This window comes from Lissotriton helveticus, chromosome 1_1, assembly GCF_964261635.1.
Source record: "Lissotriton helveticus chromosome 1_1, aLisHel1.1, whole genome shotgun sequence".
Classification (NCBI taxonomy): domain Eukaryota; kingdom Metazoa; phylum Chordata; class Amphibia; order Caudata; family Salamandridae; genus Lissotriton; species Lissotriton helveticus.
The window spans coordinates 1934080080-1934368437 of record NC_136057.1 but is presented as its reverse complement, the minus strand read 5'-3'; the positions used below and the strand labels follow the sequence as shown (position 1 = coordinate 1934368437).

At 46.0% G+C, this 288358-nt stretch overlaps 1 protein-coding gene across 1 annotated transcript; it reads right to left on the bottom strand.

The window, feature by feature from the left end:
• Nucleotides 1-52140: 52140 nt before the first annotated feature.
• Nucleotides 52141-171998, bottom strand: STX6 (syntaxin 6). The gene is made up of 8 exons (XM_078643491.1): nt 171053-171998; nt 159178-159345; nt 155438-155534; nt 149420-149482; nt 89817-89939; nt 88612-88718; nt 59841-59935; nt 52141-59574 (listed from the first exon to the last, which is right to left on the bottom strand). Exons 1-8 carry the CDS (start codon nt 171085-171087, stop codon nt 59498-59500), a joined length of 765 nt encoding a protein of 254 aa, XP_078499617.1. The 5' UTR covers nt 171088-171998; the 3' UTR covers nt 52141-59497.
• Nucleotides 171999-288358: the final 116360 nt, after the last annotated feature.

The window sequence follows — 288358 nt, the reverse complement described above, 5'->3', positions numbered from 1 at the left end:
TCCACGATCCCTGAGGAATCAGGTTTGTAATGTTGAGTGGTTGCCAAAAAGTACCTACAACAATGTAAGATACAGGGGGGTGGAGGTGACACTGTAGAGCTAGCTGGTCTAACGGCTGACATATCCTGTGGGGGTGTCTGGAAGCGGTTGGACACCAAGCCCTCAGTTTAAGACTTCCAAAACGCTCAGGGGATTCCTGGGAACTACACAACTTGGTGCCCAACATGGATTTGTTTCTTATATTAACAGTTAAAATCCGGGTAGTTCAGTCATGCTTTCTCAGAAAGCCCTACTCGCTCTTTTCAGAGAAGTCTGAAGTGGGAAGGGAAACCCGCCTCAGCTGAACAGATATACTCTGTGTATTGGCTGAAGGTTTAACAAGCATTTAAGGGTAATAGGTTCCCCAAATTGTGCAAAACCCTTAGTTATTAGAACTTTTTATTCTTCACCATTTGAGAATGACTGAGTCCACGAGCAGAGGTTCAGGTAACAGGAAAGATGAATTTGCAAATGCTTTCAACATCATAGAGAACTGTAGAAATGCAGTAACTATTAAATTGATAGAACATGGCGTACCGCCAACAGGCGGCTGTGTTACCTTCGTGGTTGAGGCACACAAGGAGTTCGGATTAGAGGTATTCTATTCTTGGGTTTCAGTTCCCACCTGCAGATCCACAAACTAACTTGTTCCACACATACATTGTAGTTGAACCACCAGAAGAATACATTCCTTACAAAGAAATTGAAGTCCTGTTAACTTACCAGCAACACGGAAACTGGTTTAAAGGCGCCCTCTAACACACAATATGCGTTGTGAGACTCGGTCCGCTCAGCATAGAAGGAGCGACCTGGCAGGTCTTAGCAACAAGGTGGAAATGAATCCCATCAGCCCGCCCATGTGGCGGAGCCTCATCATCTGGGATTGGTTTTAGGGTCCCGGTTCAGATGAGGAGACACACCTGATGAATTGTGTGTTTAGTCTCCAGTCATCCAGGACCACCCAGACGGAACCGACCTCCAGTGTGCAATAGGTAAGAAGGTGTGAGGGCTCAAAGAAAAAATAATAATTTGCAGTAAAGAAGAAATGAGAAAAATAGTGAAGTAAAATTGACTACCATGTTCTAGGAAAACTTTATTGGGAGATGAACCATGGGGTCAAGATTAAAACTGGAGTGTAAGGCAGTGCGACATAATAACTGCCCTAAGTGGATGATAAAGTGGTCGACATGTTTCTGCTGTAATCAGGGGCAACTCCCCTGCTTAGCTTTCATCAGGACCAGATCTTAGTTTTACACTACTACAAAAATGAAAAGATGATTTCTTAAAGTGATTCAAAAATGAAACATAATCAATTAGGTACTAACTGTTACCCAGCATTTAATCTGGCAAGAGTTCTGCAGACACAAAGTACTCACAGTCCAATTGTACCAGATATTTTCAAGGGATTCTTTCCCCAGTAATCTAGGGAGTAAGCCTCACCTCTCCTGGCACTGGCTCAGGGATAGGAGGCCCCGCTCTGTCCGTCGGTACCTCTGGCCTCGTCCCCCCAAGCCTCAGGACGAGGCCATCTTTTCATTTTTGCAGTAGTGTAAAACTAAGATCTGGTCCTGATGAAAGCTAAGCAGGGGATTTGCCCCTGATTACAGCAGAAACATGTCGACCACTTTATCATCCACTTAGGGCAGTTATTATGTCGCACTGCCTTACACTCCAGTTTTAATCTTGACCCCATGGTTCATCTCCCAATAAAGTTTTCCTAGAACATGGTAGTCAATTTTACTTCACTATTTTTCTCATTTCTTCTTTACTGCAAATTATTATTTTTTCTTTGAGCCCTCACACCTTCTTACCTATTGCACACTGGAGGTCGGTTCCGTCTGGGTGGTCCTGGATGACTGGAGACTAAACACACAATTCATCAGGTGTGTCTCCTCATCTGAACCGGGACCCTAAAACCAATCCCAGATGATGAGGCTCCGCCACATGGGTGGGCTGATGGGATTCATTTCCACCTTTTTGCACACTCCCTTCTAACTCTTATGCATTCTTCTTTTCTACTTATAGAGATCAGTCTTCCGCAGAGACCCCATTAAGCCTTTCTTTCTTGCTAACTGTCTAAACTGGGGGTTTAGGCTATGAGTGGTCTTTAAATATTCTTACCCCTTGGACCCTCCCCTACTTTCTTGTGTTATAGGTCTTAGCAACATACACTCCACATCCAGAGATAGATACACTACCAATGGATGAAGTCTGTGCAATATACAAAGACATAGTCAGGTCATACAGACACATTGTCCAGTTTGTCATTCGAACATTGACAGTTCAACCTGTGAGAAATGCTCCAGCTGGTCCACATCAGACCACACCAACATTTAGCCCACAGAGACGAAAATCAGTAATAGGGACAATACCTTCCAAAACTGGAGCAAATTCCGTTCTGGATAGCACAAAAAATAGCACAGCTGGAAGCAGTATTTCCCCATACGGGTCCGCAAGAAAAACACAGAATGCTAACAATTTGCTTGCCAATGGGGATGGTTCCCTCGATTGAGGATTGTACCACTTGGGGAACAATCTTTGCTGCCGTATACATCAGAATACAGTGTACCCCTTCCAAACCAGTTGTTCCAGAAGTATTGAAACAGATACAGAATGAGTACGGGGGCAGGACCTGCCCTGGACTTAAGGATGAAACTGATGGGTAAGTTTGCCCAAGTCTCTTCAATCATGCTGAGCAACATAAAGGGGGAGGCAGCAGCAATGGCCTACACAGCCGCCTAAGGAAGATAGCACCTATAAATAAGGGGCGAGGATTACCAAAAATTATCGAAGAAACCTATGCTGCATTAGGTAGAGATAATTTGGGACCAAAGCAGGGAAGTCACTAATGGCAGGTAGTCCCAACAAGGAAAACTCGAAGCGAGCACCCGCTTCTTCTAAAAAGAAATAGGAAAATGAAAATTCTAAAAATAACAATTCTGAAAAGAATTCACGATCAAGGTGTGGGTCTCCCAAACGGGAGTACACTGAAAAGAGGTATAACTTTAGAAATCATGACAACATTAGGAAAACTGACAGGTATCAAGACACTGATACACGTTCCTTTCAGGGTTCATCAAAAAGCTCGGAAAGGGACGGGCGATCAGCACAAAAGTAAGAAGATCGACCAAAGACAAAAAGGGAAACAACTCGTAATTCAGATTACATTATCAAACAGGAAGAGCAACCTAAAGCAAAACCTCAAGTCAAAACGAAGAAAGTAGCTGGCTTAAAAATTGGATATGACATACTCCTAGCAGAAAAATATTGCCCGCATGAGTTTGTGATGGATTTCCTAATAGGGGGAAGCATTATTTTGCCTGCTTTCTCCGACCTCATTCCAGAATCTTAAAACATTCATACTCGCAGGAGCGGGTGTTAGTGCTAGCCCCAGCATTATACCGCAACCATGTAGGGTGGGACGTCGAGTCTACTCACCACAAAATCCTAATAAAATCTACTCAAAAATCCTCAGAGACAGTATCCTATAAAAAAAGATGCAAAAAGACAGGTCAAAGAAATCTTAGACCAACTCGAATACAAAGGTGTGATTGAGACTTGTACCTCCCTGATGAACAATCCTTTGTTTCCCGTAATAAAACCTGACAACACATATCGTTTTAGATTACCGACTTTAAACACATGCACACGAACATTTGCAGTTAAAAAATGCACATAGTGCCGCATTAATGAATAACACTGTGCAGAAGAAATACAAAACAACATTAGATATCTCGTATGGATTCTTCTGGCAAAATATAACTCCAGGAAGCAGATATTTGACAGCATTTTCCGCACTCAGCACTCAGCGAAATTATTGGTGTTTCCCCCAGGGGTATAAGAACAGCCCGGGGCTATTCTTGGCAAGAGTGTTGGAATTATTACAAACATGTGACTAAGAGGCAGTATCCTATGTAGATGATATCTATCTGACGGACGATGAATTACTTGAACAGTTGAGCAGGGTGAACAACATAATTGTGGATTCGCCAATTTGGGCTACAAATTTAATTTCAAGAAACCAAAAATTGTACATCTCAATGTCCTATTTTTGGGGATATGAGCTCTCAAGTGAAGGCAAGAGCTTGGCAGCCAACTTTTTAGAAAAGTACGTGCTGCTCCAACCGCCAAGACTCTCAAAGGTTTGCAATCCGTCTTAGAATTTTTAAATTTTGGCAGAACATAAATTCTAGATTAAAACAACCTAGGCACTATGGTATTGTAAATCGTCAAACTTTAAGAAATAACAAAGAGGTGGGACTACACAGGATCAGTATCTAACATTTAATAATATTCATATTAAAAACAGACGAAGCTTTCGACAGATTGATCTGGGTTAAAACTTCTCCCGAATGAAATTTTGCCTCTAGAAAAATATGACTATATCACATATACTGATGGTTCTGCTCAGCCTGCCATTGGACGTAGTAAACAACAGTATAGCGTAGCATGTGTGATAGTGAAGGGACGCATGCGGGACGGTAAGTTTCATCCCAGCATACGACTATGCAATCTGTAGGAGATTGTTCAGCACTGTTGGCAGAGCTGAAAGCCCCAATACTAGCACTACAGTACACAGATCGGGAATTCTCCACACTGATACTGTGCGATTAGTTCCACTGCATGCAGTCCTATAATGAATATCTTCATTACTAGGGCCAGAATGGGTTTAGATATTCCAAGGGTTGCACAAGTAAACTTAAATTGTTATGGGAACAAGTGGCAAAGCTGAAAGAATGCCTGCCATGGGTTCAGATTATTCACATTTTGAGTCATTGTGTTGGAGTGCACGTTGAAGGGAATTTACAGGCTGATGAAGCTTCCAAGGCGACAGTGCGAACTGCTGCCATTGCTGCAATCACTCGTTCTAGCACGAGGATAGACGGAGACATACTAATAGCTGGCAATGCTGAAAGAATGGCTTTGCCATCCGGAAAGACTTTCCACTCAAATATTCCTATAAATTAGATGTGCAAAACACACCTTATGCTCGAATTCCAGGAGTGGGGATAGAGTTATATCAAACATGGATCACAGATTAGGTTTAATTCTACCTTCACACAAGGGTCTGGGCGCAGCACACGCAGGAGTCACTGCTACAATTTCATTTGTGAAGCAGCGATTCTGGTTGCCAAGGTTGTATAAACAAACAAAGGCTTATATCTTAAAGTATGACATCTGCCAGCAGATGAAAGGTTCCACCGTAGCACAGCCACTACAAACACCATTACTCATTTCAGACAGACATCTCACATGTGTTTATCTGGATCACCGTGGCTCCTTAAATTCAGATGGGGCTTACAAGCAAATTTTAGTGGCAGTAGATTCATGCTCTAGATTTCTATTGGTTTTGCCTCAGCACTCAGATGACGCTCAAACTCATATAAAGGATATGCAAGTCTTCATATGGACATACGCAATTGGCACGTTACATTCCGACCGTGGCCCTGCGTTTAGCTTTCAGGCTTACAAGGAAGTCATTGAAAGTATGGACGTGGCCTTGAGGTACTTCTTCCCCACCATCCTGAGAGAAGTTCGGTGGTAGGGAGGAAAAACCGGGACCTAAAGCAATCCTTAACAGCAAGGGTATTAGGTGCGGCAGGAGTTGGGTCAATCACCTATATGGGGTCCAGAGGGGACTAAAAAAATGCCAAGAAAATCCTTGGGAGGACGTACCCCCTATGAGATCCTGTTTAGGACAAGAATGTGGGTACCTCACCTTGATTGTGCCAGCACAGTGGCGGATGTAAAACCATTTTAATTGAATGATCGTTTGGCTGTTTTACTCGAACTCAATGAATTCCGGGCATTACAAATCAACGTCCAAGTAAAACGCACTGCCACTGGAGGAGTTAAACCGGTTCTGGCAAGACCTGCTGGGCCCTGAAGAGTGGGGACCAGGCCAGAGAAAAGATCAGGGACAAGGAGGAGTTTGGGCCATCCTACAGAACACCTGTACCTGTCCTGGCGGTTCAAGGAACAAGAACAATACTTCTCCTGCCTTTTGCTGGCAAAAAAGAAAAACTATTTATCCCCATTGATCTGATAAAACCCCACTATGTGGCCGATTCCCAATAGTAGGCTGCATGGAATCCTGGGTAGCCGCAGATCTTGTCTCACTACTATACAGGAAGTTCAGATGGAAAGACTAATAACGTTTCAAGACTCCTCTGCGCAAGATGCCGGAATAGCCAATAATGGAGTATGAATTACACCAGTTGAAACTGAACTATATCCAAATGAAGCTGAAACACAAATTGCAATTCGGCCCAATAATGAAATTTACATCAACGTGCCTTCACTAGAAGCACCTGCCAGTTCAATAAACACTGCTGAGCTCCCAAAGATAGATCAAACTGCGTATGGCTACCTCATGAACTTCGATGACTTTTTTTCAGATCCAAGTTCACCTGAACAAACGCCACCCATTTCCAAAAAGAGAAATTTCGACAATTCTATCTTTGGCTGAAAAAGACTTACTTTGTGTCCCCTTGGTTGCATCTTTGGTTTGCATTAGGGATCCTGTTCCTTTTATTTCGGATTGGTATAGAAACTGTCTTTTTCCTACTACTGAATGGACATTATATCCCACAATGCTCTGCATTACAACCTGTGAACTTGGTCCTGAAACCACATACATCATCACACCATGAACAAAGAGACTTGTGCTTGGTAAACATTACAGCAATTCCAGTACCATATGGTATAGTTTGGGATAGGTTTTTTTATATGATGTATTTGGTCCTATGAACATTTGAAAATTGTACACGTATCTAAAATTTCAACCAATGAATCTCTGACGATTGGGACATTGAGACTGTAAATACTATGCTCTCAGATTTAGAATAATCTGCTGCATTTTCTTACAAGCAATTGTATTAAGATGCACCAGACTTTGACGGTATGTAATGTTACCAGCATTATGGCCATCACTTTTTGCACAGAGCTAGTGTTCCATGCACTGTCAACACTTACCCTCAATGGGAACATTGCCCAACATCGCCAAAAGGTAGTTCTGCCACATTTGCACCAAAACTTGCATACTTTTCATGGTTTGATACATCAGACACAAAGTCATACTTCTATAAGCTAGTACTGACGAATGCAACTGCGAACAAAATGATGCTGACAAACACCAAACTTATATATTCAGCACCCTTTATCTCCCAACTGTCTATACAAGGTTTCGACTATTAGAGGGATACAATAGACACAAAATCCATCTGGGGACAAAAGATTGGTAGGTTCGGGGATCTAAGGCCTTATTTAGAGCTTGCCTTATTCCATTACAGATAATATTCCTGAACAGAACAGTGCAGCAGACTACCTGCTAGCAAAATTAAAACACCAAAAACACCTTGCATTCCCTTACCCACGCCTATTGAAGGTTTATTAAATGACACACTAATGAGTGTGGAGGTGCTGGGTACAATGATACAGAATGGTACATACAATTCATCAGCTCCCAAATGGAAGGGTTGTAGCTTGCTCCTGACTCTTCGACACCAGGCTCTCAGTACTCTATCATAATCCCTGTACCTGACGTACATAAACATGTCCTCAGACACTGTATAATTATTCTGTATAAGGGTCACCACTTTTTTCATCCTTGTCCAACAGCCATCTGTGCATGATTGCATTTGTTTGGAAAACAATTTATGATTGTTTTCAAAACATTCATGATTTGTTTTCAAAACATATTGTTTCTAGAAGAAACCTTAGAGTGACCACTCTAGTATACAGCCCTTATTTCCCCCTGCAAATTAGAGGAGATTTCCTTCCAAGCCTATAGGTGGTCCTGCATGCTGAATCTTCTACACACAGCAGTCTGACATCCCTTGCAGGGTGTCATCCTCGAAGCAGAGACGGGGCCCTTTGTTCTCAACCATCAGGTGAGGGGGATGGTTCTTCCCTATGGGTTTCTTGGCTACATACATACACATACCTGCTACACATACAGATCTAGGCTATGTACATTTAGGCAAATTAGTTAGAGGGCGCATTTTAGGAATATGCAAGTGCTACTGTTTTTATCTGAACTGCTTATGTTCATCTTATTAGCACTATGGTAGAAATACATCTACTATTTACTATATTGATATTAGCAACCTCTTTTGTATGCTTCTGTCTCCTGATTGCCGCAGCACATATGTTTTATACAAGGCTGTCACAGGACCAATAAATACTTAATGAAACGTCCTAATCGCCATCCTGTGTCTTTTATGAGAGTAAGCAAGCACGCGTGTCTGAGCGAAACGTACTGTACTGTTTTCCACGATCCTTGAAGAAACTACCTACACCCCTGTAAGATACAGGGGGGTGGTAGTGGCACTGTAGAGCTAGCTGGTCTAACAGCTGACATATCCTCTGGGGGTGTCCGGAAGCAGTTGGGACACCAAGCCCTCAATTTAGGTCATCCAAAACGTGCAGGTCCTGGGGATTCCTTAGAACTACAGGACAGTACTACCTAGAAACGACTGTGCTACCTGAATAAAAAATTAAATATGAAGAAAGATTACATAAACACTATATTATATTTATGGGGAAATATAGTACACTACAGTGTTTTGAATTTTTTACATATATAATATTTTTTTATTTTACATTTAGTCTGTGTTTAAAGATGATATATAGTGTAGTACAGTCTACTTAAAACTATGAACAAATATTAAAATAATAAAGTATGACACTGTACTACACTATAGTTCCACCTTCAACTCAGAACGCGCACTAAGCATTGACTAAACTATATATCGCACTTTCAGTTTCGGTATATATTGTTTACACCACACTTAATCTGGGTTTCAAGGGGAAATATAGTGTAGTACAGTGTGCTTAAAATAGAAATATGTAAAAATACATTAAAACACTGTACGTCACAATATTTACCATCGAAACACACAGCAAAGACTAAGTGGAGTCTAAACACTATGGTAGTACTGTGGTATTCTGCAAAATTTATTTAAAATATGCAAAGTAATAAAACAACTTTTACTTACCATAGCACACGTATCTAAGCTGACTCATCCCTTTTTATACACGTATGAAACAGAACACTATGTTTACACTTAAAAAACAGAACATGTGGCATAGACAATATGGCTGCCTCTTTGTTTTTGTAAACCTATTTAAAACAGGGGTAACCCAATTTAACCCGCAGGCATCTGGGTAAGAACATACAAATGCAAAAAATAAACAATTCCTCGGAATAGATAGACAAGCTAAATAGTATGACGAAGAGAATCCTATTTTCAATCTTCCTGTTGATATTAATCTATTTAGAATAACATGTATCAATTTTGAATATCCATAGTCAATGACCAAAAAAGGACATATATGTACTGAATTAAAGGTTCTGTATTTATTTCATACGTTTTTTTGAAAGAAATTATCTCTTTTTTATATTCAGAAAAAAACATGTACACAAAACATTTCAACACCATATATATACACATCACACCATATATATACATATATTTACACCTTATACATAGACCACAAACAAAGACCCAATAACTGTCTTGTTGCTCTCTTCGCCCTTAACACAGGATGCACTTCACTTTATCTTCCCCAATGTGCAATTCCTTCCCAACTAGATCACCACCTTAGAGTCACCTACAGGTTTTTATCAATTTAAACCCCTCTTTTATATAGGTACTACCAATTTGTTCTAGATTATTTCGATTTAGTGTGGTGTCTCCAAATTTCTGTTGACGCGTTCCAGTCACAATCCCCTACACTCTATGGCACTCTACTATACTCAACACACCACTTTACTGTACCCACTCCACTCTAGAAGACTCTACTCCACTATATACCCATCCACTCTACCATACTCTACTCTACCATACTCTACTGTACGACACGCCACTCTATGACACTACACTTTGAGACTCTACACCACTCTACTGTACGACACTCCATTCAACACTCCATACTATGATGCTATACTCCACTGTATGCCTCAGCACAACACTCTACTCGATGAGATGCCACTCTACTATATGACACTTGACTCGACGATACGCCACTCCTCTGTACAACACTCCATTTACAAATTCTAAAGTTATAATTATACCTTAAATTTATCATTTACTTGCCACCTTCAAATTACAATAATTCACGTACCTCCCTACAGTGTTGTTAATTTGCTAGCCATAGAACACTAGCTATAACTCACACCTTTACAACTGCCACCCGACATACACAGCCATCCCTAACCACCATACCTATTATCTATCCCAGTGCCTCCCAAACACCCACTTCACCCATCCAATCTCTCCTTACAGCTCCTACTCCCAAACCACTCAAAACATCTCTGAGGAGCCAGAGTTCCATCCAGTGGGACTCCTCCGCAATGGCGGAGGAGTGTCGCCCCACTGCCTGGTTCAGAGCCAGCAAACGTATAATAAAAGGATGCTCTTGCAGGAGCGGGGCTTAGGCAAGGGAGGGGGGAGGAGGACTGCCACATGCACTCCACTACCTAAGTGCGCATATGTGTTTTGGCCAGTCGTATCAGGTCGACCAAAACACACATGCACACTTAGGTTTTCTGCAGCATTGAGCAGCTGGGCTGGAGAAACTCACAGACTCCCTGGTCTGAGAAGATCGTCTGTCTTGCCTGCTCAGACGTGAGCAGCATGGAGATTGGACAGGGAGTGTGTCGCAGGCGTTGCTGGGACCAGCAGGCAGGACGAGGAGAGGCAACGAGACGAGACACATCACGACGCTGGAAGCGGCCGGCGGCAAAAGGTAAGTTCTATTATTTATTTTTTAATATTGTATCCCCCGTGACACCACCCGCCCCAACGCCCTTTGTTTATGGTGACTGCCACTGGTTCCATCTGCTCATGGAGTGAGAGAAGTCACTTTCGGAGGAGGAACATTTTGTAGAAAGGAACCAACCACGGCGTTGAGTGACCAAAATGACAGGGGTAAAGGAAGCCACATCGCATACTGTGTGAACATAATGACAACACAGGCAGTGACATCATATGGATGCTGACCCTGACTTTTTCCAGTAAGTCACATGACACTAAAATCACACTCACACTGTCTTGCACGCCTATACACTCATTCTTATTTATTCTCACTCATTTGCACTCACTCTTAATCTCACTCATACCAACTCATACTTCTGGACACTTAGATCCAGGTTTATTAACAGTAGCAGCGTGTTTGTGTCACTTTGGTGAGGACAGTATGCAGGAAAACAAATATGATCTAAAATGTTGTTTGAAAAATTATTTTTAGGTGTAAAGGCCATAGGTTAACATTTGCAATATAAATATTTGAAAAACAATGTTTGGAGTTTTTTTCTCCTTAAATAACGCTTTAACTCAATACATCACCTTTGGGAACACAGTAGATTAAGAAACAAAAATTAACATACCTTCAATTATGTCTGTGATGTTGTGGTTCGTCATGTCTATCGAACAGCAGCTAAGCAAAGCCACGCAACGTCGGATTCGTGGTGAAAGATCGATGAAGAAATGAAGGTGAGCTCTGGTTTACACTATTATTGGTATCAAACCGCCAGGACAGGTGCAGAGGGTTAACCTCCATGGATAAGACAACGGAAAGCAGATTTGTAATCTTTTTTTAAATTCAAAAGTTTTATTAATTTTAAAGGAGCAAATAAATAGTAAAATACAATAAAAAGTGATACAGTTGATGAGCATTGAAGAAGAATAATATAACAAGTATGACTAGATTACAAATATTTCATCGGGTAGATTCCATACGTATGTTGTAAAATACAAAAAAATTAGAAAACGGAATCATAAAGAGCCTCAAAAGTATCACTGTGAGATAAAGAAGATATATAAAGAGAGAAAAGAGAAAAGAAGAAAGAATATAGAGAAAAAGAGGAAGGAAGAGGGGAAAGAAGAAAAGAAGAAAGAAAGAAAAGAGAGAAAACGCTCTCCCGTGGGACTACACATACAAACAAACTCCACTCAATCAGGCAACACAAAGGGATATTGATCAACCAAACCTTTCGAGGCCAAATCCATATATGTATCTAAAGCTCTCCAAACGCCACTAGAGATCGAAGGGGAGAGATGGGCCTCATCAACCGAAGTGTGTGCACTTCTCAAAAAGGAAACCCATGCCCACCAGGTATGGTATGAGACTGAGGAAAAAGACTTCCACTCCATAAGAATCACTTTGACAGCAACAGTCAATAGAAGATCCATGAATTGTAATTCCAAGGAATCTAAGGGCAGAGGGACTGGAGAGGCCAATGGGCCCAACATAATTATGGCAAAGGAAAGCTGGAATTGAATATCAAAAAATTAACATAATATGTTTATGTATCAAATCCCAAAAGGATTGAAGAAGTGAACACTCAAAAAACATATGTGGATAATTACCAGCCAATAAACCACAACTCCAACAAAGGTCATTCTCCTTCAGAGTCAGGGAATGTAAACGTACTGGAGTCCAATGAAGAAGATTAATAGAAAAGAACTTAGACTGAATCAAAGAGGGGGCAATTTTATTGCGAAGAGAAAGCTTCCCAATCAACTGCCAGGAATCTGGTGAAATATGGTCTGTGAGATCATGATCAAAGTGGCGCAACCATTTTTGTTGGGTAACAGTATGCTGGACAGAGGAAGTGGAAGACAGAAACTTATACATTTTGGAAGCCACATGACCAGATCTAAGCCACAAGTGAAATAAGGTAACGGTAGGAGAGTTGGGATCTAATCGCAACATAGCAAGAGCAACTTTAATTTTTAAAAAGGTGTAGAAGTCTAAGTTAGTGAGAGAAAATTGTCGAGCTAAGGATGAAAAAGGTAACGGATCATTATTTGAATCATAAAGATGGCGCACAAGCGAAATCCCTTTAGTAGCCCAATAAGACATCAAAGTAGGATCAATAATAATTTTAATCTTAGAGTTACGCCAAAGTGAGGACCATCTCGATTTGTGTATTGGAATAGCAACTCTCTTGTCGGCCAACCGAACTGCTGCAATGGTATCTAAGATGATCGAACGAGAGAACGGAATAGATAGGGTGGATGTGGTTAAAAAAGAAGAAGTTGGCAAAGGGGAAGAAAGCTCCTGCTCAATCAACAGCCAAGAAGGCATATGACCAGGGACAGAGGAAAACCAAAGAGCCCCTTGAGAGGCTAAAAAGGCAACTTGGTATTTCTCCCAATCAGGAAAATTACAACCACCCATATCATAAGGTTTTCTTAAGAACTTATATGCAATTCGAGCTCTCTTGTCATTCCAGAGAAATTTAGAAGTAAGGACATCCATCTCATGAAAAAAAGAAGAGGATAATTTCACAGGGAGCATAGAGGATACAAAATTAATGATAGGTGTTATCATCATTTTCAGAGTTTGGAGACGACCCCACCATGAAATATGTTTAGGAGACCAGGTGTCTAAAAGATGTCACACTTTGATTAAAGTCTGGGCTTCATTGTAAGCCACAGTATCATAAAGGGTACTAAAGAACCAAATCCCTAAATATTTGAGCTGTTTAGATTGCCATTTAAAGCCTGCGGAACCCATATGCGCTGGGAAACAATATGCATTCAAGAGGAACATCTCCGTCTTATCTCTATTAAGGGTATAACCCGATATCTTAGAAAAAAGAGAGATGGTGTCGGAAATGGCGGGAATAGCTAGCACTATGTCATCAGAAAAAATAAGAACATCGTCCGCATAAGCAGCCGTCTTTATGCAATGGGAACCAAAATTAAAACCTTTAATATCTGGGTGGAGATCAATCAGTCTAAGGAGCGGGTCAATAGATAGTAAAAACAAAAGCGGGGATAAGGGACAGCCTTGTCTGGTGCCTTGGCAAAGATTAAAAAACGAGGACGTAGCCCCATTCACTCTAATATTGGCTCTCGGCTGAGCATATAGAGACATAACCGTATGAAAAAAAGAGTCCCCAAGATTATATGCACAAAGAACAGCACGCAATAAAGGCCAAGAGACCATGTCAAAGGCCTTTTCGGCGTCAAGGGCCATAGCAGAAGCCGGAAGGTTAGAACGTTTAGCTGAACCCAAAATATGGCAAAAGGTACGAATGTCAAGTCTACCCTTGACGAAACCCGTCTGAGATGGGCGGACAAGCTTAGGAATATAAGATTCCAAACGCCTGGCCAGAATCTTGGCAAAAATCTTTGCCTCCATATTAAGAAGGGAAATAGGGCGGAAATTTTTGGGATCGGAATGATCCTTACCCTCTTTTGGAATTACCACAATAGTGGCGTCAGCTGCCGAACCAGAAACCGACCCCCCTTGAATGAAAGCTTCAAAAACAGACTTAAGACGAGGAACAACAGAAGGAAGAAAGGTCTTATAAAACAAAATGGGGAAACCATCAGGACCAGGAGCTTCTCCAGATCATGTAGCTTTAATTGCATTTATAATTTCCTCAGAAGTAATCCAGTCACCCAATTTGTTACTATCTTCCACAGACACAGATTGTATAGGTATTGTCTTCAAAAAGTCTTGACATTGGTCAAAGGAGGATTGAGTGGTGGGAGTATGAAGCTTACTATAAAAGTCTCGAAACACGTCGAGAATCTCTGTGGTCTGAAATTTTTTTAACACCAGAGCTATCATTAATAGAGGAAATCTGAGAGGACTTAAAAGAAGATTCCTGAAATTTCAACGTCGCCGCCAAAATTTTACCTGCTCGATTTTTTAATAGCAGTCGTTTAGATTTTTGAGCCTGTACCCCTATATGAGCTCTCTTGGTAACAATAGTGTTATAGGAATATTTTAAATTCTTAATGGTTTGTAAACAAGTTTTGTCCTTATAACTACGATAGATAGACTCTTGTTGCTTGATCTCATCTGCTAAATCTGCAACTTCCTTTTTGATGTCAGCATTCCTCTTCGCCATACATTTAATAATTTGACCACGAAGAGTGCATTTAAAAGCATCCCACAAGACTATTGGAGAGCTAACTGAACCTTCATTATCAGCGAAAAAAGTGTCAATTTCTTTGGACAGGGCCAGAACCTGAGAGTCATCAGGTAAAAGCTCTATATTTAATCTCCAAGAGCGAGGTCCTGCTTTGGGAGCAAAGGACAAAAGTGTAAAGGAAACAGCCGCGTGATCTGAGACGAGAATAGGATGGATGTACGGGGAAGAAGAAGAGTGTACAAGAGACGAATGGACCAAAAGATAATCAATACGAGAGAAACTAGAATGGGGAGAAGAAAAGAAAGAAAAGTAACTACCCGTAGGATTATGGAGACGCCAAATATCCTGAAGATGAGCAGAGGAACACATATTTGTCATCTGTTTATGTGCTTTAGGAGGACGGAAATTAAAAGCAGAATTCCTATCTAACAAGGCATCCATTGTTAAATTGAAATCACCACCCACAATTAGATTACCTTTATGCGGTGTGTCAGCTAGCTTTTTAGTAATTGTTCACCAGAATGAGGGGTCATCACTGTTTGGAGCATAGATATTCAGAACATAAAGATCATCAGTACCATCAGAGAGTCTAGATAATAACCACCGGCCCTCTGAATCATGTTCAACAGAGATCACAGATAACACAGAATTCCTAGAAATTAGCGTTATCACACCATTCTTTTTGCCCAAGGCATCAGAACAGGCAACATCAAGAACCCATTCTTTCTTCAGAAACAAAGCCTCCTTGGAGGAAATTTTCGTTTCCTGTAAAAGTACCAAGTCTGAAGATAAGGATTTACAATAGTCCAGAATTTTTTATCTCTTCACCGGATGATTCAACCCTCTAACATTAAGGGACAAAACATTCAAGCCAGGCATAATCCTACTAAAAAAGAGAAATCATAATACATAGATATCAAAAAAGAAAATACAAAGACAAAATGAGACAGCCAACGACCCATTAGAAACACCACAAAAGAAGAGCCCCAACAAGAGATCCGGGATACGAAAGAAGGGAGAAAAGAGAAAATTGAAAGAAGAAAGAGAAGGGAGACAAAGAACAAGGAAAGTAGAGAGAGAAGAAGAAAGAGACCCACCAGGGGAGGTCTGTAAAGGACCAAATTCACGCCAGGGGGGACATGGAGAGGTAAGCAAAGGAACTAACAGGAGGGATAACGGAAATAGAGATATAAACCCCCATAACTTAGCATAATATAAGTCACCAAAATATAGAGGGCAATACATGAAACATTAAGAAGAAAAAAACATTATAAAGATATATGAGGAAAAATTAGAAGAAGAATAAGCACAAACTGATAAGCAATGCTCAAAAATACTAAAAGTTAGCAAAAAAAATCGAAAAATGAAAACATAATGTGTAATATAAGCAAAGTCAAAAACAAGAGAGGGAGGTAGAGCGAAAGTCTGGATTCTTGCTCCACAGGGGTACTTAAGTAAACATAGAGAATCCAACATAAAATTTGGAAGGGAAAAGAGTGATCGACAAATGTTGAAGCACTCAGTGTTTTGTAAAATACCCCATACACACCAAAAGGCCCCTTGGTGTCATGCTTCATCATCGGGGTCTTCGCACCCCTCTATCGGGATGCGGCGTGCTACGACCTACGACTACGCGGGAGCACTAATAGTAATGACTATGTGTGGTGTTAGGTGTGTGGGGTGTATTATTTGTAAGTGAGTGGTGGGATGTGGTGAAAAAAGTTAAAAAGTACCTGGCACATGAGTTGAAAAAGAATTTTTTTTTATTCTGAACTCTGGCTGGTACTGTTAAAAGAAGTGCAGTGTGAGGTCAGATCTGTTATATTAGGGAACAGGACCTCTGGTGTGCGTTGTCGACATGTTTCGGAGTCAAGCTCCTTCTTCAGGACGGGGGCACGACCTCCCCACCTTACTCACGTATTTTTAATAAAAAAGTGTATTGTACAGAAAAGTGAAAATAAATAGGCTAAGTGTGCCTACAGCGGTCTGCTACAAGTACAATGACCTGTAGAAAGACAAAAAAGGAGAAAACAACAATGGTTACCCTTGTAGCGGGTAGTTCAAGCAGGTGCAATCACCTGGAACCTCACCAAAATGCTTGTTTTAAAGCCTGTGGAAGGAAAAAGTACTCACAACACATACAACATATAACACATATGGTACTAGGAGTTACTATTGGTCATACTTGTGAAGCTTGCTTGTGGGCTTCATGAGCAAAATGGGACGTCTGGGGTGTTGCTTTTATTGCAATCTGTTGGGAAGAATGATGCAGGTTTCAACAAATCATTCTCACTTACTTGGATGTCAAAGAGATGCTCTTTTTAAGTTGCTCTGTCGAATACTCACACTAACAGGACGCTTTGGACACCGTCTTCCCCCACACGCTGCTCCGCTGTTTGTGAGGCGGTAAACGAGTACACATGCTATTTATACCCTGTGTTATAATTGGGCGGAAGCATCTGTATTGCCTAACATGGGTGTTCCGCTCTGTGTTAATTAATGCATGCCCATGTATGGAGCGTCCGCTCATTAGCCATACATCATGCCCCTTTGTCCGTCATGGACTAACATGGAAATAGCGTCTCGTTTGTTCTTCCGCGTGCACATAGAAGAGGTTTATTTGCGCATGCGCAGGATAGCGTTTGTAGTGCATGCGCGTTGGGTACTAGCGCTATTGAAAGGACAGTGTTTCTCGCGCATGCGCAGTGGGTATTAGCGTTCCTTCTGGTACCGCGTGTGAATATATACAATTGATAAACTGTATTCATGGTGACAGTGCTTGGTTTTTGAAATGCTCATTGTTGAGTGGTCATAACGATTGGTTAAGTGCTTAGTTTTTCGAGATGTTCATTTTTTAGAGGTCATTGGCGGCCGACTTTTTCACATAAACGAGGGTTGCATCAAAACACTGTTTATTGATTATTGGATAATTGAGTCCAGGGCACATCGTCATTAAGCCCAATTAAATGGGTTCCAAGTCTAAAAACCCATCTTTGTTCTTTCTGGAAGAGCCCGGCATCAGTAGGTAGTTGTTCTATAATTGTCCAGTTGAGGTCATTTACACAGTGTCCTGCGGTCAGGTAGTGTGTGGCCATTTTTGTTGTGCTCTTCTTACAGCGCACATTGCTCTTGTGTTCATTCATTCTTGTCTTCATGGCCCTCGTGGTCATACCCACATATTCAAGATTACAGGGGCACTTTATCAGGTAGACCACGTTTTTGGAATTACAATTGGAGAATCTCCTTTGCTCCCAAGTTGTTCCATTTCGGAAAGTAAGTTTTTTACTTTTCTTGGTCAGGTGGCAGCTGCTGCAGTTTCCGCAGGGGAAATGACCCTGGATGTCAATAGATGGTTGCATAACTGCTGTTGTTGGTTTTGGTCTTGTATGTACCAACATGTCTCTCACCTGAGAGACATGTTGGTAAAAAACTTACTTTTAGACTTGGAACCCATTTAATTGGGCTTAATGACGATGTGCCCTGGACTCAATTATCCAATAATCAATAAACAGTGTTTTGATGCAACCCTCGTTTATGTGAAAAAGTCGGCCGCCAATGACCTCTAAAAAATGAACATCTCGAAAAACTAAGCACTTAACCAATCGTTATGACCACTCAACAATGAGCATTTCAAAAACCAAGCACTGTCACCATGAATACAGTTTATCAATTGTATATATTCACACGCGGTACCAGAAGGAACGCTAATACCCACTGCGCATGCGCGAGAAACACTGTCCTTTCAATAGCGCTAGTACCCAACGCGCATGCACTACAAACGCTATCCTGCGCATGCGCAAATAAACCTCTTCTATGTGTGCGCGGAAGAACAAACGAGACGCTATTTCCATGTTAGTCCATGACGGACAAAGGGGCATGATGTATGGCTAATGAGCGGACGCTCCATACATGGGCATGCATTAATTAACACAGAGCGGAACACCCATGTTAGGCAATACAGATGCTTCCGCCCAATTATAACACAGGGTATAAATAGCATGTGTACTCGTTTACCGCCTCACAAACAGCGGAGCAGCGTGTGGGGGAAGACGGTGTCCAAAGCGTCCTGTTAGTGTGAGTATTCGACAGAGCAACTTAAAAAGAGCATCTCTTTGACATCCAAGTAAGTGAGAATGATTTGTTGAAACCTGCATCATTCTTCCCAACAGATTGCAATAAAAGCAACACCCCAGACGTCCCATTTTGCTCATGAAGCCCACAAGCAAGCTTCACAAGTATGACCAATAGTAACTCCTAGTACCATATGTGTTATATGTTGTATGTGTTGTGAGTACTTTTTCCTTCCACAGGCTTTAAAACAAGCATTTTGGTGAGGTTCCAGGTGATTGCACCTGCTTGAACTACCCGCTACAAGGGTAACCATTGTTGTTTTCTCCTTTTTTGTCTTTCTACAGGTCATTGTACTTGTAGCAGACCGCTGTAGGCACACTTAGCCTATTTATTTTCACTTTTCTGTATAATACACTTTTTTATTAAAAATACGTGAGTAAGGTGGGGAGGTCGTGCCCCCGTCCTGAAGAAGGAGCTTGACTCCGAAACATGTCGACAACGCACACCAGAGGTCCTGTTCCCTAATATAACAGATCTGACCTCACACTGCACTTCTTTTAACAGTACCAGCCAGAGTTCAGAATAAAAAAAAATTCTTTTTCAACTCATGTGCCAGGTACTTTTTAACTTTTTTCACCACATCCCACCACTCACTTACAAATAATACACCCCACACACCTAACACCACACACAGTCATTACTATTAGTGCTCCAGCGTAGTCGTAGGTCGTAGCACGCCGCATCCCGATAGAGGGGTGCGAAGACCCCGATGATGAAGCATGACACCAAGGGGCCTTTTGGTGTGTGAGGGGTATTTTACAAAACACTGAGTGCTTCAACATTTGTCGATCACTCTTTTCCCTTCCAATTTTTATGTTGGATTCTCTATGTTTACTTTAATATAAGCAAAGGACATCATGAATCATGAAGAACAATAAAAATACATCAATACACGCAAATTTCATTACGTGGAATAAAATAAGCATCCAAATAGGTACAAACAGTTAATGAACAATATATCAGCAGGCAAAATAAATAGGAGAAATTAAATAAGTAAGCAATATAAATAAATAAATATGAAGAGAAAATACATCAATCTCAAATAACTTCTAACATATATCTTATCTATATATAGGGTAGAAGAACTACCAGGATCCAACACACCTGAGAAAACAGAGCATCAAGCACCAACAAACATCTGCGACGTAATTGGTACGTATATATAACAACAGCTCGACAGGCAGGGCTATCAACAAGAAACAAACTAAGAGAAAAACTCTACACAGAAAAAGAAGAAGAACAAACTTCAGAGCTCTAGAGGACAACAAAGAAAAGTAATATTACCAGTAACAGAAACAATAGACAATGACAGGGAGAAATAACAGAAAAGAACAAAAAAAAACAAAACAAAGGACAGCATAACATAACAATGACAAATATGACTAAATAAAGAGTACAAAAAAAGGCCACATTGTTCACCAACAAGATGGTTATGAGAGAAAGGAAAGAAAAACCGAAATCAGTGAAACATAAGAGGAAAAAGACATAAAGAAAAACAAACAACCAAAAGACCTAACTACGACTAATTACAACATGCCAACCGTAGACTGATAGAAACTTTTCCTGAAGCTAGAAGAATATAAAATCTAACAAGCAGCCCTATGAACATAAGGCATAACTAGACATAGGTAAGAAAAATCCCCACAGAAACAGCAAAATATATCAAGAACCAGAAGGGCCACGAGCAGGCGAAGAGTCCATCTGCGATTCCATCTGATTATCGAGGAAGGAAGAAAGGTCAGAAGGCTCATCGAAGATTCTGGAGCAACCCTTAAAAGTGATACGGAATTTCGAAGGACCAGCAAAGGATAAGGGGATGTTCATATCAGTGAGACGTTTCCGTAGGTTAAGAAATCCTTTCCTTCTGATGACCGTATCCCTGGCAAAGTCTTGGGATATTGAAATTCGATTACCTTCCCAATGAACTGCTTTAACCTTCCTCATGAGAGCCAAAATTTGTTCTGTATGTTGATGTCTTAATGGCTTAAAAATTATCGCCCTTGGATGAGTCGAGGACTTAGGTCTAAAGGTAGGTACACGATGGGCCCGTTCAATTTCAAAATCTCTCTGAAACGAAATCTGCAGAGTAGATGGAAGCCATTGATATAGAAAGTCTATCATCGAAGGAGCTGATTTTTCCGCATCCTCAGGTAGACCAAAAATGCGCAGATTGGTTCTACGATTGCGATCTTCTTGCTCTGTGAGGTCTCTCCGCAACGCCGCCATTGAACGCTCCATCTGTAATACAGACCTAGAATGCTGTTGCGCGTTGTCCTCCACACCACTAATACGTGTCTCTGCAGTCGAAACACGAAGGGATAGTGCTTTAAAATCATTCCTGATAGCTGCCACCTCAACCTGTAGTAAGTCAGTATTTGTTTTAGTAGATTGCTCAATATCATGAACAGCATTCAAACGTGACAAAATGGCGTCCAGAGTGGAACTTGTGTCCTTTTGAGATGACTCAGGAGTAGGGGAGAGTTGTTTGGATCTCGTTAGAGAACCTTTTCGAGCCCTTTGAGTCTTTAGCATTCGGTGACAGACCCATGTTGGCAGCCATAAGGAACACGGCCACGGAAAAACCAACAAAATCACTCCAGAAAAATGCTTACAAAGGAGAACAAAAAAGGACAAAATCTCAAAAAGACAAGCAATATCTTCAGAGAAACAACAGAAGGAACGCAATAGCTATATGTTAAAGCATTGAGAAACAAAATGGCGGGCATATGCAGAGAGAGCAAAGAAAACCCTCTGACAGGTGAAGAAAACTGTGAAAAAGCAGATGAACAAGCCTCCAATGACAAGCAAAGCAAGGGCGCCATCTCAAATCACAAATGTGAACCAGCTCCTATCAGTTGACATCAAACTGAGGTATAAGGAGTCCGCAATGAAGACCAAGAATCACAAGGTTCCCCAAAAATGAGCGAAAAACAGGAAAAAGCATCATTGGAGCTGATATGTAGACAAGTGAGGCCAACAGCACCTTGTATCCAGCATATACGACAAATTCCTGTGTGATGTCGCAGATTCCTGAGGAGAAAACGCGATCGATGCCGGCCCAAACAAAATGGCGGACGCTCGCAAAGATCCAAGAGCCAAACTTCAAGGCTCCAAAAGTCAGGATACAGCTGTAGTAGAGGTATAAAAAGCACGTCGGTATGTTCACGGCATAATCTCAAATCAAAAACGCCGGTTCCGAGACAAAGACGCCTTCTGTGGGGAGATGAAACCTCCTGACAGCCGTTGAATGCCCCGGAGCTCAAGCACGATCCGCCATCTCGCAGCGGCGTGCAAGCCACGCCCCCCAGAGTTGTAATCTTTTGTGTGGAATTCTGGCTGAAACGCCTCAGTGATTAATTTGTAAAAAAATATAAGTTCCAGGGCCCTCGTCAGTCATAGTCCAACGCAGCTTGCACCACCCATTGCCCCTGTCAGCACTGCCAATGGCAGTACCTACACAACTCATAACCATCACACTGCTACAAGTTTGACAATTCGTATTGTTTGAGGACCCCAATGTTATAAGAATGACTTGGGTGGCAGGTATTAGTATTTAACAATGTATATTGATTTGATAAACAGCTGTTGTTCTGCTCATTTTAAATTACAAAAAACCAGCGTCGCCCTGTGGCAGTTGTCAAGTGCCAGTGTTGACAATAATTAAGGGTCAGTGCCAGCACCGGAAACCACCGGCTCAAATTAGGCACTACTGCTTTTTGGCAACTACTCCATCAACAGAGTAGTGTGAACGCGGCAGAGACAGCAGAGGTTTGACAGTTTTCTCGGTCAAGGTGCTAACATAGAAATCAGGTAGGTAGGACTTTCAAGATGGCAGACAGATGCACCGTCTAATTTCCACAGTCCGGATGCTTCTGGCAAGATATAAATCAGGCCAAAGTCCCTGAACCACAAACTACAGAGAGCACATGTGGTACAGCCTATCCTCTTATGGGTAACTAACAAAATGGCGCCCAGTATAAAACGAATGCCTCTGGGAGACACAAACTTTGTGACAATCAGCCGCATCCCACATACTGCCCAAAGGGGTTATCAAGCTTCAGGAGTCCTCAGCCTACTAAGATTGTATGCTTTATTTTCATCTTTAAATCAACCTAGACTCAACTTAATTGCAGAAGGGACAGAAATGGTATAGGCAGACTGTCACGATGGCAGATGGATGCACCGTCTAATTTCGACAGTCCGGATGCATTTGGCAAGATAGGAATCAGGCCACAGTCACTGAACCACAAACTACAGGGAGCACATGTGGTACAGCCTATCCTCCAATGGGCAACTAACAAAATGACGCCCGGTATAAAACGAATGCCTCGGGGAGACACAAACCTTGTGACTCAATCAGCCGCATCCCACATGCTGCCGAAAGGGTTCGGGAGCCTACTAAGATTGTAAGTTTTATTTTCAACTTTAAATCAACCTAGACTCAACTTAATTGCAGAAGGGGCCTATGTAATTGCTTTTTCTTCCCATATTCCCTTTACCGTGTCCCTCCATCTTTTTATACCCTTCACAGGTCCAACGAGGAGGCCTTAAAAGTTGACGCCAATACTTGTTGCTCAGTAACAATTTTTTATTCAAGTCTTGCCTACTATTCCTCGGAGCTCTAAAACACTCCATATACAAAACGTGTCATGTAATCCATGAATAATCTCATTCTGTTGTAGATTTAAAGATACAGCACTTTAAAACCATTCACCTATTGACATATACAACAATTCAATCCCTGAACTTTACTTCACATCAGGTAAATAGGTCCCTTTTATCTGGAAATAAAGAACGAGTTACTTAACTTCAGTAACAATGTATCTGGTAGAGACACAGTCTAGCCGCAGATTCCTTAACTTAGAATATCCCCAGGCGTCATACTGGATCGGGAAACTTTTTCCCCAGCAGTACCTCTGCACGACGGGGGAGCCATATAAGACCCCCTCGGCGTGCTGACGTCAGTTTTCTGCAGTGGAGCCACTACCAAAACTGTGGGAGTATAGAAATAGTGTGCCAAAAAAGAAACAAAAACCCTTGAAACAACAATGATAAGAAACCATCCCATGTTGAAAAGTACTCAACACTTGGAGTGGCTGAAGGAAGCGTACAAGCACCCGCCCCAATAAATATTCCACCAAGCAAAGAACGGTGCCCTCCTAAAAAGGCAACGGCAGCTGACATGACAATCAAAGACATAACGCAACCACAGGATTGAACTGTATGACGGCCTGCAACCTAACCCCACCATGTTCTCGAAGGAAGCAAACAGGTAAAGAATCTTAACAGAAACAAGGTGGGGTCCGCAATGCCAGCGCAGCTGACACCAGACCCATAAGGCTCAGAATTGCCAGCATAGCTGACACCAGACCTGAAATGTCAGGGAGGAGCATGAGCCAGGGAAGCAAGGTATCACAATCCATCAGAGGACAACACAAGTCCACTGTCGGCCAGACATGGACGAAACGGAGTCATAGGACTAGAAAAATCAATGCACAATGACAAATTGCCACAGATTTCCAGGAAAGAGGGAAACTGAGTATAGGACCCCTGATTACCGATTCAGAAATCGGGGTGGCACAACCGCAAATGCCAGCAAATTACATGTCAGGGCAGAGGGCATCATGCCGAAACACACAACTATGACTACCAGGAGGTGCACAGATGTGAACCACAAGAATACACGAAAACAGGTAATATGTACCTTGGGAAGTACACCATACAATGCAGAGCTCAATGAAGTGTAACCCCAACAACATGTGCAGGCCGAACGAGAAGACGGCACAGCACCAGGTAGCCAACCAGGCTATTGTACCCCTAGGTCCAATGACCAAAGGTGACGGCAAACCGAACATGCCCAAGACTTGCTCCCCTGAGGGAGAGAGAGACAAATGGGGAACCTGGGAAAATCCCCAGGATCCACCGCATGGAGACCCTGCATGCCTACCCGCTTGTGTGCGTACATAGCACACAGAAATACTGGAAAAGTCAAGAATGACACCAAGGTAAAACAAAAAGAACACCCTTCGAGAATAGAAAGGCGGCCGAAGTGTAGTAATGGTACCGCCGTATGTGACCCGTGGCCGGACAACAGTCCAACCACAAGAGGGCGACCCCAAACCCCCAGATCAGGGAGGAAGACAGCACCACCGCGACACAGGCAGTAATACTATCACACCAACAAGGAGAAGTCAGTAACACGCAGACATAGAGAGTCTGAAAAATAGATATAAATGCACACAGGATGAAATGAGAGATCATCAGAAAAAACTATTGAAACTTGCTGCAGAGGTCAGGAGAACACCCGAGCCGTGTGCGACGATGAACAGAGAGATCTGAACCCAAAACGGGCCCCTCGGAGGGAGTCTAGGGGCACAACGCAAACAAATCAGAGGCCCGCTCTGGTGAAAACCTACCACTTATAGGCCAACCCCCAACATGATGTGCCCAAGCCTTTCCCAACACCAGGGATGAAGGCCACCGCAAGAGAGTGCATTCAAGACAATGGCGCAAGGAACCCAACGGGTACCCCATAATAACACACACCACCGTACGCATCACTAGTGGTGACAGAAAGAACCGATCCAGAACAGAACGGAGCACCCACAGGGACGCGTACCCACGCCGAAGACAGCTAACAGTGCTTAGGGCAGAAAGAAGGCAGAAAGAGGAGCCCAGCAAGGCAGGAGGACGTGAAAAACCCTCTGGGGAGAGTAGGAAATGCCGAGCCCCAACAATACACCGGAGCAAACTGAGTCCACAGATGCCTGAGAGTGCCACGGAACAACCGTAGGCAGCAATCCAGAAACTTCAGGAGAAGGCCACCTGAATCCGACAGCAGGAAGCATGTAACAGAGGAAGATGCTCACTGCATAACCCACGGGAAAAATTCCAGGGGGGCAGATAATAGCAAAGAGAGCTCCATGGGAGTCTCCGAAACTTCCTGGTAAGGAAAAGCAGCTACACAATAGCAAACTAATACCCCACATAGGGTACGTCACATCCCTACAAAAGCAAGGGACACCTCTTCAGACAAGCTCATAGGCAGAGGTAAAAAACAAACAAAAAAAAAACATATAAACAGCTGGCCCAGCTGCACCAAAGAAAGGGAAAAAAAACCCTGGCTGAACAGCCATACAATCTTTCTGGGAAAAACTTCTCGAACCCAGAGACGTGAACAGAAAACCAGTGACAACACCATCACACGAAAATACAGATCCACCATAGTGGACTAAAATCCAGGCAGTCAATGGAATCCTGAGAAGAGACGCTGGACCGCTGAGTCGGCATGCTCGTCAAACAAATGGGCCCCATCAAAGGGCAGATCCCAGAGTCGCTCCCAAACATTTTCGGGGAAACTGCTATCACGTAGCAACGCATGGTGACACAGGGCAACTGAGCTGGCCATAGCTCGACCCACTGAGTCAGTGGTGTCCATAGCCGACCGAACGGAAAACTGCGCCATGTCGTGGCCGTCCCGAATAAGCTGGAGCAGGTCAGCACGAGGGCCCTCTGGTAAAGAAAGAAGGAGTCGTTCAACCGAGTCGCAAAGGGCAGAATTAGCCCAAGCAAACATGCAAGTTGTGTTAAAGGACCGAAGGCTGGAACTGGCGGATGCAAAAACATTGTGGCCACACGACACCAACCACCGAGACTCCTGAGTGGGGGGGAACAACGGTGGAGGAGAGGAAGGGAGCGCAGCCTGGATTACATGTCTTTGAGCCCTAGGATGAATGGACAAACAGGCATGGTCATCTGGATTGGGCCGGTGGCAATGCGCAACAGCACGTGCCATGGGATCCCCGATGAGTGTCTAGCCCAAGTCGCCAGAAGGACATCATACAATGACCTGCCAAAAGGCAACAAAGGCTCCGTATCCACCATGACCCTGTGGAGAAAATCCAATAAAGGATCCGAATGTAGGGATACAGAAGGGGGCTGCATGTGCAAGATATGTGCAGCCCTACTAACTGCCCTTGCAAAGTCTACACTAGCCTCCGAGGCGATCCCAGGGGGAGACAGCACGTCATCCGTTGGAGACTGCTGCAGGCTAAACCTTCCACCTTACGACAGAGGCTCCGCAGAAAAATGGGCCGGGCAGTGCCCCACGGGCCCCTGTTCCGTGGAACATGGAAAGAACCTTGTGGGCGGTGAACCCATTGGGGTCACGTCCTCCCACAGAGGAACAGCCAGGGATGGAACCGGCGCCAACGACGTTGGGATGGTGTCGTATCGGCGTCGACGATCTCCATAGAGGACTCATCCACTCGGCGTAGGGCCGGTGTCGACTCGACCTCCACTACTTTAGGAGCCTGCGGGGAGAAACAAAATCGAGTTGGAGTCAAACTCCATGCTGCAGCCGCATCCTGCAACGACGCAGGGAGCCTCGCAGGATTGTGCGACTCGACCTCCACCACAGCAGGATCCTGCAGGGAGGAACAAAATCGAGTTGGAGTCAAAGTCCATGCTGCAGCCGCATACAGCGACGACGCAAGGAGCCCCACAGGACTGTGCGACAGCGCATCAGGAGGGCTCGATGTCAGAAAAAAATCTGCGCTTTCTCGCTCTCTTACACAAAAAGGGTTGACTGGATCTGAGACATTATGTCAATCACTCGTCTTCTTTTCATGAGAAGATACATAAAATCAGCCAAAATATTCAACATGGTTGTACTGAAGAGAAAGCAGCACAAGCCCTCAGTGTAATATGCATTCTACACTATGTTGCTTTGAGATGAGTAGGTTGATTCAGTGGCATACTCCATGTTGTCAAGAACATCTGGGTCACCCCTGGACCTGTGTCCAACCACTTGCTTCCATCTAGCAGCTGCTACTTTTACATCAATAATTATAGCTATGTGCAATTCGTCAATCATTTCAGCAGTGTGCCGCAAATGTGGAACGATGCACCAATCCTTCTGAGTCTGAAAACACACATCAGCAGATCCTCTTCAGTTTTCAAACTACAGGTCCATTTCTAGACTACCCTTTTCAGCTAAAGTTTTGGAAAGAGAACTGCATTGGTGAAAGTTGTCAACGAGATTAGAATGCTCCTGAATAAATGTTACAGAGCAGCGTTGATGATGTTGGACCTCAGTGCTGCATTTATTACAGTCTCACACCCTATTATGATATATAGATTACGAACAGTGGGTGTGCAAGGGGGAGCCTTAGATTGGATTACCTCATTTTTATCGAACCACATTCAAGCGGTAAGGATTTCTTATTTCTCCCCAAGGAGTAGATTATTGCCCTCTGGGGTACATCGAGGCTCCATTCTGAGCCGCACATTCTTTTACCTATATATTTCACCCCTGGCAAAACTGATACAAAGTTTTGGGTAGTCCCTCATGTCATATGCAGATGACACCCAAATTGTAGTATCACTGGTTAATGAGAATTAGGCAGCCACCAGCTTTCATGATTGTATAGTGTCAGTGATTTAGAAGATTTGCTTCAATGCACCGAAACGGAAGGGGGACAAAACAAAATGTCTGAGCTTTGGCCCTCTGTCTAGCACCAGTTCATCAACTTGTTGACCTGCAGTTTGGCAGACCCCTCTTTTCCGGTTCCAAAAGCAAAATCTGGGTTTCATAATAGATAAAGACTTAAATCTAGATGAACAAATAAATATAGTCCCAGCTCCTGCTTTTTTTTTTTTAATCTCAGGATGTTACACAATGGGCTCCCTATGCTTAAGCAGATGCACAAACGCACATGTTACTACTTGTGAAACGATATATCTGAAAGAGACATTAGTTAGGGATAGATTCCTTACCTTAGAATATCCCCAGGCGTCAGGCTGGATCCAGAAAGTCTTTTTTCGTAGCAGTACGCCTACGCACCGACGCGCGGCTCCGCGTCCGTCTCTGGCGTCATAAGCGCCGAGATGACGTCATGGAGACTACTTAGGCGCCACATGTGCGCGCTGACGTGAGTTCTGCACACGACTTTCTGCGCCAGGAGCGCAGTGCCATGACAGAAACCGACCACTGGTGCCATGAAAACTAGGACCCTGAAAGGGATGACCTTAACCCTAGTAACCAGATCGCAGAACAGGGAGGATGGGTGGGGCAGTAAGGAATCTATCACCAACTAATGTCTCTTACAGATATATCGTTACACAAGTAGTAACTTGTGCATCTGAAAGAGACACGTTAGTGATAGATGCCTTACCTTAATAGATACCCCAGCAATACCAACCCAGGTGGTGGGTCTGCGCATAAATTACACCAGAAAGTCATGGAGGACAGAACGGCCAACGAAACCGTCCCTCCGGACCTGACTGTGAAGGCAGTAATGCTTGGTAAACGTGTGCAGCAAGGCCCACGTAACAGATGTCCTGCAATGGGACGCCGCGCCCCAAGGCAGTAGTGGCTAATGTTGCCCTGGTAGAATGGGCACGCAGCCCCACAGGAGGCTCCTTCTTAGCCAACAAGCAACAGTCCTTGATGCAGAAAAAGACCCACCGAGAGATGGTACGTTTGTGCACCGCCCGATCTTTTTTGGCGCCCACGTAGCCAACAAAGAGTTGGTCATCCACCCGGAACTGTTGTGTGCGCTGCAGGTAGAACGAGAGCGCACGTTTTGGGTCCAGACGGTGGAGCCTCTCTTCCTCCTTTAAAGGATGCAGAAGCAGAAAGAAGGTGGGCAAAGTGATGGTCTGCCCGATGTGGAAGGGTGTGACAACCTTCGGCAAGAAAGAAGGGTGGGTCCTTATAACCACCGTGTCTGGATGAACAGAAAGGAAAGGAGGTCTGGAAGAAAGAGCCTGGAACTCACTCTCCTGGCAGAAGCGACAGCTACCAGAAAAGCCGCCTTGAGAGTAAGAAGATGCAAAGGACAGGAATGAAGGGCCTCGAAGGGAGCACACTGCAGAAATGTCAAGACAAGGTTTAAGTCCCACTGAGGCATTATGAACGGCACAGGAGGGAACGTGTGCGTAATGCCTTTGAGGAAATAAGTCACAACAGGGGGTGCAACTTAGCGCCAGTTTGGGACCGGGTGCGAACCGAAATGAAGACATGGTCACGCATGCCCCTCACGATATATGGCCGGTCAGCCATTTTTAAGATGCCCTCCTGCGTTTGCTCTATCAACTACAAAATCACCCCTACCCGATTTCGCCCCAATGGTTCCGGCAGGTGGACTCGGCGCTGGGACAATTTCTATGGGCGGGAGGTGCTGTGCAGGTAGCACTGCGCACCTGCTTCTTGTCAACGTATTGTGGAGGATTGGCAACATCCGACATCCTGTCCTACTACCAGGCTTCCCACCTTCTGGTCCTGAATGAGTGGTGGTATGGGGACCGGGGGGACCCGGCGTATGCTCTTGAGAGGCATCTTATGGGTTCCGATACCTTACATACCATCCTATACTCGGCACCGCTGCGAAAAAAGTTACCACAGGCCACCCAGGTAGTGTTTCAAATCTGGAGGCAGGCCCTACATCGTATGGGATGGTGGGGCACGTTAACTGAGGAGACTCCCCTGTGGCATAATGGAAGTCTGCCGGCACTGGCGACCCTTCAGGGATTCCGAGGACGGGATAATATTGGAATTTCTACTTTGGGAGATGTACTATCAGGCACGGCCCTTAAATCCTTCCAAGATTTGAGTGCGGAATATGGGATGCCCCGGTCCCAATTTTTAAAATATTTACAGTTCCGCCATGCCATTACACCGAGCCTAGAGGGCCGCGACTCTCTACCCGAATTAAGCCCGCTAGAGGCAAAGGTATTTATGGGGGACCTGAGGGATAAGAAGATATCCTGCATTCATCAGACGCTAATAACACACTGCTCTACATCCCTACACAAACTGCGAGAGGCCTGGGAAAGGGATGTCGGGACGTTGGAAGATGTCGGGACGTTGGAAGAAGACGACTGGCAGGAGGCATTGGAGGCTCCTAGGGGTGCTGCAATTGTGATGCGCTTGAGACTAATCCAATTTAAATATCTCCATAGAATCTATTTCACAAGGGAAAGACTGTGGCGGGCGGCCTAATTGCGTCTCCAGACTGTCTTCGATGTGGCCGGGAGGTGGGGACACTGATTCACACGGTATGGAGTTGTAGTTCATTGGTCCGCTTCTGGGGGGGTGTGGAACAGTTTGAGGTGCTGGGATGGGAACTGCCTCGTACTCCACAGCTGGGCCTACTGCATGTCCTAGAAGGGGCTTGGGGGCAACGTCTATAAAAGGCACCTATTGTTGCTTGGCCTTACCATTGCCAAAAGAGACGTGGCCAAGGCATGGAAATATCCCCGGGTGCCTTCAGTGCAAGCGTGGAAAAAGGGGCTGGATTTCTGAATGGGAGTAGAGCGTCCAATATTTGAGGCCCGGGGTTGCCCAAAGAAACATTATAAAATTTGGAAGCGCTGGGCGGACTATAGGGGCCTATGGATAGATCCACCAGCTGAACAGGACAATTACCCAGGGATGGTGTGACAGGGCTGCCATGGAAGATGAATGTACACTATTAATTCGGAAACTGTTTCTAAAGAATGAGATGATATCGTGCGGCGGGATAGGGAGGGATCCGGGAGGGGGGAGTTGGGGGTTGGGGTGGGACTTACTGATGTCTCTCCCCTGAGGCGGAAGCCGGGGGCCTTGTTCTTAGCCAATTTTAAAAATATTGCATCATTTTAAAAATCGTAATTGTAAATTGTATTTTGTGCTTGCTTAGTGATTTTAAAACTACTTGCACGTCTTTCTGCCCCCTCGAACCCGATTCCCAGCGCGCATTTACAGATCCTGGCGCTTGGGGAGAAGGGGTTCGGCCATCTTGGGTGAGGGAGGAGTAGCGCTGCAGCTGCTGGCCGCCTCCCGCCCTCCCAGACTATTTAATCAGGCGAACAGCGCTGCGTGCTGATTTACTGATGTCTCTCTCCTGAGGCGGAAGCCGGGGGCCTTGTTCTTAGCCAATTTTAAAAATATTGCATCATTTTAAAAATCGTAATTGTAAATTGTATTTTGTGCTTGCTTAGTGATTTTAAAACTACTTGCACGTCTTTCTGCCCCCTCGAACCCGATTCCAAGCGCGCATTTACAGATCCTGGCGCTTGGGGAGAAGGGGTTAGGCCATCTTGGGTGAGGGAGGGGTAGCGCTGCAGCTGCTGGCCGCCTCCCGCCCACCCAGACTATTTAATCAGGCGAACAGCGCTGCGCGCTGACTTACTGATGTCTCTCCCCTGAGGCGGAAGCCGGGGGCCTTGTTCTTAGCCAATTTAAAAAATATTGCATCATTTTAAAAATCGTAATTGTAAATTGTATTTTGTGCTTGCTTAGTGATTTTAAAACTACTTGCACGTCTTTCTGCCCCCTCGAACCCGATTCCCAGCGCGCATTTACAGATCCTGGCGCTTGGGGAGAAGGGGTTCGGCCATCTTGGGTGAGGGATGGGTAGCGCTGCAGCTGCTGGCCGCCTCCCACCCTCCTCACACCGGATATAAGGACATGAACTTCCGTCCGCGCAGCGGGCGCGCCGAAGGTGCGCCAAAAGCAAGCCCGTCTGCGCCCGTCCTCGCCTGGATCGGGCCTAGGGCCACGACTCCTGATCCGGCGCCCTCAAATCACAGGTTAGCCTACTCTCGCATGGCCTTGATGGAGCTTCGACCAACCCCTTCCCCCCATTGTACAAAACATGACTTATCACAAAATACTAGGGTTGACAACTTGATATGCCCCTATTGTAATAGTATGATCTCTATTAACAACTCGAAGACCCCCTCTAAACTGCAAAGCGATGTCAACGAGATGGTCATTTTGATGGCCCTCATCAATGCGCGGTCATTGGGCAAACACAGCCAAGAAATAGCGGACCTTATCACTGATAACAACTTAGACGCCCTTTATATTACAGAAACATGGACTGATGATGCATCAGGCCCGCACCTAGTAATTGCAGTCCCTCCCGGCTACAAAGCCTACCGACAGGATAGGGTTAGAAAAAAGGGAGGGGGTCTGGCTATTATAGCAAGAGATCGGTTCGAGGTCCGATCATCATCTATTCCCGTCTCATCTTGTGAAGCCATGCACTTTAACATAAAGTTTACAGCCCTTTTTAACTTTAAGGGAGTTCTCTTATACCGTCCCCCTGGGACAAGAGCCGCCTTTCTGACCAACTTAAGCACGATAACGGAATCAATAGCCACCGAAGAGTCAACGACAGTTTTGGGTGACATAAATTTCTACTTAGAACAAGAACATGATAGGGACACCGCCGCCCTCACATCAGACTTAGAAATAATGGGCCTCAGACAATTGGTTACCTCCCCCACCCACCAGGCAGGACATACGCTGGACTGCATTTTTTCTAACATGGAGGGTTTGCGCATATTAAATATCCTACCCATGCCATGGACGGATCATTTTGCCATATTTAGCGGTCTGACAATCAATGAATCATTGAGGAAGAAGGATACATCTACTAAGCCAGGCTCCTTCAAAGTATGGAAGAACATAAACCATACTGAACTAACAAAACTTCTGGACAAGACTTGTCCAGCCTTATCCAATGAACCCAATACCGCTACTCGTCAATTCCATGAATGGCTGGGTGATGCCACGAATCACCTAGTACCCACTAAACTCCATTCCAGGAATAGAAGCACACCGACCGCCCCGTGGTACACTGAGGAATTAAGAACCCAAAAACAATTAAGTAGGAACAGGGAAAGGCACTGGCGTAGAACCTATGACACCAAAAGTAAGATCAAATATAAAGAATCATTGGCCACTTATAAAACTATGATTATTGCAGCCAAAAAAACATTTTTCTCGGTACAAATCGAAAAGGCTAAAAACTCCAGTAGGCAACTATATGATATTACTAAAACCTTATCTGGCAATGCTCCAGATCTTAATCCATCCCAGTCACAATCACTCTGCGACGCACTGTTGGAGTTCTTCTTCTCCAAAGTCAACGACATTTACCAAGCTTTCACTTCAAAAACTATCATTAGAGCCCCTCCCTCCCACATACCCTCAGGAAGTACCTTCTCTAGTTTTAAGGCTCTTACCACCGATCAAACAAAAATCATTGTCATGTCAATTAAAACGGGATCCGCTCTGGACCCTTGCCCCTCCTCAGTTCTCACTATGGTGATGGACATTACTGTTCCGGTCATCACTCAGGTTTGCAACACTATACTGAGTTCAGGGACATATCCAGATTCCTTAAAAAACACACTGGTTAAACCTTTGTTGAAGAAACCCAGTTTAGATAAGGAGGAATTAAAGAATTATAGGCCCATAGCAAGCCTCCCTTTCCTAGCTAAAGTGGCGGAAAAAGCTATGAACCAGCAGCTATCGGAGTATATAGAGAAACATCATCTATTGGATGACACACAGTTTGGTTTCCGTAAGTATCACGGTACGGAAACCGCCCTTATTAAAGCAGCAGATTACATCAGAATAATCCGTGACCAGGGAGGGACAGCATTACTTGTATTGTTAGATCTCTCGGCAGCTTTCGACACGGTCGACCACAAGACCTTGGTCGACCGTGTCGGCAGGATGGGCATCCACCACACTGCGCGAGACTTGCTCTCCTCCTTCCTGGCCGATAGAACGCAGGCGGTCACACTGGGGCCATACCCATCGGCCAAGCTGTCACTACCGTGTGGGGTTCCTCAAGGCTCATCCCTCAGTCCGACACTATTTAACATTTATGTGTCGGACCTTGCGTGTGTGATCAAAGCATACGGGATGAGCCTAACCTCATACGCTGATGACACGCAACTGGTGTTGGCCATTAAAGGTGATGGGATGGAGGTGGCAGAGCGCTTCCAAAACGGAATGATGGCTATTGGAGAGTGGATGGCAGGTAACTGCCTGAAGCTCAACTCCGATAAAACGGAGGTGGTCATCTTCGGACCCCTCTTCCCGATTTGGTCTGCATCCTGGTGGCCACCAGCCTTCGGCACCCCTCCGAGCCCGACCCCGAAGGTTAGGAATTTGGGAGTAACGTTTGATGATCATCTCAACTTTATGGCACATGCAAACAAGGTAGCGGCCACAGCCTATCACAAACTTAGAATGATAAGGAAAATCATCCCTTTTCTACCGGATACTGCTGCTAAAACACTGGTCAGTTCCTTAGTACTTTCATCTTTAGACTATTGTAATGCACTTTTTCTAAACGCCCAAGTCAGAGTAACTAAAAAACTGCAGACAATACAGAATGCAGCAGCACGTCTGCTGTCCAGAACACCCAAGTTTGCACCCATTTCTGATACTATAAGGACATACCACTGGTTGACGATCCAAAATAGGATCAAGTTTAAATCACTCTGCATAGTCTACAAGGCACTTCACGATCAAGGACCACGTCCCCTCAAGGACCTGCTCATACCCTACAAACCGGTCAGACAGCTTAGATCTATAACTCTCAACCAATTAGTGGTCCCACGCTCCAAAACTGTCTCCTGGGGTGACCGCCGCTTTTCAGTTGCGGCCCCTAAGATATGGAATACTCTGCCACAACATATCAGAACCAGCCCCTCACTTTTGCAGTTTCGGAAGAGATTAAAAACCTGGCTGTTTAACCAGTGACACTGCCCAATGATCCTCCGAAGTTATTAACATCTTGGGGAAAGATAGCTGTACAGTCTAGCGCCGAGACGCCTACGGGTATTCGTTCGCACTCAATAAATGTCAGAAATCAATAAATAAATAAAGGGGGGGGGGGTGTAGAATGGGTCTTGTTGGTGTTACTTATTTTAAATGATACATGGATTGTCAACTATCTGATACTGTGTACTTGCTTGCAGTGATCTCCGGATTGCGGGGTGCTGCGCCATGTGTCCAATCTTTCAATAAAATTGGTTTTGAAAAAAATAAGAGGAGGCAGATCAGGAAGCCGCAAAAAAGCAGAGACGGCCGAAAGATAACCTTTGACAGTGCCCAGAGCAGAGCCCTGCTGGGCCAAAGAAAGAAGGAACAAAAGAACTTCAGAAAGCGGGGCAAAAAGGGGATCCACAGCCTCCGCTGTGCACCACGCCACAAATTTGTTCCACCTGCAGGCATATACCGATTTAGTGGAGGGACGCCTGGCTGCCAGTATGACATCACAAACTTCGGGAGGAAGATCAAAGGGTGTCAACTGTCGCCGCTCAATCTCCGTGCATGGAGGTAGAGACTGGACAGGTTCGGGGGGAGGACCGTCCCCTGCTGCTGTGACAGAAGATCCTCCCTAAGAGGCAGTCGGATAGGGGGATCGATCACCATGTGGAGTAGCTCGGGATACCAGTATCTTCGTGCCCAATCCGGAGCCACAAGGATGACTTGGGCCCGGTCGCGCCGAATCTTCTTCAGCACTCTGGGCAGAAGTGGTATAGGCGGAAAGGCGTACAACAGACCGCAACTCCACTCGCGACGAAAAGCATCGCCTAGCGAGAGCCGCCTTGGAAATTCCAACGCCCAGAACTGATGACATTGAGAGTTCTCTTCGGTGGTGAATAGATCTAACCAAGGTTCTCCCCACTGCAGAAAGAGTCCTTGCGCCACGTCCAAGTTCAGACGCCATTCATGATCCATCAAGCACCGGCGGCTGAGTTTGTCCGCCCTGGCGTTCAGAGAACCTGCCAGGTGTTGAACCACCAAGGTAATGCCTTGATGTTCCAGCCACAACCAGAGGCGCAGAGCCTCCTGACATAGGGTCCACGACCCCACCCCGCCCCAGGGGCGTAACACAGGCCCCCGCAGCCCACGCGGTGCCCGAAGCTCCAGGGGGCCCCCTCGGCCCTGCACTCTGTCTTGAGAGCTCCCAATTGAGCCCAGAGGGGGCCCCTCTACATACCTTGCAGGGAGGCCCCCTCAATTTTCGTTACGCCAGTGCCCCGCCCTGCTTGTTGCAATACCACATGGCGGTGGTGTTGTCCGTGAACACCTGCACCACACTTCCCCGGATAGAGGGAAGGAATGTCTTCAGTGCCAGACAAATCACCCGCAACTCCAGAAGGTTGATGTGGAGCCGGGACTCAGCCAGAGACCAGAGGCCTCTGATCTTCGCCTCGCCCATGTGGCCACCCCACCCGAGGAGGGACGCATCTGTAACCACCGTGTGTTCCAGTTGGGGAAGAGATCTGCCCCTGACCCAATGCTGGTTCACGAGCCACAACTGCACACATTTGTGCAGGGTCCTCTGAGACCTGGACAAGCTCAGACAGATCTCCCTGATGCTGTGCCCACTGGAACTTCAGGTCCCACTGCAGAGCCCGCATATGCCATCTGGCATGGTTGATCAGCAGGATGCAGGAGGCCATGAGGCACAGCAGCCTCAGGGTCGGCCGGACCGAAACCCAGGACAAGGGTTGAAAGATCGAAATCATAGCCCGAATGTCCCGGACTCGCAGCTCGGGAGGATAAACCCGAAACTTAGTTGTATCCAGAACCGCTCCGGTGAAGAGGAGCTTCTGAGAGGGAATCAGGTGCGACTTCGGCACGTTGATGGAGAACCCCAGCGAATGCAGAAGATCGGCCATAGACTGAAGGTGGGTGACGACCGCCCGGGGTGAGCCCGCCTTTAACAACCAGTCGTCCAGGTAAGGGAAGACGGATACCCTGACCTGCGCAGGTGAGCCACAATCACCGCCATCCCTTTGGTGAACACCTGAGGGGCAGTGGTAAGGCCGAAGGGGATTACAGCAAACTGAAAATGCTCCTGGCCCACCATGAACCACAGGTAACGCCAGTGGGCCGGCAGGACGGGGATATGAAAATGCGCATCCTTCAAGTCCAACGCTACCATCCAGTCCCCAGGGTCGAGTGCAGCCAAGACCTGAGCCAGAGTCAATATCTTGAACTTCTCCTTACGAAAGGAAGCAATTGACATCCCGGAGGTCCAAGATGGGGTGCAGACCTCCCTTTTCCTTCTTGGGGACCAGAAAGTAGTGGGAGTAACATCCACAACCTACTTCTGGCACAGGAACGCGCTCGATGGCCCTCTGACAAGAGGGCCATAACTTCCTGTTGGAGAAGCACAAAGTGATCCCCTAACATGCGGCGAAACTGAGGTGGTATGGCCAGCGAGGCAAACTCTAAGGAGAGGGAGTAACCCCTCCGAACGAGCTGCAGCACCCACTTGTCAGAAGTTGTTAAAGATTGCAGGAAACACTGTTAGCATGAGCTGAAAGCCAATTTGCTCTTGGCAACCATTTTAGTTAGCCATGTGCTCGCCATGAGCTTACTCCCTCTTCCAGAGCCTTGCACATGATCAGAAAGACCTGTAGCTGCCAGAATGCATCTGCTCTTAGTGTGTAACTGTCAGGCTATTACTACTGAGATACGCAGTTTAGTCTCTCCTCCCACTCTGTTGACTAAGCAATTCTTATGCATCCATATATGTATTTGCTTGCACATTTGTACTGCCTCTTTTCTGAGTCTTCATGCTAACTCAGCAATAAACTGGCCATAAAAGGCCCGTTCTCTGTACTCCTTAGACTGTCTCCTACAGAGGCCTGAGGGTACTGTATGATGCAGTCTCCCTCGTGTGATGTTTTCTTGATATTGCAGCTTCCGTGCCAATCTCTTCTTTGTTGGTTTTAAGGACCAGGTGTATCAGTGTACCCCTAAGAAGGTGTTTTATTTCTTCAAAGTGACCGAATGCCAGGAGGGATGGTGATGGCGAATCCTGCACCCCAAACGTCGGACTAGGAAGGTTTGGAGGCGGATGCAGCAGGAGCCGAAGTGGACTGACCCACACGCTGGCTCCCTGAGCCTTCACAGCGGCCGCCGCACCCACGACCACGCTGAGCGGTGGTCTGCGCAGGGTTCTGACCGATTGAGCGGGAAGGGGCACGAAAGGAACGAAAGTTGGATGTGGCCGGGTGGGTGACTGAAAGGCCCAAGGACTTTGTCGTAGCCAGAGAGTCCTTGAAGCGCTCCAGCGCACTGTCAGTTTATCGCCAAACAGGGGAGTGCCATCAAACGGCATGTCCATGAGCGAACCCTGGACATCCCCCGAAAACCCAGTGGACCGCAGCCAAGCATGGCGAGGCAGGGTCACTGTCGTGGAGACCGCTCTCCCTAAGGAGTCGGCGGTGTCCAATCCACACTGTATGACAAATTTCGCTGCGTCATTCCTCTCCGCCACTGCCTGCGCAAGCTCCGCCTAAACCTCCTCCGAACACTGAGGCAGGAGCTGTGACACCGTGTCTCACACAGCGTGGGAGTAGCAGCCCAAAAGACATGCGGTATTGACCGACCGCAGCCCCAGACTGGTAGAGGAAAATAACCTCTAACCAAACTGGTCCAACTTTTTAAAGTCCTTATTAGGCGGGGCGGTAGGAAACGCACTCTGAAAAGTAGATGCCTGAATGACCAAACTCTTCGGCGTAGGATGGGAGGTCAGAAAACCGGGGTCACCTGGTGCCGGGCGACATTCTTGTCCACAGGAGCCCCCGTGGCCTGCCGCGACCAAGTGCCCAGCAGGCCGTCAGTCAGGGCGTCATTAAAGGGCAACAGAGGCTCCGATGAAGCGGACGCCGACTGGAGCACCTCCGTAAGAAGGTTAGTCTTCAAGGCCACCGTCGGAAGGTCGAGGTGGAGGACCTCAGCCGCCCGACAGAGCACCACCGTGTAGGAAGCGCCCTCCTCCACCGTAGGCGGCGGGGATGCGAACCCCGGGTTCGACAAGAGATCGAGGCCACCGGCCTCGTCCCAAGTCATCCTCCCAATCCTGTTCAGAGTCACACTGGCGAGCCAGAGGGTCCTCGGACCCCTCCCTTTCATCCTCCACCTCCGCTGTATGCGTCAGAGACTGTGGTGGTGGGGCAGGAGCCGATGAAGGAGGAACCGGCGCAGGGGCCGAACCGGCACTGAGTCCCAATGCGGATCCCAGGCCGGTACAAACGTGTCCTGGAACCGGGACAGGGGCAGGATAAACGGCACCCACTGCGGCACCACAGGGGGAGTCGAGGGCGGAGCTAGGGCCGGAGCCGGCAGCTTGGGACCTTGTGGCATCGAGGACGGAGCCTGCCGTGCTGGAACCTGTGGCACTGGGGCCGGAGCTGCCGGCGGCCTAACCGGATCCAGACACGGGACCGCGGGCCCGAAGGCACGCGGGCAGGAGCCCGAGGCCTAAACAGGTAGTTCAAGGAAGCAAGAAACTCTTGCACCTGCGCGGGAATCACCCACGGACCTGGGTTAGGTGGGTAGGTCGCGGGACTCCTGGGCTCCAGAGGAGCCACCGGGGCAGAACCCCTGTCCCCCTTGTCCGCATCTGAGAACCGGCGGGGGGACGGCGAAGAACGACAATGCTTCTTCGACTTCTTTTTGTGTCGTCGCTTACCTGAATCCGAGGGCGAAGAGTTGGAATCCGAATGATGAAAGCAGTCCCGCGAGGGGTCCCTAGAATGACCCCGGGACCGGGAACGGCACTGGGACGAGTGCCGGACCTCCAGCAACTTCCAGCGCCGCTCTCTCAAGGTCTTCGGGGCTATAGCTAGACAGGCCCCACAGGACCGGGAGTCGTGGTCGCCATCCAGGCAGTAGAGACAAACGTCATGGGGGTCCGCCACCGACATATTCCAGCGGCAGGCCCCACATAACTTAAACCCAGGCATTCCTACATGCACCATAGGAGGCTAAACAAGTTCACAGGAGACAAAACGTCTCAAAAAGGGTAGTCAAAAAGAGACTACGGTACGTGCTCTAACCGAATCTACGCTTACTACGCGGAAAAAGAAAGAACTGAAGTCAGCGGGCACAGACGGCGCCTAAGTAGTTCTCTGTGACGTCATCTCGGCGCTTATGACGCCAGCGACAGACGCAGAGAAGCGCGATGCCACCTGTCGGCGCGCAGGGCTACTGCTAAAAAAAAAAAAGACTTCCCGGATCCAGCCTAACGCCTGGGAATATTCTAAATACAATTGTCCTAGACCTTATTTGGATTAGATACAAATCATTAATCAATCCTATCTGGTTGTACAATTAAGTTGGAGAACGTTAATTGAATTTATAAAAGTTCACAATACTTAATACCTTATTCATACATTCAATGGGAAAGGGATGCAACAAACCAAACGAACCGAGTTCACCATACAATTTATTTTATTTCTTAGAAGGTGAAACATATATAGTTAAATTGTAATACACCAAATTCTGTAGACGAGAAGGGTTGTCCCAGAAGGGGAGATGTGAGTAGATAAATAGTGCTTAGTGTGATTTGGTGAATAGGAAAAGTAAAAGGAATAGTAGGGAAAGGAATATATTACATATTTTGACAGCGCAACAGGTTGTCAATCACCTGCCTAGCTAGCCTATCCACGATAATATAAGGTGTCAGTTTAAGTTCATATTTGAAGGTTGAATACGATATGGGGTAGAAACAGAAAAAGGGGGTCTAGGCTTTTGCAAAAAGGAGGGCGTCGACGTTTCAACCCGACTTAGGGCTCAGGGGTAGTTGTAGGCCTCGGCCATGCGGGTCTTCATCAGGACAAGTGGTGGTATGGGGGCGAACAACCTTCAGCAATAGGGGCTTGGTCACCCTTATGTCTTCAGTATGTGGTCTCAATCGAGCGTGGAATATTAGCACATCATGAGGTGTGTGCTGGAGGGCAATCCCAGTCGGTGATTGCAGGGTATCTCTGATTCAAAAAGTTAAATGCTCCGTGTGAGAGACCATCATTTCCAGCTTGGTTACAAATTACGAATGGATCTGCAGCTTCAAGAGTTCAGGACTGCGTGCGCTTCCGTCACAGTTAACTGCATACTGACTGTCGATACCGACTTTGCTCTAGTAGAGTGAGCTCTAATACCCTCTGGAGGTTCCTTACCGGCCAGGGCGTAGCAGAACTTGATGCATAGAATTATCCATCTCGAAAGTGTGCGCTTGTGCACAGCTCTTCCTTTCTTGCAACCAGCAAATCCAACAAACAGCTGGTCATCAATACGATAGTCCTTAGTCCTATCAAGATAAAAGCTCACCGCCCTCTTAGGGTCCAAACGGTGAAGCCGCTCCTCCTCCTTGGAAGGGTGAGGGGGAGGATAGAAGGTAGGAAGGGTAATGGACTGTCCTAGATGGAAGGGAACTTAGGCAGAAAAGCAGCCCTGGTCCTAAGAACCATTCGTTCAGCATGGATGGTCAAGAATGGGGGCTTTGAACTAAGAGCTTGAAGCTCACTTACCCTCCTTGCCGAGGTAATTGCAACAGGAAAACCGTCTTAAAAGACAACAACCTCAAGGGACAATTATGTAGAGGTTCGAAAGGAGAACCCATAAGAAAAGTGAGCACCAGATTCATGTCCCATTGAGGCACAATAAAAGGAACAGGATGGAATTTAATTGTAAGGCCCTTCAGAAATCTTAAAACAATAGGAGATTGAAATAAGGATGGCTGATCCGGGAGGCAGAGAAAAGCCGACAAAGCCGAAAGATAACCTTTCACTGTAACCACAGCAAAACCTTGCTGTGCTAAAGACAGAGCAAATAAAAGTATATCTGACAAACGAGCCCTCAAAGGGTCAATGACTTCTCCCCACACCAAGCCACAAATTTAGACCATCTATAAGAATAGATTGACTTAGTGGAGTCACGCCTGGCCGAAAGAATGACATCCACCACATTGTGCGGGAGAGAAAATGAACTCAGGTTGCCCCGTTCAATCTCCTGGCATAAAGGTGTAAGGTCTGGAAGGGGGGGTGTAGAACCTGCGCTTCCATCTGAGAGAGGAGATCTACCCTGAAAGGGAGACGGAGCGGCGGGCACGAGGAGAGGTGGAGAAGATCTGTGTACCACACCCTTCTTGACCAATCCGGGGCGACCAAAATAACTTGGGCCCGGTCTTGGCGAATCTTCCTCAGAACCCGAGGAATCAAGGGTATGGGAGGGAACGCGTAAAGGAGTTGCGAGCCCCAACTCAACTGAAACGCGTCCCCCAAGGCTCCCTGCATCGGAAACTGGAGGCTGCAGAATGACGGGCAGTGAGCATTCTCGCAAGTGGCAAACCGGTCCACCTGAGGAGTCCCCCACGTCCGAAAGACGTGACAAACTACCTCTGGATGAAGCCTCCACTCGTGGTTGGCTGAGAACTGCCGACTGAGACTGTCTGCACGCACGTTCAGAACTCCGGCCAGATGATTTGCCATCAGACAAATCTGATGGTCCTGAACCCAGGACCAGAGACGCAGAGCCTCCCTGCAGAGACACTGCAACCCTACTTCTCCCTGCTTGTTTACATACCACATCGCGGTGGTGTTGTCCGTCAGGACCTGAACTGACCGACCGTGAAGGGAAGGGAGGAAGGCCTTGAGTGCCAGACGTATCGCCCGCCATTCCTGAAGGTTGATATGAAGCAATCTTTCATCTGGAGAGCAAAGACCCTTGATCTCCAGATCCCCCAGATGAGCAACCCACCCTAGAGTGGACGCATCAGTTATCACCGTGGCCACCCCTGGAGGAAGTTGGAAAGGCTTTCTTTGAGACGGATTGCCCTCCACCAGTCCACCAAGACAGATCCGCTGCAGTATCTCTGGAGATCCTGATCGACTCCCTGAGATCTCGGTTGTGTTGAAACCACTGCCTGCGGAGGCACCACTGGAGTGCCCTCATATGCCAGCGTGCATGGTTGACCAACAGAATGCAAGAAGCCATCAGACCGAGCAGTCGAAGGACCGTCAGAACTGGAACAACCGCTCCATTGTGAAATAAAGGAATCATCTCCTGTATGTCGCCAATCTGCTGAGGAGGAGGGAATGCCCGACATACAATAGTATCCAGTACCGCACCTATGAACAGGTTGCGCTGGGAGGGCACCAGGTGAGATTTGGGTACATTTATTGAAAAACCCAACCTGTACAACAACTGAGTTGTGACTTGCAGATGATAGAGCACTTTCTCCGGAGATTCTGCTTTGATCAGCCAATCGTCCAGATAAGGGAACACCGGGACCCCTGACCTTCTGAGATGTGCAGCCACCACTTCCACCACCTTGGTGAAGACTCGAGGCGCAGTAGTAAGACCAACCGGAAGGACCGCAAACTGGTAGTGCTGCGATCCCACCGTAAAACGGAGATACTTCCTGTGCGACTTCAGAATGGGGATGTGGAAATACGCATCCTGCAAGTCGATCGACACCATCCAGTCTTCTTCCAGCAGCGCCTGTAGAACCTGCGCAAGGGTGAGCATCTTGAACTTCTCCTGCTTCAGGTATAGGTTCAAGATTCTGAGATCCAGGATTGGACGAAGCCTGCCATCCTTTTTGGGGATCAGGAAATACCGGGAGTAGCACCCCTGACCCCTCTCCTGCTATGGAACCACCTCTATCGCACCCTTTCTGAACAGAGCCAGGACTTCTTCCTGCAAGAGCAGCAGGTGGTCCTCCGCACAAAAACCCTGGCAAGGAGGGTAATTGGAGGGAAAATCCCGAAAGGGAAGAGCATACCCATTCTCCACGAGATTGAGAACTCAAAGATCCGATGTAATCAATTCCCAATCTCTTAGAAAATTGGTAAGCCGGCCCTCCACTGGGCCCACATGATCCAGAATGGCGGATCTAGGGCTGCTTTGCTGTGGTGGCTGGGGGTTGGGAAGAGGTAGAGGAGGAGGAGGCGTGTCGACCTCTAGGACGAGCTCTTTGCCCTCCTCTATACGACTTGTACAGTGTATTTTGCTGCTGTTGCTGCTGCGGAGGCTGCCTGTAGGTCCGAAAGGAAGATCTGCCAAAGCCTCTGAATCTATTTCCGGAAGTGCCTCTGGTCTGCAGGCCCAAAGATCTCGAAGTCGCTCTGCTGTCCTTGAATCTTTCTAGGGCAGCATCAGCCTTCTTTCCAAACAAACCTGACCCATCAAAGGGCATATCCATCAAGGCAGCTTGGACATCAGCAGAGAACTCAGATGATTTAAGCCATGCAGCTCTTCTTGTGGCCACAGAAGAACCCATCACTCTTGCTACCGAGTCAGCAGTGTCCAGACCACTCTGAATGACCGGTCTTGCGGCAGCCTGAGTGTCAACAATGACCTCTTGGAAATCCTTCCTATCCCCTTCAGGAAGCTTTGGAACCAGCTGAATTACTGAATCCATCAAAGCATGGATATAGCATCCCATTAGGCAAGTTGCATTAGTTGATTTGAGCGCCATGCTTGCCGATGAAGGCTTTTTTAGCAGCCTGGTCCTGCTTCTTCGATTCCTTATCCCCAGAAACCTGTGGAAAAGCGCCCGCAGATTTTTTTCGAGCAGGCGCCTGCACAACCAAGCTCTCTGTGTTGATAAAAAGTCCGGGGCACCAGGAGCCACCCTGTACCTTCTTGCAACAGCCCTCGATACAGCAGGGGCTGTAAGCGGCCTTTTCCAAACCTCAGTTATAGGCTCCGCCAATGCATAATTAAAAGGGAGCATAGGCTCGACCACAGAAGTAGGCGAATGAAGGACTTCAGTCAATAAATTAGCTTTATACTCTGCCGTTGGAAGAGTTAAATTCAGCAAGGCTGCAGCCTTTCTTATGACCACGTGATAAGGTGTCACATCCTTAGAAGGGGCGTCAGAAATAGAGGCCAAATCCCAATCAGGGGACAGTTCAAGACCACTAGCCTCTCTCAGATCATCGAAAAGATCCTCAGAATCCTGCAGCTCACCCTCTCCGCATCACGATACCTCTGCTCTTCCAGAAGTCTCTGTGCCTCACGCCTTGACCTCTACTTCATGAACAAAGTCGACGGATGCGGAATCCACTCTGTTGGAGCCGGAGCCGGCGTCGAGCCCGAAGCCGGAGGATCGGACCGCTGAACACGAGGTCGGATCGGATTCGGCTATGACGTAGAGGGTGTCGGCGTCGATGGTCTTTGCGTCGAAGTCTTCGGCGGCGCAGAGTAAATCAAAGGCGGCGTCGGGTGGCATAAAAGGTGCAGGAGCATAAGACTGGGGGATACCCAGATTGAAGGCTAATGGACCCGTGGGACCAACCGGTGCACCAGAGGGGAACATTGCTCTTGAATAAACTCCATACATTGCATTCAGGAACTGAGTAGGGTCCTGACCTGGAGCCGGAAAAGCTGGATTAGAGCCCACAGGCTGCTCTAGAGGGAGCGGAGTCTTCTCGACTTCGACCTCAACCTCAGGCTGGTGCACCGGGGTCGACGAACCCGCAGGCAACGGAGCCTCCTCTTCTCCTCCATCCTCTTCATCTCCCTCACCCTCCTGGTCAGAAGAATGAGTCGGAGCCGGAGAAGGATTCGATATCGGCTTCGGTGAATGAACAGGCAAATTCACAGGCGAAGCGTGAGTGAGTCTCCGAGGGTGAGTCGGAGTCTCCACTTCCTTGCGAAGTAACTTCACCTGCGACTTCGGTCTCGAGCTCGAGTCCTTTTCAGAATGATGACATCGACTCATGAGATCTCTTCTTGTGCTTCTCCCTCGATGACTTCGAATCATGCACCGAAGACTACCACGAGCGCGACTTCGATCGAGACCTCGACCTACGAGTGCGCGTCCTCGACCTCTTCTTGTCCTTCCTGCTCTTCAACTTTGCAACAAGGAGTTTCGCCTCCCTCTCACGGAGAGCCTTCGGAATAATTTTTTTGCAAGATTAACACTCTTCGACGTCATGGTCCGAACTCAAACACCAGACGCAGCACTCGTGCGGATCTGTCATAGACATCTTGCCGCACTCTCCGCAGGGCTTGAATCCAGTCTTCTTCGTAGACATTTCGATACAAAGAAGCAAAAGGACACCGAAATGAAACAAACAGTAACAAAGTTACCAACAGCTACAGACGATCCCTAGAAACCGTTAGCGTCGACGACGCGGAAAAAAGGGCGGAACTGATGTCATCACGCCGGCGTGGGCCTATTATGGTGATGTCAGCGGAGTTGCGCGCGGTGTCGTGCCTCTGTGACGTCGTCCACGTCGGCGCGAAGCTACAAAAAGAATTTCTGAATGTTGCTGACGCAAGGGGATATTCACAAGGTGAGGAATCCACTGGCAGATGTATCCATCAGAAATGGTTTTTCAGTAGGCATGCTATGCTTTCCGTTATCCAGTGCAACAACACTCATAGTAGGGTAGAAGTTCTGCTTTATAAATACATTTCACCATCATCATCATTAAAGCCAGCAGTAGAGATAGTAGTCTTTTGGCAGACTTGATGCTACACTATGCACTACGGGATTTCTGGAGACTACTCCACCTCTGGAAAGTGACTCCACATTTAACTCCTCTTGTGTGAATGGCATGAGTACAATAATATACTACTACTTATTACTTTGCTCCTTGTTGCCAGCTGTCTCTGACTGCAGGATCCTGGAGGGCAGCATTTCAGAGGACTCCCAAATTCTACTCAAACTCTCCCAGGGTTCTGCGACTTATCCTGCGAAATTGTGTTACATACATGTCGGAAAGTATACCGGAAGACTGGGAAGGCACACCTGAGGGTGGTTGGGGGACAGTTAAACACAAGTCCACAATGAGGGAGAAGAAATATATGGACCAAAGAGCATTTATGGAACCTAGTGTCTGAGACCTTATGGCCCAATATCACAGATGTTCTTCACCACAACCTTAGAAAGACTTGTCATCTGCCAAAGTTGATCTTGCTGTCTTCTTACAAGCTAAATACACTCTGTTGTGACTGAAAGGGAGACAGTTTAAAAGAGGGAGAAAGTATAGTGTCTACTTGCTGCACAACTGCGCCGGCTGAAGGCAGCCAACACCACAGTGGCCATACAGACTGGCAGCGGGAATCTGCTTGCACACTAAGTGAAAATATCTTGAGAGTTTGTAAGAACTTTGGTGCCTTTTAAGACACAAAAACATCCAAAAAGTGTAGGAGGATCACTTCCTGCCCTGCATTGCTCTTATAACTACTATCTGGAAAAACACTGGACAAAATGGGCTGCCTGTTGAACTCTATAAAACCAGCAACTTTAGAACTTCGTATATACCTCAGAAACTACATTTTTGAATCTTGTCAAAGCAAGCAGGCCAGCCAGGTGACCTTCAGACCCTTGTCCAAAACAAACTCTCAAAACATTATTATAACAACCTCTGCCACCATCCCAGTCAGAACACTCATCCATAACGCCTTAAAAACAGGAGTTTTTGCAGAAGACTTTAAAAAAGCCATACATATGCCCATTACTAAAGAAAACAAACCTGGCCACAACCACTACAGCCGTACTGCAAAATTTCCATTCCTGGGCAAACTAATAGTAAGAGCAGCCTTCGCCCAGATGTCACGATTCATTGAAGATCACTCCATACATTCCAACTTCCAAACAGTATTCCGTCCTGGGAGAGTCACATAATCTGCCATGATTACCATCTGGGAAGGACCTTAAGAACACAGTATACCACAATGGCGTTGCTGCATTTCTTATAAGAAACCTTTCAGCAACATTCGAAATGGTTGACCATGACGCTCTAATCCAAAGCTTCCAAGAAGCCGGCATAGAGGATGATGCTGCTCGATTGTATCCCATCCTATCTACAAAATATGGAACAAATATCATACATACTGCTCCTTTTTCATCCAAACCCTAAATCATAAAAGCAGGAGTACCTCAAGAGTCTTCCATCTCACCCATGCTTTTCAGCATCTACAGGAAGTCATTGGAAATGATCAATAATTTTCAGTTCACCTGCTATAACTACATAGATGACCCGTAAATACTTCTTGAACTGGAAAGCCCCAAAGACACGGGAAACTCCAAAGTTGTCAATTGTTGTGGATGATATGAAGCCACCTTAAATTGACTTCATCCAAAACTGAAATACTGACGTGGTGATTGAAACAATTATGACCCACTCTGCACTTGGCCTGACAATCTGGGGCCACCGCCTAAAATATTCAAAGAGGTAAGAAACCTTGGAAATACCATGGACTCCAAGCCAACAATGAATGCACAAGTGGACAATGTAGTAAGGTCGAGCTTTATTACAATGAAAACTTCAATACATCTCCCCCCCCCCCCCCCACCTAGGATTCTCCACCAGGTCCAAGCCACTATCTCTTTTACTATTTTAACTTCACCATGCTAATGGCTTATACCTCGGATAACCTTTACAAACTATGAAAATACTCCAAAGATTTTAAAACTCTGCTGCCAGACTACTGCTACATATAAAGCCAGAAGCACACATTTCCTCTGCTTTCAGGGCCCTACGTTGGTTACCGGTTGTCAGAAGATCCACCTTCAAACTGCTCTGTATGAGCCACAAACCAACACAAGACAATAGAACACTTTTAATCAGGAATAAAATCACCAAAGACATACTACAAAGGAACCTTCACTTCAGACAGGCTCCCGCCTCAACATCCCAGCCTACAAGAACAAACCATGGGAGGAACATCCTTCTCTGACCGAACTATGGAATTCATTATCCCACTAACAAAAGATCCAGGAAAACCATGTCACTGTCAAAAAATTACTCGAGTTGGCACTTCCCCACATGACTGCTACACTGAAAACACAACGTACAATAACAGTATGCACACAAGACTAAACAATACATAAAATAACTTATTTAATCGGAAAAAAATATTTTAAAACCAAATCTTTTTGCTCATATTTTATATATCCAAATGTTGTTGTACTCATATCCATTTGTCAGTCAATATGAGTTGCATCAAATATATAACTATGTACTTATATAGTAAATATGTTCATGAGTCTCCACATATCCCTATATCTCTCCAAGTATGTAACTATGAAACTAGTAAACATACCTGTGAGGATGTAACAATATATTTTAAAGATAAAAAAACACCAAACTTGCATGTTTGACCATCTAAATATTATTCCATATACATGCATGTAGATACATAGGGATCGATTCAAGGTATATAAAATATTACCAATTGTACTGTGTGTATGTAAACATATATAATTATACTTGTACATTTTGATATGTGCATTTCTCTATACAAATGTTTATATTACTTGCGGTTGAAAAAAACTAAGTAAAAATAATATATTCAATGCTTAACATGTATATAGGTCATTGCTAACATAGCATATAAGTATTTGACTGTATGCCATGGGTTTGTGTTTTATTATGATAATATATCTATCACAAGATATAAACATGATTTTACAGAGGTATGTGTAAATGTTTAATCTTTACACTTAACACAAAAAAATTATCTTATAGCCAGCTAAAATGTGAATGCCCCAGCCTGTAAATAATAATACAAACTCATACGTATGTGTGTGCTTATAAATTACGATTATCTTCAGTAATACATAACAACTGTGTAGGTATAATATATTAATGTGTCTGTATACATTACGGCTATATATTATCATGCCATTTATGTGTCTATATATATATATATATGCCTGAGAGGTGAATAAAATCTGCCTTACTGCAGCCTGGGGTCCGTGTCTTCTTTTATGCAAACTGAAGATTTGGTGTTCATATATATATATATATATATATATAAATATTTTTGTTACTTACTGGAGGAAAAATATATATTATTTTTATCTAAATGTTTAATGTATCCTTCCATATACAAGTTGGTCAATATATAGATAACATACACGTTGATCAGTGTATGCTTTTGGTTATTTTCCCCATGATACAACATTTTAGTCACAATGTGTAAACACGATTATAGGAAATCCAAGTATAAGTGCTTAACTACTGAAATATTTCCGGGGGGGGGGGGGGGGGGGATATTAGTAAACTATTTATCAACTGCAAAAGTGTGAATGCCTGAGTCTAGAAGTACTTATTACAAGCATTACAAATTAGTTTTACAAATGTTTATACTTCTACATTATTTTGCATATATGTAATATGTTAACATAAGTACGTACACCTTCATTGTGTGGGTATGTACCTATATATTTTCCCCCTACTGCAGAGGAAACCAAATACAAACAAAACGATAAAACTCTGCCCATACCTCCACTCGGACTCCTCTCAAATCACTCGCACTATTATGGACTCCCAAATCCCTTTCCAAACGTTACACTCTTTATCTTATTCATTCAACTAACAAGTGCATAGCCTACCATTCCCAGTAACAATTTAAATTTTCTTGCCACTAATGCACCAAAACAAATCTATCCCTTCAAAACTATACACTAATGGCAAAAAGTCTCAAGCAATTACTTAAAACTATTTCTACCCTTAATCCCAAAGAACAAATAATCGAAATTAGTGACTAAACAACTCTAAATTTAGGTTAGGGAGTGACGTGCTACTTGCTGAAAAGTACTTCAAAGCCTCAACAGTGGTAGAAAGTGCTATATAAATACAATACAATGTACCCCTTTACTGTGGACAAAAGTGTTGCCACATTTTTCTCTTCCCAGCCTTGTTTGATTTTAAGTTAGCGGGCCAACTGTACTTTTACAGATCGTTACTGATTATATTTTGTTTGGATTTGCCTTTAATTTCAACATCACAACATTCATGCACCAAATATGGACACATCAGCTGCACCTGGAAGATATCACTGACCAGCACTGTGAGAGATGTGACCCATCCAATGGGACTGAACACATAGAAAATGAGTGGAAAGCTAAGTAGTATCACAACTGAGTTCCGATAGGATGCTGAAGTAACAGATCCAATCAGCTGATACAGGTTAGGGTGATGCTCAAAGACCCACACTCATATTGTGATGCACCATGCAGAGACAATCACCCTATGACACTTCATCCTCAGATGGGTTCGCTGGGAGGTCGGCTGACCCCATTCTCTGCCTAGGAAACAGAACCGCAGGAAACCCCAAATGCCAAGAGACCACAAGCATTATACTGTGCAAGCTCAGTCCACAAAATCCCACACAAAACATCCTTGAGAGATAAATAAAAGTTAACCCAGAGGGTCAAATAACAGAGTCAATTAACTAGCAAACATTGCCATGTAAAAACTCTATAAAATATAACATTCAGATTCATGCAACCTCCTAAATCTTCAATTTATTTTTGATTGTTCTGTGGATGGAAGGTACTCTAATGCAAGTGAAAAGTAATTGTCGTTTTTGGTAAAATCTTCTGAGGTACAGTAAAATGCTACCTTTTATCTCAAATTATTTGTGTGGCAGTTCAAGAGTAACTAGCGCGTAGCATCACACACAGGTAGGTGGTAGAGCATTTAAGAGAATAAATTAACACAAAATCTATAAGGCAATACTTTTAATTGTCATTCAAACATTATTTAATACTGTACATAGATAATAGACGTCACTTCATTTAGTTTCAAATGTTAAAAAAACCCTAGTTAATAGCACTCTTGGGGTACAGATTATAAAGAACTGTACTTTCATAAGCGTTTACAAAATCCATTGTGTCGGTCAACATGAACACTTCCTTATATCAGTGCCTAATGTGCAGGAAAAGGTATTCAGGGTCATAAGAGCCCAATCAGAAACGAGTTTAATCCACACACCACTGCTCCATGTAGATCTACCTCCTTTCTGAAAAAGAGATCCCCAGTTCCCACAATGTGCTGTTTCTTCCTGCCAATAAGATAAATGGGTTCAGGGTCTGGGCATGGTGAGTAACAAGACCAGCAGTAAGCAAGCATTCTGTGTAAAGACACAGCCAACGATTAAGGGAATACAAATCTCGGTGGCAAAATGTGGTTACCTGGGACTGTGTGCCATTATATGAGGCCTGAGCAATCAGACATTAACTTCAAAGACCATGTATATTTTCATCACTAATATCACATATAACAGAAACTGTTCAGAAGAAATGCCTAATCACACCTTGCACATTTAAGTGTATCGTCCCGGACTTCGCGCTTATAACATAAAACAAGATGCTTTTGTATAAAAGTAGTATTCTGGCTGGTCTTCAATATATCTTCTGCTATTGTGCAGTGTGTATTTCTGCTACATACAAGGTGGGATTGGATAGGTATCATCATTTTAACAGCAATCTTTTGTATTGTGGGTGCTGACCTGGGCATGTGTTCATTGACAGCCGTCGATCCAACGGCAACAATACCCACCATCTTCAGATTGTTTTTTCCTCTTAGCATGCAGAGTCTGAGGCAACACACTGTCTTAACAAATGAATACATTCTTTCATTTAATAGCCTCCCGCATTAGTGGGATGCGGATGGTCAAATGTAATATTACAAAGGATGCAAGCAGCAAAACGAGTCTGCTGCAGTTAAGAAATGTGTTATTTGCTACATGAATCCATTGTAGATTCCCTTACTCTGCATCAACTTTAAAGCAGTATCACTCCTCTTAGGTGAGAGTAGAGATTGCGGCTTTGCAATAGTAGCACCAAGGAAAACAAATAAGTAATGGGTGGAATGCATGAAATAATCTCAGCCACTGGTAATTACTTGATGAACTGGTCCTACCAGGAAATCAGCCATATGCAAATAATCCTTGGTTCAGCTCCAATATGAACAGTGCAGTCTGAAGGTCCAGGTCAGGTCCCCTCTGAATGGGACCACAATCAACCCCAGACCTGTTTCAGACATCCAGTAGCAAATAAGTTAGAAGTAATTAGTTGTCCTAATTGTGCTTCATGCTTTGCTTGACAACCTACACAGTTATGTAGGCATTTCCTAGTGGCAGCCTCGTGCATTAGTAAAGGTAAGAAATTAACAAGCAGCAGAGCTGTGAGGCCACACTGGTGGTGCACTAGTCATAGAAGTAACAATACCATTACCAACAAATGCAAGCCCAACTGTCATCGTCTACATGGAATGGGCTCTGGTGCCCACCCTCAGACTCATTGGTCACCGAGTACTACAAAAGAATGCAACCCCCAATTTATTTTCCAAATCATGCTTTGATGATGGGGTTTCTCTCTTGTGATGCATAACCTAAATATATTTGACCAGGTCTTCTAGACACCTTTATTCTAGCTATCTAATATGAGTGCTCCTCTAACAATGAGCACTTGGTGTAATCTATCAACTGGTTACAAAGGGTCTGAAAAAACATTTGAGTGATTAAAAAGAAAAAGAAAGGTAAATTTAGGTAGGAATGGGGGTGCATTCTTAACAGTATCTTGTCTTGTGTAGTCCTGAGACACGTTAAAGCAATCACAAGTGCTATTTTAAATGTCAACTCTTTCAGTGGTTATGTATGCTTTGGTTCACAATGGGGTGACAACCTAGTCAGGACCTCACTTAGGTAACACACCGGAGATGGTGCTCCATGCGATAGAATCGTTCCTTCGAGTGCTTCCAGAAAACAATGTAGGACCACTATTTTGAACAGGGGTATACGCTCGATTCTCTTGATGTATGCTACAGGTGCAGCCAGATCAACTTTAAAGGAAGAGTGAGAAAACTTTGTTTCTACCACATACAGTAACAAAATACTCAACTGTTGCAGTTAGTAGTGATTTATGATGCCTTAAACACGACACAAATCTTTTGTTTTGCTGAGTAACACCTAGTTGTGTTAGTCAGACTATAGAATTAGGACTCAAGTGTGTCCATTGCCTAGCCAATATGCATGGATCCACAAATCTTGTTATAGAACTCTTCATACCACACTAATGACATTTCTAAGTGCTATAAACAATATAGATTTGATTACACTATTTAAAGGTCCTTTATTTAATGGTATAGGAAAGACAAAAAGCGGAGTATTCCTTACTAAGATTCGAACTTCAGGCCTTCAAGTCAAAGTTTGCTCTATTTTATACAGCGTAGCTGCTTCAGAGGATATTAGGGTTCAAAGTGAGTACACTCCATGCATTCATCTAACTTGCAAAACCTTCTTGATAGCTCCTTTGTGGAGGAGAGTTTGCACATCCTCTTTCTGAAGCGGTAAGTAGTTGGTCTTTGTTATGCACCTTCTTGATTTGTCATTAGTTGGTTTTGAAATTAATTTCAAGCAGCATCTGGTCTTGTTGATCTCCCAAATGCACATTTCAAAGGTTATAAGGCCCCTTCTATGATGATAAAAGCTTGCCTTAGCCAGAACTGGGGGGCCTTGCACATATACATTTGGCTGTTGCTTTTCTGGTACTACCTCTTGGGGAGGGGTGCTATCTTTTTTGCAACATCTTCCATAAATACAACCCGCTTGTGACGTTTCAGGATCTTGTCATGTTGATGGCTGGCCTAACAGTGCCTCTCTTTTGATTACACGTTTTATGTTAGGAGCACGGCACTGGACCATAACTGGCTCCTGGTCCCCCTTCTTTGTAATGATACAGATGGCTGGCCTGAACCAGATTTGTGATACCCTGACAAGTGGGCCTTTACTGAGGCATTGCTCTTCTTGAAGATATAGAGGACCTATGAAAACTTCTTCCTTGGTGGAGAGTCTCAGACTTTCCTGTTCATGCCTTTGTTGAGTCTGTATGAGCTGTATCTACTGGCCTAAAAATTACATGTAAAGTCATATTTAGCACAAGGTCTGTAGTCCGTTTCAAGGAGTAAAACAATTAGTGTTTCACTTCATTTGCTCGGTCTCTTGGGGGCGTGGAATCTAGACAAAACTGAATGTCTACGAGCTGTTGAAGGAAACAAATATTATTCAGGATCACAGAAAACTTTTTGGGAACTTCAGGCAAAACTACTGAAAAAAGGCCAAAAAGTGGTACAATTCGAGGGACATTATTGTATGATCTCATTAGTCAAAAATCAATTACCTAAAGTACCTTTGATTCAAACTCCAGTCACTTAAAGATTTAAGCCGCGCACAGCTTGTGTTCTTCCTATGTGCTGTCGAACATAATGGTGGATGAAAACAATATGAAACTATCTGTATCCTGAGGGGCACTGTGGGCTTGAACCCAATACTTAGTGACTCATCACATTAGAAACATTTGAGATAAACAATACCAATCTGAGCCCAATGGGCAGACCACCAAATTATACACAAGTGTGGAATCTGTAACACATTCATCCTGCAAACTTTACAAAAAAAGAAAAAAAACGTCTGCCATTTCTTGATGAACACTACTAAAAAGTGACCATATAATGAAAAGAAAATAATCAGTTCTGTTTAGCCATTCCTGTAGCAACAACAATATGGAACTGAGAAACTCCCTGTGGCTGATGTCTGTTTGGGCTTTGAGACCTACTATAGCACCATTAACTGTATGTATAGTTTAATTTCTTTTAAGTAGCATCTAACATTTTCAAAAAATCAGTAAACTTTGGAAAGCATTCCTAATGTGCCATGGAGGTTAGTATGGGAAAGTCTTAAAATGTTGGGAACCTCTCCAAACAAGGTTTAATAGCATTAACACACTGTAAGGTGAACCCGACAGAATTAGATTAAGTTACACTGAGTGTGAAAGCTTGAAGGAATGGCAAGAGTGGTAAATGCAGAAGATGAGATCACATCTAGACTGAACCATATGAAGGACTAGGATGGAACGAACCCAAGATGATCATTAACTAAAAGTGAACCCAAATGGTCAAATAAAAGAGCAGGGTAAACCAAATATAAACCAACAACAAAAAACCCTGTCCCAAGGACGCTAATTGTGTCAGTTACTTATATAATAGAACAGTCTGAACGTACTGATAACTATTATCTTCCCCTATGTAATTACATTCTCATAAAGGGACAATTCACTGCACCTCGCCCATATTTTTCTTCAATTATAAATAAAAAGCCAATCTTCCTTGACAGTTACACAGAACACCATCTAAAAAATTGTCTGACACCTATAATCAGTACCGGACATCCACACCATCAGTGTTAGACCAAGTTCTACTTAGAAAAAATGTGCGAGAAACGAATGACACATCACGGAAACACCACCAACGGGGTAACTGGTATGTAGTCTCCAGACAAGCCCCTGTCTCATCATCGGTTGTCATCCGATTCTCAAAGAAAAAAGAAAAAGAGTGTCCAAAACAATAAACCAAACGGTGCAACAAACAGTGGAAGCAGAAAATATCCGCTAGTGACAAAAATTACATAAACAAGTGCATAAAACACAACATCCAATTCTCTTCAATAACTTTATTCATAGAGAAATGAATGTCTGCTGTTGAAATAAAAAGGCTGGTAGCTATTCATGCATACCATTACCTATTGCCATTGCCAATAGGTAATGGTATGCAGGACTTCCAAAGACATCCCCCAGTGGTAGGCAATGCTTCTTGATTTTGCTTGTATTCACGTCACAGGTAGAAGTAATCGAACATAGAAAAGAGAAAGAGCTTTAGGTCTCAATATATTTCCCACTGTTCTGTTACTAAGCACCTTAAACGACCTATGGCTGTCCAATGAAGTTAGGACACCTGTCATCAAGGAAAGGAGGCATTTCCAAGATGTCATCGAATGGGGCGAGTGCTCAACTTCATGCAGCTGTATCGACAACTGACCAATAGAAGCTAAGTCAGTATGACATCTATAACCCTGCAGATAATGCCAATATCAGAGGTTCAACAAATGGACATGCTGTTCCTCTCTTTGCTAAAAAGGTGAAAGCCTATTGTTAGAAAGCGGGATCAGAGAAAAATGGAAAGTGGATGGAGCTTGAAAGGTTTATCAATCCTCACAAAAAAGGTACGACACATTGCTCATATATCACGAGAAAAGGTAAAGGAAGTGGGAGATAGACATGCACATTTCTTTACTGCACGAAATAGCAAAAAAACTCAGTTTAGTGTGTAGGTCAGATAAATGTTTGGGTACATGGCACAGGTGTACCAAAATCATGCTTGTAACCAACTTTGTGAACATTTAAAACCAGTATTATCACAAAAATGCCCAACTTCGTGAGATATCATTTTTCACAGAAAAATTGAATATGGGTGACAGGCCTTAGCTGTCACAAAAATGTATTTCACTGCCTTCTGTAATACCACATTGGTAGGGCCATACAAAAACAACTGTGGTAATAGTACAACTGTAATTTGTAATAACAGGTGGGATGTGATATTTCACATGTACACTGTTACCCCTCCATTCCTATTTGCGCACCTCAAAATAGGCAATAAATCACTAACCGCGCAAGCGGTTACCAATTCTGAGGTGTGCGAATGTGAGCAGTTTGCCCACAAACGTTTAGGCTGGTTTTACCAAACAAACGTGTTGTGGGTAATAGCATGCACTGTGTTAAGTGGAGCAAAACGTGTTACCCCAAATTGGGCACACACTCCTGTTTGTGCCAGATTAGGTATTTTGGTAACCTTGGCTCTCACTAGACTCCTCTTCTATTTTGGTTATAGGACTTTTTGACATTATCAACTTCATACAAGAAAACCGTTATCACATGTCAACTTTCGTAATAAGCTAATACTAGTACTTCTTACCTCTGTTGTGGCTTACACTTTTATTAATATTGACCCATTCATTTTCTCTCATGATTAGTTTACTATATAGTATTCTTGTTAAGTTCATGGGGAGTATGTAGGGCTAGCTTTCCTGAACATGAAAAGCAATCCCACAAAGGAGTTTAGTTTAAAAAGAAGAAACAAATCCTCTGATCGATTAGTCAAGTAAGAATATAAAAGTAGGTTTTACCTCCACACCTGCGTTGTGTTCAATAGTAACAAGCTTGCTCACTTGTTAAATTTACTTTTGTTAAGTCAATTTGCTCAACTTGCCAATACTGGTGCAGATCTAGCAGACTCAACAAAGCAAAGTATTGAAATCAAACTGAAAGTTGGGCATCAAATTGTCAATCTATCACAAATGATGAATAGTGGTATGCGCTTAGTTTATGTAGAGCAGCAGAAACAGCATGCTTTTGAAATGGGTCAGAGAGAAGTATGGGCACGCTTGTCCCAACACAATTTTACTCTGTGGACAAAGTGGGCTATATTTGAAAGTAACATAATTCATTCACGGAGACAATGGGATTGAGGAGCTTGTAGGGCATGCTGCCAACCAAACATAGGGGCAAGTGTATGCTACCTCATTCACCGGTAGCAGCAGATGAGACAGAGAAATGCACCCTCCTTAACATAGATCAAGTAACTGCTTTAAGTAAAACAGATTGTGATGTAAAATTCTTTCATGTCCACTTGAAGATGGTCAGAGCAACTTTGGGTTCAAGGTTTCCTCGGTTTTTTTTGCAGTCTTCATGGAAGGGAAGATGGCTGGTGGTAATGAAGTGAAGGTGATGTGAAGGCAATTAGTTGTATATTCCCAACTTGAGGTTTGTGAAGAGTAAGGGAGAAAAAGTCTGGTCCATGATTGAGTGCTACGATGTGGTCTAGGACACAAAAGACCATTTGCAAATTATGTGGTTCCTCCCAAGTGTTATCTGCCCTCCAGTGCTTGGTGCCTTCTCATACTGAGGTTGGTCTCATGGATGAAGACTACTTAGATATAAATGTCTCTAGAATCAGAAAGAAGGGGCCTCTAGCTCAGAGACAGCAGGTCCTAACAGTAATGTCCTTGGGAAGAGGGCCACAGTATCCACAGGTCCTGCTGGAGGAAGACGACTTCTTCCAAGTGGGGAGCGAAAATGTCAGACAACAGCCCTGGGGAAAATACGCTTCAGCAGGTGGCTGAATGCCTGCTCTCTCCCATTAGCAGAGCCATGGATTACGCCCTTTTCAACAGTGGTGGGAAGAACTAGTTCACAGTGTGATGAAGAGAATAAGCACAACCAGCAGCACTGCAGCGAGGATCCCAATGGCGCACCACTGTCGCCGATCTGCAAGAGGAGAACAGGAACTGTGATTCACCAGCCAATGCAAGCCAACTAAGAAATCTGGACTCAAATACAGTCTATACTTCAAACTCCAGCACTTCTGCTGTTAGATAGAAAATGCAATTTAAGAAACAAGGTTGGAACAAAAGAACCATCAAGGTTTACGATCGTCACGTTTAGGAGAGAAACCATTTAACATAGTACTCTCAATCCGCAGCCCCAACAGTTATTGTTCAAGCAACAACACATGCCACTATGACAGTACTTACCACTCGTCATGTGAGAAACTTTCGCCAGCTTCTTCATGACATTGTCTAGGCGAGATTGAGTGCTGTCTATTTCGTGAGTGAAATCATCCAACATTCTGTGAGATGAAAGAAAAACAATGAAATGGCAGGAGGAATTAATATCTTACACTGCTCTCTCTATTATGTGCTCTCTATGCTGATTTTCAGCCTGCATGCACCCCACTCATACTTTTGCCAGACCCTGCCCATCAAAAAGCATTCACATGAGGTAGCCGATGATTACTTCTCTTGTCGTGCTGCCATCATGTAGTGTAAACACTATGAACTGCTATGTTCACAAAGAGGCAATAACACTGTCAACACCCATGTGCACACACTTTATAAAGGCACTCACTAGCCTTTACTCCCCACTGCTCAATCGAAACTTATGCATGGGAGAAACCGATACAAAGTTGCTGGTTCTCTGTTAGGATGTATCCACCTAAAGAGTCAATTAAAACATTTCAGGAGGCGCGTGCATCCTCAGAGACAGGAGGTCCATTATAGGAGTCTGACACTTTTCAAGCTTGACCTCAAGTTTATTCCACGAGTGCATTAACACTAAGAAGGAGAGAGGTTTCTTGTAAGGTGGACCCTCAGCTTCCCAAACTATAATCCAGAATATACGAAGAGGAGGGTTGACCCAACTCTCTTAAATCCCACCTTGTATTCAGTTATATGTGTGATCTTACAAATATCTTAAGTAAGTGTGCTATCGGCACCCAGGTAAATTAGTGCTCTCGCCACATTTCTTCGATATATTTGTTGGATCCTCTCCCACAGGTGCCATCTGTGGCATGCTTTATCTATGGACCCACACACACATGTGAGTGGGTGAGCTCTATGTGTTTGTAACAGGAGCACTTAGAAGGTAAAAGGCAAGGGATTTTGCGAGTGAGTTAATATTGCCTCACAGATCCTAAAACTATGATTTAATGTTTTTAAGGTATTTGGTAAGATTAAAAACAACGAGATGTCATAAGGATCCAATTGTCCTCGACATCAAAAGGTCGACATGTTTCAGCGTTGTAACTGCCCCTAGAGGTCAATCGGCTTTCTTCAAGACAGGTTCTTGCTATGTTAAATCCCTGTGTGGTAAGGTTGAGCTTTCCATACCATTTCAATTCATTCATCACAATTTTAAATGTACAGTCACTTAAATACCCTTAAGAAGTTTGTATGTGATCAGTTCAGTTTGATTTTACTTTAGTTTGATATGAGCATTGAAAATATGCGAGTCTACCTGTCTTTTGCCTGCTTCTCAGTCTAGTGTCTCAGTCTCCATCTGTGCATTCACTGCAGCCCTGCAGTTACTGCAGCTGCAGTCCTGACGGGTACAAGACTGAAGTATGCAACAGTCCCACTCTGGTAGAGACTCTGCAGCGGTAGCAGTCACAGGGTGTTAAAGCCGTAGTGATCGAAGGGCAATGTTGAAGCAGTAGCGTTGAAGTAGAAGCACTGTCGTGTCTTGATATTTGTGTTTCCAACTCCGTAGACACAGCTTTGAGGCACACTGAATTATCCAAAACGTCAGCAGCACTGCAGATATGTGTTTGCTCGTGTACGTTTTGTGGTGGAGGAGAAAAGAGACTCAAGATGAAGATAAGCTTGTTTTCTTAAAGTAGGCTACGGAAACATTTTACAAAATATGTGAGCTGATTATCATCTAGATCTCCAGCAACATTGGCTTTTCACACACGATTTTCAGTGAGACCCTTCTGGTTAGACCATTGACACTTTAGCATTGCCACATCTAAATCTCGGATCTGGGTTTCCGGTCAATAACTCTTCCAGTGGTTCTAGCTCTTCAAAGTCAGTAAGGGTGGTGGGAGTGGAAGGGGATACTTTAACCATAAAAAGTACTTTCCAAACTAGACTGTTGCCATTATGTGGAGCTCTGGAAAATATTCTACCAGGAGGCAGTACACATGCATGCATGTATGTATGTATGTATCAATGATGGTGCCAATGGGCAAGAGAAGATGAATCTCCTTTAAGTTACAAACGATGATGTATTAATTTGAATAATAGGAGGGTTTTGGTGAATGTAGGTAAATACCATGTCTACAATTGCAACTTATTATATTTTCTCTTTGAAAAACAAATCTGTAAAATTCAATTCTTCCCAGACCTGGGGAACGTCACTCCCAGCCCTGAGGGCCCATTTGGCATCAGAGCAGGAGGTTAATTAGATATTTAGGAGGAGAGTTGCATTCACAGGCCAGACACATCCTTACGATGGGCTACCTGAAGTAAACAGCCAAAGAAGGCTTTCACCATCTTGATTTTTGCTGAAATTGGGACTTATGGGTCAGGTTTATGTCCACTCCGCACTGGAAGTGAGCATATAGAGGGCGTAGAGGCCCTAGTGACAGGCAGCCCATTGGGCACTACCATATGCTCCTCTAAAATCATCACAATTGAATATTTAGGGGTCCCTCCGAAACCAGGTCCTCAGAGTCAACTTCTTGGGACCAGAAGAACAAAGAAACGACAGAGCAAGAACCAAGGACCTCCACAGAAACTGGTGCCAAACCCAGCCCTGGTGCCGGCTCCTTAAGTATTGCAAAGACCCAACTCTTCCTGCGGTTGTACGTCCCTCCCAAAACTTGGAGGACTACTTGGCACTTCGACAACCATCTAGCATCTCCCTTGGGGTGCAGGAGCCACTCCCCTGCATCTGCAGGAACCATCCGCACTGTGTTGAGCAACACTTCAGGAAGAGGTTTTTGTGGCTCTAGAAGATCAACCCGGTTTCTCTGCCACGTTTTAAGACACTAGACCCTCCAGGAGCTTGCCTGCACCAATACTCTGAATATCGGGGCACTTGTACCAGTTAAGGCTTGTTATTCGTCCAGTCTGATCAACACCTTGGAAGCCTTTCTGCATGCCGAAGGACTTCAGGACAGATGAGAACCACAACCAGAGTGGCTTAGCTGTTTTGTCCCCCCCTTACTGCAGATCTACAGGGAACCTTGAGAGCCTCAAACACAAGTGTCCAGTCAAGCACCTCTACACCAGAGGCCCCCCCCAGCCCAGGTTCACAACTTCTGACTGCGTCTCCCTGGCCCCAGAGTCACCCTTTAGGTTCAGCCGGACTTGTCCCAAAGTACCCCATTACAGCCTCTTTATTTCAGGTCCCCATGATTTTAGTGGAGCAGCACCAGAGGCTACCATCCCCTGCCAACACCTCTGCACCCGAACACACCAGGGCAGGTAAAGTGAAACTGCTGGTGGCAATTTGGACCTTGGCCCCCTAGCATATTATTATTAATATTAAAGGGCAGCTCTGAACTCCGACTGAAAGTACAGGTGTACTATATGGGTTATCCCTCCCATAGGCTAACATTGTAGTGTTCGAGGCTAGTGCTTCAAAACCGTTCCTCGAGTTATTTTACTGTTTACTTCTAAAATCGATATCTCCAAACGTACTAAAGTTCTTCTAAAGATCTTGGTGTCTAAATTCATATTAAAAATCTACTTTATTTTTATAAATCGGTCTACGGTTTCTTTTTGGGTGTGTGAACCATTTATTGACTGTATGTTTACAACATATGATTAACACTCCACTCTGATAAGCCGAAGATGCTTGACTACACTACCACAAATAGAGCACTTGAGATTATTAAAGTAAGCTCAGTAAACCAAATAAGAGTAGTCTGGACTTTTTGCAGGGTGTGCCCTTACATTGGCATAACTTCATAAAAGGCCCGCTTCCTACACCGGCCACTAGCTGACCTGACCCTCTTTTCCGAGCCCTGAGGTATACACACATGGAAAAACTCTTCGGTTTGGATTCAAATGCGCTGGACATGCTCATGCTGGATTTTAGGTGCAAGGAGTAAGGGTTCAGAGGCTGCTCGAGGTGATCCACAAAGTTTATGCTCTGCCCTTACTATCTAATCTGCCATATTACCTCTCGGAAGAAGTGCACCACAGTCATGCTTGATGCGCCGCACAAAGAGACCACAGAAGTGGTGCCTATAGAACAAAGGGACACAATTCGACTCCATTTACTTCTTTAACCTGTAGAAGGAAGAGGTAGCAGGTAAGTGCTGGACCTCTAGTTCCTGAAGAACAAGTTACTTACCTACAGATATCTGTTAGAGACAATATCTAGCCACACGTTCCTTACTTGAATATTTCCCCAGGCTTCAGACTGGATCCTGAAGATTTTTCAGAAGCAGTATCCCAGCGCGCCGGAAGTGACGTCCCCGTTTCCTATATAGACGCCACATCGGAGCACTGATGTCTGTTACTTTTCACGACTTGTCACACCTGACGCATAGAGCAATGAAGGGCACTGACCCTGGTGTGGTGTGTCCAAACTAGGGGTTGAATAGGATTAGCCCTGACCCTAGAAATCGGTCCTCAGGGCAGGGAGGAATCTGCGGCTAAATATTGTCTCTACCAGATAAGGCATTACCGAAGGCAAGTAACTTGTGCATCTAATGGCACTGATAGCTCAGATTCCTTACCTTTGAATAGATACCCGAGGAATACCATCCCCTGAGGAGGGTCTGCGGACAAATCTAGACTAAGAAGTCCTGCAGGACCGAACAGCGATGTGCCTGTCCCTGTGGACCAGACTGTCCAGGCAGTAATGCTTGGTAAACTTGTGCAGGGGTTGCCCACGTTGCAGCCTGACAGATGTCCCGGACTGGACCTCCACGGGCTAACGCAGTAGTCGCAGTCTTAGATCTGATGGAATAAGCTCTTAAGTCTTCTGGAGGCTGCTTCTTTGCCAGTACGTAGCAGATCTTGATGCAGAGACAGACTCATCTAGAGATGGTCCGTTCTGCACTGCCCGACTTTTCTTTGCACTACCATACCCCATGAAGAGGTGGTCGTCAATCTGGAACTCTCCTGTAGGTCTCCTGTAGGTAGAACCATGATGCTCTTTTTGGGTCCAGACAGTGAAATAAAATGTAAAGACCATTTATATAGCGCGGTGGCTACCCTTAGGCGTCCCAGCGCTGCAGAAGACACGCTTATAACAGAGCCGATGAGAGCTACTCTGGTTTGTTAAAGAGCAGGGTTTTTAGGAGATTGCGGAAGGTGAGTAATTTGGGCTCCGATCTGAGTGAGAAAGGGAGGGCGTTCCAGAGCTTGGTGAGATTATGGGAGAATGAGCGGCCTCCACACCTAGCTTTCTTAAACCTGGGTATTACGGCAAGGAAGGAGGACCCTGACCTGAGCTGGCTGGTGGGATGGTAGGCAATTATCAGGGGGCGATTGATAATGGGACCTGTTTCCAGAAGGATCGATGTGTGATGCACATTGCCTTGAATTCTATCCTTGCCCTCACTGGGAGCCAGTGAAGGTCCTTCAGTCTGGATTTGATAGAGACTCGTCGGGGGATTTGAAGGAGGGTCTTGCAGCACAGTTCTGAATTATCTGCAATTTGTTTAGGGTGGCCTGAGGAGCCCCAAGATATAGTGCATTCCCAAAGTCTAAGCAGGACAGAATTGGACCTTGGACCATTATCCGTCTGGCATGAAAAGGTAGCAGGGGGAGGATTTTGCGCAGGAGTCTTAAAAGGCCAAAGCAGGTGGCTGACAGTTTGGTCGCCTGGTGGTTTTTGATTGAGTCTTTGGGTGTGGGAGGCGGTCCCAGGCAGGGGGGCCAGAGTGGGTCAATGGTCCTGTTGATAGAGTTCCCAAGGAGCATGAGCTCTGTTTTATCCCCATTCAGTTTGAGGCAGGAGGATGTGTTCCATTCAGTGACTGCTTCCAGACAGTTTTTCAGGCCGTGTGGTGAGTTAGGGGGGGATTTAGAGCCACCACTAGCTGAGTATCGTCCGCATAAGTGACGATTTTTACTCCGAAGGGGCGGACGATCTCGGCTAGTGGGCTCATGTAAACATTAAATAGGGTAGGGCTTAGAGAGGAACCCTGCGGGACACCACAATTCAGGGGCTTGGTGGGGGAGGTACACTCACTCTCGAATACCTGGAATGAACGGTTGGAGAGAAAAGACCTAAACCAGGTAATTGCCATTCCTGAGATTCCCTTCCCGCTAAGTCGATGCAGTAGGATGTTGTGGTTTACAGTGTCAAAAGGCGGCACTAAGGTAAAGGAGGATGATGGCTGCCGAACCTCCATCATCCAGGATCCTCCTGGCCTCCTCTGTCACTGCGACCAGAGGGGTTTCAGTCCCATGGAGGGGGCGGAATCCCGTCTGGGAAGGGTCTAAAAGTGTATTGGACTCTAGGAAGTCTGTTAGTACCGTGTTGGCATGATTTTCGAGGAGTTTGCTTAGCCAGGGCAGTAGGGAGATAGATCAAAACAACCCTTCCAACTACCGACCTAAGTTTGATTTCTTTAAGAGGGCTTTGACCATGGCTTGCTTTTAAGGGAGTGAGACAGTACCGGTGGACAGGGAGGTATTGAGTAGTTCAAGAATGGTGGGTAAAATGTGATGGATGACTGAGAGAAGGGTACGCGGGGGTGCAGGATCATTTGGTGAGCCGTACTTTACCGGATAAATGATTGACTCTAGGTTGGCGGGATCTAGAGGGGGGAAAGGGTCAAGTGTGGCTGGGGATGGAAGTGTGGCTGGGGATGGAGGCCAGGGCTCTGAGAAGTTTCTGGGCGAGGTGACAGGGTGGGAAAAAGAGGTGTTAATCGTTTCGATTTTGCGGAGAAAAAACTCTGCTAGGTTGTCGCAGTGAGTTTGGACAGTGGAGGCACTCTTCTTCTTTAGAGGGATGTGGAGGAGTGCAGAAAGTGGGCAAGTCGACCAATTGGTCTACCTGAAATCTGTTACCACTTCTGGCATGTAAGAGGCGCTAGTGTGAAGCATCAGTTTGGCGGGAAAAACTGATAGGATGGGAGTCTTGGACGATAAAGCCTGCAGCTCACTCGTCCTCCTGGCCGATGTATTTGCCACAAGAAAGGCTGTTTTGATGGTGACTAGCCTGAGAAGACAATTGTGCAAAGGCTTGAATAGAGCACATATTAGAAATGTGAGAACCAAATTAAGGTCCCACTGATGCATAATGAAAGGGGAAGGTGGGATCATTTGTACAAGACCTTTGAGAAATCTATTTACAATGGAAGATTTAAAAATGGAGGGATGATCAGGCAGCTGCAAGAAACCAGACAATGCAGAAAGATACCTTTTCAGAGTGCCCAGAGCAGAGCCCTGCTGGGCAAGGGTCAAAATAAAAAGTAAAATTTCAGAATAGGAGGCAGAAAGAGGGTCAATAGACTTTTCTGTACAATATGCTATATGTGTATATATATATATATATATATATATATATATATATATATATATATATATCTTTGTGGAGGGACACCTGGATGCTAAAATAACATTACAGACTTCGGGAGGAAGGTCGAAGGCTATCAGATGCCGCCGCTCAATCTCCACGCAAAAAGGCAAAGAGTTGACAGGTTTTAGTGGAGGACCCTCCCCTGCTGCTACAACAGAAGACCCTCCCAAAGAGGCAGCCTGGCAGGAGGATCGATGCCCATGTCCATAAGCACAGGATACCAGACTTTCTATGCCCAGGCCAGGGCCACAAGGATGACTTGGGTCCGGTCGTTACTGAACTTCTTGAGGACTCTGCGAAGAAGTGGTGTGCACGGAAAGTTGTAAAGGAGGCCTGAGCTCCACTCGAGACGAAAAGTGTCTCAGAACAAGTGCAGCCTTGGAAACTCAAGCGCGCAAAACAGCTAACTTTTCCTGTTTTCGACGAAGACAAACAGATCTAACCAAGGCTCTCCCCACTGTTGAAAGAAACCCTGCGCCACCTTTGGGTGGAGACGCCCTTTGTGATCCACTAGGCATCGATGACCGAGTTCTTCCACCCTGGCATCCAGGGAACCTCCCATGAGAGAAATGCCCAGCTGTTCCAGCCATGTTGGGCCTCTTGACAAGGGGTCCACACATCATGCCCTGTTTGTTAAAGTACCACATGGCACTGGTATTTGTCCATTAACACCTGTATCAGCTATTCCTTGATGGAGGGTAGAAAGACTTTTAGCGCCAGAAGGTTGGTGTGGAGTCCAGATTCCGACGGAGACCAGAGTCCTTTGATCTCCACCTCTCCCAGGTGGCTGCCCCATCTCAGGAATTACGCATCTGTTACTACTGTGAGATCTAGTTGGGGAAGGGAGAGGGGTTTGCCTCTGACCCAATCGCGGTTTGTTAGCCACACCTTCAGGTCGTTTGCAGTTCCCTCCAAAATCTGGATCTGAGCAACCAATGGAACTTCAGGTCCCACTGCAGAGCCCGCATATGCCATCTGGCATGTGTCACTAGCAGGATGAAGGAGGCTATGAGGCCTAGTGGCCTCAGAGTCCGTCTCACCGAAGTCCAGAATAGAGGATGAAACATTGAATATCTTCAATATCCTTGACTCTGGAGGATTATCCCGAAACGGCACGGTGTACAGCACAGCTCAGATGAAAGGGAGTGTCTGAGAGGGAGTCGGTATGACTTCAGCAAGTTGAAAGTGAACCCCAGCGAATGCAGGAGGTACATCTTAGCCTGGAGGTGGGTGAAGACAGCCTGGGGCGAGTGCGCCTTCACCAGCCAATCTTCCAGATAGGGAAAGACTGGCAACCCTGATCTGTGAAGATGAGCTGCGACCACCACCATCACCTTGGTGAATACATGAGGCACACTGGTAGGCCAAAAGGAACTGAAAATGCTAGTGGCCTACCGTAAACCGCAGGTAACGCCAATGGGCAGTTTCCTGGGTCCAGGGCAGACAACAGCAGAGCCAATGCAAGCATCTTGAATTTCTCCTTTTTAGAGGAAGTAATTGAGGGCTCGGAGATCTATGATAGGACAAAGGCCCGTGTCCTTTTTCAGGACCAGAAAGGAGCGGGAACAACAACCACAGCATACTTCTGGCACCGGAACCCTCTCTGTGGCTCCCCTGGCCAAGAGAGCCGTGGCTTCCTCCCGGAGCAGGAACAGATGATCCAACGTCAGCCAGTCGTAAGATGGAGGACAGAAGGAAGGGGTAGTCTCGAAGCGAACGGAGTAGCTTCTGCGGACAATCTGCAGAACCCATCTGTCTGATAAGGACCGCCACTGGTGGAGGTGATGGTGGATTCAGCACCAACTGGACGCCCATGATCTAAAAGGGCACGATTAGGAAGGTTTGGAGGCTGCATACACTGGAGTGGTGATTGAAGGGGGGGGTTTGGCGCGGTTGAGAGGCCCAAGGACTTTGCTGTAGCCCAGGAGTCTTTAAAGCGCTCCATCGTGGAGTCTGCTTTGTCTCCGAAGAGACCGGTGCCATTGAAGGGCATGTTCATGAGGGAAGCCTGGACATTCCCTGACAAACCAGATGTTCTCACCCAGACGTGGCATCTGAGGGCCACCATCGACTAAACCACTCTGCCCACCGGGTCGGTTGTGTCCAAGCCACAGTGTATAGTGAACTCAACACGCTGCATCTCTCCTGTCTGACTGGGAGAATGGCCTGGCCCTCCTCCGGGACCTGAGGCAGCACTGGCGCAACCGTTTTCCCCAGCATGTGGGAATAATGGCCCAGTAAGCAGGCGGTGTTCACTGACCACAATGCAAGGCTGGCGGAAGAAAACATTTTCTTTCTCAAGCTGTCCAGCCTCTTGGATTCCCTGTCCTGTGGAGCAGCAAGGAACAAGCTAGGGAAGTAGAGGCTTGGACCACCACGCTCTCCAGAGTAGGGTGTTGGGTGAGGAGATTTGGGTCCTCTGGAGCAGGGAGGTGGCGGCAGGCAATTGTCCTGTTCACAGGATGCCCTGTGCTGGATTCGGACCAGGTTCCCAGAACATCAGTGAGGGCTTCATTGAACAGGAGTAGGGTTTCAGAAGAGGAGACTCACAGTTGCAACACCCCCGTAAAGGTGTTAAGTCTTGATTGCCACAGAAGGCAACTGAAGGTCGAGGACCTCAGCCGCCTTCCGCAACACCACTGCATATGTAACTCCCTCCTCCATAGCCACGGTAAAGGGGATGTGGGGGGGGGGGGGGGGGGGGGGGGGGGGGGGAGGGGAGAGCATGCCAATATCTGGAGATGTGCCTAGTCTGCTGGCATCACCCAGTTCCTTATACCAGTCCATATCTTGTTCATAATGGCATTCTAAAGGGTCCAGTGACTTTCATATCGCCCCAAGGCCTAACCCTTCAGAATAAAGTTCATGTTCTGACCTGGGACGCCGGGTCCTGTCAGCGCCGGAATCGGCATTGATCTACGTGGCTTTAGCTCCATGTTGTCGAGGATCAAAATGGAATTGGTGCCGCCGGAAGACTGCATCGGGCTGGCGCTGCGGAAAGTCGCAGTGGCACGACCAATGCCTGTCCAGATCGATGAAAGGATTCATGGGAGTCCATTGGGGCTGAAATTGCCGGCCCAGAATCAGAGGGGCCCTCTGACCGCGCGGGCCCGAAGGCATGCGAGAGAGGTTGCCAACTCAAAAATTAGGTGCATGGCCTCATAACATTCCTTAATTTGAGTGGGGGTTGCTCTGGCTCCCGGAAAATTGGGAAGGTGTGGAGTCGGCCCAGGCTTCTGAGAACCAGACCTAGAACGCCAATGTTCCTTCGTCACGTCGGCCGACAGATGAGGAGAAGTCGAAGCATGCTTCGACTTCGCGTGTTTCCTGTACTTCTTACCCAAGTGCCCGCTAATTTGAAGTGGGATGAGGAGGACTTCAGACTCCTGGAACGGTGACTTCCGTAAAGTCACATGTCGGGCTGCTAGCAGCTTCAGTGTCTTTCAAAGCCTTTGGTGCCATGGCCCGGCAGTTAGAGCTTGAATTGGAGTCATGGTCGCCCTCCAAACACAGCAAACACCTGAGGTGCGGGTCAGGAATCACAGGGTTTAAAACAGGCGCCACAGGGTTTAAAACTGGTCCTCCTCGATGACATCCTCGACACATTAGGAGGAAACCTCAAAAAAGAACAAAACAATTCAAAGGTACTGTCAAAAACTGATAGAGGAGTACCTCTTCTCTTAGATCAGTGCTGACTGGCGCAGACAGAAAAGAACTGATGTCAGCATGTAGAGGTGGCGCCTATATAGGATGCGCGGACGTCACTTCCACCGCGGACGACGCCATGTGGAGCCGATCAATGACACCTACTGGCTTGCAGGGGTACTGCTCCTGAAAAATCTTCTGTATCGAGTCTGATGCCTGCGGAAATTCCAAGGTAAGGAATCTGCTGCTAGATGTCTCTATCAAATTCTTTGTTCGGACAAATTCAAATTGTTATCCCCAGCTCAGATGATGATGTTTTTTTCAGACTCTGCTCCTGAATCTGCAAGTTCTTAGATTGTTGGAGCAGATAGCCTTGTTGTGCCTCAAGAACACGGAGAATGCCCACGTTTTTGTTCTAAAAACCTAACCCTCTACAAGCAACATCTTTGGAGAGAAAAGTGTTTAGGAAAGCATATCAATTTCAAGGAGCCATTTCCTCACCTTCTAGGAATCCTTCATGTTTCCTCTCTGTCCCATACATTCCCAGAAGATGTAGAGCTGGACTATGTCACCATTCCCAATTGAAGATGGGGGGGGGGGGGGGTGGATTCCTAGGACTACTTTCTAATAGAGGACTCCTGTACTTCCTATGATATCACTTCTGTCTACTATAAAATGCTGCTGAATTCAGAAAAGTGTGCTGCAACGCAACAGACCGCATTTATTTTTTGTTGCATTCTTCGCCTCCTGCTTTAGACTTTTCTCACACAGTTTTTTCCTTAGAATTTCTTTGAAACCATTCCGCAAGTCATCTTGTTTCAAATCTTCACAACTCAGGCTTGGGTAGTTGTGTCCTGATACTAAGCTTCCACCTCCCCCATCTGCCTCTGGAGGTTTTTTCCCTTAGGGTTTGTCCTCCTTTGTAATCTTTCTTGAAGGGCCCTGCGAACGATGCATTGTTTGCACTGTGTAGGTGGTACCTTAGCTAAGGGAAGGAATCGGCTAATGTCAAGTAGGACTGAAGTCAAGAAAAAGGCCTCAGTCCAATCTGAAGTTAGACACGAGCATTCTGGTGGTGCTGCATGCCAGGTGGCAGATGAGGTCACTCAGTGGTGTCACAGCAGACAGTGGATTCAATTTCAGGGACAGATGTCTGCTCTAGTAGAGATGTCCCGTTTTCTTACTCCGGAACTCAATTGGTGGAGGTGCTCTTCCAATGTTACAGTTCATCATCCCCTCAGTCCTTCACAGTTGCAGGTTTTGCTGTGATGGACGCTTCCTCGTTGCTCGGTGTAGCTCACACATAGGAGATGACTGCAAGATATCTTGGGTCCCCATCAATAGAATGAATACACATCAATGTGCAGGATTTAAAGGCTGCACACAGGTCCTAAAGGTATTGCTTTCTTCCAACTCAGGCAGTGTTGTTCTGGTTCTTCCAAACAGCACTATTGGCGTTCAACATTTCAACTGGCAGCAGACAGTGGGTTCATGAACCCTGTGTCCAGAGGTCTTGCACTCATACAAGAAGGCCCTACAACCGGGTATTGTCCTACTGATGTCTCATTTGGCAGGCAATTTGAATGCTAAGGCAGATACATTAAAACACCAGTTTCTGTACATGGGAGCTTTACCCCAATGTGACAGGCATGATCCTTTCCCAGTTAGGGCATCCTTCGCCTTGCTTACAAACCTGAAATGCCTTTCCTACGCCCCACAATTCCACCATTTGATTCCCTGGGGGACACATTTCAAATGAGCTGCTGACAGGGTCTGCATATGTATTCACCCTTTCACCCTGCTAATCTTGAAAGCTCTGGACAAGGTGCAAGATGGAACATAGCAGATGCTCCTCACTCCAGATAGGGCAAGGAGAGTTTGTTATGCCGATCTGTTGGAATTCAGTGTTTTGCCTTCCCTTCCTCCCCCGGACAGAGCCAATCTGCTTATGTAGCAGGTTGGATAGGTCCTTCGCCCTACCCCTTGAATGCTTTCCCTGTATGTGAGGAGATTCAGCAGTATCAGGTAGAGGCCTTCAACTTATCATCTGAAGAACGGATTGGCACCATAACTGCCCGGAAAGTGTCTACTGAAGGGACACGCTTGTCTCTTGGCATTGGGTTGCTGACTTTAATCCTTTTCAAGCTTTATATATCTGACACCATGTGATTTACCTCGCCCAACCAGATTTAAAATATTCTACTGTCAAAGGATAGTTGGGTGCACATTTTGCCTAGTTATTGGTTGTTGCCCAACTTTCATTGTTCAGGCTGGCCCAAGTTATAAGCTTCTTCCCGGGTTTGCTATTTATTTCTGCCCAAGCACTATAATGTTCCACGGTTAACAATAAGGTTCCAAGGTAGGGCATTGTTACAATTTTTTCATTTTATGCTGTTTTTACATTTCTGTAAGGAAGAGATGCCTGAGACGTATTCAGGCCAGAGTTGTCACATTCTGGGCCTACAGAGCAGTCACTGGAGTTGCATGGCACCATTTGGCAGCGCTTGACAACTGGAGCTTCTGGAAAGGTTTCCAGGACCAGTATGGCACCAGGGGATAGTCATAAGACAAGGACTCTATGGGAAAATACAGTATCATTACCAAAGGTAAGCAAGTTTTCCTTTTGGGAGTCATCAAATCCCCTCAAATAATTTGTGAACTACAGTTTTTCCAGCCTAAAGGTAAAACATCAACTTCCTCCCTTTAAACTGCCATTTTTTTAATTCCTATATGTTTAACAGTTTCATTGCACAGAAAAGATATCCTGCATGTCTCTAACCCTGGTCATATGCTTCAGCTGGGTAACCTTTACACAACCAAGACGTTCCAAGGGCTCCCATTCCATTTAGAAGGGAAAAGCTCTTTCACATGACTTGTTCATCACCTATGTTGATCCAACCTGCTGGAAACAAACCAGCAGAAGCCACCTTAAACGGGGACAATCTCCTGCATAGCAAATATTACATTATTAAACAAGTTTGTTTACCCAAACATCTGGTGCTCATTCAACCAGAGAAAAGGGCATTCTGGATGCCATCCAGGAGTATATACTATTACTGAATTGAACTGCCAGCAACAAGTGCCATTTCTTGCGTTTCCTTTTAGTTTCATCTTCCAGAAAGGATGTCCTTTTTTTTTTTAAACAAACAAATATGTTCAAAGCAATCTAGCACAATGATGTAATTGAGTGCAATTTTGATGCAATTTGAAAAACAGTAGCAGCATCCAACATGCACTGACCAAACATTCTGCACCGGGCATATTGCACTAGGACCGGATTACATCTCAATGCCAGCAGGATGGCTCACTAACACACACACTGTGGTGGTGCCCACAATTGCTGGAGCTCTAGACAGGTGTATGAAGCCACCTCACAAAGGCCCTGGATTCTGAACTCTATTTCAATGTATGGGTAGTTTGTTTGGGGATATAGGGAGGCCAGCCAAAATATGCCATGTTTTGCACTGTGCCACTGATGGCAGCCTGTAGAGATGTGGTCCGACTGTGGGGAAGCACGACCCCGCCCAAGGGGCAACAGTGGGCACAAAATATGGACTGGTGTATGCAGGCAGTAAAGCATCATACAAGTCGTGATGGTTGCCGTGAAAATTCAAGAACATATGGAACCCCTGGAGAGATCTCTGGGAACATGGCTGACTTTCAGTCATTGGATCGATCTGGAAAATGTAGATGGTTTTGAAGCCAGAAACAAGGCTACAACTTTGCACTGTACTGAGACATTTAAAAAAAAAGACACCAGCAGCACATTTGGGGTTGTTATGGTTGGGAAGATAAACATAGCTGGAAAATTTTAGAGGTATTTGGAAGGTAAACATAGCATTCGTTCAACTGATGTTGCTCATGGAATTTCTAATATTTAACATTATTGTGTGTCATGCTAGTAGAAACTGTAATATCCTTTACATGCAGTTGTTTTAGGGAATTTCTTGGATTTTGAATGAAATCCTTGTACAATGGCCACAAGACTGACCTTGCTCTAGGCCATGGCACGGAATTCCCTTATCCAGCACAGGCAGATACAGTTTGCAATTGTTGGACCCTTGTGATGGCCTACAACCATGTTCTGAACCTACTTTAACAAAAAGCTGATGGACGACGTAGGGTGTACTAGGGTGCACTCAGAGGGGTTTTTTCTCCAGTTATTCTTTTAAAGGTACACTCTACCAGCTACTAGGGCACCGTCCAAACCCTAAAGACATACTCAATGTACAAAGAATGAACTGGGAGTGCTAAATTTTATCCAAAAGATGTAATTTTTTAATCTTAATTTGATACACACACAATATCAATGAAAAAACCACTATATCATTAGAAGATAATACAATTCTTATATTCCAAGAGCGTTTCTTTGCTTTGTCAGCAGCCGACGCGTTTCGTCCTATAAGTAGGACGTCATCAGGGCTGCAAAAATGAAAAAAAGACAAAATGCACATGTATAAATTAAAAGCCAAAATATCATTATTCTTTCTAGGGATAGGCCCAACAATTGTATTACATTTAGTTCATGTAGTGCTTTCCAATCTGGTGCCAAACTTACAGTATTTACTTATACACATCTGAGATGTTGCGAGAACTATGTGCATACAATCAGAGCATAAGTTCATTCATTGCTTTACATAAGTTGTACATATTGGGATAAGAAGGGCAACCTGATCAAATTATCAACCATAATGGCTGGATTCCTGATGAAAAAGACAAATGCGATCCCATATATCAATATTTCAGAAAAGTAAGCTCACCTTAAAAATTAGTTTTGTAATACTTCCAAATCAGCAATATATTAATGTCGTGCGTTTCGAAGGCTTCCAACTTGAATCACATCTCTTCAACCATCTATAAGTAAAGTGCCATATATAGCTTAATTCCCATAAATTCCCATGGGAATTAAACTATATATGGCACTTTCTCAGATGTGTATAAGTAAATACTGTAAGTTTGGCACCAGATTGGAAAGCACTACATGAACTAAATGTAATACAATTGTTGGGCCTATCCCTAGAAAGAATAATAATATTTTGGCTTTTTTTTCATTTTTGCAGCCCTGATGAGTCCTACTTATAGGACGAAACGCGTCGGCTGCTGACAAAGCAAAGAAACGCTCTTGGAATATAAGAATTGTATTATCTTCTAATGATATAGTGTTTTTTTCATTGATATTGTGTGTGTATCAAATTAAGATTAAAAAATTACATCTTTTGGATAAAATTTAGCACTCCCAGTTCATTCTTTGTACATTGAGTATGTTCTGAACCTAGTAGCTGCAACTTACATAATCTCAGAGGACATGTATTGCCAGAGGCTATGCCTTGCTACCACTCAAGGAATCACCTTTGATGATGCCCTACGGGTCATTAGCACAAGATTATCCCCTGATAAGTAAAATTTGGTCAATTTTCTTGTCTTTTAAGTTTACTAACTACCCTAAATTGTTACATGGCATAGACTTTGACCAAGCCCTGCATGTACTGAAAACAGGCATCACTGTCCTGTGCCCAGAACCACTGGCTCCTGAGATTTCATTGTATGTGGTCGAAAGATTTATTAAATTATTTAATGGTTGAACTCTTTATTTTTTCATTTTAGGAAAGTACAGAACCGTCCCCTACAAACCTCAGGCGAGCAAAGGGCAACGTAAATGTGTTCGTTAATTTACCATTCAACAAGATAACAACAGACTGTAAATTCCCCCTTTGGCCTTCACCGGTTCCCTCTATCCTCTTAGCAACTGCGAGCCTTGCATGAATATAGGACAAAATTTAAATTATGACTTGCTTTAAAAAGAGAGTGTTGTGGGTTTACGAGGCAGACTGAGTCTGTAGAAGGAGTAGTACTTTTAAGAAGGTAGGGGAAGTTAGCTCTCAGTATTCCCAGGATAGAATTCCCATTAAGGGTGCCCAATCAATGTTGTGTGCTTTAAGTCTGTGTTCGAAGGAATGTGTAATCTTTTCCTGGGCTAGAGTCTCCCAGAGTCTGAGCAGCCAGTCTATAAATGTTGGAATTGTTCCCTTTCCCCTTGATTACAGATTGTATCACTGTAGTCAAGTCAAGTCAAGGACTTGTGGGATTTACCCCTCTTGATAAGGAGGCCAATGAGGAGCACCTGTGTAACCCTCGGTTTACATACTTTGAAAAACATATCTAATTTACTCAGGATTTCCTCGCAATATCTGTGTAGTTTTGAGCATGCCCATAGCAAACATATTAAACTGTCTTGGGCCCTGTACTCTCGCCAATATAAGTTGGACTTCACTCTGTCCCAAAAAGATATTTTATCCAGAGTGTAGTACCAATTTGTGAGAAGAAATAAGTTACTTACCAGTAACTGTAGTTATCCAGTATTGGAAGCTTTCATAGATTCACATGCTTGAATCATTCCCCGTCGTCATGATGGGAGTCCCCGGTACTTAAAATAGTAGTAGTAGTAAACTTAAAATCAGTTATAATACACTGATGGGTATAGACTAGAAAGGCCTAGGCCTCTTAGTTTAATAACCTATCATAGTCATTATTAAAGAAGGGACCGAAGTATTGCCTAACCAATCACCCTCTAGAACACTCCTGAGGGAAGTTCAGAACCTCAGATTTTCGAGCACAAGTGCTACATTCAATATGCTGAGACATATAAGGTGAGCTTCCACCGGGGAGGAGGGTGGGTCGCATGTGAATCTATGGAAGCTTCCAAAACTGGAGAACTACAGTTACAGGTAAGTAACTTATTTCTTACTCCAGTATTGGAACGTTCATAGATTCACATGTTTGAATCGGATTAACAAGCAGTTGGTATCACATTTACCATAATCGTGAAAGCATAACAGGAATCTGAAATAGTGTAACCTGCAAGCAGTCACCAAAGACTATACAAGACATAACCATAACAGTAACAGAAAAAGGACCTGCCTTAAGCCTTAAGTATAATAACAAGTTTAACATGTGGAAATGTGATACAGTTGAGAGAGGTAGGAGGGTAGACCGGGGTGACTCATCTTAATGGAACAGATGCTGAAGTACTGCTTGACCCACTACTGTGTCATTGAGAACTGCTGAATTCAGGCAAAAGTGTTGGGTGAATACGCGTCTATTCTTCCACGTTGCTGCAAGGTAAATTTCAGGAAGTGGCAGTCCCACAAATAAAGCTGTAGATGTTGCCACTGACCTCGTGGAATGGGCTCGGACTATTGCAGACAGAGGTCTGCCTGCTTTGTGATGACAAAATTGTATGGCACTTGTGATCCATCTGGAAATACCTTGTTTGGAGAGCAGGAAACCTTTCCTTGGTGCACTGTATGCAACAAATAGTTGAGAGGTCATACGGAAAGCTTTTGTCCTATATAGATAACATTTTAGGCACTGTTTGACGTCCAATAAACGCAAAGTTTTATCCGCCGATGACGCTGGATTCGGGAAGAAAGTCTTTAGTACCAATGGTGCGTTGAGGTGGAAGTCAGATCTTGGGAACGAATTCTGGATTCGTTCGGAGCAGAAATCCATCTGCCCTAAATTGCAAGAAAAGCTCTTTTATTACAAAAGCCTGGATCTCACTGACCCGTCTGGCTGAGGTCCAGGCAAGTAGTAAAGCCAACTTCCATGACAGGAACTTAATTTCCATAGTGTGAATTGATTCAAAAGGGGGTTTCATTAATTGTGAAAGAACTGCGTTCTATTGCCACGTTGGCGGTGGAGGTCTTATAGGAGGGAACACTCGAAACAGCCCTTTGAGGAACTCTTTAATTATTCTAGACGACCACAGAGGTGGAGATGACAATGATCTTCTGTAAAGGGAAATGGCCGGTAAGTGAACCTTTATTGAGCTATGCGCCAAATCTGATTTTGTGAGAAGCAGGATGTAGGGTAAGATTTGCACTGGAGAGGACAGTGGATGTAAATCCTCCCTATGGCACCAGATGCAGAAACGCTTCCATCTGAGGCAGTATGTTTTGTTTGTACTGTGCGCCCTATCTTTGGCTAGTATACCTCAGCACTTACTAGAAATGTTTAGGTGCCGGACCTCATTGTATTAAGGAGCCAAGCTGACAAATGCAGGTTCCAGAGGTCCGGGTGTAGTATCTGCCCCTGGTTCATGGTCAGGAGACCGGGAAACACTAAAGTTTGAAGGGTGGAACCTGAGATAGAAGAAGCAGTTCTGTGTACCAGTGTTGATGTGGCCATGTCGGAGCAATGATGATCAGTTTGCATGGTTCGATTTTTATCTTCTTCAGGACTCTTGGAAGTAGAGGAATGGGAAGAAAAGCGTAAGCAAAGATGCGGGACCATGCAATTGAAAAGGCATTGCCCCATGACCCATGATGGGGATACCGACTTGCATAGTACCAGCATTAGCGGTGCTGGGGAGTTGCAAACAGGTCCAAGTCCGGTGTGCCCCAGGGCAGGAATATGTTCCTGAGGGTTTTGTGTTGCAGCTCCCATTCATGACAAGAAGTTGTAAGCCTGCTTAGTGTGTCAGCAATTGTGTTCTGTTGTCCAGGAACATGTTCTACTCGGAGGCGGATTCTGTGATCCATGGCTCATTCCCACAATTTCTGAGCTTCCTTGGAGAGATGGCGAGATTTCGTGCCGCCTTGCTTGTTTATATAGTGCCTCGTTGTGGTATTGTCCGTCCGTACTAGCACTGATTAATTCCGTATCCTGGGGAGAAACACCTGGAGGGCTAAATGCACCGCTTTCAGCTCTAGCAAATTTATGTGGGATTGAGTTTGAGCCTGATGCCACTTGACGTTTACTTGGAGCTCTTGGAGGGTAGCTCCCCATTCTTCCAAGGATGCATCTGTTGTGATCACTAATGGAGCTGCCTCCTGTTTAAAGGACATCCCTACCTATTGATGTTTTTTGTCAGTCCACCTCTCTAGGGATTTCACCATACGTAGACAATGGAGCCTACTGACTGTACCCACTGTTTGTCCAGCTCCTCCTGAAATGGGCGCATCCTGAGACGACAAAATGGGATCAGTGTTATGCATAACGACATCATCCCTAAAAGGGTCCAGATACGGGAGGAATGGATGTTGCTGTTGTCCGAAAAATGCTGCAACCGGAGCCAGACACTTTGTAAAAATCCTGGGCGCAGACTTGAGACCAAATGTGAGCACTCTGAACTGGTAGTGGCATCCGGCTACCACTAATCTCCGGTATTTTTTGTAGATAGGTATATGGAAGTAGGCCTCTTGGAGGTCTAATGCGGTCAGGAATTCGTGCCGGTTCAGGAGCTTCCGTACAGCTTGTAATGTTATCATTCTGAAAGATTGTTTTTTTTCAAATACAGATTAAGGTTTTGAAGGTCCAACATTTGTCGCCACTGCTGTAACTTCTTTCTGATGAAGAAGAAACTGGAGTAGAAACCTGTGCCCCTGCTTGAAAATGGGACCTTCTCTAGCACCCCTTTGTACAGCATGTTCTTTACCTCTTGCCGAAGAGCCCTGAGATGCTTGTGGTGGAAGACATGCGGAGGAGTTGAAGGCGGTTTTTGGATACATTCTAGAGCGTGTCCAAATTGTACTAGGCACAGAACCCAGTGGTCTGTAGTAATGGCGAACCGTATGCAGGCAGTATAGCATCATACTAGCTGGGATGGTTGCCATGAAAATTCGAGAAAATTTGGAACCCCTGAAGAGATCTCTGGGAACATGACTGACTTTCAGTCATTGGATCGATCTGGAAAATGTAGATGGTGTTGAAGCCAGAAACAAAGCTACGACTTTGGCAGGCAGGATGAGACTGAAACGGTTGAGTTGAGCTTGGGGAAATGAGAGTTAGAGCCAGAGCCTGAGGTATATCATTGTCGGCGGCTAGTATCCTTGCCGGCCCGTGAAGTCTTTCTTCTATTCACTCTGACATAGGATGTCTGAGGTGGCTGTCTTTGCTGAAATTGAGGTCGATATGACTGGGATGTTGAAGAATATGCTGGATAGCGGAATTGTTGATACCCTCCTCGATAGGATGGTTGACCTCTACCCTTTGACCCTCGAAAAAGGAGCTTTCCTGAACTGCACCATTCCCAAAGGCAGTATCTTTGTACGCCTTGATGGTTTTAAGGGCTTCCTATAAATGGCTGCCAAAAAGAGCTTCTCCATTATATGGAAGGTCCAAGATTTTGTTTTGAACCTCAGGACGAAATTAGGTGGCTTTAAACCATACTGGTCTTCGCAGGACTGCTGCTCCAGCCAGTTCTCTAAAAACCGGTTACAGCAACATCCATGGCTGAATCTATTATTTCATTGGATGCTCTCTCTCCTCCATGAAATATCTTTTTTGCCTTCTCTTGAACATCCTACGGCAGTTGGTCAATATAGGAAGCGATGTCTGACCACATTTGGCGAAGGAGTTTGCTGCCTTTACTGTTAGAGCTGACATTGCCGAGAATCTTTTTCCAATAGAATCTAGACGTCTGCACTCTTTGTCCGGAGGTGCAGAAAGAGGTGCTGCGGGATTTTTTTGAGCAGCGCTGAGCGGTGTGCATCACCACTAAGTCCGGTTTTAGATGTCCTGTGAGGCACGCTGGAGTGTCATCAGTGGCCTTATATTTTTGTATCCAGACGTGGGACACCACTGGCACAGAGGCTGGGTTTTTCATTATTCTAATACCTTCCTCCCAGATATAATCAATTATGGGAATAGCTCTGACAGACTTAGGAAATGGCTCTTTGAAATCATATAAGAAAAAGTCTGCTTGCTTGGAGGGCATTGGTATAGCAAACTTTTTCGCTGCATGCTCCAACAAATTGTGAAACCCCCAATATCCTCTGGTGGAGAATCTACCGGAGGAGGTGTTGGTGAGGCAGGTGAAGACATCCTGCAGTCATCCCATTCTGAGGCTGTATCATGAAGTTCTCCTTCATCCGAAGAGGCCGGTTCCTGGAGAGGAACAGATTGTGGAGTTTTCGGTACCGAGGGTACAGTCGGAGCATATATTTGTGCTGGCGATGTCACTTGAGGAGGTGACGTTATAATATATAACAATGCTAAAGGTGGGAAGCATTGCCGATAGTCCTGCAGTATAAATTGCAGACCAGATAGTAATGCAGATGGACTTGTGACCATTTCTTCATGATACTGCTGATTTTGTTCACTTTGGGTAAAATAGGCTTGACCATAGTATTGCTGGTCATCATCATCTCGTTCGCATTTGACGTGCAACTCTGACAACTATATGCGTCCTTCCTCAGAATCTCCCTCCTCTGAAAGATGAGTGTGTAATAGACGTGTAATTTTACTGGGTGAGGAGTGTTCTGGTGTAATTTCCGTTCCCAGTGTCTTTTTTGGCATACTCCGCTTTGCAGACACAATCTTCGTTGACAACTGTGTCGATGGTTGCGTCGGCTAAGGTGTCTTCCCTTCCACTACTTTCAATTTACTTGCCGTAGGTGATGTCGTCGTCGACAATGACTTCGTCGACACCTGTGGTGTCGTCGACGGCAAAGATTTTGTGGCGCTGGTGACTGTATTTTCATCGACTGCAATGTATCAGTCTGTGGCATGCTCGACGATGGCAATGACGTTGCCGACCGATGCAGCCTCGTCGATTTTTCCGTCGACAATGATCTAGTCAGCGGTATTTTCCACAAGGACAGCGTCGTTGACAACTTCAATTTCAACGACGAGTGCTTCGTCGATGTGTCCTCCTCCTTAGTTGGTATACAAGAAATGGTTGACGAAATCAGACCTTGTGTCAACAATGTCAAGGACACCGTCGACGATGAGAGCTAAAGAGCAAGTTGTCAATGTTGGCGTGCCTAAAGTGTAGCCTCTAGTTGTCGACCGAGCTGGAATACTTTTTGGTTCAGAAACAGTCTTTGATGGCTGTTCTTTTTTGTGAGAACCTTTGCGCTCAGAGGAACATTCATGAGATGACTTCTTGGCGCATTTTCTGGCAGGCTCTTTATTGGACTTTGACAAATCCCATACCCTCTTTAAAGAGATTTTTGAAGAGCTAGACTGGTTACTCTCTGAGTCCGACACTGGGTCAGATGTGGTTTTCAATTTCTGGAGTCAGATGAGAAGATCTCCTTCCCTGTTTGAGGGTTTTGTCTGAAAAAGTGCGGCAAATCTTGCAGTCTGACAACTTATAAGCTGGGTAAAGGCAATAAATGCAGTTTTTGTGAGGATCATCAACGTAAAGCACCTTTTTCAAGTAAGTGGCACTTTTCTGAAAAGAGCCTTCTTAGCCTTTTCAGACATGGCCCAGTTAGAATGAAGATCCACCAAAATAGAAACAGGAATATTAACTCTCTGTCTAACAAATCCGATTAATATAAATGTACTTTGCTGAGCAGACCTCAGAGGAGACTCCCTTAGCACAACGTGCGGTAAAAAATCTGAGGTTCTTAGCTTCCCTCAGGAGTGTTCTAGAGGGCGACTGATGCTGATTGGATGGGGCATAACTTTGGTCCCTTCTTTAAGAATGACAATGATAGGTGGAGGCCTAGGCCTTTCTAGTCTATATCAGTGTACTGTGACTAATTTTAAGCCTACTACTACTACTATTTTAAGTACCGGGGACTCCCATCATGACAACGGGAAATGATTCAAGCATGTGAATCTATAAAAGTTCCAATACTAGAGTAATCTTATATTCTCTTTCCCTCAACTTAACATTTTGGAACGACACACTGGTTTGGTCATGGAGACGTTCCCAGTTCTTACTAGAGAGAGAGGTTTCCTTCTAGTTCCTTATCACACCTTTTCTGTCTGGGAACCTTCCAGTAGAAGCTGACCCCTGAAAACTATGCAGAGAGTTGAACTGAGTTGCAGATCGTGTGACCCATCTTTTCAACCATTTCTAAAAGGGTGCGAGCTCCCTCACAGTCTCTGGTGTGACCGACGGATGACGGTCCCACTGCCGAACTTATAAACATGCACATCTCACAGTTTCAGGTAGGTTGTAATACTTTTTAAGATTGTGAAAAGGTTTATCCATTGTTAAATAGGGACCTCATGGAAGGTCTGTTTCACCATCATTGGAATGAAATTGGAGTTAAAGCACGAGGAGAAGTACAATGGGAAGGTGGTAAGATCTAATCAAATCGTTACATTTGGCCTACACAGGTAATGTAGCCCTGTTTACAGGGGACAAGTACAGCCCCCAACTTCTCTGAGATTGACACAACCAAGACACCTGCCACATGGGGACGGCTATCAAGTAATCAACTAAGCACCACTGCTTTGGGGTTTGGATCTGTCAACATTTCACTGGATGAAGGAGTTGAGGTGCTTGATATGTTAAAATATGGTGGGACCCTCTTGAGCAATCGGCCGATAGAAAATTTGATAGCTATCCTCTGGGTCCTTGCTTGCCACATCAAATTACCTATTGTGACTTGTCGCAGTTTTAGCACCTCACCTGGTAGTGCCAGGGGCATATTCTGATGTGGATGGAGAATCTTGGGCATGATAGTCATTTTAGATCTCACCTACTAGATTGTGCATGTGCCCTCTTAAGAGATGTATTGTCAGCTTACAGTGGGCTTAGAGTTTGTCCATTGTTTACCATTGGTTGGCTTCATTGTCACTCCCATTTGTTTGCTTATTTTTCATTAGCTTATGTGGGCTTTTCTTCCTTTTTCAGTGCTTGTCCTTCTCCTGGAGCATGGACACATTAGTTATAACCTTCCACTGCTCACGTTTTAGATGCTACCTTTTTCTTCTTCCTTCCCCACTGCCGAGATGTTGCACCTTTTCTGCCTGTGTGCTTCTCCCCACCTCCTCCGTGATGAACTTGCCCTCGTGAGCTTCTTCCCGATGTTGCCTGTTCGCCTGTGTGCTCCTCAACTCCAACTTGTGCTCTCCGTTTACTTCCTGCTCCACATTCCTCTCGCTCTCCATTTGCTCCACATTCCTTATTCTCTCTTGTTGCTTTCCCACCACCGCTATGATATCAGCTTTCTCTCTCTGCTGCTTACCCCCATCTGACCAGGCTACTTTTTTTGTTTACTGATTCAACTCAGATGGATAAACAAAAAGAAAAAAGTGCTGGTGTAATTTAGTAGGAGTCCCTACAAAATGACTTGATTTTCTTTTTAGCTATGCTGCACAGCATGGGGGATGCTACAGAATGGTTAAAACCACTGGCAAAGCCAATAGGTCTCAGAGGCGAGACCTCTAGGCTTTGCCAATGCTCGTTACAACTGTCACTCTGCCCATCCAGGAAAAGTATTTTAGCTGCCACCTTCGGATATCCTGATTAACATACCTCTGCAGATGGGCATAAGTGAGATTCACAACTCAATTAAGTGGTACTTGTATATCACGGCTTATCATCCGAGAAAGATTCAGAGAGGTATCCAGACGCTGTGCTGCAAGTGTCAGTCGAAGAACAAGGTCTGGAGTTTCTTCCTGAAGTAGGTCAACAAGGGTGAAGAGTGGAAGGGGAGGGTGTTGTAATGTGTACAGAAGGAACATAGCGGGATTCCCTGATAGGTAACCGGCTTAGTACCCAATCTATGAGAATTTGTTCTAGATTCTAGCTTAAAAGACTTAGCTGGTTCTGTTTCACCCAAATTTTTATTTTACAACCAGACATCTGTTGATAGCGTTCATTTAATTCATTCCATTTGTATTGGAAAGAACTTGGGATTTAATTTTGGTGAATCAAATTTCACGACATGAGGTTTCTTGTAGGAGGCAAATATCTCCCTGGTTCTCTTTTAATAGGGATGGTGGCCCCTTTTTTACTGGGGCATTAAGCCCCTTTACATTAAAACAAACTTCTTTCACACACCATACTCATGGTATAATTGCAGCTTGTGTAATGGTCTTTGCAACTAAGACCATTCGACTTCTGTATGCCTTGGACCGCTTGTCTATAGTAGACCACCTCCCTTGTACATCACTTGGCATGTATATATCTGTAAAACTTGAGGCCAGGGGATCCGCACCAGATTTCATATGTATTCCCACCCCTCTTGAGGGCACTAAAGTCGTTATTGGCTTCACTTAAACTTACTCCAGCAACATTATGCCTTAAATCTATCCCCAAAGACATCTTACTGTGAAGTCTAAACTAAGATTCTTGCATGTTATTCCTCTTGGTCTCAGTTGTGGTCATCTTGGAACATAGGGATGATATGGACCCTCCACTTTTTCACCAACATGCGTGTGTGCCCCTTGTCCAGACTAGAAGCTGTACCCACTATGGGGGCTTATTTTATCACTTCGGGAGTGGCCCGATCCTAATCCTTCTTTATTTGGAGTGGAGGTTGGTCCCCGAAATCCCACCACTACTCTAACAGCATCAGCCTTTTCAATTTATTTTTCTTAGGGGTTGGTGACTATTGTTTGGAGCGTTACACAATCTCCCACTGGACCCCTGTGAAAACCGCCAGCAGGTTAGGCAGGCTGGAAGCCTTCTGCACTTGTGTCTTCTGTGATTGCCAGGATTTGTTCAGCCTCTTCAAGATATTTAGCATAGTGCTTCATGTAGTCCAATGACAAATAATGAGGTGGAAAGCGAGCCCCCATGATCTTGTACATCACGCTTACCCAGAATGTCAGTGATTTGCCTAAATTCTCCTTCTCTTGAATGCTGTACAAGCTAAACCATGGAAAAAGCCTATGTTTGTGGCCACTATAGGCTACAAAGACTAGAGATCTTGTGAGTGACATTTTCCTATCCCTATCTGTTTCTGATGTGCTAGAGCAACTGCAGTATTTCGTTCTGAATGTCCAGCTATTCTGCCACCCCGAGGGGGGCTGTCATACAAATGTTGTTCTGTCTGGACCTATTCTCGAGGTCTTCTTTGTTGAAGAGCATGTTGTTTTATTTTTATCCAGGACCATCACTTTACTGCAGAGCAGGCAGATTTCTTCCAACCTTTCTTCAAAAGTGTTCTCCCTTCCACTGACTTTTGTTCCCAGTAGGCAAAATCTTGTCAGATGTCACATAGGTCACCAGAACAGTTCCAATCTCATCCTTGAATTCTCTGAGTCCATTTCAGACGAGAACCTCGTAGATTCAAAAGACCTATTAATCTTGTCCGGTTTGCTGACTTTAGCTGATAGCATCTCTTCAACAGAGTGATCTTGGGGACCTCTGCTGGAAGCCATACTGTCCATTAGTATCACAGGCCCTGACAATCTAGACCCCAAATGCCAGCAACAACAGACACTTTGATGATACGTCTGACTCAGTGGAGATTTTCCACTTCTCACCGTGAAAGAGATTCTATTCTCTATAGCTTTCAGCCACATAAAGAAAACACAGGCTTGGACCCACTTCTTAATCCCACCGGAATAGGTTAATGCCTGGGATGTCAAGACCTCCTCCCAGGATCCAAGTACCACTTTCTGCCTCAGTAGTGGCTCACCCTCAATTAGGAAGTTCACCGGGTCTGGCGGGAGTGATGGTGGTTGGGGGAAATCCGGAGACCCTACAGCGGCCGAGGTCCTCCTGGAGTCCTGGGATTTGCCCAACTTTGTCTGACACGTGGAGGGTACCCACCACCAATGCAATGCGATCTCTTCAGCAGGGATCGCCTTTGTGTCACCAGATGATTAGGTACACTAAAAACCTGTAAACTTGCATCCTCTACAAACTCCCAGGAAGATCAAAACTACCTGACAGTTCTCAGCTGTGTTACGCTGAGTACCCAGATTTCTGGGGCAGTGGGCTCACTTGTCGAGGAAGCAGCAATTGAAGTTGCCGAAACACCGACCCAAGAAATACAATAGCTGTGCTGCAGCACTACCTCTGCTCCACTATTAATGTCACCAAGATGGTGGCTGGCCGACTCCGGCTGAGAGGCATATGGCCAGATTATTGGGACTAGTGCCTGCTCAAATCTCTGTCGCTACCGGAAAGCCAAGCAGCTCCAGAGCCCCTGGCTGTAAAGGGTTTGCTCACATCAAAGGGGCAAAAGGGGGTCTGGATGCAAGCTGATATTTTGGGGAAGGAGCGGAGCCATCAGCATCACATGCACTCCATTCCCTGGCTTGTCAAGCCCAATACAGAATAATTTTAGACAGCTCAGTGTGTAAAATGGACTACATTTCCTAACTTTTGTTGACCGTACTGAGGGCTGAAGCTAAAAACTCCATAGTCAAAATACAACGTATGTGGTGAAATGGTTCATTTGCAACTCTCTATGGTGTGTTCTAGTTCCTCTCTCTTTTAACGAAGGCTCCACAGACCTCCTAATGCCTGTGCGTACAAACCTCCTAATGGCATGATTCAGATTCCAAGATCAAGTTTAAATTTTGGGATAGGAGGCCAACTATTTTTTATTTTTGAGATCTTCAAAAACCAGTGGATTTACTTATGAATGAAGGATGGAAAAAGTCTGTTAAATATGAGTGGTTGCTATCTTCAAATGAAATTTGTTGTTTTACCTGTCCAGTAGTTTTTACAAAGCTAGTGATCAACACTCCCCTGTGGGATTTGGAAAAGGCACATACATATCTGCCATTTGCTCCTCAAAATCACTCTTCTATGACTAATCTGAATTCAACTTTCCAAAGCGGACTTAAGATTATTACATGTTTTGGCATTTCATGTCGATTGATCAAAAATATCTGATTGCTCCAGATTTGCATCATTGCTGTGACAGTCCTCCACTGGTTTCTTCATAGTTCATTTTTTTGATGCCTCCCAAAGGAGACAGCTCCCAATTCTACTCATTCAGCCCTGAAAACCGATCTCTATTGGTTTATCCTTCACCCAGCCCCCCCCAAGGCGCTCTCATTGGTTCCTTTCTTTTTCTTCTGGTTCTCCAATTGCTCATTCTATCCCTAACAGGCCCCTTTTCTCCACATATGCCGATTTCTCTTATAGGCTAACTACTTCATGCTAACAGCCTTACTCACACTGCTTGCTCATCTAATTCATTGCCGATGCGCTGAGACATGTTCTTCAGGACCCCAATACTCCCAGAGACCAGCTCCAGCTGCTCGTCCTGCTGCTCTGCAATCAGCTACATGAGACAAAGAAGTAGATGGTGAATACAGACAGAGCAATTTATATGTCCAGTGGCTTAGCTGAGAGCAAACTGGAAATCTAATCAAAGGTAAGGAAATATGTATGGCGATATACAGTTAAAGAGAAGAATGAGAGCGAGGAATAAAAGGAGAGGGTGGTAGTAATGGAAAGCAGCGAGGAGCTACAAAAACAATTGAAAGGTTGCATCAAGAGTTAGAGGAGGCGAGGAATTAAGTTTTGTCTCCATGGTGGTGAAGGAAGTCAGAGGATAAGTCATTGAAATTGGACGAAGAGAGCCAATATGGATATCACTCAGGCAGTTTGATATTCAGCTGCTACTTCATATGTATTGAAAATACAACAGAGAAAGCTAAAGGTTAACTGCAAATCTGGATGCGATGTGTGAATGAATTGATAGTAAAAAAAGCAAATGTGCTAGATATCTTGACTGTCATATATACATGCCTAAAGGGCTTCTGACTCCTTCTTGTAACTTTAGCCTCTTTGCACAAATTTAACGCTGGACTGCAGAACTTCCTTCGCCAGCTATGTGCATCCTCTCCCTGCAAGATTGCTTCCAAAAGTGTCCCTAAACTTCTTTGTACAGTATCACACTGCCAATCAAAACCTTCTCCATTAAAGAAGATTTCCAGCCTCTCAACTTACAGCTTTACAGACACTTGAACCACTCATCCAGCTTGGAGTCTAGGTTCTGTATTGGCCAGTTATTTTTTTTTCATCTGACTCAGAAGCACTGTGTGGGACCTACATTCATACTCTCTAAAGTACTTAAAGGGCACCACTACCCTGCAGTCTATGAGGACCTGCTATACTATTACACGTACATCCTCTCTCCCTCAGCTTGAAGTACTGCTGGACCCCAAATGCTCTGGTAGTCTGCTGTACATATTGCAGCCTTATTCTCATCAGCCCATGAGCCTCTCCAGTGTTGGTGGATAAATATTGGGCCCTAAACATTATGACTCCATGTCGGCCACTAATAATCCCCAAACCAAGATTTCCAGTACTGCACGATTTCTCATACAAGATCAACCCCAATCCACACACACCCCAACTCAAGTTGTGTTGTTACCTGCTGCTGCACATGCTGCTCTTCAATAAAGTGGGTGTTAGCGGAATGCAACTCCCGATCCAGGCGTTTGTATTTATCAGCTCCTGGGGCCCAGCTCTGTCCAGCATTCTCTCCCAGTAGGGTCTGTGCAAGTAAATTGACAGGCATATAGAAATAGAGAGGCAACAACATTTCATTACTTTTTCTTCATTTTCATGGTAACAGCAAGGCACCACTTAAATGGGCCATCCAAAACATGACAAACTAGAATACAAGTAGTGTATAAGAAAAACTGTAAAACCACACATAAAAGGAAATAATCCAAAAGATAATCAAGAGAAAATGCACCTTGAAGTACACAACGTAAAAAGGAAACTAAAAGGCACACACATTTGGAGTGTGAGTGCTGCAAACCCCCCGAGCTTCTTCAAGAACACCAGTGCTCCGAAAAGTTTCACTGGGCTGTGCAGACCAACTACTCCGAGGACAGGGATTGTTGCAGTGCTTCGATGAACCAAGCTCATCTCCACATAACTCAGAACAGAAGATCACAGGTAACTATTATAGACCACTATGTGCAAGTAGGGGGCAGTAATGTGCGTCAAACTAAATATTCAATATAGCGCACATGCTTCAGCATTTCTGAACTTGTTGAAACTTCCTTGCAAGACAATTGTGCCACAGCTGCTTTGAAAGCCCTAATGAGCAAACTATTAGGTTGGGTGACTGAACCAGAAAATTAAGACATGACAAATCACTGAATGTATTTTAAATGAGGACATGCTTTTCACAAGGATTTCACAAACCACACACCTGAGTAGATGAAATAGGGCCATCCAGACTTTACAATGAATGGCTTGGCCAGTAAGCCTCACTGCACTCTTCTTCAATGTTTGTGACCAGTCTTTAATCACAGTTTTACTTACTCAATGTTACTTACAAGATAGTGGATAAAATTACCGGTTTCTATAAACATGGGGCATCCTGAAAGAATGCAAATCAGATTCTTCAATTCACTTCATATATCATATCCGTTACTGGTCCCAATACTAACAATTTTATTGCTGTTTTAAAAAATATTTTCCAGCAACCTGAATTTATGTATGCTGTTTTTAAAGGACATCTACAAAACTGGTATGTGCAGTCACTAAAGCTAAAAGACTGCACCACTGTATAAACTCTACTGAGCAGTATTAATGTTCTTTACAGTGCTACACCATTTTTATTTTTATCTAGTCCAATAAAAGGTATATAATCTTGGATTGCGGAGACATTTCAGACTATTCACGGATCACCCCTTCTGAACAGGATATGCCAATAATCTCTAGTACCACTGCAGCTTTGCTCACAATGCCTCAGTAAGGATCCACAATAGACAGATGACCTAGGTACAGGTGGCTAAAGTCATTCCTGCCGTGCTCTGTAAGAGGACCAAATGTAAATGAATGTAAAGTCTTCAAAGATTCATAGTCGAAACATGCCAGCAAACCTGATGTTGGACACCAAGGCGGTACAAAAGGGGGTGGTGATGGACGGAGCATCTGAACCAATCAAACACTCACACCCAGTCAACAGATCTGGGTTTAATCCATCACCGTTCTTTAGCCCACTCTGCCACCCCAGTTCAGACATGGTCATGTGCAAATCAGTCTGACCCTGTGCCTCATGGGAACAGTCCAGCCCGAACTGCCAAGCCATGCCTTCCCTGGACCGGAAACAAGCTTCCTAGGACCGGTTTCTGGCATTCCAGCAGTCTTCAGCCAGGCTTGCTTGAATCCAGTGGCAAAGTGAGCAAGGAACTCACGTCGGAGCATACCCAGTCAACAGATCTGGGTTTAATCCATCACCGTTCTTTAGCCCACTCTTCCACCCCAGTTCAGACATGGTCATGTGCAAATCAGTCTGACCCTGTGCCTCATGGGAACAGTCCAGCCCGAACTGGACACCAAGGAGCACATATTAGTTCACTTATATACAATTAATTAGGTGAACTCATTGCATTGTTCTGATACAGACTTAATCTGGTTAGTGTAAAGCCTGAATATATAAGGCAGGTAACCATCTTGTGCACGTCTGTTGGGCGTTTCCCTGCTGAACTGTTTCATGGGGAACCAACACCATTTTGTGACATAAGCACCACTCTTTGCCCAGCCTTAAACTAGCAAAGATTGAGCAGCCTTAACAGTGTAAAAGTTGTGTCATTTTTTAAAGCTTATGCGAGGGACTGGATGTAAAGCCCCTTACGTGGATAATTTAGTGACAGTTAGTAGATATTGTTTAAATGCCGCCAACCCTTTGACAATTGGCTAGACCATCTTTGCACATTTTCCATGTATTTCGCTCCCAAACGTCAACGCAATTTTAGAGATTTACTGCTCACCTAGGACATTATAGTGTACTAAACTGATTCTGAACGAAAAAGCAGTCCCTTTCTAAATTTAATACAAAACATGCTCTATTTTGAAAATAGCAACATACAATTGAAAATTTGCACTCAACATAACTGCAATCACATTGCAACACTGTTTTTGGCTTGCAATTTCAACTATTATCCCACCAGTATTCAGCGTGTATGTTGATTTGGGCTGTTATCTATCTTTTGAGTGACATTGCCTCTTGCTCTGTGCAAGACCACTATTAATTAAAAAAAAGGTATTGCCCTGTATGAAAGAGCAGTATGGCTTTAAGCATCCCATATCAAACTAAGTCCCCGCAGTACCGTTCCATGTCTTATAACCAACTCTGCTGGTTGCCCCACATATTATTATTGTTATACTTGCAGTTTCCACAGTACTGCCTTAGAAATGCAGCAATTTGCAGGATTTAGCAGTTCCCTCTCTCAGGAAAAAAACCTAAACAAGCCTGCAGCTTCAGGCTGTGAGTTTTAGTCGCCTGGTGCTGCTTTCCCTCATGCTTGTGGGCTCCTAGCTGCTGCCCCCTGCTTCTTGAGCACCAGAAAAGCAATCCCCTGCTTGAGGGTTTACTGCTGCCTTTTAAAAAAGCTCCTCAGCTAGTCCAGTTCAGGTTTACATTTCGGTTTATTCCCTGGGCTGTTTCTTCTTTTGGTTTTCCTAGTCCTTCGTGTTTCCTGTTGTATGATTTTGTTTTATATAATTTCCTTTTACTGTTCATTTACTATATAAAGGCTTCAGTCTGGTTAGAGGGTGTGTCACAACAAAGATGTGCTCCTTACCTTGTTTCATTGCTCCCTCCTCTTACACCAATGACTCCAGAAGAAGCATTAATGCAAGATCTATGGCAGAACTAGGCAACTGGGCTTGAAGAACAACCGAGTTTGTGGTTCTACTTGCCCTTAACACTGGCTGGTATGATTGATATCTTAAAACTGGTAGTACTTTCCAGCTTTCTTAACTTTAATTTAAATATCCAGCTTTGCCTTAATACGTCGGGGCTTGCCCTGGCAGACCATTCGTGCGATGCAGGACCCTGAGGGTAGATTTGTGATTCTCAATGGAGTGCTCTTTGCGCAGCCTGTTACACTTGCTGCGTCTATGGGCCCAATTGTGACGATCCGGATTTTTTTGCGCATGTATGGCACCTCATCTCCTCCTGTGGCCCCGCCGCCGTCCTCTGGGGAGGTGACTTTAATATTGCTGTTTCCGCTTCCCTGGACAAGACGGGGATTCTCCCATCCCACCCGCACGCCAATGCAGCCCTTTCAGCCATCCTCTCCGATAATGCTTTATATGACGTGTGGCGCCACTCCCGTCCCATAGGGCGAGAGGGCACCTGCTACACCGAAGCCCGGGGCTATTGGTCGCGCATTGATTTTTGGCTTGCCACTCCGGACGCTTTGTCCTGGATACTGGACGCAATGCATATGGCTCGTACCTTTTCCGACCACGCGCCAGTCCAGATTGCATCCGTTCTCCTTTTTCCCCATGCAGGGCCTTCACCTGGCGCCTCCCCCACAATGCTCTTCGTGACACTTTTTTGTACGGATATTCAGACCACCATTACTAATTATTTCGACACAAATGCTGGCACCGTAGACTCTGCTTCCACCCTTTGGGAGGGATTCAAGGTAGTCATCCGTGGCGAGTGTATCTCTAAGCAGGCAGGGGTGCTTCGCTCTATTCGTTCCACCATGGCAAAGCTTGAGGAAGAAATTCAGGAGCTGGACAAGGCCCAGGCGGCCTGTCCTAGTCCTGCGACACTCGTTCTCCTTCGTGCAAAACATACAGAGTTCTCTGAGGAAGCTGAGCGCCAGTTGTCCTTTTTGAGTAGGGAGGGTCGCGCAAGTCGTTTTGGGGAAGTGGATCGCCCGGGGCGTACACTTGCTAATCTTCTGCGTCCTCCGCGTGCAGCTTCATATGTTACAGCCCTGTGTGATGGAGGCACTGGCAGGACCACCTCCCCGGTGGAAATACTATCTCGCTTTCTTGACTATTATTCCCGGCTGTACCCTGCTGCCGCTCCTCCGACGCGTTTGGAGCTGGATCATTACTTTGACTCCATCGCGTTGGTCTGGTTGGAGGATTATCATCGCAAATTCCTTGACGAACCGTTCTCTCGGGAGGAAATCCTAGCGGCCATCAGCAGTCTCCCGGGTGATAAGGCCCCAGGCATTGACGGGTTACCAGCTTCATTTTATAAAACTTATACGGATATTCTGGTGCCTCACCTGGCTGCAATGTACAACGATTCTCTGGACAACAGGGTTCTTCCGCCCTCGCTCGGTGAGGCGTTGATAACCCTGCTTTTGAAACCTGACAAACCGGCTGACAGCTGCGATTCATTTCGTCCTCTCCCTTATTAACATTGACAATAACATTTTCGCTAAATTGTTAGCCTCCCGTATGCTCCTGCTTATGCCTACTATCGCCCTCCCAGAACAGTACAGCTTTATCCCCGGCAGAGCTACCTCACATAACCTCTGCACTATTTTCTCGGTCCTGCACCAAATCAACCCCAGGTTGCCGGCTGTGGCCGCCCTATTGGACGCCACGAAGGTGTTTGATACGCTGGGGTGGCCCTTCCTGTTCTATGTCTTATCGCGTATGGGCTTTAGCGACACCTTTCTTCGTAAGGTCAAACTCTTATATGCTAGTCCTGTGGTGCGGATTCGTGTCAACGGCCAGATCTCCGACCCGTTCCCGGTTGCGAGGGGCACCCGTCAGGGGTGCCCGCTGTCGCCCATGCTTTTTGCTGTGGCAATGGAGCCCCTGGCCGCCAGGCTGCGACAGCACCATACTCACAGGGACATCGGGTTCTCCTCTCGTTCATTGCTGGTATCAATGTATGCGGATGATGTTACGCTTTACGTCCGCCATCCTCAGAAGAATCTTGGTCCGTTGGTCCGTGAGGTGATCTCGACAGTCCACCAAAGTGGGATACAGGTGAATTGGGGAAAGTCTGTCCTCTTCCCTCTGACGGACGCCACTTCGCCCTTTGTACCCGATTTCCCCTTTGTTTGGGCCTCTGGCCCCACGCGCTATCTTGGGATCTGGATCTGCAGGGACCTAGATGAGGTTTGGAGATCGAACTTTGGTCATGCCGTGGACTGGCTGGAGTCCAGAATTCCATCTTGGAGCAGACTCCCATTATCTTTAGCGGGCCTTATTGTGATTGCGAAGATGGTGGTCCTTCCTAAATTCTTATACTTGTTTCTTAATGTTCCCATTCCCCTTACTTCTCATTTTTTCCGCAAGATCCGCTCCCTTATCATATCCTTGGTCTGGGCGGGCAAGCAGCCTAGAATCGCTTATGAACTCCTTACATTGCCCATGGCCGCTGGCAGGATGGGCGTACCTGATTTCCGGCTTTACGCCTTGTGTGCTCAGGCCAGTTTTCTCCATTTTTGGATCCACCCTTCCCCGTTCCAACCCCACGTGGCGGTGGAGATGGATCTGGCATCCCCATGGCCCCTCTCTACTGCCTTATTTGCACCTTCGGTGCGGCCTCGGACTGAGGTGTACACGGTTGCGACGCAACGCTGGGCCTGGTCGACGCAACGCTGGGCCTGGTCGGCGCTCAGCCGCCCCCCTGCTGTCGGCTAACACCGTGCCCATCGTAGATCACCCGGATTTTCCTTCTCTTCAGGCTTCTAGCTTGTCTGCTGTGGCGAGGCGTCTGGGCCTGGCAACGATCGCGGATCTTTATCCGGGAATACCTTCTACTCCCTACCAAAGGACTCCGGGTTACAGGATACGCTTCTCTTTTACCAGTTACGTGCCACATGTCGGAAGTTACATCCTTCCTTTCCTCATCCTCCTCCCACCATGCCGGCCTTAGAAAGCATTTATTCGTCCTCGTCCCCGCGCAAATTGGTAACTCACTTATATGCTTTAACCTTGGTGTCCGCCCCTATTTCTTCTGATCGTGCCAGAGTGGCCTGGAGCAACGACCTCAGTGTTGAGATCTTGCCAGCGGATTGGTTGTACTGTTGTGGCCAGACGAAGAAGCTATCGCCTAACTATCGTCTCCGTTTGATTCACTTCAAATATTTACATAGGCTGTACCGAAACCCGGTGCAGCTTCACAAACTCGGGCTCCTACCTGGTGATAATTGCATGCGCTGTGCTGCGCCGGCCGCAGATTTTTCTCATCTAGCTTGGCTCTGTCCGAGGGTGTCGGAATTCTGGCGATCGGTGTGCTCCACGATATCCGAGATTACTGGCGCGGTGGCGAGTCCGGAACCCTTTCTGTGCCTTCTCGGATTCGTCAAGCCCTGCCCCGACGCCTCACGCCATCTAGTTTCAATGCTGTTGGTCCTTACCAGGCGACGGGTAGCCATATGCTGGGGCCGCCATCCTGCTTCAAGGGTCGAGAGCTGGTTGGAGGATGCCTCTCGTTGTCATACTCTCCTGTCTGAATTTTGGGACTTAATGCCTGCAAGGTCTCGCCCTGTCGACATCTGGGGTACCTTAGTTGCTTATCTGCTTTCCCGCCCCCGCTCCAGTGGCGCTGCCTCACCCACGCTCCCCGTCGGCCCTGGGTCCGCGGCGCTCGCCGGTGCTGGCCAGTAGCCTGCTTCTCCCCTACCCTGCCGGGCGTTCCGTCCCCTTGGGGACCAGCTGCTCCCCCATTTCTGTCTAGATATCTGCTTAATCACTGTTAGTGGGGAATCCCTAGGGGGTCCTGGAGGTTATGTCCACATCTGTGTCGAGGAGTTTATTTATTTATTTATGTATGTTTTGGCCTTTTGGTCGATATTACCGGATTATGCACTGTCTGTTGTGTCCACTGCTGTATATGCAAATGTGATTTGATACTGCAATTGTACTGTGTCTGCATCAAATTTTGATTAATAAAGGTTTTTCAAAACTCAAAAAGAAAAACAAGCATTGGAAATGCAATAGGTCTCGCAATAGAATAGTTAGACATTTTTCTTTTTGCAAATGGAAGAGTGGCGTTGCGTGGATGAGTGGCGTTGCGTGGATGAGTGGCGTTGCGTGGATGAGTGGCGTTGCGTGGATGAGTGGCGTTGCGAGTGGCGTTGCGTGTGTGAGTGGCGTTGCGTGTGTGAGTGGCGTTGCGTGTGTGAGTGGCGTTGCGTGTGTGAGTGGCGTAGCGTGTGTGAGTGGCGTAGCGTGTGTGAGTGGCGTAGCGTATGTGAGTGGCGTAGCGTGTGTGAGTGGCGTAGCGTGTGTGAGTGGCGTTGCGTGTGTGAGTGGCGTTGCGTGTGTGAGTGGCGTTGCGTGTGTGAAGGATTGGTAGTGCGGGCACTGCTGCTTGTGGTATCTGCGAGATTTGTGTAAGTAAATGGAGAGGGGGGAGAGAGTTGGAAGAGAGAGTGAAAGAGGCAGAAACGTTGAGAGGAAAAGAAAGTGCGAATCTGTAAGCTGAGAGATGTGGCATAACAGAAGGATTGGTAGTGCGGGCACTGCTGCTTGGGGTATCTGCGAGATTTGTGTAAGTAAATGGAGAGGGGGGAGAGAGTTGGAAGAGAGAGTGAAAGAGGCATAAACGTGGAGAGTAAAAGAAAGAGCGAAGGAATCTGTAAGCTGAGAGATGTGGCATAACAGAAGGATTGGTAGTGCGGGCACTGCTGCTTGGGGTATCTGCGAGATTTGTGTAAGTAAATGGAGAGGGGGAGAGAGTTGGAAGAGAGAGTGAAAGAGGCAGAAACGTGGAGAGTAAAAGAAAGAGCAAAGGAATATGTAAGCTGAGAGATGTGGCATAACAGAAGGCTTGGTAGTGCGGGCACTGCTGCTTGTGGTATCTGCGAGATTTGTGTAAGTAAATGGAGAGGGGGGAGAGAGTTGTAAGAGAGAGTGAAAGAGGCAGAATCGTTGAGAGGAAAAGAAAGTGCAAATCTGTAAGCTGAGAGATGTGGCATAACAGAAGGATTGGTAGTGCGGGCACTGCTGCTTGGGGTATCTGCGAGATTTGTGTAAGTAAATGGAGAGGGGGGAGAGAGTTGGAAGAGAGAGTGAAAGAGGCAGAAACGTGGAGAGTAAAAGAAAGAGCGAAGGAATATGTAAGCTGAGAGATGTGGCATAACAGAAGGATTGATAGTGCGGGCACTGCTGCTTGGGCTATCTGCGAGATTTGTGTAAGTAAATGGAGAGGGGGGAGAGAGTTGGAAGAGAGAGTGAAAGAGGCAGAAACGTGGAGAGTAAAAGAAAGAGCGAAGGAATATGTAAGCTGAGAGATGTGGCATAACAGAAGGATTGGTAGTGCGGGCACTGCTGCTTGGGGTATCTGCGAGATTTGTGTAAGTAAATGGAGAGGGGTGAGAGAGTTGGAAGAGAGAGTGAAAGAGGCAGAAACGTGGAGAGTAAAAGAAAGATCGAAGGAATATGTAAGCTGAGAGATGTGGCATAACAGAAGGATTGGTAGTGCGGGCACTGCTGCTTAGGGTATCTGCGAGATTTGTGTAAGTAAATGGAGAGGGGGGAGAGAGTTGGAAGAGAGAGTGAAAGAGGCAGAAACGTGGAGAGTAAAAGAAAGAGCGAAGGAATATGTAAGCTGAGAGATGTGGCATAACAGAAGGATTGGTAGTGCGGGCACTGCTGCTTAGGGTTTCTGCGAGATTTGTGTAAGTAAATGGAGAGGGGGGAGAGAGTTGGAAGAGAGAGTGAAAGAGGCAGAAACGTGGAGAGTAAAAGAAAGAGCGAAGGAATCTGTAAGCTAAGAGAGGTCACAAGTCCCAGGATAGAAATAAAAAACCTGGACTGGCGTACCACATCACTTATGGGTTTGGGGCACTTGGAGGGGCTGCAGGCGGAAATCAGTAACTCCACGTATGGTTCCTGCATAATTCCTTTTAACCCCAGAGTTACAACCAGAGATTCCTTACCTAACAAAATGGTGAAAGCTTACGTAGACTAGTGCGTTTATCAGCATAATGGCGAGAAAGAGTACTTTGAAATTGAATTATTTGTGAAGCAATTTAATATAAACTGGAAAAATGTTTTTTTATCAATAAAGTCTGTGCTTGTAGAGCGTGCGTGCAGAAGGTTCTTAAAGCTGCAGTGAGGCCTCTTCATTATTTGCTACATTGTGAGGTTAAACAATGCACTCAGTGCAGAACCGTGCCCGAGTGAGCTAAGGGTTAACATTAGCTGTGTGTGAATGACGAGAGAAATGGAATGGAGCCTCGGAGTGCACAAAGTGTAATGAATGAAGATCAGGAGACGGAGGGCATTGCTGTGGGGAGGGGGTGTAGGAGAAATGCACAAGGCGGGCAGGGGAGGGGGCGGAGCGGGGAGAGCGGCATGACCACAGAAGAATAGTTTGGTGATTTGCCCACAACATTATGCAGTAAGAACGTTACTTCACCGAGCTATCTTGCAGTATTCGGTCGTTAAGTGTATCTCATCTAGCACGGTGGGTTAGATTTTGTAGCGATTTCCATGTATTCTGCAAAGTATTGTACAATACTTGAAGTGTCAGTGCACAAAGTGTAATGAGTGAAGATCAGGAGACGGAGGGCATTGCTGGGGGAAGGGGGTGTAGGAGAAATGCACAAGGCGGGCAGGGGAGGGGGCGGAGCGGTGAGAGCGGCATGTGGGTGTTAAGAAGCCGGGCCTTTGAAGTGAAGCTAAGCTTCACTTCAAAAGCTGTCGGAGGAATGCGGGAGAGAGGAACAGATGGCGATTGCGGCTGTGCACGCGCTTTTAAGCTCAATGCACATGCGCATTGAGCTTAAAAGTCACGGGCACTGCAAGGAATCGCCACGATTCCTTGCTTCTCAGTTAAAAGTTGTTTAAGCCGCAATAGGCTCGCAAGCTCGATGCGCATGCGCATCGACAGGCGAGACCTAAAAATCCAGCTTTGCCTCACCAGACACTTTCTTGACCAACTGAGATCCAGTATAGTTAACCTGGGGTTGGCTAGTAAACAACCTACAGTAGTGGGCTGGTAATCAACCTAGAACAACACTGGAAACAATCTCCCCTTTGAACAACAGGGCCAACTTTTGGGACCCGATTTCAAAATGTACCATTACTGCCCCCATGCACGTTTGCCACACTATTAGCACCACCCTACACATTTTGACTGCACACACCGATAGAGATGGATACTGCTCACCCATATCTCCTCAACACTGCAGCCTGGCCCCCTCTACAGCACCCCCCTTGTACAGACAGATACAATTAAATGCACAGCCTAGACATAGAAAAATCTCTGTTGTAAAATGCAACTGGCTTGGATATATGCAGATAACATGTCACTTGCATACACCTCCTTACTGCCTCCCACACAGTATGCAGGCAACTTTAAAATCCCCAGCTGCATAGGTTTAGCGACCTGTACCCTGATGGTCTACAACTGTCACCTGCTGTCATTCAGACAGCCAGGGGATGCACCTCCTTGACATTTTCTTGAACTAAAGATTGGGAGCCACTGCAGAGAGCGAGAATATATTTCCTTCTGCCTACTCCATCATTCGCTGTAACGACAACACTTAACTCCACCCTCTTTAAGAAGACAAGTCTCCTGTATTTATGCTATTCTGCAAAGCACTGCAACTGTGTGCGTTCCCCAGTTGAGATCAAAATGGTTGGCCTATTTACAGCCTTCTCCCACTTTGAGCAATGGATGTTCTGCTGGGCCCAAATGGGTGCTCTTTCACCCAACTATAGGTTGCACGTGTAACATGTTAAATTCTTACAAAGAATATATCATATCCTGGATTCTACATGTAAAATTTGCCTCTGAGGCCACAAACGCCACTCACAATGGGGCCTTAGATCAGGTTGCAAGTAATACATAAATGATTGCAGTGACTGGTTTCGCCATCCAGAGGATATCACTTATGGCCCTGTAGGGATATGTAAAAGACGCTCCAGTGTATTTACAGAAACAGACAGCTATGCAGCTTATCATGGTGAAACGTTGAGTGCCTATCCTCTGAGGAAGTGTTCTACTCCCAAAGTTAAATACAGGCTGAAAGACACCTTAGGACACACCATAGTGTCAAGAACAACTGGAAGCCTTTTGGGAACTTATGCTGATCAATCCAGGGGCTTTTTGCTACTGCAGAAGGATGGGGAATGCTCTTAATCCATAGTATATGCACCATTTGAGTGACTCCTGGATCTGTATACTAGGAAGGCCTGTCCCTAAGCTAGATGGACGCCTGAAGCATTACAAATTCCGGGGAGGTGTGTTGCACTCTGGTGGTGTCACGTTGGGGGTCTCTTATTTAGCAAACTGGTGAATGGATTTTTTTGGGGATGTGTCGCAAGAAACTATAGTTATGTTTACTTCTCTCACTTCTCCGATACTCTGTATTCTCGTGCTGGGGGCTGAGTGCATATGTTGTTTAGGTATTCCGGTTTTAGATTTTTTGAAAAGTAATACATAAATAAAAGGTCTGGTTGATTTATTAGCTTTTTATCACTGTACAATGCATCTTATATGTTTACATTGCCATTATGTTATCAGCTGGGTGAGACAATCATCAAGTCAATGTACATTCATAGGGCATCACTGTACAATGCATGTGATATGTTTACATTGGCATTATGTTATCAACTGGGTGAGACAATCATCAAGTCAATGTACAGTCATAGGGCACCATGCCCTGAAGGCACTCCAAGTGCATCATTAACACATTTCTAAAAAGGCGAGAAGGCCTATTATCTTCCACTATTTCCTTTTATGCAGCAGACAGGTTTTCTTCCAGAACCCTAGTGGGGAATGCACATAAAGCAACTCTTCAAAAAAGTTGTATAAAATGTTTTTTTTAAAAAGACTCCCGCCTATCACATTTACTTTTCTTTTGAATACCGGGGGAAAATTATTTAAAGGCCTACTGTTTTCCTGTCTACCATACTTGGCTAGAGAAAGCAGGTGTCTGCCCAGGAAGTGGCAGGTTATACTGTTTCTTTGCCCTCTGGTACTTTGTACAGAGCCCACAATAAGTTGTAGGAAGCAATTATTTGCATGCTCTGTGGATTTTCTTGGGACTTTCAATACAGTGTCCGTTCCCCTTTACGGAAGAAGCAAGAGGAGTAAGATATAGTACCAGGACTTTTGTATTTGGTGCAAGGGTTGTCTGTGGATACTCGGAAAGAGATCCATCTAGGAACTTATTAGCAGAATACGAAAAGAAAATTCCGATTTGTAATGGCATTAAGAGCTTCTTTGTAAACCTGCCTTTTTTTCCCCTGGCAGACCTTCCAAAGACGCTTGCTGCAAGACCTTTTGCTTCTAAAGTTGTATCTCAAAATGTACAAGCCCTCCTTAATGTTTATGAGTTGGTCATCTTAGATGGGATACCTTTCAGCATACAGCAGCAGCTTGATACCTTATAACAATGCACCCTAAATATCAAGACCCAAATTGTGCTACCTTGGAGAAGAAAGATCTTGTTAGCATGGTGTTAAAAGAACAAGCATCTATCAGTATACATACCCCCAGCGTTACACACAGTGGCCCTCCCTGACCTCAGTGCGTTCTTGCTTGGGCTCCCGGCGGGGGAACTAATCATTGGTGGGGACTTTAATTCGGTGGTGGACAATTGCATGGACAGACTCCTTCCGAGGGCGGCCGTGTCGGGAGTGTCTCGCCTGGGGAGCTTCTTAGAAGCGATGGGACTGATAGATGTTTGGAGGAAATACCACCCTGCAGAGCGACAATACACATACTACTCTAATGTCCATAACAGCCTCACTAGAATAGATTACTTTCTGGGCTCCTTGGGTAGCCTTTCTAATATTAACAATGTAGAGATCAGACCGCGGGCATCTCGGACCATTCCCTCGATGCTACTCAACTATACGCACCATCAACAAAAACGGCGCCGGATTTATCCGATACACCCTGGTTATCTTAAAATCCCCAAGATTAAGAAGGCGCTAAAGAGGACGACAAAACACTATTTTCAGGAGAACGAGGGGTCAGTGAATTCCTATGTCACTGTATGGGAGGCCTATAAGACAGTCCTCAGGGGGAGGCAATATCCTCCATAGTGAAATGAAATAGGGTTTTGTAAAGCGCGTTACTACCCGGAGGCCTCGTAGCGCTGTGGGACGGTAGGTTTTAAGGAGATTGTTGTCTGGCTTTAATGGTAAAGAAGTGTTTTCAAGCTTTTCCTGAACTTTAGTAGGTCAGGTTCGCTATGCAGTGTGGGTGGCAGGGAGTTCCAGACTGCGGCCGCATTCTGTGAAAAGGAGCGTCCACCCCATCTGATTTTCTTAGTTGTGGCCAGAAAAGCTGTGCTTGAGCGGAGTGATCTCGGCGGATGGTAGGGGGTGGCAAGGGAACAGATCATTGCGGGGGCTTTCTTCCACATGGCCTTGTGCATTATGCACATCGCCTTGAATTTTACTCTGGCTTGGATGGGCAGCCAGTGTAATTTCCTCAAGGCGGTGTCTCCTGAATGTCTTCGGGGGGAGTCCAAGAAGAAGGCGGGCTGCCGCGTTCTGAGTTACTTGGCGTCTTTTTATTGTACTAGATGGTGCGTCCAAGTAGAGAGCATTCCCGTAATCAAGATGGGACAGGACAATGGCCTGGACCATTATTCTTCGGGCTTGAAAAGGGAGTAGGGGGCAGGACTTTCCTTAGAATCCTCAGTAGGCCAAAGCATGTGGCAGACAGTATTGTGGCCTGTTGATTGAAGTTAGTGTGTCGTCTAACCGTACACCTAGGCTTTTAATCCGGTCCTTTGGTTCTGGTGGGGTACCCATGCAGGTCGGCCAGTCGATGGTAGGTCTTGGTACTGTTGTGTTCCCCAGAAACATTAACTCTGTTTTGTCCACATTTAGCTTCAGGTGGGATAAGGCCATCCATTTTGTTATGGCTTCTAGGCGGCCACTCAGGTTATGGGGAGTGCCGTCTGGGTGATTCAGGGACACTACTAATTGTGTGTCGTCGGCGTAGATTATGATTTCAAACCCAAATGGGTGAACAATTCCTGCCAGGGGTTCCATGTACACATTAAATAACGTGGGACTCAGGGAGGAGCCCTGGGGAACTCCCTGATTGAGGGGCCAGATATTAGAGTGAGTGGCACCCTCCACTACTTGAAATGTGCGGTCTTTCAGAAAGGATTTTAGCCACGTGATAGCATTTCCTGTCACTCCCAGATTTATTAAGCGGGAGATTAGGATGTTGTTGTTCACGGTGTCCAAGGCGGCACTCAGGTCCAGCAACATGATTGCTGTTGTGCCGCCTTGATCCATGTGCTTTCGGGCTAGTTCTGTTACTGTTAGCAGGGCTGCCTCTGTTCCCAGTTTTGGGCGGAATCCGGCTTGAGAATCATGGAGTAGGTGATTAATTTCTAGGTATTGCATCAGAGTGGAATTGATGTGCTTCTCAAGCAGCTTACTTATCCAAGGGAGGAGCGAAATCGGGCGATAGTTTGCCATTTTTCCAGGGTCGAGATTGGGCTTTTTCAAGAGGGCTCTGACTTGTGCACATTTCCAGGCTTTTGGTACGTTCCCTGTGGTTATAGACCTGTTTATGATGTTTAAGATGGTTGGACTAATGGTATCTGCAACCTTCAGCAAGTGGCGTGGAGGGGCAGGATCGGTGGGGGATCCAGATGTTATTTTTTGCATTAGTGCTTTGAGCAAGTCTTCCTCCGGCAGTGGGAATTCTGCTAGCTGGTAGACAGAGGTGGTGGGGGTGGTATCTGTTTGCGAGGAAAGCAGTTCGGTGGAGTTAAAGGATAGGGAGATGGTGTTGATCTTTTGATGAAAGTACTCTGCCTGATTTTCGCAGCGGTCCTGGGCTTCGCTGGGGTCGTGCATGATGGGAGGGGTGCTAATCAGGGATTTGGCAATCCGGAATATTTCCCTCGGGCTGTTGGATGCGGACCTAATTTGTTCCTCATAGAAAGCTGACTGAGCCGAGTTAATTTCGGCTTTGTATCCCTTGATGGCTTCCCGATGCCTGATCTTGTCCTGTTCTCTAAGTGTGCGTATCCATGTCCTCTCTAGCCTCCTGCAGTTCTGTTTTAGCTCTTTTAGTTTAGGGTTAAACCAAGGTGACTCTTTGCATTTGGTTTTTTCCTTGAGGGATTTCAGGGGAGCTATCGCGTCTAGTGAGGACTGTACCCATTCAATGTAGTGCTTGTACAGTATATCTGGGTTGTTTCCTGTTTGAAGTGGAATGGTGGAGAGGGAGTTAGCCCATTGGTCGGTTGATATCTTTGCCCAATTCCTACCCTTTAGTGTGGCACGGGGGGAACTGACGGGAGGTTTAGAATTTCCCAAATTAGTGGTACCAAGAAGTGGTCGGACCAAGGAAGTGGGACTGGGATCCCTACCTCAAGCCTGTGATCGTTGCTTAGGACTGCGTCCAGCAGGTGGCCTTTGTTATGTGTGGGTTCAAATCCCTTTTGGGTAAATTGGAGTGCTGCAAGGTTATTCAGAAAGGACTTAGCTAGGGGGTTTGAGAGATCATCCAGATGTATATTTATATCTCCCAACACTGTGAAGTGAGGTGAGGAGATAGCTAGCTCGGCAACATAGGAGAGAAGGGTTTCTATAAAATCTCCTATTTGTCCCGGAGGGCGGTAGAGAAGTAGTCCCGAAAATGTTGAGGTGGCAGATAGATCTAAGGCAAAGCTCATGCTTTCACAGTCTGGGATTTCGACTGGGCAGGTTCTACATTGGTAGCAGTTTTTAAATAGTATCCCTAGACCTCCTCCTCTTCCCCCCTTTCTGTCAACTCTCTGTAATCCATAGCCACGTTGTAGTATGGAACTAATGTCTAGGTCAGTCTCGTCTTTTAGCCAGGTTTCCGTAAGGAATATGGCGTCCGGATCGAGATTGTCAAGGAGAAGTGACATTTCCATGGAGTGTTTTGTCAAGGACCGACAATTTAGAAGAAACATTTTGGGCGGGGGGTTGGGGTTCTCCATTGGTTTGCACGGGGGTCTGGGGTTGAAAGAGGGAGAAACAGCTAGAATTACAAATTCTGGAGGCGGACTTGGCAGAGGCGGAAGCCCGACACGCTAGTGACCCGAGCCCAGCCGCGACTCACAGTTTGCACTTTGCGCAGAGACGCCACAGGGAACACCTGATGGCACTAACCAGACAACAACTAGCACATATGCGACACAAAATCTATGACATTGGCAATAAGGCAGGAAAGTTGCTGGCATGGTTAGACAAAAGGGAGAAAAGGGACAGGTGGATAGCGCAGCTTAGCACAGCTGAGGGGGGCAGCACAACAGACCCACACACAATAGTGAACCTACTGGCGCAACACTTCCGCACAATCTACTCCTCAAACTCGACAATTTCAGAGGAAGAGGCGATGACATATGTAAGATCTGGCCATGCCCAAACTGACCCCGGAAGAGGCACAAGACTTGGAGAAGGACCTCTCGGAGGAAGAGGTGCACATGGCCATTGGGGCGTTACGATCGAGTTATATAAAAATATAGCAGGCTTGCTAACGCCATGCATGCTGCACATGTTCACAGAGAGTTTAAAAGTGGGAGAACTCCCGCTAGGCCAGCGCACGGCCACCATAATAGCCATTTAAAAACCTGGCAAGCCGGCAGATCAATGCACCTCATACCGACCCATCTACCTCATAAATGCGGAGGCCAAAATCCTCGCCAAGCTGTTGGCGGACAGACTCACGCCATACCTATCGAAGCTCATCCATCAGGACCAGTCGGGCTTTATGCCCGCTAGAAACACAGCACTTAATTTAAGAAGATTGCACGGAGCACTAGCTCGTGCGGAGTATGTACATGAGCCGGCAGTGATACTTTCATTAGATGCATATATGGCATTTGATATAGTCCACTGGCCCTTCCTTTTCGCTGTGTTGCGGCATTTAGGATTCGGCCCGAGGTTTTGTGCCTGGATTCGACTACTTTATACAAAACCCATGGCGCATGTCACCGTTAATGGCCACATCTCTGACGATTTTCCCCTGGCACGAGGAACGCAATAAGGCTGCCCATTGTCACCGCTATTATTCGCTCTAGTGCTAAAACCCTTGGCGGCCTGGATACGGTGGGAGCCAATGATACATGGCTTCAGATGGACTGATACCTAGGAGGATAAGATCCCCCTTTACGTCGACGACAACCTGTTGTACCTCACTTCCCCTAGGCGTTCCATAATTTGTATTTTAGATGTCTGCACGGCATACGGGCGGACCTCCGGGTACACCCTCAACTGGTCTAAATCCACCATGCATGTGCTTCATGGCCCCCCTCCACGTCTCCCGAACAATTGCCTGTTGAAGACAGCGGCAGGTACGTTTAAATATCTAGGGGTTCATATTTCGGCTGATGCAGAAGACTTTTACAACATGAATTTCTTGCAGCCGCTGGAACATCTTAGGCGCGATATCCGACACTCGGAAGCTCTACCGCTAACCCTGCTGGGGAAGGCGGCGCTCTTTAAAATGATGGCGTTTTTTGTATATTTTGGAAAACACACCCTACCCAGTAAAACCCGCATATTTCAAAGCAATAGCGGCACAAGTATCCAATCTGTTATGGGGCAATAAACCACCACTTACAGCACAAGCTAAGCTAGTACGCAGCTGGTACGACGGAGGAATAGCACTTCCAGATGTGTAACTTTATTATTGGGCTATTATACAAGGACAAGGGAACCCAATGGTAATTTGGTAGGGACCTTGGGCAGTATCGTATTATAGAGTAAGAGATCATTTGTGCCTTATAACATTACCAATCATGAGAAAAATGCCTTATCCACCCTAAAAAACAACCATTCCCTCGTCATAAAACCGGCGGATAAGGGAGGGGGGAATCGTCATTCAAGATCTTGACCTATACAAAAAGAAATCCTACGACAACTCAGTAACACTGAGCATTATTGTAAATTACCCCGCAACCCGACCAGTGAGATCCAGAAACTTATTTTCCAAGTCACCACGGAAGCCCTAGAATCAGGTTTCCTATCAAAAAAAGAATGTGAATTCCTCAACACCAAGGCCCCGCGCATTTCAGTAATCTACTGTTTCCCTAAGATTCATAAGAACTCAGAATCCCCTCCCGGCAGGCCTATCGGTTCGGGCTGTGGCTCCGTCCTGGAACCCCCTTGGACACTACATAGACTATTTCATTAAACAATTTGTCCCTGGCACCATCTGTTACATAAAAGACAGCATGGATATGATTAATCTTATTGAGGACCTTTCATTTGATCCCACATCCAGCGACATGTGCACACTGGATGTGGAATCACTGTACACTAACATTCCCCAATACGAGTCCCTCCGTGTCATTGAGAAAGTGTTGGAAACACGTCCACACCCACATAATGTTCCCTCTGTTTTTATTCTCCAATTATTGGAGATATGTCTGACAAATAATTTTTCCTTTTTGAAGGGCAATTCTACGGCCAAGTGCGCGGCATCTCAATGGGAGCGATTTTTGCTCCTAATCTGGCCATCCTCTATATGGACCACCTTGAGACATCCTGTATCCTTGACACGTCTAACCCTTTCCACAATGGCATTGCCTTGTGGAAACGGTATATAGACAATATTTTCCTACTGTGGACTGATTCCTCTGATGGCCTCACACAATTCCATCACTGGCTCAACAATAACAGTGGAGGCCTAAACTACACACTCTCCACCAGTAAAGAATCACTTCCCTTCCTAGATCTAGTGATAAAACACACGGAAGGCCGCCTTACCACCAGTCTACATCCCAAACCGACTGAGCGGAACACTTTACTAAACTACAGCAGTCACCACCCACGCGCACTGAGAGATTCTCTCCCTTTTTCCCAGTTCCTTCGCATAAGGAGGAATTGCTACTTTAAAGAAGACTATTTCAGCGAGGCCAAGACACTAAGCCACAAGCTCAGAGCGAGAGGCTACCCACGTAAACTCGTGCGCCACTCGCTTAAACGCGCATGGTACTGCCCAAGGGAAACTCTTTTAGAACCCAAGCCCAAAAAAATGCAGGAGCGTTTTATTTGTGTCACTACATTCTCTCCAGCATCCAATGCCATAAGAAAGAGTGTAGTAAAGCATTGGCCTGTGCTGAATGCTGGACAACTGAATCTTGAACGTCCATTGTTCGCCTTTAAACGGGCAAAAAACATAAAAGATCATTTGGTCCGGGCATCTCTCCCTCAATCAACCCTGAAAACCACACTTAATGATGCATGGGGCCTACCAACCTTGACATGGCATGTTAAATGTGGCACCTGCGTATGTTGTGATTACACTGTTAAAGGAAAACCTTTGAGTATGGAACCATCAAATTTGAGAGAAAGTATTTTTCAAATTGTAACACAGCAAATGTAGTGTACGCTATTTTGTGCCCCTGCATGATGATCTACGTAGGTCAAACAAGCCAGAAAATCAAACTCCGGATCGGACAGCATCGCAGCAGGATTCGCTGCAAAACTGCTAATGCCCCCCTTGTGGATCACTTTACAGACAAAGGACATACTGAAAATGACCTCAAATGGACAATAACAACATTGATCAAACCGCCTCCACGAGGGGCTGACATATCGCAATTACTTAACAAAGAGGAACTACATTGGATTTTAAGGACCAACAGCATTCACAGTGGCCTCAACCGCCTTGAGGACTGGACCTCCTTATTATAAAAATGCCATCTGTACCCTGTACTATAACATGTATTCAAGTCACATGCTGTGCCACCTTGCATGCTTTCACCCCAGTAATTATATTTTATCACACTCTAACTGCACCGACACTACCAATCCCACACCATCTTAAGATGGCCGCCGCCTTTTCCATCTCAACCCCTACACCTGAGATTCCTTAGTCCTCCTTCGCTGTCCGCTGATAGTGCTGCCCTGATCCTTATACCGGGTCCTTAATCGGCATGTTAACAGTCTCTCAGGAAACACGGAAGTAGATGAAGCATTTCAGCTCACCACTACCGCAGTAAGTGCTCACGCCTAACTTCTTTCATCCCCGGCGACCCGCTGTCATAGCTTGGCGGTTTCCCGCCTAACCCCTGTTAACAATTTTGTTCTCAGATAATGCGATTGTGCATTTTTCATCGGCTGGCCTCCAGTAAACGCGATTGCGCAGGGACGTTCTGAGACTTTTAAGCGGAACTGGTAAATATATGTTCTGGTTTTAATCTAATCACCCGTGTATTCCCACATAGACTCCTAACCTTGTAACCCTGGAATTTCGCCCACACAGATACCCCCGCTGCTGGCCTAGCAACCACTAATAACCAAATTGTGAAGGCCCACGCGCCTCACAGAAAAACGTGAGACTCGATTAAAACTCCTGCCTTACGTAAATCCCCGCTCACATTGCACTTTGTTTACTAGTACGCACTGCGTCGTTTTTAAACCACACGCGGCAGAAATAACTACTCGTTTTCCTATCACCACTCACCACTATGTACTGCGCCGTTTTTTAACGTTTGTATTAACATGACCTTATGACGGAACCCGCCTTCAGATAATGGAAATCACGAGCCAAGTCCACATAACGCACCACTTCGGATTAGCCCGTTAAAACATGCTATTTTTATTCTATAGGACTGGGTCACGCGCTATGTGCTTGAGCAACTATGTACAACCCCCTATATAGTCTTAACCATGTAAACGCAGTTCTGACATGATTCATAGATTCATATCACTCCAGCATGAAATTCGCACCGCAATAATCACGCCAATCGCCGTCTTTTACCACAAATGTCAGATTCTATGCTGAAAACATGCCTAGCTTATTTTTCTAAATGTGGTTTATACCTTTTTTCTCCTTTTTTCCCCCGTGTGTATCTTACCTTTCTCCCTTGTCATTTTAAATGTAAAGTATTGTAAAAAAGGCGCAACATATTATTGTCAAGACTACAATGTATAATTCAATTGTCCTGAAGATGATGCCTTGTATGATCAGTTGACTGGGGGTGAGTGTTTGATTTGTTCAAACGCTCCGTCCATCATCCCCTTTTGTATCGCTTTGTTCGCCCTAAGTGTGGCAGGGTATGCTCAGACGTGAGTCCCTTGTTCACTTGGCCACTGGATTCAAGATAGCCTGGCTGATGAGGATTATGAATCCGAAACCGGTCCCAGGATGCTTGTTTCCGGTCCAAGGAAGACATGGCTTGGCAGTTCGGGCTGGACTGTTCCCATAAGGCACAGGGTCAGACTGATTTGCATATAGCCATGTCTGAACTGGGGTGGCTGAGTGAACTAAAGAATGGTGATGGATTAAACCCAGATCAGTTGACTGGGGGTGAGTGTTTGATTTGTTCAAACGCTCCGTCCATCATCCCCTTTTGTATCGCTTTGTATGTAATGTTGGCATCGAAACATCGTCGACATTAATACACCTTATGCACTAGGATTGAGCTATATTAGAGTGTGCAATGGTGTTTAGAAGTTGATCTATGTCTGTGTAAACTGAGTACAAGCATACAGACCCATTTTGGCTTGCCTTTTGGCCAATCTTTTTCGTTTTTCTGTCTTGTGTTTTGTGGGTCACGGCTGTGCCCACTTGTTATTGACGGTTTCATAAACGCTACCATTTGAAAACCATTATGAAAATAAATTCTTGTCCGGCTGGACAAAAGACATACCTTCTATTTAGTGTATGATTATCTCCCCTTGTTTATTCTTTCAGAATAGGGACCACTGTTCTCTACAATACTTTATTATTGGGCAGCAGATTTGAAGGTCATTAATCAATGGGTACATCTTCCGCAAACAGACCCGGCGCTGAAGGCGGACAGAGAGCAGTTGGGTATGGCAGACCTGCTGGCTCCCCTCTACGATAAAAAACTGACACGAAAAAAAATGGGACCACTGCCTCATACACTTGAGATATGGCACATAGCTCAGGCAAAGTTGGGATGGCAGGGGGTGCTCACGCAACTCACTCCGCTCTGGGACATAAAGCGACTAGGGAAGCTTAGACACAGCAAGGGTTTCGATCGCTGGGATGCTATTGGGATCTCCACGGTCGGAGACTTGTGACAGAAGGGGGGAGTGATTCCCTTCGATTTGCTACGACAGCAATATGATTTAGCCCCCTCTGAAATGTTCCGCTATAGCCAAATACGACATGCACTGATAACAGCGATCCCACCTGACTCAGAAGTTCCAGAGGCGTCTCCTCTGGAGGACAGATTGCTAACAGATTACATGCCAAAGAAAGCGACCTCCCTAACCTATCGAAAACTGGTGAATAATCTGCCTGATTTGATGAGAACGCTCAGGGAAAGGTGGTCTAATGATATTGGTGAGAGTGATGACTCGGAATGGCAGGAAGCACTGGCGTCACCAAAGGAGATGGGCATTCCCTCGCGCCTCAGACTGGTACAATTACGCATCCTACACCGCTCATACTATACGAGACACACCCTACATAAAATAGGACGTATAGCTCACTCCTACTGTTTGAGAGGGTGCGGGGAGGAAGGAACCTTTTACCATACCATATGGGATTGTCCCAAAATAGCCGAATACTGAGCACAAGTGCTAAGGACGATGTCGCAGTCTGAGGGAGTCACAATGCTACCTGAACCCAGACGTTGCCTGCTAAATATCTGGGAACCAAATGACCTTTCGCGTGCAGGGTAGAGTTGGGCTACTATGGGCATGATGGTGCCCAAGAGGAATATAGCACAGAGGTGGGGCAGAGCGGAAAGACCTGCTCTGGCAGCATGGTGTAGGGACATGGACGCTGCCAGGATAGCAGAAAGGGCGGTGTTTTGTGACAGGGGGTGCACAAGAAAATGAAACAAAATTTGGGGGGCATGGAGCAAGTACAGGGGGAACATTTGTGAGCCGCCTCCGGAACACGATGATAGCAGTGAGGATTCAGAGGAAGACTAAGGACTCGACAATAATTGTACAAAGTTCACACCATGCTCTACAACTGTACACTTGTGATTTTGACGTACTGGAAAGTGTCTCTGATGTAATGATACAATGCTTGGCTATATGCTTGTGCTGGAACCGTGTGCACTGTGTTATCATACAAAATTTAATAAAAAATGTTTAAAAGAAAAGAACCAGCATCTTGAAACTGCAGCCTAATATTGCTCTCTGGGATTGATGGCGACTCACTACCTGATTTTGGTTGAGGAAAAAAGTTAGGATCTTGAGTGATGGAGAAATTCAATCATTGCCAAAGAAGGTTTATCAATGCCACTTTAATTACGGCCTTGAAGGTAAAGCCTGTATAAGGAAGGCTGTCCCAATTGTCCTACCTGGTTCACTATCACTAATGATTAATTACAAAATCAATTTACTGCATCTTGAGAGAAAATTTAGAAAGAGATTCTCTTTAGCTATAGCCTCAATAATACAAGACTTTTGCTCAGAGGTTAGTTTACCTTCTAAGGAAAATACTAGGTGTGGATAGAATGTCAAGTACGCAGGAGTAATCAGAATAATTTCTGTGATTCCACACTGCTCTTTAATGCAGAATTACTGACAAGAATGCGATTACGCCAACTCATGCAATTAAGATTAATTTGCGGAACCAAAACCCTACCGCCCGAGCACATTTAGCAAGCATGAGCAGCTGCTCGTGCTGCTATGTCCTATTGCATTTAATGCTATTTTCTTAGCACAAAATGGTGTGAGTAAGTTGGGGGAAATACTACCCCAAGTGCACATTTAGCTAATGTGAGCATCTCCTTGTACTCACTATTCATGTTCTGTTGCATTAGCACCATTTCTTAGTGGAAAATACATCCTTGTGTCCATTTTGGAAGCAGGAGGGCATATATGTGCTAAGAAAATATCACTAAATGCAAACTTACTCTTCACTGAAAATTGTGTGTAATATTACTGAATCTTTAGGTAATTCCGTGTGATTGAGCTACACACAACTACGCAAGTTCCCCCCAGACCTAGAAATATGGGGCAGTCTTATGGTTGAAAATGGTCTTCTACTAAAGCTTTAATAATAGGGTTTTTGCTTTTGTTTTTTTTTTCATTTCAAAGCATTTTATTAAGGATTTTTCACATACATTTAAACATCGCTTTCACTTCACGGGGTGACACCCCCAACTGGTCGTACCTGCTTGAGGTACTCAATATAGTTTACATGATCGGATGTCCGCCTTAGTACTGTCCTACTATAGGAGTAAAGGTGTGTGAAAAGATGGAAAAGAAAAAGTGTGTATAGGAAAGGAGAAGGAGGTTGTGCGCAATGGTACTTTGCTTGCCCTACTGTCTTTGTGTGTGGAGAAGGCCATTTTGGTAGATAACTCTGTGGGCCTGTTGATCATGGAGGCTCATAGTGACCTAGGAACTCATCCAGTGTGGACCATATACCTCTGGTCGTTGGCTTCCAGGGTGAGTTGCGGAGTGCAATGCTATCAGCGCCTCTCAGGTATATTATCCAGTTGAACCACCCCTTAAAAGATACCCTCCCTGTGTCTTTCCATTTGGACACCACCATTTTAACTGCTGAGGTTAACAGGAGGTCCAGAAGGTCCCTGTCTTGTTGCGAGTGCAGATTCGCGGGTAAAAACGCCGTAGTAAGGGTTGAGAACTCTGGGTTTAGTGTACATCCCAATATTTTCTTAATAAACATGAATACCTCTTCCCAAAAGTTTTTTTACTTCGGGGCAGAGGAAGATGAGGTGAGCTAGGTCTCCTTTCTCCCTCTCACAGTTCCAGCATAAGTTACTCTCTCTAAGGTTTAGTGATGCTAGTCACGCGGGTGTCCAATATGTCTTGTGTGGTAGCCAGAACTTTGTCTGGGCCAGTGCTGGTGTTATTTTGTTCTTCGAGGGGAATGTCCAAAGGGTCTCCAACTTGTGTTCGTTCAGTGCGGTGTTGTGTAGATTTGTCCAGTAATCTGTTACTTTGTCATTGATTTTGGTCGTTGTGAGTTGAGAATATGCAAGCGGTGTGGATTACACTGGCAGGCAAATATTAAACAAAATTGTTTGAAATGGCACAGACATGGCTGTGGTCATCAAATTAGATATAGATAAATAAATCAAAAACAAAACAAACAAAAAACACTGACCATCTGTTCAGTCACCTATGCTAGGAATTGTGTTGAAAGTAAAAGTCCTTATTCTTGCTATTCAGCAAGCCTTAAGTTTCTGTTCCAGCTACACATAAGAGGTGTCTTCTCTTAAAAGTGTGCTTCTGCCTGCTGTTGAGAAAATAATCAGAAAAGGTTGGGGGGGGGGGGGGTTTGCGGATTAATAACGGAATGTGCAACTACAAAACAATGCAAAAAATACACATTATTAATGTAACCTATGTACGATACATTTAGAAAGAAATGTTCAGTGGCAACTATTGACGTGGTAGACACCTCAACACCCACTGAGGATTATTAATCAATCTCTTGGCTAATTCCTGCAACAGTTTCCATTGCTAATGCAAAGGTTTAAAAACTGCTTAGGAGAAGTTAAATCATTGTGATTATAATGTACAAATTGTACTTTTTTTGTGCATTGTTTAGATTGACAACTCTCTATAATGAACTCACTGTTAAAGTAAGTTACTTGTAGACATGTCCTTCTGGCACCTCATCAAGTGCCTTTACAAATTCACCCACCTCACTGTCCTGATCCAGCCCTTTGGTTACAGCTTCTCTCTGTCAGGATACTTGAGCTGATCAGTTTGACAAAATCCCTTCTCTTTCAACCATGCTCTATCCTACATTATCCTTTGTCTGAGATGTACTCCACAATCCGTTCTTTTCAGGAGAGCGGCAGTGCTACAGAAGCCCTCATCTTCAGCTGCAGTTAGCTGTTGAAAAGCACAACAGACATCCCTAAATGGTATTTTTTCTCACCCAAACCTATTGGTGCCTCTATTTTAAGGGGTCACTGCCACAAGACCATCTGAAATGAAAGTGTGCAGATATGATTTGTTCTGTTTTGGACAGGCTGCACATCCACAGACTTTTACGATTAGTAATGCTTTTTAGATGTACGCTACTTACATTTGTGTATGTGTGGGACTCTTGACCCTGCTTCAGGCAGGTCGCTCCCCAAGCTGCAACAGCTCCACCTGCTGTGCCCGTGCTTCCTGTCACTGCTGCTGCCTCTGCCGAGAGATCCATATCTGAAGATGCCCTTCTCAAGTGCATACGCGAAACAAAGCCCTCCAACCATTCTCTTGACCCTATCCCCAGTGCCATTGCCGTTGACTTCTATACCCATTCCCTTTCCTATTGGACCACTCTGATCAACCTCTCCCTATGGCAAGGCTCCCTTCCTGTCGCCTTCAAAACTGGGCAGGTCACCCCTCTGCTTAAAAAGCCCACTGCTGATGCGAAGAACCTCAACAACTTCCGCCCCATTACTAACCTTCCCTTTCTTGCGAAGATCACAGAAAGATGTGTAGCAAAACAACTCTCTCGTCATATCAAGGACAATGATCTTCTTGACAATTGTCAGTCCGGCTTCATCCAAAACTGCAGCACTGAAACAGCCCTACTGCAAGTTGTTGATGATGCACTGAGGATACTCGACTCAGGGGGGTCCTGTCTGCTAATTCTCCTTGACCTTTCTGCAGCCTTTGACACTGTCAATCACAACACCCTCCTCAATATCCTTCAACAGAGAATGGGCATGGAGGGCACTGTGCTTAAATGGTTTGCATCCTTCCTCTCTGACAGATCTCAAATGATCAAAATAGCGAATAGTCTCTCTTCTCCTGTGGCGGTGGGTCAAGGTGTTCCCCAAGGCTCTATACTTGCACCCACATTGTTCAATCTCCACTTAGAACCACTGGGAAACCTCCTAAGCAAATCCGGGATTCACTATCATCTCTATGCAGACGACACCCAACTCTACCTCAAGGTTACCTCCACTCATGATCTCTCCATCCTAAGCTCCACTCTCGACTCCATCCAAAACTGGATGTCAACTCATCAATTGATTCTGAATCCCTCCAAAACTGAATTCCTCCTCTTCTCCTCCTCACTCTCTCCTCCCCCGGTTCAATCATGGATGGATGAGATGAATCTACTAAACAATAAACCCATCATTGTCGACAGCGCAAAATCCCTTGGTGTCATTCTCGACAAAAAACTCATTCTAACTCCCCACATCAATTCTACTGCAAAATCTGCGCGTTACCAACTGCGCCTTCTTTGGGGAATACGACGCTTCTTCCCGGAGCAGGACCTTATAACCCTGGTGCAATCACTGGTCCTCTCCAGACTAGACTACTGCAATTCTCTTCTTACTGGCCTCCCCAAATCTCACCTGTCCCCACTTAAGTCTGTTTTCCATTCAGCAGCTCGTTTCATTTATGGGGCCAAAAGAAGCGATCACATCACACCGTTGTTATCTACCCTCCGCTGGCTTCCCTTCGAGGCTAGAGCTATCTACAAGACCGCTTGTATCACCAACAAAGCCTTGCACTCCTCCTCTCATCGCTACCTGGCGAATAAACTGAAACTCTCTGGAGGCTCTAGACCTTCACGCAATGCGGAGAATCTACATCACGCCATAACATTCATGATACCCACAACAAGAAAAGGTAGGACCAGGCAACCTTTCAAGACCAAAAAATGGACTCGAGACACAAAAGAAACAAATTTGGAACTACTGGTCGAAAGCTGTGAAAGAGAATTAAAGCCACCCAACAACCTGGAAAAAGTTAACGAGCTGACGGAACACTACATAGCACCTGTTGAAAATATAGTTAATAACACCATGCCATTAAAATTGAAACGAATCTCAGAAAAGACCAAAAACCCGTGGTTCAACGAAGCACTAAATGAAGATAGACGCAAATTGAGAATGGCCGAAAGAAAATGGAGGCAACACCCATCATCTCCTGAACTGGAAGCCCTCAGAAAAACAAGGAAACAATATAATAAAAAGATCATCAACTCAAAAAAGGAATTTATAAGAGCAGAACTGGATAATGCCAAAAACAGACCACGAAAACTATTTGAAATCCTAAAGGAGCAATCAAACAAACTAGCCAAAACAGTGCAAGAAAATTCAAAAACACCGCTAAGCTGTGATGAGTTCTCCACATTTTTCACGGAAAAGGCCAAAGCCCTCGAAATAGAGCTTAAAAACTCGGCGTTGAACCTTCCCAACGAACCTCGGTCTACTAACGATGCCAACTCTACAACGGATTGCACCATGACAAAAAACAAGGCGAGCTGGGAAACATTCGAACTGTACGACCAACACATGATTGCCAACACGCTCTCAGGAATCAAACCTAACAACCACTACCAAGACCCTCTGCCTGCAAAATGCGTAAAAGAAATCAATCACATCCTGATTCCAATATGGACCGAAATAATAAATGCGTCACTGTCACAAGGGATCCTTCCCGACTGCCTAAAAACAGGTCAAGTCGTTCCCATAATCAAAAAACCCACAGCAGATACATCAGATCCTAATAACTTTCGCCCAGTGACCAACATCCCTTTACTGGCCAAGTTGACTGAGAAATGTGTGCAGAACCAACTGAGCCAACACATCACTAAATTCTTCTTGCTAGATGAATGCCAATCAGGATTCAGAGCAGGGCACAGCACTGAAACAGCGATTCTCCACATTACTGATGACGCATTACAGGCCCTTGACCAAAACCAAGCATGCTTACTTATTCTCCTAGACTTGTCATCGGAATTTGATACGGTAAATCATGAAGCATTACTGACCAGGCTACAGGACAGGATGGGAATATCGGGAATAGTGCTGAAATGGTTCGAGTCCTTTTTACAGAACAGAACACAGCGCTTCCTGGTTAACCAATCAATCTCACCTCCTAGCCCTATCGCAATTGGAGTCCCTCAAGGATCGACACTATCCCCAGATCTGTTCAACCTATACGTCGAACCACTCACAGAAATTCTCCAAAAATCTCAAATATCCTATCACATGTATGCTGATGACACGCAAATTTACGTAAAGATCGGATCCATAAAAGAATTGGAATTAATGAATGAGACACTAAAAATGGCACTTCAATGGTTAACGGCAAACCACCTGAAGCTGAATGCACATAAAACAGAGTTCCTACTTATCTCTCCACCAAGGAGCAATACAGAAATAAAGGAATGGATGAAAGTCATGACGGCGCTAAACTGCACCCCAACCCTTGTCAACTCAGCCAAATCTCTAGGACTCATCTTAGATGAGAATCTAGACATGAAAGCCCACATTAACTCAATGGAGAAAAGTGCCCGCTTTCACTTGAACTACCTAAGAAAATTGAAACCCTTCATCACAGAGTCAGACCTCAAATTGGCAATCCAATCCTTAGTTATCTCGAGGATTGAATATGGGTGCACCACCTTGGCTGGACTACCAAAAACGTCCACAGCACCATTGAAAGCCTGTCTTAACGCTGCCGCAAGACTTATCACCGGAACTAGGAAATATGACCATATATCCCCGCACCTGAAAGCACTAAACTGGCTACCATATGAAGCAAGAATCCAAATGAAGATAGCATGTATCACACATAAAGCATTACACGACAACACCCCAAGATATCTAGTAAAGAAAATTCAGTTGTCCGGTGGCAACCGACCATCTAGGAGTGCTGAGGAGCTGCTACTACGACCAGCCTTCTTCCGAAAGAAAAAAACCTATGAAAGAGCGTTCTCAGGAGCGGCCCCCAGGATATGGAACTCACTCCCTCCAAACATCAGGAAAATCCAGAATCTGGTAACATTCAAACGGGAAGTGAAGAGCCTGCTGATGAATAGATACATTACTTAGTGGAGATCACTGATTATGGATCTGCTGTACTACTGCCTTAGTTCAGATCAGGTACGCCATTAAAATGGGAAGCACAGACAATAATATAATGGAATACGTATGAGAACAACCCAAAGGCCGACAGGAATGGATATTTGATTGGACAGGAGAACAGCATTTTTCTCGAACCTATACCGTGCTACCTCATATCTGTTATATATACATGTTTTGTTATTATTTAATCATAGAATATTTACTTACGCTAACGTCACATGTGCTACGAATATATATGTCATCTACCTCACTGCGGTTGCTTGCTAACTGCTTATACATATGTTAACCTTTTTCCTTTTCTTATTTCATGTTAAGCGCTCTGATACCCACGGGTCTTGTTCGCGCTATACAAAACTTTATAATAAATAAATAAATAAATACTGCTTGAACCTCCCACTTTCAAGAAGGAGAGAACAATGGCCCAATCCTTTTCAGGCAACGCAGTGAGAATCTGGAACTCTTTTCCGCCTCAGCTCCGGACCACCGCCTCCTCCCAGGCCTTCAAAAGGGACCTCAAAGTTCTCCTCCTCCAGAGACACCTCCAAAAGTAATTCACGTCCTAATGTTATTTGGAGGAAGACTTCCCACTACTGAAAATTTCTACCTCACATGACCATGGAAGTGCCTTCCCAGTGTATTCTTGTGGTTGGTGTGGCTGCCTGTTTGTAGTGTTCTCCATGTACTTGTGTTTGGTGCCCTTTTGTAACATGCACACACCACTTTGCCCTGGTAACACACGGTTTGCTACCTCTCACATGTTCTACCTTTGTTACCTGCACAAGTGCCACCTTTGCCTACATAACGCTTTTTGTGCATGAGTGTCTAGCACCTTTTGCAGTATTATACCTCAAATGATACTTTGTTTTCTCTTGTAACCGCACACTTGTCACTTTTTCCTCTTGTGCACTTTTCACTACCTCATGTATTTTTGGTTGCTCACAATTTTTACTACCTCATGTATTTTGTTTGCTCACAATTGTCACTTTTACCTTATGTAACGTAACGTATGCTTTTGTAATCTTTAATGTGTAATGGTTCTCATTATGTTTCATTTCTGTTCCTATTGTGAAGCGCTCTGACGCCTTCGGGTAAAGTCCGCGCTATATAAAAATGCATAAATAAATAAATAAAGGCAGTGGGTTGCCGTAGGTCTGCTCTTGCTTGCTCTGTATTGTTTACACTGCTCCTGCGTGTACTGTATTGCCTCTGTGTCACTGCTTAACCTATTCCATTTATTTTTTCACTCCTCCTTCCATTTTATTATTGATTTGTTTCGTTTCTCCTCTTTGCATTCTGTGCCCTCTTTTGCCTGGTTCCCTTGCCGATCCTTGCCCCCGTTCTTCCTGCCACTGCGTCCCCTGCGGCACCGCCCCCCCCCCGCTCGTACTGTATTGCCTCTGTTACACTGTTTAATTGAGTATTTTTCCTCCTCCCCTTTGTATTCTGTGCCCTCTTTTTCCTTCTGTTCCCTTGCCGTTCCCCGTTTTCCCGCCGCTGCGTCCCCGCCCCCCACTCACCCTTCCCATGGTGCCGCTGCGCGACCACGCCGCCGGCGCGCCTAAGGTAAACCCGTCCGCACCTGGACCACACCCAGCACCAGAATCCCTGGCCCCCGCGAACGACACGACACCCGCCTTCGCTACGACTCCAGCACCCTCCACGCACTGAACTCCGGACGATCACGCACCTGCTGCCTGGCCGCCCCGAAGCTAACCAAAGGACCATTCTCTTGCCGGAACTGCTACTTCACCAGCTTCCGGCCCGCCAAGCCACCAACCAGGAAAGAACCCAACTACCTAATATGCGTTCTCCTCAACACCCACTCCGCCCGCAAACAGGACGTTGAACTCTGGGACCTACTCGACTTAACCTCCCCAGATGTCGTCTTCCTGACGGCGACCAGGCTGAACCTCTCCTCAGCACCAGACATCGCCATAGCCATCCCGGAAGGCTACAAGATCACCCGCAGGGACCGCACCAACGGAGTAGGAGGAGGAATCGCCATCGTCCACAGGAACACTCTCAGAATCTCAACTAACACCGACGACACCCTCAGCAATCCCGAACACCTGCACTTCCAGATCCACACCGACCCCAACACCACCCTCAGAAGAACCCTCGTCTACAGACCCCCCCGGACACTGACCACAGTTGAGCGACTCCATTGCCGACTTGGTTAGGATACACGCCCTCGCCTCCAAGGACTACATCCTCCTCGGGGACCTGAACTTCCACCTCAAGAACAACAACGACACCAACTCCACCACCCTGATCGACAACCTCGCCAACCTCGGACTCAGACAACTCGTCACTACGGCCACACGCTTGACCCCATCTTCTCCGCAAGCCCCCACATCTCTTTCAACCACACCACCGAACTCCACTGGACCGACCATCGCTGCATCCACTTCACCTTCCGGAAACCCACAACGCATCACCGCACCCAACAGGTCCCTCGCCGCTGCTGGAGCAAAGTCACCGAAGACGAGCTAATCACCACCCTCGCCCTAAGACCCCCCGACCCAGACACTGCCGCCCGCAACCTCAGTGGATCAACGACTGCGCTAACACCCTCGCCCCGGTCAAGAAACCCGCCAACAGCCGCACCAGCAAGAAAGCCAGCTGGTTCACTGAAGACCTCCAGGCCTCCAAGCAAACCTGCCGAAAGCTAGAGAAGAACTGGCACCGTGAACGAAGACCGGAGAACCTCGCAGCCCACAAGAACGCCACTCACAGACACCACCATCTCATCAGATCTGCCAAAAGGGCCTTCAAAGACCGCCTAGACAACAACGCACACAACAGCAAAGAGCTCTTCAACATCGTGAAGGAACTCACCAACCCCAACTCCAATGACATTCCAACTTCGCAAGACCTGTGCGACCCACTTGCCACCTTCTTCCATCGCAAGATCGTCAACATCCACAACAGCTTCACCGTCACGTCCGCCTCGACAACCACTGACCTCCACCCCCACAACGAACATCCACACCAACCACCTGCTCTCCTGGACCAACATAAACGACGACACCATCAAGACCATGAACACCATCCCCTCCGGATCGCCATCAGACCGTTGCCTACACCACATCTTCAACAAAGCCAGCACCGCCACCGCACCCCACCTCTGGACAGCCATCAACATTTTCTTTGAGACTGCAACATTCCCGGAGAGCAAGACGCAAGCCGAGATCAACGCCTTACTCAAGAAACCCAAGGCGGACCCCAAGAACTTTGGGCTCATCTCCCTGCTCCCGTTGAAGGTCACCAAGAAGATAGTCAACAAACAACTGACCCGCTACCTCGAGGAGAACAGCATCCTGGAACCGTCCCAGTCCTGCTTCTGCAGCAACCACAGCACCGAAACTGCCCTATTGCCGCCACTGATGACATCAGGACCCTGCTAGACAACTGAGAAACCGCTGCCCTCATACTCCTGGACCGGTCAGCTGTCTTCGACACGGTCTGCCACCACAGACTACGCACACGCCTCCACGACACCGGGATCCAAGAGAAGGCCCTGGACTGGACCACCTCCTTCCTCTCTGGCAGATCACAAAGTGTCCGCCTCACCCTTTCTGCTCCGTTGCCACCGAGATCATCTGCAGCATACCCCAGGGCTCATCCCTCAGCCCAACGCTGTTCAACATCTACATGGCACCACTCGCCCATGTCACCCGACATCAAAATCATCTCTTACGCCGATGACACCCAGCTGATCCTCTCCCTCACCAAGGACCCCCACACCGCCAGAAACAACCTCCAAGAAGGAATGAAGGCAGTCGCCAAATGGATGAGGAACAGCCGACTGAAGCTGAACTCGGACAAGACGGAGGTCCTCATCCTTGGACCCACCCCCTCAGCCTGGGACGACTCCTGGTGGCCGACCGCACTGGGAACAGCTCCACCACCCACCGACCACGCATGCAACCTAGAGGTCATCCTCGACTCCAACCTCGCTGAGGAAATGCGTCCTTCTCAGGCATCCATTTGTTCTTCATGACTCCATGTTTGAGTTGCCATCTTGTGACAAAAGAACCTGGCTTGATTTTCTGCTGATGTCTTCATTTGTCAAATACACATCGCCTTCCCCGCTCCTTGCAGCTAAACCGATTCCTGAAAGGGGAACAAAGACTTGGTCAGGTCGCCATCCCAGAACTTGTTCTTTCACACATATCCTGTTTTGCAAGATCTATCTGTTATTCACGTACATTTCCTGTTTGGCAAGATCTGTCCTAATCTATTGCACCATCTGTTGCAACACCAGTCCTGCCTGAACGAAGAATGGCGTAACTGCAGCCCCATCCGAACTGGTTGCTTTGGGTGGGGGAAATATGTATATAAGGCCTGTAAGCTGCGGAGTAAAGCAGCAGCCTCCTCGGTCTTGTCTCTGACGAGCTTGGGACACTGTTCCATAGCCCGGGCTATACTAATAAATATTGTCCTTTCTGCAGACGAAGGCTCCGGTGTCTGTCTTTATGATATAAGGAGGATAAGGTAGATTCAGGTGGTCCCCCCGCCGCCGAGACCCAGTAGCTGGGTAGTTTCGGTTCTACAAATGGCGCCTGAACAGGGACTCCACATGAACGCAGGTGGTCGCAGGTGGTCATTGAGGAGACACGCGGAGGAAGCCCGACGGAGGTACCCTACCCGAGGGATTCTTGTAAATCCGGTAGACCGAAGGTCTTGACTGCAGGTCTGCCCCACCCGGTCTGGGCCACTTGACAGCGTCCCCGCTGGGGTCCCCCGGAAGGTGATTTCTGCTCGGAATTAGACCCGGTACTGCGTCTGCAGAACAGAACAACATCTGTCAGGTAAAGGTGGGCTGATCACCCACCACCTTTGTTCATTTGTACTGTTATTGACTTTTGCAAAAGCCAAGTGTTGCATTGTCATATTTCCTTTCCGGTTTCATTTTCCTTTCATTATTATTTCCATCTTTCCCACATTGCCCTTTTAATAGAATTGTATTCTTATGATTGTGGCTCATGCCACTCTGTAGTAATTCTATTTGGAATCTCATGTAAACAGTTATTTGGAGTTTCAGCTGCTGAACTGGAGCTGTTGTACTGTGCCTCTTCAATTAAAGATTTACTTCTTTATCCAGGATTTCAACTTCATTTATACCTTGAACTTTACAAATTTGGCAACGAGGACAAGGAGGTACCTGCTACTTCACGGGAGGCACATGAGCGGTACATACATATATATATTTTTTTAAGAATTTACTCTCTACAAATTAGCAATTTGTTATTGAAGGAGTGTGCTTTCTTTTAATTTCTTTATAAATCATTCCTAAATATTACCTTTTTCAAGCTAACTTTCTTGGATTCCATAAATTTTATACATTTTGACCTTTTGACTGCGTTGGATAACCTATATGTGAAAAAAGTATTGAATCAACGAGAAACTGGTTCTACAAGCTGCTTACTGAAAACCTGGATTTTTATAACTGGCTGGATAGTTTCATGGTGAAATTTCATAACTTTCCATCCTTATTGAGACTACATTTTAAATAATGACAAATCCTAGCAACGATCACAAGGAACACTAGGAGACTTCCATGGTAACGTGTTCCTTGTTTCACCTCTGTGACGTTTCCTGGTACTCGATGTCTACGCTGGGTGCTCCGACGTGTCTACGTTATACGCAGACATTAGAGCGCTACGCGACTTCAGCGGAAACCATTTTCTTCTCATTAAAGGTTGGGAGTAGCGCAGCGATTTTCATTCCAAGGAGTCTGTTTGGATTTTCAACGATAAATGTGGAGTTTATACCACGCATTTAATGTCTGGTAGCGCATTTACAAGGTAACTTTTATCGGTTATGGAATAAAAGAAAAACAAAACATTCAAAACGTTTGTACTATCACCAGGAAGGAGCAAGTTCACCAGTGCATTTCACGCTGATGTGCACAGCTTGTCAAGGACTAATTTTAACATATGACATCATTTCCTATGTATGAATGTTTCCACTTAATACTTTTTGGTGATACATAGTTTTTGTACATTATTTTCTAAATCTGCTCAGTTTATATTGATAACAAGCAATTCGATCCACCAAGTAAATTTCTCCAAAACAAGGGTGATCCTCCAATACCGTGGACTAGGTGGAAGGAGGAGTTTTTAACGTATTTAAAAGCTATAGATGGAGAAAGAATGGGTAATGAAAGAAAAAAAAGTATTTTCCTTCATTGTTTGGGGTCGGAAGGGCAAGCAGTGTTTAGAACTCTTCCTGTTGTGTCAGGGGATTTGGGAGCATTTGATGAGGCTAGGTCACGAATTGAAACCAGATTCAAACCCATGACAAGCATAGCTTTGAACCATTACAAATTTTACACCCATGCACAAAAAGTGTCTGAACCTTTTTATGATTTCTTAACAGCATTGAGATCACTTGTTATCTCATGCAATTTTGGAGCTATAACCGACGAAATGATTAGAGATCAAATCATAGTGAATGTGAGGAGCAAGAAAACACAAGAACAGTTCTGGATTTTAGGTGATCCGAATTTGCACAATACCATTTCCAAGTGGATGAAGACTGTACAAGAAGTCGGTAACAAAGGTGACAAGAATGATAAATGTTGCGATGAAATATGTGCTATGAACAATGTAGCAAAACAGTCCCATTCTACAAAGATTTCTAGTGGAGGCCTTGTTTGTTATAGGTGTGGGAGTAACACTCACGTTGCTTCATTCAAATTCTGTCCTGCTATTGGTAAGCCATGTAATAAATGTGGGACAGTGGGGCATTTTTCTACGGTTTGTAGAGATGACTGGAGGAAGATATTAGACAAATATAAGGGCCACAGTATTAAGAACAGTGATGTATAGTGTGTGAGGGACAATCAAGAAAGTGAAGGAGTTTGCCACAAGTGTGAGCATTCATCAGATGTTGATGCACATAAAGAAAGAGGAATAGTAGTTTCACTTGTGAATATTAATGTTATTAAAGGAGAAACTTTGAATTCTCCTAAGTGCATAGTACAATTTTTGGAGGAAGATCTTGAGTTGATGGCAGACTCAGGGTCTCCTTGGACGATCATAACAGAGTTATTTCCAAGACAAGCTTGGGAAGAGAAAATATATTCATGATCTGTGTCCTCCGGACATTGTTGCTCAAGGGTTTGATGGTTCAGCCATTGATTTTATTGGGTATATTGCTTCTTGGGTTTGATTAAAGAAAGGACTGCTTTCATCAAGCTTTATGTGGCTAAGAAAGGAGTTAATGTTTTAGGATGGAGAGACCAATGGAAGTTGAAAATCATCTTAAATCCCCGCAGCAAAGAACCGGTAATGGTTATTGAAGATGGAGTAGGTAAAACAGATTTAGAAAAAGAATTTCTAAACGTTTTTTCTGAAAAATTGGGAAAATTTAAGGGTTTCACGGATGTCATAAAACTCAAGCAAAATGTTTTACCTGTTAAACAGAAACTGAGAAATGTCCCCATCAATGTCAGGGAAGAGTTGAGGAATGCTTTAAAAGAAATTTTGGGCACTGGTGTTATTGAGGAGGTAGAATCCTCGGAGTGGGTTTCTCCAGTGGTTCTCGCACGTAAACCAGATAAATCTTTGAGGCTGTGTATTGATTTGAGGTCTCTAAATTCTAATATACTTATCGATTGTCATCCTCTGCCCAATATAAACGAAGTTGTGAGTATGTTGGAGGGGGCAACAGTGTTTTCCACGCTGGACCTTAGATCAGCATATCACCAGGTGGAATTGGCAGAGGAATCGAGACATTTGACAGCCTTTATTACACCCCAAGGGTTGTTCCAATTTAAGAGGATGCCGTTCGGACTGGCTACGGCATTGTCAGTCTTCCAGAGGGCAAGGTGTCATATTTTTAAAGACATGCAACATTACGTCAAGTGCTTCCAGGACGATATAATAATTTTTTCCTGTAATGAAAAGGTTCACACTGAACATCTTAAAAATGTTTGTGAGATTTTGAGTAAGTATGGCCTTACCCTTAAATGGTAAAAAAATGTAAATTGTATCAAGAATCTGTGGAATATCTGGGCCACACTGTGTCCAAGGATGGTGTATTCCCAAAAAATCACTTGTAGATGTTATTTTAAAAGCACCGGCTCCTGATTGTAAAGATAAGTTACTTTCATTCTCGGGGCTTTGTAAGTATTACAGCAAATTTATCCCAAATTTTGCTACAAAAATGGAACCATTGAGAGAGCTTTCCAGGAAGAATGTGGATTTTGTTTGGGGAAATAGACAACAAGAAGCCTTTGACAATATTAAAGCTGAAATGATAGCTGCACCTACACTTAAACCATATTGCATGAACAAGTTATGCATGCTCACAGTCGATGCAAGCCTTTATGGTTTGGGGGGGGTATTGTCACAGCGTGCAGGGAGAGAGGAATGGAATGTAGCGCTTGCTTCACGTACTTTTTGTATCTGAAAGACGTTATGCTGTAATTGAAAAACAGTTGATGGGGTGTTTTTGAGGAGTTGGGCACTTCCACAATTACATTTGGAGAGCTCGGTTTGTGTTGAGAACAGATCCTAAACCTTAAGTGTCTATTTTGTCTCCTGGAGGTGGTTCGAAAGCTACAGCTGGCATCGCCAGACTGATGTCACGGTTCCACGAATATAGCTTTGACATTGAATATGTCCCAGGTAAAAGTAATGTGACGGCTGATTGCCTCTCCAGACTTCCATGTAATGAAGAGGGAGTGTGTGAAGAATAAGAAGTTGTAACTAGCATTTCTGAAGTAGTTTCAGAGAATTGTAGTTTTATCACTGAAGAAATGTGGAAGAAGAGTATGAGTGAAGATGAAGTTTTGAGAAAAGTCATTGATTACATCAGAACGGGTTGGCCATCCAAGGATGATGTTCCTGTTGAAATGGTTCAATTTTGGAATGTATCCAGTGAACTTGTCACAGAAGGTGATTTGCTTTTCAGGGAAGGGAAGCGTATTCCTCCTTCATCTCTTCGTAGTCATATTTTAGATATGAGTCATGAGAGCCATTTAAGGATGTCGTCTATGAAGAGGTTGATTAGATCTGTTTTTTGGTGGCCTGGAATGGATAGGTTCATTGACAGTTGTCAGGGAATGTCAGAGTGTATCAGGAGTGATGTGTAGATGTGATCCTGCTCCTTTAATTCCTGTAAAATGTCCAGCTCAACCATGGCAGAAAGTGGGTTTAGATATTGCAGGGCCTTTCAATTTTTTACCTCAAGACTGCAGATTTGCTTTGGTAGCAATAGACTATAATTCAAAATGGCCTGAAGTCAAGTTGGTACCACATCCCAGTACTGATAATGTGATTTTTTTTCTTAGAGATATTTGCTCGTGAAGGTTACCCAGAAGTACTGATTTCTGACAATGGTGTACAGTTTAAGTCAAACCAAATGTTAGAATTACTTAAGTTTTACAATATCAGGCATATGACTACAGAGTTATATGAACCACAAGGGAATGGACAAGTGGAAAGATATAATAGAGTACTCAAACAGGACATACTTTGGGCACGTAATTTTGGTGTTCTTTGGAAGGAGAAATTAAGGGCAAAACGTTGGTTGTATCGTATAACACCACAGTCCACAACTGAAGTTTCACCTTTCCGTTTGTTGAGAGGTAGGGATCCCATTTCTACATTATGTCCATGGTGGTTCAAGAATGCTGTGAAAAATTGTAATTCAGAAGTTCATGTGGAGGAACTAGCTCAAAAAATTGAGATTAAGCAAAACAAAAGCAAAATCTATTATGATTCTCGCATGAAGGTCAAGAGACCTTTGTTTACAGTTGGAGAATGGGTGAGAATAAGAAAACCAGGTTATGTTGCTAAAGGAGAACATAAATTTGGAAAGCCTATAAAGATTGTAACGGTTAATCATAACAGTGTTGTTACACAAGACAGAAGAGTATGGAATGTGAGACGTGTTGCAAAATGTGCTTTCAACTTTTCTTAAATGTTTTGTTTTCCTTAGGAAAGAGGTGTGTTGCATTGTCATATTTCCTTTCCTGTTTTATTTCCCTTTTATTAATATTTCCATCTTCCCCACATTGCCCTTTTCATAGAATTGTATTCTTCTGATTGTGGCTCATGCCACTCTGTAGTAATTCTATTTGGAATCTCATGTAAACAGTTATTTGGAGTTTCAGCTGCTGAACTGGAGATGTTGTACTGTGCCTCTTCAATTAAAGATTTACTTCTTTATCCTGGATTTCACCTTCATTTATACCTTGAACTTTACACCAAGCCAGCGAGGTGAGTTGTTGTTGTAAACCCGCTGTAGTCTGAATGTCTAAAAATGCCAGCAAGCAGTAAGTTCAGGAAAATATTTTGTTGTATGTGCACACAAGACTCCCAACTGGAGGCAGCTTGCCCGCTCCCTCCAGAGGAGACTCCCTGTCATGACATGTATGTTAAGTACGGGCCATCTGCAATTATGTTCTCTCCTCTGTGGGCTAAATATACCAGGAAAGGCTATTCAGAACTGCAGAGGCCACAATATGGTTCTTTCAATATTCATATCCTCGCCAATTTGGAGGAGCAATTGCTCAGGAAGGGTTCCTGACCAACAGTGTTTGAATCAATTGGAATGTAGAGAAAAGAAATAGTACAACGAATAAAGAAAGAGAAGGCTCAGGAAAGAAAGAGGGAGCTAATGTCAATGGTCGATCATGCTAAAGAACATTTACAAGCCCAAGTTGAAAAATCCGTAGAAATAGTAGACAGGGAACACCGAGCTAGGTCTCAGGGATTTGCCCGGGATGGGAAGTTGAAGGGTCCTAGTAAAGGGGATGAGGAAGATTCTCTGTTGGATGCCCCACTGGGAAGCCCGCCTCCTGCCTATGCCCCATGGTATCCCGCCCTACAAAACGTCCCTCTACCCCTACCAGTTCATGCTACCGCTGCCCCGATTATCCTTAATACGGTAGTTCCAGGTGCCCCGTATCTCCCCGCCACTCCACTTCGTCCAGCCCCGGCGGCTTTGTTAGTAGATCCTGCCCTGGCCCATACACCCGGAAACACTGTACCCCTGCATCCCGCTAATCCCTGCTCCTCCCTATGACTGACTTTACTCCTGCCTGACCCCAACAGTTGTGGTCATCCCTGACTCAGGACTTGCAGAAATGGTTTGCCACCCCAAGGAGGGACTCCCTACGGTCATTTAGCTTCTCTGGTCTCAGTGAGGACGATGCCCAAAAGAAGCAGTGCCAATGTTGGATAGACAATGGGTTGATATATAGTATTAATGATATATGGCCTACTTTCTCTCAGTGGACAACGATGCAACAAACAAATATGGCAGTTTATATGTGCACTCTGACCATGAAGCGATATGAAGCTTTGAGTTTTGAGATACCCAAAGGCCTGATTGACTTACAGGGGCAGATAGCACAGGGCCACGTACAGGGTGAGCGAATGTATACAACCCTTGTCACCCTACTTTTACCTACAGGGATGCTACGTTCCCGCCTGACCCTCGTGGGGGGAAGAGCTATGCCAATGAGGGAAGCCACTCCGGTTTTTGTCCCTGAAGTTGTTGCAGGTGATAACAATATTCCTCCAGCAGTCCCGGCACATTGGTGCAGAATGGGCGTCCATGTTCCACGGAAAAGGTTGGAAGTGCTCCAATTGAAATTACAGTTGCCAGACCCTTGTAAGAATCCAGCCCTTTATTATCAGGAATTGAGTCAGATATTGAAATCAGGTGTTCTGACCCTCAACGATATTGACTTACTCTTTGGTTCTGTGGTACCAACAGAAATATGGGATAAGATACGCCACACGGATCAGGATGCTGAGTTGGGGGATACGTGGGCGAATTTGGAAAGGCTGGAAAATAAGAGGGAAGGGGGAATGAAACCTGATCCTGCCATATTGGCCCTCCCAGGCCGACTATTGAATCTTATGAAGACCTTGTTACCGGAGAGTGTTGTTAATTGGGACAAGATTAATGACCGGTTACTCACCGGTAATATTCATTACTCCGAGTCGTAGCCCTCCCCGTCCCAGTCCTAACTACATGAGCATAGCTCCTCCCACCAGAAACTCCCAAGCAACTTGAAACCCATCCCTTCCCTCCAGGCCACACCCATACCCTGAGGCATATAATCCAGTGACCTGCCAATCAACAACCTGTACCCAACAAGCACAAGAAGCCGAAACAGGGAGGGAGGGATAAGAACCTGGACTGGGACGGGGAGGGCTACGACTCGGAGTAATGAATATTACCGGTGAGTAACCGGTCATTACCTCCTCGTCAGCCCTCCCCGATCGCAGTCCTAACTACATGAGCAGATACCAAAGCAATAATCGGCTTCACTCAGTAGCAAAAAAAAACAGACTTTATTAAAGCACAGAAAGTCACACCACCGGAGTAGAACGCAACACAGCGTCCCCAAACCCAGCAGAATCAGTCCCCCCAACCACCAAACGATAATGGGACATAAAGGTGTGCGGAGAACTCCAGGTAGCAGCCCTGCAGATTTCAGCCATGGAAGCCCCCTGAAAACAAGCCCAGGAAGCCGCCACCTCCGAGTCGACCTCCCCTGAACAGACCCAGGAGCCAACACACCACAGGCCTCATATGCAGCACCCACAGCCCATCGCAGCCAACGACTGAGGGTAGCCCCAGAAGGCTTAAGACCCTGACCAGCCAGGCCAAAGGTCACAGAAAGGGATTCCACCTTACGAAACGGCCCAGTACGCAACAAATAGATCTCCAGAGCCCTCCGAACGTCCAAACAGTGCAGCCGCACCTCAACCTCTGAAAGAGGATCAGGACAAAAAACAGGCAAAACCAGATCCGCAGAGCAGTGAAAAGAGGAAGGGACCTTGGGAACAAAGGAAGGATCAGGCCGCAGTACCACCCGATCAGGAAAGAAACGTAAAAAAGGGGCCGAACAAAGCAAAGAGCCCAATTCTCCAATCCGCCTAGCCGACGTAATAGCCACCAGGAACAGCACCTTGATCGTCAGAAACCTCAAAGACACCTCCAGCAGAGGTTCAAAGGGAGCCCACTGCAAAGCCTCCAAAACCAGAGGCAGATCCCAACTAGGAGCAAAGGACCGAATGACAGGCTACTGAAGGAAGCAACTCCGCAACAAACGGGACACCAGGGGAACCACCGGGTCACAGACCGAACCCCGAAAGGCCCGAACAGCAGCCCACTGAGCCGTCAGGGAGGACACAGCCAGACCCAAGTCAAAGCCGTCCTTCAAAAAGTCCAAGACCAATACCGGATCCACTGCCAACGCAGACCACCCACGCGCCGTACACCAAGACTGAAAAGAAACCCAATGCCGGGCATAGGATTTGAGAGTCGAAGGGCGCCTGGACCTCTGAATAAATTCCGCCACAGAAGGAGAACACCCAAACGCCACAAGGTTCATCCTCTCAACAGCCAACCCGCCAGCCTCAGGCGGACCAGACACTCCAGAGACAGAGGGGGAAACGACAAGGGACAAGGGACCACTGGCAATCTCCAGCAAGGCCCCACTGCCAACTTCAATAACAGAGGGAACCAAGGCCGCCTGGACCAATCCGGAGCCACCAGGATCACCGAAGCCCGATCCAACTTGACCTTCAGCAGAACACGCGGCAGCAGGGCAATAGGGGGAAAGGCATACATCAGGCCCCCCTCCCACCGGAAGGACAGGGCATCTACCCTCCAAACCTCGGCAGAGCGAACCAAAGAACAAAACGTCTCCCTCAAGGCGTTCCCCGGGGCTGCAAACAGGTCCACCACTGGGACCCCGAACCGGGCCATCAGGCAGCGAAACACATCCTGAGACAGGCACATGTCCGACAGGGAGGGAAACACCCTGCTCAGGCGATCCGCCTCAGAGTTCAAAATCCCAGGCAGATGTAAAGCCCTCAGAGACAACAAGTGAGACTCCGCCCACAGGCCTATACTTTGAGCCAACAAATTGAGGGAAGCCACCCTCGCGCTCCCCTGGCGGTTGATATAACACACCACCACCGTGTTGTCGGACCGCACCATCACATCCCTCTGGAGGACCCAAGGCAGAAAATGAGACAACGCCAACTGAACCGCCTTCAATTCTCGCCAATTCGAGGACATTTCCGCCTCCGGCACAGACCAAAGACCCTGCACAGACTCCTGACCCAAGACCGCACCCCAACCCAGTACGCTGGCGTCGGTCGTCAGGACCAACCTCACCTGGGACACAAAGGGCGAGCCCTGCAAGAGGTTCCGATCCACCAGCCACCAGGACAACTCCCGGGCGATGGACACACTCCCCGGAACCAACAGCTCGTAATCCAGAGAGGCCGGATCCCAATGCTCCAGAAGATGATTCACAAGGGGGTATAAGTGTAAACGGGCCCAAGGAACAATCATCACAGTTGCTGACATCAGCCCCTGAACACGCAACCACTGGCGAGCCGTGGAATACCGAGCCCCCAACACCTTCTTCAGTTCGTGCACAAGAGTCAGTCTGCGGGGCTCCGACAGGAAGACCTTCCCCAACCTGGTGTTGAACACCCCCCCAATGAACAATAGATCCTGAGTGGGGTGAAGATGGGATTTCTCCAAGTTCAGAATCCACCCGAACCGTTGAAGGAGACTGCAAACCTCCCGGGATTGTGACTGAGCCTGAAGGAAAGAAGAGGAAGAAATCAACCAATCGTCCAAGTAAGGGAAAACCTGTATACCCTTAGCATGCAACAAACCCACCAAGGGCGCCAACACTTTAGTAAACACCCTCGGAGAGGCAGACAGGCCAAACGGCAATACCTGGAACTGGTAGTGATCCACCCCCACACAGAAACGCAGGAACCTCTGCGAATCCGCGTGCACTGGCACATGAAAATAGGCATCCCGTAGATCGAGAGAAGTCAGGAAATCCCCCACCGACAGGAAGGGAAGAATCCACTGTAGAGTCACCATTTTGAAGGACCGATGAGGGACACACAAGTTCACCGCCTTTAGATCCAGGACCGGACGGAAGTCCCCATTTGGCTTTTGGATCAAAAACAGGATTGAGTACACCCCCCGACCCTGTTGACTCACAGGCACCCTCACCACAGCACCCTTTGACACCAAGTCCCGAACTCCGTCCAATAGAGCACGACATCTTGCCAGAGACCTGGGAACAGGGGTAGCTTTGAACACATCCACCGGAGGAGTCCCAAATTCTATTCTGTAGCCCAGCCGTACCACCTGCAGAACCCACAGATCCCGAACGAACTCCTCCCAGACTGGCAAAAAAGAGGTGAGGCGACCCCCAACCGGCACCTTCAAGGAATCCATCACATAGTCACGACTTGGAGGGACCTGCAGAAGAGGAAGCACCTTGTTGACCCCGGGACTTGTGGAAGGAAGGGACACCCCGGCCACGTCCCCTACCACGAAAGGGCTGAGCAGCCATCTTAGATTGAAACGCTTGCCCAAAAGCCCGCTTATAACCCGCAAACTTCCCTTTCTGAGAAGAGCGGACCGGAGCCAACAACTTCTTGTCCTCAGCTGTCTTTTTAATCAAAGCTTCCAACGGCTCCCCAAACAGCTTAGAGCCCATGAAGGGAATCTTCATCACGGCCGCCTTCTGAGCAGCTTCCGCCTTCCAAGACTTAAGCCACAACTGCCTCCTAGCAGCAATCGAGGCACCAGCAGCCGCCGCCGCAGCACTAAGGGAGTCGAAGGACAAGTCAGCCATAAAACGCAATTGTTGTTCCAACATGGACAAAGACTCAGAGGGATCCTCATCCTGCATGAGCTGCGCAGAAATACCCTGACAGTCCTTAAGAAGCGACTGAACAAGATAGCTGGTGTAAGCTGCAGACCGAACAGCCAGATTGGAGGCCGCAAAGTACCGCTTCAAGGCCCCCTCAACCCGCTTGTCCCCAGGATTAGAAGGTACCGCATCCTCAGACACCACCAGGCTCTGAGACGCCATACCAGCCAGCAGAGAATCCACTTTCACCACAGCCGGAAACTCCTCCGTGAATCCCTGCAAGGGATACCTCTTAGCCAGAAACCGGGGAAAGGCATGCCTGTCACCATCCTTCCACTCCCCCTCCAGAACCTTCCTCACAGACGTATGAATGGGGAGGCTTTCCGGATCTTTCTTCAGGTAATTGGCGAAGAAGTCTTCAGACTCTCCACCCACCACAGGATCAGGGAATCCCAGATTGTCCCGCACATGCTGCAAAACACAGCGAAGGTCAGCCCCTTGGACAAAACGACCCTTCACCTCCTCATCAGAGTCAACATCCGGATCTACCTCAGCCGAGGCATCCAATTTCTGTCTCTTAGGCCTCTTGGGAACATGAGCCACAAAGGCCGCCGCCACAGCAGCCTCAATCATTTTCTGAATATCCGCCATGGAAGGAGCAGAGGAAGAACCAGCGACCACCTCTCCATCCTCACAGCCGAGCTCACGCACGTCTGCACCTCTACCCTCCATGTTGTAAACAGGAGAACAGAAACCCAGACCCCAAGATATACCCAGACCAATCAAGCAAAAATCCCCAAGGGCCAACCAGCGAACGCCACCTGGACCGGGAGCCAATCCTACACAGGACCGAAGGCTGGGCTTCAAACCGCCCTATCAGTGAAGACCACCAACCTACAAAAGGAAATGATTGAACAGGGCCCAACTGTAAGGACACGAAGAAACCCAGAAGACCCCGCCCCAGGAACCAGTGAAACCAGAGGTAAGAACTCCCCACCACCCCAGCAGAACTGCAGGAGGGGAGAGCCTCCAAAACCCCACATGACCCCCACAGACAGCAGCGACAGGCCAAGGACAGGGAAAAAACACCATGGGGCCCCACCACAGCAGAGCAGGAAGAGGCCAAGACTCGAAATCAAGCCCCATGCAAATCCCTCCAGCAACACAAAAACGGCAATTAGGACCGCCAGTAGAGGGAGCTCCAACGACAGAAACGCGGGGAAGAGAACCTAACCTAGGTAAAATCAAAGTCGGACTGAACCTTAACATCGGGCCCCCACGGACCAAACAAAGGCAGTCCCCCCCCCCCCCCCTCCCCGCAACCCCAGACACCACCAAGGATTGCAGGAAGCAATAAAAAGGGGGAAAACACGGGCACGAAAGAAACGAGCACCGAGAGTATGGAAAGAGACAGAGAAGCCAAACCGGCACGCCCTCAGCGTGCTGAAAAAGCCAGCCACACACCCCCCCTCCCTCCCCGGGAGCACCCGCTAGAGCAGGGAACGAACCTGGAAGAGGGGAGGCTGCAGCAGGGAGACACCACCACCAGGCAGTCCGGACCCCCAACCCCATGGTCCCGCTACAGCAGGGACTCAAAGTAAATGCCCACAAGGTAAAATAAAAACAGGCACAATAGGGGTTAAAAACGGGCGCTTAACATCCCGTTTCACACATACCAGATAGGAGGCCAATTCCATTGCCCCCCTCGACGAAGTCTGCTCGGAAGTGATTCCGCAGAAAAAACAAACAGGTTGTTGATTGGCAGGTCACTGGATTATATGCCTCAGGGTATGGGTGTGGCCTGGAGGGAAGGGATGGGTTTCGAATTGCTTGGGAGTTTCTGGTGGGAGGAGCTATGCTCATGTAGTTAGGACTGGGACGGGGAGGGCTGACGAGGAGGTAATGCCTGTAAACAGCGTAGAGACAAGAGTGTTGCTGATTTCTTTACCCGTTTTGAGGTGGAGTATAAGGGGCACAGTGGATTAGATCCACGGGCCCAAGGATCTGGTCAGGTGTTCATTGATACATTTGTTAGTAATTTGCTTCCAGAACTCTCTGCTAGACTTAAGAAGGTTGAGAGTACTTGGTCAGCTCAGACTATAAGGGGAATATTGGCCATGGTTAAGTATCATGAGAACAGAGAAAATGAGGAAAAGGAGAAAGAATTAAGAAAAAGTAACGACCTGAAGACTAAAGCCCTCCTGCAGCAGGCCTATCCCCCCAAAGGTCCCAATGCACGGGGACATCAGCCAGCCCCTGACCAGTACCAACGGCTTCCCCAGGGTCCCCTTAGGTCCACCCAGTCCAAGCCCTCTGGCCCTCCTGGCCCCCTTCAGAGTGATCAATGCACCTATTGTAAGGGCTATGGCCATTGGATAGATGAATGCCCTGTTCTGGCCCGAAGCATTCAGTCGGGTAAGACCAGGCCCTGGGCCCCAAGGGAAGGCGGAGGGTCGAGGCCCCACAGGCAGCCCCGCTATGAGGAGAACAACAGGGATAACAAGGGATGCCGGGATGGGCTCCCAGCTCGCTCAGGTCCCTCGAATAGGTTTGACAATGGCTATGAGGCTTTACCCGCACGTATTTTAATGAGGACTATGAGGAAATGGATGAGACAGGGTTCTATCACGCATAGGAGAGCCAGGGAAGGGGTAGTAAGAGGGTGCAGATTCCTGTAGATCAGAAGGGTCCATATGTCAAGATGTCGGTTTCGGGGGAGGGCAGGATATTTCTTTTGGATACAGGAGCCACTAGATCCTCTGTTTGGCATGCATCAGTACCGGAGGCACCCTTTTCTGCAATATGAATGTCTCCGTAGGATTTTCTGGGATCCCCGTCACCAGCCCCGTCTCACAACCACTCTTCTTGGATGTTGGCCCGGCTCATATTGATGCTACTATTGTTCTGACTTCTAGTTGTAGTGAAAATGTGTTGGGATTGGATTTATTAAAAGCTTTGTATGCCACTATCTCTAGTAGTCCGCCGGGGGTATCCCTCACCATCTCCCAGACTTCAAATTCTTGTTTGTATTTGTCTGGGCCCCTCCCTCCCATTTTACAGGATCTACCACCATCCCTTTGGGCCTCTTCTGATACTGATGTGGGACTACTTGACATACCCCCTGACGCTGTACGCATTCAACCAGGTGCTCCACTCCCACGACTCCAACAATAACGGCTGCCCCCTGAGGGCAAGAATGCCCTTCTAAGTATTATCTCTGACCTTATGGCTAGGGGAGTTATAGAAGAGACAAGTGGCAATTATTGCAACAGCCCCATCATTCCGGTACTTAGGAAAGATGTGAACTCCCCACAGGATTCCCCCGATTCCACCAGAGTATATAGATTTGTTATTGATCTGCGGGCACTTAATAAAATAACTATATCCCAATATCCTGTTGTCCCTGATATTACAGCTCTATTGACAATGGTTCCTTGTACTGCCACCTATTTCTCTGTTATTGACTTAAGAATGCCTTTTTCAGTATCCCTATAAACCCTGACAGACCTCTTTTTGGTTTCTCCCTCGGTGGGCGGAGCTTTAGGTTCTGCCGTGCCCCTCAAGGCTTCACTGAAAGTCCAAGCATTTATAGCCAAGCCGTTAAAAATCAGCTTGACTCATTGGTATTGCCTGATGGGGCCACCCTTTTGCAGTATGTTGATGATCTCCTTATCGGGGCCATTTCTCAACAGGTATGTAGGGACGCAGACATCTTGCATTACATCATCATAGGTTTCTCTTAAAAAGTTACAATTTTGTCAAGAGAAGGTGACCTATTTAGGTCATCTCCTTTCGAAGGAGGGAAGGCAGCTCACAGCAGATCGAGTGGCTGTTATGTCCATGACACCCCCAAAAACTCAGAAACAAGTAAGGGCCTTTATAGGCCTTACTTCGTACTGTAGGCAGTGGATACCCAATTTCTCAGTCATAGTTAAACCCCTCCTCGCTCTCACCACAAGGATGTCACGGATAATGACTTCCCGTGGGCAGCCGATCACATGACCGCCATTCAGTCCCTCAAGGAAGCGTTGTGCACTGCCCCTGTTTTAGGAACTCCCAATTATGCAAAGCAATTTTTCCTTTTGGTACACAAAACTAATGGCTGGGCATGCGCAGTCCTTACCCAGATGTTTGGAGGACAGCACAGGCCTTGTGCCTACTTTTCGGCCACACTTGATCCAGTGGCCAGGGCCCTACCAGGATGTCTGCGTGCGACAGCAGGTGCCGCGCTCCTGATCCCTCAAAGTGCAGGCATTGTAATGAGCTCACTTCTGACTCTGATGGTCCCTCATTCAGTGGACACTACTCTCAATAACACCAAGACGCAACACCTTACAAGTGCACGACTCACAGGTTATGAACTCACACTCTTTGCCAGTCACATAAACATTAAGAGATGTACGATACTGAATCCAGTCACTCTGCTTCCCACGGACGTGCTAGAGGGCGACCTAGACCCCCATGACTGCATTTTGAGGACGGAAGAGGAAACTAAAGGCCGACTGGACTTACTGGACACTCCTATGGTAGATGCAGAAGGTACCTTGTACATTGACGGTTCTTGTCTGAAAAGGCCAGATGGCACTACTTCAGCTGCCTATGCTCTCACGACTTTGAGGACGGTGGTAGAGACAGCTCGGATACCACAGCCTTCAGCCCAAGCGGCAGAATTGATGGCCCTGGTAAGGGCCTGTGAGCTCAGTAAAGATATGACTGTTAATATATATATATATATATATATATATATATATATATATATATATACACACAGACAGTCAGTACGCCTTTGGGATGGCTCACAATTTTGGCAGATTATGGAAGAAGAGAAATTTCCTCACCTCACATGGGACAAAGATACAGCATAGTCCACTTATCCACCGATTATTAGACTCTTTGACTATGCCCAGAAAGGTTGCAGTAATCAAATGTAAAGCACACAGGAAAGTGACTGATGATGTGGGCCGAGGCAATGCCTTTGCCGACCAGACAGCGAGACAGACGGCTCTCAGTAAGTCGGATGGAATGTATATGGCTGGGCCTGCTAGGTGGGTGGTTGAAGGCGGTTTAGTGGAAGACACAAGTCAGGGTGTGGTTGAGATACAATTTCATGCCACCCCAGATAAATTACGAACGTGGGAAAGACACTTGGCTGAAAGAGAGGTTGATGGATGTTAGGTGCGTATATCTGAAGAATGACAGTGGATGCTACCGGATAGCCATGTTCTGCCAGTAGTCACTGTGGCTCATGGCCCTAACCACATCAGCGCAAAAGGGATATGCAAGCTGCTAGAACCAACATGGTACAATGAAAATATTCTTGCATATGCCAAGAAATTAGTTAAAACATGTTCTGCCTTCTGCATAATCCCGGAAAAGGCATAGTCACACCGGCGGGAGGATTTTCTCCTCCCACCTTTCCCTTTGATGCTATACAAATGGATTACATGCAGAAGGATAGGTGTGCAAACATGAAATACGTATTGGTGGTGGTTTGTGCTTTTAGCCGTTAGGTGGAGGCCTACCCAGTCAAGGATTACACAGCTATCACCACCGCTAAGACACTGCTTAAGGAATACTTCCCCAGATTTGGTTTGCCCTGGTTGATCTGGAGTGACAACGGCCCACATTTTACTGCTAAAGTAATGGAATTTGTATGTTCTGGCCACGGTATTAAGCAAAAGTTTCATGCCGCTATCATCCTCAGTCTGCAGGGCAGGTGGAAAAATAGAACGTATTCTCAAATTGAAAATGGCCAAAATAGTGGCAGAGACTGGTGTCACCTGGGTGGATGCTGTTCCACTGGCCCTTTTATCAGCTAGAATGACAGCCCATTCCCTTATAGGATTGTCCCCTTATGAATTGGTGTTTGGGAGACCTGCCAATGAAAAACTGTCTGATGTTGAATACCCTGTGTTGACTGATTATCTGTACAGTTTGACTAACACCTTTCGTACTCTTTACCACCAGATGCATGAGGCCATACCTGATAAAAGCGGGGGCCCAGGACACGTTATCCAACCTGGGGACTGGGTTATGATTCGCAACTTTCAACCTACTAAGAGCCTTGAGCCCCGCTGGACACAGCCCCGTCAGGTGTTACTGGCCACCCGCACTGCCGTGAAAGTTGAAGGTCAGAAGAACTGGATACATGCAACGCACTGTACAGAGTGCCTCTGCCTCTCCCCTATGATCAGTGGGTGAGAGAAGGACGAGGAGACTCAGAGACAGAAAAAGTCCCAACGTTCGTTCCATTCAGCGATGCAAGATTGCATTTTACATCCACGGAAGCAGAGAGCGACAGTATACTGAAAGGAAAGGTGGAACACTCCCCTAACTCTGCTCAGCATCAGGAACAATTATTCTCTGACTATACTGTTCCTACTTCTACACGATATAACTTGCGCTCCAGAAGGAAGGCTTGTCCTTGACTTCGCCCGGGTACCTGTAGGCTGTAGAGCTGTGATCTCCCGGCTGAGACCGGTGCCGGTGTGTCAGACTAAGGTACGCCCCTAGGGCTCTTGGCACCTGCATCCGGTGAAGCAACCACCAATCACAGACAGCCGCTAGTGGTCTCTGGCTTAGTACAATGGCCGCTGGTCAATACACCCAAGTCCAGAAACGATATGTCAGTCTCCTACATAGCAAGTGCTTCATGGCCCCCGTGGGGACGCTGTTCGTCTCAATCATCTTGTCTATCATCGGTTGGATGTTACTGATCTACTATCCTGTTACCCCACCAACTCCTACCCAGACTCCTGCGGAGCATCAGTATTTCACGTTACCCGCCCACAAATTACCCCACTGTGCAGAAAGTTTTCAATAACACCTTCCTCCAAATGTTACATCATCATCAGCTGATCATAAATACTTCCAACTGTTGGGTATGTGGACTGATGCTGCATGCTATGATACAACCTGTCCCATTCTTTTTTCCATCTCTGGGTCCTGTCTTGCATGATGGAAATTCACATAATAATCAGTGTTACCTCAGTTACAGAAGAAAGAGATTATTCGGAGTGCAAAGTGATATGTGTGTGCTGTAGTATGTATGAATAGTATGTAAGTGTGTTCTGGTGTGTATTTGTGCGTAATGCTGGGTACCTTTTCTGTTCTGTATATAAAATCTGAGAAATATACACATGACAACTTGTATTTTACTATTTATATGAAGTGACTAAAAGAATTTTAAAAAAGAAAATATACTTTTATTATAAAAAAAAGTGGAAAATAATTTTTTGACAAAAAAAAGAATAAATTACTGTAAACAGAATTGAAGAAAGTTTTTTGTCATGCTTTGAAGGACTCTTGTAGAATATGAGAACTATGTCATAAGATGAAAAGTATTTAGGCCACGAGGGAATATTGCTTTGTTGTATTGTTGTTTTCCTCTCTTTTCCCTGGCCAAAAGTATTTAAGAGGGGGTCCCCTATTTATGCTATTGCATGGTGGATGTTGCTGCAGGAGACCTATACTGTCAATGGTACTGCCAATTCTGCACTTGGAACATTTCGGGATAACTTCTGGCGGAACAGGTCTGGCAATATCAATACCCCTTTTTGCCCGACCAATTCATCAACATTGCTATTACCAACAGATGAACTCGTGAGATGGTGGTATTCAACTCAACTTCTCGATGAACATTTACCAAATTCCGCGCCAGAAGGCTACTGCCTGATGTACGAAACACTCTGAATGTTATAAATGTGCGGGGCCGTGTCTGCATCCATGGCTTGGGAACTAAGAAAGTTGGTACTAGTATTTGTGACATCATTAAAACTTTAAACTCTACGTATCCTCCGAAGTTGGTGGCGTCCCCCAACATTTATTTTATCTGTGGCACAGCAGCCTACACTTGGCTCCCCCGTAACTGGTCTGGTACATGCTATCTGGCCTTCCTCCTTCCACCAACGTATTCTACCCATGGAGATTACCACCTATTGATGAAGGGTGCTTTGCGCCGCTCACGTAGGGGTGTCATATCGGCTGAGGATTCATTAGGCCAGGAAGCCGGGGACTTCTTTAAGGGTTTCCTCCCATTCTGGGGCCCCATGGCAAACAGTCGGGCTGTACGAGGACTGACCAGGGTCCTTGAGGCCACCATCACAGAAACAGCTGGTGCCCTCTCCAAAATCACTGCAGAGCTACAGGCGTACCGCCTTGTAACACTTCAAAATCGTATGGTCCATTGACATCATCCTCGCTGATCGTGGTGGTGTGTGTAAATTGATCGGCTCCAGCTGCTGTGTGTATATTCCAGATAACGCAACTAGTTTATGATGCCATCCAACGTCTGCATTACCTTTCTTCTGAAATTCATCAGGGTGAAGGCAACTGGTCCCTCACAGGCTGGATCTGGGGCCTCCTTTCTCAATGGGGATGGAGGGTCCTCATCTTCCTTGCCTTGGGAGTGGCTGTCCTAGTCTCCGGTTGTTTGTGTGTTCAGTGCCTGCCAATGCTCTGTGTAAAGTGTGTTCAGGCTCTTAAGCTTCCACCCTCAAACATTCACGACACCAAAAGGAAAATGATGCTCCAACAAGAAACAGATGATCTCATGAATATAGACATTGCATAATGGTTTTGCCACTCAATGGCAAAAGAGGCTCTGAAGAAATGAGTCCTTCTCAGGCGTCCATTTGTTCTTCATGACTCCATGTTTGAGTTGCAATCTCGTGACAAAAGAGCCTGGCTTGATTTTCTGCTGATGTCTTCATTTGTCACATATACATCGCCTTACCCGCTCCTTGCGGCTAAACTGATTCCTGAAAGGGGAACAAAGACTTGGTCACGTCGCCGTCCCAGAACTTGTTCTTTTACACATATCCTGTTTTGCAAGATCTATCGGTTATTCACGTACATCTCCTGTTTGGCAAGATCCCTCCTAATCTATTGCACCATCTGTTGAAACACCAGTCCTGCCTGAACGAAGAATGGCGTAACTGCAGCCCCATCCAAACTGGTTTCTTAGGGTGGGGGAAATATGTATTTAAGGCCTTTAAGCTGCGGAGTAAAGCAGCTGTCTTGTCTCGGACGAGCTTGGGACATTGTTCCATAGCCTGGGCTATACTAATAAATATTGTCCTTTCTGCAGACGAAGGCTCCGGTGTCTCTCTTTATGATATAAGGAGGATAAGGTAGATTCAGGTGGTCCCTCCGCCGCCAAGACCCAGTAGCTGGGTATTTTCGGTTCTACATCTCACTGACTAAGCAGGTCAACGCCGTCTCTTCCTCCTGCTTCAACACCCTCCGCATGCTCCGCAAGATCTACAAGTGGATCCCCACTGAAACGAGAAGAACGGTCACCCAGGTCCTCGTCAGCAGCAGGCTGGACTACGGAAAGGCACTCTACGCAGGAGCCTCGGCCAAGCTTCTGAAACGACTTCAACGCATCAGAACGCCTCTGCACGCCTGATCCTCAACATCCCTCGCCACAGCCACATCACACCCCACCTGAGAGACCGGCACTGGCTCCCCGTCAACAAGAGGATAACCTTCAAGCTCCTCACCCACGCACACAAGGCACTCCACAACACCAGACCAGCGTACCTCAACAGACGACTCTGCTTCTACATCCGCCAGCTCTGCTCCGCTGACCTCTCCCTTGCCACATTCCCCCGCATCCGAAGAGCGACCTCCGGCGGCAGATCGTTCTCTCACCTCACCGCTAAGACTTGGAACACCCTCCTCATACACCTACGGCAGACCCAAGACTTGCTGACCTTCTGAAGACTCCTCAAGACCTGGCTTTTCGAGCAGTAGCAGCATCCCCCCCCACCCCCCAGCACCTTGAGACCCTCACAGGTAAGTAGTGCGCTTTGCAAATGCTATGATTGATTGATTGTAATGGGTTGGGGCGATGGGAGATCCAGGAATAGTCTAGGTCCATTCGAATCACTGTTTGCCCTGTAATGATGGATATCAGAAAATATTCTAAAACAAATGCTAGACCTCCTACTTAAGCATTAAGGAGGTCCATTGTATTCCAGTCTAATAAAAGCACATCAACTCAGCCTTAAGACTAAGACATAAGAAGCACATGTGCAAATAAACAATTACAGCTCCTAAGTCATCAATATCAATATTGTGATGCCATCTGGGATGTGTCTGAGGTCATGAGCAGTGCACTGGGGTGAGTTATAGTCGAGTAGCTAACCATTGGGTGGTTTTCTTGACTGAAGATCATATCCATGGCTTTGATCTGTTTGAAAGACCTGTATGAAAGTCGTCAACGCCATATGCTGCCAGGGCTGGCTACAGTGAAGGACTGGTGTCTAATCCCCACTGGCAATCCCCCCATGCAGAGATAAAGGACCAAAGGCTCTGAGCAGCAGGTGTCACTGAGTTAGGCATACAAAATTAGTAGTAGTAATTCAAAAATGAGGTCACAGATGGCAACAAATATAACTTCACAAAGACATTAATAAGGAAATACCTTTGCTTTAACTTCCCCCCCATGCAGAGATAAAGGACCAAAGGCTCTGAGCTGCAGGTGTCACAGAGTTAGGCATACAAAATTAGTAGTAGTAATTCAAAAATGAGGTCACAGATGGCAACAAATATAACTTCACAAAAACATTATTAAGGAAATACCTTTGCTTTAACTTTCAAAATGTTGGTTTCTGAACTACTACCAAATCAACATTTTATCTCACTCAGATATGTATAACTGTTGTGATGACAACAATACCTCTCAGAATAGTTTAAGAAAAGGAGTGATATTAAAACGTTTTATGTCTGTAATACAAGGAAAAATATGCCCTTAAATAAACTAATAAAAATGGAGGATTGATCTCCAAGGATGGGTCTCTATTACTCTATCCAGAACTATGTTTTCACCATCCCAGATTCTGCTATGTTTTGGTTATGGTAGGTGTGAGTCGCATGTTTCTGTTGTTCTAAAGTAATAGCTCGACACAGTATTTTGGTGGTAAGTCGCCGTGTAGCTCAATTCACTTTGCTAATGAGGCTACTAGTTGGAATGGGTTAACTTCAAGGTACAGCGCTGTGACACCTCTTGTGAGGCCAAGTCTAGTATTGAGAGTAGGATTAAATATGTCTGAGGATAAGAACTTATAATGCATGAAGGTCTATATGAGGCACTCAGTTGTACTAGGCATCAATCCGCCAAACTGTTTACTTGATGAGGCAAAGCCTGCAAGAATTACTTTTCAAGAGGTGATGTGAAAGGAAGAAGGGTGTTCAGAACAGGATCTCAACATCTAATGTCGGATCATAAGAAATAGTGGACACATGATGACATAAGATAATAAGTATGAATGCATAGATTTTTGTGTGAAGAACAAACAACCCTCAAAATCTGAGAGACATTTAATTTCCTTGTCATTATAAAGAAGCAGTTTTCTTTAGGCATTTATGCAACAATCACATAGTTTTAAACTTTGCACTGGCCACCAGTAGATACCTGTGTTGCTGTCTTCAGGTGTCCACCATGGGATACTTCATATGTTTTGAGCAGTGCTCCCCAAACTTTTTAGAATTACGACCCACTTTTTAGAATGACAATCTTTTGCTAACCCCCTAGCTTTAACAAACATGAGGCTGCGATTATTTGATGTAACAAAAGCATCATGTGGTAGCGCACTATTATTCATAGACAAAACTTTGTATTGAAATGGACACTATATTTGCACAGATCTAAAGTTTTACTGATAAAACTATGTTATACATAAATGATAATGTGTGGAAATTGGGTTTCAGTGAATATTTATCATTTGTGCAACACCAAATAGAGGGCCTGATTATGATGTTGGGAGGTCGGACCGCCGGCCGCTATTGCGGTAGTCAGGAGACCGCCAGACGAACATTCAGCGGTCCGACCACCGTATTTTAATTTGACCACCAGGCTGGCAGTCGGAAAGTAGTCAGTACCATGGCAGAGGTATGCTGCTGCCGAGGAAAAGGGGCGCTGCACATGCCGCCACCGTGTGCCATGTACCAGGTCATGCATGGTGCAGAGAGATACATGGGGGCATTCCATGTGCCCCCAGGAACACTTTTCATTGGCCTACGATTGCCGGGGGCCTTATTTGGGCCCCAGATCCCTTCTGACAACCTTTTCATGCTCGGTAATCCCGACGGCAGTGCCTGCCTCGGCACAGCTGCAATTATGGGATGCTCCTCAGACCACCCCACCATTGGGAACTACGATCCTTGCGGAGCCGGCAGTGTTGCATGCGACACCTGTGGGTCCAACCGCAACTCTCATAATACGGCGGTCGAACCGTCACCGATGGGCTGACGGTAGTCCGACTGCCGACATTGTATTCAGGACCATAGTGTCTTGATTTATTTTGATCCTATTAAAATCTTTGTTTCCATCACACTTCAATATTACAAAAAAAATGCATCATTTTTGCTTTCCTAATGGTTGAATATGTATAGTTAATTTACATTTTGTGTTATAAAAACTTACATCCTGCAGCCTTTCCTTTCACAGTCTCTGTACCTCAGCAAGATCGTCACGTAACGGACTTTACCTTTCTTTCTCTGATTGCCAATTGAACAAAGTTGTAAACACCAATAACCATTATATAAAACAAGCAGCAATTTATCAGAAGACATAACCTTACATTTGACACCTCTATCTTTTCAAGCACAGCAAATGTGACAAGATAAAGAATTTAAAGGCATCTTAAATTACTGCTTGGACTTTGACGACCCTCTGAAAATGAGGACACTCACTTCAGTGACAATCTTTAGTTTTTAACCACTGGTGGTGCAGCCAGTGCTGTGTATTTCTTACAGGATAGTGGTCAACCCCTCTGTTTGAAAAGTTTATTTGAGCTATTGAGCTGACGAGCTTGTGTTGCTGCACCTGTGCCCAGTGAGTGGTAGAGACCTGAGAAGACTGATGAAGGAATGCAGACACAGCACATCTAGAGTTACACAGTACATGCTGCACCAACAAGGGTGAAAATTTAACGACAACCACTGAAGTAAGTGTTATCATGCACTGCATTTACCATGAAGCATTGGGGCAAATTGAGTGCTGGGATGTGAGGCAGTGTGTTCTCACTCTTCTTCTGTATACAATATAATTATGTTTAGTACATTTAAAAACAAAAGTAAATTTAAAAAAGAAAAGATACTAGCTAAAGTCCCAGAGTAGATTAAACATTGTAAGGCAGATTCATAAACTTCCATAGTACACAAAAAGCATTGTGGTAGTCTGCATATGGATTTCTCTGGTGAGGCAGGTGGGAGAAGTGGTACTTCTGGGTGGGCCATTCTGTGGATGTTTGAGGGTGTTAACATGTCTTGTGCGGGGAGTGTCATGCCCTGGAAACACATGCATATTTACTCCTATGAAAGAGATGCGCCTTTCCTTTTCCCGCCTTTCTAAGGTGGGAAAAGGGAAAAAACACCCTCTCATTTAGTGAGGCCAAAGAGAGTGAGGTTTCTCTACAGAGAAAAAAAAATGCTTATAGAGGAAATTGAATAGTGCACAATGTCTATAATGTACTCAAGCAAAATTTCAGCCTAGTGGAAACTCCACATTTAACATCTGCATTATACATCTTACAAATTGGAATACTTCTGGTAATCTACACTAGTCCATTCTTTGTGATTCCACAAAAGTCAACAATCTACTTCAAAACATAGAAATTATATAAGAGTGATAGGCACAGTAAACCAGGCCATGTATTGGTCATTTGTGCTTAAGAATCCAAATGAAGCTTTTCACATCTAATAGACATAGCCAGTCTCTTCTTGCTTTGACTCGATGGGCTTGCCCTCGGAGGGGAGGCGAACACCTTCACTCTTTACAGATCTGTCCTGTAACAGTCTAAAAACTATTGTGTAATCTGCATGGTATCTCATTCTAGCAGCTAATGTATAACTCACCTGTCGCTCCTTCTTTTCAGTTAGTGCCTTTACTGAGGAGCTGGACATCTGGTCTTTCATTTCCTATTTGGAAAAATAAAAATAATTCAGAGGATGACACAAGAAGCATTGCAGATCCATGTTAAACAGGAATGTGACATTTCTGCAATGGCTGTTCAAATTTTTTATTTGTTTATATCGTTAATATACGTTTTATAGATGAGTTTCCCCATGTAATACTTATTAGGGGGGTATCAGGCATATCTTCTAAAGCTTGATATGACATAAAACAAATGTAAGGTGGAAAAAAGTTAAGTTTTCTAGGTACCCTGGAACTAAAGGACTTCCTAAATGTGCTAACCTAAATCGGAAAACCAGTTGCACTGCAGACATTCCACAACCCATTTAGCAATATTTGAGGGAGATGTGTTCTAGGTAACAATCAACCGCATGAGATGTTACAGGGACAATCAGCGGAATTCCAACCCCACTTTTATTAAGTATTAACACTCAAGAACACTAGAACACAAATGATACCTTTTAAATATTTATTTTAGGATAACAAAAATCCTAGTCTATTGCACATGATCTGAATTTTAACCTCAATGAAGACCGATAATATAGCAGCAGCCACAATTACCAAAAGCGTGACTAATATATACTAATCTAACATAATTGTTTCTATTAGTCAACAGCAATCCTACCCTCATTTTGCTACTTCTAAGCGCCGACTAAATTTTAGCAAAGCAGCATGAAGACTGCTACCTGCCTTTCGCCTTCTTTGCTCAACTTGTATAACATTATTACTGTCATTAAAAATTCTTAGTATTAACAACAGAAAGTGGCTTGATGCCCTTTCAATTATTTTTGTTATACTAGATGGGATTGTTTTGAATATCAACACACAGCGAGACACGTATTGGTCAATTTTCTAGAAGCTCTTAGAAATCAATTACAAGCTAATGTAAAAATTAAGTTGTCAAAATTTAGATGAAACAAGGCAAATGTAGTCATGGAGGCTTGATTATCACATTTGCAGAATATAATTTAAACCAAACATGCATGATATGAATCATGCGTGTTCAACATTTTGATTAACTGGCTAGCACACGTAACTCAAGTAGGGGAATTCCCAGAATTGACAAAACACAGGATCCTCAACATAAGAGCTAAATAGAAATGACTTGCTTTCCTCTTATTGTAGGACCTCTAATCACGAGCCATCCAAGCCACATGAAACGGTGCATTTAAATGAGATGAGGTATGGCTAAAGTACATAACACTTTGAAAGTTCTAAATACAGAGGGATTTGTAATAAACACCACCTGCATGTCAAGCCTGGGCTGAGAAAGACTTTAACCTGGTTGTTTTAAAAAAAGCTTGCCATAATCTTGCTCCTTCATGAGTCCCTCTTTTCTTTGAAGAGTTCTTTGACTCCTACTGCCAGTTTCAATTTTATAGCTCTATTTAAGTTTCAAGGAATACACTCCCTTCTTTAAAAAGGGAACCTCCATTTCCTGTCAGGGGGGAGTAGTCTGAGGAGGCAAGCAGCATATTACACAATGTACTCCTGTCCAATTTAATTGTAATCAATCTCAGGACAAATGACTGAAGACTCATTTGGGACTGCTGAGTCTGAACTTGGGACCTACAGGCCTTCAGCAGATCATGAATGCACAAAGACTTCTTGCTGGCAAGGAGTGAAAATGTAGATACTGTCCAAAAGGTTTATTTGTTCATTAATTTGATTAAGGTACTGTGGAGTACCCAACTCCCCTGAGAGCTCACTTGCTTTGGAAAGAAAAATCAGTATAAACTCCCATCTTCCGAAACAGCAGCAGTAGGAGGTAGCATATTACTAAGCCAAATTAAAAAATCATGTAAGAAGGCTTTGCTCCTCAGCCAGCGCCTCCTCATTATGGTACACTGAAACATAGTATTTTTTGCCATTAAACATTCACAGGACATACACATCTATTTCAAATCTGGGCTAGAAATGTTGCCTTGGAACAGCCAATCTCGTTTTTTCCTTCTATGTTAAAAACATTTCTTAGCTATGAACATAAGCAAAAGAGCTGTGAAATCTCTGTTGGAATAACACGAAGACAGCTTATAGTTGCATCAACTGATATCAATAGAGGAGTGGTGAGGAGAATCAGGAGACACTAAGGAATATACATTTTAAACGTCCGACAATGAAGCTCAAAAAGAATCCTGTTCTTTTGTGCAATACCATAAAGTTCAGAAAAAGAGTCACAGAGCTGCAGAGAAGAGGCCAATTAGTTTGAAAGGATGGAGCCAAAAGGAGAAAAATACCCTTATTTTACCCAAGTGGCAATCCTTTCCAGTGTTGTCTGGACTAGGGTGCCCAAACGCTTGCTTCAACATTAAAGGTCTGCGTCTGAAGAGAATGACAACCCAGAAAGGTAAGCTGGCTCTTCATTACAAATGGTTGATGGCTGACTTCGTCTGATAACATCTCTATTAAGAGGGCAGAAGGATTCAAGAGGATTGAGGTTGGCATACAACACGACCAGGGAATTTTAAATGTTCTTTCTTGCAATTGTTTCGCTAGTTATGCCTCTTGTGGCTGTAAATGGATTCACACCTCTGCTTTGCATCGAAAGACTTGGTTGGGCAGCTAAGGGAGAAACATCACTAGAAGAATGCATTTTAGGAATCTCATAGACTGAGTGCCCTAGCATAAAGGTATGGTTGAGATCATAATGATCAGTCTAACAGCATGAAAAAATAGACTCTAGCGTAGAAGGACTGAACTGTTTATCCAACTTCAGCCCACGTCAAGGCACCCAAGCACAGACCTGTGGCTATCATCTCCTATCAACGCTATTCGGGTATGAATTTGTGGTCAACAGTTCCAACTCACAACCATCCAGGTCTCCCATAGGCATAGCAAACAGGAACTTACAAACCACACTGCATACCGAGTGTGCTCGCACATCAGTGTTGCAAGGGTGCCTGTACTGACACATACTCCACTGCTGCATCATGAAAGAGGCTACCGAATGCACAGATGATTAATATGCACAGGTCAGGTGGTTGAAATGCTGAAACACATGCACAAGTTGTTCTCCGCTTAACCCGACTCACGCAGTACCCATGGTTACGTAAAAGCCAGTGTCTTTATGCACCACTTCTCCTTTGACAGAAAAAAAGAAACTTGGTTGTGGCTAGGGCTTGAGACAAACTAATTCTCTACATTTGAGTTTGTGCCACACAACTGCTGCTTTAGTCCTGGTCAAACTGACTGTTTATGAAGTACAAAGAGGTAAACCACACATGCTAGGAGAGGGAAAAAGATGATTAAAAAAATAAAGAGGGAAAGAGAAAGAGCAAAAGAATGAGAAATAATAAGTGCTAAAGAGGAGACAAAGAGAGGAGAAAATAAAAGAGAAAAAGTAAAGAAAAGCAAGAAATTATGGGCTATCCAAATAGCTTTTCTTTCAGACAGATTTTTAAAAATCAATTTAGCAATCGGTACACAGATCTTAGAGCTGCATTCAAGCATCAGAGATTTAAGGGTCAGCCTTCAGGATACACAAGTTCAGGAAGATGCGATTATAAAAAATTAAGTGAGTTATAAATTAGGTTACACAACAGTATGGCAAGAAGCCTTTGGAAGCAAAGAAATTCACAAAGTTGGAGAGAATATTTATAGAACATTTGTAATACTTTCACGCAGATCATGGGTATGTTATGTTGTGCAGGTTCATGCATCACAGAGTGAGCTTCCTACAGAGCAAATGCTCAGGTAGATTTCAGTAACCAGGTCTCCAGGGTTGCTTGTCAGTATTATAATTGTGAATGTGAGTTGTGTCCATGCTGTTGCTTATTCGCTTAGGTGGAAGTGCTTTACACAGCCTGGTGCGGTGAAATAACTGAATAGTATCCCAGCAACTGGTAGGTGGTACAAAGGATTGTGAGAAAATGGCATCCTTGCCAATATATCCAGTATGATAGAGTGGTTGGCAAGAGAGATGTATAGTTGTCCTATATCTGCCCAAGACAGAATGTTCTTTAAGTTAGGGAGTACCACTCTGGAGTGAGAGGATACCTCTCGCGATGTTAGTGTTCTGCATCCCATGGAGTGCACCCTTTGGTCAGGCCGGGGCTACTAAGGGTCCACCCAGGGAGGGTGAAGACCAAATGGGTAGCCCAAGGACTCGACAGGTAGATACTCTGTTTAGTTGGAGCTACTGACAATGATCCAGTGCAGTGGTCTGCTCCCCCTACATCATTCCAAAGATAGGAATGAGTATGGAACCACAGGCCATCAAGTTTGGAGAACTCCAGGAAAAGCATTAACTGAGTGAGACGTGAATGTCACATAGCGGCCACTAACTGTACTTGTACGTCAGGCACCCAATAATTTACCATTCCTGTCCTGGGTGGGCGCTATCCCCAGTATTGGCAGTGAAGCAAGCCAGACACTAGACTTGCTTTTCTGGAGAAAGGTGTCGTATGGAGCTCACACCCAGAGGCATCCCCCTGAACCAATTACAGGAGAGACATTTTCAATCACTATGGTCTATGTATTTTTACAGTACTGCTAATAAAACTGGTCTCTAGTGCCAAAGATGGTGGATGCAGTTAGGAATGAGGCATGACAAGAACCAGTCAAACAAAAACCCAGGGAGCTCAGGTGAATCCCAGACTCCAGTTTCCTGCCCTAGGTATGAGTGATGGAGCCACTAGTGCTCCATGAAGGGGTTTTTCCTAAGTAACATATACCATTGACTGTCTGCTCAAGAAAGCCTTGGTTGGCCCAATTACTTCTGCATAAATGTCTAATTTGCATTTCCCCAAGTCGATGTGCTGCATTCAGGGTTAAGTCTTATTTTGACCATGCACCATACTGCTCTAACCACTGTGCACACATCTCGGAATACTGTCTTTCTTTACCCTGTTTTCAATATAGCAGAGCCAACATAACCTCCTGCATAACTGCTCCAATCCTGGCACTTGCCCACACTATGCTGCACTCATGCCTGACCTACAACCCTCAAAATACAGCATTTACCAGGGCCTCAGCAGGCAGAAATGTGCTTGGTCCTAGAGTACGGCTCTCAAGGCTCCTGGTCGTCTGCACATTGCTCTCAGTTCAGTGTTCTGCACTCCGGGTTAGTGCCACCATTATGACCACTGGCACATAAGATTGCTCATGGTCTTATAGCGTGCACTGACAATCTCATTTAGGGCCCATGTGCTCTATATGCACCTCTTTCCTCTGTTTAGTACACCAGATTATTGCTCTCGGCTCTCAGAGGCCCTTGCACTGCTCTTACTTCAGCTGTATGTCAGCCGCAGGCATATCAGGTTAATGCGCTCACCATGATCACATCCTACACACATTTTTGATCTCACCATGGTGCTTGCACGTTGCATACTGCACTCACTACACCTGCTAGTACTGCAGCCAACTACTCTTACGGTGGTCCAATACATATTGGGTTACTCCTCACTTTTTTGTCCCATGTATCTCAGGTTATTGGTCTTTTATTCCAGTAGCCCGTATTCTCATTTTCCTAGAGACATCAGATTACTGTTATCAGCTCAGTCCCAAGAACCGAAATACTGCTCTTGACTTAGCTCCATGCACCTGGACTCTCTGCTCTTAACTCATGCCCCATGAGCCCTGATTCACTGCTCTTGGTTCTACCCCATGAACCCCTTGAACTTCAGATCACCGCTCTCATCTCTGACACTACTGCCTCTGATTGTGGCTAAGCCCCATGAACCTCATGACACTGATCTTAGTTTATCCTATGAACGTTTGGTCACTGCTCTCAGCTGAGCCCCATAAATATTGGTCCCTGCTCTAACTCAGACCCATAAACCTCACTCAGTCACTAATCCCAGATCAGCTCAAATGAGACATGAGTTGATGTTCTTATCACACAGCCACTGTACCTAAGGTGCATGGTGGGCCTGTGTGTCTCAAGATATAGCTTTCTCCTATGACTTCCATTCTTACCATGTGCTTTCAGCTCTGTCACTTGAACCAAGTAGAAAGCTTACCTTTACTGTCTGCCTGGTGCTACTGATGAAGGCTTTCCTCTTAGTGAGCTCAGCAACATCCAAGTTGAATTTCCGAGGATTTGCTTCTACGATACTTGAAGAAGGAAGTTAAAGAATATAAAACATAAGATGACAGTGGGAGGACTGTGGAAATAACAAACCAATACACTACAAACTTGTCCATTTTAATTCAAATCATTCGTATTACTTGTGGACATTATCCTCCAATCAGGTTTTATTGGCACCAATTCAAAGTTTGCAAGAATACCAAGTGGAATGAGGAGTTTCAAAAGGTTCTGTACCATGGAAAGATCAGCAGGAGAACAGGTGCAAATGGTTTGACTAGCATGAACAGTGACAGTGCTAATCACAGTTGACGCTTCATGCTGTTCAGGTAGAGGCTTCAACTGCTGGCAGCAGCAAATTTGAAAATCTGCACCAGCGCTCGCATAGGGTGCACATGCTTCTGTGGTAGGTCTGGCCAACTCTGGGACCAGAATTTGTTGTCCTGACAGCTAGAGGTAATATCTACTTTGCAAGGATAAAGGGGGATACGAATACAGTATTTTGTGTGTGATCAAAGCCACACTGACCTGGGCCAGAGAAGTCAAAAGGAGTCACTGCAGCTCGCCACGAATGGATATGATTTGCTGGCATATAGAACAAGCTGTAACATACGAGCACCACACTCTACACAAGCTACATGCTTTGCAACTGTTTAGGTGTGTGCTCTGTGTAACAAGCACTTCTACAGTCCCACGTTTTGATACAAAGACTTGCCATACCAATTCGCCTTCCATAAGGGATACAGGCTCATGCAGCAGTCTGAGCTTTAAGACACTGTACAATCCTGCACAAACTATAGCCACAAGCATGCATTGCCTGTTGTAACTTCGGCACTAAACTGTGCACTCTGAACAGCAATAGCCTAGTTTTGTTAACCAAGTGGACACAACCATCTTGTGTCACATGCTGAAAGTTGAGACCAGACAAACATAATTGGAGTTAAATCTGGGTCACTGTTCAGATAGTACATTAGTAGCACATATAAATAAACACCTATCTCTGTACTAGTTGACATAAAGGAGTGCCTGTGCAAGTCATGGCTCCAAAAATCCACAAGAAGCTATACATGCAATCTTGATAGCACAGGCAAACAAATATGTTGAATAGTTCCCAAAGATCTATGGCCCACATTTTATGACACAGAAAATGGACTAAGGAATCGTTTAAGTGGCAAATTACCCAGCATCATCAGGATTCTTAAATATTACAATGCTGACAGCAATGGCGTCAAACACAGCTGACAAATACACAGTGACATGGACAGATTAGGTACCTGTGTCCATGGTCAGGTGAAGATCATTTACAAAATAAATCAGAACACTCATTTTATTTTAATGTGAACCTTTGTTGATGGGTTCATTCAGAAAAGAAAGTCTCAATACTCTGAAGATGCTATTATCCTGTTATCCATCTGGAAATGGAGTCTTACATGCCAGATGAACCATCTTACTTTTTACGGTCGACACTTGAATTCACATTTTCTTTACAACTGATGATGTATACTGCTGGCAACAGAAGAGATCTGCTAAGATGGTTTACACCATTCCACAAAACGAACAAAGAACATCAAAGAAGATAGTAGGGTTTCCAGCTGTAAAGTGACACGCCTTCTCCAACATTTTGCAAATGAAAAGACGGATGAAAGGCAGCTGGCTAGCAAGTGACTTATCAAAGTCATAATCTATATACATACACAACAATGCCTCATCAAGTCAGTACCTAGGTAAGTAATTGGACAAGGGGGTATGAGTAGCCCAGACGCGTTCAGAACTGTAAACTAAAGACATATTCAGGAGCGAAAAGGGGCAACAACCAATTTACAGGGTCCTCAAATTATTCTCATTACATAATTTTACTGGTTGAGAATAAAACAAACGTCCTCAGGACACAAACACCATCAAGAGACTAAGGCCTAGATGTAGGTAAATGTGAATTACCGATTCATAAATACCGAATTTTACCGATTCGGTATTCATGAATCGGTAATTCAAATGTAGGTAGAAATTCGGTAACAAATACCGAATCGGTATGATTTGGTATTTACCGATTCTGTAATTACAGAATCGGTATTTGTCATTGATTCCTATGGGTCTTGAAGCCCATAGGATTCAATGGCAGATACCAAATCGGTAATTACCGAATCGGTAAAAATACCGAATTTACAAGAGGGACAGGGTGTCACTTTGACACCCTGTTGCACCCCTGTTTCTGGCTGTATGCCATGTGACACACAGACATGCCCTTAGGGCATGTCTGTGTGCCACATGGCACAGGTGTACATGCACAGATGTGCATGTACACAGGAATTCGTTATTTACCATGGAATAGTATTCCATGGTAAATAACGAATCGGTAAGGGCATGTGGCACTGATTACAGTGCCACCTACATATTGATTTACAGAATCTGTAAATTTACCGATTCGGTATTTTACCGACTCTGTATATTTACCGAATCTGTAAAATTGCCGATTCTGTAAATCAATGGCCCCCTACATTACAAATCCCTAATACCGGTCGGTAACCGGTATTTGGCGAGCTACATCTGGCCCTAAACTCCTACTACAAAAGAAAGATACGTTCAGCAATCCTGGCTGTACAAACAGGAAGAATGAGATGTCCCTCTTTGTTTATCACAACACTCTGCTGTGAAGGCTCATTTTATAATATTGCTAACAAGAAACCTAGGAAGATTCCAAATCTTTTAATTGGCTATGTCAGTACAGAAACCAACTCAGTCCACATAAGAAGAAGTATACTTTGATACACAATAAATATGTATGAATTCGGAGCACCATTGTCTTTGAACTCAGCTTAAAAATACACAAACTAATGCATCAGACCTACTAGTCGATTTACAGTTAGATAAGCTGCATTTTAGATCACACAAAAAACAACAAACAGAAGAACACATTTGAACAAAAGTACTGTATGCATGCCAAGGGGTCCATATTCCCACAAAGAAGAAATCTCCACATAATAGGACAAGACAGATCCCCCCATACTGAATTAGGGTCAGTCAGGTAGATGTCTCGTTTTGGCTCACAGACCCCGTGAATAATACAGCCCTGTAAATGGGTAGTCGCCACCAGTGCTGTGCAACAAAACAGGCACAGCTGGAAAAGACTAACTAAGCCAATTGGCTGCTGGTTCAATCAATGACTTTGCTTCCGAGTTAACTTCTCTGGTTTACAAAGGGGAGCCCTGCATCAAACAAAGAATGAAAAAAACATTGAGAGATAATACAAAGTAGTGTGATTATCTTAAGGAGGACTCAAGTGTTATCATTAAATATGAAAACAATGAAGCTGCCTTTCTAGTGGGCTGGAACAAGAACGTTCCATGTCAGAGTCTAATGGTACCTGACACACACCACAGCCCTACTCCCTCCTTCAAAGACCAAGCGATAGAAACAGGAGTTGTTGCATCAAGCCAAGGTATATAAAAACACATTTGTTCAGACTTCTAAACACTCTGAAAGACCCTCTCCAAACACCATAAAAAGAGTGACAAAGAGACTTTTATCCTCACCAACTGCACACATCTCTACAAGGTACCGCAAAGAAATTTCCTCTATAATCACCTGCTATACAAAAGTAACATTCACATGACATTGAAAAGAAGAAAAAAAATAAGAAAATAAAACTTAATTTCTCAAAAACGGCAAAGGATATTGATGGTCTCCTCAAGGTCCTCTAGGTCCCAGTCGATACTTCGCAGGTTGTTGCGCAGCTCGTTTGTAGTCCACTCGACCTCTTCTCGGGTAGCTATGGTTGGGTCCTGGAGAAGGTCCGTCCATCTCTGGAACAGACCCTGGGCAGTGTTCACTGCTTTCTGTACTTCACTGATCATCAAAGGCAAGAGATGCATATTTTAATCAAAAGTACTATACCATGTTTACAGAGCATAGTTTGCATCCCCAATCATTCCTTAGCTACCTCACTAATGAGGTCAGTCCCAAAGTCACTACCACTACCTGCTATCCTCCCAGCGTCAATCACTTGCAGTTTCCCTTACAATGTCCCAAGTCGTACAAATTTACTTCCCAATTAGCATCACTCATCACTACCCTCGAACAGTCCTTTCCCTTACCATGTCTCTCTTTGAGGTCACATTACTCACCATCTCCCTTGCAGAATCACTATCATCCATGATTCTCCTTCGAGAGACCCCTTCACCTTCCATTCCCCACACTGACTATACATAGCACACCTCTGACACAGTCATCCACGCTTTCCACCCCCAGAGTAACCAGCCACTGTTCAAATGTACCCTCCATCACAGTATGTTGGCATTCCTGGTTCCTTACCATCAACAATTTTACTCCCAGACTGTCAATCACTATTCTCCTCTCAGTAACTATTAACCAAAGTTCCTTCCCGAGTCACATATCCCCACTATACAACTCTTAGATTATGGCCACGCCCTGTTCCTTCATCAGTTACTAGTACCCATCAACTGTCTTGCAGAATAAGTCCCAATTACTCTTCCTTTCCTTCAATCATCATCTCGCATCACTCCCTTCATCAGTCCTATTCTGAAAGAAGAACCTGTCTGCAGGAAGTCCAACCCCTGAAAGTGCAGCAGAGTTAGAAAAAACTTCTGCTAAGACGTTAATGGGTGACACCGGACTCTAATTGAGGACAGCGCTCTACTGCCTTGTGGCTAGGTTTGTGCTATACCAAAGGCATACACACAAGCTGACAACATTACTAGATGTTTTCCCATCACTACTGCTGCTCTATTTGCATTTCAACTGAAGATGACTCTGAACAGTTCAGTTTTCAGACGTTTCCTAAAGTCTGGGTATGTTATGACCAGTAGGGTTATTTCAGCGTTTTGTAGGCTCCTTGTTGAGTCAAGGGGTGAGACAATTTTGACCACATGGGTGGTGGTTTCATGGCACGAGTATATCTGCCTTTCCTTTATTTCCTCACACCACTATCCTCCTATATTTTGGATGAACAAGGGGACGCCTGTAATGCAACTTTTGTGATGTCTCTGGTGAGTTACGACGCTGCAAGCGTGATGATAACGTCAAGTTTATTCCATAATGGAGAGCGATACAGACTTCAATCATATCAGCGATGATGAACCATCCCTCTCATATTAACATTCTACAACCTCCCTGTTCCAAATCTACCCACAAGCATTCTCTCCACGCACTCTGTAGCAACCTTGCACGTCGGGATAATGCCAGAACATGACACATCTTCTCCTTTAAAACAATGAATGTAATGGCCATAAATGAAAGATGCCAAAACAACAGTTGATGGACAGAATGCAGAACAATGTCATACATTCACCCCAGTACAGAGATCTGGGCCCAAATCCATCATTTTTTTGCTCACCATGCCATTCCAGTTTGGACCCAGCCAAATGCAAATCAGTATTGACCCTGCGCCCAATGGGAATAGTCCAGATCGAACTGCCAGGCCAAGTCCTCCCTGGACTGGAAACAAGCATCCTAGGACTGGTGTCGGGCTTTCAGCCCTCATCAGCCAGGATAGCTTGACTCCAGTGGCATGAAGAGCACAGGACCCACGTTTGGGCATACCCGTCCCACTCGGGGAGACAAATGCAAAAAGAACAATTGATGGACAGAATGCAGAACGATGTCATACATTCACCCCAGTACAGAGATCTGGGCCAAAATCCATAGTTTTTTTGCTCACCATGCCATTCCAGTTTGGACCCAGCCATATGCAAATTAGTCTTGACCCATAAATGAAAGATACAATAAAAACAGTAAAATAATATAGCTAAAAGTACACTATAAAAAACTAACAATAGAGTCTCAAGAAATACAAAATCCACAATGTAAATCATTCAGCTTCACAGGTAAGTTCACTGGCCTTCCAGAGCGCGTAACTTTCGCCCTAGTATCTTGCCTTGGTACGTTTTGTGCAACAGGTGGCAATGAAGGTTCACAGATGCACCTGAAATCACTACACACATCCTGCATCCCACCAGGTTGCACCCCTTCATGAGATTCCAAGGTGTTCCTTCCACCAGTCGTACAATTGAGTTTGGCATAAGTTACGGTACTATCCAAGACACTTCCATTCCAAATTCAGGAACCGGAGGAGGAAACATTTTTGCCACTCTTCCATGACAACATCTTGTTGAATTTCGCCAGTTTGCTAAAAAGCCAAATCTTGCCATCTTCCAGCTCAGCTGAACAAGCGAAAACCTTCCTCACCCTCAGAGGTTCTTAGCATTCCTGCTAGACTTAACCCATACCCACTGCCTTTCATACAAACGCACTTCTTTGGCTCCTCTTTTCTTGTCATAGTACTCTTTATATGTGCTGCAGGGATTCACCAGATTAGCCTCAACTACCTTCAGTGACTATTTACTCTGCATTTCCTGAGACATCCAGGCAGAATGGTCCCTTGTGAAAGGATCTCGTCCCCTTAGAATCTTAAAAGGGCTGTACCCAGTTACTGTGGGTGTGATGCGGTACGTCCACTCCAACTTGTTTAGCTCAAGCTCACATTTTTTTTACCTGCATCGATGACAGCCTGAATACTGCCCATAATAACCCTATTGAATCTTTCAACAGCGCCATTACAAGCAGGATGATATATAAGAGTTTTCTTTTCCTTAACACCATTCCTTTTCAGAAAATGTTTACATTTCTCATCAATGAATTGCGGTCCATTATCACGCAACAGTGATTTAGGAACACTTTCCTTGAGGAATACCATCACTTCTACAGTAACAATAGTAGCAGCATCGGATGTTCCACTGACCGTTAAATCTGGCCACTTGGAATACATATCTAACAGAACCACAATATATTTGGACACACCCCTACTGTCCAAAACAGGGCCTAGCACATCAATGTGCTAAGACGTCCCACGGTCCAGAAGGTATTTCTCTTGTGCCTTTTGGGCAGTCTCAACACATCCAAAGACTTATCCGCGTTGAAATAATGTTCACACATTCTGACAAATTTCTCCATTGGAGTGTCCATGCCTGGACACCTATAGTAACTTTTGTGTCTTTGTTTAGATTTGACACCCCATGATGACCCTCATGCATTATTTCAAGTATCCTCTGTCGTAGGCCCTGTGGTGGGAATCGCTGTTGCTTCTTGATAGGAAACCAGAGACAGATACCTCATCTACAAGTGCCCAAAAACATGTGCACTCTTCCTCCACATTTCTTTTGGTTAGGCCAACCCTGCAGCGTATAATCCTTGACTTTGTTCAAGGTCACATCCACACTATATCCAACTTCCCAGTCAGAATCCGAAATAGTATCATTGCCCCTCTCCACGTTAGCTGTTACATTATAATCATCCCACTCACTCACTTGATTCCATTCCCCTCCCCCCCCCCCCACGGGTGTGACCTGCTGAGATAATCTGCTACCTTGTTCCTTTTCCATGGAAGATACTCCACACTGTATGCATAATCCAGTAAACTAAGGGACATCCTAGATATACGGGCAGTGGCGTTGCTAGACCCTTCCGTGGTCAAAACTTTTACCAGAATAAATGAGGATTCCCCTCCTCCACACATCGCTAGAAACTTGAGACCACACTACCCCTAGACCTTTAGCACTGGCATCAGTTGTAATGATAGTTTTGGCTCTAGGGTCAAATCCTTGCAAGGGTATTGCTTAACAAATGTCAAGTTTTATTTCCTCAAACTGTTCCTGACACATGCCACTCCACTCAAATACCTGTTGAGAACGCAGTAATTGCCTACAGTGATACATTTTCTCTGCAAATCCTTCCACAAACTGGGCGTAAAACTCAGCTAACCTTGAAAATGACCTCACTTCTTTACTTGATGGATCTGGGGCATCATTAATAGACTCTAAGGCTTCCTTCTTGAGTGTAATACCACTGCCCAAGATAAGTCACTGATTTTTTCAAAAACTTACATTTGTTCAATTCAGCAGTCAATCCATAGGCTTTCAACTTCTCCAAGAACTCATATAGCCTACGATAGTGTTCCTCCTTGCTCTTACCAATAATCAATGTCATCCTGGAAGTATGCTAACCCATGGAGAGCTTTAAAAACGTTTGTGCATCAGTCTTAAAAAAACTGCTGCAGCCATAGCCAGTGCAAATGGCATGCAAATAAATCTGAAACACCCCGCCGGTAATTAAACGCTCTGAGATCCCTACTGTCCAGATGCAGAGTCACTTGGTGGTAAGATGAAGCTAAATCGATCATAGAGAACCACTTGATAAAATAGCTAGCAGTTCATTTATCTTGGGAAGTGGAAAATTCTCCACCATGATATTTTTGTTGAGGTCCCCAAGGTCGATACACAACCTCAATTTACCCTTTCCCTTCCTGGCCACGACAAGTGGTGCCATCCACTCTGGACACTCCTCTGCTTCAATAATCCCTTTACATTCCAAATCCTCTAGTTCCTTCGTCTCTTCATCCCGAATGCTTAAGGGAATATTCCTTACTTTGTAAGACACAGGTATAGCATTCTTTTTAAGACTATTTTATGAACAAAGTTCTTCAAATTGCCTATTCTTCCTGAAAACACTTCTAGAAATTCTCTCCTAAGCTTGACCACAAAAACTTGTTCAGTGTCTTTCAACAAAATCAGTTGGTCCACACTATTGGGATTTAGTGTAATGTTCAAAGCTTTTTGATCTTAACATTGAGGGTCCTACCTCCGACACATACAATTTACCCATCATCCTTCTACCCTTAAATTCAAAAGGTAAAACACAATAACCACACATAGGTATTTTCTCACCCGTGAACGTAACTGGGTGGATATCAGACTCTAGTAACTGCATTTTTACTTCTTTTTCAAACTCACTTTTCCACACTGCCTTGTTGATAATGGTAAACGAGAGTCTGCTGTAATACTTAACACCACACCGCCTACGTTTATGTCACAAATAGGGTTATTCCTAGCAAGACCACACAAATTCAGCATAGGACACTAAACGCACAAGACACTCACTTCTTTTTGGCCAGCGTCAGAGTGTTTAGAAAACGATTTATCATCCACCAATTTAACACAGTGCTCACCTTTATTCTTCTTTCTGCACACCATAGCATAATGACAAACACTACACAAAATTAGCCCTTCGCCCTTAAGGCAGGGCAATTCTTATCTCTGGCTAGGTGATCCTTGCTACCGCACCTATAACAAGCCAGATTCTTACTCTTATATCCACTTCCAGATTTCGGTTTGTTCTCTGACCCCCCCTTTGGCTTTAGAGTCTCATGCTTTAGAAACATTACACACCAGAGCATCCACTTTAGACTCAACACCGGTAGTGGTCGAGATGCGAGGTGCTGTTGCACATATTTTGGATAACTTACTTTTTTTTAACCAATGCTCTTATGTCCTTGAGTGAAGAATCCCACTCACTAAAAGTATCTCCAGCACATTGGAGTTATTGTTACACATAATGACCTGATCACTAATTAATTTGTCGTGCAAATTGTCAAATTTACATGTTACAGCTAACTTTTTTAAGGCTGACACTGTCCTCAACAGATTCTACTTGGCCTTGTTTTCTCTGGAAGAAATTAAACCTGTCAAAAGCTAAACATATTGTATGCTGATAGTAGAGATCTAAATATTCCCTAGCATTCACAAAAACGCCCTGTTCTCTTTCTGTTTTAAGTCCTATATCCCAAGCACTCACTATTCCTATTTTACAAATATGTTAACTTTCTTTTAATAACATTCCAGAAAAAAGAAAGAAAAAAAAAAAATCGCAACATTTTCTTTCAGTTCTCTATTTTCTTAGGTTCCAATTCTTGTATTCTTATCCACAAGCCAACATGTGTTTTGTTGCCGATTGGGATATTCCCGTGACTTCAGCAGGGATGAATTTTTTTACAAATAATGGCCCAATTTGTAATTATTACATTTTTTAATATGGATGGTAATCCCTCAATATAGTGACATAAGTGCAAATTTAATATATAATGGGACAATATATGCTTTGTGACTTTTTCGTGGAGACCTGTGCATAGCTAACAGTTTTACTAATATCGCATATTTTTCAAAAATATTTCGCAATTTCATAATTTGTTTTATCACATGCCATACTATCAGTCGAAAGTTCTAAGGATTAGTTACATCTAGTAGCCAATTTGCGTCATTAGCTATTTGTTCCTTTCCTAACCCCGTGTGTTTCCCAGTGAATGTCAATAATTCCTGCAAAATCCCAATAATTAGAACCAATGTACCAAGAGAGAGCCCCAGACCTGAGAGAATAGTGTGTACCTGTCAAATTTCATCAGACTGTATTTCAATCTGTAAAACATTCACCCATTGCAATTTCAATAAACAAGTATGAAAACGTGCTCGGGTACCTAATCGCCTGATGTTTAAAAATCATATGTATCTTACGGCCAGGTATACTTCCTTCCTGGTCCACTCATGGAATATTTTTATATACAGTTTCCCTTCTGTAGGGGTCTATCAGAAACAATGCTCCCGGTTATACGAGAGTCATTACTGCCTGATACACAGTATTATCCTGCTCCTCACTGTATCCTAAAATATTAAGGGGAGGCATCAATATTTGACGCTATGTCCTTGTTGTGTTGCTAATATCTATCTAAACAAGTGAAATTGAATCTCTTACCAGTATGAGGATACGGGTAGACTTCGCTGCGGCGAGTTGAAATGGTGTCAGTAATCGCACCCCACTACGGCGCCATATTAAGTTAAAGAACATGAAAAAGGGACCAAAGTATATTAGTCTGATCTTCCACAAGTAGCGCTGTGTGGGCGCCATCTTAGAATAGTATAAGAAATGTAAGCTGAATGTCCTATTCTACAAGAGTATCGGTATGGTTAGCAGCAGGAGACTTACTTCACCGCATCTTTATAAACCACATGTTCAGAATATGAATCTCAAAACAGTTATATGTTGTTCATGTTTGTAGGGCAGTAGTTACATTGTTGCAATAATTATAAACACATTCAGAATTACATCGAATTTTTTTTGCAATGTAACATGTATAAAATCTCTGTCTATAAGTCCTAATAATCGATATATATTTAAATTGCTTCATTTTGAATGGGCAAATACTAAGCCTCGTGGGAGGGTTGGTTTAGGCTGCAGAAATTGCAAAGTTAGTCCCCATAGTTTATCCATCCGAAAATTCCTGTTTTTTAAATACTTAAGGGGACAAGGAATCATTTCAAGCGATTAAACTTTTACAAAGAAAAAGCCCTGTGCCTCACTTTCATAAATGATAGACAGAAAAAAACTCAGATATACAGTGCTTAATGACAAGAATCTTAGTCTAGATGGGTCCATAGTTCCTCTGTAATATTCAACCCTGTTGGTACCATGGTATCGAGATCAATGATGTAATGCGACTCCATTCTACGGAGGTTCCTGACTCTGTCCCCACCTCTCTCCTGTTTGGGGACCTGATCTATACAGAAGAATTTTAACAAGTCACGGTTACTGTTATGTACAAGCTCGAAATGGCGTGCCACTGGATATGCTCGATCTTTTTTCGCAATTGCGCGCATATGTTCCAAAATGCACTTCTTTGCGCGGTGAATAGTGTTACCAACATACCGTTTACGGCATGGGCACTCCAAGCAGTACACCGTGAAATCTGAATTGAAATTAATCAATCGGTTCATTTTTCTCCTTGCTGTGGGTCCCTTACTAGTACTGTAGCTATTAACTTTCTAGCTGTACTTGCAAGCCTTTTGTGAGCCATGTTAGGAAGTTAGTAAATATTCCACACAATAAGATGGTCTTTTCTTCAGCAAAAGCCATCCTATACACAGGCCTTATTGGTGGTTGTATATCAAACAATGTTGTTACATCATCATAATAGGATAAGTACATACATGACGTACTCTCTGCTTACATTAAGGTAACATTTAAATTCTTGTAAGGGAGTGTGAGGTGGTAATAAAAATCATGTATTTATGATGGCTTGGAACATGCTGTTCAAATCACGGCTAAACGATAATAAATTCAAGCTGCTGTCATGCCAAAATGCAAGGTTGTGTACGAGGCAGCATGCCATTGATTCACTTTGAAGATGGTGAGTCAAGTGTGGTGGTACAGATACAGTAAGTTTGAGGTCCCCAAGCCTTAAGGCAAGCTGGCACAGATTTTTGAAAAATTCACGGTTCGAAATGAGAGAGGCAAGATAACTTAGGTTTGTTTAAATACATGTATTTTGATTTAACTATCTTGAAAGTTCCTTATGCTATTAAACCCACCAGTCTCTCAGAATCACTTGCCATGAAGTCTTGTGTTTGCAGCGACTCCTTAGTAAACCTCTTGGTAGCAATGAAACGTTCAGAGAACACTGTAATTAATTATTATACACTGGTGTCCATCTGTCCACTTCCTCACACTCCCTAAAGCAGCGTTCCTCAATCTGTGGGGCGCGCCCCCCGGGGGGGGCGCGAACTCCACTCCAGTCGTCTCTTTGTTTCCTGCGTCCGTCCCAAGCCTTCTTAGCTTTTACTCCGGGATGGTTGGAGGGGGGAGGGAGGAGAAATCGACCTATTCTTGTGTCTTGATAACTCTCCCAGGAGGGGGTTAATTAGTCGCCGACATGCTCGAGCTGCAGTGGGAGGCAAGGGGTCTCCTCTGCTAAAACCCAAAAGAAAAAAAGAAAACAAACAGACACGCTTTCAGTTTTATCAGAGGAGACCCCTTGCCTCCCACTGCAGCTGAAGCATTTCAGCTGTAGGAATTAACCCCCTCCTGGGAGAGTTAGCTCTTCCCAGAAAGGAGATAGTTTCCATAGAAGTTTTAAGCATGGGCAAAGCGGGCTCTGGGCCAGGGCCCCAGCCTTTCAAAGGGGGTGGGGGGGGGGGTTGAAAGAGCCAGCTCTTGCAGAGTCTTGCCCTCATTACCTTGAATAATTTTTTAACACAATGTTGTAAATAGCGTTTTATTATCATTCATTTTTAACGTGTAAGAGTCTATTACAGGCATTTTGCAGACAAAATGTGTTTGTGTCATGCAACATCCATTAAAAAAGTTTATTATAGCTCTATACAGGACCTCACATATGAGAAATGGGAGGGTGTGACCGAGATTATTTACAGTAATATTAGTGAACTGCTGTTGTGTTACACACTGAAAACACACATCACTATCCCTGAATATTAGATGTACACACATTTAGTATTTGACCAAAGAAGGCATGAAAGAGCTGCGACTGGATCATAAAATCAAAGCTGGTCCAAACAGGGGCCCCCAAAATCCATTTCGCCCAGAACCCCCAAAATCCATAAAACGTCCCTGAAGGCTTCTTTTAAAATTAAACTGGCAGGCGCGCAAAATGCCAGCCAACCATGTGTTGTTTAAACAGCCTGCAAATTGCTAAATAGTGTTATAAGTAAGAAGTATGTATTCATTTTTAATGTTACTTTTCTGTCTTTATTCCCTTTTATTATCAGTCATGGATCATTCAGGCAGCTCTAGAAAACAATTAAAAGTTCTTTCAATTTATATTTGCTGTTCAAAGTCTGCACAGACAAGTGCTGAAAATACAACTTTAGGTGACTGCTTATTTTTATACCATATGTGACATCAAAATAATGAGCTGGCAACCCTAATCATGAGACTGGAAGTTTGTTGAGGGATCAGCACATTATTTATTTCCTCCACCCTGATCCCTGGTTACTGCCATATTAGCAATAGTTTAACACATTTGAAACCCTTCGCTGCCGTCAATAACATGCTGAGTTACTTCAAGTGTCTGGTAATGCACCCTGCATTCGGACCACTCACTCCTCATTCTCGTCCTTCACTTTCACCCTCACCCAGCACTCACACTGATCCCGATGCACTCACACCATTCACCCACTTACCCTCCACTCACGGTGATCACTCTGCACTCACAGCGATCACTCTGCACTCACAGCGATCCCTCTGCACTCACAGCGATCACTCTGCACTCACAGCGATCACTCTGCACTCACAGCGATCACTCTGCACTCACAGCGATCACTCTGCACTCACAGCGATCACTCTGCACTCACAGCGATCACTCTGCACTCACAGCGATCACTCTGCACTCACAGCGATCACTCTGCACTCACAGCGATCACTCTGCACTCACAGCGATCACTCTGCACTCACAGCGATCACTCTGCACTCACAGCGATCACCATGCGCTCACACTGATCACCATGCGCTCACAACTTCACCCACTTACCCTCCACTCACAGTGATCACTCTGCACTTACAGTGATCACTCTGCACTTACAGTGATCACTCTGCACTCACAGCGATCACAATGCTCTCACACTGATCACCATGCACTCACACCATTCACCCGCTCACCCTGCACTCACACTGATCACCATGCACTCACGGGAAACATCCTTTACAACGCAACTTTTACAACGCACTACCATTACGACGCAACTTTTACAACGCAAGTCATTACAACGAATTGCGCTGGAGGGCGCTCTAGGATAGGGAATAGTTTGATTACTATCCAACACCTTCCCTACTATCCACAGGGACTGGAGTTGGAATAGTAAATTAAACTATTCACTATCCAGCGCCCCCCAACGCAAGGCGTTGTAACGACTTGCGTTGTAAAACCTGCGTCGTAATGGCATGCGTTGTTAAAGCATGCGTTGTAACGTCATACATCCTGCACTCACACCATTCACCCACTTACCCTCCACTCACAGTGATCACTCTGCACTCACAATGCACTAGCGCTGTTCACTCTGTACCTCACCCCGCAGTCGCACGAGCACACTACTCAACCTCCAGTCATGACACTTTACTCACCTGTCCTCCTCACTGCTCAATCTGCAATCTCACTCCAATAAGCCCACCACTAACCATACATTAATTCGTCCCACTCTGCACTAACATGCGCACCCAAATTCATATGGTAACATCACTCACCCCTGTACACAAGTATGGGCATGTTGTGCCCCATTAAGGTTTTCGTCCTAAATTACAAAAGGAAACATCTATGAACAATTTATGAAAATTTAATCTTGGAAAGTGGTGTTTTAGGCTGCGTAATAAGCCTCTGTCATTTCACCACACTCACTCCCTCACAAACCTGCAGTTTACTAAACACTCTTATTGTATTGAACATTATTTGCTGGATATGCCCGGAATGTGCGCATGGCGGTCGATTCCGGAAATTTCTGTCAGGTGCTGGGGGGGCCCAACATCTAAAAAAAATCACCTGGGGGGGCTCAACCTTCAAAAGTTTGAAGACCTCTGCCCTAAAGTTAATATCATCCACTACTACTGACCTTCTATTGGTACTGGCATGGAAGGTCTGCGGTGCCAAATCTTTCCCTACCCTTCGCAATTTTTCACCCTAGCCTGCTAAAATCAGCACTGCTAACAGGTGTGCTCTCAAGGTTTTTCTTTCAGTGTCCCCATCATAGATCTTTTTCACAGTCACTATCTCTCTGTTCAGTCTTGATCACCCTCCAATTCCAACGGTTATCTTTATCTGTCATTCCACATCCAGACATAAGTCCATCCATCCATCAACCGAAGGAAGAGTCATTGACGTCTAAGAAATAATGTTGCTCACCACTGAGACCCAACTATAAGCACTCACCCTTTGACCACGAAGAACGGATCTTCCATTGACATGATGCGCGACTACTGTAGTTCCTGCTTGCTCTTCGGGGCTCACGCCGATGTGAGAAGTTCTTTGTGGTCGCTTGAAGGCAGTCAAGAAGGGCCAGGGAGGGATATAGATAAAATGTTCTGAGTGTAATGCAATAGTACTTCATGAATTGGACAGATCTTCAGTGTGTTGGCAAATAGGTGGTACAGGGGACTGGGTGATAGTAGGGAACTTACTGGAAAGCCATTTATGGGTCCCGGAGTAGAGTACTACTCGCCGAAAAAGCGCTTCGACGACTCGTCAGGGGTAGTAAGCACTATATAAATGCAATTACAATACAATACAATACAATTAAAGAATGCGGTAGGACAGGGCAAATAAGTCACTTAGAATGGATAAAATATAGTTTATAGCGCGGTATAGAGAAGACATCTATCATTGGTTAGGTTTACCAATCACTGAACCGGCATGCGGGCTTTCTGTGAGGGTGATAGATATATTTTGAAGCTGTGTGATGGATTGTAGCATGGGTGCGGAGAGATACCTCAATTAATTAAGGGCGTGCCAACCGAGAACTACGTTCCGCCTAAAGGCATGATATCAGAAACTTGGCAAGGTGGACTCCGCCCTTGATCCTTCCGATAATTAATACATAGACGGGTGTTATTTAGATCACTAAAACGAGGAAAAATGTCATAGAAACCCTATATAAAACACACGTTACTATAGTAACTGTGAAAAACAAAGGCAGTAGATATACTGTTGAGATTTAAGGGAAGAGTATTGAGGAATGTGAGGTGACCACCTGTCCGCTACTTACACGGACCATCTGCAAATTCTGCCCAGTATCCGCTGTGGCTCTTCTAACGGACGTCATTTGTTCTATTTTTCAGCACTTCCGGGTCGCATCACCAAACAATCCCACGGTCGAAGCTATTCTGGGAGTCTCGGAGTACTACGAATTTGTAAAGAGACAGATGATTGGAGCATTGGCAGTACTTCCGCCAATCCTAATACGCCGCACAGAATTCCGCGTTCCTATTGGATTTGGCTACGGTCGGATAACGGAGACCCGCACGTGCATCTGCTCCAGCCATGGTGTTGTCGCACAGCGTGTGCGAATTGTCGCCCGTTTCAGAGCGGGGTTGGCTGGGTCCATGCGAATTAAGCTAGTTACAGACCGCTCTGAGGCAGTCTGTCTGGGCTCTGGAGCTGAAGGCCATGATAATGGGAAGAAATAGGGAGGAAGTGGTATGGAGGTTAGCAGCGTTGAGCTGGACTGACCCCGGAGGTCACTGTATGACGTAGTTAGTCCTGATCACTGGGCTCCCGCAGCAGCCGGTCTCTTGCGGGTAGTTCTGTTCACGACTGGAGCTGACCAGCTGTTGACCGGACAGGCTTGTTTATGCTGCCCACTTTATTGGTGTTCGTAGTAATGTGTAGTTTATCCGCAGTAATGTGCTCTTGTTTTGATGTATGCCTTTAATGGAACGTTCTTTTACCATAGTTCTGTTAGAACCTTTGTACAGCGTCATAGCTGCCAAGGTTTCAGATTGCCATGTATGACATTTTCATAATTTCAATGTAATTATGAGTGACATTTCAACGATTATGAGTGACACTTTCTCACGAGTAATATAAATATTAGAAATGACACCAGAGAGTGAGGCTGAGGCACATATAGATCACAGCCAGGCTGTGTATTATTGTTTCAAGACTACTATAGCAGCCTCAACCTTAATAAAAACAGTTAACTCTAACTGAGAAGTCCTCCCCATTTGGTGAGCGGTGCCTATGTGCCCAGCCCTGCAGCAAGCACCAGATCACTCCAGCCACTCAGGCAGGCTGTCACAGAGGTAAAGAAAGGCTCTATTGACAGTGACGCTGCTGATCAGTGCTGAAAGTTAAGTAATTGCTGTTGGACCCGGGTTGACCGGCACATTAATGAAGGGAATAATGAGAGGTAGAAGGTTCCAGATGCTTCTGACAGCTCTCTGTATCCATAAGCAATGCTTCTGTGACTGAAGGTTGACAGATCCATGCTCGTACCCGTGCAGCGTGGATGCCTCAATGGTGAGGAGTGCTGTCTACTTTCTTCTGGAAGACATAAGAGTTTGAGGTAGAACCCCATCCGGTATACAGGGAAGAGATACTATAATGTAGTTAGAGATGAGAAAACGGGGATCCAATGACTCAGTACGGTGACTAGATAACCCCATGTTACCAAGGATGCCTTGCTCCTGTTGTAGATTTTCATTCAACAATGAATCTACTGCATTCTGGTAATTGCAGTCCTTGCTCGCATCGTTTGAACTAATAGAAAATCCCAGGACTACAGCATTGTGTCCCTACTTACATGGAGTCATCTAATTACCTTGAACATAAGAATTAACAGGAAAGTTCTGTTACCCAGTAGAGGCCTTAAAATACACCAAGACCCACCAGAGGCGGCAGGCCTGATGTGTGGGAAAAAGTGGTATATCCTCACACAATGTTCTTTTAGGGAGAAAAGCTAATAGGATGCCCCTAGCAAAAGGAGGATTAAGTGCAAGCAAACCCTTTCCACAGAAACACAGCTGCAGTGGTGTTTGTACTGCATGTCTCTTATTATGTGCAATTATAATTGAATCTCTTGGCCCTGTTTAGGACCGCAGTATTTTCAAGCGAGTCAAGAATCACTAAAAGCACCATTAGTATGAGCAAAGTACACAGACTGATGCAGCTCACTCAGTCTTTGATATACTGATCTTATTTTTGACCTCAGTACAACTTTTTACGTATGCTGTATACATTTCAGATAAGAGCATGTTTTGACATATTTCTGTGTTAAAAAAATGCTCTTATCTGAAATGTATTTTGGAAAAGGGGGGTGGTGATGACAGAGTTTCTGAATGATGCAGAATACTCTTACCAAGTCAATAGATCATGGTTTTAATCCATCACCGTTTTTTAGCTCGCTGCACCATCCCAGCTCAGAACCTGGCTATATGCAAATTAGTCTGTTCCTGTCCCAGTGCATGATGGGAACAGGGCAAACCAAACTACCAAGCCAATTCTTATACTGGGAAGGAAACAAGCTTCCGGGGACCGGTTTCTGGCATCACAGCCTTCTTCGGCCCGGCTTGCTTGAATCCTGATGGGGCAATGAGCAAGGGACTCACGTCTGAGTATACCCTCCCACACATAGTGTGGATAAAACCGATTTTGGAAAAGGGGGGTGGTGATGGACAGAGTTTCTGAATGATGCAGAATACTCTTACCAAGTCAATAGATCATGGTTTTAATCCATCACCGTTTTTTAGCTCACTGCACCATCCCAGCTCAGAACCTGGCTATATGCAAATTAGTCTGTTCCTGTCCCAGTGCATGATGGGAACAGGGCAAACCAAACTACCAAGCCAATTCTTATACTGGGAAGGAAACAAGCTTCCGGGGACCGGTTTCTGGCATCACAGCCTTCTTCGGCCCAGCTTGCTTGAATCCTGATGGTGCAATGAGCAAGGGACTCACGTCTGAGTATACCATCCCACACATAGTGTGGATAAAACCGATTTTGGAAAAGGGGGGTGGTGATGGACAGAGTTTCTGAATGATGCAGAATACTCTTACCAAGTCAATAGATCATGGTTTTAATCCATCACCGTTTTTTAGCTCACTGCACCATCCCAGCTCAGAACCTGGCTATATGCAAATTAGTCTGTTCCTGTCCCAGTGCATGATGGGAACAGGGCAAACCAAACTACCAAGCCAATTCTTATACTGGGAAGGAAACAAGCTTCCGGGGACCGGTTTCTGGCATCACAGCCTTCTTCGGCCCGGCTTGCTTGAATCCTGATGGTGCAATGAGCAAGGGACTCACGTCTGAGTATACCCTCCCACACATAGTGTGGATAAAACCGATTTTGGATAAGGGGGGGTGGTGATGGACAGAGTTTCTGAATGATGCAGAATACTCTTACCAAGTCAATAGATCATGGTTTTATTCCATCACCGTTTTTTAGCTCGCTGCACCATCCCAGCTCAGAACCTGGCTATATGCAAATTAGTCTGTTCCTGTCCCAGTGCATGATGGGAACAGGGCAAACCAAACTACCAAGCCAATTCTTATACTGGGAAGGAAACAAGCTTCCGGGGACCGGTTTCTGGCATCACAGCCTTCTTCGGCCCGGCTTGCTTGAATCCTGATGGTGCAATGAGCAAGGGACTCACGTCTGAGTATACCATCCCACACATAGTGTGGATAAAACCGATTTTGGAAAAGGGGGGTGGTGATGGACAGAGTTTCTGAATGATGCAGAATACTCTTACCAAGTCAATAGATCATGGTTTTAATCCATCACCGTTTTTTAGCTCACTGCACCATCCCAGCTCAGAACCTGGCTATATGCAAATTAGTCTGTTCCTGTCCCAGTGCATGATGGGAACAGGGCAAACCAAACTACCAAGCCAATTCTTATACTGGGAAGGAAACAAGCTTCCGGGGACCGGTTTCTGGCATCACAGCCTTCTTCGGCCCGGCTTGCTTGAATCCTGATGGGGCAATGAGCAAGGGACTCACGTCTGAGTATACCCTCCCACACATAGTGTGGATAAAACCGATTTTGGAAAAGGGGGGTGGTGATGGACAGAGTTTCTGAATGATGCAGAATACTCTTACCAAGTCAATAGATCATGGTTTTAATCCATCACCGTTTTTTAGCTCACTGCACCATCCCAGCTCAGAACCTGGCTATATGCAAATTAGTCTGTTCCTGTCCCAGTGCATGATGGGAACAGGGCAAACCAAACTACCAAGCCAATTCTTATACTGGGAAGGAAACAAGCTTCCGGGGACCGGTTTCTGGCATCACAGCCTTCTTCGGCCCGGCTTGCTTGAATCCTGATGGTGCAATGAGCAAGGGACTCACGTCTGAGTATACCATCCCACACATAGTGTGGATAAAACCGATTTTGGAAAAGGGGGGTGGTGATGGACAGAGTTTCTGAATGATGCAGAATACTCTTACCAAGTCAATAGATCATGGTTTTAATCCATCACCGTTTTTTAGCTCACTGCACCATCCCAGCTCAGAACCTGGCTATATGCAAATTAGTCTGTTCCTGTCCCAGTGCATGATGGGAACAGGGCAAACCAAACTACCAAGCCAATTCTTATACTGGGAAGGAAACAAGCTTCCGGGGACCGGTTTCTGGCATCACAGCCTTCTTCGGCCCGGCTTGCTTGAATCCTGATGGTGCAATGAGCAAGGGACTCACGTCTGAGTATACCCTCCCACACATAGTGTGGATAAAACCGATTTTGGAAAAGGGGGGTGGTGATGGACAGTTTCTGAATGATGCAGAATACTCTTACCAAGTCAATAGATCATGGTTTTAATCCATCACCGTTTTTTAGCTCACTGCACCATCCCAGCTCAGAACCTGGCTATATGCAAATTAGTCTGTTCCTGTCCCAGTGCATGATGGGAACAGGGCAAACCAAACTACCAAGCCAAGTTTTATCCACACTATGTGTGGGAGGGTATACTCAGACGTATCTTCATGATTGCTTCTATAGGCCTTGCCCCCAGTTTTTTTGTAAAGCCCTGAAGAGCAGAGGTTGTTCTTGCAAAGGCAATATTTCTATTTTTAAGTTGCGGGCCCCAACTCCCTCTCTCATCAAAGGTAATCCCCAGGTAAGGAAATATTGACACTCTACAGAGTTCTTCCTCACAGCAAAAAAAGGTTTTCACTAGTTTCTTCCTAGAACTCCTCCCCATGATCATCACTTGTGACTTTTTCGCATTAATTTTAAGATCCAGGGTCCTCATAAAGTTCCCAAAGGCATCAAGCAGCCGTTGTAACCCCACCCCCGTCCGTGAAAGAAGGACAGCGTCATCCGCAAAGAGGAGAACTGGGATACCAAGTTCCCCTATACGCGTAATATCAAGAGTGGCCCTCTTTAACGCCGGCTCTAAGGCGTTAATATATACTGTAAAAAGAAGGGGGGCCAGGATACATCCTTGCCTAACCCCCCTCCCTGAGTTAAAATGGCTAGAGCAGCGCCCTTCAGCCAGGTTGACCAAGGCCTGATCAAATCCCATATTAAGCAGGATTTACCATAATTTAGTTTTATTTACAAGATCAAATGCCGAGGAGAGGTCCATGAATCCCAAGTACATTGACCCCTCCTTGGCCTTAGTGTATTTGTCGATTAGTAATTGTAGATTAAGGCATTGGTCTAACGTGCTCCTTTTGGATCTAAAGCCATATTGTACATTCGACAGTACCCCTCTATCGTCTAACCAATCCTTTACTTTATGCAGAATGACCCGTCCCAGGATTTTAACCGATGAATCTATTAGGGAGATAGGCCTGTAACAGGAGGGGTCCTGCCTATCTCCCTTTTTAAAGACTGGGATAATGATGGATTTCTTCCATGACACCGGTATATTATTCTGGTTCAGGGCATTAAAAACACTACACAGATCTTAGCGCAAAATTTCGGTGCGCATTTGAATATATCTGCAGGAACCCCATCAGGGCCTGGTGCCTTATTTTTTAGGGTCTGTTCAATTGCTCTTTCCACTTCTATAACTTCGAATATTACACGGGAACCCTCAGTTCTGGAAATGACGGTGTTCGTGTGATTCTCAGAATCTGGGGTAGAATATATTTTCCCAAAATGCGCTATCCAGCCCTCGTCTGGGATGTTGGACTCAAGGGGCGAGTTATCGTCATCCGAAAACAGCGGTTGATTTATAATTTTCCAAAACTGCCCACTGTTTTTTAAAACCTCAAGAGCAAGTGATTGTGACCAGTCCTCTTCCTTCAGCTCTGTTTTCCTATCCTGAATAGCTTTTTTGTAAGCAGTCCTTAAGCTCGCTATTAGTGGTCTATCTTTCGGGGTGGCCTTCAAAGCTTTAAGTAGAGCTGCATGCGCCCTTGAGCATTTTTTATTGAACCATCTCTTGTCAAAATGACTAGTCTGTCTAGTTCCTACGAGTAAACTATGGTTAATTTGTCTGCAAATATTATTAAAGGCAATAACCACATTTCTACTTTGGGCTTGCTTCTCTAGGCATATGGCTACATCATCCTCAACCATGTACAGTACTTCCTGCAAGAAGGTTTCGGGAACTATTTTTGACCATTTTAGCCTACGGCCTTTATCTTTCGCGATCACATTTGAGCCACCCTTGTGTGTCACAGTTTTGAGGGTCAACAGATCCGCAGACAACATCTCTATTAAAACTGGATTGTGATCACTAAAAACCGAGACCTCAGTCTTATAACATAAAACCTTTGACAAAATAAAAGAAGACATAAAAATATAATCAATAATTGTACCATCGTCTGTACCTTTAAATGTGGGGATCCTTGAACCACATTCCCCGCAACCTGACTCATAAAGATTTCATGTCGCCAAAAAGTTTTCAAGGGCCTCCCCCCCGTTTTGAGTGTTCAAGATGTATGGGTAAAGAATATAGGGGGCCCTCGTCTTCCATATTGGCACACGGTTGATTGCATGGATGAATATTAAAGTCTCCCATAAATATTATTTCAAAGGCACTTACAATAGTACCGTATACTGACAAAAAATTCTCCAGTAAATCCAGATTAAATTTAGTGCTCTCACTGGCACAATCATTATAAAAATTAATGAATAGAATTTTGGAAGTATCAGGGGGGGATAATTCAACAATTAAGCAGTTTTGACATCCTGAGTTACACTGAGTTAACATGCCCTTTAGATCGAGTTTAAATAAACTAAGTAGACCTCCCTTGGCTCTTCCTGCCACACCATTAGTTGCTGGAATACAGAAATGTCTGTAGCCATCCAAAGAGAAACTGTTTATCGGATCCCAAGTCTCTTCGAGGGCTATGATATCAAAGGTTTTTAATGAGTTGACCCAAGTTTCATTTCCTAGTTTGGCCTTAATGCCAGCAATATTCCAGGTCATAATCCTACAGGTAGGGTGCGAATGCTGAACTTCAGTCCTTGAATTTTGCGTTAGTCAATCATTTTCCTCCATTGATGATAAAGGGGTATATCGATTGGCCAATGGCAAGGCATGGTCAACTATTCTATCAGGCCTGAGGAACCTACAATGTGGATCCGCGCTATTTAGAGTTTGAAGTCTGTTTTGTAATGGTGTAGCGAGGCCAGGCCTAGGGAGAGATAAAAAAGTCGTGGGCTGATTAATATATGTGTGTGGTATATTGCTAAGGTGACTGTAAAAAAAAACAAGAGGGCGTGCACATACAGTGTTGTCAGCAATTGGTAAAGAAGCTGCTCTAAGCAGGACTGTGGCAACATGCTGGGGATGCTTAAAATTAACAATAATACAGTCCTCCCTGCTATTCTTTCTAGAGTTACCTATCCAACTAACTCTTCGAGTAGATAATATGTCATTTGAAAAGGCAACTGGGAACCCACAATTTTTGTTTAACCATGATACTGCTTTATTTTTCAGGGAGTCATGGGTTTCTTGCTGAGACTCAGTAAGATGGGAATCCGCCCCAGGTACGTTGGTTAGTACAACCACGTAGGGAGCGCAATCTGGGGGATTAGCAGGACGTCTTCTCCTTACTTCATTCCACCCCTCCTTGTTCTCCTCTACTGTGGTCAGTTGGTTGCTAACACTCACTGGGGGTGGTTGAGTAGCAGGAGCTGTTTGTAGCAACTACTGCTGAGGGCAGATCCCGCCCCGGGTCATGGTTCGGCAGTGTCAGTCAGTGACTGACAGCCGCGCCACAGGCAGGATTCAACGGCAGAAGGGCGGCTGATTTGCAACATTGTAGCACAGACAAACTCTCAGCCAGTGCTGAGCAGATAGTTAACTGTTTATTAACCAAACAGTCTGAGCCAGAGCTGCTGGCAAGCCTGCGGAGAGCAGCAGAGTCGGCGTGCAGGGGCACAGAGGTGGCATTAAAAATGCGTGACAATGCATTTCAGTGCGGTGATGCGGAACACCGCATTGAAATGCGTTAGAGTCACACCTGAAGCGTGACACTTGGCAGAACCTGCAGCGTGGATTTTGCCTGTGTCCGTTAACCTGAGGCTGAAGAGAGGAGGATCACGCTGTCTCATCACAACAAGGGTCAGGCCCATCTAGTGACTGCTGCAATGGAGGCCTTGTCACAGCATTTCCTGAAGAATACCTGTGGCCCTTAAGGCATTTTCTGAAACGGGATATTCCGTTTGTTACGTGACCCAACTGCTACAATCGACTGCCCTCTGGCGGCCCTCATCATTTTAAACAGGTGAAGCGCCGAGGCTGGCATTACACACAGCTTGAAGAACGCTCATCATTCAAAATCTTTTCGATGTGATTGGTACATATGTGCCTGTTAGGGTTGTTCCATGGCCGGTTTCTTAATAGCTCCACCAGTATTTTAGTGTCCTGGCTTTTCTATCACAATGCCTAGCCCTTTATTGCTGTTTGGTGTTACTTTGCGGTACGCATCCATATCTTTTCACCTATATCTGGTATCCTCGCCCAATTAGCGTCCTTTTTTCCTAACGTTTTAGGGATTCTAAAGATATACCTAAAAAGTATCCCTTAAAGGAACCAAGAAAATATCCGCCTAAAAAACGTACATTTTAGGTGGAGTGGGGGTGCTGCACAAGAAAGCATTATATTTTCTCCTAAAAACGAAAGGCTTGCTGTGCGAGGATTACCATCTAACCAGATGTCGGGAACAAACCAAGTTGTATCAAAAACACAGTTTTTGCTTTTTTTTCTAAGAGGTAGGCATTTTTCCTAGTTTTTGTGGTTTCAACCTACTTGCAGTTTGTGGTGAAAGCAGGAGCGAAACTCGAGGTTGATCCTGGAAAGCTATACATTTCTGAAAAGTAGTCCAAATTCTACATTCAGAAAGGAGTCATTGTGCTAAATCACTCAAGTCCCCCCCCCCCCCCCCAAAAAAAACACAGATTAAATAAAAAATGAATGAAAATGGGTAGGGAAAAACAGCCATTTGTGACAACCATTTACACCTGTAACTTCTTGTCACGATGAGCAATTTACAAAAGCAATATACTGTTATGTCCAGCAAATCCCTCTGGTTGCAGCAATTACATAGGCTTTGTAGGTTCTCCAAAAATATGTGTTACTCAGAGCCAACTGAACTGAGCCTTACATTGATGTTTCATTGTGAACCAGTTATACAGCAGTTCACATTGTAAAGTATAAAGAATGAAAAACTGGTGTGAACAAAACTTATGTATTTCTAAAATGTACACATGATACTGAGTTTGGGAGCCGTGGTTATTTATACGTCTCTAAACTTGGGGTTAACCATACTATCATGATTCAGAAGGCATTGTGCAAAATGTCTTCTTTCTTGCACACTGGCTTACATTTGGACACAAATGCAGAGAACCCAGTTGATAATAGAAATTGTGTTACTAACCCGTGCTCCATATGTCTTCTGATAAAAACAGTAGCCCACTTGTGTGGCTGGCCCTAGCGCCTGGGATACGAAGTGTACCAAAATATGACCTGAAGACATTACATTTCACTCAGTAGAATCCATGCTTTTTGTACAATGTAGGTTGCTATGGAATTTGAGCCATAGCTCGGAGGCCGCTCCAGGGGAACCCATCTTACCCTAACATTTATAAAAACTAGACCGCTAGTTGTGCCCAGTGTGGTGTGACTTGTGTGGTTCTAACAAGGTTTTTCATGACCAGAAGCACCTGCAACCCTCAAACGTTCTGCAAAAAACTCAAATTTTCCTCACATTTTAGTGGGGGGAAATTTCTGGAATCTGCAGGCATCCACAAATTACCTACCAGACGCATTCCCCCACATCTGATAAGAATGGTCCCTCACTTGTGTGAGAGGGCCTTTTGCCCGCAACAGGAAAGGGTGCATAATGCAACATGGGTGGATTACAATCTTCCAATCAAAATTAACCCTTTTCATTTTTAAAATGTTATGATGTAAAGACGTTCATGACAATCAGAGTGGTCTCTAAAAACAATCTTTGATATTATTTAGACATTCATTTTAATCTGATTTACAAGGTTAATGATTGTATGGAATTATGAGATTTATACTCAATTGTATATATCGAATACAAGGATTTGCCTCCAATTTAAATTGTGTGTGCCTGTTCTTTAGGATTAATTCTTCTATCAACAATATTGACTGTTTTGTTTCAATTCAGTACCCACTGTCACTTTTTAAACAGATAATTGAAGCATATAGAAATTATAGATTATGACATTGAATGGAACGAATATGTGTTTGACCCGTAGGGCAGCTGTGTTTTTTTGGGAAGTTTGGATAATGACTTGGAACAGGTTTGTCCCATTGCATGTCATCATAATCTATATTTTATGGAGAGGAACTTAAACTGTCCCGCAACTCTTTTGTGCCATGAAGGTCACTTTTTCTAAGCATACCGCTAGGGGCAACCTTTCTCTGCACCCAGTCAAGGTGGCCCCTTTCTTTTGTGCTGCTAGGAGCCCCACTTTCTATTTTAGCCCACAGGCTACCTGCGCTGTAGGCGTGGCTAAGCGCCTTCTCAGTATGCTTTCTGTTATATCCAGTACAGAAATGCGCTCAAGCACACACAGTTCAAATCACAAAGTGAGTCTCCTGTTTGTAGTCGGTTATCAAATCCAGCCCACACAAGTCAAAATCTTCTACAGCGATTTCTACTCCAAAAGCAGATTTTCATACAATGTTGTCCAAAACTACAGCAGCCTACGTGTTTTTTCAAGGCTGCAAAAATCGTTTTACACTTCTATTACAATATTATGACTAGCTTGTAGCTTAAAAAAGTGTACCCATCACCAGTCCACCTAGTTGTACGAAAATAAATATGTGTAAAACGTGAAGGGCAAGACATTATGGAGTGAATTGTGAGTGCTCCATTTTTGAGTCTTTTAGTACTTTAAAGAAATTACATACAGCAATTTACCCAGTGTCTGTATATTAGTTCTGTTGGATTAAAACCACAAAGGGAAAGGTGTCTATTAGAATGCGATCATGCTTAAATAGCAGTTGCACAGTACCCATGTTCAATCCATCACCAAGATGCTCATAGTCACGATAATGCTGTATCCTACCTATGAGTATGGTGATAGGTCCAAACTGAGCTTATAATCTCTCTAGACTTGATGATTGCAAGGTATAAAAGGTGGTTCTGTCTGTCTGGAGCCTCAAAGTAATGGGTGTCCCAATAATGGACTGACCACTGAATCATCCCATGGGAGGAACCAGGTTTCATATCCAGGGTCACATATCCAGTGTTCATGACAGAGAGTGAAATTTAAATTAAAATATTTAGAAAGGGGGAGGAGCCAAGATGGCGATCGAGATGGCTGCGTAACCGCTCGGCTCCGTGAGCCTCCTCACCCCGCACATACATCCTGGCACTTATCCTGAGCTGCAACAGCATCTACATGTAGGCGAAGAATCACTTTTACTTACCGCTTGCTCCTGAGGCTTCTGCTTGCTGCAAACCCGTTGGAGTGTCCCCGACTGTTTTGAGGCCTTCACGGAGCTGGGACCGGGGTCTCGAGTGCGGAGAGTGGCCGGCCGCGACTGCAACAACAGCGGCCTCTGGTGATGGTGAGGACTCGGCCGGAGGGAACTAAAGACCTGCTTGCCGATCGCGAAAGTGCCGACCCAGCCCAACTGCAGGAGAACCATGTGGGGAGTGTGATGCAGCTGGGTCGAGGGCGGTCCATGATTCTTAGCCCCCCATTCCGGTGTTGTATCCGGGCCCATTGCCGACTTTGCCCGGAGTCAGCGTGCCGCCCCCAGGGTGCGGCGGAGTTTCTAGCCTGTTGGTGACTCTCCGCTGAGAAACCTGCCTTGGCTTGTGAGATTCCCGCTGTGAATCCTGTTCCTCCCTGATGTGAGACCCGGTCCCGAGGTGAGGTGGAGAAGGACGAGGCCGGAGCAGCTAAGATGGCGGAGAGCGCCCTCGTACGCACACCTCACCCGGGCAGAGAAGCCACTGTGCGAGAGAGTCCTGGGGGCTGGCGACATGAGAGAGAGCCCAAGCCCAGAGATGTTTTGGCTGCGTTAACAACTCTGCATAAGACCCTGATCCGGGACGCCCGGGATCTGGGAAGAAGGATGGCCGCCATTGTTGTCCCGCCGCTCCACCTGGGTGGGGATGAATCACAAAGAAGCGCCGATGTCCCCGCCTTTGCGTCAGCGATGAACGTTCCTGCTGCACCCACGTTTGGGGAGACGCCGATAGCCCTGGTCCATGACATCGCTTCGGATTGCCCTGTTGTGTTTGAGAGTGACTCGTCGGGGCCCTTATCTGTACGGCGGCGGCAGAAACAACATCGATCCATAGTTTGGGTTGCCCCGGCGGCTTTTCCACCATTGTCGGATTGTGTGTCCTTCTCCTCCTGGCTGGTGAGACTGTGTTCTGCCTGGGGGATGTTTCCGGTATCGGTACTGCCACATATGGAGTTCCGCCATGCGTACTTGACTGGGATTTGGGGGCTACTGTCCCATGGAATATTGGCGCTTCCCGTACCGCCCGGTTCGGTTGGACCCACCACTCTGTACTGTCTGCCGATTGATGAATGGCCGTCTGTGGGTACTATTGATAGAGCAGGACTGGGATGATAACGTTTAGGATATGATGGGACACATTGTTGGCTGACGGTGTTTTGGAGAGACACTCCACGGGGATGTTACTGATTGACTTTCTGATTCTTGCATACTGTGGCTCTTCTGACTTTGCTTCTGCTGTATATTGTGCGCGATAGGTGAGGGGGGACCGGGTGGTCTTATCGATGGCCCTTCTTCATATTTTTTCCTTTCCTTTTTCTTCCCTTTTTTCTTCTATATTTCGGGTTTCTTCTTTAGGGCGATAGGCACGCTGCTGGGGGGGGGTAGGCCGTAGCCTTCTGCAGGGGTGCAGGGTGGGGGGTGGGGGGAAGAGGGTTGTTTATTTGTCCTTCCTTTGTCTCTATGGCCCTTTGCTTTTTTCTTTTTCTGGGTGTCGTCGTCTTCATGTTTCCTACAATCTGTTTTGTTTTTCGGGGCTGGGGTGCTGATTCGACATGACGTGTATGTGTTGTTTACATTTATCCTGACTCGTATGCCTTGCCCCCGTGTCCTCAAGTGTGTTCGCCCTCATTGCGGATTTCTGTTTCATGTTGCTATTGTAGGATCATATGTGACCGTCTGGCACTTCTACTGATATTTTTTCTGTTTTATTTTTCTTCATTGTAAAATTAACCTTCTTAAATCCTGCTTGTCACGCTGTACGCTTAAATACGAGTCGTATCCTGGATACTTACCTGACCCCGGCTTCAGGACCGCCGTTTCTTTTTATATTGCTTTGCTTACCTTTCGCAGTGATTAGCGGCCGGCCGGGATGGTTGTAGGCCCATGCTTGTATTTATGTGACGTGATAATAAAGGTTTTAAAAAATATATATATATATTTATAAAGCGCACATACACCACGCGGTTTCTTGGCGCCGGGACATAAAACCAAGGGGAAGAGAAGAACCGGCCAAGTAACCTGGGAAAGCTTGGGCGAACAAAAATGTTTTTAAGGATTTGCGAAATTCTAAGTAATGGGTGGAAAATCTAAGGGAGGGAGGAAGGGCATTCCAGAAGGTAGGCGCAAGCGTAGAGAATTTTGCGCCCCCTAACCTCTTCTTCTTGAAACGAGGGACAACCAGAAGAGATTGTGAAGAGGAACGCAACTCTCTGCTAGGACAGTATGCCTTGATCTCAGAGGAGATAAAGTGAGGGGCTGTCCCTGCCCTTGCCTGGAAGGTGATAGAACCCATCTTAAACAAGGCACGCTCCCGGATAGGCAACCAGTGCAGAGCTTTGAGCAGCGGGGTAACATGATAGGACTTGGACAGATTGTAGACAAGTCGGGCTGCCTGATTCTGCACTAGTTGGAGTCTCCGAAGATGGTAGGCGGGGACACCGTTATACAAGGCGTTGCCATAGTCCAAGCGGGAGATCACCATCGCAGACAGAATAAGTTTGAGGGCACAGAAAGAAAAAAAACGGGACACCTTACGGATAGTGCGAAGAGTGAGGAAACACGAAGAAACAACTGAACTGATCTGAGAGTGCAGTGAGAGATGCGCATTGAGTTTAATCCCTAGGGGTTTAACCGAAAAAGAAGGGGTGGGAGGGGGACCCAGGGAAGAAGGCCAAAAGAAAGAGGACCAGGGACTGGAGGAGCCTCCCGTCAACACCAGCTCGTTTTTGTCGGGGTTAAGCTTCAGATGATTAAAGCTCATCCAGTCCCTGATAAACAACATAGTAGAGTGAAAATTGTGAATGGACTCAGGGGAGGAGGATAAATTAAAAACCAATTGGAGATCGTCAGCATAGTTGTAGATGGTGACGTCCATCTGCTGAAGTGCAAAAATAAGAGGGGAAATATACAAATTAAACAATAAAGGAGACAAAGAAGAACCTTGCGGCACTCCGCAGTGGACCAATTGGAGGGGAGCAGAGAAATTGGCCAGATAGACGGCCTGAGTGCGGTCCTTTAAAAAGGATGCAAGCCAGGCCAGGGCGGACCCCCTGATGCCGACCGCCTCGACACGGGAAAGAAGGATGGAGTGATCCACCGTGTCGAAGGCGGCGGATAAATCAAGGAGGACCAGAGCCTGAGGCCCGCCAGCATCCATGCCCTCTCTGAGGTTGTCCAGCACAGAGAGGACAACAGACTCTGTAGAGTGCGCCGGGCGAAACCCAGCCTGACGAGAGGCTAGGCAGCCGTTCTCCTCCACGAAGATACTGAGCGATCTAGTGATATGACGCTCCAAAATGTTACCAAGGAAAGGGAGGAGGGAAATGGGGCGGTAATTAGTAAGTGAGGACGGGTCGGAGCCAGGCTTTTTTAAAATGGGGATAATGATTGCCGATTTGTGAGTCTGGGGAACAACACCATGAGCCAGGGAGTTATTAAGAAGAGTGAGCGGAGGGGAAGGACAAGCCAAATAAATTTGTTTCAAAATGTGTGCAGGGCAGATGTCAGATGGAGAGCCTGACTTGACCGTCGAGATGAGAGACCGGAAAGCTTCTGTAGTCAGAGGGGGAAAGTGATCAAGATGCATCTGAGGGGAGAAGAGCTGTGGATCCGAATAAGAGGGAGGGGGAGGGACAACGTTAGACTTAATAGCTAAGACTTTGTCTAAAAAATAGCTATTAAGTGAATCGCAGAGGGTCTGGGAAGGGGAGGGTTTGAGGGTTACTCTGTCAGAGAATGCCAGATCTTGTACAATAGAGAAAATTTCTCTAGGCTGATTTTCAGCGAGCAAGATTTTAGAAGAGAAGTACTCTGTTTTGGCCAAGAGGATGGACTTCTTATATTGGTTCAGACGAGTTGTGTACTCAGTTTTAAGAGTGGGACAATAGACACGTCGCCAGCCACGCTCCGCTTGCCGGAGGGTCAGTTTTTCCACTTTCAATGCGGTATTAAACCACCTATTGGCGTCATAATTGCGCCGGCAGAAACTCGTCTGAGAGGGGCCACCTGATCGCAGCCTCTACTGAGCCAAGTATTTAGAGAGTCCATTTGACAATGGAAAGGGAGATCTTGAAGGTTGGGGCAGGAGGCAGAAAGGGAGGAGCAGAGTGATGGCACGTCCACATGAGTCCAATTCCGGGCCCATGTGTTCTTAGGGAGGGGAGATTTTCTAACAAGACTGGGGTACAGAGAAAAAGAAACTAAACAAGCACTGGCGTTGCCAATAGGTCTCGCAGTAGGAAAGTTGGAGCTATTCGTTTTGTAAATGACATTTTATATTTATACATCGTTATTGGCATTGTCAATAACAATCTATAAATATAAAATGTAATTTACAAAACCAATAGCTCCAACTTTCCAAATGCGAAACCTATTGGCAACGCCAGTGCTTGTTACTGCAGTTGAGAAAAGCTTTTTCCTGCTCCTTACATGTTGCTGTATGCAGGCGGACGGGCTGGGGCAAGGCATGTCAGCTGCATTAGACTCCTGGTCTGGTTTATCAGATCCAGAGTGGATAATTCCGAGACCATAGAAACCCCGAATCCTGGGTGTATTTCTCTCGTGTCAACTCGTTACAAGGGCTAAAGTAAGCGATTGTACGAAAGACATCACATGGAGTGAAAAATTCCTAGCGCATGACTGAAGGATGGTTAATGCACCCGCTGTGCAGAAACTGAAAATCCCCTTCTTATAAGGTGCACTGCTAGCGCCATGTTTTTGTTTCTGACAAAAAGAAACACTCTGGAAACAAATATCTCATGAATGGGAAACAAAAAATACTGGTGAGCAAAATCGTGAGGAGTAAATGGTTTAAAGGAACAATGACAATGCTGAAAGTAACTATCGAGTAAGGATAGGGTTACATTTAAAAGGTAAATGGAGAGGGTTGGTTTAAATGATAAGGGTTGAAGGAATCCTCCCGGGTAAATTTAAAAACAAATACTCATTTGCATTTTAAATAACAAGCATTTGTATCACAGGGGCAACGGAGAGAGGACGTGAGAGCGTACCAAATGAGTAACCTGATAAGATTTATGGCCCTTTGAGGGAGATAAACTATGCGGACTGGGGATATTGTGAGGTCTGGCAGGGAGGGGCCCAGAAGAGAGACTCCGGAGGCGAAGCTCTGCCTAATTTAAGTGAATACCCTTGTCCTGTGCTGGCACAGTGCTCAGGGAAACGGCGATTAAAACCTATAAACATAGTTGATACATATGGTGAGACGGAGTGGCATTACATGCAAAGTTGTGAACGTGGTTCGAGTCTACGCGCACTCTGTGCCTTCCCTAAAAAAAATGCAGACATGTCATGTATTAAAAGTTTTGTAAAGAAATAGCAAAACGCTGCAATTTATTAGTGCACTTGTATGATTTAAAAGGGGATGGCAAGTGGATGGAGTGGCGCGAGAATACTTAATGACAAATGAAAACAAGTGCTTGTGTTTTCAGGCGATCCTAGTACGTCGAATCAATTAACGAGGATCAGCGAGGATCAGCTGAAAACAAACGTGCTAATTAACCACACACACATTTAACCCCTATCTACAGCTATTATACTGGGGAATGACCATCTTACCCGAGTCCCAGGGATGTTCTTCGCCTCTAAAGAAAGGGGAACCGCGCATACACACCACATCACAGCTAGAAAAAAACAAGTTTACAGACATAGCACACATGGAGTGTGCAAACAGCATACAGAGATCGCCCTGTTCCCCTACTCTGGGCATAGAGGCATCATGCCAACGGATAATGCAGAGTAAAAAACAATGCTTGTGGCATGCATCCATAAACACACACGAAGGAGACTGAGTGTACGGCAGTCACAAAAAAGCGCGCACACACAGTACATATAGGGTATGACTAACAGATGACGGAGTGAACACACACAAAAACACACGCAGAATGCAGTCTGTTAGAGTAAACACCGCCAGTAATCACAACAGCTGCATGAGATCTATCGATGACCAGCGGACGCACTTACTTGCTTGAGCCATGCAAATTACTGTCTCTGTGGTGGCATGGAGCTGGGCAAGCCGTGCAGAAGAATAGAAATGCGCGGTCGCCGTTGTTGAAGCTGAAGCGCGGCATGGAGCTTGCCTGCCATACCAGCCTTGCCATGGTGAGTGAGAGTGGAGAGGGCCGAAAAGCCTGTGCCAGCAGGCGACCTCCTTAAGGTGTCATGGTTAGTGCATGGGTGGGGGTCAGTTTAGTGGAGCGGGATGGGGTCAGATATGGAGAGATGGTGGGCCGTGCCATGGGAGAGCAGTCGCGATGAGTGAGTGAAGGGCTAAGATAGAGTTTGGTGAGCCGCGCAGAAGAAAAGAAAGGCACGCCGCCATGGGAGAGCAGTCGCGATGAGTGAGTGAAGGGCTAAGATAGAGTTTGGTGAGCCGCGCAGAAGAAAAGAAAGGCACGCCGCCATTCGTGTAGAGTCAAATTGCAAGGCAAAATTCTTGGATGAGGGAGAGGGTGTTAGTATGTTAAGAGGGAAGACTGCTAGGATAGCAGGAGCTAGAGGATCCAGATAAGTATTTTACTTCCGTCATGGAGGGCATTGCTGTGGGGAGGGGGTGTAGGAGAAATGCACAAGGCGGGCAGGGGAGGGGGCGGAGCGGGGAGAGCGGCATGTGGGTGTTAAGAAGCCGGGCCTTTGAAGTGAAGCTAAGCTTCACTTCAAAAGGTGTCGGAGGAATGCGGGAGAGAGGAACAGATGGCGATTGCGGCTGTGCACGCGCTTTTAAGCTCAATGCACATGCGCATTGAGCTTAAAAGTCACGGGCACTGCAAGGAATCGCCACGATTCCTTGCATCTTAGTTAAAGGTTGTTTAAGCTGCAATAGGCTCGCAAGCTCGATGCGCATGCGCATCGACAGGCGAGACCTAAAAATGATTGGACCAAGTGCAGGGGGAGACCACCAGGGAGGAAACAGGACAATTGAGCGACCAAACCTGGTCCAAAATATGGCCATGGATGTGAGTGGGACAGTGAACTTGAGACACCAGATTAAAAGAAGAAAGAGAATCAGAAAATTCTTTAGACGAAAGACCCTCAGCTGGATCAAAAGGCCAGTAATTAAAATCGCCAAGCAGCAGGATGGAGGAGTTATTGACTGCTAGGGTAGCTAGAAGGTCCTGGAAGGTGTGAAGGAAGTGCACTGTGGTCTGTGGGGGACGATACACGAGCAGGCAGGTGAGAGGTGGCGAGAAGGAAGCAGAGCGAACAACCAGATAATCAATCATAGCAATGGGGCGCGCTGGTAGTGTCTGGAAGTGAAGGTCCGTGCGAGCGATAAGAGCCACCCCACCACCAGCCTTACCGGCCAGACGATCGGCACATATGGCATAATAGGAAGGGGGGAGGGTGGCCAAAAGGATTGGGAGGGAGTCCGGGAAGAACCAAGTCTCCGTAAGAAACAGAAGATCAGGTTGGTGTGTGTCTAGCAGAACAAAAAGTTCATGAAAATGCTTGACCGCCGATCTAGTGTTCAAAAGGAGAACCGAAGTTGCCGGAGTCACAGAAATAGAAGAGGACGACGCTGGGAGGCCAGGGGGGGAGGGACTGGGGCCAGGATATTGGGGATAGGAGAAATCGGCGTGAGGCTGAGTTTGGAAATTTTGACGATAGTAGAATCAGGCAGAGCCCACGGACCTTGCATAGTACGGAGCTGGGCCGATGAAAAGGTTAAAAATTGGGCAGAGTGGAGTGCCCCTAGCCCCGGTCGGCCGCGGACGGGCGCAGACGGGCTTAACTTAGGCGCAACTTCGGCGCGCCTTCGTCGCGTCCGCTGCGCGTGTGCATGGGGGTGGGCTTAAATGGGGTCTCAAAAGCGATGTCAGGAGCGCTGACCCAGCCTACACTGCCCTCCCAAGATGGTGGCCTGCTAACCCCGTCAGCCCTCCGTGTAGCGGCACACTGCCGATCCGGACCGGGGCTAGGGGTGCAGGAAGATGGAGTAGGGAGAGGCAGCAGGTAAGCCCAGTAGAAGATGCACGCAATTAAAACACAACACCGTTTTTTAAAAATTAACAGGAGCCCAAGCGCCGCTACAGCGTCCACCGTCCCGCTGCGACTAGGATTAGTGTCCGCTGCGCGTGCGCATGGGGGTGGGCTAAATGGGGTCTCAAGCGCGATGTCAGGAGCGCTGACCCAGCCTACACTGCCCTCCCAAGATGGTGGCCTGCTAACCCCGTCAGCCCTCCGTGTACCGGCACACTGCCGATCCGGACCGGGAATAAAAAGTAACAGCCACTATGATTTGTAAAGAGAAGAAGCAGGCACTTACCCTTAAATTTGTGTTTGCTTCAATAGTAATTCACCAAAGAAGGGGACGGCACCGCCCTGATAAGCACCAGATGTTGTTCTGTAGTTTCTCTTATATGAAGCATTCCCCCTTTACAGGGTTCAGAAGTAGAAGGTGGGTCCCCATCTGAGAATGAAAAATAATTCTCCTCTGCAGGGTTGTCCCTCTTCATTTTGGTCAGTGCGGCGCCCACCGCCACTCTCACTGAGGACCCAAGTTCCTCCTCAAAAAAACTTCTTAATGGACTCTCCCCTAAAATCGGCCACAGGATGAGTCTGGGGTTAGACCCTTCCATCTCTGGTGTTACCAAAGAAAAACCAGGATACGAAATAAATCAGGCAGTATAAGTAAACTGCACCCTAGGACTGAGTGCAAGTAAATAGCAGAGCACCACTCAATAAATAGTGAATATTTTACTAGATCAGTAGGGGAAGCTCGAGTAGTGCAGGAGCTCACAAGAGGCTCAAATTTCAAAATTCCAAGAATTTAAGCCACAGGGCTTAAAAAACCAAAGCTGTCAGAGGTTCGCCTTCAAAACCGCTATAATGTAGCTACTTAAATCTCAGCTGTAGCCGGGCAATGCGTAACACTCAAGTGCGTAACCTGGGTTTTGGATGCAACTCAAAGAGCAATGCGGCCTCAACGCAGCATCGGCAAGGTTGCCTGGCCACTCGCTCAGCTGACGTGACGTTGCCAGGCAACACCATAAAAAATAACCATTTTAGAGGCGGACAACCTGTTTTCACCCCTATGGTGGGCGGGACTGCGGAGCAAAAGCTTCTGCGCCCTGTCGATTAATTAAAAAGTAAGATGAATGAAATAACTGTAGTAACCGTGATCCGCCAGAAAAGTTTGAAGAATGCGTGACGACGCTGGAGAGTAGCAGCAACTGCAAAGGCAACAGGCCAGAGGGAAATAATGGGCCTCATAGGCAGGAAGTCGACCAGCGGTCGAATGAGGCGGCAAGGCAGAATAAGTAAGCCAACTTTGCGACTGTCAAGGAGCAGCAAATAAAAGAGGAGGATGACTGGATGTCTATATGTTTTGAACGTACTACTTCTTTATGATGCATTACTGTTCTTTAAAGGGCTGTATGTTGGGGAAGCAATATAAGGTTCTTGCATAATGGTAGCCCTTAGGTTTGTAATGAGATTTGTATCCCCTGAACCATATATATTGAATACAAGCATTTGTCTCAATCGAATTTGTTTGCGCCTGTTCCTTAGAATTAATTATTCTATCAACTACACTGACAGTTTTGTTTCTATTCAGTTTCCAATGTCACTGTTTGGACAGATAATTCAAGCAAATCGTTCCCAAATAGTTTTCAATAAATGATTTATTTTTTGGCCTTTACCTTTTTTCGTAGTTCATACCCAAGCCCGCAAGGGATTATTGGGTTGCCCCTTTTCTTGACCTGCTTCAACTAGCTTCAAAACATCCCAAATAAAAAGAAACCTAGGCTAAGCTTTTACTACCTGACACGTATCTCCCTATTTCTGCTTTATGCGCAATACTGAGTGCTTGCCAATTGAAACTTTAGCAACAGCTCTCATGACAGTCACATGAGTCTTAGGACGACATGTCTTGGATGTGAGTTGGGGGGTGTCCATAGATGCCTTGAGGCCTATATTCCTTGAACTAGGTGAACATATCGACCTTTAAAACAGAGGTAAACCTGCTGGAGAAGACTATCCTAAATTCCATAAAGAGCACACCCAAAATTACTAAGGACGTTAGGTTTGTTAACCAGGGTATACTGTTGCAAAGTGGTGTATGTCCCATCCAACGTTATGTCCAGTGCTGTGACTGTAATGCACTCATCACACGGTGAGCAAAACATCTACCTCGTTCTTAAGGAGGATGAACATGGCAAGCAGGCCACAAATATGACCAAAACGTGTAATGTTGGGTGCAGAGTTCTGTGTTATGTGTATTTTTAAAGCACTCTATTACCTGGGAAGCTACCTGCCACTGATTTAGAGCAGTCTAGGCTGAATCATGAACTCATCTAGTTGAAGAGCCAAGTTTTCAGCTTCTTGCAGAATTAAAGAATTTAAGAGGTGGTTCTGATGTGTAGTAAGTAGCAGGTCATTCAAGGCTTTAGGAGGAAGGAAAGAGACCGCACAATCACCGGTTCTGTTGCTGCAAATGCATGGGATGTGTGCGAGTTGGAGTCTGACTAAGCAGAGGTATCTTGAAGGTTTCTGGAATCTGATGCGGTTGTTTAGGTATGCTAGGCTAGTGTTGTGCAAGACTTTGAATGTGTGCGTTAGGGTTTGAAGAGAGCTGGCTTGTGGATGAGAAGCCATTGAAGCGGATCTCAGCGCTCACGAGTAATCCCTCTTCACTTGCTGCCACTCCGAGGGGTTGATTGCGGCCACGCCCACCACCCTTAGGCCACGCCCCTTTTTTCAATATAAACATGTGCGCACCCCGGAGGCGCAGCGGACGGGCGCAGCGGGCGCGCCGTTTGCCTAAGGCAAGCCCGTCTGCGCCCGTCCGCGACCGGACTGCGACCGCGGCCGGCCATGCTGCCCGGGAGGCTTGGGTGGGGGGCCGGATTACCTGGTCACTCGCTGACCTGTGGGCGCTCAACACGGATCTAGGCTGCAAGGATCACTTGATGACGCTGGGGGCTAGGTCGACGCCAAAGACATGTGAGCGATGCGGGTTCTCCTTAGGGACTTACGGCATGGTGGCCGATGAGATACCTGCTAAAACTGCAGTGCCTAGGTCAGCGTGCTTTAAAGCAGCTCTCCTAAATTGTCGATCACTGCCTAGGCATGCGGACGACATCTGGTCGCTCCTCGAGGACCATGAGTGGGATGCTCTGTTCTTAACAGAGACTTGGCTTCGGGAGGACAATATGACGGCTATTGCATTAGCTGTTCCTAAGGGGTACAAAATGTGCTTTGCTAATCGAGGTGAGGGCAAGATAGGGGGTGGTGTAGCGGTGATAGTTAAGGTAGCTTTCACGCTTACCTCATCAACCCCTTTCCTGATAGCAGGAGCGGAAGGAATACATTTTGGCATCCAGTTGGGTCCCCAGGTCACACTGGCTGGGCTACTAGTTTATCGCCCCCCCGGGAGGCTCCACGGCCAGCTTGGAATCATTACTGGACACGGTTGTGCAGAGCTCACTCCTACACCCCCACTTCCTTTTACTAGGGGACTTTAATGTTCACAGGGATAGGGATAGTTGCTCCCTAGCGGAAACATTACTGTCCACACTGCTGACTGCTAATCTGACGCTATGCAATGAGGGCCCCACACATAGAGCTGGCCACACGCTAGACTTAATCATTAGCAATGGGGATACTGTAAAAGCAAAATCGGCTATACCACTGACTTGGTCAGATCATTTTCTTGTCCCTTTTTCGGTGGAAATAGACACGCCCAGGCCGGTCAGGAGCAAATGCACTTATATTAAAAGGCATTGGAATAAGCTAATTCCTGCGGCCATGGGCCCGGTCCTGGACCTGAATAAACCTGTGTTAACTATTGATAGTAATACTAACGCGCAATTATTCAACAACTGGATCAAGAGCATGGTGGATTCAGTAGCTCCCGCCAAACGCGCAACCTCACATAGGGAGTCTCCATCGGCCCCCTGGTTTTCGAGCGATCTCAGAGCCGAAAAGAAGGCTTGTAAAAAACTAGAGAGGTCATGGAGAGTAAGCTATGGAGACGTAGAAAGGGATGTATATAAGGTTGCACTAAATAATCTGCAGAAGGCAGTGAGAAAGGCCAAAAAAGCCTTCTTTGCGACCACTATCCGAGAAGCAGAGCACTCAAGCAAGGAAGTCTTTAAAGTGGTGCAGTTGTTTTTTAAACCCACCTGTATAGAAAGAGAGGTTCCTCCATCCCTGTCACTGTGTACCAGCATCTCGGAGTATTTTGAGTGCAAGATACAAAAAGTGTATGACTCCTTTGGCCCGGGGGTCAGGACGGAGAAATCAGACATAGTAGTAAAAACAGGGCCACTGGTAGTACTTGAGCAGTTCCATCTGATAGACTTGGATTCAGTCATTAAGGAGCTCCAAAAATGTAAATCGGGTTCTCCTGATGATCCCTGCCCGCCAAAACTCTGGAAATCGATTACCGAATTCGTGGCTCCCACCCTTTAGTCCATTTGGAATGGGTCCATCACCTCAGGACTATTCCCGGATGTATGGAAGCACGCCACTCTCCTTCCACTGAAAAAAAAAGCAAATGGAGACCCGCTGGATTTGAGTAACCTGCGGCCAATCTCTCTCCTGGCGGCCCCGGGTAAAATGTTTGAGAAGTTAATACAGCGTCAGCTCAATAATTTCATAGTGGACAATGATTTCCTACATGAGACTCAATCGGGCTTTAGACCGGGCTTCAGCACGGAGACTGCACTAATTGAAGTAGCGGAATCAGTGAGGTGGTCGATGGATGCCGGGGAATCAGCGATGCTGGTTCTCCTGGATCTGTCGGCCGCCTTTGATACGGTGGATCATGCTAGGCTCATACAACGGCTGGCTGAGATAGGGCTAAAAGATCAAGCACTGAGCTGGGTTCAGTCATACCTGTCATTGAGAACACAGAAGGTGGCATTGGATCAGATTGCCTCAAAACCCTCCAAGATAAAATGCGGTGTTCCCCAGGGGTCGGCACTAAGCCCGCTACTATTTAATGTTTACTTGGCTCCTCTGTTTACACTTATTTCAAACTGGGGGGTCAAAGCAATCTCGTATGCTGATGACACCCAGTTGGTGTTCCCATACTCTGAGGTGTCGGTGGAGGCTTTTGCAACTTTCAAGGGGTGCCTCCGAGATGTGGCCAGATGGATGAACGCCAATAAACTTAAATTGAATGCTGAGAAGACTGAGGTTATCTTCTTTGGCAAAGGGTTGCCTCCCCCTGCAGAACTTTGGTGGCCGGTGGAAATGGGTACGCCTCCGTCACCAAGCCAGAGCGCAAAAAATTTGGGAGTCCGCTGGGATAGCAGCCTCTCCTTCGCCTCCCATATTCGGCAAGTTGCTGGATGTTGCTTAACTAAGCTGAGGAACCTGCGTAAGATCTTGAGACTTCTGCCAGTAGAGTGTCGTAAAACTGTAGTCCACGCCACAGTAACATCGAGGCTGGACTACGCTAACGGACTCTATCTGGGCCTCCCCCGTTATTTAATCCAGCGCCTTCAGACGGTGCAAAATGCGGCTGCGAGACTGTTACGGTGCATTCCTTTCAAACACCCAGTCTCTCCGCATCTTCGGGCTCTGCACTGGCTCCCCGTGGCCAGTCGGATCAAGTTTAAAACCCTGACACTGGCCTTTAGGTCCCTGTTTGGCACCTGCCCTAACTATCTGAAAGTTAGACTCCCCAGGTATCATCAATCAAGGACCCTCCGCTCCAACGGGCGGGTGAAGATCGTGGTCCCTCGAGTGCGAAGGGCACGGATTGGGGGAAGAACCTTCTTGGCCAATGTGGCGGGGTTATGGAACTCTCTCCCTCCTGCTCTACAACAGGCCCCTTCCGAAACCTGTTTTAAACGATTGTTAAAAACCTGGCTTTTCACTTCACAACGCTAAGTTCCGCCACACAACTCTTTGCCATTCTGTTCTCTCAGCGCCGGGACACCTCCTTGTGAGGTAGCTGTTCGCGCTCTACAAAACTCATTATTATTATTATTATTATTATAAGCTCTATGAGGTGTGGGGTGTTGTCTGTGCTGAGTGGGAGGTTGAGAGTGAGACTGGCTTCTGCGTTCTGTATGGTTTGGAATTGTCTGGTTAGTTGAGCGAGGGAGTCACTGTGATTCGGTGTGAGTGCATTACAGACGGAGTCGAGTCGTTTGGTGAAGATGAAGTGACTGCAAGTGTATCTCTCCTGCCTTGAGTATCAGGCTTCTACCTATGTAATATCCCTCTGAAACAATACCCAGCCTAAGCTTTTCCTACCTGTTCATGTCTCGGTCTCCTTTATAGTCCTGATTAATCCCGTATACTTGCCAAGTGAACTTTTACTAACTACTTCAGTGGCAACCACCTGAGGCTCAGGAAAACTTATTTTTCATGCGTCTTAATCACACTCGCTGTTCTAAATCCAAATCCATCCAGTTTTTGGATGCAAGTTGCGAGGTGTTGGAGGATGCATTGGGGCCTCCATTCTTTGACCTTAGAGAGCACATCTACCTTTGAAATATGGTAAACATGTGGGGGAAGACTCTCTTCACTTCCCTAAAGAGGACATCAAAAATTACTAAAAGCCTTACTTTTTGACTCATGATGTACTCTGTAAAAATGTGGCCTATGTTCTGTCCATTATGTGAAGTGCAGTGACTGTAATGCGCTTCTCATACGGTGTACAAAACATCTACCACATTCTGATGGATAAAGACATCAGGCAGGCCATACGCAAGTCCAAGATTTTCTCAACTTGAGGTGACAAATTGAAAGGCTGCTCCCTTAGTGAAGAAGTGGCCATGGAAGGTCTCGCTCCATGCACGTCCATTGAAAGGTATATACCTCCATAGGGCAGCTCCACCTCAGTCAACTTCCCAATAAGTAAATTTTGCATGGTACAATGTAAAGCAAGTTGGAAAACAAAGGCCTGGCTGAGGTGGGCAGTGGGCACAGTAATACCAAGTCTCCTGACTTTCCTTGTTTAGAGCCGACCCTGGACCGACTACCTGGTTGAGTCTTTCTGTTGCAGGAATGCAATCGCAAGGTGCCCATTGTGCAGCCGTGAACTGTCCTACACAGCAGATCAAGTAGAGGCTATTGCTTCTTCAGCAGTAACCCTTTAAATGAAGTCTAAGGGAAAAACATTGGTCTTCTTGTGGTGGTCAGACAGTAAACAACATATGCATTGTATGTTGCCAGCTAGCTCAGGTGGGAAAACAACTTCTCTTACCATGTGGGAGTTTTATGGCTTGAGTTGTATGGCTAAATAACCTGATCATTCTTATTCAGTCCACCCATCTATTTGTTATAATGAAGTGTATATGTGAGCTCATGACCATCGTCCATCTGACCCCCAAACCATAACTGGGTAAATTCTCTCATCCTGGATTATAGTGAGCACGTATACATCCTGCCTATCTGAGAATTTGACTGCGAGCAGTTCGTTGAAACACAATGCAGTGCTCAGGGATTTATGAAGCCTCTTACCAACAAGCTGCTGCAGGAATCCTTTGCAGCAACATAAACCTGTACTGCATATCATAGTACCAGCTTAGTACAGTTGGCTGACCAGCTCTACTGTACACACAAAGGGGGTGTGTAGAGTATATTACACAAACAAAAACAAAAGGCCCCAATTAGGCAAATTGCTCTGCTTGGAAAAACTGCCCTCACTCACATACCAAGGTATGTGACATGCTTCATCATCGGGCCTGCTTACAATACGCCCTGGTGTAGCCACACTCAGGGCGGAGCATAAGGGAGGGGGAAAAATAAATTCCACTTAACAAGACGTACAACCAGAAAAGTTCAACACATACAACATATAACATGTATTGTGGTGAAAGCCATGTAAACACCAAGTGACCAAAACTGATAGTGCGACAAAAAGTGCAGTTAAAGGGAGATGATTAAAACTGATTAAGGGTGCCAACCAAACAAGTACCTTTATTAAACTTTCCTTGGTACCCCTATCAGGATTAAAAATAAGAAGAGGATGGGAAATGCCTTAAGGAGAAAATTAGGTATCTCAAGGCTTCCCTCCTACCACTGCTTGAGTCCACATGTTTCGACCGCTTTTTATGTGCCTCTGTGCTGGGGGTCGCGTAACTAGTTAGCATGGAGGAGTCTCGTTCGTTATCGGAATTAACCAGCTCTACTCCCATATAGAAGTTGTCCACCTAAAGGGTATAATCATAATGAAGTAGTTATTGGACAAGCACTCATACAATCTTTTCTGTGTTTCCTAGCTTGCAAGGGCACCTTGCAGTATTTAGAACAGATTCCTTCCCTGTACACACTCTCAGGCTGTGTACATTACCAGTAACAACTCTCACACAACGTATACATCTTGATGCTATTATGAGCTCTTTTGCTTGGTATGTAGTGCCTAAACAGCAGCCACCCATAGTAGGATTAATGACTCCCCAATGTCTTTATCCTTTCCAGGAGTGTAAATATCTGTAAACCTGGTAGACAAATGTTTCTTGACAGGCCAAATTTTGAACAACCTGTTATGGTCCTAATTTTTAAGGGGCAATGCAGCAGAATTAGCAGTTAAGTACAGCATACAGTCCACTAGCAAACAAGCATTGTCAAAACCAATAGGTTTTGCCCTTGCTTGAGTTTAAAAAAAAACTTTGTTTTACAGTAGTGAAGATGTATACTTGGTGTAGATTGTATGTGTTTTTGGTAATAAAATAGCCTTTAATTGTTTGCTGATTAACTGATGCAAGATGGATGCTAGGCTTTTGTAAATAAAATGTGAATTTGAATGTCTTATTTGGAATAACCTTAGTATCTAAAAAGCAGTATGAAATTATGTTTTCTGTATTTTGTTAAGTGGGATTGAGTGAGTCAGACGCATTTGGATTAGTTTTGTTGAGTGGTGTGGATTAAGTGGATAAGCGAGGGTTGTTTGAGTGGTTATGAGTGTTGTAGATTGGAGTGGTGTATGGTAGTTTCTACTGTTGTGTTGGTTATTGGATTGCGGTTGATTAATTCCGAGTGGTGTATTAGTGGCGTGGTGAGGATAGTGGTTGCTTGGAATGGAGTGGAATGTGTCTATTATTGTGAATGTGATGGGTTTCGGAAGTTAATAAGTAATATGCATTATAGTTATTTTGTTAAATTTGTCACACATGAAATAGTTTTTTTCCTTCATATACTACTCAGTAACTTTGGTTATTTTTTATTGTTATTGCATATAAACAATTATTTGTCATGTTTTTTTTAAAGCTGTAAAACATTTACAATACATTTTTATTTACAACTTTGTGTTTTTATTTACATAGATGTTTTTTTTTTTTTTACAATTTCTTTAATACATCCATTACAAAAATGCACAAAAAAGTAACTAGTGCTAATGTATGCACTCCAATACCTTAGGGTGGTGTTGGCGCTATATAAAACTGCTCTCGAAAAATGTGGGCCAATCGCGTAGGGCCTTATTACGACTTTGGCAGTCCTTCTGCCGGACCTACACCTGTGCGTCCAGAGGAGGACCGCCAAGCCCATGGTGCACCCGCCCGTCATATTCAGAGTTGAATGCCTAGAGGGCGGTCTCAAAGCGATGGTATGTTGGGCTCATAACCGTGAGAGTGCATGTTGACTGATCGTTCCACGGTATGGCATGCACCATGTTGTGCGTGCCACACCAATTCCAGGGGGGGCACAACATGCACCCTCAGGCACGGCAGCCCTCTCCAGCACGTTTTTCATGGCAGGCTCACAGACCATGAAATAGGCGGTGGACAGGCAACTCAGAAAATGCTTAGCAATGGCGCAGCTGCACAGCCAGCATATTACTATTCCTGACCGCTGCGCCACTGCCGCAGGATTCTGGAGGCCCATGGACCACCGTATTTGTTCGTAATAAGTCCCTAACTCTCCCTGTGCCCACAAAAATGAATGTGACCTTGTGTAAAGGAACTGGTGCCAATGTAAAGTGCTTCAATACCTTTGGTTGGTGATGGCGCTTTATAAAAATGCACACAAAAAGTAACTGTTGCTAATGTAAAGTGCTGGTGCTATATAAAAGTGCACAAAAATCCAGAAATAATCAGTGTTAGGCTACTTTACAGTAGTGAACATGAGGAAATACATCACATTGACAACCACATTAAAAGGACAAATGTTCCCATGGACACGGATGGGCAGCTAGACCTTGATAAAAGCAAAACCAAAGGGGATGATGGACGTAGTGTTGAACATTGCAAGCACTCACCCCCAGTCAAGCCATATGATGGACGGAGTGTTGAACATTGCAAGGACTCACCCCCAGGCAAGCCATGTCTTCCCTGGACCGGAAACAAGCATTCTGGCTTGGCAGTTCGGGCTGGACTGTTCCCATGAGGCACAGGGTCAGACTGATTTGCATATGGCCATGGCTGAACTGGGGTGGCGGAGTGAGCTAAAGAATGATGATGGATTAAACCCAGATCAGTGGACTGAGGGTGAATGTTTGCAATGTTCAATACTCCGTCCATCATCCCTTTTGGTTTTGCTTTGTTTGCCCTAAGTTGGGAGGGTATGCTCAGACATGGGCCCCTTGCTCACTTTGCCACTGGATTCAAGCTAACCTGGCTGATGACGGCTGATTAGATAGAAACTGGTCCCAGGATGCTTGTTTCCGGTCCAGGGAAGACATGGCTTGGCAGTTCGGGCTGGGCTGTTCCAATGAGGCACAGGACAGGGTCAGACTGATTTGCATATGGCCATGTCTGAACTGGGGTGGCAGAGTGAGCTAAAGAATGATGATGGATTAAACCCAGATCAGTTGACTGGGGGTGAGTGCTTGCAATGTTCAACACTCCGTTCATCATCCCCTTTGGTTTTGCTTTGTTTGCCCCAAGTTGGCAGGGTATGCCCAGACGTGGGTCCCTTGCTCACTTTGCCACTGGATTCAAGCTAGCCTGGCTGATTAGCCAGAAACCGGTCCCAGGATGCTTGTTTCCGGTCCAGGAAAGACATGGCTTGGCAGTTCGGGCTGGACTGTTCCCATGAGGAACAGGGTCAGACTGATTTGCATATGGCCATGTCTGAACTATGGTGTTGGAGTGAGCTAAAGAATGATGATGGATTAAACCCAGATCAGTTGACTGGGGGTGAGTGCTTGCAATGTTCAGCAATCCGTCCATTATTCCCTTTGGTTTTGCTTTGTTCGCCCTAAGTTGGCAGGGAATGCCCAGACGGGGGTCCCTTGCTCACTTTGCCACTGGATTCAAGCTAGCCTGGCTGATGACGGCTGATTAGCCAGAAACCGGTTCTAGGATGCTTGTTTCCGGTCCAGGGAAGACATGGCTTGGCAGTTCGGGCTGGACTGTTCCCATGAGGCACAGGGTCAGACTGATTTGCATACGGCCATGTCTGAACTGGGGTGGCGGAGTGAGCTAAAGAATGATGATGGATTAAACCCTGATCAGTGGACTGGGGGTGAATGCTTGCAATGTTCAATACTCCGTCCATCATCCCCTTTGGTTTTGCTTTGTTCGCCCTAAGTTGGGAAGGTATGCTCAGACGTGGGCCCCTTGCTCACTTTGCCACTGGATTCAAGCTAACCTGTCTGATGATGGCTGATTAGATAGAAACTGGTCCCAGGATGCTTGTTTCCGGTCCAGGGAAGACATGGCTTGGCAGTTCGGGCTGGGCTGTTCCCATGAGGCACAGGACAGGGTCAGACTGATTTGCATATGGCCATGTCTGAACTGGGGTGGTGGAGTGAGCTAAAGAACGATGATGGATTAAACCCAGATCAGTTGACTGGGGGTGAGTGCTTGCAATGTTCAACACTCCGTTCATCATCCCCTTTGGTTTTGCTTTGTTTGCCCCAAGTTGGCAGGGTATGCCAGACGTGGGTCCCTTGCTCACTTTGCCACTGGATTCAAGCTAGCCTGGCTGATTAGCCAGAAACCGGCCCCAGGATGCTTGTTTCCAGTCCAGGGAAGACATGGCTTGGCAGTTCGGGCTGGGCTGTTCCAATGAGGCACAGGACAGGATCAGACTGATTTGCATATGGCCATGTCTGAACTGGGGTGGCGGAGTGAGCTAAAGAATGATGATGGATTAAACCCAGATCAGTTGTCTGAGGGTGAGTGCTTGCAATGTTCAACACTCCGTTCATCATCCCCTTTGGTTTTTCTTTGTTTGCCCTAAGTTGGCAGGGTATGCCCAGACGTGGGTCCCTTGCTCACTTTGCCACGGGATTCAAGCTAGCCTGCTGATTAGCCAGAAACCGGTCCCAGGATGCTTGTTTCCGGTCCAGGAAAGACATGGCTTGGCAGTTCGGGCTGGACTGTTCCCATGAGGCACAGGGTCAGACTGATTTGCATATGGCCATGTCTGAACTATGGTGTTGGAGTGAGCTAAAGAATGATGATGGATTAAACCCAGATCAGTTGACTGGGGGTGAGTGCTTGCAATGTTCAACACTCCGTCCATTATCCCCTTTGGTTTTGCTTTGTTCGCTCTAAGTTGGCAGGGTATGCCCAGACGTGGGTCCCATGCTCACTTTGCCACTGGATTCAAGCTAGCCTGGCTGATGACGGCTCATTAGCCAGAAACCGGTTCTAGGTTCCTTGTTTCCGGTCCAGGGAAGACATGGCTTGGCAGTTCGGGCTGGACTGTTCCCATGAGGCACAGGGTCAGACTGATTTGCATATGGCCATGTCTGAACTGGAGTGGCGGAGTGAGCTAAAGAATGATGATGGATTAAACCCAGATCAGTTGACTGGGGGTGAGTGATTGCAATGTTCAACACTCTGTCCATTATCCCCTTTGGTTTTGCTTTGTTCGCCCTAAGTTGGCAGGGTATGCCCAGACGTGGGTCCCTTGCTCACTTTGCCACTGGATTCAAGTTAGCCTGACTGATGACGGCTGATTAGCCAGAAACCGGTTCTAGGATGCTTGTTTCCGGTCCAGGGAAGACATGGCTTGGCAGTTCGGGCTGGACTGTTCCCATGAGGCACATGTTCAGACTGATTTGCTTATGGCCATGTCTGAACTGGGGTGGCGGAGTGAGCTAAAGAATGATGATGGATTAAACCCAGATCAGTTGTCTGAGGGTGAGTGCTTGCAATGTTCAACACTCCGCTCATCATCCCCTTTGGTTTTTCTTTGTTTGCCCTAAGTTGGCAGGGTATGCCCAGACGTGGGTCCCTTGCTCACTTTGCCACTGGATTCAAGCTAGCCTGCTGATTAGCCAGAAACCGGTCCCAAGATGCTTGTTTCCAGTCCAGGAAAGACATGGCTTGGCAGTTCGGGCTGGACTGTTCCCATGAGGCACAGGGTCAGACTGATTTGCATATGGCCATGTCTGAACTATGGTGTTGGAGTGAGCTAAAGAATGATGATGGATTAAACCCAGATCAGTTGACTGGGGGTGAGTGATTGCAATGTTCAACACTCTGTCCATTATCCCCTTTGGTTTTGCTTTGTTCGCCCTAAGGTGGCAGGGTATGCCCAGACGTGGGTCCCTTGCTCACTTTGCCACTGGATTCAAGTTAGCCTGACTGATGACGGCTGATTAGCCAGAAACCAGTTCTAGGATGCTTGTTTCCGGTCCAGGGAAGACATGGCTTGGCAGTTCGGGCTGGACTGTTCCCATGAGGCACATGTTCAGACTGATTTGCTTATGGCCTTGTCTTAACTGGCGTTGCAGAGTGAGCTAAAGAATGATGATGGATTAAACCTAGATCAGTTGACTGGGGGTGAGTGCTTGCAATGTTCAACACTCCGTCCATCATCCCCTTTGGTTTTGCTTTGTTCGCCCTAACTTGGCAGGGTATGCCCAGACGTGGGTCCCTTGCTCACTTTGCTACTGGATTCAAGGTAGCCTGGCTGATGACGGCTGATTAGCCAGAAACCGGTCCCAGGATGCTTTTTTCCGGTCCAGGGAAGACATGGCTTGGCAGTTCGTGCTGGACTGTTCCCATGAGGCACAGGGTCAGACTGATTTGCATATGGCCATGTCTGAACTGGGGAGGCTGAGTGAGCTAAATAATGATGATGGATTAAACCCAGATCAGTTGACTGGGGGTGAGTGCTTGCAATGTTCAACACTCCGTCTATCATCCCCTTTGGTTTTGCTTAAGTGACACCAGCACTCTAAAGTGTAAAAGAGCATATCACTTTGGTGGTATGACTGACTGACTGTACAACCCCATTCGTCATGGCAGGCACCCATACAAATCAATCAATCAGGGGTTTATAAAGCGTGCTACTCACCCGTGAGGGTCTCAAGGCGCTCTGGGGAGGGGGGTGGGAGTGCAACTCTGGTTCAGTCAAAGAGCCAGGTCGTGAGGCTCTTGCTGAAGGTGTTCAGGGTAGGGGAGCATCTGATGTTGGCTGGGAACTCGTTCCAGGTCTTGGCTGCGATGTAGGAGAAGGCTCTTCCCCCTGCTCTGTTTCTGCGAATGCGGGGGTCTCTGCCAGGACTAGGTTGGCAGAGCGGAGGTTCCTTTTGGGTACGTGGAAGGAGACTCTCGTTGAGGTATTTGGGCCCGATGTTGTGGAGGGATTTGTAGGCGTGGGTGAGCAGTTTGAAGGTTACTCTCTTCTCGACGGGGAGCCAGTGGAGGTCTCATAGGTGTTGGGTCATGTGTTTGTGCCGTAGGGTCATGAGGATGAGTCTGACTGCGGAGTTCTGGATGGTCTGGAGCTTGTGTAGGAGAGTTCTGTTGATACTGGCGTAGAGGGTGTTGCCATAGTCCAGTCTGCTGGTTATGATTGCGTGTGTGACGGTCATTCGGCATTCGGGGGGATCCATTTGAATGTCTGGTGGAGGATGCGGAGGCAGTTGAAAGCGGTGGAGGCGACAGAGTTGATCTGGAGGATCATGGTGAGTGAGGCGTCGAGGACGATGCAGAGGTTACGTGCATGATCTGTCGGGGTGGGTGGGCTCCTGAGGACAGTGGGCCTCCCGGTGTTGTCCCAGGTGGAGGATCCGAGGATGAGGACTTCAGTCTTGTCCGAGTTGAGCTTCAGGCAGCTATTTTTCATCCAGGCTGCGACGTCCTTCATTCCTTCCTGGAAGGTTGCGTTCTGCATGGTATCCAAACCCTTGAGGGGCTTCAGTATTGCTGCCATGAATGGTAATCAGCGCTTATCGTTCACCCCTCTTGTTTCACATTTATGTAATTAGAAGGGCATTTTCTTTAGCTGGAAGAAAACTTTAAAGCCTTGTTCTGCACCACACCTTTCAATTCCAGTACTTTTAATTTTCCCAAATAGAAATGTAGCTAAGTGATGATAATATTCGAATGGCATTTTGCCAATTGAAAAAAATAGACTTTGGTATTTTAATTTTGACTGGTGGTGAAACAGTGTTGTGAAAAGCTCCTATCATAATGTAGAAAGAGAAATTCTATGCAAAGCATATAATGGACTGGATAGAAGTAGAGGGTGTTAGCAAAAGATAGATGGAGAAAGAAGAGAAAAGGGAGATGGTGACTAATTAATTAGGTTGATTTGTTACAACAGTGCAACACCCTGAACTCCATGGTTTTGTTGAAATCCATTTAGTATCAAAGTTGAGTCGTGGAATGCAAGGTTATTAGAATCGTTAACTAAATGGATCTCATAACAGGACCCGTGGCTACAAAACCTCGACTACTAAAGACCTATTGTTTAGTTCCTCTTTAATTGTGTGTTTGGTTGTTCAGCAGCTACAGACATTTGTGGGTCAACATTCATAGACTAGTTGTAATAAAATTCTTGTTGTTTCCATTTGAGTAATACTTGGACTGTTCAATCATGCATTGTCAACAACCTTTCTAGTGTTGTTGTCCTCAGGCAGCTAATGATCTATTCTCATCAATAGAGGATGTCAATGCTCTCACAATATTTTGTTTTTATGATCTAGAAAAACTCCTGTAAAGGCAAAGACATCTTCAGTGACAACCTTCATTATCCCCAGGATCTTAACACTTGGTGATGGTCACAGGTTTAATTCCATTGACCATCGCGTCCCTCTCTCTCCCCGCTTTCTGGCACTGGAATCAGATGGCTCTTTAAGTTTGTAGTACACTTGGGTGGTATAGTTGCTTCCTGTCATATTAGACGTAATTTATTTTACATGTGGGTTTTATTGCTCTTATTCTGTTTTCTCACTTCGCTATAATACATACAAATGCCTGTTGCAATCCTCGTCTCTTTTTGAATATTGCATATTACCCCAGTGTAAATGAGACACCCAAATTATGCTGCAGCTTAAGACCTATTGAGAGGAATCAATGAAATCGCCTGGGGTTTGCTTGGTGAGGACCATGCTTTAATGGAAGTCTGATACCTAATTGTTAAGGCCGAAGTGATTGCACAGCAGGCCACGATGACATAGTCATCCTGGTGGTGGCACGCAGGTACTGTGCTGGATGAATGTTATTTACCACATAAAGTCAGGCCTAAAGAGAACAGTGTGTCAGTGAGGTGCAACCTTAGTGGTAAATAAAAGATAAACTCTCTGCAGAACATGGGTAACTGTGTAGAAACGTAAAACTCATTCCACCAAGCAACTTGAGGTGCATATTCACTATGCATGCACTAATTGGTCACATAAACTGAAAATTAACCAACACAAAGTTTAAGAAAAACGTTTTGGTGGCTGAGCATGGCTAATAATGTAACGTTTTTATGCAAAGTTGAAACGCATACAACAGGCAGACAAAACTACATTCTCATGTAAATCAATCAGAACCCACTGAGATACCTAAACATACTTGGCATACTCAAGCCATTGAGTTCTTGGGCCCTTTTTCAAAAATTTAACTCGTTAATTATATATCCTGACACCTGTTCCAAATGGTTTGAATGGAAGTTCATTGGAGAACCTAATAAAGCTGTTATCAAATGTCTCAAAGAGATCTTTGAAAGAGAGGGCTATCCTACAAGAATAATCAATTAACAACAAAGGATAGCAGTTAACCTCAAATGATACGAAGAAATACTTACTGAGAACTGCTATAGTACACAGATGTTCTTCCTTATACCACCCACAAGCAGCTGGCTGAAAGGACGAACCATATCAAAGATATCATTCAGCGGGCCATAATCAGTGGTAGTGACATTACCCATGCCTAATAAGATATTACCGGGGCTCACAAAGCAACACCTTGCTGTTACTAAAGAGACTTAAGAGGCAGACACACTTCCGCTGCATTGTGTCCAACACAATGCGACATACATAAAAAATACAACAAAAATAAAAACCTAATCTTGTTAAACATCAAAAAGCATGAAGATAAGTATAAAATCTACTATGACAAGCAACACAATTTAAAAGAAATGATATAAGGATTGGGGACAGGATAAGAATTAAAAAAACATTCAGTAATTGTAAAGGTCAATCAAAATATTTTAAACCCTGTCAGGCACACTAAGAAAGGAAGAAAAAAAAAGTCAAATGGTGGAAGGTTAACAGTGGGAAAAGTGAAGTGGGAAGTTGAATGTAGGTGAAAATCAGAAGGGGTCTAGTGATATATATTTTTTTTAACAATAGATTTTTATTACGTTTTTTCCATACCAATAGGGCGAAGCCCAGCATGAATAAGACATACAAAATGCAAGAGGTACAGTACGTATGTAATAGCCACATGGCCTGCAAAATAAACAACCAAACAAAATACAAACAGCACCAAACACCTTTGTGCATTATTACACATATGATACATATCATTGTCCAGTCACAGGAACACACAAAACCACACACTACACAGGGGAGTTGCGAACCACCAATCGTTCAACGGGGTCATGGGAGGCAGATTGTGACAATGGGGGGAGATCTATACCTCTGTATGTGGCCCAACGGGCCCAAATCTTCCAGTGCTTCTGTAGGCACCCTCTCGCCTGAAACCACCAGTTCAGCCGTCATACATCTGTCCAAAACCTTCTTCCAATTGGACACGCTGGGTGGAGAGGGGTCTTTCCAGTGCTGCGCTATGTCACGTTTGGCTACGGTAATGCCAAGAAATAACAGGTGCTGTTTGTAGCGGTTCCCGCCAATGTCGTCTGTGCCATGTAAGAGTACCAGTCTAGGATCCAGTGGGACAGTCCACGCCAGGACCCGACCTAGACAGGACACCACACTGGCCCAGAACGTCTGTATCACCCCACAGCTCCACACTGTATGCAAGAAGGAGCCCTCCTCTGGATTCAAGCAAGCCGGGCTGAAGACGGCTGGAATGCCAGAAACCGGTCTTTGGAAGCTTGATTCCGGTCCAGGGAAGACATGGCTTGGCAGTTCGGGCTGAACTGTTCCCATGAGGCACAGGGTCAGACTGATTTGCATATAGCCATGTCTGAACTGGGGTGGCAGAGTGGGCTAAAGAACGGTGATGGATTAAACCCAGATCTTTCGACTGGGTGTGAGTATTTGATTGATTCGGATGCTCCGTCCATCACCACCCCCTTTTGTACCGCTTTTGGCCGCCTTAAGTGTGGCAGGGTATGCTCTGACGTGAGTCCCTTGCTCACTTTGCCACTGGATTCAAGCAAGCCGGGCTGAAGACGGCTGGAATGCCAGAAACCGGTCCTCGGAAGCTTGATTCCGGTCCAGGGAAGACATGGCTTGGCAGTTCGGGCTGAACTGTTCCCATGAGGCACAGGGTCAGACTGATTTGCATATAGCCATGTCTGAACTGGTGTGGAAGAGTGGGCTAAAGAACGGCGATGGATTAAACCCAGATCTTTCGACTGGGTGTGAGTATTTGATTGATTCAGATGCTCCGTCCATCACCACCCCCTTTTGTACCGCTTTTGGCCGCCATAAGTGTGGCAGGGTATGCTCAGACGTGAGTCCCTTGCTCACTTTGCCACTGGATTCAAGCAAGCCGGGCTGAAGACGGCTGGAATGCCAGAAACCGGTCCTCGGATGCTTGATTCCGGTCCAGGGAAGACATGGCTTGGCAGTTCGGGCTGAACTGTTCCCATGAGGCACAGGGTCAGACTGATTTGCATATAGCCATGTCTGAACTGGGGTGGCAGAGTGGGCTAAAGAACGGTGATGGATTAAACCCAGATCTTTCGACTGGGTGTGAGTATTTGATTGATTCAGATGCTCCGTCCATCACCACCCCCTTTTGTACCGCTTTTGGCCGCCATAAGTGTGGCAGGGTATGCTCAGACGTGAGTCCCTTGCTCACTTTGCCACTGGATTCAAGCAAGCCGGGCTGAAGACGGCTGGGATGCCAGAAACCGGTCCTCGGAAGCTTGATTCCGGTCCAGGGAAGACATGGCTTGGCAGTTCGGGCTGAACTGTTCCCATGAGGCACAGGGTCAGACTGATTTGCATATAGCCATGTCTGCACTGGGGTGGCAGAGTGGGCTAAAGAACGGTGATGGATTAAACCCAGATCTTTCGACTGGGTATGAGTATTTGATTGATTCAGATGCTCCGTCCATCACCACCCCCCTTTTGTACCGCTTTTGGCCGCCATAAGTGTGGCAGGGTATGCTCAGACGTGAGTCCCTTGCTCACTTTGCCACTGGATTCAAGCAAGCCGGGCTGAAGACGGCTGGAATGCCAGAAACCGGTCCTCGGAAGCTTGATTCCGGTCCAGGGAAGACATGGCTTGGCAGTTCGGGCTGAACTGTTCCCATGAGGCACAGGGTCAGACTGATTTGCATATAGCCATGTCTGCACTGGGGTGGCAGAGTGGGCTAAAGAACGGTGATGGATTAAATCCAGATCTTTCGACTGGGTGTGAGTATTTGATTGATTCAGATGCTCCGTCCATCACCACCCCCCTTTTGTGCCGCTTTTGGCCGCCATAAGTGTGGCAGGGTATGCTCAGACGTGAGTCCCTTGCTCACTTTGCCACTGGATTCAAGCAAGCCGGGCTGAAGACGGCTGGAATGCCAGAAACCGGTCCTCGGAAGCTTGATTCCGGTCCAGGGAAGACATGGCTTGGCAGTTCGGGCTGAACTGTTCCCATGAGGCACAGGGTCAGACTGATTTGCATATAGCCATGTCTGAACTGGTGTGGAAGAGTGGGCTAAAGAACGGCGATGGATTAAACCCAGATCTTTCGACTGGGTGTGAGTATTTGATTGATTCAGATGCTCCGTCCATCACCACCCCCTTTTGTACCGCTTTTGGCCGCCATAAGTGTGGCAGGGTATGCTCAGACGTGAGTCCCTTGCTCACTTTGCCACTGGATTCAAGCAAGCCGGGCTGAAGACGGCTGGAATGCCAGAAACCGGTCCTCGGAAGCTTGATTCCGGTCCAGGGAAGACATGGCTTGGCAGTTCGGGCTGAACTGTTCCCATGAGGCACAGGGTCAGACTGATTTGCATATAGCCATGTCTGCACTGGGGTGGCAGAGTGGGCTAAAGAACGGTGATGGAATAAACCCAGATCTTTCGACTGGGTGTGAGTATTTGATTGATTCAGATGCTCCGTCCATCACCACCCCCTTTTGTACCTCCTCTGAGCTACAGCGGAGGCACATAGGGGACTGAATCACACTAATTTTCCACAGCCGATAGCGAGTGTAATACACCCGGTGGAGGTACTTGAACTAAATGAGCCTATATCTTGCAGACGCCGCCGATTAACGAGGATTAGCCAAGGCTTCGGCCTAGTCGTCATCTGTGAGGACCGGTAGATCAGCCTCCCATGCTGTTCTAGTTTTCAGGATCGTCGCCCTAGTGTGAGTATTGAGTGTCTGATATATTCACCTAATTTTGTGGTCCCCAATGTCCCCCAACAGTAGGCACCCCTCTAGCGGATGGAATTCAGGCAGAGCGTCCAGAAAACGCAGCTGGGGAGCAAGGGCATGTCGCAGTGGGAGATAGCAATGAAACTGTGATTTATGAAGGTCAAAATCCGACTGCAACCCCTGAAATGATTTAAGGGTGGTTCCCCTCATGACATCCCCAAGCGTGGAGATCCCGATGAGATCCCATTTGCGGAAACCTCTGAGCGCTGCGACAGGCCGGAGAAAGGTGCCATGCCATAGGGGAGTGGAGCGGGTAAGTGTACCTCACCAGCCCATTGATTAAACCGTCCGCCGCAAGATTAGCATAACCGTCTGGCATGCCGGTGGCAGGGTGTCCAGGGACGTATTACTATACAGGAGATGTAGCAAGGGAGTGCCAGACAAAGCGATCCGTTCGACTGCGTAGGCCGGGTCCGACTGTGACCCATACCATTACTCGTTGATCACCAAGAGGTGCGAGGCGGGATAATATGCTTGGACATCTGCCGCAGCAATGCCACCGCAGTAGGTAGATTGCGTACACGTGGATAGCGCCACACGAATCGCTTCTCCCGGCCAGAGAAATCTGTTCAAAAGAGTGTTAATCTGTGTGAACCATGACGGATATTGGGGAGCAACGGAGCGATATTATGTGTCCAAGAGACTATAGGATACGGCGAGATGAATACCCCCAAGTATTGGCGATGCGCAGTTCTGAGGCCCAAGCCTGGTTCCGCTGGTCCCCGCAGATGGGTAAAAGAGTGGATTTGGATGGGTTAGTACACAGCCCAGAGGTTTCGCCAAAAACCCGAAGAATTTTCAGGATGGGTGGCCCCGAGAACCATGGATCCGTCATAAAAAAGGGGCGTCATCCACATACAGTGCGATTCTATCGGATTGCTCCTGTGTCCAGTCCATCCTCCGAATCGGCGGGTCCTGACGCACCCACGCTGCCAGTGGCTCTATTGCAAGGGCGAACAGAAGTGGGGACAGAGGGCAGCCCTGCCTCATGCCCCAGCAGATGGAAAAGGGAGCAGAGCATTGTCCCTCGGCATGAACCGATGCAGTGAGGTTCATATAAAGCAGCCTCGTATAGGCTATAAACCGAGGGCCCAGATTCACGGCCTCTAATAGTTTGAAGAGGTAAATCCAACTCAGGGAGTCGAACGCCTTAACAATATCTGCGAGTAAGACAGCTGCTGGACGTCCCAAACTGCCCAATATTATGCCTCGTAGAACGCTGTGGCATAAAGCCCGCCTGGTCAAGGTGTATGAGGTCATGAATGCAAGATCTAAAGCGGTCCGCAAGACCTTACCTAGGAGCTTAGGCTCAAAGTTCAGCAGCGAGATAGGCCGATAGGAGGCGGGTCTTCTGGGGGGTGTGATGTCAATCCGGTGATAAAATATGCTGCTCTAAGGCTCCGTGCAGAGCCTGTAGTAAGTGGGGGCCCAGAGTCACCCTGTGGGGACACAAGAAGTCACTTGGGAAGCCGTTTGGGCCAGGGGTTTACCCAGGTGGATGCTTGCCAGCGCCGCCTGTAAGTCATCGACCGAAATGGGGCTATCCAGCTGGTCGCGCATCTGATCAGACAGCCTGTGAGGAGAATATCTGAGAGAAATTAATCTATTAGAGATGCCGCAATCAACTCCCGCTCCTGATACAGGCTAGAATAGAAGGAGGCAAGCACCTGGACCACCGCCGAGGGGGAGGTACATAGGGAGCAATCCGAAGCACGCAACAGTGGAACCTGTACTGGGGCTGATCTAGCCTGGCACAGCTGGTGCAGTATTTGGCTGAACTTATCGCCCCATTGATATATCCTGTGCTGGGTTGCCAACCACGCCTCTTTGGCCTAATCTGTGAGGAGCTGGCGGATTTGTTGCTGAACATGGAGCAGGTTACGGCGGTAGCTGGGGTCCGACCCTTCCAAAATTTGAGACTCCAGCAGGCTTTGGTGATTCTCCAGTTCCTGTACTTGTGCCAGGCGCATATGTTTTCCCCCGTGCGGAAGCTAATGTCAGTCCCTCTAATCGTTGACTTGAGAGCTTCCCATAATGTTACCGACGAAGAAGAGGTAGGCACGTTAAATCGGAGATATTCCATAATAGCGAGAAGGAGAGTTTTCTGATAAGTAGCATCCCGGAGGAGCCACGGGGACATGTGCCCCCTACACGAGGTCCAGGGGGTCTGCAGGCGCAACTTGATTTGAACGTGCGAGTGATCTGAGAGTCCTCTGGCCAAGATCATGGCCTGTGCCAATCGGTGTGAGTAGCTGCGTGGATGGAATATGTAATCAAGCCGCGCACATTCACACGAACATACATACCCACTCACAGACTCACACAGGCACACACATCCCCTCAAAGACTGATACCACCACTCACACACCAGCTCACAGGCCCACACAGGCAGTCACACACCCACTCACAGACCCAGTCACTCACTCACACACCCACTCATAGACCCACACAGGAACTCACACACCCATGCACTCACTCACAGTGAAACACACCCATTCACAGACTCATACAGGTACTCACACACCCACTCACAGACCCACAAAATTACTCACACACCCACTCACAGATCCACACAGGCACTCACACACACACTCACAGATCCCTAGCCCCACTCACACACCCACTTAGATGCTCACAAAACCACTCATAAACCCATTCACAGACCCATACAGCCACTCACATATCCATTTATACTCACTAATACAGCCACTCACACACCCACAAAACCACTACACTTCAAATCATAGACCCATACAGTCAATCACACACCCACTCACAAACTCATGTAGCCATTCACACTCACTCACTGACATATACAGCCACTCACACAGCCATCCTTTAAGGTTACTTAAAAGGACTTGTCTGCCACTTTCGACACCATCTCCCATGACATTTTAGAACAACGGCCTTGGGAGATGGGAGTCCGAGGTAAAGCCTTGGGCTGGTTTAAAAATGATTTAAAAGACTGCTCCACTACTGTACACATAGATACCATGGTAGCTAGTAGTAGACCAGTAAGCATCGGAGTTCCTCAGGGTTCCATCCTGAGCCCGATGCTTTTTAATCTTTATGTAACTCCTCTGGCCAGGATAATCAGGTCATACGGGTTTGAAGCAGTGTCATATGCCAATGACACCCAGTTGCTGATCACTTTTGTTCCCGACCCTGCTGACACACTGGTCCGGTTTAAAAACTGCCTGACTTATATCAATAACTGGATGGGCAAAAACAAACTGCAGCTGAATGGCAGTAAAACCGAGATCATTCTGTTTGGAAGGTTCGAGGAATATTGGTCTAGCAGCTGGTGGCCTCTGGCACTAGGCCCCTGCCCGTTCCCTAAACAAGTAGTCTGCAACCTAGGATTAACAATTGATAACAAGTTATCCATGAAAAATCATGTCAATATTGTGCTAGGCACTTGTTATGGGCTTCTGAGGTAGTTGCATACCATTTTTAAATGGCTACCCATTGAAGCCAATGATCCAAAGCCTAATTGTGAGCCGTATGGATTATGGGAATGCCTTAACAAAGACCTCTTCTCCAATTTGGAAGTTTTGCAAAATATGGCGGCTAGATTGATCTTAAACCTTCCACCTAGATCTCCCTATGCCCCAAGTCTGCAGTCCCTCCATTGGCTTCCAGTTAGGAAAAGATGTCACTTTAAAATCTTGTGCCTCACTCATAAAAGTATATATGGTACTGGTCCCGGCTATCTAGTGAAAAAACATAAAAAGTATCAGCCTAGCAGAACATTAATATCTAGTGCAAAATCTTTGCTCACCCCCTTTCGCGTCCGTACGTCATGTAGTGGAGGTCGATCGTTTTCTTTTCTTGCTCCCTATCTCTGGAACAAGTTACCATCCCATCTTTGTTCTATGGCGGACCACCAGGGTTTTCGTAAAGAACTGGAAACCTGGCTGTTTGACCAATAATTATGCAAATCAGGACCTGGATCAGGCTGCTGGAGCCTCTGCAAGCACCATGAGACTTAGCGGTGATTTGTGCACTATACAAGAGTCTCTGACTTGACTTGACTTACAGTTAAAAAAATACAAATTTTAAAAACCTTAAGAAACTCACCAAAAAAAATAAAGGTTACAGGGACTTTATAGTTAGGCAATAACATTTAAAAAAAACAATACATTCACTGGAAAAGAATAAAGGTTACAGAGACGTTATAGTTAGGAAATAGAATTAAAATTAAAACCTTAGAAATTCATGGAAAAATGTTAAGGGATGTTATAGTTAGGCTCAGATTGTACACGCACAAAACCATAGAAATTCAGCATTTACAGTTACCTCAGCTAACTAAAACTTAAGGCCCCGCAATGCACTGCTTATGACCTCGCATGTTACATCACTCATGACATGGTCAGTGACATCACTGATTATATCTCAAATTACATCACTGATGACATCATCTACAAAATCTCTGACACCCACTCATACCTTCATATAACCTTTCATACACCCACTCCAACTTCCAATTCTCAAACCCATTCACACACCTGTAACAGTACTTACACGGCTAGTCACTGATTCATAGTTCAACGCACACATCCACTCACTTACCCATACAGCCACTCATTTACTAATACAGCTGCTGACATATCCACTCATACAGCCCCTCACACACTGAGTCAGTCACCCATAGAGTTAGTCAAACACCTAAGCACCCATACAGTCAATCAAACAGCCACATACTCACCCATACAGTTACTCACACACTCACTCACTCATATAGATACTAACACACAGTCACTCACATACCCCATCACTCACCTTTATTACCTTTCACATACTGTTACTCACCCATATACCACTGACACATACACTCACTCACCAACACAGCCGTATACATACTCTCTCACCCATACAGCCCTTCACACACACACTCACTAACCCATAGAGCAACTGTCTGACCCACTCACTCATCCATACAGGCAGTCACACACACCCTCACCCACCCACACAGACACTCATAGACCCATACAGGTACTCAGACAACCAATCACTCACCCATATAGAAACTCACTTACCCACTCACACCCATACAGCCACTTAGACACCAACTGACAGACTGATACAGACATCTACACAACCTAGTTACTCACCAATACATTCACTGAACCACCTAATTACTCACTTATACAGTCAGTCACACACCCACTGAATCAACCCTGCAGGCACTCATACACACACCGATTCAACAATACACTGTGGTATATGTATTTAACACTCGTAAACGTTTTAAAAACACTTGCAGTCACTGGATGATGTCATGAGTGATTCCATTTGAGATGTCATGATGATGTCATGAGTGATGGCACTGACCATGTCATGAGTGATATAATAAGTGAAATCTTAAGCAGTGCATTGCAGGGGCGCAAGTTATAGTTAGCTCAGCTAACTATAACTGCTGAATTTCACTGATTCTGTACGAGTGATCATATATATATTATCCCCTAGCCAAGATGCAACCACAGGCAGGCAAATCAAGATCAAGGAGGTGTTCCGGTAAATCACACCTAAGCCGTTCCTGGCGCGTTTAAGGCCTGACGCCCTTCATCATAGGTAGACTGCAACACAGATGACTAGCACACAAGACTCCCAGTATTTCCCATCTTTTTTTTTAATATTTGTAATCTCGCTCAAGTGAGTAAATAGCATGGCATTATGGGACTGGAAGCCTCAGTTATTCCACCCAAGTGGGCTGCTGACATCTTGCAGTGGCAACGTTCTTTACGTAAATGAAGTCACCTTAAAGTCACCTTCCCCAGTGCTACCACTCGCCTGGAACGGCTGAGGTGTGGTTTACCGGAAGACCTTTCCTGAACTTGATTTGCCTGCATGGGGGTGCGTCTCGCCTACGGGCAACCTTTTCTTCATATATCAGCACTCTGGGTGCCGGTCAAAGTTCGTGGCGGTGGTACCACGTGAATATCGAAGCTCAAAACCTCACGAGCCAAGGCAAGTGAAGAGACCGCACTCTATTGGGGGTGAAACTCAGTATTTTATTCACCGAGAGAAACAAACAGAATGCGTTTCGGCTTTGCGCCTTTTTCCAACTGTGAACTGCAAACGCACCTCTTGGCGCACTGCTGGTGGGGCGATGAGGTCCTCTTGTGTCCTGAGGACCTCAGGACACAAGTGGACTTAACCCCCCAGCAGCAGTGCCCCAGGAGGCACGTTTGCAGAGTGGTGTGAAAAGGGGGTGTGACCTCGGACCACCTCTCTGCAATCCAGCTGTGTGGCGCTTATTGGAAGTACCTGGTGGGCTAGTTGGCCCCCATGGGGCAAGGGGACTTCCTCCCCAACCAAGAGGCACATTTGTGGTAGAGAAAGGGGACGTGGCCTGCGTCCAATCTCAGCAATCTCAGCAATCCCACTATCTGGGGCTTACTGGAGGTGTCAGGTAGGCTAGTCAGCCCCTAACGACTCCGAGCAGCGATGGGGACCTCAACTCTCAACTAAGAGAGCACCAGGGAGGGCGTTTGCAGACTGGTGGGCAAAGGGGGCGAGGCACACCTTGAGAACTTACCATTGCTGCTGTATGGGTACTTACTGGAGGTTATATGAGGGGTAGTTGACCCATAAGGTTGTTCTTGGGGGCCAACTACCTCTCCTATTACCACCACTAAGTCCCACACAGTGGTATTGCTAAAAGGACTTCGGAGGCCACGCCTCCTTTCCCCAGCACACTGAAAATGCGCTTCCTGGCACACTATCGGTTGGGGTATGAAGTCCACTTTACTCCTTTAAGGGCCAAGAAGCCCTCCTGGTGCCTCCTGTAAGTCCATCGCAACAGAATTCCTGAGCACTAGTCGTGGCCCAGCCCCCTTTCTCCACCACTCTGCAAACATGACAAGTAGTTAAAGAAGCATTTGCAATGTAATACGTTTTTCATTAGTGAGAGTTAGAGCTATTGCCGTTGTAAATGTAAAAGATTTTAATCAATGTTTTTGGGAGTGGAGTGAATTTACGTTGTGTGTAGTAGAATTATGTGGTATGTTGTGCAGTGAAATTATGTGGATAGAAAGTATGTGGTATTTTGTGTATTGGAATTATGTAGTGGGATTATGTGCTAAAGTGAGTAATTATGTGTTATGGTAGTTGGTGTCGTGGAGTGGTAATCTCAGGTTTAGTCTTCCTCATCTCTATAGAAGTTAAACTATAAAACTCATAGAGACAAAAAAAAGAAGGAACCACTGAGGAGCACTTCCGGACCTAATCAGAGGTATGAGCAAGGCCACTGGAATTATGCGACTGTTTGGCTGCACTGACTTTCGCATAGTTATTTATTTTCCGCATTTACCGCATGATCCATCGTCTGCTGTATAATCTGCAGACTTAAACAAAAAATGTTTGTTTCTAGTTCAAAGAGCTCAAACGTTATCAAAAATGCAGCAACAAGAGTTACAGTGTGGTGGAAGGTCCTTTGCAAAGCTGGAATGGTCAACTGTTACTTATTGCTAAAGGTGGGTGTTAAATTGGTACTAATGGTGTGCAAATCACTCTTCCTTCTTTCTGCACTTCTCTTGCCTCTTTTTGTGCTTCTCTTGCCTCTGTCTGCACCTCACTTCCCTGCCTGTACCTCTCATGCCTCTTTCTGCACCTAATGTACCTCTTTCTACACTTCTCTTGCCTCTTTGTGCTTCTCTCTTGCCTTTCTGCATCTCACTTGCCTCTTTTGTACCTCTCTTACCTCTTTCCGCACCTCACTTGCCTCTTTCTGCACTTCTCTTGCCTCTTTCTGCACTTATCTTCCCTCTTTCTGCACTTCTCTTGCTTCTTTCTGTGCTTCTCTCTTGCCTTTCTGCATCTCACTTGCCTCTTTTGTACCTCTCTTACCTCTTTCCGCACCTCACTTGCCTCTTTCTGCACTTCTCTTGCCTCTTTCTGCACTTCTCTTCCCTCTTTCTGCACTTCTCTTGCTTCTTTCTGTGCTTCTCTTGCCTCTTTCTGCACTTCTCTTGCGTCTTTCTGCACTTCTCTTGCTTCTTTCTGCACTTCTCTTGGCTCTTTCTGCACTTCTATTTCCTCTTTCTGCACTTGTCTTGCGTCTTTCTGCACTTTTCTTGCTTCTTTCTGCCCTTCTCTTGGCTCTTTCTGCACTTCTATTTCCTCTTTCTGCACTTTTGTTCCTTCTTTCGACACTTCTCATGCCTTTTTGTGCGCATCTCTTGCCTGTTTCTGCACTTCTTTTGCCTCTTTCTCTACTTCTCTTGCCTCTTTCTGCGCTTCTCTTGTTTTTTTCTGTACCTCACTTGCCTCTTTCTGCAGTTCTCTTGCCTCTATCTGCACCGCACTCTCTTCTTTCTGCACCTCTCTTGCCTCTTTCTGTATTTCTTTCTCTTTTCTGCACTTTTACATGCCTCTTTCTGCACCTCTGTTGCATCTTTCTGCACTTCTCATGCCTCTTTCTGCACTTCTCTTCCTTCTTGCTTTGCTTCTTTTACCTCGTTTTGCATTTCTCTTGCTTCTGTCTGACCTCTCTTGCTTCTTTCTGCACCTTACTTGCCTCTTTCTCTACCTCTCTCTGCACTTTTTTTGCCTCTTTCTGCACTTCTCTTGCCTCCTTCTGAACTTCCATTGCCTCTATCTGCACCTCACTCTCTTCTTTCTACACCGCTCTTGCCTCTTTTTGCACTCCTTTCTCTTTTCTGCACTTTACTCTCTTCTTTCTGCACTTCTCTTGCTTCTTTCTGTACCTCATTTGCCTAATTCTGCACCTTACGTGCCTCTTTCTGTACCTCTCTTGCCTCTTTCTGTACTTCTTTTGCCTCTTTCTGCACTTCTCTTGCTTCTTTCTGCACTTCTCTTGGCTCTTTCTGTACTTCTATTTCCTCTTTCTGCACTTCTCTTTCTTCTTTCTGCACTCCTCTTGCCTCTTTCCTGTACTTTTCTTCCCTCTTTTTGAGCTTATCTTCCCTTTCTGCACCTCTCTTTCCTCTTTCTGTACTTCACTTGCCTCTTTCTGCATTTCTATTGCCTCTTTCTGCACTTCTCTTGCTTCTTTCTGCACTTCTCTTGGCTCTTTCTGCACTTCTATTTTCTCTTTTTGCACTTCTCTTGCTTCTTTATGCAACTCTCTTGCCTCTTTCTGAACCTTACTTGCCTCTTTCTGTACCTCTCTTGCCTCTTTCTGCATCTCACTTGCCTCTCTCTGCACTTCAGTTGCCTCTTTCTGCATTTCTCTTACCTCTTTATGCACTTCTCTTGCTTCTTTCGGCACTACTCTCGCGTCTTTCTGCACTTCTCTTGCTTCTTTCTGCACATCTATTTTCTCTTTCTGCACTTGTCTTGGCTCTTTCTGCACTTTTCATGCTTCTTTCTGCCCTTCTCTTGGCTCTTTCTGCACTTCTATTTCCTCTTTCTGCACTTTTGTTCCTTCTTTCGACACTTCTCTTGCCTTTTTGTGCGCATCTCTTGCCTGTTTCTGCACTTCTTTTGCCTCTTTCTCTACTTCTCTTGCCTCTTTCTGCGCTTCTCTTGTTTTTTCTGTACCTCACTTGCCTCTTTCTGCAGTTCTCTTGCCTTTATCTGCACCTCACTCTCTTCTTTCTGCACCTCTCTTGCCTCTTTCTGCATTTCTTTCTCTTTTCTGCACTTTTACATGCTTCTTTCTGCACCTGTTGCCTCTTTCTGCACTTCTCTTGCCTCTTTCTGCACTTCTCTTCCTTCTTTCTGTGCTTCTTTTGCCTCGTTTGGCATTTCTCTTGCTTCTGTCTGACCTCTCTTGCTTCTTTCTGCACCTTACTTGCCTCTTTCTCTACCTCTCTCTGCAATTTTTTTTGCATCTTTCTGCACTTCTCTTGCCTCTTTCTGAACTTCCCTTGCCTCTATCTGCACCTCACTCTCTTCTTTCTGCACCGCTCTTGCCTCTATCTGCACTCCTTTCTCTTTTCTACACTTCACTCTCTTCTTTCGGCACTTCTCTTGCTTCTTTCTGCACCTCTCTTGCCTATTTCTGCACTTTACGTGCCTCTTTCTGTACCTCTCTTGCCTCTTTCTGCACTTCTCTTGCTTCTTTCTGCACTTCTCTTGGCTCTTTGTGTACTTCTATTTCCTCTTTCTGCACTTCTCTTTCTTCTTTCTGCACTCCTCTTGCCTCTTTCTGTACTTTTCTTCCCTCTTTTTGAGCTTATCTTCCCTTTCTGCACCTCTCTTTCCTCTTTCTGTACTTCACTTGCCTCTTTCTGCATTTCTTTTGCCTCTTTCTGTACTTCACTTGCCTCTTTCTGCATTTCTTTTGCCTCTTTCTGCACTTCTCTTGCTTCTTTCTGTACTTCTCGAGGCTCTTTCTGCACTTCTATTTCCCCTATTTGCACTTCTCTTGCTTCTTTCTGCAACTCTCTTGCCTCTTTCTGCACCCTACTTGCCTCTTTCTGTACCTCTCTTGCCACTTTCTGCATCTCACTAGCCCCTCTCTGCACTTCATTTGCCTCTTTCTGCATTTCTCTTACCTCTTTCTGCACTTCTCTTGCTTCTTTCTGCACTTCTCTTGGCTCTTTCTGTACTTCTATGTCTTCTTTCTGCACTTCACTTACTTCTTTCTGCACATCTCTTCCCTCTTATTGCACTTCTCTTACCTCTTTCGGCACATCTCATTCCTCTTGCTGCACTGCTATTGCCTCTTTCTGTACTTCTCTTCCTTCTTTCTGCACTTCTCTTGCCACTTTCTGTACTATTGTTGCCACTTTCTACACCTCACCTGCCTCTTTTTGTGTTTCTCTTGCCTCTTTCTTCACTTCTCTTGCCTATTTGTGCACCTTACTTGCCTGTTTCTGTACCTCATTTGCCTCTTTCTGTACCCCACTTGTCTCTTTCTGTACTTCTTCTGCCTCTTTCTGCACTTCTCTTGGCTCTTTCTGTACTTCTCTTGCTTCTTTGTGCACCTCACTTGCCTCTTTTTGTACCTCTCTGGCCTCTTTCTGCACCTCACTTGCCTCTTCCTGCATTTCTCTTGCCTCTTTCTGCACTTCTCTTGCCTCTTTCTGTACCTCTCCTGCCTCTTGCTGTACCTCTCTTGCCTCTTTTTGCACTTCTCTTGTTTCTTTCTGTACCTCTGTTACCTATTTCTGTACCTTACTAGCCTCTTTCTGTACCACTCGTGCCTCTTTCTGCACCTCACTTCCTTCTTTCTGCACTTCTCTTGCTTCTTTCTGCACAAGTCTTGCTTTTTTGTGCACATCTCTTGCCTTTCTATGCACATCTCTTGCCTGTTTCTGCATTTCTTTTGCCTCATTCTCTACTTCTCTTGCATGTTTCTGCACATTTCTTAATCTTTCTGCACCTCTGTAGCTTCTTTCTGCACTTCTCTTGCCTCTTTCTGCACCCCTGTTGCTTCATTTTGCACTTTCCATGCTTCTTTCTGCACCCCTGTTGTTTCTTTCTGCACTCATCTTCCCTCTTTCTCTACCTTTCTTGCCTGTTTCTGCATCTCACATGCCTCTTTCTGTACTTTTCTTGCTTCTTTCAGCAATTCTCTTACCTGTTTCTGTACTCGTTTTCCCTCTTTGTGCAACTCTCTAGCCTCTTTCTACACCTTTCTTCACCTCTCTTAGAACTTTCTATACCTCTGTTGCTTCTTTATGCAATTCTCAGGACTCTTTCGGCACCCTGCGTGCCTCTTTCAGCACATCTACTGCTTCTTTCTGCACTTCTCTTCCTTCTTTCTATACCCCTCTTGCTTCTTTCTGCACCTCTCCTATCTATTCCTTCACCCATCTTGCCTTTTTTTGCACATTTGTGGGTTCTTTCTACACTTCTCTTGCTTCTTTCTGCACCTCTTTTGTACATTTCTGCATCCCTCATGCCTCTTTCTGCACCCCTCTTCTCTATTTCTCCACTATCTTCCTTCTTTCTGCACTTTTCTTTCTTTTCTGCACTGCTCTTGCTTCTTTCTGTACCTCTTGTGCACATTTCTGGCTCCCTCTCACCTCTTTCTGCACTCATGTTCCCTCTTTATGTATGCCTGTTTGTGCATCTCTCTTGCCTCTTTCAGCACCTCTGTTGCTTCTTTCTGTACTTCTCTTGCCTCTTTCCGTACCCCTCTTGCCTCTTTAAGCACCTCTGTTGCTTCTTTCCGCACTTCTCTTGCTTCTTTCTACACCCCTCTTGCCTCTTTCTGTACCCCTTTTTCTATTTTTGCACCTCTGTTGCAAATTTCTGCATCCCTCTTGTCTCTTTCTGTACCCCTCTTCCCTCTTTCTGCACCTCTCTTGCCTCTGCCTGCACATCCGTTCCCTCTTTCTGCACCCTTTGTACATGTTTCTACAACTCTCTTGCCTCTTTCTGCATGTCTCTTGCCTCATTCTGCTCATCTCTTGGTTCTTTCTGCATCCCTCATGCCTCTTTGTGTACCTCTTTTGCTTCTTTTTGCACTTCTCTCTTTTCTTTCTGTACCCCTCTTGCCTCATTATGCACCTCTGTTGGTTCTTCCTGCACTTCCCTTGCTTCTTTCAGAAATTCTCTAGCCTCTTTCTGAACTTCTCCTGCTTGTATCTGCACCTCTCTTGTGTCTGTCTGCACCTCTGTTGCCTCTTTCTACACTTCACTTGCTTCTTTCTGCACCTCTCTTGCCTCTTTCAGCAGCCTTTGAGCCTCTTTAAGCATCTTTGTTACTTCTTTCTGAACTCCTCCTGCTTCTTTCTGTTCCTCTCTTGTCTCTTTCTGCACCCCTCTTACTTTTTTCTACACCCTTCTTGCCTCTTTTTGCACCTCTCTTGGTTCCTTCTGCACTGCTCTTGCTTTCTTTTGTTCCGCTCTTGCCTCTTTCGGCACCTCTGTTGTTTCTTTCTGCACTTCTATTGCCTCTTTCTGCACCTCTGACTTAGAGGTAGTTTTAATCCCCCTGCCCTATTATGTACTAGAGCCTTAAGGGGAGTTCATGTCAATCACAGGGGTACCCCAACCCATAGTGTACCCTAGTGTATTTAGGTGTTTTCACTGTATTCTAAGTGTCTTTCAGCATAGCACTGACTCAGGGCCTGGTTAGGCAGTCAGTTACCACCAGTACCAGTCAGCAAAAAGTTGGGGACACAGGATGACTTTGGAACAAGGCCTCTTTCTGCACCTCTGTCGGTTCTTTCTGCATATCTCTTGCTTCTTTCTGCAACTTTCTTTGTCTTTCTGGACTTCTTTTGCCTCTTTCTGCATTTCTCTTGCTTCCTTCTGTGCTGTTCTTCCTCTTTCTGCACCTGTCCTACCTCTGTAGGAATAGTTAGAAATTAGCATTTAAAAAACCTTCGAATTCACTGAAAAAAACATAGGTTTCAGGGAAGATATAGTTAGAAATGATCATTTAAAAAACCTTTGAAATTCACTGAAAAAATCATAGGTTTGAGGGATGTTATAGTTACAAATTAGCATTTAAAAAAACCTTAGAAATTCACTGAAAAAATCACAGGTTCCAGGGACGTTATAGTTAGTTAGACATTCCACTCATACAAAACCAGAGAAATTCGGCCGTTATTGTTAGCTCAGCTAACTATAACTCGCACCCCCGCAATGCACTGCTGATGACATCACATATTACATCATTCATGGCATGGTCAGTGACAGCACTGATGACATCTCAAATGATAGTTGCTTTTCAATATTTCAGCACCAACCTGCTCCGGCTGGTGCTGCCTTTGTAGGCTGCCGCAGACCCACTGGGATATCGTGACGGTGCTTACTCGTGGCCCAGGCAGGACCACATCACATTTAACCAAGAGTTGCCTTTTCATGAGAAGCACTCGCAGATTGGTAAGCAGCTGATGGAACAAAAAGCCTCCGGTGGTAATCCAAGCCACCTCACTGTTATGCCAACACGTTTCAAGCTGGGCGCTCTTCTTCATGGGCAGAGTAAGCAAATAAAGACTCGTAGTGGCCTCTAGTACATTTATTTATTTATTTATATTTATTTCCCTTTATTTCAGTTCAATTAGCCTTCAGGTGAGTTTTTTCTCAATAGGAATTGTGGGACTAGTAGGCAAATATAATCCCCAAGTGGGTCGCTGTCTCATTTGCACTTATTGTAAAATCACAGTTCCTGCAAGGTAAAAAATCACAGTTCCTGCAAGGTGAATTAAAAAGTCCCGCACAGTTGCGTTTCAGTATTTCAGCACCAACCTGCTCCGCGTGGTGCTGCCTTTGTAGGCTGCCGCAGACCCACTAGGATATAGTGACGGTGCTTACTCGTGGCCCAGGCAGGACCACATCACATTTAACCAAGAGTTGCCTTTTCATGAGAAGCACTCGCAGATTGGTATGCAGCTGATGGAACAAAAAGCCTCTGGTGGTAATCCAAGCCACCTCACTGTTATGCCAACGCGTTTCAAGCTGGGCGCTCTTCTTCATGGGCAGAGTGAGCCAATAAAGACTCGCAATGGCCTCTAGTACATCCCCTTTATTTCAGCCTTCAGGTGAGTTTTTTCTCGCTAAGAATTGTGGGACTAGTAGGCAAATATGATCTTATGATCTGAGGAGCTTTCTCTAGTGGGCTTTAAGCCCCGCCACTCTTTCCCATTGGCCTGCGTCACCGTTTATGCTAAACGGTGGCCGGCCATTGGGAAAGTGGTTAGTGTGACGTACACTTTTCTCTTTGTCGGACGGCCCACTTGGACGGGCTCGTCCAACTTACTTCTGCCGTAAAAAGATTCTTATCTTTATGGGGCCATGTGTGTCACACATGGCCCAATAATGACAAGCTCCTCTGCGTGTTTATTTTTGCATCTCGCTTTCACTTTTGAAAGCGCGATGCAAAAATATACTGCGGCTGCATGTCAGTCTGTAATTCCAGTCCTGCATCCACCCTTCTTTGCCAGCTCCCCCTCCAAGCCTTAAAAAAAAAAGTATCTTTAGGGTGGTCTGTGTGTGGCTTCTGAGCTGCCGTGCGGATGGGGGAGGGAGGGAGCGAGCGATCTCTCATTAATGGGAGCAGTTAAACATATTTAATCAGGATATTTGTGTGCCAGGCCCCCCTCCAAAACCTGCTGCCGCCGCTGCCTCTTTCCACCCCTCTCAAACTGCCTCTCATGAGCAGGCAGCCCAGGAGCCCATGTGGAGCAGAGCAGGTGAAGCCGATGGGAGGCGGGCCTGGCTAATGCATGCAAAAGATGCTGGAAAGGGGCTGCAAAATATGAAACAACTCATTTGCGGTGACGTAAATCACCGAAAACTGTTTATGAACTGGCATCTCTTCTTGGAAATGTAGAGCAACGAGTCCTTCTAAGTGGCGTTATTATTATTTTATTTTCATTTTTTTCTCTCTGTCAGTGCATTTTTCACCCTGAAGGAGGAAGCGGCATCATACAGGATTATACATTTTTGGTGCCTTTACCCTGTATCCGGAGTCGATTTTTTGATATTCCTGGACCAACAAAGGGACTTTTTATTGTTTTACGAGGGTCCCGCATGCCGCCGCCGCGCTGCTGCTCTTAGAGTTTAATTGCCTTAATTGGTGTCTTCTGTCTTCCTGCTCGGGCGCCCCCTCTTTCATTGACCCTTATGGCACTTTTTACAGCTCTAGCGCGTCTTCGTCTCCTAAGACTTTGCTCACTACTTGGAAGATAAAAAAAATCTGCAGGAAACGAAGTCTCCCTTCTGCACACAAGCTGCTCCCTCAATCCGATATTGTACTTGCAGGATATTTCTTCGCCTGATGTCGTAGGTCCCTTGGCAATACCCAAGTTTTGCAAATTAGGCATCAGCACGGAGAACGGGGAGGACAATGGACGGAAACGCAGCATCCCAGGATACTCAGAATAAATATTGTATCTTCGCCTAATAAGGGACTCGCCGCCTATCAACATTTGTGTCTGCTTTTTCTCAAAACGCCACTGTGCCTTCTTCCTCCTTTTGTCCTCAAAATGCACCAGGGGCCAGAGCTCACAGCTCTACTCTAGGGCAGCTGCCGCTGCCTCATAGCCCCACAGCTTCTCTGTCTATGCACATGGGGTCGTAGCTCCCCTCTCTACTACAGGGTAGCTGCTGCTACCTTAGAGCCTTGCCAGCGCCACAGCTTCTCGGTCTCTCAGACATCCTGGGAGCCGCGACCCAGCGAACCGTTCACCCAAAACTCACAGCTCCCCAGCCACCTGATGCCTTCTTACTAAAAAGCTACCAAGGTTTCAAATAGCCAGCTGGGACATTTTCAAAATTTCACTCAGCTCCCAGCGCTAGTGGAGTCGGGTCTGGTCACGGGATCATTTACGGCGGTGCGGGCAGCTCTGCTGCCGTTGCCAGCACTGTCCTGAGTACATACCTGCCAAGGTTTCAGATTGCCAGCTGTGACATTTTCATAATTTCACTCAGCAGCTAGTGGAGTTGGTCAGGTCGCAGGTTCATTTACTGCGGTGTGAGCAGCTGTGTTGCCATTGCCAGCGTGACTCGGAGCAGGTTAAAGTTAGCCTCCGGTAGGGTCCGGTTCAGTTGTGGGGCATATCTCACCATTAACGGCCGCTATGCGAGCAGAGGCAAGCTGCACTGTGATTACCAGCAGCTGCCAAAGCTCTATTCAGTTATCTCATGAACTGCATGCTAGGACTAGAAATCTTATTTTCCTTTGTGGATGACATATTTAAACCTCTTTCTGCCTCAAGGTAAGGGCTAGGGCCCCCTCTCTAAAATAAGTGTTGGCACTCCGTCGAACTCAAGTTGTTCCCTACATTTTGCTGTTTTTCTGTTCACTTATTTTATTTATAAAAAAATATAAAGTACCACTTCCTGCCTCCCTCAATGCTTGCCTCTGGTTGAACGTCATATATTCCATGCCTGTCTATCTTCGTGTTCCCCCTTCCCGCCACTCTATGTCTCTATGCACCCTCAGTATCGACCCCTTTTTGAATGTCAGCCATGTACCTTTTTTTTTTGTTGCATATTTATATAGCGCAAACTCAACCCAAAGGTATTGGAGCGCTTTACACGAGCACTGTATTTACATTACACATTCAGGCACGGGGAGATTAGTGACTTGCCATGAATCACAGGATGTGGACGCGACCCCGAGGCTCGAACCCTGGTTTCCAACACCAAAGGCGGCAGTCTAGTCGACGGACCACATCCTCTACCTCATCCTCTCTGTCTTAAGGTTTTGTTTTCTTTGTATAACGTAGGGAAATATCAAGCCCTGATGCTTTTCCGTGTGCTTGCCAGCAGCGAAGAGCGCCGTGCAGCAACACAAGGCGAAGATGTTGTGCATTCAAACACCGAGATTGTGTTCCTTGTAATTGTCTCCCTCCTCCATGTCCCCTTTCTTGCTCCCAGTGCTATTTCAGTCTCTTCAGTTAAAGCCATGCTGCCCTGACAGGGAGCTTGTAACCGCCTTCATGGGACCAGGTACTTCTCTTCTGCTGCGTTTGCTGGTTTTATGTTTTGTTTCAGCACTAGGCATACTGGAGCCCATAGTCCCCAATGTTAAAAGTGAAACTACAAGGGCTGTAGTGTAGTTCCTATATTCCCAATAGGCTCTGCGCAATGGAATAATATATCCTATAGATTAGACGTAGGACAGAGGTCAACTAGGTCTCTATCGAATATACTAAACTTAAATGTGTGTGTGCCAGCTAACTCAGAGGACACTAGAAACTTTCTCGAATACACAAGAAGGGATTCGTTTCTGACAACCACATAAACCTGACAACTTTGTTTCCCAAGAATATATCTTTCAGAGTCGCGGAAACAATAGATAAGTATTTCACTCCGTCAATCATGCATGCTTTGTTTCTACAGAGTTGCAGAGAAATAGTGAGACGGGAGTTTTCAATAAAAAGGGTTTATTGAACAATCTTCTTTCTCATGCAAGAGAAGTGAACTGCTACAATCGTTATGCAGACTGCAAAGTATAATGCGTACAGCATAAACAGTAATATGAACTACTACTGTAAGAGCATTGTATGGTTTCTAAGCTATATAAAAATACATACATAAATAACAGTGACTAAAATACTCAACTGGTGCTTCTAAAATACGCCTACCCCAATGTACCTAACCTAAGTCTAGTACGAGGAAAGAAGTAAGTATTGTGTAGCATTGATTTTGTTTTTTGCCAAGAATCTACCAAAGGTTTCTCTAGGTTCTAATCAGCTCCATACCTTGGTTAGAATGAAGGAGGTCTGGTATCTCTGTCTCGTGACTCGATTTCCCAACACCTCACAAGGGGAGCCGGAAACACTGGTGCTGGATTCTCGGCAGGAGAAAGGCAGCTTCCTGATCAGTGCGTCAGCTGGAGAGTCGGCGTCCTTCTGCACTTGCTGTAGCAAGCTGCGTCGGGCAAGTAGGTCTTCGAACTGCTCCGAACCACCGTATCTTGCTAGAGCAAGTGTAGGTATATTTATACCTTGAAGGTGTTTAGGAATGCCATAGTTTGACGTAAAAGTCAGGCATATGAACGTGAGGAAAGAACCCCTAGGGAATAGTTGTTCTTTGTAAAGTAGCCAAGTTCTTGGACAAATCAATATTCAAGCAAGGGGAAGTTCCCTAACTACTTAAGCTGGTTTTCCAAGAAATCGTTGTGACGTTTGGTACGGGTGGAAGTAGCCATGCCTTTATTTGGGTAGCATAGGCTATGCATAAATAAGGGCTTGATTTCTATGCCTATATAAGGGCAATGCGAATTGTACCTATATAAGGGCATGAATCGGGAAAATTCACTCTGAGCTTAAAATGCCACACAACACCCACTCCACTTTCTTATGTACGACATTACTAAGTTCTAAACACATTAAAACATATCTAAACATGTGCCGCTTTCCTCTCGTTCCTCACCGTCAGCATTTTGCGTCTGTGAGATCTCAATGAATGCCGTCATCAGAATTGGTAGCCGCTGGGGACAAGCAAAGTATCAACATCCGTTGGCATGACTGATGGGAGTGTCAAACAGATGTCTAGCACACATTCTTCTCCACATAGCAGGCATTGTAGATCAGGTAAGATGCAATCTCGCCAGATTGGTCTGAATGACATAAACCATGTGGTATTCAATTCTCTTAAACGAGTTAATCCCAAAATTTGGACTTTGCGCTCACTACACTTCATCGCCAGTAGAGTATTTTCCACGGTGATCTGGGTGTCTGCTGTGGATTGGCTTGCCATATTGAAGCAGTAGGAGCAAAAATAGTATCCCTGCAGGTAGTGCCAAAATGAGAGGCAGTCTGCCAAACACAGAGTGCATGAAATTTGGAAATATGCCTAGGACTGCTTCAAAAGGTGCTAACAGTCCCGAAAAAACTGTCTTAAATACATGTACAATACCGCTCGTATCAGACATGTTTAAGATACGACTTAACATTTCTGAGAAATGTACAGGGCAGTTTGTAGTTAATAGGGTGTGTATCTCTGCAGAAGTCCTTGCGACTTGCAGATCATAGGTTTCTTTGGCCGAGGTCAATGGCACAGTTTTCTGTAAAAGAAAGGCTTTCATTCTGCTTAAAGTATCAATTCGTATAGAAGAGATGTTCAGTGAAGGCCATAAAGGCGACTCCTGGTCTGTCTTGGTTTTTGGAAACAATACTTGCATACAGCAAGTGACCCTGGCTGACACAGTTATGAGATAGGCTAAACCTGGCAACATGCCACAGCAGCTGTGATCATGCAACATAATGTAACTTCCATTAGAAAGTTGCCTAAAAATTGGATCACTCACTGCAGCTGGTGAACCTTGCAGGTGGCAGGATATATTGTTAGAGGAACCGTCACAGGCCCGTGTAAATTAATACCCTGACAAAGGAGAGAACCGCTTAGTGTGTTTTCACAGTTATTACCACTAAGAAACATTTCTTTCCCCCCACTCCAACATTTGTGTGTGTATGGTAATTCCCAGGATGTCTTGATGTATTCTTTACCCAACCTTTCATATATGCCTGCTGGTATATGTTTTAAGCAATACTGAAAATGGAAAATTGTAACAGGCAGAGTGATTGTTCCTTGTATTATCCATTCAATGGCTGGCTTTTCAGCGACTATAAATTGCAATCTTTCTAGTTTTTCAATGCTCAGCACCATGTAGTCTGCTCCCCTCTGTGCCAGTTTGATCTGTTTATCAGTGAGATTGAATTCTGAAAACAGTGACGTAGTGTTGATTAAACGGCAAGGCACTTAGGGCCAGATGTAGGTAGCCAAATACCGGTCGGTAACGGCCGAATTCGGCCGTTACCGACCGGTATTTGGCTACCGAGATGTAGGGGCAGGTAAACTGGGCAAATCGGTAATTTTACCGAATCTGTAAATATACCGGTCGGTAAATTTACCGACCGGTATTTTTACAGAATCGGTAAAATTGATATGTAGGTGGGACTCTTCTGAGTCCCACAAGGCCTAAGAAATCGGTATTTTACCATCAAATTCAATTTGATGGTGAAATACCGATTCCGGTGTGCATGCACATGTGTGCATGCACACCTGTGCCATATGACAGGCAGACCTGCCCTTAGGGCAGGTATGCCTGCCATATGGCCCCCGAACCTTTTTTGGGGGTGCTAGAGGGTGTCAAAGTGACACCCCCTGCACCCTTGCCAAAAATCGGTATTTACCGATCGGTAAATACCGACCAGTAATGCCCCATTCATTCCTATGGGCTTCAAAGCCCATAGGAATGAATGGAGCATTACCGGTCGGTATTTACCGAATCGGTAAATACCGATTCTTAACGATTCGGTAAATGGAACATCTGGATGTTCCTACATACCCCCACTTCTTATTTACCGATTCTTAATTACCGAATCGGTAAAATTCGGTAATTAAGAATCGGTAAATAAGTTTTACCTACATCTGGCCCTAAGTCTGAACGAAGGTTTTGTAACGTCCAGCCTAATAGTATTATAGAACGTAATTGCGACTGACCATGTTCCAACATGACCAAGTCCTCCTTTTCTATTATGTCTATGGCAGAGGATACTATGCTATCCAAAGAATATATCCTGGACGACAGGGTCGTTAACCCATTGTCAACTACAGAGAGAGATTTCTCTAAATTATTACAATCAATTTCTCGTATTCGTTCTGCAGTCTCTGCTTGCGTAATCTTCCATGCTTCATTATAAGCAGCATAGATACCGGCGTATATAAAACGTTTATGACGCGGTTTAGTAGGTCCTTGTAAGAAGTCCCTTAGATCAGCGCCATCTTTAAGTAACGATAAGTGTTGTTTTACTTCCTTTAGTGTAGACTTGTGTAGCCATTCAAAGCACAGTTTACCTACACTGTATGTTGTTACTATTCCAGGATGCTGTCTCTGAACACATCTTGGGTCTGGCCTAGTGAATGTGAACCCTTGTGCCTTATTCAGGAATTTATCTTGACAGTTGTTTGTGTCTGTGGGCCAGAATAACCATTTTTTCCCATCTGGATCTGTTCTGTTGTGAAGCAAAATAGTATGTACGTCGACCTCCCCCTCTGAAATGTTATTGATATCAGGTGTGGGTGTGGACGGTTTGTTTAAATCTTTTATCTTGGCTAACCCAAGACAAGATGTCTGTTGGACAGTGTCATTCAAAAACATTATTTGCTCTGGGATGATACAGGCTCTAAATAAAGCTTACAATCCCTGCACCTGCCAGTCTTTTGTGCCCCAGACAGTTTTTTCGGTTTTGCTGGCATTAAGTAGCAGGTGGTTGTTTGCCATCCAGTCATTGACGGATGCCATGCAGTGGCTAAATCTGTCTTTAGTGTCACTGGGGTCTGCCCCGAGTGTTATTAGGAGTTGTGTGTCATCAGCGTATGGCACTGTGTCAAACCCTTGGTCAAGGATGATTTTTGCTAGGGGAGACACGTAAAGATTAAAGAGTGTTGAGCTCAGTATGGAGCCCTGTGGAACTCCTTTGTCGATGTTCTGTGTTTTGGACACGAAGGGGCCTATTTGGACCTTGGAGGACCTGGCAGTCAGGTAGCTCCTAATCCAGCCAAGTGCCGGGACCCCGAAACCAATCTCCGACAAGCGTAATAACAAAGTGTTGTGGGAGATGGTGTCGAAGGCCGCAGAAAGATCGAGCAGGATCAGGATCGCGGACTGTTTGGCGTCAAGAGAGAGTCTGATGTTGTCCACGATTTCGAGGAGGGCAGTCTCAATGCTATGGCACGCCTGGAAGCCTGACTGGGATGGATCTAGTAGATTATTTTGTTCCAGGTATTGATAGAGCTGACGGTTATTCAATGATTCCATAATCTTTCCAAACAAGGGTAAAAGGGAAATGGTGTGATAATTTGTGAGTTGTGTTTGGTCAGCCATGGATTTTTTCAGAATTGGTCAGATAGTGGCTTCCTTCCAGTGTTTAGGGACCGTGGGTTGGGCGAGTGAGAGGTGGAAAATTTCCGTAAGGTGTGGGACAAGGCTGGGGCAATTTTAAAAATGATCTGGGCGGATGCTGGGTCGTCGGGGAATCCTGACTTAATTTTGTTCAGGGTTAGACCTACCTCTTCTTCAGTTATTGTGCAAAATTGCTTGAGAGAGGAAGTGGACGGGGGGAGAGATGTGTTATTCTCTGGTAGGGGAGTGGTGGTGGAGGGGAACTGGCTATAAATGATGTCTATTTTCTCTTTAAAATAGGATGAGAGGTCGACAACCCATTCTTGGGAGGCCTTGAGAGGAGGTTGACATGCTGTGGGACTGGTGAATTCTTTGACTATTTTATAAAGTTCTTTCTGTGGATTGGAGGCCTGATCTATTCTGTTTGCAAGGTAAATTTTTTTGGCTTGAGCTATTTGACCCATGAAATTTTTGTGCACTTTTTTTGTACTGTTGTTTGTCTAATTCATTTTGAGAGAGTCACCATTTACGTTCTGCCTTCCGGGAAATGAGTTTATTGATCTTTAGGTCAGGGGTGAACCAGGGGGAAAGTTTGGCAGGACACTTAGTGGTTTTTGCTGTGGCGATAACGTCCAGGGTGTTGCTGATTGCAGTTTCTAAGTCTTTAGCGGCTTTGTCAGTGTGGGTGGTTTCCGACGATGTGGGAATGGAAAAGTGGGTAGAGAAAGGCTCTATCTGAATGTTTTTCCACGGTCGGCATAGCTTTAATTCACGCTCGGAGGAAAGTGGGTCTGTGACCCGTGGCTCAGGGACTTACATATTGGTCTGACCACAAGACTGGAAATCGCTGGTCAAAGGAGACGTTAGATGAGTTGGAAAATAGGAGGTCTAAAGAGTGTCCTGCAGAGTGAGGGGGGCCGATAAACAATTGCTCCAGCCCCAGCGAGCTCAGGCTGGTGATGAAATCTATAGTGTGGGGATCCAACACGAGCTCCGTGTGGTAATTGAAATCTCCTAGTAGGAAGAAGTTATTGGTGGCTAGGATGTGTGGTGCAATTATTTCAGACAATTTGTTGGTAAAGTGGGTTTTAGTGCCAGGTGGATGGTAAAGGAGGGCAGGAGGGGAGGGCCTGTGTAATTAGATACAGAGAGCTCTCTCACAGGCAGCCCTGGACACAGCATTATCGGCTGCCTGCGTCCTTCTGGGAGCAGCGGGAACTTTTTAGGGGTCGCATATTCTGTTTTTTGCGGCCCGGTTCCCTCCTGATCCGGTGTTAGGGGCGCAGGAGTCATGGCCGGGCAGCCGATCAATCGCCCTCCCAGCTCATCCTGGTACTACACCTTTAAAAGAGAGATGCTCCTGGAGAGATCTGATTGGCTGAACGGGCTGTCGGAGCATGAGAGGAAGGGGCATCTGTACAAGAAGCTCTGCTGTGTGGGTAGGTGATGGGGGCGGGAGGGTGGTCACGCGTAGACTGCCCCCCAGGTTTTGTAGGAGTGCGTTGGCTGTGTTTACTTTGTAACTTTGACAGCATAACCTACTGGCAACCAGATGTCGTGGTCACACCCCCCGAGAGAAGACTACTTGTTGCGCATGCGTGCTATTATTGCACTGGTGTGCAGATGTGTTTGGGTATTACGTGTGAGATTGCACTGTCAGCTTATTGAAGACATGTGGCTATACTGCACCGGTGTGCAACCAAACTTTACTACAGGTGTGCGTGTGATGGCTGTGTAGTTGTGGGACTACACTGTGTATCTGTGGGAGATTCAAGTTGTGAGACTGCGCCGTGCTCTTCTTTGACCTGGTAATGCAGGCACATGATGGTGTGTTTCACTGTTTCTTCAGTAGTGTGACATCCGGTGTGTGCCTGCGATGCACATTCAAGTGACTTGCTGTGCAACTACAACGTGTAGGTGTGAAACTATACCATTCACAGGGTTGTGCATGGTTCGACTAAAAAACACAGGAATGTACCCGTCATGCACACGTATGCTGCGACAAGATGTAGAGTGACACCATCGTGCAGGCTTGTGTCTCCCTTGTCCAGAGTGCCCCCTGCATGTGTCTGAAGGTACGGAGTGCCTGGTTGCCTGGACGCTGAGGCAAGCGGTGGGATTCACAGTGTACTCTGCAGGGATGTGAGGGTGCTGGTCACGTCACCATGGGTGCTCTGCTGTTATAGAATGGTGAGAGAAGGTTGGTTCCTGTATTGTGTGTGTCATTTCTGTGTGTCTCTGGTTGCTTTGCAGGTGTTTGGGAGTGGGTGTCCTGGAAGGGGTTGAGTAAGTGTTTAGTAAGTGGGCGCTTCCTAGGCCTAAGAGTGGTCGCCATGGGCATGTGTGAGAGTAGTTCTCTGTGTTCGCGAGAGCGCCTTTCCTACAGGTATGCAAGGGTGGGTGCCGTGCGAGTCTGCAGGGATGCAGCTCACGTGGCCCCCAGGATGCTCTGTGTGTACGGGAGGATGGGGCATTGCAGATTTGTGAGGGTAAGGATAGTGTGACTCGAGGTGTGTGAGGGGGGATGATCTGTAGGCGTGTGTTAGGTGCTCTGTAGGTGTGTGTGTGTGTGCATACTCCCTAGGTGTATTGGTATATGTACTTTGAAGATGCAAGAAGGGTGCATGGCAGGTGCTGTTCGTTAAGTGGTTGGTGATGCCAGGTGCTATGCCCGTGATAGTGGATGGGCACTCTCTAGGTGGACATTTCATCCTGTGACTCCCAGGTCGTTCTGCAGGTGTGTGAGAGTGGGTGTTGTTTTTAATAATGGCTCTTCACAGGGTTTGAGAGTGGCACTTTCAGTGCGTTTGGTTTGTGAGGACAGTTGCTATGCAGGTGATTGTGGGTGGGTATTCTCCAGGCACTGAGCTGGTCTTGTGACTCCCAGGGCATTCTGCAGGTGTGTGTGTTGTTTTTGTGTATGAGAACGGTTCTTCATAGGAATTTGAGAGTGGCTCTTTCAGTGTGTTAAGTTTGTGAGGACAGTTGCTATGCAGGTGATTGTGGGCGGGTATTCTCCAGACAGTGAGCTGGTCTTGTGACTCCCAGGGCATTCTGCAGGTGTGTAAGAGTGGTTGGTGTTTTTGTGTGTGGGAACGGTTCTTCATAGGAGTTTGAGAGTGGCTCTTTCAGTGTGTTAGGTTTGTGAGGACAGTTGCTATGCAGGTGATTGTGGGCGGGTATTCTCCAGACAGTGAGCTGGTCTTGTGACTCCCAGGGAATTCTGCAGGTGTGTAAGAGTGTTTGGTGTTTTTGTGTATGAGAACGATTCATCGCAGGGTTTGAGAGTGGCTCCTTCAGTGTGTAAGGTTGGTGAGTACAGTTGCTATGCAGGTGATTGTGGGCGGTACTCTCCAGGCAGTGAGCTGGTCTTGTGTCTCCGGCTCGTTCTGCAGGTGTGTGTGTGTGTGTTGTTTTTGTGTGTAAGAATGGTTCTTCACAGGGTTTGAGAGTGGCTCTTTCAGGGTGCTAGGTTGGTGAGTAGAGTTGCTGTGCAGGTGCACACACACACCCACACCTACAAAACACACACCATCACTCAGGGAGCTCCTAATTGTCAGCAAGCTCTTTAATGACTGCAACTTAAGGCAGGGTTTTTGGTCCTTTGATACGAAGGTTAGTTATTATTAATAATTTTTACTGTTTGCGAGAGATTAAGCTATTGGCATTGTAAATGGCAATGCCATTTATTTCTCTGTTTTCAAAACCAACACATAAATAAAAAATGTGTCATTTACAATGCCAATAGCTCTAACTTTAACAAAGGCGAAACCGTTGCATTGTAAATGCTTGTTAATGCTTGTTTTCTTATTACAGGAAGAAAGGAAGGGACTGTGTTAGAACTGGGATTTCTGGTTGGCTAAGGCTTGCGCCAAAGCCAGGCAGAAACCACCACTCTAGTCAAGGCAAGGGAGTTACACGCCAAAGATAACCCCTGCTCACCCCCTGGGTAGCTTGGCAAGAGCAGACAGGCTTATCTCGGAGGTAATGTGTAAAGCATTTGCGCACGCACACAGCGACAACATCCCAGGCACACTACGAAAGGAACTCCACACAAGGTTATATAAAAGTAACTTTTGTATTCTTAAAACACATCAGATAGTAATCTCACAATATACATTGTGCCAACTGGCACAGGCAATATTCACAAGGGATTATTTACACAGGACAGGACCGCGTGGGCCACTGTCAAGATCAACACTTAGTAGAAATATCACGTAGAGTAACTGTAACACCAAATATCAATTATAGATCACAACCAGTAACCACTGGTAAAAGGTAGGTACACACTACGCAATGCTAATCACCATGGGCATAGATCACGCAGGGATACAAACTCACTAGTATAAACTATACTAGGCAAAACAACCTCCTAAGCATGAAAACACATTTAGAGGTATCACAGGCATAAAGGCATTGCACAGTACGCATAAATCACATTAGGCCTAACCAGTATAAATACAGTAGGCAATCTCCTCACTAGTCTAAACACATTAGACCCTACCCCCTAAGCATAACTCACATTTAGGGGAGTAAATCACAGTGAAGCACAATCTCACTAACACAAACCTCCATAGGTAAAACCATCTCTAGAGGTATCAACATAGGGTGCATAAAACATACTAGATGCATTACATTTCCTAGCACCACATTTAAAGCGCACAAATCACACTAGGGCCATGCGCCCTATCCATATACCATCTCCCTGGCCAACTGGCCATCACAAGAAGGGGCTCAAATGCCCTGTGTCCAGAATGTCAGGGCGCGGTGCCAACGCAGCACCAGTTAGGGGTGCGCCACCGGCAAAGAGCAAGTCCCTAGGAAGAAAAACCTAAACGGTGCAGCTGCCCACTACTTGCTGGGCAGCTGGGAACTCAGCCCTGCGCCAGGGGGCTCTCACTAGCCCTTCAGAACATTGCGCCCAAACGTTGGAGCCACACAGGGCTCTGAAGATACATATTGCACAAACCGTGGAGCCTTCTAGGCTCTGAACACACATGTGCCCTCTGGAGCTCTCTGGCTCCTCAAATACAAAGACTGCACAAAAGGTTGGAGCCCTGTAGGCTCTGGACAAATATTGGGCAACACTTGCCCCCTGGAGCCCACTGGCTCCTTAAAGAAATAAATGCCCCAAAGGTGACTAAATGTCCCCGTTCGAGTGGAATGTTGACTCGGTGAAATATCTGGGTATCCACATCCATCTAGACACGGTATCTATGGTTCGTCTAAACTATGGCCGGGCGTTGGACTTTCTGGAAGATAATCTCGCACGTTGGCTTCGCCTCCCTCTGTCGATGGCTGGCCGTATCGCCATAATTAAAATGATTGTGCTCCCCCGTTTTCTATATTTATTTAACAACATTCCGATCCCACTCACTAAAATCTTCTTCACTCAACTACGCTCGTTGCTGCTGCGGTTGGTGTGGGGAGACAAGAACCCGCGAGTTTCCTGGCGAATCCTGACACTGCCTTATGAAAGAGGGGGCTGTGGGGTGCCCGATTTTTATCTTTACTACCTAGCCGCGAAATGCGCTTATGCACACCCCTGGTTTCACCCGGACGCTCGGATTCCATATCTGAGGCCGGAGGCGGACTTGGTGTTACCGCTTGCCCTCAAGACGGTACTACCCAAAGGCTTACCCCGAGACCCACAAGACATACAGACTGTTTCCACTACGTCATGGGCTTGGATGCAACTGCGTAGACTACTCCAGCTAGACGTGCTGTATTCGCCGGCTCTTCCACTACCGAACCCACACTGGTTCCCTATCACCGCTGAAACAGTGGTTTGCAACACACTGTCCAAGTATCAGATCACCACCATAGGGGACCTGCTCCCAGATGGACACGTCTTTTCGGTGTCAGAGGATCAGCGATTCACTGACCGGACGTTTATGGATTCGTTTGTATTGACCAGAGTCAGATCCATGCTTAGAGCACAGTTCCCCTCGTTCCCAATACCCCCAAATGACATGGCTGCCCTAACTTTCTTACTTCAGTCCCAAACGGGCGCGCATATGGTTTCTAAGTTGTACAGACTCTGTGTGGCGGCCCTTCCTGCTTCGGACGCGAGAGTCCGTGCGGCATGGGAAACTGATGTGGGTGGTTCTATCACAGATGACCAATGGGCTGCTTGTTGCCAAGCTACCAAAGACGTCTCCATTAATAGTAGGCATAAATTGATACATTTCAAGTGTTTGAGGCGGCTGTACTTCACGCCGGCCCTGGCTCACAAATTAGACCCAACCAGGCCTCATTGCTGCCCCAAATGCAAGGCCCCACATGCCGATTTTGCACACCTTACATGGACTTGTCCTAAACTGCATGACTACTGGCTGCAAGTGCACCGCATCTTGGGGGACATTTTAGAATGCGAGTTGCAGCCCATACCAGAGATTGCGCTGCTGGGTTATGTTGTTGAGTTCCCCCGTGCCACGCGGAAGCTTGCTGCCATAGGCTTCTTGCTCGCAAAAAGGGAAATTGCTATACTCTGGGGGTCCAGACGAATCCCCAACTCCAAGGCATGGTTACGCAGTCTTGCCCACTGTAATGTCAATAGTGTGGAATACTCCACGCAGGTCCCAACAGCTTCACGCCCAGTGGATATCTGGGGCCCATACCGACAGTACGTTAGCAAATTAACGCAGGCTGCACAATCCCAAGCTGCCAGTTCTATTGTCCCGGAAGGGGTGGGATAGGTATCAATATCATGACAGTTGAGCTTTGCCTGTTGCGTTATGAAGGTCTTGTTATTAATATACTACTGGGAAGGGGTAGACGGGAACTGCCGATCCAATTGTTGATGATGTTTGAGAATGGGGTGTTTTCTTCTCTGTTTCTTGTCTACTTGGCCCCGATTGAAGATATTGCACTACTTACGTCTCTTCTTATGTCATTCCATCAATCCTCGTCTGCCTATGCCAATGCTGTTACTGCCTTGATCATAATTGATGTGTTGCTTGTCGCTCTCTCTCTCACGATGGCATATTCATTTTCGTTATGTTTAAAAGCATATATATCTCTTTGCATTATCCTTCCACACGTGCGATTCACATGTAGAACTGGAAAAAGGAAAATAAGACTTCTAGAATGTGTTGCACCATTTGTAATATTATTGGTCACGTCCTCCAGATGCCTATTTTGTATAATGACTACTCAAATGTTCAATGTAATCGGTTTACTATGTGATTGTATGCTTATACAGACCAATCTGATGCTAATAAAGAGATTTAAAAAAAAAAAATGTCCCCTAACACTGGGGAACCCTCTTGGGGACTCTAGCTTCAAAACAAAAGGCCCCCAAAGAATGTATGCCCCCATGGTAGGGCGGCTCACTCTCTTGCGAGCCCGCTCAGAAGATGTGGCCCCCAGATGTTGGAGTCCCGCTCGGGGACTCAAAAGAAGAATCCCACCTTGCCCCCACAGATTCACCACACCGCTCCACTCACCGCAGCGTTGCTCGCAGGCTTCTCTTCTTGCCGGTACCGCTGGGCTTCCTCAATGCGGCAGGGGGCAGGCACCGACACGGTGCCTCGGGCCCCCTGCAAGTAATCAAAATAAGCGGGTGGGCACCCGCAAGGCTGGCATCACGGGGGAATCCCCATGAGAGGGGTTCCTTCACCAGGGCCTTCAGCATCAGCGCTGCGCAGCCCCCAGGTTCTCTTCTTCTGGGGGAATCCAAATCCAAGGAAGCAGACAAAGTGCTCCCAGGGCGCTAGGGCAGCCTAAGTCCATAAGGCTAGAAAAATAGAAACACTAAAAAGGATCCAAGAAGTCCTCCAGCATCCAGGGGCTGGGCAGGGCCCAGGGAGGCAAGCCTTCCCCTGGGCCCCCAGCAGCCGCACACCCCTGGTAGTTTCAAGTTAGAAAAACAAGAACATTTTCAAGGGGTCACAGCTCCCTTTTTATACACCAAAATCCTTTGTCTAACTGGTTATGGGGAACTCCTGAGCACTTTGTTTTGCTCTGCCCCTCTCCCCCTTTCACTGGCCAGGCTAGGGACATCAGACGCACCACAGGGGGTGAAGCCAGCATTGTGGAAGGAAGGCCCAGCCCTATTCAGGTCCCAGGTGCACTCCTCCCTCCTATCAACATGCAGATCTCTCCATTCACCACTGGGGCAGACCCATCCTGACTCCTGGAGCCAGGCACACCAGCCAGCTACAGCCAATCACAAGCCAGACAGCCAATTCACATTCACTGCACAGACATGCCAACTTCTAGAAGTGGCACTTCCATACTAGACACAATAAATCCGCGCACATCATCGCACAGCATTTAATCACACGAGTTCGCACATACCAAACTCGACCCTGCACTCCCCACACATCAGGAACTACCATGGTCACACATATTCCCCATGCATTCCTATGGGAGAGCAGTCCACTTTCACCACACATACACAGAGAGCGCACGCACTTTACACTGGACCACAGTGAAAAAGTGCGCAGAGGCCTAAAATCACCAACAAAAGGGCCAAGTCCAACAGACTGGTACTTACCTGTATGTTTCAATAGAAGTCGCCTACCCTTTTCTTCAAGAACCAGAGGAACCAGATTTCACCACGGTTAAAGATAAGACTAATTCTATATTTTTTATTTATTTTAATCTTGATAGTTTTTTGACACTATTGCACTTAGAACCATGTTATTAGAACAAATTGCACATTATACACTGTGAGAGAAAGAGTTTTGAGATTTTGATGTTGACTTCGGGCACACCACCTACCTTATTTTCACCACTATATGGACATAGCCACTCCCATTTTTTAGACTGATTTCATGAAGTTCGCTCCCAGTGTTAGCCCCGTAGAGATTACAGAGACACATGAGGCTACACGTTTAGAGACATTATGACTATGAGTAGCCTCCAACTTTGTGCCCATTACTAGGACTGTTGTACCAATTAGTCCCACAATGCATATGTAAGTTGTATATATAAAAACTGTACAAGTCTCAGGCTGACGCAAAGCAGAAGAGGCAGTAATGGGATGCCGCTTCTATTTAAAAACTCCCATTAAGGATCTTGATTAGTCATATTTAGAAATCATGTTAATGGCAAATGTACTAAATGGAATACATTACGGCTAATATATGTTGTGTATATTAACACTGTTTGCAATCAATATTATGAAGAAATAATATGTATATAGGCATATGGTATTCACATACTACACTATGAGAACCCCCCATTACAAAATGGATGCCATGGTATCAACTAGCAATGACTGGCCAAGGAAAATGTATTGTCCGTCTACTATGTCTAGTGATTATATGTATGGTGCTGTTGCTCATTGTCCAGTGTGTGAGCAAGGGGACGGCATTCCCCAAAACGCGTAACTGGCATTAAACCTTAACACTTGGAAAGACCGGAGAGGGAGTATTACTTGGACTGTGTGACAAAAATTGAAATTTAAAGTGTGCTTCGCCAGAGCACGCTCCATTTACCTCGGGCTGTGTGGGGCGGAAGGAGCAACACAAGTAATATTATATATATATATATATATATATATATATATATATATATATATATATATATACTACTTACTGGCGGTCGCCAGTAGGTATATATAGTTAGGATTTTTTTGAATAGGGATTTCTGAAAATTCTATGTTGAATAACTTTGGCGTTGATGGACGGAATTGGCTGACATTTTCAGGAAAATGGCACAATTTGTTTCTGAGCGTCCCCTGAAAGTTTGGGGGGGTTTCGTCAAGCGGGGGCCGAGAAAAAAGTGGGGTCCCAAAACGTGTTTTTAACATTGAGTTTTCCATAGGGCGGTTGGACTCACTTTTAGCTGGAACGGCTGAATGGATTTCCACAAAACTTGGCAAAATTGTAGGGACTGGTAGCCCGATGTGCCTTTGCTATGTCTCAAGATATATGCTCCAGTGGTTTTTACGAAAATTAACTTTGAAAAATATATATTGGGCTACATTGGGCTATATATATGTTAGAGCCCAAATGTAGCCCAATGTAGCCCAATGTAGCCCAAAGATGGCCACCAGAGACAAAAAAAAACAAATGTAGCCCAAATATCAGCCAGATGTAGCCCAACTATAGCCCAGTGACAGAATGTCCCAGAGTGTTCTAAAAAACAACTAGAGCGCTAACAGTCTTACTTATGACAAAAGTATGGCACACCTGAAGTCATCTTGATTGGAATAAAGTGTTAACACTTAAAACATTTAATTTGCAAAGGAACAAAATGAGGGGGTTCATTTTGCCATAGAAATTATGATTAGTGCTGAAGAAAGAAAAATTAGGGCACATTTTGAGTGACTTCTCAAATCCTCTTATATTTCATTAAAAAAATTCTGATATGCAGTCTCCCAAGATGGCCACCAGAGACAAAAGAGCCCAAATATCAGCCAGATGTAGCCCAACTATAGCCCAATGACAGAATGTCCCAGAGTGTTCTAAAGAACAACTAGAACGCTAACAGTCTTACTTATGACAAAAGTATGGCACACCTGAAGTCATCTTGATTGGAATAAAGTGGTAACACTTAATACATTTAATTTGAAAAGGAACAAAATGAGGGGTTTCATTTTGCCATAGAAATGTTGTATATATATATATATATAAACACTAATCCCCCTTTTTCTCCTTTCAAAGAGGCACACCGGCTCTGGCTGGGTTGCAATAAATTCATTTATTTAAGTAAAATATCACGAAGGCAAGAGGCTTCCTTATCCCAACGTTTCTGCTTGTGAAAGCCTTGGTCACGGGAGGCAGTCTCTGTTTTTTGAATTGCACCCACGTGGTCTGCTTAAAACAGCGTGGGCCGTATTCTCTTGCCTTTGTGATATTTTACTTAAATAAATGAATTTATTGCAACCCAGCCAGAGCCGGTGTGCCTCTTTGAAAGGAGAAAAAAAAAAGGGGGATTAGTGTTTATGTTTTCCTGGAAGCCTCGCACCAGCAGCACTGGCCGCCCTGCCAAGGTCCAGGTCTATTTGCGTGGCACTGTGGATTGATATATATATATATATATATATATATATATATATATATATATTACCTACTGGCAGTCGCCAGTAGGTATATATAGTTAGGATTTTTTTGAATAGGGATTTCTGAAAATTCTATGTTGAATAACTTTGGCGTTGATGGACGGAATTGGCTGAAATTTTCAGGAAAATGGCACATTTTGTTTCTGAGCGTCCCCTGAAAGTTTGGGGGGGGGGGTTTCGTCAAGCGGGGGCCGAGAAAAAAGGGGGGTCCCAAACGTGTTTTTAACATTGAGTTTTCCATAGGGCGGTTGGACTCACTTTTAGCTCGAACGGCTGAATGGATTTCTATGAAACTTGGCAAAATTGTAGAGACTGTTTGCCCGATGTGCCTTTGCTAGGTCTCAAGATATGTGCTCCTGTGGATTTTGAGAAATTAACGTTAAAAAAAATATATATATCTGTGACAGCGTCCCGGTTAGCGCCCCGGTTCGCGTACCAGACGCGTAACGGAACTTCGCGAGGAGAAGCGGATTGGCTCTCCGGTGACTGTCAACATTCTAAACAGTCCGGAGCGGCCGCCATCTTGTCTCTCGGTAGGATCGAGAGACAAGAGGTGGAAATAAACGAAGGGGGAAATGAATGAAAGGGGGCAAGGTAGACCCCTCCTGACCCCCTAGGATTGATGTGGGGGCTATTAAAGGGCCCCGCGGGGCAAAAAAATAAAATAATTTTTTTTTCCATTTTTCGCGGTGGAAGCGCTACCCGGTACGCGAACCGGGTAGCTCACCGGTAGCGTAACGGGAGTCCGCCATCTTGTGTTTCGGACGAATTTAGTCACAAGATGGAGGATAAACAATGTTGGGAATGGGTATAAGGGGGCACGGGAGACATATCCTGACCCCCTAGGTTTTCTGAGGGTGGCTGAGGAGGCCCATATATGTTAAAAAAAACACCTTTTTATTTCAAATTTTCGCACGGTTAGCGCCCGGTCCGCGCACCGGGTAGCGTTCCGGAAAGCGTAACAAGGGGAAAACCAAGGGAAATATTAAAATAATATTTTAGAGTGCTTTGAGGTAGGGTAGCTCTGAATAGAGCTGTTGTGTTGTGTGGGTGATGTAAGTACCAACATGTAGGTACCAATGAAGAGTCTAAAATTCAATGTACACCGTCTCCTCTGTAGATATTTTGTATGTTCTAATATGGGTTATTTAAATGTAAATGTGTGGAAAAGCACTTCATGCTTTAAAGCAATTGTATTTTTGAACTGATTGTTCTTTCCTCTTAGTCCTCCTGTGATGTTTCCTCTTTCCCCTGTTATCCATTCCTTCCCCTTTAAGATGTGTCATTCTTCCCTACATTCCAAGTTCTAAGAATGTACCTAGTAACATAATTCTCTTTTAGGCAGTTACTTGTGGCTGTTTATGGATGAGGTTTTATTAAACCCACTCTGCTCTACTGAAACGAATTTTCCTTCATTATTTGATATTTAAATGGACAACATTATACTGGCGACGAGAAATTACCACTGATTCCATCATTAAGTTCTTGGAACCTCTGTTTTATAAGGAAGGTTTTCCAAATAGTCTTCTGTCTGACAATGGTCCCCAGTTCTGTTCCTCAGTCTTTGTTGATTTTCTAAAAAAATGTGGAGTTTCCCATAAGAAATGTTCACTATATCACCCAGAGTCTAACGGTGCAGTAGAGAGGGTCAATAAAACTCTGAAGGAGTCAATTCAACTTGCCCGTGCTTCTGGTCTGAATTGGAAATCCACTCTCCAAGACAGGATAAATACCTATCGCTTTGTTCCCCATTCTTCCACTGGGAGGTCTCCTTTCGAACTATTTAAAGGTAGAATTCCCAATACTTTGTTGTGTCCTGGGTGGATGTGTCTAAACAAAGGTCTGGTGGATAATGATATAGGTGAATGGAGAGCAAGAGAACTATCCATGCAGGATGCACGTAAAATATATTTTGACAAGAAGAAAAGTGTAGGTTCTCTGGAGATCAAGATCGGTGATCTTGTAAAAATAAAGACGCCAGTTGGGCGCAAACCATGGTCCAAGTATACTAATGTTAGAGCGGTTATCAAGGTATTCAGAAATGCTGTGAAGACCGAAGACGGAAGAATCTGGAACAAGAGTCGTGTTGTACTTGTTAATCCTAAATCATTTGTTGATTCTTCTAGTTGTGATACCAGTTTGTGCAATAATTTTCTTTCTCCTTCCAATTCCCTATCAGACAGGCTACCCTCTCCTCCTACAAGAAGTCAAAGAGTTCGTAGTGCTCCGTATCACTTGAAAGACTATGTTTAGTCTACATTACTTTTGCTTGTATTGCCTAATGTAGTTATCACCTTCATTTTGTAAAGAAGGGAGATGTGTGATGTTTCCTCTTTCCCCTGTTATCCATTCCTTCCCCTTTAAGATGTGTCATTCTTCCCTACATTCCAAGTTCTAAGAATGTACCTAGTAACATAATTCTCTTTTAGGCAGTTACTTGTGGCTGTTTATGGATGAGGTTTTATTAAACCCACTCTGCTCTACTGAAACGAATTTTCCTTCATTATTTGATATTTAAATGGACAACATTATACCTCCTCTTTGTTTTTTTTTCCCCACACTCTTCTTCAGCATGATAGTTGATAAATTCGTTCCCTCAAAAAATGTATATAGATAAAAAAATTATATTAAATACATATAAAATATATTTTTCCTTTAAAAGAAGAATACATTTTACAGCTTTTGATATTTGCTTTTAAAAAAACATTGAAATTCACTGAAAAAACCATAGGTTATAGACCATATATAGTTAGGAATTAGCATTTACAAAACCTTGAAAATTCACTGAAAAAACCATAGGTTATAGACCATATATAGTTAGGAATTAGCATTTACAAAACCTTATTTTACTCACACAAAACCATTGAAATTCGCATATATAGTTAGTTGCACTAACTATATATCGCGCACCCGCAATCCACTGCTGATCATGTCACATATTACATCATTCATGACATGGTCAGTGACATCACTGATGACATCACTGATGACATCTCAAATGACATCACTGATGACATCACTGATGACAACATCCAGTGACTGTATGTTTATGTAAAGTTAAAATATGTCTTACATATTGAAGAATGAGTGGATGTATAAGTGTCTGGATGAAGGATTTAGTAGGTGCATGACTGACTGTATGAGTGAGTGATTGTTAGACCTGGCACCTTGGCGTGAGTTTCCCTTCCACTTTTTGCTGTTGTGCCTCAAATGTTTTGCTGGTGTCCGCTACTCAGGGCACTGCGCCACGGCCAACCCGTGCCGCAGTGCAAGTGCTCCCTACTGTAAAGTGTACATGTGATTGATGTCCATGATTGGTTCATTGGATTTACTGTTAGTCCCTAGTAAAGTGCACCAGGAGTGCCAGGGCTTGTGAATGCCAATACTGCTAGTGGGCCTGCAGCGCTGGTTGCGCCACCCACAGAAGCAGCCTTAAAAATGTGTCTAGGGTCTGCCATTGCAGAACCTACGTGCAGTCTGGTACTGTCACACTGGCTGGGCAAGTGCACACACTTGCCAGCCCCTAAAACCTTCCCTTAACTTCATATTAGTCACCCCTATGGTAGGCCTGAGGGCAGGGTGCATTGTAAGTGTAAGGTAGGACATGCCCTGATGTGTGTGGCATGTCCTAATAGTGAATTACTGCCAAATTCGTTTTTCACTATTGTAAGGCTACCAGTTCCCTTTAGGCCAGATGGGCTGCTGGAATTATTACACTCTATAATCCCAGCGGGCTCAGGGAACATGGTAGAAATTAATGTTTAGTATGCCTGAACTCAGAATAATAAAATACTTCTTTTAGTAAAGTTTATTTTAATATCCTGGGTTTGCAAATGCTACTTTTAGAAAGTTAGCATTTGCTGGCCTAACCATTTCAGGCCGCCTCTGCTTGGATGTGGATCTGACTGTCTGTTGTGTGTGAGTGACAGGGCTGGGAGTTGACAGGTAGTGAATAGCAGGATGACACCTTAGTGGGTGGTGGGAGTTTCCCCTGAATGATGCATCAGGCTGTGCTCTGCCTCCACAATGCTGGCCCCACCCTCCTGGGGAGCGACTGATGACTCAGCCTGCACCTGGCCCAGGAAGGACCGAAGCTTGTCAACAGAGTGCTCAAGCTGCCCCTGTCTTCACAATGCCGGCTCCGCCCCCCTGGGGAGCGGCTGATGTGCCTGCCCTCACACTGCATGCAGAAGCCAGAAGTACCCACAACAAGTGCTCAGAGACTGGAGCAGTTATGCAGAGGCCCCCCTGGCCTGCTAGAACAAAAGAAACTGGGTATAAAAGTAGGAGCCCTGCTCCTTGTAAATTAGATCCTGTTTGTGCTACAGAAGAAACTCTGCCCGAAGAGAAGGACCTGGAAGGACTACAAGGAGGAGAGCTGTCTCTGGCCTGTGTCTGGTGCCTTGCTGCAAAAGGAGAGGGAAGAAAAGACTATAAGAGACTTTTGCTTTATTGAAACTTTGTGCCAAACTCTGCTGAAAGATCTCCAAGGGCTTGCCTCTGAACTTGCCCCCTGACCAGCGCCCCAGGAACAGTGGGCGCTACCCCCTGACAGAGGAACCGCTGTGAGGAGCTGCTTTCCCTCTGCCCGCCTCTCCAGGAAAAGCGGAGCGCGCTGTGACCATCGCGCTCTTCAGCAACGCTCTGGGTGTTGCTATCTCTCCGAGCACCGTGACTGCTGCCTGCCTGGCCCAGAAGCACCGTGAAGATCAGCCCAGCTGATCTGAACATCGTGACTGACCCCGAGCCGCAGCTCGCAACGCAAAGAGGAGGTGGTGCCCGGTGCCTGCTTGCACCCGCCGTGTCTGGTGCCCCTGAAATCCGTCTGCCGCTGTCCAAGGAGCAGCTGCGGCGTGTGGGGCCCCGAACGTCGCCTGGATCGAGAGAGGCGTGCTTTGCCGATCGCTGCCCCTTTGCGTGGGCCCCCTGTGTCAGGAAATCTCAAGGCGCTTCATCAGCTCGACCCGGCCCGCGCCGCAACGCCAACCCCCGAGCCAGAGCCGAGCCGCCGCTCGCTCCAACGTCGGAGGGAAGACACCGCGACGCGGATCACCGCGCTGAACTGTGCCCAGGCTGCTTCATCGGAAAAAGGTACTGTGTCCTGCCCCGCGGCGCGAGCATCTGCCGTGCTTCGCTCGCACCGCCCTCTGCCTCGCATCGCCCCGGAGCCGCGTGCTGAGCGCTCCCAGGGCCCCCGCTCTCTCCCCCGCCAGTCGCGCACAGCCGTGTAGCGCGCAGAGAGAGGCGGACTTTGACTCCCCGGCCGCCGCTCCCGCCAGAAGCGTGAGAGTGGGCAGACCGGGCCCGCTTTTCCAGCGCGGAGGAGCCGAGGGGCGCAGAGAGGTCCACGGACAGCCCGGGGTGACCCTGGCTGATTAGGAACAGTGCCTACCAAACGACAAAGATACATTGAAGAGCCTGACCCCCCTTTTTGTGTAAAAAGGAACGTAAAGAACTGAATAAGAACTGTGACTTTTGATAAAGAGTAACTGGAACCTGCATTTAAAAAGTAACCAAGACTGTATTTACAAGCCTGCTTTTAACAATATATAAAGAATATATATTTTTACAAATACAGTTTGGTGTCATTGTGTGGTGGGTTGGTGGTGATGGTGTAATATTGCAAATGTTTAACCCTATGTGCCCCAGAGATTAGCCTAGACTGCTTGCGCCACACTACCTAGAGGGTAAGCAGAGGTTGTTCTTAGAGGTAACCCTCAGCCCTGACGGGGAAGAGAGAGTCCCTGCTTGTCGCCAGTGCTGCACTGCGCCAACTAGAGACTCCCCCTTCCTACATTGGACGCAGCGGTGAGGATCGCGAATTTACATTTGCAGTGTTTTACCTTAGCTACTGACCATTGCATAGTGATTACAGTCCAGTATCTTAGCCACAGACTTTTTTAATTTTGCCAAAGAAGAAGATCCCTAGTGTTGAAACCATGCCTGGCACAAACAGCATTGATGGAGGAGAATCCATAGCCTCTGGTGCGTTGGAGCTAGAATGGGATGCATCAAAGCTGGATGACTACACAAGAAAGGAACTGAAGTTCTTCTGCAAGAAACTCAAGGTTCCACACGTGGGGTGCAGAAACAAACCTGAGCTCTACAAGGCCCTGAAGGCCTGGATTGAATCTAGGAAGGCGCATGAGGATCAGGATGCACCTATGGATCCTGTGAGTCTGGAAAAACCAGACAGCGTCCTTAGCTTTGGCAGAGGCCTGTCGCCAGAGGAGCTGGCAGACAGACAGGCAACCAGGGATCATGAAATGAAGCTGGCAGAATTGAATTTAAAGGGCCAAATGAAGCTTGAAAGCAAAAGAATGGCTCTGGAAGAGCGAAAACTCCAAATGGAGCATGAAGTGAAAATGAGGGAGATGAGTCTAAAAGAGAAAACCTTGGATCATCCTCCCTCTGGTGGCAGCGCAACGCCGGTGCAGGTAGAGCCTAGAGTGCACATCCCCAAAGATGTAGTTAAAGAGTTCTTTAAGGGGGATGACATAGGACAGTGGTTTAGGGCATATGAGGTAGCCATGTTTTCCCACCGGGTCCCTGACAAGGATTGGGGAGCGGGGTTGTGGGGAAGGTTCCTTAGCGAAGGGCGGGACACCCTGCTAGATTTGCCCACTGAAGACCAGAGATCCTATCCCCATATGAAAGAAGCCTTAATGACCAGGTATGGGCTTACCCCATAAATGTATAGACAGAAGTTTAGGGGGTGTACTAAGCGGCCTGGGAATACATATGTGGAGTATGTGACTTTTTTTTGCAGAGCACTGGATGGTTGGGTGAAGGGTAACAAAGTGAATGATTTTCAAGGTCTCTTTGATTTAATTGCATGGGAGCACTTGTCTGATCAATGTTTTCCTGAGTTACGCCAGCACCTGATTGATAGCAAGCTGTCCAACCCGAGGAAGCTTGCTGAGGAGGCGGACCGCTGGCTCAGCACCAGGGTCCACAAGGGTCCAGTGGGAGACTCCGCCAAGGGTGGGCAGGGTCCCCAGCAGAAGAGTGGGGGGGACAAGGGAAAACAGAAAGGGTTCCAAAAAGGCCCCCAAAGTAATCCCCAAGGGGACCAGCAGAAAGGTTCTCAGCCTCCCCCACCCCCAAAGCAGAATGGGGCCCCGACAGGTAGACCTGTTCCAAAGGGGCCCTTCAATTGTTTCAAATGTGGTGACCCGGGGCACATAGCCAGTGACCCCAAGTGTCGCCTGTTTGGAAAACCAGCACCCACTGGTGCTCCGCCCCGACAAGTGACCAGTGTTCACTTAGGAGAAGAAGTGATGGTCCCGGGGGGTGGAGATCCTGTTCAGATGACCCTAGTCTCACTAGGAGACAGTGAGATGGTCCCTACAAACTACCTGCCCTCTAACACTAAAAAATATGGGCAGGTGGTTACCATCAATGGTAGGAAAGCTGAGGCTCTTAGAGACACAGGAGCCAGTGTGACTGCAGTGAGGCATCACCTGGTGTCTCAAGAGCAGGTTGTACCCCATGCCTATTGTAGGGTTGTCAATGCTGACAACTCAGAGAGCCAATGTCCAATGGCTCAAGTTCCCTTCGAGTGGGGGGGGTCTCTGGTACTCTGCAGGTCTGTGTGAGGAAAGCCATGCCTGTTGACTGTTTGCTAGGGAATGACTTGGAGGACTCCCCTTGGGAAAAGGTGGAGAAGACGACTCACCTGAAGATGGTGGGTCTACCTGACTGGGCGTGCGTGACCACCCGGTCAATGGCAGCCAGTAGGGGTGATCAAGAGGTCCTGGGGCCTGAAGGAGAGGCCCAGGAACCGGCCTTAGGGAGAAGGCGCAGGGTGCGCGGGAAACCGGCCCCTGAAGTTCCCACGGTCCAGGAGGAAGCAGACCTTGAGGGGGATGCCCTGGAGCCTACTGGGGAACAGATTGCCGAACTGGGGGACCTGCCTGAGCTGACCCATTGGCAGCAAGAAGGGGGCCCCTCCAGGGAGGAATTCTGCAGGGAGCAGAAAGAATGCCCTTCTCTCGTGGGTATGCGGCAACAGGCTGCAGACCAGGCCAATGGTGTTCAGGCCAAAACACATTATGTGTACTGGGAGAATGACCTCCTGTATTCAGAGCCTAAGGCTGCTGAACCTGGGTCAGCCCGTGTGCTGGTGGTACCCCAGAAGTTCAGAGCCTTCCTACTGGGACTTGCTCATGATGTGCCTTTAGCAGGACATTTGGGGATGGACAAGACCTATGACAGGCTTGTCACCCACTTCTACTGGCCCCAAATGCACAAGAGCTCAGATGCTCATTGTAGGACCTGTCCAACTTGCCAGGCAAGTGGGAAGAGCGGAGGGAAGAACAAGGCTCCCCTCCAACCCTTCCCTGTGGTCAGTACTCCATTCCAACGAGTGGGTATTGACATTGTTGGGCCTCTGGACCCCAAGACAGCCATGGGCAACAGGTTCATCCTGGTCTTGGTGGATCATGCCACCCGGTACCCTGAAGCCATCCCTCTGAGGACAGTGACGGCCCCCGTGGTGGGGCGTGCACTGATGGGAATTTTCTCCAGAGTGGGATTCCCTCTAGAGGTGGTGAGCGACAGGGGGACCAACTTTATATCCAAGTATATGAAGTCCCTTTGGCAAGAGTGTGGTGTGACCTACAAGTTCACCACACCTTACCATCCCCAAGGAAATGGGTTGGTTGAAAGATTCAACCGAACCCTGAAGGGCATGATCATGGGCCTGGAAGGTCCAATGAGGCGTAAGTGGGACGTCCTCTTACCATGCCTGCTCTTTGCATACCGCGAGGTGCCACAGAAGTCCCTAGGGTTCAGCCCCTTTGAACTGCTGTATGGTCACCCCGTGAGAGGACCACTGAGTTTGGTAAAGGAAGGCTGGGAGCAATCTCCCAGGAAACCTCCCCAGAATGTATATAGCTACATGCTGGCCTTCAGAAACCAAACCAGGCGCTTCAGACAACTTGCTGAGGCAAATCTGGAAGCCAGCCAGGAGGAGATGAAGCGGTGGTACGACCAGAATGCCACTCTGGTAGAGCTTCAGCCTGGACAAGAGGTGTATGTCTTGGCCCCAGTGGAACCCTGTGCACTTCAGGATAAGTGGACAGGTCCATTTGAGGTTGTGGAGTGCAAGAGCTCAGTGACATACTTGGTGGACATGCAGACGCCCAGGAATCCTTTAAGGGTCCTACATGTTAACCGCCTCAAGCCCCACTTGAAAAGGTCCGAAGTGGGCATGCTGTTGGCCACTGATGATGGAATAGAAGAGGAGTCTGAGCCTCTTCCTGACCTCTTAGTGGCCTGTGAGAAAGATGGGTCAGTGGATGGAGTTAACCTCTCACCCACCCTGACCCCTGAGCAACAGGAAGACTGCCGCCAATTGCTGGGGCAGTTTCCAGATCTGTTCTCCCTGGTTCCTAGTGTCACAGATTGGTGCGTCCATGATGTGGACACAGGAGACAGCTTACCTGTGAAGCATAAAGCTTACAGAGTGACTGACAGGGTCAGGGCCTGCATCAAGGAGGAGGTCTCCAAGATGCTTGCTCTTAGGGTGGTTGAGTCTTCCAGCAGTCCTTGGTCCAGCCCCGTGGTCTTGGTCCCAAAGGCTGCTGCGCCGGGAGCCACACCTGAACTCCGGTTCTGTGTGGACTACAGAGGACTCAATTCAGTCACCAAGACTGACGCGCACCCTATCCCCAGAGCTGATGAGCTCATTGATCGGCTAGGGGCTGCCCGGTTCCTCAGCACGTTTGATTTAACGTCTGGGTACTGGCAGATCGCCTTGACCGATGGGGCAAAGGAGAGGTCAGCATTCTCCACACCAGATGGGCATTTCCAGTTCAGGGTGATGCCATATGGAATGAAGAATGCCCCTGCCACCTTTCAGAGGTTGGTCAACCAGGTGTTGGTTGGGCTGGACGAGTTCAGTGCCGCCTACCTGGATGACATCGCAGTGTTCAGTGGTACCTGGCCAGAACACCTGCGACACCTCTGGGAAGTGTTGATGCCCTGCGCAAGGCAGGCCTCACAATCAAGGCGAGCAAGTGCCAGATTGGGCAGGGCTCAGTGGTGTACTTGGGACACCAAGTGGGGAGTGGCAAGGTGGCACCCTTGCAACCCAAAATTGCAACCATCCTGGCTTGGGAACCCCCCAAGACCCAGACTGCAGTGAGAGCCTTCCTGGGGCTCACTGGGTATTACAGGAGGTTTGTCAAGGGTTATGGCACTATTGTGACCCCCTTGACAGAGCTGACTTCTAAGAAGCAGCCCAGGAATGTGATTTGGACTGACACCTGTCAGAAGGCTTTTGACACCCTGAAGACTGCCATGTGCACGGCGCCCGTGCTCCTGGCTCCTGATTTCTCCAAGGAATTCTTAGTGCAAACAGACGCTTCAGAGCATGGTGTAGGGGCTGTTCTCTCACAGATGACTGAGGAGGGCTGGGACCAACCCGTAGCCTTCATCAGTAGGAGGTTACTTCCACGGGAAAGTAGGTGGAGTGCAATAGAGCGAGAAGCATTTGCTGTGGTCTGGGCGCTGAAGAAGCTAAGACCCTACTTGTTTGGGTCTCACTTCCGGGTTCAGACAGACCACAGGCCCCTCAGATGGTTGATGCAAATGAGGGGTGAGAACCCAAAACTGTTGAGGTGGTCCATCTCCCTACAGGGTATGGACTTAACGGTGGAACACCGCCCTGGCACAGATCACGCCAACGCTGATGGTCTGTCCAGATTTTTCCGCCTTAGTGATGTGGAACTCCCTGGGGAAGGGTAGTTCCCCCCACATTTCAGCTGGAGGGGACACGTGTTAGACCTGGCACCTTGGCGTGAGTTTCCCTTCCACTTTTTGCTGTTGTGCCTCAAATGTTTTGCTGGTGTCCGCTACTCAGGGCACTGCGCCACGCCCAACCCGTGCCGCAGTGCAAGTGCTCCCTACTGTAAAGTGTACATGTGATTGATGTCCATGATTGGTTCATTGGATTTACTGTTAGTCCCTAGTAAAGTGCACCAGGAGTGCCAGGGCTTGTGAATGCCAATACTGCTAGTGGGCCTGCAGCGCTGGTTGCGCCACCCACAGAAGCAGCCTTAAAAATGTGTCTAGGGTCTGCCATTGCAGAACCTACGTGCAGTCTGGTACTGTCACACTGGCTGGGCAAGTGCACACACTTGCCAGCCCCTAAAACCTTCCCTTAACTTCATATTAGTCACCCCTATGGTAGGCCTGAGGGCAGGGTGCATTGTAAGTGTAAGGTAGGACATGCCCTGATGTGTGTGGCATGTCCTAATAGTGAATTACTGCCAAATTCGTTTTTCACTATTGTAAGGCTACCAGTTCCCTTTAGGCCAGATGGGCTGCTGGAATTATTACACTCTATAATCCCAGCGGGCTCAGGGAACATGGTAGAAATTAATGTTTAGTATGCCTGAACTCAGAATAATAAAATATATCTTTTAGTAAAGTTTATTTTAATATCCTGGGTTTGCAAATGCTACTTTTAGAAAGTTAGCATTTGCTGGCCTAACCATTTCAGCCCGCCTCTGCTTGGATGTGGATCTGACTGTCTGGTGTGTGTGAGTGACAGGGCTGGGAGTTGACAGGTAGTGAATAGCAGGATGACACCTTAGTGGGTGGTGGGAGTTTCCCCTGAATGATGCATCAGGCTGTGCTCTGCCTCCACAATGCTGGCTCCACCCTCCTGGGGAGCGACTGATGACTCAGCCTGCACCTGGCCCAGGAAGGACCGAAGCTTGTCAACAGAGTGCTCAAGCTGCCCCTGTCTTCACAATGCCGGCTCCGCCCCCCTGGGGAGCGGCTGATGTGCCTGCCCTCACACTGCATGCAGAAGCCAGAAGTACCCACAACAAGTGCTCAGAGACTGGAGGAGTTATGCAGAGGCCCCCCTGGCCTGCTAGAACAAAAGAAACTGGGTATAAAAGTAGGAGCCCTGCTCCTTGTAAATTAGATCCTGTTTGTGCTACAGAAGAAACTCTGCCCGAAGAGAAGGACCTGGAAGGACTACAAGGAGGAGTGCTGTCTCTGGCCTGTGTCTGGTGCCTTGCTGCAGAAGGAGAGGGAAGAAAAGACTATAAGAGACTTTTGCTTTATTGAAACTTTGTGCCAAACTCTGCTGAAAGATCTCCAAGGGCTTGCCTCTGAACTTGCCCCCTGACCAGCGCCCCGGGAACAGTGGGCGCTACCCCCTGACAGAGGAACCGCTGTGAGGAGCTGCTTTCCCTCTGCCCGCCTCTCCAGGAAAAGCGGAGCGCGCTGTGACCATCGCGCTCTTCAGCAACGCTCTGGGTGTTGCTATCTCTCCGAGCACCGTGACTGCTGCCTGCCTGGCCCAGAAGCACCGTGAAGATCAGCCCAGCTGATCTGAACATCGTGACTGACCCCGAGCCGCAGCTCGCAACGCAAAGAGGAGGTGGTGCCCGGTGCCTGCTTGCACCCGCCGTGTCTGGTGCCCCTGAAATCCGTCTGCCGCTGTCCAAGGAGCAGCTGCGGCGTGTGGGGCCCCGAACGTCGCCTGGATCAAGAGAGGCGTGCTTTGCCGATCGCTGCCCCTTTGCGTGGGCCCCCTGTGTCTGGAAATCTCAAGGCGCTTCATCAGCTCGACCCGGCCCGCGCCGCAACGCCAACCCCCGAGCCAGAGCCGAGCCGCCGCTCGCTCCAACGTCGGAGGGAAGACACCGCGACGCGGATCACCGCGCTGAACTGTGCCCAGGCTGCTTCATCGGAAAAAGGTACTGTGTCCTGCCCCGCGGCGCGAGCATCTGCCGTGCTTCGCTCGCATCGCCCCGGAGCCGCGTGCTGAGCGCTCCCAGGGCCCCCGCTCTCTCCCCCGCCAGTCGCGCACAGCCGTGTAGCGCGCAGAGAGAGGCGGACTTTGACTCCCCGGCCGCCGCTCCCGCCAGAAGCGTGAGAGTGGGCAGACCGGGCCCGCTTTTCCAGCGCGGAGGAGCCGAGGGGCGCAGAGAGGTCCACGGACAGCCCGGGGTGACCCTGGCTGATTAGGAACAGTGCCTACCAAACGACAAAGATACATTGAAGAGCCTGACCCCCCTTTTTGTGTAAAAAGGAACGTAAAGAACTGAATAAGAACTGTGACTTTTGATAAAGAGTAACTGGAACCTGCATTTAAAAAGTAACCAAGACTGTATTTACAAGCCTGCTTTTAACAATATATAAAGAATATATATTTTTACAAATACAGTTTGGTGTCATTGTGTGGTGGGTTGGTGGTGATGGTGTAATATTGCAAATGTTTAACCCTATGTGCCCCAGAGATTAGCCTAGACTGCTTGCGCCACACTACCTAGAGGGTAAGCAGAGGTTGTTCTTAGAGGTAACCCTCAGCCCTGACGGGGAAGAGAGAGTCCCTGCTTGTCGCCAGTGCTGCACTGCGCCAACTAGAGACTCCCCCTTCCTACAGTGATTAAATGTGTCTCACTGAGTGCATGGGTTAGTGACTAAACTGTCTTAATTTGTGCATCATTATGTCTGTTGTTCTGTAAACTGCTGCATGTGTTGATCAGTAGCTATATGAGTAACTATATGGGTTATTGATAGGTTGCCCAAGTATTTGTATGGGAGACTGAGTGTGTGTGTGGGTGGCTGGGAGGTGTATGACTCTGTGCATAGATGTGTGAGCAGTTGATTCACTAGATGTATGGGTTCAAAAGTGCATGTGGAAACAGCTGTATGGGCGGTTGACTGTGTGCATGAGTGTATTGGTGAGTGAATGGATATCTCAGTGCTACATGTCAAAGTAAGTACATATGTAAAACACAGTACATGTGAGAGTTGACATATATAAATAACTGTGAATAAGAGCCAGTGAATGTGTGAGTGGCTTTATGGATCATTGTGAACTTGTATCAGGGATTGTATAAGAGAGTAAATATGTGTTAGTATATGTTTGAATAAGTAAGGTGTGTATAACTGTATAGTTGAGGAAATGGAGGTGTGATTGATTCTTTGCATGACTGACTAGGTGTGTGAGTAACTCCATGGATGAGTGACAGTCTGTGAGTGTCTGTTTACACTGAGTGTATCTAAGGTTATATTAGAGTCTGAAGAGGTTCATCGTATTATCACATGAATGATGTCATCAGTGATGTGATCAGTAATGTCAAATGAGATGTCATCAGTGATGTCATTTGAGATGTCATCAGTGATGTCATCAGTGATGTCATCAGTGATGTCATTTGAGATGTCATCAGTGATGTCATCAGTGATGTCATTTGAGATGTCATCAGTGATGTCATTTGAGATGTCATCAGTGATGTCACTGACCATGTCATGAATGATGTAATATGTGACATGATCAGCAGTGGATTGCGGGTGCGCGATATATAGTTAGTGCAACTAACTATATATGCGAATTTCAATGGTTTTGTGTGAGTAAAATAAGGTTTTGTAAATGCTAATTCCTAACTATATATGGTCTATAACCTATGGTTTTTTCAGTGAATATATATATATATATATATATTACCTACTGGCGGTCGCCAGTAGGTATATATAGTTAGGATTTTTTCTCTATGGGATTTTTGAAAATTCTATGTCTAATAACTTTGGCGTTTGTGGACGGAATTGGCTGAAATTTTCAGGAAAATGGAACATTTTGTTTCTGAGCAGCCCTTGAAAATTTGGGGGGGGTTCATCAAGGGGGGGCCGAGAAAAAAGGGGGGTCCCAAAACGTGTTTTTAACATTGAGTTTTCCATAGGGCGGTTGGCCTCACTTTTAGCCCGAACGGCTGAATGGATTTGCACGAAACTTGGCAAAATTGTAGGGACTGGTAGCCCGATGTGCCTTTTGTAGGTCTCAATATATGTGCTCCAGTGGATTTTGAGAAATTAATGTTTAAAAAAAGATATATATCTGTAACAGCGGACCGGGCAGCGCTCCAGTACGCGTACTTTTCGCGCAACGGAGCTTTGTGAAGCGAAGCTGATTGGTTCTCCGGCGTCTGTAAACATTCCAAACAGTCCGTAGCGGCCGCCATCTTGTCTCTCGGTAGGATCGAGAGACAAGCGGAGGCCAAACCGAAGGGGCAAATGACCATAAGGGGGCATAGTAGATCCTCCCTGACCGTTTAGGTTTGATGTGGAGGTTTTAAAAGGGCCCCGCGGGGCAAAAAAAATAATAATAATAATAATCGAACAGCTGAATGGATTTGCACGAAACTTGGCAAAATTGTAGGGACTGGTAGCCCGATGTGCCTTTGCTAGATCTCAATATGTGTGCTCCAGTGGATTTTGAGAAATTAACGTTCAAAAAAAGATATATATCTGTAACAGCGCACCGCTTCGCGTACTTTTCGCGTTACGGAGCTTTGCGAAGCGAAGCTGATTGGCTCTCCGGTGTCTGTAAACATTCCAAACAGTCCGTAGCGGCCGCCATCTTGTCTCTCGGTAGGATCGAGAGACAAGAGGAGGCCAAAGCGAAGGGGCAAATGACCATAAGGGGGCATAGTAGATCCTCGCTGACCCCCTAGGTTTGATGTGGAGGTTTTAAAAGGGCCCCGCGGGGCAAAAAAAAATAATAATAATAATAATCGAACGGCTGAATGGATTTGCACGAAACTTGGTAAAATATTAGGGGCTGGTAGCCCGATGTGCCTTTGCTAGGTCTCAATATATGTGCTTCAGTGCATTTTGAGAAATTAACGTTCAAAAACAAGATATATATCTGTAACAGCGCTCCGCTTCGCGGAGATAAAATTATATCTGTATTACCTAGCTGTTGCTAACACCAGTTAGCGACGGCTAGTAGGAGATAGCGACCATCTTGGGCCCCACTTAGCATGTGAGTGATATTTATCACTAATGACATGCAAAGTGGGCATGCCAAGATGTTAGCGACTGGAAACAGTCGCTATCATCGCTATCTCCTATTATCAACTTTTGGAAATATTCGAGATAAGCGCGAATATCTCCAAAAGCTAGCACCTGCCCTGAGCAGTTCTTAGCCATGTTATCCAATGGGAGGTGGATAACATGGCTAAGAGCATTAGCTCGGTAATGCATGAATATCTCTGAGTTTTCAGCGATATTAATGCATTGCGGTCGTTTTTTATCGTATTTGCGATAAACCTTGATAATAGCAAGGTTTATCTGCGATAATTTCTGACGGTAAAAAAATCGTTGCTAAGCATCGTTAGGGATAAATATCGCTTAACTTTGGTAATATGCCCCAACGTCTGTTAACGTTCGATTCGAAGGAAATCAGGAAGTGTTGAAAAACATTGTCTGCGCCATCTTGTCTTTTTTCAAATGCCACACTTTTGTCGTGCACGGCAGCCATTTTAGATGCCTTGACCAGACCCACTCTGTGCACGCTGTCGATCCTTAGCATGGCTCCCCACCCTCGCAAGCATCTCCCCCAGGCAGTGGTCACCCCCGCTCTCTGTCTTATGCATGGGTAATAAACCTCCCCCCATCTGCGCTGCTCTTCCCTGAGAATCACACCCTGTGCCCGCCCGACACCTCCCTTTCGCCCTATTCACTACCGCACCCTCTGACACTCCTTTTCCTCTGTGTCCGATTGTCCAGGCTGGTCCTAGGGTATCAGCTAGCCCTGCAGATGTAGTTTATGGCCACAGCTGTAAAGAATCACCCCTCTTCAAAGGAGTTATAGTAGATCAAGGCCCACACTCGATGAGATCCGTCACAGCAGAAGCGTTGCTATTATCTGAAAACCATCCTGTATTGTGATTGGGGAGGGGACCGAGCCTGAAGCGGAAGATTCCAGGGATGACTCTTTGTACATCAAAGTTTTTACAATTATGTGTCACATTAAAAATATATAGCACTCCGACAAAGTAGTAAGATTATAAAACTTTAATAATTTATAAATATATACAAGAAAACAAAAATAGTAATAACATATAAACATTTTTAGGGAAAAACAACGAAGTAGCGGTCGGCTGTGCGAATAGTCCCAACGCAGCACAACGTCCAGATTTCCGGCGTGGGGCGTCGCGGGGGGTGGGTCATCAGTAGCAAACTGTTGTGCGAATAGTTCCAAGGCAGCAGAACGCGTTGAAATCTAGATGACACGAAAGTGATGTCTAGTAAGTTGCCACCCAGCAAATAACGGCGTGGGGCTTCGCGGGGGGTGGGTCATCAGTAGCAAACTGTTGTGCGAATAGTTCCAAGGCAGCAGAACGATGGCACCAAGGTGATGTCCAGTAAGTTGCCGCACTGGTTTTGGTATCCTACAATGCTGCTCCGAATAACGGCGTGGGGCGCCCCGGGGGAGGCGGCGTGAACGGGCCTCTCCAGGTGGAGTGTCATCTGTTGTAGTGGGGCGCCCCTTTACCGTTTCAGTTGCCATTCCGTCCGTTTTTGGTCCACTGTGTCAAAAGCCGCAATTCAGCTGAGTTGCGCCCACTCTTGCGGTGCAGCGATAGGCTGCTGTCACAGGACTCTCAAAATGGCGGCAGGCTGTTTCCTTTTTGGGCCTGGTCCACTGAAATGGCCCTGGGACACCTTGGAAATCGGACGCTTGTCTGCTAGGTCTTGGACCCCATTCTCGAAAGCGTCCCCTCCGCCTTGAGAATTCATCAAAAGTTTTGGGAGCCCCGACTCCTGCAGGCTTCTGGTGGGGAGCGGCTGCCATGATTGCTCGCGGAATGACCACGGCGGAGCTACGAGATGGTGGTGCTCTCATGCTGACGCCAGCTTCAGTCTGAAACATCCAGAAACAAGGTGGGGCTTTCATCGTTTGGGAAAAAAAAAAAGTTTTCATCCAATGAAAAGTGTTGTTTTTAGGTCATATGATCAAGCCTTCCATCATTAGGAAACCAAAAGTAAAATGAACCAATGAAAAGTTTTATAAACAAGTCACATGACCTGTTATGCGGCATAGGGTATAAAATGCGGAGAAAATACGTTGGCACGTGAGGCGGCGTCAGTAGCGGACCGATGTGCGAATAGGCCGAAGGCAATACAACGCGCCAAGATCCGGATGGCACCGAGGTGGTGTCCAGCAAGTTGCAGCACTGGTGTGGCCATCCTACAATGCTGAAAGTCGGCGTGGGGCGCCCCGTTGGCCTGTGAGTTTGCGTCAGTAGCGGACCGATGTGCGAATAGGCCGAAGGCAGCACAACGTGCCAAGATCCGGATGGCACCGAGGTGGTGTCTAGTAAGTTGCCGCACTGGTGTGGCCATCCAACAATGCTGAAAGTCGGCGTGGGGCGCCCCGTTGGCCTGTGAGTTTGCGTCAGTAGCGGACCGATGTGCGAATAGGCCGAAGGCAGCACAACGCGCCAAGATCCGGATGGCACCGAGGTGGTGTCTAGTAAGTTGCCGCACTGGTGTGGCCATCCTACAATGCTGAAAGTCGGCGTGGGGCGCCCCGTTGGCCTGTGAGATGGCGTCAGTAGCGGACCGATGTGTGAATGGGGCCGAAGGCAGCGCAACAATATTTTCGGAATAGAAGACACCACTAGGCGCTGAGATGCCAAGATCCGGATGGCACCGAGGTGGTGTGTAGCAAGTTGCCGCACTGGTGTGGCCATCCTACAATGCTGAAAGTCGGCGTGGGGCGCCCCGTTGGCCTGTGAGTTTGCGTCAGTAGCGGACCGATGTGCGAATGGGGCCAAAGGCAGCGCAACAATAGTTTCTGACTGACACCACAAGGCGCTGAGATGCCAAGATCCGGATGGCACCGAGGTGGTGTCATAGTTGAGAGTTCTGAGCAGCGGTTGTAACACTGTCTGAAGCTTATTTGCAGCTGCTGCAGCTTCACTACGCGTCAAGATCCGGATGGCACCGAGGTGGTGTCTAGTAAGGTGCACTGGTGTGGCCATCCTACAATGCTGAAAGTCGGCGTGGGGCGCCCCGTTGGCCTGTGAGTTTGCGTCAGAAGCGGACCGATGTGCGAATAGGCCGAAGGCAGCACAACGCGCCAAGATCCGGATGGCACCGAGGTGGTGTCTAGTAAGTTGTCGCACTTCTGTGGCCATCCTACAATGTTGAAAGTCGGCGTGGGGCGCCCCGTTGGCCTGTGAGATGGCGTCAGTAGCGGACCGATGTGCGAATGGGGCCAAAGGCAGCGCAACAATATTTTCTGATTTGAAGACACCACAAGGCGCTGAGATGCCAAGGTCCGGATGGCACCGAGGTGGTGTCTAGCAAGTTGTGGCACTGGTGTGGCCATCGTACAATGGTAAAAGTCGGCGTGGGGCGCCCTGTTGGCCTGTGAGATGGTGTCAGTAGCGGACTGATGTGCGAATGGGGCCAAAGGCAGCGCAACAATATTTTCTGACTGACACCACAAGGCGCTGAGATGCCAAGATCCGGATGGCACCGAGGTGATGTCTAAGTTGCGGACTGATGTGCGAATGGGGCCAAAGGCAGCGTAACAATATTTTCTGTATGGAAGATACCACTAGGCGTTGAGATGCCAAGATTCGGATGGCACCGAGGTGATGTCTAGCAAGTTGCTGTACTGGTGTGGTCATCCTACAATGCTGAAACTCGGCGTGGGTCGCCCCATTAGCCTGTGAGATGGCGTCAGTAGCGGACTGATGTGCGAATGGGGCCAAAGGCAGCGCAACAATATTTTCTGAAGAGAAGACACCAAAAGGCGCTGACATTCCGGATGGCACCGAGGTGGTGTCTAGCAAGCTATGCAGTTGAGTTGTGTGCGCACTTGCGGCGAATAGGTCGAAGGCAGCATAACAATGTTTTCTGAATAGAAGACACCACAAGGCGTTGAGATTCGGTTACCACCGAGGTGATGTCTAGCAAGTTGCCGCACTGGTGTGGCCATCCTACAATACTGCTCCGAATAACGGCGTGGGGTGCCCGAAGGGGGGGGGGGGGGAGCCGGCGTGAATGGGCCTTCCTAGGTGGAGGCTCGTCTGCTGTAGTGGGGCGCCCCTTTACCGTTTCAGTTGCCATTCAGCTGAGTTTCGGCTGCTCTTGATGCTACAGCGACAGGCGGCTGCAAGAGGACTCTCAAAATGGCGGCCTGTTCTTTGGATTTGGGCCTGGTCCACTAAAATGGCCCTGGGACACCTTAGAACTCGGACGCTCGATTTTTTTTTCCTTTCCTGTACATGCAAAAAAAGGTAAATGCCCGGTACGTTACACGCTTCATCTGCCACGATGAACTCTCCAGAGGAACCGAAAAAAAATATAGTTGTGGTAACTATACCATGCATCGTCATATGGAGAGGTGGCACCAATTAATTATAGTGCTGCATAAAAGAGAGATTTGGAGGAGAACCCCTGACCTGCTAGTACATTCATCAAAGAAGTGGCACTGAGAGCTTCAGAGGCAAGGGAAACGGTCCCAAATATTTAGAAGTACTTTGGAAAGATTAAAATGACATGTTTAGATTGTGGCAAATTAATTTCATGTGGACAGATGAGTGTTACTCTAATAAATACAGCATATGAACATCATCATAGTCGATGGTTGGTAGAGACATTTTGACTATATCCTGGACCTGCCCGTCCTCGCCCAAAATGGCGCCGGAATAAATGGGACTCGTAACTCCTTGTTGTGTACTGGTTGCAGAACCTTGAAATCACGAGATACGTATGCAGTTTTGAAGCACATGGCGGGCGGGGACGAGAATTGATTGAATATTTCGACATCCCTATTGATATTAAGTTCTGATGTGTTATTGATTACTGTACTGTTGAAAGTTCGAATTAACGTCACCCATGGTACTTGCCCGCAAATGTATATCTAGATAATTTTATTGTAACTGGCCCTGTCGTATTTTAATTATAAAATGTACGTCCACCGATTCCGTAACTGTTAGACACCTTAGTTCTTGCAACCTAATGGCCCGCCCGTTACGTTCCTCTACAGTGTAAATGTCTATTCATCATATACGATTACAGTTTGCTCCGTGGCAGGCCCACGTGGTTATAGGCTCGTATTTGTATAATGAAATTTTCACAATAAAGGTTTTTAAAAGAAAACATGGTAGTAGTATATACATTGGTAAAGTTTTTAATAATAGTCACTGTTTTAGAATCATTAAAAGGCAAGTGAAATAAAGCAGACCAATTACATGAAGGGTAAAAGGTATAATACGAAGGAACGCAGTAAAGATAAATGGTCAAGGGCTGTTGTGTTTTCTATTCCTGCAACATAAAGTGATCGATAAGAATCTCATATTCAGGCGTATCGGCGACTAAGACAGCAGGTCGACCCTCTTTTGCTCAACGGCTCCGTCATGGGACGAAGAAACGCTCTTTTTCTCGAAAAAAGAATATATTTTACTTGCAGGACAGTTGTAAAATTTCCGGGAAAGTACATTAGCCTGGAACATTATAACATATATTTAAGAAAAAATAATGTTCGGAAGTAATGAAAAGCGTAATTTTTAGGTCATATGACCAAGCCTTTCATCATTACAATAAGAAAAGTAAAATGAACCAATGAAAAGTTTTATTAACAAGTCACATGACTTGTTATGCTTACGTTACGCGCTGTGCGCCCCGGATGACTTCCGGATGCGCTAACGCGGCGCGTCATATGACGCATTACGCGACAACGCAGGTCCAGAATATAGTCAAAATGTCTCCACCAACCAGCGGTCGGAACACAACCCCTTTCAGCAGGCTAAATAGTTCTGTTAAATGACAACAGAAGGGACAGGCAACAAGAACCATCAGTCAAAGAGGGGAGGGCTAGTTCTTCTCTACCGGGTTACATTGGGGCGCTACCGGAACTGATCGAATTGGTAGTCTACAGTGTTTCTGGATGTTTCAGACTGAAGCTGGGGTTAGCATGAGAGCAGCACCATTTCGTAGCTCCGTCGTGGCCATTCCGCAACCAATCATGGCAGCCGCTCTTTATCGTTATTTTGGGCGGGGTGGGTGGCGGAGCCGAGCTGTTTTGCAGCCATCATTGTGTGGAGTTCAGTTCATCTCACTAGTTTTGTATTTGTCATGAGGGGTTGTTCCTAATGTTTCTATTTTAGCGAGGTCAAAAAGAGATCCCATTAGTGGCCTACTGATTTTGCTCGATTCCTTTTCTTTTTTTTTACACGATTTTTCGTTATCTGCAAAGACTAAACAGAGTATTGCGACTCTGTGTTTGTTTGTAAATAGAGAATGAACCAAAGAGAACTAATTCTAAAACAGTAAATACTTGGATAACAATCAATCAAATGGAGAGAGAAGCAGGCACGACGGATTACAACGGGGGCAAAGGCCTGCGTTAACTACCTTTCACTATCTGCAAAGAGAGAGTACTCCTAATAGAAATGAGGGGGGGGGGGCACCATTCAAAGCAGATCAGTGTGCATAAACACGAAAATGTTTTCACTTACCACGTACTTGACATTCGACAGCTTATGATATTTGCTATTAAAAAACCATTGAAATTCACTGAAAAACCATAGGTTATAGACCATATATAGTTAGGAATTAGCATTTACAAAACCTTGAAAATTCACTGAAAAAACCATAGGTTATAGACCATATATAGTTAGGAATTAGCATTTAAAAAACCTTATTTTACTCACACAAAACCATTGAAATTCCATATATAGCTAGTTGCACTAACTATATATCGCGCACCCGCAATCCACTGCTGATCATGTCACATATTACATCATTCATGACATGGTCAGTGACATCACTGATGACATCACTGATGACATCTCAAATGACATCACTGATGACATCACTGATGACATCTCAAATGACATCACTGATGACATCTCATTTGACATTACTGATCACATCACTGATGACATCATTCATGTGATAATACGATGAACCTCTTCAGACTCTAATATAACCTTAGATACACTCAGTGTAAACAGACACTCATAGACTGTCACTCATCCATGGAGTTACTCAGACACTTAGTCAGTCATGCAAAGAATCAATCACACCTCCATTTCCTCAACTATACAGTTATACACACCTTACTTATTCAAACATATACTAAAACATATTTACTCACTTATACAATCCTGGATACAAGTTCACAATGATCCATACAGCCACTCACACATTCACTGGCTCTTATGCACAGTTATTTATATATGTCAACTCTCACATGTACTGTGTTTTACATATGTACTTACTTTGACATGTAGCACTGAGATATCCATTCACTCACCAATACACTCATGCACACAGTCAACCGCCCATACAGCTGTTTCCACATGCACTTTTGAACCCATACATCTAGTCAATCAACTGCTCACACATCTATGCAGAGAGTCATACACCTCCCAGCCACCCAGACACACACTCAGTCTCCCATACAAATGCTTGGGCAACCAATCAATAACCCATACAGTTAATCATATAGCTAATGATCACCACATGCAGCAGTTTACAGAACAACAGACATAATGATGCACAAATTAAGACAGTTTAGTCACTAACCCATGCACTCAGTGAGACACATTTAACCCTTTAGGTGCTGCCGTCGGCCAACGGTCGTCACGGGCACTACCTCCCCAGTGCTGCGTGCGACCGCTGGACGTCCAGTTCAGCACTGGATAATGGACAGCGCAGCACTGGGGAGGTATGTTTACAAGCTCCCAAGGTGTTAATCAGTCACTCATACAGTCAGCCATGCCCCTACTAAATCCTTCATCAAGACACTTATACATCCACTCATTCTTCAATATGTAAGACATATTTTAACTTTACAGAATTATACAGTCACTGGATGTAGTCATCAGTGATGTCATTTGAGATGTCATCAGTGATGTCATCAGTGATGTCATTTGAGATGTCATCAGTGATGTCATCAGTGATGTCATTTGAGATGTCATCAGTGATGTCATCAGTGATGTCACTGACCATGTCATGAATGATGTAATATGTGACATGATCAGCAGTGGATTGCGGGTGCGCGATATATAGTTAGTGCAACTAACTATATATGGAATTTCAATGGTTTTGTGTGAGTAAAATAAGGTTTTTTAAATGCTAATTCCTAACTATATATGGTCTATAACCTATGGTTTTTTCAGTGAATTTTCAAGGTTTTGTAAATGCTAATTCCTAACTATATATGGTCTATAACCTATGGTTTTTTCAGTGAAAATATATATATATATATATATATATATATATAAAAATATAAAACACCTCCAAATATATAGACTATTTTTTACAGGATTTGGTCCGGGGTTTGACATCCTATGTGCAGGACACGTCTGATTTTTTACATAAAATTGAGCATGTGGTGTGGAGTCCTGATATGCTATTAATGACTCTTCATGTAGCATCACTCTACACCTCTATTAGGCACTGTGATGGTTTAAAGGCAGTGGAGCACTATTTGAATCTGCACCCAATTAAATATTCAGCACACAGCAGGATGATGATCTCAATGGTATCGGCATGTTTGGAACAAAATGTCTTTTTAATAATCAGATTTACCATCAAAGTAGGGGAGTCGCAATGGGGGCCTGCTTCTCCGCCAGCTACGCATGTTTGCACATGGGGCTGTGGGAGGAGCAGGTCCTGACGGGACTGTACAAGGCGACTATGGAAGAACATGCTGTTGTTTATCTAAGATACATTGATGATTTGTTTTTCATTTGGAGGGGTACAGAGCAAAGTGCAAATGAATTTGTTGGCATGCTAAATACGAACTGTTTGAATTTACACTTCACATCAACTATAAATGTTAGATCTGTTTGTTTTTTAGATGTAGAAGTATATGTGGACAATAATTCCCTGGCAACGAGGTTGTATAGAAAACCGACTGCTGGCAACTCAGTCCTTCATGCGTCAAGCCACCACCCACATCACCTGATACGCAGCATCCCATACGGTGAGATGCTGCGTATCAGGCAAATATGCAGTTTGGATGTGGAGTGTGAAGCTGCACAGGAAGCCAGTAAACTTCGATTCTTGGCCAGGGGCTACTCACACAATATGATTCACAGTGCGATTAAGAAAACTAGAAGCCTGTCTAGAGGTGACACATTGATCCCTAGAATCAAGCAATCTGTGAAAAGTGAAACAACTACCAGTATTCAATCTAGGGTCATATTAACTTTTAGTAGGCAGCATCAGGAGCTTAGGAAGATTTTCAATCGCAACTGGAACCTAGTACAGGGTGACCCTGTTATCAGTGGTTTAGTTGCAAAGAAACCAGCGTTGACGTTTAGAAAATCATTCTCCATGAGCAACAATTTGGTGAGTAGCAGTCCAGAGGTGTCCATTCCAACAACTTGGATCGCACAAGTTAAAGGATTCAGAAAGTGTCCTAGCAGTAAGGCGTGCACATTTAGGTGCAATAAGACCCATTTTAACAGTCCTTTTAAATCTGAACCAATCCTGATCAAAAAAAGACTGACTTGCAAAACTGAGTTTGCAGTTTATGTGCTGGAGTGTCCGTGTGGGCTTAGGTATGTTGGTAGTACCAAGTTACCGGCCCACAAAAGGATACTTCAGCACATTAGGGCTAAAACAGGTAAAGATCAGGCTTATCCTGTCTCTAGTCATTTCGAGCAGAAACATGATAGTAACCCAAATTTTCTTCACTACTATGTGATAGATACGGTGTTACCTTTGAAACGTGGAGGTAATCGGGAGGCGAACACGTTACATTTTGGAGCTCGCCACTAAGAATCCAGCTGGATTGAATGCTAGTGAAGATTTTTACACCTGTTTATAGTTTCCCGTTAAACATCAGTAGGTGAATTTTAATGTGGGCTCACATTACGATTCAAATGAGAATACTGCTACTATGTATATAGTCTGGTTATGTATATAAAAAATAGAAAATTAGAAATGAAAGTCCATTTTTTGGACACACTCTCCTCGTTTATACTAATATGTGAAGAAGAGTGCTTTTATAAGGTCTCTTTGTTTACTAGTTTTGTATCATTTTGCACTATTTTGCACATTTTAGAGCGACATTATATATGTAAATTACAGAATATTATCTATGACGGTCATTGGTTTAAAAAGGCCCACTTGGGCACAATTTTGCACAAGCACGAGCAGCGTTATGAGCTATGATGAAAAAGTAATTATTTGATCACTGTGCATTATATGGATCAGTTGATAAATGGACTACAGCTTTAAACATAAAAGGTTGTGCAAAGTTGGGGAATTTCTTTCAGAAATCCGGTTTGTCTATAATTGTGCTTATCACTGTATCCAGTTACGTAAATATTGTGTTTTAAGGGAAGAATTACCTTTTAACTTTTGTAAGCATATTTATTTATTTATATATATTTATTGAATCATGCTTAAATTATTACGCATAAAGTTTTGCACAGTTCTTTCATGATGCTGCATATAGTAACTCGTTGCTCTCTATGCAATTGTTGCACTACGATGTCATTTCCTGTCACAGTACCTTTAATGCTGTTTTTTCCAGCTGCAAAGCGTCATGTGATCAAGACCCGAGTGGCGGTCGAAACGCGTAATGGCGGACTGGTTGGGCAATTAAATACATCACTTTGATTGGCACTATCTTTGGGGTCAGCTTTTCTTCATTTTCTGTCTACGCGAGGCAGCTGCAGGCGGCGAGTTGCACATATATATATATATATATATATAAATATATATATACTAGCAGCCCGTCCCGACGTTGTCCGGGTATGAATTGCTGCCGGCCAGTAGTATATTGTTTGGAGGGTTTCGTTTTGATAGCATTTCTTATCTGTGACAGGCCTGTGAAACGCTCCGATTCACAGTGCACTGCTGATGCACTTAAGAGTGCGCGTTCAGTCGTGTGTGAACTCAAGTTTCCCTACTTTATTTTTCCTTGGAATATTATATAGCGCGAACTCGACAACATGGCATGAGCACAATTTACATTACAGAAGAACACATTCATTTGTGGTAGGCACGGGGAGACAAAGCGATTTGCCTGGAATCATAGGATGTTGAGCTGATGCCGAGATTCGAACGTAGCTCCCCAGCTCTAAAGTTCGCAATTCTAGAACTTGTGGTGGGAGGTGTGTCTAAAAGTGTATGTCAGTGCTGGCCATCAATGAGAGAGACCTGTGCATTTTTCAAATCGGTGGTGAAAAAATATGAGTATGTTGCTGGAGATGTGGGCCGCCGTGCCACCAATGTACTTACCGGGGGAGGGTAAACATCCATTTTTCCGAAACTTTCTTTCCGCATACCATCACTCCGCATACTTTCATTACGAAAGTACCATGACTCCGCAATGCCATTATAACGCATGGCATTACATTTTATAGCTTTTACCACGCATACATTTACAACGAAATTTGTTGTAAATGAATGAATGGTAAAAGCAAGTTTTTTTTTTAATGTTTGGATAAGGTAAGTATCGGTATTTGGGGTATATGTTTTGGGGTACTGAGGTATATGTTTTGGGGTGTTTGGGTATTTTAAGGGTTCAGATATAGTTTTGGGTTATGGGGTACAGGGGTAGTTTTAGGGTTTAGGGATAGGTATGGGTTTTGGGGTACAGGGGTATTTTTAGGGTTCAGGGCTAGGTTTGGGTTTTGGGGTATAGGGGTCTTTTTAGGGTTCAGGGGTAGGTTTGAGTTTTGGGGTACAGGGGTATTTTAAGGGTTCAGGGCCAGATTTGGGTTTTGGGGTACAGGGGTATTTTTAGGATTCAGGGCTAGGTTTGGGTTTTGGGGTGCAGGGGTATTTTAGGGTTCAGGAGTAGGTTTGGGTTTTGGGGTACAGGGTTATTTTTATGGTTCAGGGCTAGGTTTGGGTTTTGAGGTACAGGGGTATTTTTAGGGTTCAGGGGTAGGTTTGGGTTTTGTGCTACAGGGGTATTTTAAGGGTTCAGGGCTAGGTTTGGGTTTTGGGGTACAGTGGTATTTTAGGATTCAGGGGTAGGTTTGGGTTTTGGGGTACAGGGGTATTTTTAGGGTTCAGGGGTAGGTTTGGGTTTTGGGGTACAGGGGTATTTTAAGGGTTTAGGGATAGGTTTGGGTTTTGGGGTACAGGGTATATTTATAGGGTTAAGATGGGTTAGTGTTTAAGGGTGTTGGGGTATTTTAAGGAGTAAGGGTGGGTTATGATTATGGGGTGCAGGGGTATTTAAAGGGAGCAGGGTGGACACCCTGAGCTGGAATGTACAGAACCTGGGAAGAAAAAACAATGAAATGATGGGCACAACGGTCGCTTTTTTTTCCGTAATCCCGCGCCCCACACACGCCCACGCCCCCAGCACACGATATGAGACATGGCATGAAGGGCGGAACGTACCACACGCCCCCAGCGTTTGTCACGCCCACAGCACAACACAGACATGCCCACAAGGGACTACTTTGCTGGCTCAGTTCTTTTACCTTTTAAATGTATATGGTGGGCGTCTGCATAGCCTATGTCCTTCTGCTGCAACTGCCCTTTCCAACGCTGTATTGGGTGTTGTGATTGGTGCTGTGGTTCCTGAGATTACCCGCCTCAAAGGTTTGGGCTCTCTCTTTATTATATTAGTATGGATATATATTTACCCAAGATGCCTCTAATTAACCCCTTCCATGCTGATGACGGCCCACCGCCGTCATGCATCACGGTGGGCGTGTGCTGATGACGGCTGGGGGCCGTCATGAACCCGCCCACTCATTAAAACGGCTGCACAGGCGCAGAATCGCAGCCACGCCCAAGGGGTTAAAGGACGCCACTCAGCATGCAGGTACGTTTTCACAAACTTTATTTGAAGAAAGCTCCACATTATGGCTGATTATATCTTCTCCCCAACGCGTTTCGGAGCCACAAGCTCCTTCCTCGTGGGGTGCAGCTCAACAAATGATGAAAACATCACAACGCCAATGACCAGTCCTTTCATGCACTCTCCAGTGAGTTGCATGCTGGTAGTTGTGGTGTTAATTATGCCCCATAGGTGGGGTCCGTTCACCTTGCAGATAGTTTCTTTACTGATTTAAATGTTGTTTTCCCAGCCCTCCAGTGGGCCCCAGGCACGATGCGCAGCTTCCGAAATCCAAGCCTGCTCTGCGCTGTTCCTGGCTGAAAGTTAACAACTGAGCAGTCCTGTCACCACATTTCCAACAGGTGGTGCATCCTCCACGGCTGAGGCCGCCGCGTCCTATATTTACCCAAGATGCCTCTAATTAAAGGATGCCACTCCGCACGCAGGTACATTTTCACAAACTTTATTTGAAGAAAGCTCCACATTATTGCTGATTATATCTTCTCCCCAACGCGTTTTGGAGCCACAAGCTGCTTCCTCATGGGGTGCAGCTCAGCAAATGACGAAAACATCACAACGCCACCCCACCTATGGGGAGTAATTAACACCACAACTACCAGCATGCAACTCACTGGAGAGTGCATGAAAGGACTGGTCATTGGCGTTGTGAGGTTTTCGTCATTTGCTGAGCTGCACCCCATGAGGAAAGTGCTTGTGGCTCCGAAACGTGTTGGGGAGAAGATATAATCAGCCATAATGTGGAGCTTTCTTCAAATAAAGTTTGTGAAAATGTACCTGCGTACGGAGTGGCATCCCTGCTTGGGGTTCACTGATGGAAGGCGATACATAAGCAGGGATCCACCCACAAGACACCAGGGAGGGGAGAGCAGTCCCTTGGGCAAGGGCTTTTGCTCCCCTCATATATTTTGGCCATATTCAGTCTATCTGCCCCCCTGGGGGACAGATGGGTGCAGTAGCCCTCAATTTCTGCCCCCCTGGGGGCAGAAAGCACACTAGACCCCAATAATAATTATTTCTTAATACTTAGGGGTGGGGGCTGCCCTAAATGGCCATTATAATGCCCCTACCCGTCCCAAAGTTGCCACAGTCTTTCTGCCCCAGGGGGTATATGGGGCCAATAGCCAATGACCTGCCTGGGGCCAATAGCCAATGATCTGCCTGGGGGGGCCAGACAACCCACTAGGCACCAGGGACCATCTTCTTTTCTTAGTGAAGGGGTGGGGTCTTCCCAGAATATGCAGGCCAATGTCCCCAACCTGCTATAAAAAATGGGCACAGTCTTTCTGCCCCTCCCGGGGGCATACCATGGCAATAGCCCCCAATCTGCCCCCCCCCCCAGGGGGGAGAAAGCCCACTAGTCACCAGGGACTGATTATTCCCTTGTGCAGGGCGCTTGGCTGGCAGTGTGTGTTGGATGGTACTTAGCTGGTGGTTTCCGTGGAGGGTGCTTGGCTGGTGTTGAGCATTGACTGGCACTTGGTTGGCAGTGTGGGCGCGCTGTCGCTTGGCTAGCGGTATGGCTTGCGTGGTTCCCTCTCAGTTTTTCATTTTGTACGTTTTTAGGCTGACTCTGCTTTGGGCATTTTTATTGGGAAACAAAGGGGAGCACTGAGTGGTAGGAAATTTGTGCCAGCACTCTGATTCCGCTCAGAATTTTGATTTTGTTTCAGCTAAATCTGAGGTTTGCAGGGGATTCTGGGTAAGAAAACATTGGCGATCCATGCAAACCACACCTCCCTGGATGTCTAGGTTTTAACAAACCTGAAATCCCGCAGGTGAAATACCTGTGGGAAAAAGGCTGCACTGTAAGCTGGAACTTTTTTGTGGCCCAAACATCAGACAAGGCACAGGGTAGTATTACATGCTCCCCCTACCTGCCAACATTCTCCACTCCTCTCTTCACCCTTCCTCCAACTCTGCCTTACAACTGCCCGAACTGTATACTTTTACCACCTGCTCAAGACAGGTGGAAAATGTGTGGGTTATACCCCATGGAAAATGGAATACCATGCAGAATACTGCCAAGTAAATCTGGGCCCACACAATAATTTCCTATTCCATAGGTTTTAACTTGTAATTGTACAGTACTGGTAAATTCTTACGTAATGGTACTGGTTATTACTGATGCAGAGTTTGCACCCCGCCAGTACCGTGTGGATATTTTTAATGGGGGCCATGTTGGACCAAATAAAGTGCCTGGGGATAGATCAACAGAGATGAAAGGTCTACTTATCACATCCCACATTTGCAAATACAAAGGGAGGTACTTAACACAAACTTCAAAAAAAGACAGAGAATACAAGATTCCTCAGGATCGATCTTTAAGAAAAACGTTCTTTTTATTCCATGCCACTAAAAGCTTGTGTTGTTAATGCTACCATCCTCATTTCTTGACTGAATCATGCCAGTGCTTGCTACGTTGGTCTCCCTGAGTCAGGTGTTTACAAGGTTCAAGCTATTCAGAATATGGCAACATAACGTCATAAATGTTCAGGAAATTTTATAGGTTCTCTGAGGCTCACTATAAGCTGCACTGGTTGTTAGCTTCTAGAAGGATCCATTATATGGCACTCTCCTTTGTCCACAACGCCCATAATGAAACAGGCACAATGCTGCTTGTGTATTTGACCCCAAATTTAAGCTTGCACTTCATTTTAACTCTTCCCTTTAATCACTTCCCCATTTTAGAAAATACTCAATGGGTTAGTACAGAGGGATGTTCCTTCTCTTTTGTTGCTTCCGCAATTTGGAGTGCACTCAGTGTTGGCCTTCACAAAATAGTGGAACTTTCTATATTTAGGAAGGCTCCTAAAAGTTATCTACTTTATTGATTATCTTCATACATTTTCTGATGTACCTCGGCGCCTCTGAAGGTGGCATCGGTCGGCTCCGCATTCGTCATTGGCGTCATGTTGCCGGGAGCACGTCGCAGTAGCTACTTAGATGCCACTCTCGCGAGCTAATGTCAGTTCTGTACACGACTTTCTGTGCCAGAAACGCAGAGCCATGCAAGACACTGACCACTGGTGCACAAAACTAGGGCCCTGAAAAGAGAACCTTAACCTTAGAAATCAGTTTGCAGAACGGGGAGGATGGGTGGGGCGGTAAGGAATCTATAACTAGCTAATGTTTCTTACAGATTGTGACCGAAGGTAAGTAACTTGTTCATCTGAAAGAAACACATTAGTTATGGATTCCTTACCTTAGAATAGATACCCCAGCAATACCAACCCCGGAAGTGGGTCTGCGAACTAAGATCACACCAGAAAGTTCTGGAGAACAGAACGGCCAAAGAAGCCATCTCTCCGGACTGTCAAGGCAGTAGTGTTTCATAAAAGTGTGCAACGAAGCCCATGTAGCTGCCTGACAGATGTCATTCAGAGGAACGCCTCATCCCAGAGCAGTAGTTGCTGCCGTCGCCCTTGTGGAATGGGCGCGCAGCCCCACAGGAGGCTCCTTCTTCGCCAGAGAAGAGCAGGCTTTGATACACAAAACGACCCATTGAGAGATAGTCCCCTTGTGTATGCGCTGACCTTTCTTAGCACCTACGTACCCAACAAAGAGCTGGTCATCCACCCTGAACTGTTTGGTGCGATCCAGATAAAAAGAAAGCGCACATTTTGGGTCCAGACGGAGGAGCCTCTCTTCCTCTTTCGAAGGATGCGGAGGTGGAAAGAAAGTGGGCAAAGTGATGGTCTGCCCGATATGAAAGACAGTGACAACCGTGGGCAGGAAGGATGGACGAGTCCTGAGAACTACCTTGTCCGAATGGACAGACAAGAAAAGAGGCTTAGATGGAAGAACCTGGAGCTCACTCACTCTTCTGGCAGATGTGATGGCAACCAGGAATGCAGTTTTAAGTGTCAGAAGTCTCAAAGGACAGTTGTGAAGCGGCTCAAAGGGAGCGCCCATTAAATAAGTCAAGACTGGGGGGCGGAGCTTGCCGGCAACCGCGATGGCCACCTAGGTCTGTGGCTCCGCCACGCAGTTTCACCAATCCTAAATTATCCTGCATCAGAACACGTTTGTCACGGGTCCCGGACCCCTCCTGAGTCCTTCGACCAACGGAGCTGCCGGCGGAGCCCTTTCCTCCAAGATTTAGTGACGCCTGAGACGGGAAATGCGAAGCGGCAGACCGCGATCTGGTAGGCCTTGAAGCCGCGAGCTTGGGTGCACTGTGAGCCCGGAGGACAGACGCGACGTGCGGGAGGAGTGAGCGCCATCAACGTGGGTGCCCTGACGTTGTGACCGGAGACCCCGGAGCGAACTGCACTATCGGAGAGCTAGGTGAGGAGGGGGGGTCTCTACACGGGGATGCTGCCGCCCCCACGGACCCTCCCCCCCCCCGGCCTCCACGCTTAAGAAACGTGCAGGAACTGATGGGGAGAGGCGGAGGAACCGCTGCGGATCGGCGTAGGGCCTGAGGAGTAGCGTCGCTTACCACACGCCTGGGCCTGGAGGGCAGGGCTGCTCAGGCGTGGGGGAGCATACTACGGGGCACCAGGGGAGAGGTGACACCGGAGGCGCGGCCTCAACCCCGCGACACGAGGACATTCTAGCGCTACAGCCAGGGGGCCCCCAAGTGCCCCCACTGATGTAGAGGCGAGAGCTTTGAGGAAAGACCACCTGAGGAGGCACAGTGTGCTGTGCACGGGCCCCAAGAGCGTCAGGACAGTGTCTAACTATGGCAGGAGTACCCGAGTACAACCGCAGCACCGACAGGAGGGGTGAAGCAATACGGTGGACACGAGACCTGCGCAGCAAGTTGCGTCATATAGTGGGCACCTCCCGATTGCTGGGTGGACATTGGTGACGCCACTGTAATAAGGGCAGTTAAAATCAGCTGGAGGTGCGGAGGGGTGTCCGCGCAGAAAGGGTGAGGCCGTGAATCGACCGGAAACATCGGACTTGACCAGAAAGCTTTCTGCGCCGGGTGGTGGGCCCTGCAACGTTCCACAGACCGAGAAGATCGGGACCTGAAGCGGAGAGTTGCATTGCCAGTGCCCTGGGTTTGTAAGTAGTGTGTGCTTGAAAGCCCTGCATAATCTAGTGGGGCTGCGGAGTGGTGCGTCACAGACCCCGGCAGCTTGCTGTCTCCCTAGGTGCCCTATCACTGGCGCGCTCTCCAGTCTGCGCCGAAGACAAGCTATCAAGATGGGGAAGGGGGACAAAATGCAGAGCAAATTGCCCGTTGCACAGAGGCGCTTGCAGCTACAGGGAGCCCCGGCAGTGGACAGCGCGATTGCACAACCAGAGGAGGAACAGACTGCAGGATCTGACATAATGAATATGCTCTTATCTATGGAAAAAGGTATACAGACTAGCTTGTCCTCGCTGGGCACTAAGATCGATGCGCTAACATATAGGATGGACCGCATGGCGGAGCGCCTTGACAAACACGCTGAGAGACTTGACATGTCGGAGAGAAGAATAACAGAGGTGGAGGAGGCCCAGACGGAACTGGACACGGGTCACAAGAAGCTGGAGAAGATCATGCAAGCTCTACAAGACAAGACAGAGGATTTGGAAGCCCGCTCGCGACTCTGTAACCTCCGCATCACGGGCCTACCAGAAACCACCCAGACAGGTACCATGGAAACGTTTGTGGAAAAACTCCTCACCACCCTTTTGGGCGAAGGGGTGTTCTCAGCGATGTTTGTGGTGGAACGGGCGCATCGCTCGTTGGGCCCGCGTCCCGGGGCTCCGCCTCGCCCTATCATCGCTAAGCTACTTAATTATTGCGACAGGGACACTGCTCTCAGGTTGGCAAGGGCTAAAACATCACTGCAATTTGAGGGTTCGGTGATCTCGCTATATCCAGATTTCACGGCCAGGGTCCAGGAGGCACGCAAGCATTTCATCCTCTTTAAGAAGCAACTCAGAGAACTTGGACTGGACCACGCAATGTTATACCCGGCTAAACTGCGGGTGAATCGGCAGGGCCACTCGCACCTCTTCACAGACCCGAGGGCACTACAACAGGCGCTGAAGAGCTGGGCGAGGGAGCGGACCAGCGGCGTTGACAGATCGTTGGAGGAGGGCGAAGAAAGCAGCCAACTCGAGGAACAGGAGTGACCTTGAACAGCGAGATGTATGGTAGGACTTGCCAATGGCGACTAGACCCCCCCCCTTATCTTTTGTAAGTCAACTCCCCAAGCAGAGCGATTGGGAACTATACCGGTGTCGGTTGCAGGTTTGAAGCCGTTGGCCTGACACATAAACAATGGGACTGCTGGCACTGGGGGGGGGGGGCTGGAGCCCGGCCAATATATGGGTCACAACTGAAAACTAGACATTAATCTACTTGCCTCTTCACGGATGCACAAGGATAGGATCACTGTCAAACGGGACGGGGGAGCTGGGACGGGGCTACTTGAATGCTGCCATTAGTATTGTTCTTAGTGTTCTAGTGATGCACGCTGCGGGGCGGCAGCAGGGGCGCTACTTGATAAGCGAAATGTGCGTCTCTAGAGTGTATAGGCTGCTCGGCGACCTTGGCCCGCGCGCGCAATGCACTCCGGAGTTTTCTTTGATTTAGTTGAGGGTAGGGAAGAGAGGGGGGATGGGTGGGTATGGGCTCGGCAAGCCCAGGTTGGGGGAGGTCTGCTGTGGGATGGGGGAGGGAAAGTTTTGTGGTTATTTGTTACACAATGTTGAGGGGGAGGGTGGTAGGACACTGACTGCACACACTGCCCGCACCAGGCCCACACCATGATCTGTCACACAAACTACACGTACCTTGGAGCGATGGCTAGTACAAGTGAAGTGATTTCTGATGATGAGCCTGCTGTGCTTCGGGCCATCACATGGAATGTAAGGGGACTCAATGATCACTGCAAACTTAGGAAGGTGCTGAGCTACTTACAGCGACAGAAGGTGGATTTGGCACTCCTACAGGAGACACATCTACCGCTCACAAGCAGAATGTTACTCAGTAGAGGGTTGGCGGGCAATGCCATAGCTGCTAGTTTTACAACACACTCCAGGGGGGTTCTGACCTGGGTTAACCCTAGATCGAAGTTAACTCTGACTCTGCTGCAGGCGGACCTTGAGGGCCGCTTTGTGATATCCAGATGCAAAGGGTTGGGATATGATTTAATAGTCATTAATGTTTATGGCCCTAATTAGGACTCCCCGGATTTTTATAGTAAACTGGCGCATATCGCCCACACTTACACAACTGCACAGGTGATTTGGGGGGGGGACTTTAACTTGGTGCTAAACCCAGCGCTGGACAGATCAGCAGGCCCACCGCGTAGACCCTCAGCTGCGGCGCAAACGCTGCAAACAGAGCTTATCAATCTAGACCTAGAGGACGTGTGGAGGCGCAGACACACAGCGCAGGGAGGTTACACACACTATTCTGCCTACCACGACATTCACACCAGAATTGACTACTGGCTGGCGTCTTCCTCCTTAATGGGTCGCATCAAGGCTTGTACAGTCCTGTCGCATACTCTCTCTGATCACTCACCTCGCCTACTGGTGCTGGAGTCGTCAACGAAGATGATCCCACCATTCACATGGCGTTTTCCTCCATACTCACTATTAGACGAGCAATTCCGGGGGGAGCTAGCGGAAGAGATTGATGTCTTTTTCGAGGCCAACATAGGTTCAGTAGACAGTTTTCAGTCAATATGGGAGGCCTTTAAGGTGTACATAAGGGGCATAGCTATGTCCAAACACTCGAGCGTTCTCAAATCCATTCGACAACGTCTATCGCTACTAGAAAAACCATTAGCGGCCCTAGAGAGGCGGCAGCAGAGCAGTCCTGACACAGCAGCTACAGAGGAAATAAAATGACTGATAGCAGAATATAACGAAGAAGCGGACGGGGGAAGTTCAACATATGGGGAATTATGCGACAGCTCGGACGTACGGCGAGGGGGAACGTCCTAGCTCGCTCCTTGCTAGGGTGCTGAAAGGCACAAGAGGGAAGACACAGATCTCGGAGCTAAAGACAACTGACGGTGGTGTTGTCACGGATGAGGCAGAGATAGGAAACGGGTTTAGAAGTTATTATTCGGATCTGTACTCCTCTAAATGTGGCGACCTCTCTGATGAAATAGCAGAATACCTAGAGCATATAGATTTGCCTATGCTCACGAATACACATCAGGAGTTCCTCATGCTGCCTATAGGTAAAGATGAAATCATAGAGGCTTTGGCGAGCATGCGCTCCGGTAGTGCTCCCGGTGCAGATGGGCTCACAGTGGGCTTCTACAAGGCATTTCAGGAAAAGTTGATCCCACACTTGTCCACACTATTTGACGACATCTGTGTAGAAAGCAACATGCCGCAATCCATGAGGGAAGCGCTGATAGTTACAATACTTAAACCTGGTAAGCCTCATAACGAGTGCAGCTCGTATAGGCCTTTATCCCTCCATAACGTAGACACTAAGTTATATGCAAAAGTGTTGGCGAATCGTCTTGTGCTGCTAGCTCCCAAGTTAGTTGCGCCAGATCAGGCGGGATTTATTCCTAGTCGGAACCTCACCTATAATATCCGAACGGTACTGGGCACTATGCAACATGTTAAACAAGATGCGAAAGCCGTAGCAGTCTTCCTGGATATGGAAAAGGCTTTTGATTCAGTTGAGTGGCCGTTCATGACTCGAGTATTACAGCGATTGGGGCTGGGCGAGCCGTTTCTCCAGATGCTGGGAGCCTTATACCACAAACCAACGGCAAGGCTTCGCCTAGGAGACCTGGTTACGGATCCCTTCCCGGTCAGCAGAGGAACTAGACAGGGCTGCCCGCTATCGCCACTGCTTTATGCACTAGTGGCGGAGCCACTTGCCTGTGCGTTGCGTGAGTACCATGGCAACGAAGGTATCAGTTTTCCAACGTACAAGATCGTAGTATTGACGTACGCAGATGACACACTGTTGTATGTTAGAGATCCGGAGAACAACCTATCATCAATGCTCAGAGAGGTGCGATTTGGGGCCCTTTCCGGTTTGAAGGTAAACTGGACGAAGTCGGTGGCCTTTCCCCTAACCCCAGCGACCAGTAAGTTTGACATGGAATACCCGCTGCAATGGTCTCTGGAGTCGGTCCGATATTTAGGAGTTCAGCTGCACACAGACTCCGAAAATTTGCTAAGAGAAAACTATGGCGTGGCGTACAGCAAGCTGGAAGATGATGTGGAGGCGTGGTGTAGACTGCCGCTATCCCTAATGGGACGCATAGCCATCATGAAAATGGTGGTGCTGCCCAGATTCCTGTTCCTGTTCAGTGCCATTCCGGTGGTGCTATCAAAAGTTTTTTTCAAGACTTTGACACAGATCATGATTAAACTAGCGTGGGGAGGCAAACAACCCAGAGCGAAGTGGACTCTTCTTACGCTGCCGTATGAGATGGGCGGGCTGGGGGCTCCGGATTTGGAGCTGTACTACAGGGTCGCGCAGGCAGCCCACCTACACACGTGGATACATGGAGACGCGCATAACTGTTAAAATCTAGATTGTGGCGTATACATTATCGGCGCCATCTTGTCCCCTTTCGGATCCATGCGTGCGCGTAAGCAGCAGCCATTTTGAATGCCATGACCCCTCTGCCTACTGCCGATAGCCAGCGCATCTCACCCCCTCACATCCTGGCTTCGCAAGCACACCCCCCCCTTTTCGACAGCCCCGGCCTCTCCTGCTTGGCCCTAAATGCACCTCCAGCGTGACCCTGCCTCCGAGCCACATCCCGCGCTGAACCCCCCACACCCTGTCATCTCATTCATGAAACAGGCCCCTTTGATAACCTCTTCCTCCTTGCCCGATTGTTCGGCCCGACCCCAGGCCCTCACTTAGCCCAACAGATGCGGTTTATTGCCTCTACAGTAGGACCTCGCCTCACTTCAAAGGAGCGGGGATTAATCAATGCCCTCACATCCCTAGATCCGATCGATTACCCGCATTTCTGTTCCCAGCGGAATACCCAGCTGCGCGATAGCCATCATGCTGAGATTAGGGGTGGGGACTCCTACTGTAGATATGTGTGGGAGCGGACCTGAACCGGGGATTCCAAAGACGCCTTTCTCCGGACTTCAAAGCATTACTAAGAATGTGTTGCATGTAATAAAGTAATAAACCAGTGTATAAGAGGCCAGGCCTCAGAGATGTCGAGAGAGCACCTCGAGAAGATACCCTGTTGTCTGATTTTACGTGTTCTGTTCCGTCGGAAATAAACTCCTGTTTCCTGCCTTCCAGTCTCCAGCGCCTGCCTCTTTATTTGGGTAATCGTGAGTTGGGTGAGAAGCGGCTAACGCCGGGCAAACCTAGAAAAGGGGTAAACGACCTGATCTGCCTGAACCCTTTTTCATCAATTGGCGCCCAACGTGGGGCCCATCAGCGACACGTGGATCCAGTGGGAGAGGTCCTGACGACGGAGTGAACGACTGCAACGATCGGGAAGAGCTCCTGCCCGATAGACCCTCGTCTGGCAGCCGATCATCCGAACTTCACTGGTTCCGAACAGACCTCTCTCGAGTGATCTACGGTCCTGACTGGGAACCATCAGGAGTGCCACAGCAATTACGGAGAATAGAGGACGATCGGGCGCTGGAAGCGGAAGACGAGAAACTGTCCATACGGTCCGGGTAAGGTCGTGTAACACGACAAACTAGGAAATATTTGATTGTTTGATTGGAAAATACTAGTATTGCTCTCCGAATTGTTGGTTCTCTTGGAGATTCTCTGTCTGCAAACTGAGAGGGATAAAAGTATTCTCTCTTCCTTTGCATGCAGTGAAGGGTAGGTAACGCAGGCTTTTGCCCCCGTTGTAATCCGTCGTGCCTATCTTCTCTCCCCCACTGATTGATTGTTTGCCCGAACATTGTTTGCTCGAGGATTGTTTTTTTTCTCGAGAATTCTCTGTCTACAAACGGGGAAGGGTAAAAGTATTCTGTCCCCTTTTGCAGATAGTGAAGAATAGGTAACGCAGGCTTTTGCCCCCGTTGTAACCCGTCGTGCCTATTTCTTTCTCGCCACTGATTGTTTGATTGAACGGACATTAATTGTTCGATATTGGTTCTCTCTTTGGGTATTCCCTATTTGCGAATACTGTAGAATAGAAATATTCTGTCTAGTCTTCGCGAAGTAGTGAAGGATAGGTAGTGCAGACTTTTGTCCCCGTTGTAACCCGTCATGCCTATCTTCTCCCCATTGGTCAGTAGTTGGTTCAGCCCGGACCGCTTATTAGAGGTGGATCATCCGGCTCCTCTGGAGGGCACCCCTAATAAGGATATGTTTTTAAAATATGGACTAGTCGCCGTAGCTTATAGTAAGTTATGGAATAAATATACTAAAAAGGATCAGGAAAGTCAGTGGCCACTGATAGGATCCTTCGATGACACAAAAATAAACGTGCTGGAAACAGCCCTTTGTAACAATAAAACCACACCCACTATGCTTGATAGTTTTGGCATGTGGCGCAAAGAAGCAGAACAACGAAAGAAAAGAGAAGAAGCGAGAATAGGAAAAAAGTTGCGAAAGGCAGCCCACCTGGCCGCTAAGAAACTAGAAGAAGATATAAAAGAAAGGGAGAAAGCCAGACAAAAACAGGAATCTGAATCGACAGGCCAGTGTCCTGTTAGGACCCCCTCTACGCTCTACCCTGAGCTGACCTCCAAACAACGGGCGAACGATGAGCTGCTGCTAAGTCCTCCGATCATCTATATGCCCCCCACTTATGCCCCGTCCCAACCCCTAGTACAACACTTGCCAGCTCCGAGTGCAAATAAGAATAACCTTGAAGCTAGTGCCCCAGTCCTCACGGCCTCCGCTCCGGCCGCATTAGTAACGACATCAGATGAACACAAGACTAGCAAGCAGCCACCGGGTAGACTGAATAGATTGAGCAAAGATGAGCGAGAGGGAATTGACAAGATAGCAAAGGCACTGGTAGAACGGAAGGAGAGCGAAGAATATACGATGGATATGCACAATTCGCATGCCGGTAGCCACAGACGGCATTTCATTTTACGGTTTAGTTACCACACCCTGAACGCATATGAGGACAGGTATCAGAATCGGGGTCCTACTAAACTGACAGCGTTATATAGAAAAGTCGATATTGGGGACGAGGCCGAGCGTGACGCGGCGGACCTCTTCATGCAAACGCTTGAGGTTTTCCGCCACCTCACGGAACAAAAACCGGAAGTTAAGATTACAGTTCCCGAAACGACTGGGTCCTCATCAGAAGTAGGCAACACCATGATGCCTATCAGAGAAGCCGCCCCTTACTGGGTTCCCCCACGAGGTCAGGGAACGAACGACGATATCAACCATGCAGATGCAAAGGGGAGGGTTGTGTACAACTGGGTTTATCAACCATGGGACCGGCAAGATATTTTAACTTTTAGGCAAACCCTACCCGATTTAAGAAAGAACCCGACAGCATTTTATACCGAACTAGGTACAGCCTTAGGCTCAACCATAATGACTCTAGCGGACATTGACTTGTTTTTTGGGTTATGTCTGCCGGCTGATGTGTGGAAGCAAATCCGAAAAGCCGACCACACAGATCTGTTCGGACATACCTGGAATCAACTCAGTGAACTAGATAGGCAACGGGAGCCCGGAAAGAAACCTGTAAAAGACATACTGGAACTCCCGGACAAAATAGTTCAGAAGCTAAAGACATTGATCCCAGAGAAGAAGGTAGACTGGTCGGTAGTCACGGCTTGCCGTCAGAAACCCCAGGAAGACGTATCAGAATACTTCTCCCGATTTGAGACGGTGTTCTCCGACTACAGTGGCCAAGACATGACCACTGCAACCGGACAACACCTATTCGTGCAAAACTACGTGAAGGGTCTATCGCAAGAGGTCTCCCAAAAGTTACAGACGAGCGAGAGTAGTTGGGGGGCCTCCAAACCTGCAGCTATCCTTCAGATGGCTCAGTATTACGAACACCAAAAGAACGAGAACGAGAGGGCGACTGAGAAAAAGAAAAAGGACTTGAAAGAGCGAGTGATGATAGCTCAATTACAAGGAGTGACGACAGGAAGGGAACGGTATAGAGGAAACTACCAACCAAATGCACCCCCTAGAGACCGCACACCACACCCGGTGCTCCACGAACAGACCTCGATGAGAACCAGTGTGCGTTTTGCAAAGGATTTGGTCATTGGAAGTCTCAATGCCCGGTCCTCCTGGAAATGCTTAAAAATAAAGAGACAAGAGACATGGCAAATGGCCCCAAAACTAGAGGGCAGGGGCGAGGGCACACCCACGACACCAACAATGACAGACCTGGCAGACCGAACACAATTGACCGCCCCCGACAGAACCAGTGCCAACAGTCTGACTGCGACAACACTCACGACTTTGCATAGGACTGCCAAGGGCAAGGAAGGGATCCAGTCGAGCTCTATGTTGACCAGCAAGGTCCTTACGTCACCGCTAAGGTCCTAGGTACGAAGTCTCCATTTCTGGTAGACACTGGCGCAACATGTAGTGTGTTATCTAAACGACTGATTCCAAGGGCACCCTTGTCTGGCTCACACATAACATCAATAGGCTTTGATGGAACGCCCTCCACTAACCCTTTATCCGCACCGGTTTCCTTCGACTTGGACAGTAACCCCACTGACACGACGTTTCTGCTTTCCTCCAACACCCCCGATGCCATCATGGGACTTGATTTACTAAAACATTTCCGAGCTACTATCAGGTGTTCACAGGACGGGGTTCGGGTCATCCTGTACGATAACCCGACCCTGCTCAGACATCATCATGCACTACACATGTCTTCCATCTCAGACGCTGACGCATCCTTACTTGACTCTCTACCTCTGTATCTGTGGGCTAAAACGGACGCTGATGTAGGACGAATGATGATCGACCCCGTGCACATAACTGTCCGCCAAGATGCGATACTCCCAAAACTCCCACAATATCGGATATCGCCCGTAGGTGAGAAGGCATTGGTAATGATTATTCAGTCCCTGGTAGAGGCAGGAGTGGTAGAGGAAGTAGTCAGCAATATTTGCAACAGCCCCATCCTACCCATTGTGAAAAAGCAGGGCGAGGGAGATGAGAAAGCGTACCGCTTCATCATCGACCTTCGAGAGGTCAACAAGGTAGTTGTACCCCAGTACCCTGTAGTCTCAGATATCGCCACCATTCTGACCCTGATTCCTTCCACAGCCACCTCCTTCACTGTAATTGACCTCAAAAACGCTTTCTTCTCCATCCCATCCACCCGGACAGCCGCTACCTTTTCGGCTTCACGTTAAAATCCCGCTCATATAGATTTTGTAGAGCTCCCCAAGGCTACACAGAAAGTCCCAGCATCTATAGC

Bases quoted from the DNA above. Each gene is read 5' to 3' on its own strand.
- STX6 (XM_078643491.1), bottom strand. From the start codon at position 171,087: ATGTCAATGGAAGATCCGTTCTTCGTGGTCAAAGG. The intron at 149,483-155,437 runs GTAAGCTTTCTA...TTTTCCAAATAG, and splicing joins GCACCAGGCAGACAGTAAAG to GAAATGAAAGACCAGATGTC. The intron at 89,940-149,419 runs GTGAGTTATACA...TTACTTGCACAG, and splicing joins CTGAAAAGAAGGAGCGACAG to ACCCTACTGGGAGAGAATGC.